The 288358-nt window shown below is 41.3% G+C and overlaps 7 protein-coding genes and 4 pseudogenes across 14 annotated transcripts; 2 read left to right on the top strand and 9 right to left on the bottom strand.

Annotated features, from left to right (window-relative positions):
- Window positions 1-10782: 10782 nt before the first annotated feature.
- On the bottom strand, window positions 10783-21719 carry Zfp950l9 (zinc finger protein 950 like 9; annotated as a pseudogene). The gene is given in 3 exon segments (NR_190588.1): window positions 10783-12256; window positions 13007-13133; window positions 21586-21719. The product of NR_190588.1 is annotated as a zinc finger protein 950 like 9 (transcript).
- A 10269-nt stretch (window positions 21720-31988) lies between these two features.
- Window positions 31989-49908, bottom strand: Zfp120l4 (zinc finger protein 120 like 4). Its single transcript, NM_001429120.1, is given in 4 exon segments — window positions 31989-34550; window positions 35698-35758; window positions 35946-36072; window positions 49785-49908. Coding segments are annotated over 4 exon segments (2337 nt in total). The 5' UTR covers window positions 49788-49908; the 3' UTR covers window positions 31989-32404.
- Window positions 49909-64158: 14250 nt separating this feature from the next.
- On the bottom strand, window positions 64159-76122 carry LOC120094820 (uncharacterized; annotated as a pseudogene). Its single transcript, XR_015629279.1, has 5 exons — window positions 75769-76122; window positions 74166-74343; window positions 66523-66689; window positions 66261-66321; window positions 64159-65120 (listed from the first exon to the last, which is right to left on the bottom strand). The product of XR_015629279.1 is annotated as an uncharacterized LOC120094820, transcript variant X2 (transcript).
- Window positions 76123-95276: 19154 nt separating this feature from the next.
- On the bottom strand, window positions 95277-111360 carry LOC148003922 (zinc finger protein 431-like). The gene is made up of 5 exons (XM_087568222.1): window positions 111273-111360; window positions 101344-101412; window positions 96386-96512; window positions 96134-96194; window positions 95277-95556 (listed from the first exon to the last, which is right to left on the bottom strand). Exons 2-5 carry the CDS (start codon window positions 101365-101367, stop codon window positions 95472-95474), a joined length of 297 nt encoding a protein of 98 aa, XP_087424348.1. The 5' UTR covers window positions 101368-101412; window positions 111273-111360; the 3' UTR covers window positions 95277-95471.
- Window positions 111361-127232: 15872 nt separating this feature from the next.
- Window positions 127233-128921, bottom strand: LOC148003921 (uncharacterized; annotated as a pseudogene).
- Window positions 128922-130219: 1298 nt separating this feature from the next.
- Zfp1007l1 (zinc finger protein 1007 like 1) lies at window positions 130220-144035 on the bottom strand. Its single transcript, XM_087569093.1, has 3 exons — window positions 143915-144035; window positions 130476-130602; window positions 130220-130284 (listed from the first exon to the last, which is right to left on the bottom strand). The coding sequence occupies exons 1-3, from the start codon at window positions 143972-143974 to the stop codon at window positions 130220-130222; spliced, it is 252 nt and encodes an 83-aa protein (XP_087425219.1). The 5' UTR covers window positions 143975-144035.
- Window positions 144036-146719: 2684 nt separating this feature from the next.
- Window positions 146720-190215, bottom strand: Zfp950l17 (zinc finger protein 950 like 17). 5 transcript variants are annotated; one of them, XR_015629922.1, is made up of 6 exons: window positions 190093-190215; window positions 180146-180272; window positions 179894-179954; window positions 162262-162441; window positions 161003-161180; window positions 146720-147936 (listed from the first exon to the last, which is right to left on the bottom strand). XR_015629922.1 is itself a non-coding variant. In XM_087569091.1 (6 exons), exons 1-5 carry the CDS (start codon window positions 190093-190095, stop codon window positions 162308-162310), a joined length of 447 nt encoding a protein of 148 aa, XP_087425217.1. In that variant the 5' UTR covers window positions 190096-190215; the 3' UTR covers window positions 146720-147936; window positions 162262-162307. The 5 variants fall into 5 exon arrangements, 3 of the variants coding, with proteins under 3 accessions (XP_087425217.1, XP_087425218.1, XP_087425215.1); XM_087569091.1 differs by lacking the exon at window positions 161003-161180 and adding an exon at window positions 178513-178634; XR_015629923.1 differs by lacking the exon at window positions 161003-161180.
- Window positions 190216-207169: 16954 nt separating this feature from the next.
- On the top strand, window positions 207170-210420 carry LOC148003920 (uncharacterized). The gene is made up of 3 exons (XM_087569088.1): window positions 207170-208253; window positions 208804-209068; window positions 209414-210420. The coding sequence occupies exons 1-3, from the start codon at window positions 207764-207766 to the stop codon at window positions 209586-209588; spliced, it is 930 nt and encodes a 309-aa protein (XP_087425214.1). The 5' UTR covers window positions 207170-207763; the 3' UTR covers window positions 209589-210420.
- A 1467-nt stretch (window positions 210421-211887) lies between these two features.
- LOC134480434 (zinc finger protein 431-like) lies at window positions 211888-229239 on the bottom strand. The gene is made up of 5 exons (XM_087569087.1): window positions 229158-229239; window positions 216064-216190; window positions 215812-215872; window positions 214579-214700; window positions 211888-212038 (listed from the first exon to the last, which is right to left on the bottom strand). The coding sequence occupies exons 1-5, from the start codon at window positions 229158-229160 to the stop codon at window positions 212010-212012; spliced, it is 342 nt and encodes a 113-aa protein (XP_087425213.1). The 5' UTR covers window positions 229161-229239; the 3' UTR covers window positions 211888-212009.
- A 10826-nt stretch (window positions 229240-240065) lies between these two features.
- On the bottom strand, window positions 240066-258251 carry Zfp120l2 (zinc finger protein 120 like 2). Its single transcript, NM_001395021.1, is given in 4 exon segments — window positions 240066-242217; window positions 243375-243435; window positions 243625-243751; window positions 258107-258251. Coding segments are annotated over 4 exon segments (1980 nt in total). The 5' UTR covers window positions 258110-258251; the 3' UTR covers window positions 240066-240428.
- On the top strand, window positions 244507-245462 carry Rpl5l1 (ribosomal protein L5-like 1; annotated as a pseudogene). Its single transcript, XR_015629278.1, has one exon. The product of XR_015629278.1 is annotated as a ribosomal protein L5-like 1 (transcript).
- Window positions 258252-288358: the final 30107 nt, after the last annotated feature.

The raw sequence follows: 288358 nt of genomic DNA, 5'->3' as shown, positions 1-288358 counted from the left end.
GAACACCTCAGTAAACACTTGGGATTTCTATCTGTAAGTCATTCTGAGTCTGGGAGCACCATAATTTGTTCTGTCTTTCCAAGGAGAAGTCCTGGGAATAGAAAGAAATAGTAAAAATAAAGTAATTAATTAAATTAAAAATTTAAAGATAATTGGAGAGGGAAAGAAAGTTAAGTTTAGCCTATTATATAAAGGAAAAGCCATCAATACTGCAGAAAAGAGAATCTATTTGAATGAAAAGGTTGTCACACATGCACATGGTGTGGCGAGCCTACATATCTAGAGCTTGGGAGGTTAAGGCAGAAGAGTGGAGAGTTTGAGACCAGCCTGAGCTAAATACTTAGACCTTGTTTCAAAATAAAAGAGAAAGAGCAGAAAAAGAGAAGAAGGAGAAAAGAGAGGGGAAAGAAGGGGACTGATTTCAAGTGGGGGTAGGTAGTACTTATAAATTAATGATTGAAATTAATTGTAAACAGTGCCAAAGTCTACAGAAAGGGTAAGAACATGAATGCTAAATGAAGATTGTGGATTTGAACATAAAAAAAGTGATTTGGCTTCTGTTTGACCTCATGTACTTCTTGTAACAGGCTGGCTCTGTTGTATTTTATAAGTACCACTAACTAGTGCTTGTAAAATGCAGAATATGTTTTGGAAAGCAAAATGCTTCTCTTTAATGCTTCCGACTCATAAACATAATTCTAGGGAACACATAATTTGACTGTTCTATTAGTTCCTTATTGGGGAAGGTGTTCTTTGTAATGAAAAGGTATTTGTCTCATGCTAGTATCTTAAATTTATTTTTCTTTTTGAGTTCAGAATATATGGTTGAAGATAGAATGCTCTTTTAATTTAAATAAAAAATAACTGATGGAAAATAGTAGTAAGAAAAATGTAGTTAAAGAAAAATAGCGTCTTCCACTTTATCATAGAAGGAATAGAGCTAGAAATAAGAAATTGGAGACAAAGGGTATTACCCCACTTCTACAAGACCATGTGGGCATTGGTCTTGGCTCTCATAAAGATTCCGTCTACACATCATTGCAGACTGCTGTACAGATGGTGCATGGCACATGCATGTTTCCACCTCAGGAACCCAACAGAGATTGTCTGTCATAATTTAAAAAAAGTCACATAAATTTCTAGCATAGAAACACAGGAAATACTAAGTCAGGGTGCCAGGTTAGGTGTTTGCTGAGGTCCACAGATGTCCATTCCCAGACTACAATCTTCTTGCTGTGTTCCCACGGCAGAAGGAACAGCGGAGCTCTCCGGTCTCTTTTCTGAGGACAGAACCGCACTCATGAGTACTCCATGAGGGAAACATACCTGTGACTTGGTAATCTGCCAAAGGCTCATAATCACATCACCATGTGGTCCCCGTTACCACACACATATTTCAGGAGGACATAAACATTCACTCTACAGCACAGATTATCTAGTATTTCAGTGGCTCAATCATTGAGAAAGAAATCTGAGTGTCTAGGTCTTTGGAGAAGGTTGGCTTAGGGGCTAATGATGACAATGTAGAAGCAGCAGATGGGTCCCTGGTCAAGCCTTAGGCTGGGCAGATTGTTCCATGTTTATTCCTAAAACTATACTTCTAGAAAGCTATGTGAGGGCTGGCAACATGGCTCAGACACACACACACACACAAAAGCACTTAGCACATAAACCTAAAGACCTGAGTCCAAGTCCCTGAGCTCATGCAAAGGTAAAAAGATCCAATTCCACAAAATTGTCCTGATCTCACACATATACCATAATATGTATGTGCCCACACACTCATCATACACTATACACACAATACAAATTAATAATTTTCTCAAAAACTTTAAAAATAAATGTGATATGAATACCATATTTTAGTACATTGGATCTTATACAAATTGCACTACAGATAACAAATATTAGTGTGGCAATCTCTTTGCATGTTATTTAGAGTAATGTACATATTGACCAAAATGATGTGAGTAAAATAATCCCTGTTGTTCGTATGAGAAAAGTGACGCTCTCAGAAGACAATGGAGGAGTGACATGCCAGCATCCGAGGAGCCTACAGAAGAGCCTGAGTTCCACCTGCTTGGGGTCCAGAGAAGAGGGGGTTATCAACATGAGAGATGAGTACAAGAGTTAGTTGGCACCCAATGCACAGGAAGTGAGGGCTGCAGAAGCTCAGAGAGGAGGGACCAAGGTGGAGGTGGAAGGCAACATGAGCAGTGCAGGTGTCCCCTGAAAAGCTTTATGAGTTCTGTGCCATGACTAGCTTAGGAACAGAAAAGCCATCGGCACAGTTTTGTTCTGTCGTTCTTGGTTTCGCACCTACGATGTAAACCATTTCTTTGTCTGTATTCAGTCTGTATATATCGCCCACTCATGTGTTGCTGCATCAACATCTCTGTCTCAAATCTATAGTCACTTCAGCTCTGTGTTCAGATAACCCTTCCATAGAAGCCCATTGCTACCACAGTGCTTGTGTTTTCTCACCACCTTTATCTGACTATAGAGTGACACTGCCATCTCTCATCATCACAGGAAGAACAGTACACATAATATTTTAAGGGTAAAACAGCCGGTTTGTGTTACTTTTACTGTAGCATACAGTTAAACATGGCTGTTAACCTGTTACTGTGTTTAATTTATAGGCTAAAGTTTATCAACAACATTCATGTACAGAAAAACAGCATGCGTAAGGCTCAATCTTATTCCACTGGAGTCTTGCCATGCATTTGCCATGGTTAAGGGACTACTACTACTACTGAAGGACAGAGAACAGTACATAAATACATACTGAATGCACTTGCCAGGATTAATGCAAACACACAGTCCAAAAGGAGACTATGGAAGCCATCATTTAACCAAAGCCTTCTTAGTAAATGTGATTTCCACATATGTACAATTTTCAGCCAACTAAAGTTTAAGTACCTAAATATTTTTGGTTAAAGTTGTTTTTATATGGGAATATTTCTACAATGAGATACTCCCTATAAAGCATGGAACATGAGTCCTGGCACACAGAGTTCAGTAAGTGTTAGTAATTTCTAATGTTAATTAAGTGTATTATGTAAGTGCTTGCCTTAGGATTCAGAATGAACAGAGTATAATTACTCCTCTTGATGGCCCAAGGGCATCCTAATAAATATTAAATACTTAATGAGGCTACGAGCACAAGGACAGCTTGGAAGTTACCAGGAATTCTGGGGTTGTTGGCTCCTGCACAGCTCCAATGTGAGGTCTGGCTAATGATGGGACTGGCAGTCTGCCAGCTACCACTAACTCTATCAAGCTGTCAGTTCTCATGTCTGTCAGAGTGCCCGCCCTGGCTATGTCTCAGTTTTCTACCACTAACATCTTTGAGCTGAGACATTGAGCTGAGACATTAAATATTGGAAACTCATACAAACAAGGACTGGTCTATCTACCCTACCTCAACCCATTTCCTGATTGTTCAGAAACACTGAAGTTTCCAGAGTGGAGTCTGTGAGTCTATTCTGGTTCGATGCTGCATACCTACAATAAAAGCAACCAAGAGGCTGAGGCAGGAGGACTGCAAGCTTGAGGCTAGGCTGAGGTACGTAGTGATACTGTGTCTCAAAAAATAAAATACAGGAAAAGGTAAGAGGCCACCTGCCTGAGAATTTTCCTAAGCCCTCAATTGGGATCCCAGGAAAACCTAACTAAGAAGGTCCCCCAAATCAAATCGGTAGTGTCTTAGTTGGGGTTTCTCATGTTGTGAAGAGACACCATGGCCATAGCAACTCTTATAAAAGAAAACATTTAGTTAGGGCTGGCTTACAGTTCACAGGTTTAGTCCATTATCATCATGGTGGGAAGCACGGTGGCATGCAGGCAGGCATGGTGCCTGAGAGGTACCTGAGACTTCTATATCTGGATTTGCAGAAATCAAGAAGAGAAAGGGATCAACTAGGCCTGGCTTGAGCAACTGAAATCTCAAAGCCCACCCCACAGTGACAAACTTCCTCCAAAAAGGCCACACCTCCTAATAGTGCCTCTCCTTATGAGCCCAAGGGATCCATTTTCATTTGGACTGTCACAGGTAGAAAGAAACTGCACAGCTTTAAAATGTGTATGCGATCATTAACCACTGTCTATGTAGGGCTGGTGGAGGGAGGCACAGTGTGGAGAATGTGCAGAATGAATGTTTCTGGGAAGCATGACTTCCAGACTAGAAATACTTTCTTACGTAAATAGTTTGCTCAAATGTCCACACGTCTATTCCTTTGTCCCTACCTTTTAGAATGCAGAGTTGACATTTAATCAAGACTCTAGAGAAATTAAAGCCCCCAGAATGCTGTGCTGGACTTGTGGTAGATGCTTTTCTAGCCTATTCTTTTTCTCTTATTCTTTCAACCACAACCTTTAATCGCATCTTCTGAGAAAAGACTTATGCACTTGATTCTTCTGATATCACACAGGCACAGGCAGGAAGAAGGAAGGGCCATGGTGGCTGCCAGTGGAGAACAGGCATGTTATTGACGACAGGAGTTGTGGGACTTGGTTATTTCTGTTGCTTCTGAGGATGATATTTTAAAGAAAACTCTTTCTCATGACTGAAGGAGATTTTGACACATAACACATAGACCAGCAGTCGGTGTATCAGTGACATGTCACGGCATCACTCTGCACATAGGTATAGGGGAGTTACAGATTGTGGATGTGGAGAAGGGACTGTTGGTAGGTAGTGGTCATGAGAATCACAGTCTCTTGTTTCCACCAGGATCTCTATTTCTATTTTTCTTCCACAGCACTGAACGACTCATCCGCACTGTCATTTCCTTTGTTGAAGTTTATGTTTTTCCCTGTTGAACTACTCTAATAGGGTGCAGCATTCCTAGAGACTTCAATTTTCTAGCGTCACCTGGTGTCCTGGACACCTTAAGTAGGACACAACTGGAAGACAGTGCTGAGGGTGCCCCCTGGTGGCTTCTACTGAACCAATCTCATATAATGAGTTGATAAAAGTCTGAGAAAGGTGCTTTACTGTGTACAGTGAATTTCCTTTACATAAATGTTCATGTGTGATGCTTACTTTATTAGAAAAATTTATAATAGTTTTCATAAATACTTAGTTGTATATTCTATATAAATACATTAAAAATAAAAGATTTAAAGTAAAAATTAAATTTAAAAAATTTTCATGATTTTTAGTTTAAAAAGAAAAATTGTTTCTGGGTGAGTGAATCTTTGAAGCACACTTCAGTACCCTATTCCTAGTGTGATCAGGACGCTAGCTGGAGGACAGGATGTGCAAAATTGCTCAACTACATGCATTTTACATGACTGTCCTCCTACACAAACGGGAATATTCTTATCTGTAGTTTAGGTCCTAATTAAAGCATCTAGTTAACACACCCTCTTCTTCAAATAGGCCATAGAGCCCTTTGCCATCTCAAATAAATTTCACCTACCTTCTTAAGGAGGGGAGACAAAAATTCTTCTCCCTTTTTTTGGGAAGGGTTTTGTATTTTTATTCTTAATACAATTTCCCAGTATCACTATATCCATAATTTAGTTAATGTACTTAAATTTAATTTTCAGATAATGAACAAATTTATAGTAGATCAAGATGACTAGATGGGAGAATACGCATCATACTTCACAACAGTTTTCAAAAGCAGACTCTGTTAACTGTGAATGTGTGCATCTGTCAGCTGCTCTCCTAATTTGCTGATACAAAATTAATTGCTGAGCATACTCCAGAGAAATGATCTTTTTTTAAAAAAAAGATTTATTTCAGGTATCTAAGTACACAATAGCTATCTTCAGACACACCAAAAGAGGGCATCAGATCTCACTACAGATGGTTGTGAGCCACCATGTGGTTGCTGGGATATGAACTCAGAACCTCTGGAAGAGCAGTCAGTGGTCTTAACCACCAAGCCAACTGTCCAGCCCTGAGAAATGACAGTTTTTAATTTAATGTTTGCTAGTGCAAATTTCATGAAATGACAGTATAATGTGCTTCCTGTTAGTTAGATGGTCAAGAAGCAATACTGAGGAGCCACAACAACACAGTTGACTTAATCTATGCTCAATGCATGTAAAATTGTGTAGAAACAGCATAGAACCCAGACACATCTTCCTTACACTGTAAATCAGCTTAGATGTTTTACAATACTCGATAAAATGTTGATTCTAAGAGAACATATTTGAATTACTAGGGAATGATCTCTGCATGCATATCAAGAACCAGAATTCATTACCTGTTCATCATACAACATTACCAAAGAGAAGCGGCACAAGACTTCAGAGACCAATCACAGTTCAGGCTTCGCATGATGTAAAAGAACACAGGAGGGAAAGCTTTAAGGGAAACCCGTAGGACTTTTCTTTCCTTGCCCATGACTAACATAGCCAAAGGCACTTGTGTATTCTTCCTATGAACCTTTCAACCTCAGAGTATCTTGGAATTAGACATTTTGAAAACTAATAGTCTCATAACAGGGATCTCTCTGGAACTGCTTCAAAGTGTCAGCAGCAGATCCCATGTTCTGATGCTCTGTTGAATGGCAAGGAGGTGGACATGGAGGTTGGTCTGGAAAGACTGCCATGTGAATCATAAAGATACTCATCTCTACCCTGTCCAATATGTGTCTGTGTGTAAATAAATACTAGTGTTTAAATAAAATAAACACTGTGAGAAGCCAGAAGGAAGCACCTTGGAACCCCCTCTTACAGCTTTTCTCTCTGGCCAAGAATCATTGAATCTGTTAGAGCATCTCCTGGTGTCCTTGTCTGACTTGAGAGGGCCTTTATGGTGCTTTAAGCTCTAGTCCCTCTTGGTCATTTTGGTGCTTCTTATTGTCTCAAGTGAAATAGACTGCTTTAGAACCAAATATTATTTATTTTATATCCCTACAGTAATGTGCTTCCAGGAGCTAACAGAAGTGGAGGCACGGCTGTATTCTCCTAGTATATTCCTCAATATTGTCATCACCTTAGCAATTTCCCAAAGATTAGACAGTTAATTTGTAGCTCAGGGTTCCACATCCATGGATTTCTGCTTGAAAAACTTAGGCACAACACACACGTATAACTCAGCCTTCAAGAGGTAGAGGTAAGAGGATTTTCAAGTCAAAACTACCCTGAGCTACATATGAGATTCTATCTTAATACATCACTGTCCTCATGGGGAATAAAGAAATGGAAAGGAAAAGTAGATGTAGAAGGATATCAATGAAGACAAATGAAAGGAGAGAGGAGAAGGAGGAAAAGACTATTTAAAAGATGTGATTTCTGTACCAAACACGCAGAGATCTATCTGCTTGTTACAATTTCCTAATAATTCAAAATATTTTCTTAGAAGCAACATTGTATTGAATATTGTAAAATATCTAAATTGATTTATGGTGTAAGGAGGGGGTATCTGGGTCTTATGCTATTACTACACAATTATACATAGGAGACCTGGCCCTTCCTAGATGTAAAATTGATGAGGTGACCTGGAATAAAAATTCCAAGTATACAGAGAACTGACTGCATGCTGACTGTGACGACACCTTATGGAAATTGTCGAGGTGATAATCAGAATCTAAGGGGAGAGTCATTAATACAGACGAGTCTGGGCCATGTGTGGTTAGACAGGGTCAGTGTGAGGGAGATGTCATGGAGTCAAACAGTGATCACCAAGAGCCTTCCCGTCTTGTCTCTTCAGTAGCCTGCTCTATGACAAGAGTTGTCCAGAGAGAAAAAGGAGGCAGAATCCAGAATAATAACCTTCATTGCTCTCTGCTTTTTAACTTCTCTCTGAAGATATCTGTTGAAGGGCACCTACAGGAAGTACATTAAACACCATCTACCATAAACCTGACTGATCCCCCCTTCTGTGCACACCAAGTGCCCATTACTCACAGGCACAATAGTACATTTCAAAGGAAGACACAGGGGCAAGGTGGGATACACTTCTTCTGTTTGTCATGGGCCAGCCTATTTGTGGTTTGATGAAGCAAGATTTCTTCTTTTCAAAGCAATAAAACATTTTTTGCTGTGTGCTAAGAAGCAGAACTTTTCCTCAGTGTCTTCATTAACTTGAATTTAGATACAACCATGAATAGAATCCCCATGATGGCACAGTGGCTGTATAAGGACAAGTAGAGAAACCTCATTATCACATCTGACCTGTCTCACTAGTGATGCCCTCATCATGTTATGACGCAGCAAGAAGGCCCTAATCAGACACTGTTGCTGTGTTCTTTAAACCCCCAGTCTCCACAGTCAAGAGCCCAACAAACCTATTTTCTTTTAAAAAAAATTGACCAGGCTTTGGTCAGAAAATGAACTAGGATGGTAGTATCTTTTGTTTTGTTTTCTTGTCAACTTGAGTATGGAAACTTTAAGGGATGTAAATAGAGATTTAAAGGGTTTATTTAGGGCCAGTGAGATGTCTCAGTGGGTTGATGATCTGAGTTTTAGCGCAGAATAGATATGGAGGAAGGAGAGAACTAACATCTGACCTTGGTACACATTTTAATGTTACTTTATTTTCAAGAAACAGGTATCTAAATGCACTGAGACAGTTAGGAAACTCACCAAAGTAGATTAACATTGCTGTTACCGAGTTGCAGCTATACAGGGCCCAACCTCCTTAACACTTTATGGCGATGGAGGACTTTTATTATTCTTGTAAAATATACATGATATGAAAGCTAACATTTTTATCTAAGTTGATTAAGTTGATAGTTGATTGGCATGAAGTACATTCACTGTATTGTGGGATTATGATTCCCATGCATCACAATTCTTTTACCATTTCAAACTGAAATTCTATATTCAATAAATACCAGCTCTTCACTTCTCCCTCTCATAGCCCTTGGCAACCACCATGCTGCTTTCCATTGCTTCCATTTGTTGTCTCTAGGCTCCTTGTACAAATAACACCATATAGTATTTGTCTCTTGGCAACTGGGTTATTTCTTTTTGTGTAAATTCCTTGGGGCATCTATGTTCTGGCATGTGCCACAGCTTTTAGTCTTAATTATGTTCCATTTGTATACAGTGTGTTCATATATGTTTGCATGCATTTCTTGAACAATTGTTGACCTCAGGTAATATCTACCTTGTTTTTGAAGCTGGGTCTCTCACTTGAGATCAATAATTTAGGCTAAGCTGTCTTGACAATGAATCCCAGGGCACTAGCTCACCAGAGCTGGGTTTACTGGCAGAACATCACATGCCTGACTGGTGTTTTGCAGTTTTGTCATGTGCGTTTGTGTGACTGTGTGTGTTCCTAAAACCAGTATGGATCTAAAGCTTTCAAAAATGTCTTAACACTTAACACTTATTATACAGAATAATGGAATTATAGGGTTTTAATGCATTAAGTAATGGACTTTGATACTATTTCCCCCTTAATTTCTCTTGGGATTGAATTGAATCTGTAGATTGATTTTGGAAGTATGGCCATCCCATGAGTATGCAAGGTCTTTCCATCTTCTAGTGTCCTCTTTAATTTTACTTAGTATCTACAGAATTTTCATTACAGAGGTCTTTCACTTCCTTGGTCAGGTTTAATTCAAAAAATTTTTTGGGGGGAGGATATTTGACATGATTGATGTTGGCTTTGTCAAAAGCCTTACATGTCTATCGATTGATATGATTTCTATTCTATCAAAAACAAGAGATTTGTGAAATTTATAAAATTTATTGACATATTGAGCCAGTACTACATCTCTGGAATAAACCAGTTTGATCCTAGTAATTTTGTGATTTCTTATTGAAGAGTTTGCAGGCATTTTAAAAGAAATTTTGCATGTATTTATGTTGGAGATTGGTCTGTGTTTATCTGGTTTTAGTACTAGGCCAATACTAACTTCATAAAGAGTTTGGTAATGTAACCTTCCTTTGCTATTTAATAGCATGCTTTGAGAAGTATTTGTGTATTTCATTGAAAGACTGGTAATTTTTTTATTTGGTAAATATTTGATCACTACTTCACTTGTACTGCTTTCTACAAAGCTGCTCCATTTTTTTTTCTTTTCTTTTTTTTTTTTTTTTTAGATCTTCACGATTTACTTTTGGTAGGTTATATACATCCAGAAATCTATATACTTTATTTTAGAGTTTTCCACTTTCTTGAAATAAGTGATTTCTAAAATAAGACCTAATGATTTTTCTGAATTTCATTAATGTATGTAGTAACAACTCTCCTTACCCCCCAATCTATTTACGTTGAAGCTGTTCAACTTGATTATTTTTGTACTTGAGGATTTTATGAATACTATATATCATTTACATCCCTCTCTGTCCCACAATCAACATCGTCCCATTTCCTTCCCCAAATTCACTTTTTCCTAACCCCCTAACCCTAAACACCCCCAACCTAACCCTACCCACCCACTCCCTAACACTAACCCACACCACCCCCAACCCTTTAACCCTAACCCCTAACTTTCTAGCACTAACTGCACACCCAACCGCCCTATTCATAATCCCTACCCTTCTAACTCAGCTCGTTTCCAAAAGACTCCTGGCATTTACTTTGACCATGTTTTTGAATTGTTAGGTATTTATGCAGATTTCAAAACACAAACACTTTACCAAATTGAGCCCATTCATAAGGCTTTTCTCAAGGATGTTATTTTCTGCATTCACAGGGTTTCAGTGAATGCAAGGATGAATACTTTTATTATAGTGAGAACTATAGAAATGTGCAAAGGCTTCACCATATTCAGTACATTCATAGTTTCTCCCTAGTGTGGTAACTTTTATGCTGTTTGTGTTAATTTGGGTTTTAATGCTGTGAAAAGATACCATGACCAAGGCAACTCTTAGGAAGGACATTTAATTGGGGGGAGGGGAGGTATACAGATTCACAGGTTCAGTCTATTATCAAGGTGGAAGGAATGTCAGTGTCCAAGCAGACATGATGCTGGAGAGAGTTCTATATCTTGATCAGAAGGCAGCCAGAAGACTCTTCTGCCCTGGGCAGAGTTTAAGCATGGGGTCTCAAAGCCCATCCCCCCTCCACAGTGACATACTTCCTCAAAGGCCACATCTACTCCAAAAAGGCCATACCTCCTAACACTGCCACTTGCCATGGGCCAAGTATATTTAAACCACCGTACCTTTGAAGATCACAGTAAAGGCTTTACTACATTGGTTACATTCATAGGGTTACTCTTTAGTATGTATGTGTTCTTTTATGTAGTTGGAGGTGGCTTGATTGTGAAAATGCTTTACCATATTGACTACATTTGTAAGGTTTCTTTCCAGTATGAATTCTTTCATGTTGTCAAAGTTGATCATGAGAGGCAAGGAATTTACTAAATTACTTACATTCATAAGCTTTCACTGTAGTATGTGTTGCTTTATGTTTTCGGAGACTAGCATTACATACAAAGGCTTTACCACATTCATTACATTTGTAAGGTTTCTCTCCAGTATGTATTCTTTTATGTACTTGGAGATAACTTTGATATGCAAAGGCTTTACCACATTGATCACATTCATAGAGCTTCTCTCCAGTATGTATTCTTTTATGTACGTGGAGAGAACTACAACTTATAAAGGCTTTACCACATTGATTGCATTTGTAGGGTTTCTCTCCAGTATGAATTCTTTCATGTGTTTTAAGAGTACTGTGAAGTAAAAAGGCTTTACCACATTGATTACATTCATAGGGCTTCTCTCCAGTATGTCCTCTTTTATGTACTTGGAGATGACTACAACGTATAAAGGCTTTACCACATTGTTCACATTTGTAAGGTTTCTCTCCAGTATGTGTTATTCCATGCCTTTGGAGATGACTGGGTGGTGCAAAGGCTTTACCACATTGATTGCATTTGTAGGGTTTCTCTCCAGTATGAATTCTTTCATGTGTTTTAAGAGTACTGTGAAGTACAAAGGCTTTACCACATTGATTACATTCATATGGCTTCTCTCCACTGTATTCTTTTATGTACTTGGAGATAACTATGATATGCAAAGGCTTTACCACGCCGATCACATACATAGGGCTTCTCTCCAGTATGTATTCTTTTATGTACTTGGAGATGACTACAACGTATAAAGCCTTTACCACATTGATTACATTTGTAGGGTTTTTTTTCCTCCAGTATGAATTCTTTCAAGATTTTGAAGCTGAGAATCGTATGTAAAGGCTTTATCACGTGGCTTACATTCACAGAGTTTCTCTCCAGTATGTGTGCTTTTATGTCTTTGGAGATGACTATGTTGTGCAAAGGCTTTACCACACTGAGTATTTTCAGAGGGTTTCTCTCCAGTATGACATCTTTCATGCCTGCAAAGATAGATAGTTGGCACATGTGAAGGCTTTACCACATTCACTAAACTAATGAATCTAATAAATAGAAATTAATTTTATAATTTGGTCTAATTGTAAAGAAGAATCACATCTTAAGGTTGTATCACTTTGTTTACACTCATGGTTTCCCATTCACTATGGGTTGGTAAAAGTGTTATTACATGGCTCACATTTGTACCATCCTTTTTCTCTATGAGATTCCTCATATATTTGAAGAGAAATGGAAGAGCTCAGAGCTTTACCACATTGAGTACATTCATATGCTTTCCTTTATTGTGAAATAAACTACATTTGCATACCACATCAGCAAAGTGAATCAGGGCAAACAGAAAGGGATTTCCACAATCCTAGTATTCATAGGGATTTTCTGCTAGGTGAGTTTATGGATATATTCCCAATGAAGTTGGGAAACCAACTAATTATAAACTTGTATCACACTGAGAAAGTCTGCTCAAATGTGGACTGCTACATATATCTTAATTGTTCTGGGGGTGGTGACAATGTTCTTCAATAGTATGGTCTTCCCAATTGTAACCTAAAATACAGTACCAGAAAATGTATGATATATTATTGGAAATTAGGCAACATTTAAGTTACTATCTTCAGTGAACCTGACCTTTTCACCTCATTCTCCTTTATTCTCAATTGAAGTTACAGAAAAGCAACAGTAACAAAGGAACATTTGTTTCCTTATTTTAAAAACTGAACGAAAATTCACTGTCTTACCTATAGCAGTGAGGTTCCTGTAGGTCTCCTGCATCACATCTTTGTAGAGACTCTTCTGTGAAGGATCCAGCAAAGCCCATTCTTCTCGAGTGAAGTTTACATGTACATCATCATAGGTCAATGCATCCTGAAATATCCCATACATTAACAACAGAAACCATGATACAGATATCACTGTAAATGTATGTTTCTGATATTTCCCTCACTTATTTCTTGACCCAGATGTTCTAATGTAATTACCAAATCATCTTAGAAGAAAACTGAGTAATAAGGTTCACCTCTGTCATTTCTTTGCTCATTGAGTTGGATATAGCCTTGCAAAAGAAATGCTAATTAATGGAGAGAGAGAGAGAGAGAGAGAGGTGCGCAGTACTAAGCACACAGAGAAATTGTATGAACAATTACTAACGGCAAAAAATGTCAAGTGAGCGTACAGGCTCATGTCTTTAATCCAAGCACTGAGGAGGCAGAGGCAGGTATATCTGAGGTCTATCCAGTACAGCCAGAGGTACATATTAAGACCCTGTCTCCCCTATGAAAAATTAATCAAACAAACAAGAAAGATAGAAAGGACTCAGAGGTTTTTACTAGAGATCCTACAAAGAATTACATACACTGCAGTTCTGTATTCTTCTTCCAGAATCTTGAGGTGGCCCAGTTTAAACTGTAACAGTAATGAGATCTTCCTAAAAGGGAATGAATGTTTAAACAGATACAAACAGATAGCTCAAAATATTGGCAATGTAAATGTTGATCCTAAATAAGCAACATAGGACAGGAGCTGGTTCAGCAATGAAGAGCTCTTGCTGGTCTTTAAAATAATTGGCCTCAATTGCCAGTAGTTAGAAGGGAGCTTCACAACTATTGATTACTGCAAGTTCAGGAATTCTGAAGCCATTTTCTGACTACTATGGGGATTAGGCATACATGATGTGCATATTCATTCATACAGGCAAAATATACATATTCATGGCAATATAGCCAGGCAGTATGAATGTCATGAATACATGCCATCCTGAGAAACAGAATATGCTCTCTGTCAAATTTCAAAATTCATAACGTGGATGAAGATCAACACAGCAGCGTATGCTTGACATGTGCCAAAACTCACAGTCCAACCCATCAGCCAATAATATAAAAACGAACAAACAAACAAACAAACAAACAAACAAAGAAAAACCTGGGCATGATGGCCCACATTTAATCCTGGGACTCTGGAGCCAGAGGCAGGTGGACCATTTACGTTTGAGGCCGCATGTTCTAAACAGCTACTTTCAGGACAGCCAGGGCTACATAGAGAAACTTTGTCCTCAAAAACAAAAACAAAATTAAAATTATAAAAATCAGAAAGCAAGTTATATCTTTCCAACATACAAAGGAACAGAATACCCCTTCCCATTCCAGTAGAGAGGAATGTGTACATAGTGAGGGAAGATTGGACCAAAGCAAGAAACCCAGCAGGACAAACACAAAATCCCGCAGCTCTGTCTCAGACACAAGGAGCTTCAGATTCAAAAGGCTTAGATGGCCATATCCCTGCAACTTCTCATACATTTCTCTGTTTAGATCCTTGAACTCCCTATATGCAGCTCTCCATGACAGGTGTCTCATAACTTGGTATCTCTATATCTTGTGGTCTCAAATGCAACTCAGGCTTCATCCTCAGATTCATCCCATGCACTCTCACAGTGTCCTCCCTCACTGGGGATCTCACTCTGCAAAACAGAGATGGCTGGAACAGTGCTGAACTGAAACCACGGGGGAAGAAGCCATAACCTTACATTTTCCATCTTTCTTATTTCCAGAACTTGGGTGCCACGCTTGGACCAGTAGTAGCAGGTTTTATATGAAGTTCCTTCCTGGGTCTAGGAATGACTTTGCCAACTCCCCCTCCCATTAACTGAAGGCTTAGCAGGAGGGACTGTTTCCCTTAATTCACTTTCTTAGGCTTCCAATCCTGAGCAAAGTCCTTCTCTTTAATGGTGATAATCTCTTTGAAAATTCATGCCTGTGTCTCAGCATTTGGCTGCCATGTGTAACTTCCCAGGGCTGCTTTTCTCTAGAAACCACAGACTTTGCATTTATTTCTGCTTAACTTGTTTTTTTCTTGTAGTCCAGAATGAATTACTAGTAATAATCATCTAACAGATTCAATATTTCACCTGAGAAATATAGCTAATTGTTTTTTAATTCTGCCTTGTTCAATTTCTCAGAGCATGGGTGGAATAAGAAAGACTTGGGGTCAAAATACCACATAAATGACCTCCAGCTAAATTTTTCATGGAGTCTATTTTCCACTGAAATCCTATGACCTCAACTTCTGACTGCATTACTTGCATTGACTCCAGTCTTCCAGGTGCTACAACAACAGCTGTTTAAGCTCTGAATACAGCTTCCTATGCTTTTTGCAATCTCAAGCCCTGATATTTACCACTTTCCTCCAAAGGAGAACATTTCTAGTTTCTCTAGTTTCTGTCCAGCAACAAAATAACCTTTTTTTTTGTTCTAACTTGCTACTCTCCTACTTTGATTCAATTCTCTAACCAAAATCATCTCAGCAAATAAACAGGTTCACTTGTTTGGTCCAGTCACATGACAGCCATCAGTTCTGGAGCTTAGGATAGAAACTCAAGCTTCAAGAAAAGGCAAAAACCATGAACAATTATTGTTTCCTGCTTGGTCACTGTCTCATACTTACCCAGCTCTCTTACCCAGCCCTGGCCCACTTGCTCAGCGATCCTGCCACACTCAGTGTAGAGCATTCCCACAACAATCATCACAACACAATCTCTCACTGATACAGCATCCAGACATTTTGATGAGGGCATGCCCTCAAGTGAGAGCCCCTCAGATGATTGTAGGCTCTAAAATGTTCACAACTGAAGCTAACTAGGACAAAAAGGCAAAAATATATCAGAAAGTTTAAAAAACCCAAATCAAATGTGTTAACAATATCATTTAAGTAGCAAAAACCAACAAACCACACACACATACACACACACACACACACACACACACACACACACACACAGTCACACAGATTTGCCAAGAAATGAGGAGAGGCAAGCCTTTAGAAGAGGACACTAAAACTGTTTCCCAAATATCAAAACTTCAAGAAACTCATAACATAGTAAATTTTCAGAAGATAAAGGAGACAGAAAGACAGACAGAAAGTGTTTTAAACATGAACTACAAGAGTGTAATAACAAATTTATGAAATTACAGGCCAATACTCATCCTGTGTATTGTTTCTCATCTTTGCCAATAAATAAATAAATAAATTAATTAATTAATTAATAAATAAATAAATAAATAAATAAATGGGATTAGCTGTGGCAAAATCCCAGTGAATTGGGCATAGTGGCAGCCTAAGGAATGGGAAAATATTTTTTTTAAAGAAATCCATATCTTATAGAGGCCTAATATATAAAATACATAATGACCTCAAGAAATTAAACTTTCAAAGTAAAAAATTCAATTAAAAAATGGGGTAAAGGGGCGGGAGAGATGGCTCAGCGGTTAAGAGGACTGACTGCTCTTCCAGAGGTCCTCAGTTCAATTCCCAACAACCACATGGTGGCTCACAACCATCTGTAATGGAATCTGATGCCCTCTTTTGGCGTGTCTGAAGACAGCTACAGTGTACTCACTCACATTAAATAAATAAATCTTTAAAAAAAGGGGGGGTATAAATCTATACACAGAATTCTCAACGGAGCAGAGGAAAGCTGAGAAATACTTAAAGAAATCATTATCATCTCAGCCATCAAGGAAATGCAAATCAAAACTACTTTGAGAATCTATCTTACACATGTCAGAAGGGCTAAGATCAATACAAGTGACAAGTCATGCTGGTAAGGATATGGAGAATGGGTAACAACTTTCCATGCTTGTAGGGTGCAAACTAATACTGCCACTATGGAAATGAGCATTTCCTCAGAGTCCTGGTGCCTCAGAACCCTGAGAATCCATCTATCTCAAATCACAGCTATAAAGCTCTTGGCATCTATCTAAAAGGTGCTCCACCCTACCACGAGGCCATTTGCTCACCTATGCTATCTTCATAGCATATTTATTCACACTTGCCAGAACCTAGAAACAACGGAAAAGTACCTCAACTGAAGAATGGGTTGAAGGACCCTAGTTCTTACTGAAGCCTAAGAGCTGTCAGGAGGCTTGGCCTGGTGGAAAGTAGGTAGGTTATGGGGACCCTAAGGGCTTTTGCCAACTTTACATCAACTGCCTCTGGTGAAGATTAGGGCACGACCCAGCTTCAGGCCTCAGGCCAAGGCTAGGACAAGTTCCATTCTCCACCCACAGTTCTTGGGAGAAGCAGGGACATTCTTGAAAATCCTGCAAAATGTACTGAGAGTAGCCTGACCCTCTGCTCCCAGATGAAGAGCTCAAAGGCATGCCATATAAGTTTGAACTGTAAACCTGCTAATGTAACCTGTGCCTCTGAAAGTATAAAAACTGCTTGTCACAGCCATTGGGGTCACCTTCCAGTCCCGCACTACGAGGGGCTGATTGAAGGTTGACCCCGACACACCCGAAAATAAACTCTTGCCTTTGCATTAAACTCCATTCTCATGCCTCACTTGGGGGATCTCCTCGTAGTTAAGACTCACTTTGAGCCTTACGGGGTAAACAAAAAAACGTGGTGCATTTATCACTCAGCTGTTTAAAAAGATGCCATCATGAATTTACAGGCAAGTAAATGCAACTAAAGAAATCACACCCAGAATGACAAACATGGCATGCATTTACTTACAAGTGGATATTACCTATTAGGTAAATAATAATCAAACCCAGACAAGCTAGTTAAAGAGGTAGGCTCTAGGGAGGAAGCACAGATCTCTTTCTAGAGGGGAAATAGAATAATTTCTGTGAGTAGACCAGAGTACGATGGGAACAGGAGTAGGGAGGATCAGTTGAGGGGGATGCAGGGGAAAGTACAATGCAGGTAGAAACAGCTGGAATTAGGGGTTATTTGGGAGTTACTATAGAAATCCAGTACAATGACAACTTCCTGGATGACCAGGGTGACCCTAATGAAACTCCTAGTAATGGAGGATATGGAGTCTGAAGGGACCATCCTTTGACACTGAAAGAATAAAATATGGAGCCAAGAAGTCAGAAGTTTAAAAATGCTATCTCAGGGTTGGGGATTTAGCTCAGTGGTTAGAGCGCTTGCCTAGGAAGCGCAAGGCCCTGGGTTCGGTCCCCAGCTCCAAAAAAAAGAACCAAAAAAAAAAAAAAAAATGCTATCTCACTCCTAAGAAGCCCTAAATACCTCAAATTCCAGACCCTGCCCTCAACCTGAAAGTAAGTACTTAAGATAAGGCCCTTAGATATAAGATTCCCAAACTACCTTGAGAAGCAGGAAGCTTCTCCTAGGAACTAAAGGGAACAAAAAGTTCTGCAATCTTGAGAGACAGGAAGCTTCTAGTGATTTTCCAATGATACCACCCCTGCCCCCTTAGGCTGTGGTTTCTCCCTGTAAATACCCTTTCTCCCAGCCTCTTAGGGTTGAACTCCTGTGCCCCTATGTGGGATATGAGTCTCGACCCCCGTGCACCTAGCCTGTCATCAACAAACGAGCATTGATGTTATTTTCATATTTAGGCTAACATGAATACAACTGCAATGAACATGAGAATTCTGGTACTTCTTAAAACTAATTTCAAGTGCATGGAAACTATACTGAGAAGACTGCTGTGATCCATGGCAATTGTGTCATTTTTATGATAACTTAGTGTTGGTATCAGGAACCGGCTTTATGGTTGCAGGTTATCTCCAAACCCAGCAAAGGCAGTGATGTCACCCAGAGGTGACAGGGACCTGTGCATCTGTTGTCATATATTTCCAGTGTCCTCCTAGTCCAGCAGTCCCCCCAAATCTAACTCTTGGCTTTTCATCTTCACTACCCCCAGTGGAGACTGTTCGACTCACGCTGCTGGGTCGAGTACAAGGAACTAGATTCAAGGATCTTTTTCTCCTCCATCCTTGTTTCTCTCCTATCTGGTGTTAGGGGGTGAGACGAGGGTGGGGGGAGGGAGGCTGAGGAGGGGGATTAAGAGTGGGGAAAAAGAAACCACAAAGTAGCAAAGACCAGCAAAGATCCAGTTAGCTGGGTCTAAAATGCTAAAAGAGGATCTAGCCTAGGTAGATTTTACATTCCATGAATGCTGTCACCCTTAAGTTTGTTTTAGGTTTAGTTTCCAGGTTAATTTTTTTTTTCTTTTTCTTTTTTCCAGAGCTGGGGACCGAACCCAGGGCCTTGTGCTTGCTAGGCAAGCGCTCTACCACTGAGCTAAATCCCCAACCCCCAAGCTTTTTTTTTCTTAAGATTTATTTATTTTATTTATATGTTAGTACACCGTGGTTCCCTTCAGACACTTCAGAAGAGAGCATCCCATTAAAGATGGTTGTGAGCCACCAAGTGGTTGCTGAGAATAGGATCTCTGGAAGAGCAGTCAGTGCTCTCAACTGCTGAGCCATCTCCCCAGCCCATTTTTTTTCAGGTTAAGTTTTGAACAATTTAAATATAAACTGGAGGCTACAAGTCTGGCCACTTAGATAGGCCATTTACACAGCAAACATTTCCGGGATGTTTCTTAAGTACACCAGTGCCCTAAAACAGTAGGTTAGTGACAGCGTCCTAAGTGGAAGGTCTCAGAGGAAGAAAAACATAGGAAAAGGAGAAGGTAGAAAGTATAAAAGCTGGGGTGGGGGTGGGGGTGTCTTAAGCTAAGACATTAAGAAGAATGTCACCTTGTATATGGTTTACATGAGGGAAATGGAAAGAAACGGGAGACATCTATGAAGTCAGCAGAAAGATTAAATTACGAAGTTAGCAGAAACATCATATAGTGGGACACACTCAGGAAAAGTCTAATCAAACAGTGCTGCACAAGGAACTCAGTGTATTTCAAAAATATTCCTTACCAAGCCTATAGTGGCCTTGGTACCCATAGCCTCATAAGGTGGGAAGTGTTGTTGTAAAAATGTAAAAATAAAAGAGGGTATTGTTGGTCTTTTATCCCACTAGGTATCTTGGCGGAAACACATCCCAGCCGCAAACTTTCCTACATTCAAACCCACACATAAAGAACACAAAACACAATAATCTTAGATCCAATTGGTAAGGTGTAATTGCCGACTTAAACATACAAAGCCTGGTACCATCCATCCCTTAGGAACATTGATAACAACCTGTAAATACACAGAGCAGACTCTTAACATCACCTGCGATGGCTTCTAACCCTCTCCTCTCTCCTCTCTCTTCCTTTCTGTCCTGGTCTCCTTCTCTTCTTTCAAACTTCTCTCCTGCCCATCCTTCCTTCTCCTCCAATGACAGGCCTCCTTCTATCCTGTACCTGCCCCTCACCTCTACTTTACAAATTCAATGGGGAGGTGGTTCTGGTGAAGTCATCTGAGTTCTGAGTAGGTGACTAGGCAGCTGTCCTTGGGGCAGTGGAATTAGAATCAAAATACGAAAACTTCTGGGCAAACCACAACAGCAAGAGTTGTTTTCTCAGAATCTTAAGCAACCCCTCCCAAATGCCCTGACCCCAAGCATATTCCTGGTTTTAGTGGAGCTGTTTTATCTCTATACCCAGGGCTCCAGGGAAAGTTCCCAAGGACTAGGCCCTGGATGGTTACTGGCTCTGCCAAGCATGTCCCTGAGTCTCAGAAGGAGCTCAAACACTGGGACCTCAGGAAAAGGAGGGAAAGCGTAGCTTGATCAGGGCAGCACTCAATACAACAGTATTTTGTTGTTTTACCTTTTCTAATGGTTGTCACCAGATGTCATCTTGACCAAGTGGCGAACTATGCTTTTCTCAAGAAGAAAACTAAACCTTTATGGCACACCAGGCCTTACTGTTGACTGTGATCCTGTAATGCCCCACTGATCAGCTTGTTAGAGGCCTGCTCTTTGATATGGAGATGGGCCTAGTGGCTGGTTGCTAATCGGGGTCTGGTGCCATATTTCTGGACAATCCTGGTGAACAAACTTGTGTATCCTAGCATCCTAATCTCTAACAGGCCTGGTTAGCTTACTACTTACACGTGGGGTGTTTTGCAGGCAGTCCTCTCTCAGCTAAATTCTACTTGGTGTGCCTTGCTATCTCCTAACCTTTAGCAAATCCCTTACATCATCAATTCCACTCTTACATTACAGCTTGATACTGGATTGCTACCCAGCACATGAGATGCCTTCCACAACCTCAACAAAATAACTCCAAATGGATCTTACACCTTAATGTTAAATGCTAACAACAGAACTTGTAGAAACTAGGCTTCTGAGTTTGGGATCACGCCAAGGATCTTTCCATACACAAGTCAAATGCTCTGCACAATTGCAGCCCCTACAGGGAAGTTATTCAGAAACTGCCTCTGGGTCCAGTGAGTGGCTAAAACCTCACAGGTAGCCGGTGATTCCCACTCAGCCCCCGGAAAGACCCACCACACCAGCTCCCACTGCTCAGTCCCCCCACCCCCTCCTCCGCCGCCACCCGCCCGCCCGCCCGGCCCCCCGGCCTCCTGCCCTTTGTGTGCCGTGACCCTGTGCTCACCATGTCGCAACTTTGGAGCTTGCCTGAGCATGCCTCACAGAATCCAACCGCAGGACTCAGAGCACAGCAGCCAGGACCATTGAAAACTGCTTAGCTACTAAGGGAATCCTGCAACAAGGCACCCGGAAAAGCCCGCCTTCTCTTCTGATTGACAGGTCCACTGAACTCTGATTGGCCAGTAGTCTTGAGTGACTTTAGCACCTCCTTAAGAGTTAGAGTGAGCTGAAGATACAGTCAGCATACACAGTTCTCAGCCCAAGCTTCAATTCCAGAGCCAGATCTTTTCCGGATCTACAGGGATTTGCATTTCAGTAGCCTGTCCTCCAATAGCTACTCATCTGTCTCCCCGCCCAGCCCCAGGAAGGACCCACATGGCCACCTACCACTGCTCAGCCGCTTGCTCCTCCCTTTTGTGGGCGGTGACCCTGTGCTCACCCGGTCCTCACTTCAACCTGCACTCAGCTCACAACACTCAGTAGGCTCTTTCCTTTCTTCCTCCTTGAATAAAGGTATGCAGCTTGCATAACCCCTGGTACTCAACTTGCAGTGGAGTTCTTAATCTGTCCCACGAGTGGAAGGGTGCCCAAGACAGTAACAACTAAAGAGAGATTTGACGAAACAAGAGTTTTCTTTTGTGGCTGTTGGGATTCAGACCCAACAAGTGGCTGACCTTCATATATTTAACACACCAAAGCTGTCTGGGCCTCCAGGCTCTCCCAGCACTCCTCAGTCCCCACCTGTAACAGGGCGTGACTGGCATACCCCACCTTGTACCTTGAACTTTCCAGCGCAGGGGCCGAGTTTTCCCTTCCCCAGAAGCTCTTCCTATATCATCCAGAAATTTTGTACTCTTTGTCTTTCTGTTTCTCTCTCACCCCCTCCCTGCCTACTGCATTTTTCTTTCCCTGCTTCCCTTGCTTGCTCTTTCTCCCCACCCCTGCTCATTATCCTCACTCCCCATATCGACTTTACTGACCTCTCTGGGACTAGTGAACTCTGTATCCTTGGGATCAGTGAGCCCACTAGAGAATAGCCCCCAATAAACAATGTCATTTGGCTTGGGTGGAATCCTTCCTGCTGGGTTTAGGTAAACTTCAGCTAGTTTTCACTGTTAGGTATGGGAACCCTGGGAGACAAACCTCGAGGAACACTAGTGTTAGCCAGCACATCCTCTTCAGTGGGAAGGTGAACACACATTCACACACAGAACTGTTTTAGTAAAGGTTCTCTAGATGAACAGAACTGATAGGATGAATCTCTGCATGTTGAAAGCAGATTTATTAGAATTTTCACATCGTTTAGTCCAATGATGGCTAACGTGGCATGTATAGGGGTGGGGAAACCTATATGTGAACATAGCCAGACTCCTTCAGTAAAATCCCAGGCTTCTTTTCTTGAAGGAAATCATTGCTTTGGAAATGACTCCTATCCTCTCCTTGCCTGCCACAGGGGGAAATCTTTCTCATTTCTTCTGTCTTGTCTTACATGATGGCTATTCCTTGTATTCAAACTGACTACATGTGGAATTAACTAAAACTGAAAGAGTTTAGGTACTGTGGGGGGATTTCTCTTAATTATAGCTTTTGAAACGTGAAAACCCTTCTTTAATCTAGATTTTTTGAGTTGTTAAGATCCACCTTTACTCTAGGCCACAGCTTTTGGTGGCAGCCTACATATATAAAGAACACTGAAGATGGTAGCTCATTCTCTTTGTCTACTTACCTTACCTCTGGCTAGCAAGTTCTTTCTTGCCTTTTCTCCTTTCTTTCTTTCTTTCTTTCCTTTTTCTGGCATTAAAAAGCCTACTGCTTTGAAACTCTGGTATATACTGCTATACCATCATCCGCGGACAACTGATTTCCCTTTGAAAAACAGCTCTGGGCCTGCTATTAGGCCTTAGGAGAAACTGAACATTTGACAATGGGACACCAAGTTACCATGTGACCTGAACTGCCCACCATGAGCTGGGTGTTATCAGACTCTCCAAGTGAGAAAGTAGGACATGGACAGCAACGGTCTATTATCAAATAAAAGTGGTATATATTTGATTGGGCCTGAGCAAATTACATGAAGAAGTTGCCCAAAAGCCTATGGTTTCTACTCTTGTTACAATGCCATCTGCTGCTAAGCATGCACCTATAGCCTTATGGGGGTGTTCTCTATGATTGGCTGACTGAAGAAGACTAGGACCTGGTTTACTGCCGCCTCTGCATGTTATGCAGGCACCATCTGGAAGTGGACAACTGCACCATTACAACCCCTTTCCGGAACAACCCTGAAAGATACAGGTGAAGGAAGATCTTCACAGTGGAGCGAACTTCGGGCAGTACACCTGGTATTACAGTTTGTGCCAAAAAAGAAATGGCCAAATGTACATGATTGTTCACTGACACATGGGCTGTAGCCAATGGTTTGGCTGGATGGTCAGGGACTTGGAAAGATCACATTTGGAAAATTGGTGAGAAAGACATCTGGAGAAGTATGTGGATGGATCTCTCCAAATGGGCAAAGATATTTGTGTGCCATGTAAATGCTCACCAGAGGGTGATTTCAGCTGAGGAGGAATTCAATAATCAACTAGATAAGATGACATGTTCTGTGGACAGTCAGACTCTTTTACCTGCCAATCCTCTCATTGGTCAATGGGGACAGGAACCAAGTGGACATGGTGGCCAAGATGGAGGTTATGCTTGGACTCAACAACACGGACTTCCATTCACCAAGGCTGACCTGGCTACAGCTGCTGCTGAATGCCAGATCTGCCAACAGCAGAGACCAACACTGAGCCCCAGATATAACACCGTTCCTCAAGGTGACCAGCCATCAACCTGGTGGCTGGTTGACTACACTGGACCACTTCCTCCATGGAAAGGACAATGTTTTCTTCCTACTGGAGTAGATACTTATTCTGGCTATGAATTTGTCTTTCCTGCACATAATGCTTCTACCAAAACCAGCATCCATGGACTTCTAGAATGGCTTATTTAGTGGCATGGTATTCCACACGGTATTGCTTTTGACCAAGGAACTCATTTCAAGGCACTGGTGTACTTATAAAATAATTCTCGGAAAGTATTTGCTGTGTAAATGTCTGTCTAAGTGGCTACACTTGTGGTCCCTAGTCCATATTTAAATTGTTCAAAACTTAACCTGGGGCCTGAACCTAAAAGGGACTTAAGTTTGACAGCATAGGAGGAAAATAAAATCTACTCTCAGCCAGCTCTTATTTGAGTATTAGCCAGAGCTGAATGTATGCTGTCATTAAAGAGATTTCTCTTAATCTTTCAATAGTGTGTGCAGTGATTTAAAAGATCTTACCAGGGGTTGGGGATTTAGCTCAGTGGTAGAGCGCTTGCCTAGGAAGCGCAAGGCCCTGGGTTCAGTCCCCAGCTCCGAAAAAAAGAACCAAAAAAAAAAAAAAAGATCTTACCAAATGTTTTATAGTCATAGATTCCCCTCTGTATGAGTTCTTTCAGGAATTCAAAGACTACTGAGATATGCAAAGGCTTTAACAGACTGACCATACACTAAAGGTTTTACTCCTGTGTGAAGATCCTAGGAAACTTTAACACATTGACTGTGTTTATGGAATTACTCTGCAGTTTGACTTTTTCTCATATTTTGTATGACTACTGTTACATGCAAAGGCCTTACTATGTTTTTTACATTGATATATTTTCTCTCTGGTACATGTATTTGTAGATAATTGTGCTGTGAGAAGTGCTGGAGTCCATCTCTGGTAGAGTTCTGGAACCTGAGGATAGATATATGGTCTGGCAAAAGTAAAAACTTTTGAGTAGCTCTTGACTTTCAACCAAGTGGCACTGAATAGCTTGACCCACCTGTCTTTATACAGTCTTTCTACACTGCTCCCATGAGCAGTGATATCATTGGTTGTTCTGCTTAAATGAAATCAAAACATCAGCATCCTAAAAGCCACATCATTGTAAAAGCCCCCAGTAGTTTTTCTTCCCCCTTCCCATCTCCTGATAGGTCAATTACTCCCTAACTTCATTTTGCACTACAAAGCACAATTTCAACAAGCCAAAAATGAATATCCAGCCAGAAATATCCTGTGGACATGAGCACATACCCAGCTGGCAGCTGGTTATTGAGTTATGCAAGGTGAGACAGATTAAACATTTGTGGGTATAAGTCCATTCATCAAATAGCATCCCTTTGTCATAATACTTTCTTAATTGCACATAGAGATGTGCTCATTGTACCAAGCAGTGTTTCCTGATAAGCACCTATCAATTGGATACCATCTTTGTAAGAACCATTTTTAAGTTTCTATTGATCAGCCATAGCTTCTTCATTTTAAGTCTCTGTTTATTGGCCATAGCTTCCTCAGAACACTTATGCAAGCAGGACCCACTGCTCTCTACAACTGCCACAGGCTTACTCAGTGTGACTGTAGCTATTTTTCTAGGGACATGATTATGTGTCGCCTTGTCCTTGTCCTTGTGATTATGTCCTCTTGTCTCTACATGTGCACTGTGGCACTCACATGTGTGCAGGTAGGTACATACACCCACACAAGTCAATAAATATTTTAAAGTTATTTTATTTTGAAATATTTAACTCAAAAATATTAATAAATAAATTTATTGATTTAGCTACATGGTACCAAAAGCACATATAATACTGTATTCATTCAGTAATATTAATTTTTCTACTTCGGTTTCCAGTTTTGTATTAACTTTTCATGTGACTATTGACTATACATATTTTTATAATTCCTACTGTCAATGATGAGCCTCTTATAAGCATTCTAAAGTACATGGCTTTTGGTTCTGACCTATTGAAGGCTGTGACCATACCAAATAGAAAACAAGTTCAAACCACAAGCTTCCATTGATTGGGAAATGAGTCAAATCATAAGCTTCTCCCTTATGATTGACTAAGAAAGATGTTTTTTCATTGATTCTATCATAACCTTCAGAATTTGAACAATTACCACTTTCTTTTTTTTAAAATATTTTATTTATTATATATGAGTACATTGTAGCTGTCTTCAGACACACCAGAAGAGGGCATTGGATCTCATTACAGATGGTTGTGAGCCACCATGTGGTTGTTGGGATTTGAACTCAGGACCTCAGGAAGAACAGTTGGTGCTCTTAACCACTGAGCCATCTCTCCAGCCCCAATTACCACTTTCTTAATTGATGCTTAAAGTCAGTGTACAGTGACTATCAACAGTTCCTACATATGGTCGTTATACTGATTTATTAACCCTTTCTTAAGTGGATTTCCTTGTTTTGGTTTAAAATGATTTCTCAAGTGGCCTCTGTTAGCACCCTAAACTGACATTATTGAAGGTGTTTCCAGAAAGACCTATTCTCAAAGCTATTTGGTGTCTACTAATGGACTTAGTGCAGTTCTTTCTGTTTAGACACACTGTACCCCTGATCTTAAAGAAAACAAAAACAAAAACAAACCTGCATTAAAACCTTGCCCTTGGTAAGCCACTGAGCTGATGTGCAGCAGGGCAGGGCAGAATATGATAGGGGTGAATGGAATTACTCCTCTGCCCTCTGAAGGTTTGCTAGAATAAAATGATTAAAATAAATTAAATGGAAAAAAAGTGTGTTAATGCATTATTGTCCTTAAGCACAGCCCAACATGGTTCAGAAGCTTTTGGCCCTACTTGTTCTAGGGGAAATGAAATACAGAAAATGTCAGGAAACAGCATGCTGGCGGATTTTCTTGTTGTTGTTGAGCTTTTTTGTTTTTTAGAACAAATAGTAAAAATCATTTAGGGAAAGTTGCAGGCTTGAAAAGTATACAATAATTTGGGATAAAATGTATTTTGCTCTGCAAACTTAGTGGGTAATAAATATTGTGTCCAATCTTTGAGAACCTCCCACCTGAGTCTCCATTACTATATCTGATGCAAATCTGACAGAGGCTGAGGTCAGTTAGAGGGACACCGGTTGCACTGTGCCTGTCTTCTAGCTCTTAATTGCTAAATCACAACCTGTATTTTTTTTTTACAGCATCTGTTGTTTGTGATAGTCCTTACCAGGTAATGTGATACAATTTTAAAACATGTGTTCCTTTCTTCAAGAGAAGCATTTTTGGGGCTGGGGAGAAGGCTCAGTGGTTAAGAGCACAGACTACCATTGAAGAGGACCAAGGCCTGGTTCCCAGCATCCACATTGGAAGGTTCACAGCTGCTTCTAAGTCCAGCTCCAGGGGACCAGACGCTTCTAGTCTCTGAGGGTGCCTCTCACTCCCACACATACTAAAAATAAATATTAAAAAAAAGAAAAAGCGGGCTGGAGAGATGGCTCAGCGGCTAAGAGCACCTGACTACTCTTCCAGAGATCCTGAGTTCAATTCCCAGCAACCACATGGTGGCTCACAACCATCTGTAAAGAGTTCTGATGCCCTCTTCTGGTTTATCTGAAGACAGCTACAGTGTACTTATATATAATAAAATGAATAAATCTTTAAAAAAAGAACAGGAAAAGCAGGTGTCAGCTTGCCTTAATAGTCCATTTCATGTAATTTTGTTTTTAAAAACAGATAAAAAGGTGGGTTGGATATTAGCAATGGTCAGAGTTAGCAAGACCAAGTGAAAAGGGTGTCATTGAAACAACCCAAAAAGTTAACTGCTAGAGTTGTCTTAGTCTCAATCTCTCATCATTCCTAATGATGTGTGTGTGTGGGGGGGGGGATCGTGTTTACCAGTGCACACTTACTGTTGTCCCTTATCCTGCATAGGCTCTGTAATAACACTAACACCAGTGACAGAAATAGTAACTAATGTTTACTTGGTGTCCACTAGGTGACAGGGCCTGCACAGTCTTACACATTTCACCCCTAGTTTTACAGTAATCCCAAATGGTATGTGCTATTTAGTCAGTTTTACAGTTGAAGGTTCTAAGATGCTGTCTAGCACTCCATTGGTGTGGGACTCAGAGCTGGAATCTGTGTCGCTCAGTATTGAATGCTTAGTGTTGTGTTGTTTACAGCTTCTTCTGTCTTGAGGAGGCTCGCCATCCTAGGGGTAATAAACTGATATTTGTTACACAAAACTTCAGTCTAAATATCTAAAGAAGCATTGAGCATATATTCTTATGCCAGCATGAATTGAAACATCTCTAGACAGCCAAAGATGACACAAAAATTTAGTGAAGAAAAAAAATCCTTGCATGTTGCAGGCCGCCACTACTGCAGGCATCTCTCTCTCTCTCTCTCTCTCTCTCTCTCTCTCTCTCTCTCTCTGTGTATGTGTGTGTGTGTGTGTGTGTGTTCATGTAATATGTACCCTAGCCTCAGGGACATACCTTAAAAAAAAAGACATTTGAGGACAAAGGAAGCATCTAATGCTGACTTCTTGTGAAAGTACATGTGGTTAATCAACCAGATAGGCTTAAAATTTCATTCTGTAAAGTTTTATAAAGGAAAGTAAACTAAGTACTGCCTGGGAGTTAGTGCTGTGCAGAGCACTCAGGCTTCTCTGATTCTGCCTTCTTCTCAGCACCTCACAGCCAACAGCTGCCTCTATTACACCAAGTCACTCAAAGGAGTTTCCTTTGAGATTTCAAGATACCTCAGAAAAGACCTTGGTAGACATTTTAATGTTACTTTATTTTCACGATACAAATATCTAAATGCACTGAGACCATTAAGAAACTCACCAACGTAGATTAACATTGCTGTTACCGAGTTGCAGCTATACAGGGCCCAAACTCCTTATCACTTTATGGCGATGGAGGACTTTTATTATTCTTGTAAAATATACATAATATGAAAGCTAACATTTTTATCTAAGTTGATTAAGTTGATAGTTGATTGGCATGAAGTACATTCACTGTATTGTAGGATTATGATTCCCATGCATCACAATTCTTTTACCATTTCAAACTGAAATTCTATATTCAATAAATACCAGCTCTTCACTTCTCCCTCTCACAGCCCTCGGCAACCACCATGCTGCTTTCCATTGCTTCCAATTTGTTGTCTCTAGGCTCCTTGTACAAATAACATCATATAGTAATTGTCTCTTGGCAACTGGGTTATTTCTTTTTGTGTAAATTCCTTGGGGCATCTATGTTCTGGCATGTGCCACAGCTTTTAGTCTGAATTATGTTCCATTTGTATATAGTATGTGCATATATGTTTGCATGCATCTCTTGAACAATTGTTGACCTCAGGTAATATCTACCTTGTTTTTGAAGCTGGGTCTCTCACTTGAGATCAATAATTTAGGCTAAGCTGTCTTGACAATGAATGCCAGGCACCACCTCACCAGAGCTGGTTTTACTGGCAGAACATATATATATGCCTCAGTGGTATTTTGCAGTTTTGTCATGTGCATTTGTGTGACTCTGTGCGTTCCTAAATCCAGCTTGGATCTAAAGCTTTCAAAAATGTCTTAATACTTATTATACAGAATAATGGGATTATAGGGTGTTCATGCATTATGTAATGTATTTTGACAATATTCCCCCTTAATTTCTCTTGGGATTGCATTGAATCTGTAGATTGATTATGGAAGTATGGCCATCCCATGAGCATGCAAGGTCTTTCCGTCTTCTAGTGTCCTCTTTAATTTTATTCAGTATTTATAAAATTTTCATTATAGAGGTCTTTCACTTCCTTGGTCAGGTTTAATTCAAGAGAATTGGGGGGGGGGCGCTTGGACTTTTAAGTTGTTTTGAATGGGATTATTCCCCAGATTTCTTTCCATATTTATTTTTACTGGTTGATAAGGCTCCTGCTTGACATATATATTATTATGGTGAGATGTGTTTCTTATATTCTGAGTTTCTAAGGCATATTTGACATGATTGAAATGTTATTTCTGTTCTATCAAAAAACAACAGATTAGTGAAATTTATAGTTTGACATATTGAGCCACACTACATCTCTGGAATAAACCAGTTTGATCATGGTAATTTTGTGATATATTATTGAAGAGTTTGCAGGTATTTTTAAGGAAACTTTGCATATATTTATGTTGGAGATTGGACTGTGTTTACCTGGTTTTAGTACTAGGGTAATACTAACTTCATAAAGAGTTTGGTAATGTAACCTTCTTTGCTATTTAAAAGCATAGTTTGAGAAGCATTTGTGTATTTCATTGAAGGTCTGGTAATTTTTTTATTTGGTAAATATTTGATCACTACTTCACTTGTACTGCTTTCTACAAAGCTGCTCAATTTTTTTTTTTTTTTTAGATCTTCACGATTTAGTTTTCGTAGGTTATATACATCCAGAAATCTACGTACTTTAGAGTTTTCCCACTTTATTGGAATAAATGATTTCTAAGATAAGACCTAATGATTTTTCTGAATTTCATTAATGTATGTAGTAACAACTCTCCTTACCCCCCCCCCATCTATTTACATTGAAGCTTTTCAACTTGTTTTCGTATTTGAGGATTTTACTATATATCATTTTCATCCCTCCCTGTCCCACAACCAACCTCCCATTTCCTTCCCCAAATTCACTTTTTCCTAACCCCCTAAATCTAAACACCAACCTAACCCTACCCGTCCACTCCCTAACCCTAACCCACACCGCCCCCCAACACTTTAACCCTAACCCCTAACTTTCTAGTGAAGAGTTAAAATAAAAACTTCATAAAAACTGCAAAAGAACAGCAGATAAGGGGACAGGACAGAGCAGGCCTGAGATGTGCCCTGACAAGCCTAAAAACAAGGTCAAGGGATTGTTCCAGGAACTAGCAGCCACCATCTCAGCTGAGTCGGGGCCATCCGGGACGGACAACTCCCTGCTCTACAGATAAAGATAAGACACTCTCCTACATTGAGAACACTCCAGCCCGCACGTACTGCTTACAGATGAGACCTTGTACCCATTTCCCTTGCTGATAACCACGCTGAATCCCCTTGCCTTCCCCCATAAAAAGCCTTAAATTTCGAGTCTTGGGGTCGATTCCTCTGTCTCCTGCGTGACACACGTTTTGGCCCGAGATCTCGTTAATAAACGCTACCTCTTGCTGTTACATCAAGACCAGCTACTCGCGTTTCCTGGGGAACTCCATCCCGCGACTAGAGAGGCTCCCCAAATTTTGGGGCGGCTCTTTCACTAGCACTAAAGGCACACCCAACCACCCTAAACATAATCCCTACCCTTCTAACTCAGCTTGTTTCCAATAGACTCCTGGCATTTACTTTGACCCTGTTTTTGAATTGTTAGGTATTTATGCAGATTTCAAGACACAAAGACTTTGCCACAGAGCCCAGGGTTTCAGTGAATGGAAGTATGAATACTTTTGTTATAGTGAGAGTTATACAAATGTGCAAAGGCTTGACCATATTTAGTACATTCACAGTTTTTCTCTAGTGTGGTATATTTTATGCTGTTTGTCTTAATTTGGGTTTTAATGCTGTGAAAAGATACCATGACCAAGGCAACTCTTAGAAAGGACATTTAATTGGGGGGAGGGGAGGTATACAGATTCAGAGGTTCAGTCTATTATCAAGGTGGAAGGAATGTCAGTGTCCGAGCAGACATGGTGCTGGAGGAGAGAGTTCTACATCTTGATCAGAAGGCAGCCAGAAGACTCTTCTGCCCTGGGTAGAGTTTAAGCATGGGGTCTCAAAGCCCATCCCCCCTCCACAGTGACATACTTCCTCAAAGGCCACATCTACTCCAAAAAGGCCATACCTCCTAACACTGCCACTTGCCATGGGCCAAGTATATTTTAACCACCATACCTTTGAAGATCACAGTAAAGGCTTTACTACATTGCTTACATTCATAGGGTTACTCTTTAGTATGTATGTGTTCTTTTATGTAGTTGGAGTTGGCTTGATTGTGAAAAGGCTTTACCACATTAATTACATTTGTAAGGTTTCTCTCCAGTATGTGTTCTTTTATGATTTTTAAGAACATTCTGACCTACAAAGGCCTTACCACATTCATTACATTTGTAAGGTTTCTCTCCAGTATGTGTTCTTTTATGTTTTTTGAGATCATTCTGACCTACAAAGGCCTTACCACATTCATTACATTTGTAAGGTTTCTCTCCAGTATGTATTCTTTTATGTACTTGGAGATAACTATGAGATGTAAAGGCTTTACCACATTGATCACACTTGTATGGTTTCTCTCCAGTATGTGTTATTCCATGCCTTTTGAGATGACTGTGTTGTGCAAAGGCTTTACCACATTGATTACACTTGTAGGGTTTTTCTCCAGCATGCATCATTTTATGCATTCGAAAATTATGGTAACGTGCAAAGGCTTTACCACATTCATTACATTCATAAGGTTTCTCTCCAGTATGAATTCTTTCATGTCTTTTAAGGAGATTCTGACATACAAAGGCTTTACCACATCGATTACATTCACAGGGCTTCTCTCCAGTATGTATTCTTTTATGTACTTGGAGATAACTATGAGATGCAAAGGCTTTACCACATTGATCACATTCATAGAGCTTCTCTCCAGTATGTATTCTTTTATGTACTTGGAGATAACTATGAGATGTAAAGGCTTTACCACATTGATCACATTCATTGAGCTTTTCTCCAGTATGTATTCTTTTATGTACTTGGAGATAACTATGAGATGCAAAGGCTTTACCACATTGATCACATTCATAGAGCTTCTCTCCAGCATGTATTCTTTTATGTACTTGGAGATAACTATGAGATGTAAAGGCTTTACCACATTGATCACACTTGTAAGGTTTCTCTCCAGTATGTGTTATTCCATGGCTTTTGAGATGACTGTGTTGTGCAAAGGCTTTACCACATTGATTACATTTGTAGGGTCTTTCTCCAGCATGCATCATTTTATGCATTCGAAAATTACGGTAACCTGCAAAGGCTTTACCACATTCATTACATTCGTACGGTTTCTCTCCAGTATGAATTCTTTCATGTCTTTTAAGGAGATTCTGATCTACAAAGGCTTTACCACATTGATCACATACATAGGGCTTCTCGCCAGTATGTATTCTTTTATGTACTTGGAGATAACTATGAGATGCAAAGGCTTTACCACATTGATCACATTCATTGAGCTTCTCTCCAGTATGTATTCTTTTATGTACTTGGAGATAACTATGAGATGTAAAGGCTTTACCACATTGATCACATTCATAGAGCTTCTCTCCAGTATGTATTCTTTTATGTACTTGGAGATAACTATGAGATGCAAAGGCTTTACCACATTGATCACATTCATAGAGCTTCTCTCCAGTATGTATTCTTTTATGTACTTGGAGATAACTATGAGATGTAAAGGCTTTACCACATTGATCACATTCATAAGGTTTCTCTCCAGTATGTGTTATTCCATGCGTTTTGAGATGACTGAGTAGTGCAAAGGCTTTACCACATTGATCACATACATAGGGCTTCTCTCCAGTATGTATTCTTTTATGTACTTGGAGATAACTATGAGATGCAAAGGCTTTACCACATTGATCACATACATACGGCTTCTCTCCAGTATGTATTCTTTTATGTACTTGGAGATAACTATGATATGCAAAGGCTTTACCACACCGATCACATACACAGGGCTTCTCTCCAGTATGTATTCTTTTATGAACTTGGAGATAACTATGAGATGCAAAGGCTTTACCACATTGATCACATTCATAGTGCTCCTCTCCAGTATGTATTCTTTTATGTACTTGGAGATAACTATGAAATGCAAAGGCTTTACCACATTGATCACATTCGTAAGGTTTCTCTCCAGTGTGTGTTATTCCATGCGTTTTGAGATGACTGAGTCGTGCAAAGGCTTTACCACATTGATTGCATTTGTAGGGTTTTTCTCCAGCATGAATTCTTTCAAGAGTTTGAAGCTGAGAATCGTTTGTAAAGGCTTTATCACGTGGCTTACATTCATAGAGTTTCTCTCCAGTATGTGTGCTTTTATGTCTTTGGAGATGACTCTGTTGTGCAAAGGCTTTACCACACTGAGTATTTTCAGAGGGTTTCTCTCCAGTATGACATCTTTCATGCCTGCAAAGATAGATAGTTGGCACATGTGAAGGCTTTACCACATTCACTAAACTAATGAATCTTTTTACCTGTGGAAATTAATTTTATAATTTGGTCTAATTGTAAAGAAGAATCACATCTTAAGGGTGTATCAGTTTGTTTACACTCATGGTTTCCCATTCACTATGGGTTGGTAAAAGTGTTATTACATGACTCACATTTGTAACATCCTTTCGCTCTATGAGATTTCTCATATATTTGAAGAGAAATGGAAGAGCTCAGAGCTTTACCACATTGTGTACATTCATATGTTTTCCTTTATTGTCAAATACATTACATTAGCATAACACAATGGCCAAGTGAATCTGGGCAAACAGAAAGGGATTTCCACAATCCTAGTATTCATAGGGATTTTCTGCTATGTGACTTTATGGATATATTCCCAACGAAGTTGGGAAACCAACTAATTATAAACTTGTATCACACTGAGAAAGTCTGCTCAAATGTGGACTGCTACATATATCCTAATTGTTCTGTGGGGGGACATTGCTTCTTTCAATATCCTTGTGCTCACATGGCTTGTATGCATTGTGACACAGGATATACCTGTTAAAATTACAAATGAAATGGTTCCACATTGCATTCACACAGTTTGACTTTTTGTTCATCATAGTCATATGGCATAAGAATAAAGGTTTCTCTACAACAACATTCTTGACTCTCATGAACTGTCCCTCTCACTTAAACTTAACAATGTTAGTATATGAGTAATCAGTTTTACTATGATGATATATTTGCCTATTAGAAACATGAACTTATCACCTACTCTGTGTGTGTATGTGTACGTGTGTGTGTGTGTGTGTGTGTGTTATGAGACTAGACAGATTGGCAGGTTTACAGAGTAGCTGTAATGTGGCTATGATTCAAATGGTAAGGCTAAGACATTGTTTCTTTGTCTTCTTTCTTAGAGGAAGGCCTTGCAAAACACAAATCAGACACCTGACATTGAGGTACATGGATTTGTGAGAATTTAATAATCAATACACTTAAAGAAGTGCTTTTTTTTTTTTTTTTTACCACTGTTGCTTTTCTTTAAAAGTTCTAGGACGTACTAACATTTCTTCAGAGGCATGAGGCATGTTCATACCAACTTGCACATGAAAATTACCTTCCATGTCTTCTGAAATTTTGACAATGTTCTTCAATAGTATGGTCTTCCCAATTGTAACCTAAAATATAATGCCAGAAAATGTATGATTATTGGAAATTAGGCAACACTTAAGTTACTATCTTCAGTGAACCTGATCTTTTCACCTCATTCTTCTTTATTCTCAATTGAAGTTACAGAAAAGCAACAGTAACAAAGGAACTTTTGTTTCCTTATTTTAAAAACTGAAAGAAAATTCACTGTCTTACCTATAGCAGTGAGATTCCTGTAGGTCTCCTGCATCACATCTTTGTAGAGACTCTTCTGTGAAGGATCCAGCAAAGCCCATTCTTCTCGAGTGAAGTTCACATGTACATCATCATAGGTCAATGCATCCTGAAATATCCCATACATTAGTACAACAGAAACCGTGATACAGATATCACTGTAAATGTATGTTTCTGATATTTCCCCCACTTATTTCTTGACCCAGATGTTCTAATGTTAATTACCAAATCATCTTAGAAGAAAACTGAGTAATAAGGTTCACCTCTGTCATTTCTTTGCTCATTGAGTAGGATATAGCCTTGCAAGAGAAATGTTAATTAATGGGGGAGAGAGAGAGAGAGAGAGAGAGAGAGAGAGAGAGAGAGAGAGGGAGGTGTAGTACCGAGCACACAGAGAAACTGTATGAACAATTACTAACTGCAAAAAATATCAAGTGGGCAAATAGGCTCATGTCTTTAAACCAAGCACTCAGGAGGCAGAGGCAGGTATATCTGAGGTCTATCCAGGACAACCAAAGGTACATATTAAGACCCTGTGTCTCCTATGAAAAATCAATCAAACAAACAAAAAAGATAGAAAGGACTCAGGTTTTTTTGTTTTTTGTTTTTGTTTTTTTTTTAAAGATTTATTTATTTAGTATATATAAGTACACTGTAGCTGTCTTCAGATACACCAGAAGAGGGCATCAGATCTCTTTACAGATGGTTGTGAGCCACCATGTGGTTGCTGGGAATTGAACTCATGACCTCTGGAAGAGCAGTCGGGTGCTCTTAACCGCTGAGCCATCTCTCCAGCCCTTTTTTTTTTTTTTTTTTAAAGATTTATTTAATGTATACGAGTACACTGTAGCTGTCTTCAGACACACCAGACCTCATTACAGATGGTTGTGAGCTACCATGTGGTTGCTGGGAATTGAACTCAGGACCTCTGGAAGAGCAGTCGGAACTCTTAACCGCTGAGCCATTTCTCCAGCCCGACTCAGAGGTTTTTACTAGAGTTCCTACAAAGAATTACATTCACTGCAGTTCTGTATTCTTCTTCCAGAATCTTGAGGTGGCCCAGTTTAAACTGTAACAGTAATGAGATCTTACTAAAAGGGAATGAATGTTTAAACAGATACAAATAGATAGTTGAAAATATTGGCAATGTAAATGTTGATCCTAAATAAGCAACATAGGACAGGAGCTGGTTCAGCAATGAAGAGCTCTTGCTGGTCTTTAAAATAATTGGCCTCAATTGCCAGTAGTTAGAAGGGAGCTTCACAACTATTGATTACTGCAAGTTCAGGAATTCTGAAGCCATTTTCTGACTACTATGGGGATTAGGCATACATGATGTGCATATTCATTCATACAGGCAAAATATACATATTCATGGCAATATAGCCAGGCAGTATGAATGTCATGAATACATGCCATCCTGAGAAACAGAATATGCTCTCTGTCAAATTTCAAAATTCATAACGTGGATGAAGATCAACACAGCAGCGTATGCTTGACATGTGCCAAAACTCACAGTCCAACCCATCAGCCAATAATATAAAAACGAACAAACAAACAAACAAACAAACAGAGAGAAAGCTGGGCATGTTGGCTCACACTGAATCCTGGCACTCTGGAGCCACAGGCAGGTGGACCATTTATGGTTGAGGCCCAATGTCTACACACCTACTTTCAGGACAGCGAGGGCTACATAAAGAAACTTTGTCCTCAAAAACAAAAACAAAATTAAAATTATAAAAAAAAAAACAGGCTTGCAAAATACCTTAGCACTGAATAGCAATTGCTTCAACTGCATCTTATGTGATTTAGGGTTAGAGTCTATAATGCTGAAGGGAAGACAACACGTGAAGGAAGCTGACTAATCAGGTACAATCACTACATAATACACACACACACACACACACACACACACACACACACACACACACACACACCACACACAGCAAATGGGTTGAGTCTATAGACACCCAAATGTCATCCCCAATAACTAATCATCTAGAAAGCTTCCTCCTACAACAGCTTCTATTGAGAGAACTGAATTGGCCAGAGCAAGGCTGACTCCTGCATGACAGGTTGTAAACTGACAGGTTGGGAAACTACACCTAAGTTTCTGTTTCCCAGAACTGGAAAAGTCCAAACAAGTCAATTCTAAGAAAACCATCCCTCACAGGCAGCTAATCAGGAGCTTCCAATGACCCTAATAGCCTGCAGCAGCCCATACACTCTTCAAATGCCCCAAATCACTTCTGACACTCTTGATTGCCACATCTTGTAAAATCAGAAAGCAAGTTACATCTTTCCAACATACAAAGGCACAGAATACCCCTTCCAATTCCAATAGAGAGGAATGTGTACATAGTGAGGGAAGATTGGACCAAAGCAAGTAATCCAGCAGGACAAACACCAAATCCTGCAGCTCTATCTCAGACACAAGGAGCCTCAGATTCACAAGGTTTAGATGGCCCTATCCCTGCAACTTCTCATACATTTCTCTGTTTAGATCCTTGAACTCCCTATATGCAGCTCTCCATGACAGGTGTCTCATAACTTAGGCATCTCTATGTCTTGTGGTCTCAAATGCAACTCAGGCTTCATCCTCAGATTCATCCCATGCACTCTCACAGTGTCCTCCCTCACTGGGGATCTCACTCTGCCAAACACAGATGGCTGGAACAGTGCTGAACTGAAACCACGGGGGAAGAAGCAATAACCTTACATTTTCCATCTTTCTTATTTCCAGAACTTGGTGCCACACTTGGACCAGTAGTAGCAGGTTTTATATGAAGTTCTTTCCTGGGTCTAGGAATGACTTTGCCAACTCCCCCTCCCATTAACTGAAGGCTTATCAGGAGGGACTGATTCCCTTAATCCACCTTCTTAGGCTTCCAATCCTGAGCAAAGACCTTCTCTTTAATGGTGATAATCTCTCTGAAAATTCATGCCTCTGTCTCAGCATTTGGCTGCCATATGTAACTTCCCAGGGCTGCTTTTCTCTACAAACCACAGACTTTGTATTTATTTCTGTTCAACTTGTTGTTTTTTTTTCTGTAGTCCAGAATGAGTTACTAGTGATAATCATCTAACAGATTCAATATTTCACCTAAGAAATATAGCTAATTGTTTTTTAATTCTGCCTTACTCAATTTCTCAGAGCATGGGTGGAATAAGAAAGATTTGGGGTCAAAATACCACATATATGACCTCTAGCTAAATTTTTCATGGAGTCTATTTTCCACTGAAATCCTATGACCTCAACTTCTGACTGCATTACTTGCATGACTCCAGTCTTCCAGGTGCTACAACAACAGACGACTAAGCTCTGAATACAGCTTTCTATGCTGTTTGCCATCTCAAGCCCTGATATTTACCAGGTTCCTCCGAAGGAGAACATTTCTAGTTTCTCTAGTTTCTGTCCAGCAACAAAATAACCTTTTCTTTTTTTGTTCTAACTTGCTACTCTCCTGTCCCGCGCGCGACTTTCCGCCGGCAAGAAGCACGCGAGACATAGAAATTCTTGCTATGAGTGATACTTTATTCCTATCTCATGGAGAAGCCCCGCGCGCCAGCCAGGCGCGCCTATTTAACCCTCGGGCACGCATCCACGCCTGATTGGTTGTTTACTCATGATCTCATCAGGCACGCCCCGGAATGGGCAAAGACCTGGCAGGAAGGCACTCTTGCACATGCGCAGTTAACTTCCTGATAGGGGGGCCAGCTGGCGCAGCGAAGGCTGGCGCCATCTTGACTGACTCGGCCTTCCACGTGGGGCACAGTGGAAGCCAGCGCCATCTAGTGGTGGCGCATGTTATTGCGGCCCTCTACACTCTCCTACTTTGATTCAATTCTCTAACCAAAAGCATCTCAGCAAATAAACAGGTTCACTTGTTTGGTCCAGTCACATGACAACCATCAGTCCTGGAGGTTAGGATAGAAACTCAAGCTTCAAGAAAAGGCAAAAACCATGAACAAATCTTAGTTTCCTTCTTGGTCACTGTCTCATACTTACCCAGCTCTCTTACCCAGCCCAGGCCCACTTGCTCAGGGATCCTGCCACACTCAGTGTAGAGCCTTCCCACGTCAATCATCACAACACAATCTCTCACTGATACAGCATCCAGACATTTTGATGAGGGCATGCCCTCAAGAGAGACCCTCAGATGATTGTAGGCTCTAAAATGTTCACAACTGCAGCTGACTAGGACAAAAAGGCAATGATATATCAGAAAGTTTAAAAAACCCAAATCAAATGTGTTAACAATATCAATCATTTAAGTAGCAAAAACAAACAAACAAACAAACCACACACACACACACACACACACACACACACACACACACACACACACACACACAAAACCCAAAAATTGATGATTGCAACAACTAGAAAACACAGATTTGCCAAGAAATGAGGAGAGGCAAGCCTTCAGAAGAGGACACTAAAACAGTTTCCCAGACTATCAAAACATCAAGAAACTCATGACATAGTAAATTTTCAGAAGAGAAAATTGTAGGTGAAGGTCTTTCATTTTCCAGAGAAACAATATAATTAGATTATAATGAATAGAATCACACAACATAAATGGTACCAAAAATAAAAGGAGACAGAAAGACAGACAGAAAGTGTTTTAAACATGAACTACAAGACTGTAATAACAATTTTAAGAAATTACAGGCCAATTCTCATCCTGTGTATTCTGTTTTTCATCTTTGCCAATAAATAAAAAAATAAATATATAAAGGGGATTAGCTGTGGCAAAATCCCAGTCAATTGGACATAGTGGCAGCCTAAGAAATGGGAAAGTATTTTTTTAAACAAATCCATATCTTATAGAGGCCTAATATATAAAATACATAAAGACCTGAAGAAAACAGACTTTCTAAAGCAAAAGATTCAATTAAAAAATGGGGTATAGGAGCTAGAGAGATGGCTCAGCGGTTAAGAGGACTGACTGCTCTTCCAGAGGTCCTGAGTTCAATTCCCAGCAACCACATGTTGGCTCACAACCATCTATAATGGGATCTGATGCCCTCTTTTGGCATGTCTGAAGACAGCTACAGTGTACTCACTCACTTTAAATAAATAACTCTTTAAAAAAAGGGGGTGCATAAATCTATACAGAGAATTCTCAACAGAGGAATCTCAAAAAGCTGAGAAATACTTAAAGAAATCATTATCATCTCAGCCATCAAGGAAATGCAAATCAAAACTACTTTGAGAATCTATCTTACAGGATTGGGGATTTAGCTCAGTGGTAGAATGCTTGCCTAGCAAGCACAAGGCCCTGGGTTCGGTCCCCAGATCTGAAAAGAAGAAAAAAGAAAAAAAAAAAAAAACAAACAAAAAAAGGAGAATCTATCTTACACAGGTCAGAATGGCTAAGATCAATACATTGACAAGTCATGCTGGTAAGGATGTGGAGAATGGGTAACAACTCTCCATGCTTTTAGGGTGCAAACTAATACTGCAACTATGGAAATGAGCATTTCCTCAGAGTCCTGGTGCCTCAGAACCCCGAGAATCCATCTATCTCAAATCACAGCTATAAAGCTCTTGGGCATCTATCTAACAGGTGCTCCACCCTACCACCAGGCCATTTGCTCACCTATGTTCATAGCATATTTATTCACACTTGCCAGAACCTAGAAACAACGGAAAAGTACCTCAACTGAAGAATGGGTTGAAGGACCCTAGTTCTTACTGAAGCCTAAGAGCTGTCAGGAGGCTTGGCCTGGTGGAAAGTAGGTAGGTTATGGGGACCCTAAGGGCTTTTGCCAGCTTTACATCAACTGCCTCTGGTGAAGATTAGGGCACGACCCAGCTTCAGGCCTCAGGTCAAGGCTAGGACAAGTTCCATTCTCCACCCACAGTTCTTGGGAGGAGCAGGGACATTCTTGAAAATCCTGCAGAATGTACTGATAGTAGCCTGACCCTCTGGTCCCAGATAAGAGCTCAAAGGCATGCCATGTAAGTGTGAACTATAAACCTGCTAATGTAACCTGTACCTCTGAAAGTATAAAAACTGCTTGTCACAGCCACTGGGGTCACCTTCCAGTCCTTGCTACGAGGGGCTGATTGAAGGTTGACCCCGACACTCCCGAAAATAAACTCTTGCCTTTGCATTAAACTCCATTCTCATGCCTCACTTGGGGGATCTCCTGGTAGTTAAGACTCACTTTGAGCCTTACAGGGTAAACAAAAAATGTGGTGCATTTATCACTCAGCTGTTTTAAAAGATGACATCATGAATCTACAGGCAAGTAAATGCAACTAAAGAAATCACACCCAGAATGACAAACATGGCATGCATTTACTTACAAGTGGATATTACCTATTAGGTAAATAATAATCAAACCCAGAAGGGTTAGTTAAAGAGGTGGACTCTAGGGAGGAAGCACAGATCTCTTTCTACAGGGGAAAGAGAATAATTTCTGTGAGTAGACCAGAGTTTGATGGGAACAGGAGTAGGGAGGATCAGTTGAGGGGGATGCAGGGGAAAGTACAATGCAGGAAGAAACAGCTGGAATTAGGGGTTATTTGGGAGTTAATATAGATATCCAGTACAATGACAACTTCCTGGATGACCAGAGTGACCCTAATGAAACTCCTAGTAATGGAGGATATGGAGTCTGGACTGAGCATACTTTGAAACCAGACAGGGCTTCGATGTTGCTAATAAGTTACATTTGGTTGAGCTGTTGGCCAAGGAGGTCCCTTGAGATCCTTCAACAGTCCTTGCTGATGCAAGGACAAACTTTGCTCTCAGATAACTGACAGCATGGCCTGATCATTAAGGACAAATTCCACACAGTTCACTGAATGCAGAGGTCAAGCGAGTGCAGGCTTGGAGCCTTCCCCCCTGTGTTCTAGTCTCCTTGAGGAGAGAAGGTACTCTACAGGCTAAAAAGAAGAAAGAGAAACCTGGAAACACCCCCTCTGCGCCCAACACCCACACACACCTACAATTGGTCCTTCCTAAGATGTGCTGGGGCATGATGGTAACAAACGTGTTTGAGTGGCCAACCAATGTTTGGTTTAACTTGAGACCCTTGACATGAGAGGGAACCCATGACTAAAACTGACTGGATTTCTAGGAATCTTACAGAAACTTAAATGGCAAGCATAGAGACAGCATGGGTCTATGCCAGGTCCTCTGCTGATACATTATGGCTGTTAGCTTGTTGTCTTTGCGGGACTCCTAACAGTGGAAGCAGGTGTAACTCTGATTCTTTGGCTTGATCTTGAGATTTTTCCTATCAGATTGCCTTGTCCAATATGAAGGCTTTCACCTTGTCTTTTTCTATCTTGTTTTGTCTGGTAGGTCAGCTCCTTTTTGAAGAGGAAATGGGTGTGGGGGGGTGGATCTTGGGGAAAGGATAGAAGTGGGGGGTAGTTGGGAGTGCAGGTTGGGGAAACAGTGGTCAGGATATATTATATGAGAATCTACCCTCATTTAAAAACTTAATTCAATATTGCTTAAATGAAAATGCAAAGAAGGAACGCTATAGTGAACAAAGAAAAGCAAAATCGTGGGTTGGCGATTTAGCTCAGTGGTAGAGCACTTGCCTAGCAAGCGCCAGGCCCCGGGTTCAGTCCCCAGCTCCGGAAAAAAAAGAATTAAAACCAAAAAAAAAAAAAAAAAAGAAAACAAAAGAAAAGAATAATCTTAAAGATAGGGGCAGCAAGATTGTGATACCTACAGTACTTGCTCTATTTTTGTAGACAGTGACTATCACATAGGAATGTAAAAATACCTGGAAGGGTTACTTCCTGCTTCTGATAATCTAGGCCTAGTCATGGAAGCTTATAGCTTCTGTACAATCTGATCTAGGTCTAGAATGAGGGGGCATAGGCCTGGGGTATTTGACAAAAGACACAGACTGGGGTCATTTGTGCTAAGAAAATACAACAACTTTACTGAGGTTCACCGAATATACACCCCAAGTTCACTGGGTGGAGAATTCCTGGAAGCACAGTGGAAAAATAGGTTATGCCCTCAGGACAAAAACAGGAACAAAAATCAGGAACTGGGTGTTACTGCCCAGGTGCCAAACAGAAAGATCAAGATGTTCCTTTGTTAGGAACTAAAGCTTCCACATGCATCAGCAAGGCTCAGCAGGGGGCAAACACTGAGGCGGCTCAGGAGAGTTGGGCACTTGAGTGTTTTGGGCATCTGAGACTTAACTGTTAAATAAAATCACCCTTTCTTCTTCCTTTTGAACTCTGGCTGGTCAACTCTGCTCTTCTAGCTCAAACTCTTCATGCTAACCAATTCAAATTGAGTCTTTCACTTCTGACTGAATTGCTGTGCTTGGCCTCAAAGGGACTCTAGTAAACTGCTCTCTTCTCATTCTCTTGCTCATTTTCTCTTTTTCTGTCTTTAGCCTGCCTGTCTCTGTAAAATTCTCCAGGTAAAACTGCCCCCTCCTCTTACCCTCTGTGCTGCTTCCTCTTTACTTTTCCTTCTTTCTTTTCTCTGCCCCCCCCCCCCCCCAGGAGCTGGGGACCAAACCCAGGGCCTTTTGATTGCTAGGCAAGTGATCTACCACTGAGCTAAATCCCCAACCCCGCTGCTTCCTCTTATATTGCCTCTTTTCCCTCTTCTCTTGAGAGTTGGGTATATCCTATTCTGTCAGATCTTAACCTGATTCATCATTTTTTCACCCACCCAATTATATATTACTTACGAACATGAGTGCTTCCTTCTAAAACTATGTTTACCTTCATCATCATTTGAGAGCAAAGGTGTGTACTAAGGGCTGAGCCATACCAGTTAGAAACAGCTCCCCACCCCACACCCTTGACCTCGCCAGTAAATTGGACAGTCTCTGGGTTCATAATGCGATCAAATACTCTGCAACACAGGAATTCATGACAAGCTCATCTTGGGCCCATTCTATATGTGAAATCAGAAGTTTTGTTCTCAGCAATGTGAAATATATATCACGCAGGAAACAAAAGCAGTCACTTTCTTGTGTTAGCTTTCACTAGTTAGGAATGTGGAATTACAATGCTTTTCATTTCATTCCAAAGCAATACTCATAATTGTTTTTAAGAAAAACTAAAGTTTGAATATCTATTCAAATAGAAATAAAAGAGATGTTGTACAAAATTGCTGCATTAACTATATTATGCATTAAGCCTAAATAAACCAATGTATAAAAATATTAAATGTTTAAACGCTTTCTCCAAGGCAAAAATGAAAGTATTACCATCTAAGATAAGTTACTTAGAACAGAGAAAACAAAGAGCCGAGTCAGTCATCTAAGACTTTTACATGTTTGTTCAACTGTAATTTATCGTTACTATTTAAACTCAAACAAAACAGTAAATATGTGTCTTTTTTTTTCTTTTCTTGTTTTCAGAGCTGGAGACCGAACCCAGGGCCTTGTGCTCTACCACTGAGCTAAATCTCCAACCCCTTCAATCTGTTTCTTAACCTCGTTTTTACTTCTTCATGCAGTATGACTCATTTGCAGAGGGCTCTCATGCCATTCAAATAAAGCCACTTTCTGCATTTTTACAGCATACTCTAATAGCACATTTGCTTCTCATCTACAACAACTTTTGCTACAGAAAGCTTGATATTTCATTTCTCTTCTCCACATACTGTTCTAAATAAACATAAGGGAAAAAACGCTTTGAAGAAGATTGTTTCAGCTAGATTCTCTGCTTTCTGCCCTTCTATAGGAATTTGGCAGGAATTTGACCTTGGACTTGGACTAGGACTTAGGAAGTAGGTTCAGGTAAGAATATTTACATTTGGGCTAGTAACATTCCTTTTCTCTTGTTAAACTGATGAGCCCTTAGAAACAATGATCACAGGTATTTGTGCCTTGTTTGTTCCTTGACCTAGAATTGACCTTATTATTTGCTTGTACTAAAAATGGTAGAAAAGCAGACTGGGAAAAATAGACCCGCTTCAGCCTCAGCACTGGCTAGAATCATGCTATATCTTGTCTAATTTTCTTTTTCCTTTCAATCCTCACTCCCTCCCTTGAGACCCTGTTGACTGACTGAGCTGGCTTGGTCACCCTTCATTTTCGAGTGCTACCTGCAAATTTGACAAAATGGTTCAAGCTCTCAGATCCATCTGACAATAAGAGTGCATTAAAGGTTAAAATTATGGTTGGAGATTTAGCTCAGTGGTAGAGCGCTTGCCTAGGAAGTGCAAGGCCCAGGGTTCGGTCCCCAGCTCCGAAAAAAGAACCAAAAAAAAAAAAAAAAGGTTAAAATTATATGGGAGAAAGAAATGGGTTAATAATGCTTAAGCTATAATTACATGCTGTTTTATGACCAATAAAGCACTGACTGTGAGAGTCTTTACAAGTGCATAATCCTTTATCCATTCCTTTAGCCCAAGGTCCCCTAGAGGCACCTAGCTTGTCCTCAACAAACGAGCATTGATGTTATTTTCATATTTAGGCAAGTATGAATACAACTGCAATGAACATGAGCATTCTGGTACTTCTTAAAACTAATTTCAAGTGCATGGAAACTATACTGAGAAGACTGCTGGTATCCATAGCAATTCTGTCATTTTTCTGATAACTTAAGTGCTGTTATCAGGAAATGGCTTTATGGTTGCAGGTTGTCTCCAAACACAGAGAAGGCAGTGACGTCACCCAGAGGTGACAGGGTCCTGTGCATCTGTTGTCATATATTCCCAGTGTCCTCCTACTCCATCTCCTACCCTCACCTGCAAGAGGTTATGTGCCTGCCCAAATAAAAAGCCAACCCCTCCTGACCTTCGCCCCTTCTTTCTCTTTTCCTCCTTTGTGCACCCCCCCACCTCCCAGCACCAATGAAACTGTCTCACGTGGAACCGTACTGGCCAGGTGTGGAGCCATGATTCCAATACAACACTCCATAGAATGGGATTGCTTGAGTGTAGGTATTATGTCCACATGTATCAGAATACATATATTAAATATGCACAACTTATATCAACTATAGAAACACAGTCTTAACTAGTTTTAGTAGCTATCTATGGAAAATCCCAACCTACTGCGATCAGAGTTTACTGCTAAGACACAACCCTGTGTCACATCCAGATTCATTGTCCAATTCTGGACCATGCTTTATTTTCACTTTTTTTTGTTTTCTCAATTAAGTCATACTTATAAAGATCTTGTCTACATGACCCTAAGGATGTATTCTGTGTCACTAAAGTGTATCCTAAAGTCCTCTTTCTATGGCTTTGGACATTATTTCATATCAGTTTCAGTTTCGCACACGTACACCTTTTTTCTTCCTTGGCTGTCCCATCCTGCAACAGGATAGTTGGCTCACTCCTGCGGGATGTTGGCCTAGGTCTTGTAGAAAGTTGGGCCCTAGGAGAAAGTCACAATCTGTGAGTCTGGAGGAAAATGGCTCTCAGCAAAATGTCAGAGCTCTGGGTCTGTAGGAGTCTATAGGAAGCTGGTTCTTTTGCAAAGGTCTATTTAGAGCTAGCTCCCAACAAAAGGTCAGGAGCCTCCACTTGGCAAACCTGTTGGACCACCAGATTTGTGTCAGCGCTCCTGGAAAGCCTTGTTACTGAGCAATGCTGACCCCCAGATTGGTATCCGCACTTTAGCTAGAACCTTAGGTTTTCTCCACTGAGCTTGTCCTTTAGGTGAGCTTTCCTATGTTCTTTGTCTGTCCTAATTAGCTCAATGTTGGGGTCTCAGGCAAGTCGGCTCCCCACACTTGGCTACTTTGTTTGTGCCTTACAACTGACCCTATTCTTTGTATGTAACCAGGCAGTCAAAGTGGGTCAGGGGCTGTAGGCAAATTTATCAGCCTTCTGAGGCATGGAATGATTGGAGGGGCTGACAGTTCTATCAACCTTGGTGGAAGGAACAGGGAGGTGCCTCTGGATAAGAACTGATATTCTGTGCATATTTTGGAGAATTGTTTGTTAACTTGTGGCTTTGCTTTCTATGGCACTGTGGGGCATAAAAATTATGAAAAACAAACTCGAGGCAGCTGTATTACCCAGCAGTCCACTCAAACCTAACTCTTGGCTTTGCATCTTCACTCCACCCAGCAAACTGTTCGACTCATGCTGGTGGGTGGAGTACAAGGAACTATATTCAGGATCCTTTTCTCCTCCATCCTTGTTTCTCTCCTATCTGGTGTTAGGGAGTGAAATGGGGGTGGGGGGAGGGGGCTGAGGAGGGGTATTAAAAGTGGGGAAAAAGAAACCACAAAGTAGCAAAGACCAGCAAAGATCCAGTTAGCTGGGTCTAAAATGCTAAAAGAGGATCTAGCCTAGGTAGATTTTACATTCCAAGTATGCTGTCACCCTTAAGTTTGTTTTAGGTTCAGGTTACAGGTTAAGTTTTGAACAATTTAAATATAAACTGGAGGATACATGTCTGACCACTTAGATAGGACATTTACACAGCAAACATTTCCGGGATGTTTCTTAAGTACACCAGTGCCCTAAAACAGTAGGTTAGTGACAGTGTCCTAAGTGGAAGGTCTCAGATGAAGAAAAACATAGGAAAAGGAGAAGGGAGAAAGTATAAAAGCTGGGGGGTGGGGGGCGAGGGTCTTAAACTAAGTAAGCTTAACAAGAATGTCACCTTGTATACAGTTTACATGAGGGAAATGGAAAAAAACAGGAGATATCTATGAAGTCTGCAGAAATGTTAAACTACGAAGTTAGCCGAAACATCATATAATGGGAAACACTCAGGAAAAGTCTAATCAAACAGTGCTGAACAAGGAACTCAGTGTATTTCAAAAATATTCCTTACCAAGCCTATAGTGGCCTTGGGACCCATAACCCATAAGGTGGCAAGACTTGTATTCTCAGAATCTTAAGCAACCCCTCCCAAATGCCCTGGCCCCAAGCATATTCCTGGTTTTAGGGGAGCTGTTTTATCTCTATACCCAGGGCTCCAGGGAAAGCTCCCAAGGACTAGGCCCTAGATGGTTACTGGCTCTGCCAAGCATGTCCCTGAGTCTCAGAAGGCGCTCAAACACTGGGACCTCAGGAAAAGGAGGGAAAACGTAGCTTGATCAGGCCAGCACTCAATAAAACCGTGTTTGTCGTTGTTTTACATTTTCTAATGGTTATCACCGGGTGTCATCTTGCCCATGTGGCAGAACTATGCTTTTCTCAAGAAGAAAACTAAACCTTTATGGCACACCAGGCCTTACTGTTGACTGTGATCCTGTAATGCCCCATTGATCAGCTTGTTAGAGGCCTGCTCTTTGATATGGAGAGGGGCCTAGTGGCTGGTTGCAAATCAGGGTCTGGTGCCATATTTCTGGACAATCCTGGTGAACAAACTTGTGTATCCTAGCATCCTAATCTCTAACAGGCCTGGTTAGGTTACTACTTACACGCGTGGTGTTTTGCAGGCAGTCCTCTCTCAGCTAAATTCTACATGGTGTGCCTTGCTATCTCCTAAACTTTAGCAAATCCTTTACATCATCAATTCTACTCTTTCATTACAGCTTGATATTGGATTGCTACCCAGCACATGAGATGCCTTCCACAACCTCAACAAAATAACTCCAAATGGATCTTACACCTTAATGTTAAAAGCTAAGAACAGAACTGTAAAAACCAGGCTTCTGAGGTTGGGATCACGCCAAGGATCTTTCCATACACAAGCGAAATGCTCTGCACAGTTGCAGCCCCTACAGGGAAGTTATTCAGAAACTGCCGCTGGCTCCAATGAGTGGCTAAGATCTCACGGGTAGCCGCCGATTCCCACTCAGCCCCAGGAAAGACCCACCACACCACCTCCGACTGCTCATCCCCTGCCTTCTGCCCGCCCCCCACCCCCCTGCCCCTTTGTGTGCAGTGACCCTGTGCTCACCATGTCGCAACTTCGGAGCTTGCCTAAACATGCCTCACAGAATCCAAACACAGGACACAGAGCACAGCAGCCAGGACCATTTAAGAAGGCTTAGCTACTGCGCGAATACTACACCAAGGCACCCGGAAAAGCCCGCCTTCTCTTCTGATTGGCAGGTCCAGTTAAGACTATGATTGGCCAGTCCTCTTGAGTGACTTGAGCACTTCCTTGAGGGTTAGAGTGAGGTGAAGGTACAGTGACGATACACAGTTCCAGACCCAAGCATCAAGCCCAGGGCCAGACCTTTTCCAGATCTACAGGAATTTGCATTTCAGTAGCACTTGTGCCTGTCCTCCAATAGCGTGCTCATCTGTCTCCCCGCCCAGCCCCAGGAAGGACCCACCTCGCCAACTACCACTGCCCAGCCGCTTGCTCCTCCCTTTCCTGGGCGGTGACCCTGTGCTCACCTGGTCCTCACTTCAACCTGCACTCAGCTCACAACATTCAGTAGTCTCTTTCCCTTCCGCTTCCTGGAATCAAGGTATACAGCTTGCATAATCCCTGGTACTCAACTTGCAGTGGGGTTATTAATCTGTCCCACAAGTGGAAGGGTGCCCAAGATATTAACACTTAAAGGGAGATTTGAGAAAACAAGAGTATTGCTTTGTGCCTGTTGGGATTCAGACCCGACAATCAGTGGACCGTCATATATTTAACACAGGGAAGCTGTCTGGGCCTCCAGGTTCTTCCAGCACTCCTCAGTCCCCACCTGTAACAGGGCCTGTCTGGCATACCCCACCTTGTACCTTGAACTTTCCAGCGCAGGGGCCGAGTTTTCCCTTCCCCAGAAGCTCTTCCTATATCATCCAGAAATTTTGTACTCTATGTCTTTCTGTTTCTCCGATTCTCTCTCCCTCCCCTTCCCCTTTCCATCCTTCCCTCTCTTCTCTCAACTTTCCCTCTCACCGCCCCCCCATTACTTCATTTTTCTCTCCTTCCTTGCCTTGCTTACTCTTTCTCTCTTTCTCCCCACCCTTCGTTATCCTTACTCCCCATATCGACTTTTCTGACCTCTTTGGGACTAGTGAACTCTTATCCTTGGGATCAGTGAGCCCACTAGAGAATTGCCCCCAATAAATCTGAAAACACTCTAATTTGGCATGGGTTGAATCCTTCGTGCTGGGCTTAGGTAAACTGCAGCTACTTTTCACTGGTAGGTACTGGAACCCTGGGACACAAACCTTGAGGAACACTACTGTTAGCCAGCACATCCTCTTCAGTGGGAAGATAAGCACACATTCACACACAGAACTGTTTTAGTAAAGGTTCTCTAGATGAACAGACCTGATAGGATGAATCTCTGCATGTTGAAAGCAGATTTATTAGAATTTTCACATCATTAGTCCAACGATGGCTAACGTGGCATGTACAGGGATAGGGAAACCTATACGTGAACATAGCCAGACTCCTTCAGTAAAATCCAAGGGCTTATTTTCTTGAAGGAAATCATTCCTTTGGAAATGACTCCTGTTCTCTCCTTGCTTGCAATGGAGGGGGCGGGGGGGATGTCTTTCTCAGTTCTTCTGTCTTGTCTTACATATTGGCTATTCCTTGTATTCAAACTGACTACATGTAGAATTTACTAAAACTGAAAGAGATTGGGTACAGTGTGGGGATTTCTTTTAATTATAGCTTTTGAAATGTGAAAACGCGTTTTTAATCTAGATTTTTTGAGTTGTTAAGATCCACCTTTACTCTAGCCCACAGCTTCTAGTGACAGCCTACATATATAAAAAAAGATGTTAGCTCATTCTCTTTGTCTACTTACCTTACCTCTGGCTAGCAAGTTCTTTCTTGCCTTTTCTTCTTTCTTTCTTTATTCTTTCCTTTCCTTTTTTTTTCTTTTTTCTTTTTTTCGGAGCTGGGGACCGAACCCAGGGCCTTGCGCTTCCTACGCAATCGCTCTACCACTGAGCTAAATCCCCAACCCCTCTTCTTTCCTTTTCTTTTTCTGGCATTAAAAAGCCTACTTCGTTGAAACTCTGGCATATACTGAAGACAGACAGACATCCAGCCACATAGACTGAACCACACTGGATCCTTCAACTTTCCATTGGTAGACAGCCACTGTTAGTGAGACATTCTAGTAAATCTGCTTTCAACATGCATACAGAGATTCATTCTATCAGTTCTGTTCATTGATAGAATCTTTAGTAATATAGCCGTGTGTGCATGCGTGGTTTTTGTTTTGTTTTTCCACCGTTCCACTGAGGAAGATGTCCCAGCTAACAACTATGCTCCACAGTGTTTGTCCTCTGTTTCCTGCTTTTCTCCCAGGCTTGTCTCAGACCTACCAGGTGAGAAGTAGCTGCAGTTTACCTGAACCCAGAATGAAGTCACAAGGCTCAGGGAAATTGCAATGCCAGAGTAGATAGGTTGTGTAAAACCTAATTATCCACAATGGGAAGGCCCAGAAGATATGCCCTTCACGAATCCTATAAGACGCAAACTGGTGAGAGGGGCACCACACATTTGAAAAGTGTTGTTCTTGCCCTTTTCTGTGTGCCAGACCTTAGGGTTGGAGATGTTGCTCAATTAGATGAATTAAATTCAATGCTGCCACGGGCCAGGTGGCAGCATTGAATGGCAAGAGACAAGGCGAACGTAGTTATTATACTAGTCAGAGTAGACAAAACAACGTTTATAATGACATAGTCTGTAATGATCAGCACAGGAGAGGTGAAATTTACAATGGCATGACTCGTTCGGACCTTTGGTAGTGCCTAATCAGACATGGTGTTTCCAGGCAGGAAATAGATAAGAAGCTTACTGCATATCTGTTTTATCTCTCTAAGCAAACAAATTCTCAAACAAATCAAAGAGAGGCTACATTGGATACTGGCAAAAGGAAATCTTGGCCAGTAAATCAATTTCCAGACTTGAGTCAGTTTGCAGACCCAGAACCCCTTGAATGAAGGGGTGGCCAGGTTCCCCAGAGGAAGGATCTTGATAAGACACCTAAAATTTTTGCTATTAGCCTCTTTCCAGTTCTTCCCCAGAGAGACCTACAGCCCTTTACAAGGGTAACTGTACACTGGGGAAAGGAAATAATCAGGCTTTCCAGGGTCTATCAAATACTGGTTCTGATCCCAGGAGATCCCAAGAAATGCTATGGCCCTCCAGTTAAAGCAGGGGCTTATGGAGGACAGAGGTTGAATGGAGTTTTGACTGATGGCTGACTCACAGTAGGTCCAGTAGGTGCCTGAACACATCCTGTGGTCATATCCCCAGTTCCAGAATGTATAATTGGGATAGATATACTTAGAAATTGGCATTCACAGTCACAGACCATATGAAGGTCAAGAAGAAGGAAGACCGAAATGTGGATGCTTCAGTCCTTCTTAAAAAGGGGTACAAAATACTCACAGGAGGAAACACAGATATAAAGAGTGGAGCAGGGACTGACAGAGACTGCCCCATCTGGGGATCCATCCCATATGAAGACATCAAACCCAGTCACTATTGTTGTTGCCAAGAAGTGCTTGCTGACAAGAGCCTGATATGGGTGTCTCTGAGAGGCTCTGCTAAAGCCCACCTGATACATATGAGGATGCCTGCAGCTAACCATTGGACTGAGCATGGGGACCCCAATGGAGGAGTGAGAGAAAAGACTGAAGGAGGTGAAGGGGTTTGTAACCCCATAGGAAGAACAAAAATATTGACAAACCAGACCTCAGAGTTCTCAGGCACTAAACCACCAACAAAGAATGCAAATGGAGGGACCTTTGACTCCAGCCACTTATGTAGCAGAGGATTACATTGTCTGGCATCAATAGGAGGAGAAGCACATTTAGTGGGTCTATTTAGATTCTGGACATAGCACATTCCTCACTTGGGTGTGTTACTCAGGCACATTTACCAAGTGACTAGGAAAGCCACTGGCCTTTTGTGGGGCCTGGAACAGAATGCTTTTCAACAGGTTCAGGCTGCTGTGCAGGCTGCCCTACTACTTGGACCATATGATCCAGCAAACCCTATGGTACTCGAGGTTTTTGTGGTAGATAGAGTTGCCGTTTGGAACCTCTGGCTGGCCTCTGTAGATGGATCACAGACGATACCTTTGGTATTTTGGAGCAAAGCTATACCATCATCTGCGGACAACTGTTTTCCCTTTGAAAAACAGCGGTGGGCCTGCTATTAGGCACTAGTAGGAACTGAACATTTGGAAATGGGACACCAAGTTAACATGTTACCTGAACTGCCCATCATGAGTTGGGTGTTATCAGACTCTCCAAGTGAGAAAGTAGGACATGGACGGCAGCGGTCTGGTATCAAATAGAAGTGGTGTATATGTGATTGGGCCTGAGCAGGTCTTTAAGGCAGAAGCAAATTACATGAAGAAGTTGCCCAAAAGCCTATGGTTTCTACTCTTGTTACAATGCCATCTGCTGCTAAGCATGCACCTATAGCCTTATGGGGGTGTTCTCTATGATTGGCTGACTGAAGAAGACTAGGACCTGGTTTACTGCCGCCTCTGCATGTTATGCAGGCACCATCTGGAAGTGGACAACTGCACCATTACAACCCCTTTCTGGGACAACCCTGAAAGATACAGGTGAAGGAAGATCTTCACAGTGGGCAGAACTTCGGGCAGTACACCTGGTATTACAGTTTGTGCGAAAGAAGAAATGGCCAAATGTACATGATTGTTCACTGACACATGGGCTGTAGCCAATGGTTTGGCTGGATGGTCAGGGACTTGGAAAGATCACATTTGGAAAATTGGTGTGAAAGACATCTGGGGAAGTATGTGGATGGATCTCTCCAATGGGCAAAAATATTTGTGTCCCATGTAAATGCTCACCAAAGGGTGATTTCAGCTGAGGAGGAATTCAATAATCAAGTAGATAAGATGACATGTTCTGTGGACAGTCAGACACTTTTACCCGCCAATCCTATCATTGGTCAGTAGGGACAGGAACCAAGTGGACATGTGAAAGGAAAATTATACAGATTTAAGGTTTAAAAATATGAAGTTAAAAGAGTATGTTTCAACTCAGGACTAAACACTGTGAAAAGCAAGTCCAGGCAGCCCCACCCTGCCGCTAGAACTAACAGACCATAAAAGGAAAGGAATGCAGAACAGACCAGGAGTACTGGATCTGACTCACAGGCCACCTGGGCAGGAAGAGATAAGCCCCCAGCCCCCGACATCCAGGACGCCCCAAACCTGCCAATGTGTGTAGCTATACCTTATTACCTCATCATGTGAAATAGCCAATCATATGTGAACATGTCTATGTGCCTCGTTTGAATCCACCAATCCCCGTAACTATGCATCTGCTTCTGTACGCCCACTTCTGCTTCCCCAATCCCTATAAAAGCCCCATGCTGGAGCTGCTGGGCGCGCAAGTCCTCCGAAGAAACTGTGTGCCCGCAGGTACCTGTGTTTTCCAATAAACTCTCTTGCTGATTGCATCCGAGTGGACCCAGCTCGGTCATTGGGCGCTTGGGACTCCTCCTGAGGGAAAGGTCCTCTCCGGGGGTCTTTCATTATGGGGGCTCGTCCGGGATTTGGAGACCCTCCGCCCAGAGATCACCGACCACCCACCGGGAGGTAAGCCGGCCAGCGTTTGTCTTGTCTGTTGTGTCTTGTCCTGTGAATGATCGATCAATGGGCTCACATTTGGGGACTATCTGGGCGGGCCAGAGAAGGAGCTGATGAGCTCGGACTTCTCCCCCGCAGCCCTGGAAGACGTTCCAAGGGTGGTTGGAGGAGAGGGAGATCCGGATCCGTGGCACCTCCGTCCGTTTTCGGAGGGATCCGCACCCTTGATGACTCCGTCTGAATTTTATTGGAGTAGAGGATCCAAGACCCTCGCTGACTCCGTCTGAATTTTTGGTTTCAGTTTGGTACTGAAGCCGTGCGGCACGTCTGCTTGTTACTTGTTTGACTGTTGGAATTGTTTGTCTTCTTTGTGACCTGACTGTGGTTTTCTGGACATGTTGGTGTCTGTTAGTGTCTTTTTGACTTTTGTTTCGTGTTTGAATTTGGACTGACGACTGTGTTTAAAATCTTGGACCGACGACTGTGTTTGAAATCATGAAACTGTTTGCTTTGTTCGTCGAAGAGTTTTACTTGGTCCCCTTAACGCTTAGTGAGTAAGAAACTTAATTTTGTGGACCCCGCTCTAGTGGCGGTGTGTTGGTTGATAGCCAAAGTTAATTTTTAAAACATAGTGTTTTGGGGGTTGGGGATTTAGCTCAGTGGTAGAGCTCTTGCCTAGCAAGCGCAAGGCCCTGGGTTCGGTCCCCAGCTCTGAAAAAAGGAAAGAAAAACAAAACAAAAACATAGTGTTTTATCTGTGATTGTGCTCGCAGCCAGCTGTGATGAACTGGGAAAGATTTAAATTTTCCTTGGGAGTAAGGAATCTTAAAGGCGGAGTTTCAGCTGGTATGGCACTTAGTGTGTAGCTGCCTAAAAGATCAGAAATGCTGTCAACAGGCTATAAAAAAAGGGACAGGCGGTGTTAGAAATGCTACGGGAAGAACTATCTAAAAAGGCTGAGAGCGAGGTGGGAGAGGACTATAAGGAAAACAAGAAAGGAATTTCTGACATTTGCTCACTGAAGGAGAGCGCTCATTAAGAGAAGTTCTTTAAGGAAGCCTGCCTTATCTGCTGTCCTTATTCCAAGGGAGGAGTCAGTCTCCAACATTAAATTACTTTTCTCGCTGATCATCATTAACATGGAGAGTGCCTTTGGTCCTATCCCCACAGCAGCCAGTTCCTGCCCCTATGGTTAAAATGCCCCAGGTTGGGGGACAAAAAGAGCCCCTAAAATAGTTTCAAAGAATCTACAACTGTGAAGAACTTTGTTTTGCCAGTCAGGATTAATGTTTTCTTTTCCCACTGAGACAGTTTGGTGAAGGGCTGTTACTAAAGTCCTGAAAGCCCCAGGTGAACTGGTTACAATTCTTTTGTCAGCTGCTTAGTATCTAGCACCCAGGTTCTAACCATCTCTCCATCCTTTTGTTATTAGTTGTTACTAGAAGCCTAGTGTCATTTGGAGGCTGGTTCTCTTGAGAGGCAAAGCCACCAAGCTGACACTGAAGGGAGGTAGGTACTCCTTAAGGGAAAATCTAAGCCCAGAGAGACAGCCGGTAACAGCTAGGCTGCCTCTCTGCTCGCCTTTCTGTTTCATAGACAAAGCTTGTGCTTATATTTACAGTGGCCTTTTTGTCCAAAAAAAGGCCTCCTGGTTTAGCTGTGTGACTAAATGCTTTTTGTCCTCTTCAGTGGACCTCTCTCCTCTAGATTCCCTTCTTGTTTTCTCACCATCCCACGTAAGATGCTTGTTAGTAACTGTTACAGATCTTCTTTACCACCGAGGAAAGACAGAATCCTGCTAGAGGCCAGAAAGAATGTTCCAGACATGGATGGAAGGCTCCTGACTGTTGACTTCAATACGCCTGAAGGTAGGGAGTGCTCCAGGTCTGCCCCCAGGCTCCAAGGGTGGGTCTCCTAGGGGCTGGAAAATGCCCCACCAATCTGGCTAAGATAAGGAAAGGGTATGAAGAGAAAGTTACAGAAATTTGAAGGGTTAAGCTAAGTTGCTGAGAGTTAGTATAAGTTACAGAGAAAGTAAGGTTAAACAAAGAGAAAGAGAAAAGAAGGTAAAAAGAGCAGAAAGCTAGGGAAGAAAAGAGACAAAAAGAAGAGGAAGCCAGAGAGCTAAAGAGAGATAAAAGACAAGAGAGGAACATATACTGGCCACAGTAGTTAGGGAACCTAGGAAGACAGTACCTGGCAACAGAAGAGAATTCCTGGCTAAAGATCAGTGTGCCTAATGCAAAGAAAAAAAAGACACTGGGTCAGGGACTGCCCCAGAAAGAACAAGAGGGGACACTGGAGAGCCTCTCGGTCCTGGAGTGCTGGCTATGTGCAGAGATAGGAGGGAAGCCTGCCCAGTTGTTTTATGGATTCAGGGACCCAATGCTCTGTGCTCCTATGCTCCAGTGGGCCAGTATCCAAAGACCTTGGGTACAGGGGCCTACTGGCAACAAACAATACTTATGGACTGCCCGAAGAACAGTGGACCTTGGCGTGGGCCGGGTAACCCACTAGTTCATAGTCATCCCTGACTGCCCCCATCCCTTGCTCATGAGAAAATTGCTCCCCAAAATGGCTTGCGTGGGCTGAAATGGCTGGGTGAGGCCATGTGTATGCATATCTACAGACTGTGTATGCGGAGCTTAAGACCTGTCTCAGTGCACCAGTACCTGATGCTGGGAGATGAATGGCTTAGCACTGTTCTACTTGGAACATATCACTCCTGCCAGTCGGGCACTAACAATTATCACCCAATCCAGGACTTAAACTGTGATAGAGTGGCTGATGTTTGCCTTTGAATAGAGTGTCCCAAAAGATGGGACCACTGGTCAGCTGCCATGGACTAGATTCTCCACCTGTTGGGGACAATCTGGTCACCTTGCTGCCCAATCCTGACCTGGAGCCACCACAGCACGAGTGTCAAGCACTGGCAGAAGCCCATGGGTGGAGGAAAGACCTCTGCGACTGGCTGATTGACCCCTGCTGTAAGCCGAGGCTACCTTGTCCACAGACGGGAACAGTTCTCTTCATGAAGGTCAGAGATGAGTGGGTGCTGCCATGGTGGACAAACAAATGTCATCTAGGATGGCTGAACCTCAACCCCCAGTACATCAGTGCCGCAGATGCCTTTGCCATCTCTTGGATGCCCTGGTGAAGCCAACAACTGTGAGTACTATTCATTGCTCAGGAATCAGGAGGGAAGAGATTCAGTGGCATTGGGCAGTAACAAAGCAGATAAAGTGGCTCGGGAAATGGCTATGCAGGAGCCTATCCTGGTTGCAGGCCTGCAATAGACAGCCACTGAGAACTAGGATCGGACTAAGGGATGGCCTTACTTAGAAAAGGCCCAAATTGCTTAAAAGATAAAGGACAATGGCACACTTGAGGGGAAAGCTATACTCCCCCAGAGAACAAAGAAAAGACTCACTTTGCCAAATACAGAAATGGACTCATTTAGGAGATAAAAAGTTTGTCCAAGTAGTTAAGTGTATGTAATAGACTTTAAGATTTTAGCCAGAAAGTATCCCCGTTTACTGTGTTGAGTTGGCACTGTACAGAAATTAACAGCCATATTGGTCTAGAAATGTTGAACTTAAGTTTTTTCCATTTGTACAGGGGTAACACACTGTATTAAATATGTAAGGTCTTATATACGTGGGTTTGATTACAAAAACTAATAAAGTATTCTCTAAATTAAAAAAAAAAAGATTTTAGCCAGAGAGGCAGTAGAAAGTATAAGGTATGTCAATAAGTGAATGCTTAGCAAGCAAACAGGGCAAAGAGACCTAGAGAGTTTGGTGAAAAGTCGAAGTGAACTTCACTGAGATAAAACCAGAAAAATATAATCACAAGTATCTCCTAGTGCTTGTAGATACTTTTTCAGGAATAGATAGAAGCTTTTTCCTCACCAAACGAGAGACGGCCTCTGCAATCATCAAGAAGATACTGGAAGAAATCTTCCCCCGATTTGGAATGCCCAAGATAATCTGGTCAGACAATGGCCCTACTTTCGTTGCCAAGGTAAGCCAGGGTGTGGCCAAGTATTTAGAGGTCGATTGGAAATTACATTGTATTTACAGACCTCAAAGTTCAGGACAGGTAGAGTAAATAAATAGAACTCTAAAAGAGACCCTGACCAAATTAACCATGGAGACTGGCGCAGACTGGGTGACACTCCTTCCCTCTTGCTCTCTTCAGAGCAAGAAATACCCCTTCCAGATTCAGCTTTACCCCCTTTGAGATCTTAAATGGGGCCTCAGCCCCCCTGACTGTATTAGATGATGTTACTGAACCAACATGTCATAGTGCCATAGTAATAATGATTTGTGTGCCAGGCTAAGAGACCTACAGATGATACAGAAAGAAATCTGCTCAGAGCTAGCAGCAGCCTATGCCCTGGGGACCCCTGAGACATCTCACCAGTTCCAGGTCGGAGACTCGGCTACATACGATGGCACCGAACCCAGATACTCACTGGAAAGGACCGTACCTGGTGCTGCTGACCACCCTGACAGCCATCAACTCTCAGCCCTCACCAGCCATGTACTAGCTGTTGGGGCTGAGAGCTGGGACCTAGAGGGAAACTCAGATCTTCAAAAAGCTCCCTAGACTTAATTTCATGTTTGCCCCGGGTTTTATCAAGATAGGTGTGGGGATAGGCTTGATTTCTATTACAAATGATGTAACATTGCATATGTTAGTACTCCTAACACTTCTTGGGACTGTGCCTCAGGGATCACAATCTGTATAAGTTTAGAAGTTCTAAAAGCTAGTCATGACCTTGGTGTGTAGGTTTAGATAGTGTCCAGATTGGAATCCTGATGCTAAAGACTTAGTAAGACACAAAAAAAAGGAGTTGAGAATTACTTAGGGCTAAGGCTATTTAGGTGCTGCAAGGGCAGCACAAGGACATCTGCTGTTGCAATGCAAGGCTTATAGAGAATTCAGAACTGCCATTCAGGAGTAATTAAAGACTCCATGAATAAACTTAGAGAAAGGTTAGACAAAAGGCAGACAGAGAAGCGCATCAGGGATGGTTTGAGAGCTGGTTTAGTAGATCTCCTTGGATGACTACTCTGGTATTTTCCCTTATGGAACCCTTCTTAGTTTTGCTTCTGCTTCTGATTATAGGTCCACGTGTGTTAGAGAAACTAGTTAATAGGTTTGACTCCTACAAAAAGATAGAGACGCTCATCAAGGTTGGTTTGAGTCTTGGTTCACTCGGTCTCCCTGGATGACTACCCTACTCTTTGCTATATGGCTGGGCCATTACTAATAACTTTCTTGGTTTTAGTTTTTGGACCCTGCATGACAAACAGGTTAATTGCTTTTGTTACAAATGGAGTGAGTGCTGTGCGGTTGATGGTTCTGAGACAACAGTACCAGTCAGTTAGGACAACTGGTGAGACCAAATACGAGACTTGATATCAAAATTCTAAGATTAGAATTACTTAGTAGAAGAAGAGGGAATGAAAGGAAAATTATACAGATTTAAGGTTTAAAAATATGAAGTTAAAAGAGTATGTTTCAGCTCAGGACTAAACACTGTGAAAAGCAAGTCCAGGCAGCCCCGCCCTGCCGCTAGAACTAACAGACCATAAAAGGAAAGGAATGCAGAACAGACCAGGAGTACTGGATCTGACTCACAGGCCACCTGGGCAGGAAGAGATAAGCCCCCAGCCCCCGACATCCAGGACGCCCCAAACCTGCCAATGTGTGTAGCTATACCTTATTACCTCATCATGTGAAATAGCCAATCATATGTGAACATGTCTATGTGCCTCGTTTGAATCCACCAATCCCCGTAACTATGCATCTGCTTCTGTACGCCCACTTCTGCTTCCCCAATCCCTATAAAAGCCCCATGCTGGAGCTGCTGGGCGCGCAAGTCCTCCGAAGAGACTGTGTGCCCGCAGGTACCTGTGTTTTCCAATAAATCCTCTTGCTGATTGCATCCGAGTGGACTCGGCTCGGTCATTGGGCGCTTGGGACTCCTCCTGAGGGAAAGGTCCTCTCCGGGGGTCTTTCACATGGTGGCCAAGATGGAGGTTATGCTTGGACTCAACAACACGGACTTCCACTCACCAAGACTGACCTGGCTGCAGCTGCTGCTGAATGCCATTTCTGCCAACAGCAGAGACCAACACTGAGCCCCAGATATGACACCATTCCTCAAGGTGACCAGCCATGAACCTGGTGGCTGGTTGAATACATTGGACCACTTCCTCCATGGAAAGGACAATGTTTTCTTCCTACTGGAGTAGATACTTATTCTGGTTATGAATTTGCCTTTCCTGCACATAATGCTTCTGCCAAAACCAGCATCCATCTGGTGTACTTATAAAATAATTCTCGGAAAGTATTTGCTGTGTAAATGTCTGTCTAAGTGGCTACACTTGTGGTCCCTAGTCCATATTTAAATTGTTCAAAACTTAACCTGGGGCCTGAACCTAAAAGGGACTTAAGTTTGACAGCATAGGAGGAAAATAAAATCTACTCTCAGCCAGCTCTTATTTGAGTATTAGCCAGAGCTGAATGTATGCTGTCATTAAAGAGATTTCTCTTAATCTTTCAATAGTGTGTGCAGTGATTTAAAAGATCTTACCAGGGGTTGGGGATTTAGCTCAGTGGTAGAGCGCTTGCCTAGGAAGCGCAAGGCCCTGGGTTCAGTCCCCAGCTCCGAAAAAAAGAACCAAAAAAAAAAAAAGATCTTACCAAATGTTTTATAGTCATAGATTCCCCTCTGTATGAGTTCTTTCAGGAATTCAAAGACTACTGAGATATGCAAAGGCTTTAACAGACTGATCGTACACTAAAGGTTTTACTCCTGTGTGAAGATGCTAGGAAACTTTACCACATGTACTGTGTTTATGGAATTACTCTGCAGTTTGACTTTTTCTCATATTTTGTATGACTACTGCTACATGCAAAGGCTTTACTACATTGTTGACATTTATTTATTGTCTCTCTGGATGTATTAGTTTATGTATTTGTAGATAATTGTGCTGTGAGAAGTGCTGGAGTCCATCTCTGGTGGGGTTCTGGAACCTGAGGATAGATGTATGGTCTTGGCAAAAGTGAAGACTCTTGACTGCCTGTTGACTTTCAACCAAGTGGCACTGAATAGCTCGACCCACTTTTCTTTATACACTCACAAGCCTGTTCCCATGAGCAGTGACATCATTGGTTGTTCTGCTTAAATGAAATCATAACATCAGCATCATAAAAACCCCATCATTGTAAAAGCCCCCAGTAGTTTTTCTTCCCCCTTCCCATCTCCTGATAGGTCAATTACTCCCTAACTTCATTTTGCACTACAAAGCACAATTTCAACAAGCCAAAAATGAATATCTAGCCAGAAATATCCTGTGGACATGAGCACATACCCAGCTGGCAGCTGGTTATTGAGCTATGCAAGGTGAGACAGATTAAACAGTTGTGAGTATAAGTCCATTCATCAAATAGCATCCCTTTGTCATAATACTTTCTTAATTGCACATAGAGATGTGCTCATTGTACCAAGCAATGTTTCCTAATAAGCACCTATCAATTGGATACCATCTTTGTAAGAACCATTTTTTTTTTCTTTTCGGAGCTGGGGACCGAACCCAGGGCCTTGCGCTTCCTAGGCAAGCGCACTACCACTGAGCTAAATCCCCAACCCCGTAAGAACCATTTTTAAGTTTCTATTGATCAGCCATAGCTTCCAAATTTTAAGTCTCTGTTTATTGGCCATAGCGTCCTCAGAACACTTATGCAAGCAGGACCCACTGCTCTCTACAACTGCCACAGGCTTACTCAGTGTGACTGTAGCTATTTTTCTAGGGACATGATTATGTGTCCCCAAATACTCAGGATTAATGGTCGCATCTGGAGGATCAACAGAGACAAAGAGAAGAGAGGAGGCCTTTACTCCTTGAAAGAGTATTGAGAAAAACACAGAATCATTCATAGAGCTTTCAGCCTACATGAACCCAGCCTCGCCCATGATTGAAAGGTGAAAACAAACATTTTTGAGTATTAATAGCATAGTAAAAGCAAGGAGAGCTTGTAGCACACATGATCTAGATTATAAGCAAAGAGGCTACTGAATTCACCCCAGGTCTTTGTTAAGTGGGAAGAGATTTCTATGGGTCTTGCCACAGGAGAATCCTATCAGTGAAACACACGCATACTCTGGTCCCTGCATGGCCACTGCCAGAAAAGGCTTTATCACACTGCTTATATTCATAGGGTCTCTCTCCAGGATGTGTTCTTTCATGTATTTGTAGAGAACTATGATATACAAATTTTGGGAACAAGCAAAAGAAATGTGTTTTAAGAACTGCGTTTTTGTTGTTGGACTCTATTTAATCATGGAATGAAACTATGTTAAAGTTCCTAGGTTCTAGGGGAGCTGGAGAATTACTAATAGCTGAACAGCTTCTGTCATTCATCTTTTCTTTCACAAAACATGACTATTCCTAATGGCAAAAGAACAAATGGATATGATTGGTTAGATGGTAAAACCTATATTCTATATCCATTGATATTGTGCAATTACTTAAAGAAAGCCCCTATCCCTAAATGCTGAGTGGTGGAAAAAAGTATCTGTAACTTGTCACATATGTTTGTGGTTTTCGAAATTAAAAGATTCATAACATGGGTTGCAGGTGAGCTCCTGAGTATATTCCACAATCCTGATTGATCAGATTGATTACATAAGTTCTTGTCATCTGCATTAACTAGGTATTGGAGTTGTATTGGTCCTAAGTAGACTCATAACACAGAGGTTCTACCACATTGCTTATATGCATAGAATCTCACCAGTATGGACACTTTTATAATCATGAAGACTATATAAATGTGCAATGACTTCACCATATTAAATACATTCATGAGGTTTCTCTTCAGTATGAATTTTTTCATGCCTTTGAAGATGACTTTGATGTGCAAAGGCTGTAGCACATTGGTGACATTCATAGCGATTCTCTCCAGTGTGTGCCCTTTTATTTACTTGGAAACTAATATGTCGTACGAAGGCTTGTCACATTGGTTACATTCATAGAGTTTCTCTCCAGTATGTGTTCTTTTATGTATTTGGAGATGACTATGACATGCAAAGGCTTTACCACATTGATTGCAACCCTAGGGTTTCTCTCCTGTATGTGTCCTTTTATGCATTTGGAGACTATTGTGATATGAGAAGGCTTTATCACATTGACTACATTTGTAAGGTTTCTCTCCAGTATGTGATCTTTTATGTATTTGGAGATGACTGTAACATACAAAGGCTTTAACACATTGATTATATTCATAATGTTTCTCTCCAGTATGTGTTCTCTTATGTACTTGGAGAGTATTGTAATATGAAAAGGCTTTATCACATTGACCACATTCATAAGGTTTCTCTCCAGTATGCGTTCTTTTATGTATTGGGAGATGATTGTGACTAAAAGGCTTTACCACACTGGCTATATTCAAAGGGTTTCACCTCGGTATGTGTTCTTTTATGTATTTGAAGATGACTGTATCATGCATAGGCTTTACCACGTTGGTTGCATTCATAGGGTTTCTCTCCAGTTTGTGTTCTTTTATGTATTCGGAGATGACTGTAATGTGCAAAGGTTTGACCACATTGATTACATTTATAGGGTTTCTCTCCAGTATGAATTTTTTCATTACTTTGAGGGTGACTCTGATATGCAAAGGCTTTACGACATGGAGTCTATTCAAAGGTTTTCTCTCCAGTATGACTTCTTTTATGCCTGCAAAGATAATTGGCACATGTGAAAGCTTTACCACATTCATTACACTGATGAATCTTTTTATCTGTATGAATTAATTTACAATTTGGTTTAATGGTAAAGAGGAATCAGATCTTAATGTTTTATCACTTTTTTGCATTCATGGTTCCCCCCTTTTGGGTTGTTTTGTGTCTTTGAAGATACCTGTGATGATAAAAGCATTTATTACATAGCTTACATTTAGAGCATCCTTTTTCTATTAAGTTTATCACATATTTGCAAAAGGAATAACTCAAAACTTTGCCACACTAATTGAATTCATAAATTTTCCTTTAGTATGAACCATACTACATTTCGAAAGTGGACCAGTGCAAATAGAATAATTTCCAGATTCCTAGTACCAACAGGGATTTTTCGCAGTGTGAATTTATGGGTGAATTCCCAATTAAGTTGGAAAACTAACCGACTGTAAACTTGTATCATACTCAGAAAGTCTACTAAATGTAGGGGCTACTATATATCTTCTAATTTTTCTAGGAGAGAAAGAGAGGTACTTTGTTTCTTTCAATATCCATATACTCATACGGCTTGAATCCATTGTGACATAAGATATACCTGTTTTAAAAAAGAATAACAAATAAAATACAAATTGGGAAAACACATTGCATTCAGACTATGTTCCTCATACACATGTGGTATAGGGATTAAGTTTTCTCGACATCAAAATTCTTGATACTCATAAACTGCCCCTCTCACTAAGCTTAGCAATGTTACTACAAGTATATGAGGAACCCTAGGTTTACCATGGACTATTGGGATAGTATAAGATTTAGACATATATTTATCACCTACTCAGTGTGACTAACCTTTTGCCATATGAGTGGTATAAAACTAAACAGATTGGCAGTTCTTCAGCAAAGCTCTAAAGGGACTATGATACCCAAGGTGATATCTGTTAAGACACTGTTTCTTTCTTAAAAGAATGCCTTGGAAACGAAAATCAGATACCTGACATTGAGGTACATGGTTTTGTTTGAATTTAATAATCACTGATATACTTAAAGCAGTACTTTTTTACACTGTTGCTTTTCTTTTAAACTTCCAGAACGCATTAAAATTTCTTCAGAGGCATATTCATATCAACTTGCACATGAAAATTACCTTCCATGTTTTCTGGAATTTTGACAATGTTCTTCAATAGTATGGTCTTCCCAATTGTTACCTAAAATATAATGCCAGAGAATGTATGATATATTATTGGAAATTAGGCAAAATTTAAGTTAGTATCTTCAGTGAACCTTAGAACAATGTCTAACTTACTCATGTTATTCTTCATTCTCAATTGATATTACAGAAAAACATCAATAACAAAGAAACAGTAGTGCCCTTATTTTAAAGAGTGAAAGAAAATTCACTCTCATACCTATAGCAGTGAGGTTCCTGTAGGTCTCCAACATCACATCTTTGGAGAGACTCTTCTGAAAAGGATCCAGCAAAGCCCACTCTTCCTGAGTGAAGTTCACACGCACATCCTCATAGGTCATTGCATTCTAAAATATCCCATCCAAGTGTACAAGAGAAAGCATAATACTGCCAACACAATAAATGTATACTTCAATAACAATATAGTCAATTTACTTCTGATGTATCCACCACTTATTTCCTAAGTAGAAGTCTTATGTAATTGCCAGGTCATTTTAGAAGAAAACTAAATGATGTTCATCTCTGTCATTTCCTTGTTCTTTGAGTAGGATATAGCCTTGCAAAAGAAATGCCAGTTAATACACACACGCGCACACACACACACACACACACACACACACACACACACACAGAGAGAGAGAGAGAGAGAGAGAGAGAGAGAGAGAGAGAGAGAGAGAGAGAAGCAAACAAATCAACAGTACTAGGTACACATTAGGGAAATTGTATGAACAAATACTAATTACATAAATAATGGGTAATCTGGGTGTATTGACTCGTGACTCATGACTTTAATTCCAACACTCAGGAGGCAGAAGCAGGTGTATCTCATTGACTTGGATGCCAGCATGGTCTGTGCAATGACTCAGCAGTCATGGATTGGTGCACTGTGACCCATCTCACAATACCACCTGCTTCCTAAGAGGTCTTCTCTAACCTGAGACACACACATAGGACAACCCCCAACCTCCACCTGCTGGAACCCTAGCAAGCCCACTAGTCATGGGCTCTGCCCTGCCCTATGGGAGCTCCATCCTCCTTCTGGTCTGTACCCAGACCTGAAGTGAGGATAGGTGCACTGCACTGCACCCCACTCTATGGCTCTGCCTGCCTCCCAGGAGGCCTGCTCCAACCCAGATAACCAGGCCAGTCAACACCAGTGAAAACCAGATTGCTAAAAGCAAGCACAAGTACATAATTAAGAGAAACCAATGTAATATGGCACCATCAGAACCCAACTCTCTATTACAGCAAACCCTGAGCACCCTAACACACGTGAAAAGCAAGACTATGACTTTAAACCCCATCTCATGAAGATGATAGAGGCCTTTAAAGAAAATAAATAATTCCTTTAAAGTAATGCAGAAAAACATAATCAGACAGGTAGAAGCACTTAAAGAGGAAACAGATAAATACTGTTATATAAAAAAATACAACCAAACAGGCAAAGGATATGAATAAAATGGTCTAGGACCTGAAAGTGAAAATGTAAGCAATAAACAAAATGCAAATAGAGGCAATCCTGGAGATGGGAAACCTAGGAAAGAATACAGGAACTACAGATGCAACCATCATCAAAAGAATACAAGACCTGGAAGAGAGAATCTCATGCATAGAAGATACCATAGAAGAAATTGATGCATCAGTTACAATAAATGCCAAGTGTAAAAAATTCCTAACTCAAAACATCTAGGAAATTTGGGACACTATGAAAAGACCAAGCCTAAGAATAATAGGAACAGAAGAGGGTGAGGATTCCCAGTACAATGGGCCAGAAAACATCTTCAACAAGATCATAGAAGAAAACTTCCCTAACCTAAAGAGATGCCTGACTTAAAGAGAAGCTTACAGAATACCAAATAGATTAGACTAGAAAAGAAAATCCTTCCACCACATAATAATTAAAACACTTAATGTACAGAGCAAAGAATGAATATTAAAAGCTGCAAGGGACAAAGACCAAGTAACACACAAAGGCAGACCGATCATAATTATACATGACTTCTAAACAAAGACTCTAAAAGCCAGGAAATCCTGGAGAGATGTCTCGCAGACCCTAAGATACCACAGATGCAAGCCTACTATAACCATCAAAAATTTCAATCTCAATAGATGGAGAAACAAAGATATTCTCTGACAAAACCGAATTTAAACAATATCTTTCTACTAATCCAGCCCTACAGAGGATACAAGAAGGAGAACACCAACACAAGGAGGGTAACTATATCCAATAAAATACAAGAAAATAATCATCTAACAGCAAAACCAAATGAAGAGATCACACGCAAACTTACATACCACCTCCAATATCAAAATAATAGGAACTAACAAACATTGGTTATTAATATCTCAATATCAATGTACTAAATTCCTCAATAAAAAGACACAGGCTAACAGACTGGATTCATAAACAGGATCCATCATTCTGTTGCATGCAAGAAACACACTTGAGCAACAAGTTAGACACTACTTCAGTGTAAAGAGCTGGAGAAAGGTTCTTCCAATCAAACAGACCCAGGAATCAAGCTGGAATAGCTATTCTAATATCTAATAGACCTTCAACCAAAAGTTTTCAAAAGAAATGGGGAAGGACACTTCATACTCATGAAAGGAAAAATCCACCAAGATGATATCTTAATTCTGAACATCCATGACACAAATGCAAGAACACCCATATTCGTAAAGAACTATTATTAAAGCTCGGACCACATAGTGAACCACACACAATAATAGTGGAGGATGTCAACACCCCATTTTCACCAATGAACAGGTCATCAAAACAGAAACTAAACAGAAAGAATCTTGTTATGAACCACATCGATTTAACAAATATAGACAGAATCCTTCCTCCCAAAACAAAAGAATGTGCCTTCTTCTCAGCATATCACAGAATACTCTCTAATGACCATACAATCAAGCCTCAACAGATCCAAGAACACTGAAATAACCCCATGCATTCTATCAGATCACCATGGTTTAAGGCTGGACTTCAACAACAGAAACAACAGAAAGCCCACATAGTCATAGAAGATGAATAACTCTTTACTCAACGATTAATTAGTCAGGGAAAAAATAAAGAAATTAAAGACTTTCTAGAATACAATGAAAATGAAGGCAGAACATACTAAAACTTATTGGACATGATGAAAGCAACACTAAGAGGGAAACTTCATACCACTAAGTCTCTTTATAAAGAAATTGAAGAGATCTCATACTAGAAACGTAACAGCACACCTGAACGAAAAGAAGCAAACAAACCCAAGAGGAGTACACAGCAGGAAATAATCAAACTCAGGCTGAAAACCATCAACTAGAAACAAAGAAAATACAAAGAATCAGCAAAATGAAGAGGTGATTCTTTGAGAAAAATCAATAAGGTAGACAAACCCTGACCTAAACTAACTAAAAGACACAGAGACAGTATCCAAATTAATGAAATCAGAACTAAAAAAAGGAGACATCACAGCAGAAACTGAAAAAATTAAAAAATTCATTAGGTCATACTTCAAAAGTCTGTATTGTACAAAATTGGAAAATGTAAATAAAGTGGATAATTTTCTAGAGAGATACCATGTACCAAAGTTAAATCAAGATCAGGTAAACTATATAAACGGACCCTTAAGAAAATGGAAGCAGTCATTAAAAGCCTCCCAACCAAAACCAGCCCAGAGCCAGATGATTTTAGTGTAGAATTCTAACAGACTTTGAAAGATGAGATAATACCAATACTCCTCCAGATATTCCATAAATAGAAACAGAAATATTGCAAAATTCATTCTGTGAAGCCACAGTGATTCTAATGCCTAAACTGCACAAAGACTCAACAGAGAAAGAGAATTTCAGATCAATTTTGCTTATAAACACTGACACAATAAAACTCAATAAAATTGTGGCAAGCCAAACCCAGAAACAGTTCGAAAAAAATCATTCTCCATGCTCAAGTAGGCTTCATCCCAGGGATGCAGGGATGGTTCAGTATATGAAAAACCATCAACATAATTCACCACATAAACAAACTGAAAGGAGAAAAAAAATCACATGATCATTTCATTAAATGCTGAAAATTACTTTGATCAAATCTAATAATATCAATTCGTGTTAAAAGTCTTAGAGAGAGCAGGGTTGCAAGGCACATACCTAAACATAATAAAAGGAACAATATACAGAAAGCCAATAGTCAGTATGAAATTAAGTGGAAAGAAACTTGAAGCAATCCGACTAAAATCAAGGACAAAACAAGGCTGCCCATTCTCTCCCTATCCATTCGTTATAATACTTGAAGGTCCAGCCAGAGGAATAAGACAACAAAGGAGATCAAGTGGATACAAATTGGAAAAGAATAAGTCATGGTTAATATGATGGTATACATAAATAACTCCCAAAAGTCTACCAGGGAACCTCTACAGCAGATAAATGCCTTTAGTAAAGTTGCTGGCTACAAAATTAACTCAAAGAAATCAGCAGCCTTTTTTTATACAAATGATAAAGGAGCAGAGAAAGAAATTAGGGAAACAACATCCTTTACTATAGCCACAAATAATATAAAATATCTTGATGTAACTCTAACCAAGCAAGTAAAAGATCTGTATGATAAGAACTTGAAGTCCCTAAAGACAAAAAAATGAAAAAAGATAGCAGAAAATAGAAAGATCACCCATGCTCTTGGATTGGTAGAATTAACAGTGTGAAAAAGGCCATCTCACCAAAAGCAATGTACAGATTCAATGCAATCCCCATCAACATCCCAACAGAATATTTTACAGACTGTAAAAGAGCAATTCTCAACTTCATACGGAAAAATAAAAAACCCAAGATAACCAAGACAATCCTAAACAGAAAAGAGGGAATCAGCATCCTTGACTTCAAGCTGTACTACAGAGCAATAGTGATAAAACTGCATGACATTGGTACAGAAACAAACAGATTAATCAATGGAATCAAATTGAGGACCAAGAAATTAACCCATACACCTATGGACGCTTGATTTTTGACAAAAAACCAAACTATCTTCACTAACTGTACATTTGACAGAGGGTCAAAAATATAAAAAATATATCCAAAAGATAGAACTAAAAACATCAACAAACCAAATAATACAATTTAAAAATTGTGTACAGAGCTAAAAAGAATTCTCAACAAAGGAATCTCAAATGGCCAAGAAGCACTTAAAGAATGGCTGAAACTAGAAAATGTCATCCTGAATGAGTTAACCTAGATCCAACAGATGTACTCACTGATAAGTAGATATTAACCATAAAGTACAGGATACCCAGGATATACCCTCTGACCCAAAGGAGTTAAACAAGAAGGAGGGTCAAAATGAGGATGCTTGAATCTCACTTAGAAGGGAGAATGAAGTCATCATAGGAGGCAGAGGAAGAGAGGGAAGTGGGTGGAAGAAAGGAGGGGGAGGGGAATGGGGGGCAGGATCAGGTGTGTTTATAGACGGAAAGAGGCACAGAGGGCCAGGAGAATGAATAGAAATCTGCAGCTGCACGGAGTGGGAGAGTTGGGGGAATCTTTAGGAAGTCCCAGAGACCTGAGATTGGGGAGAATCCCAGGAGCCAATGCAGATGGCTGAAATGCCTTAATAGTGGGGAAAAGGAATCTAAAAGGCCACCTCCTATAGCCAGGCAGGACACCTGAGGGATAAGGACACCAACCCACCTACAAAACTTTTAACCGCAAAACATGCCCTGTCTACAAGAAATGCAGGGACAAAAGAGGAGTAGAGACTGAAAAAATGACCCACCAATAACCAGCCTAAGTTGAAACCCATCCCATGGGCAAACAACGATCCCTGACCTTATTAATGATATTCTGCTATGCTTGGGGCAGAACCTTAAGATAACTGCTCTACTCAGCAGCTGACTGAAACAGATGCAGATATCCACAGCTAAACATTGGGTGGAGGTAGAGGAGTCTTAGGAAAGAGTTGGGGGCTAGGATTGAAGGGCCTGGATGCAGATGGGAACCCCACAGGAGGACCAACAGAGTCACCTAACTTGGACCTCGGGAAACTCACAGAGACTGAGCCACCAACCACAGAACCCACACAGGCTGGAACAAGGCCCCCGGCACATGTATAGCACAGGTGAAGCTCAGTCTCCATGTGGCACCCCAACAACTGAAGCAGAGGCTCTCAGTTCTACAACAGGCTGCTTTGTGGGAGAGGATGTGCCTATTCTGGTGGAGACTTGATGAGCCAGGGTAGGGAGATACTCAGGTAGGTCCCTACCGTCTCAGAGAAGGGAAGGTAGGGAAAAGGTCTCAGTTATATAAAGAATTATACATTCACTTTAGTTCTGTATCTTCTTGCAGAAACCTGAAGTACCCCAGTTTAAAATATAATATTAATAAGATCTTACTAAAAGGGAATGCATGTCTAAAGAGTTACAAATGGACAGATGAAGATATTAGCAATGTGAATGTTGAGCGTGAATAGGCAACACAGGGCGGGAGAGATGGCTCAGCAGTGAAGAGCACTTGCTGGTCTTGCAGTTACTTACATGGGGCTCACAACTACCCATCATTCCAAGTTCAGGAGTTCTGAGGCTATCTTCTGTCAAGGCCCATGTGAGAGGAATAGCAAACAGCTTTAGAACTCAAGGAGTATGGCCCATTGGTTAGCACAACCTATGGGTGTGCCTTAGAGAGACACATGATGCATAGGATTGCATCTTAAGGATTTCATGCACTTACGAAGTTTTGTTCTGCTTGTTGTCTTTGCGGTTATCACATCCCTCCTAATCTATGAGTTATATGACAACTCTAAGGGGGTTTCCATCCCCTCACTGGGCAGTGTCCTTGGCATTCGCATTAATAGTCATTTATCTTTTTCAAGTATTGCTATGAGAATGAATTAATGATTCAACTAATCAAGCACAGCTGAAGGATGATCCCATCACCTCCTTTCTTCCATTTCCAAAACTATTTATAAAATTTCTCATAAAAAAAAACCCCTGAACATGGAATTTAGGTTCAGAATTTCTAGAAACCAAACTTTTAGTTTTCCAATCTGTCTTCCTACTGTACTCCAAAGCCAATACCTGTGTGTGCACACTGGAGAGTGATAAGCACCACAGCTTTCCACTGCCAAGGAGGAGCTTTTTACAGGCCCTTCCTTTCCCCACCTTGCCCTTCCCAGAACGGTGGAGCTACAGGAGATGTTGCTCTAATCAGAAACAAATATGAAAGCACTTGAGCAAAAGGAATGGAATTCTTAATGACCGGGAAACACTGGAGAGTAAAACAAAAGATTAGAGCAGTGGTACATAAAGAAAATTAAGTTTAAAAAGTAATACCAGGGGTCTGAAGAGATGGCTCAGTGGTTAAGAGCACTGACTGCTCTCCAAGAGGTCCTGAGTTCAAATCCAAGCAACCACTTGGTGACTCACAACCATCTGTAATAAGATCTGATGCCCTCTTCTGGTGTCTGGAGACAGCTACAGTATATATATAAAATCTTTTTAAAAAAGTAATAGCAGCAATTGACTTTTTAGAAAGATAAACAAAATTGAAAAACACATAGGTATACTGACTTTGAAAAAGAGTACACCACTGCCTGGTAGAGGGGATGGTATTAATAAGATAGTGTTCGACCTTGTCCCTGTATGCAATGTTAGCTTCTAATATATGTAATCTGACAAAAACAGCTATAGTCAATGGTGTGTGTCTCACATTTCTGAGCTGACTTAACTATGTCAACGAAGATTGCATATCTCTGCATAGGACAGTCTCCTCATTGGTAAGTCAATAGTCACTGACTTACCTAATCTACCCAAATTATACACCCCTCCCCAGTCTAGTTTGTTTTCCTTCACATACATGAATTAATACATGCTGGGAAATTACAAAATTACTCACCCTGCTTGAATCAGGTCTTTCTTCATAGTGGTGGCTCTGCAGATGACTCCCTTACATTTAGTCTGTGGTCTAGTTATTGCCTATCCTGTTTCACTGTGCAGGCTACACAGTAAACTGTTCCTCCCGTTCTAGTCTGAAGGCAGAAGCCATGCTTCACGTGCAAATCTTTTTTCTGTTACTGAAATGAACAGTTCACACACAAATGAGTAATTTTAAAAGTCTGTTGTGATACAGTCTTTAACTAAAGAATTTAAGATGTTTAATCAGGAAGAAAGCAAGGTCACTGCCCTGGGGAACAACAGACTGGGGTCAAGGTGCCTGAGTAAACAGCTTTTCTCAGAAACATTTTTATAAAAGTCCAAAGATTCAGCTCTCCTAGAATGAATATGCCTTCCCAGGGAGAAATCACTGCACACACAAAAGACTACTTGAGAAAATCTCTTTAATGACAGTATACATTCAACTCTGGCTAATGCTCAAAGAAGAGCTGGCTGAGAATAGATTTTATTTTCCACCTATGCTGTCACCCTTAAGTCCCAGGTTAAGTTTTAAACAATTTAAATATGGACTGCAAGTCTATCCACTTAGACCTTTACACAGCAAAGATATTCCCAGAATTATTTCTTAAGTACACCAGTGCCTTGAAACATCAGTGACAGGTTACTAAGTAGAAGGTCCCAGAGAATGAAAAAGACAGGAAAAGTAAAATGTAGAAAGTATAAAAGTTGTGGTGAGGAGGCCTTGCAGAAGCTGTGTCTTATACTAAGTAAAACTCTTAAAAATATTAGTTACAAGGAGAAAATGGAAAGGAACGGGAGGATTCTATGAAGTCATCGGAAACAGAAACTGATCCTGATCCTGACCCTGATCCTGACCCTGATCCTGACCCTACCCTAACCCTAACCCTTAAGCTTAACCCTAACCCCTAACCCTAACCTTAATCCCTAACCTAACCCTAACCCTAGCACTAACCCTAACCCCTAACCCTAACCTTAATCCCTAACCTAACCCTAACCCCTAATGTCTAACCCCTAACGTCTAACCCCTAACCCTAACCCCATAACGCTAACCACTAACCCCTAACCCCTAACTCTAACCCTAAACCCTAAACCCTAAACCCTAACCCTAAGCAATAACCCTAACCCCTAACCTTAAGCCCTAATCCTAAACCCCAACCCAAACCCCTAACCATAACCCCTAACCCTAAACCCTGAACCCTAAACCCTAACCCTAATCCCTAACCCCTATCCCTAAACCCTGACTCCGACCCTGACCCCGACCCTGACCCTGACCATAACCATAACCTTGACCCTAACCCAAACCCCCCTAACCATAACCATGACCCTGATCCTGACCCCGAGCCTAATCCTGACCCTGACCCTAACCCCCCCAACCCTAACCCTGACCTGACCCTGACCCTAACCCCTCCTAACCCTATACTTCACCCTGAGCCTGATCCTGACCCTCTATCCCTGACCCCCTAACCCTAAAGCCTGACCCCAAACAATGACCCCCAAACCCTAACCTGCACCCTTTGAACCCCAACCCTCACCCTCAACCCAAACCCCGACCCTGACCCTAAGGATTTGACATGATGACTTACAGTCTGTAGTCCAGCTCTAAATGTTGGTCAGCTATGAGTTGGAAATCCAAGAATCTTGTACTTGGTCAGTCCCAGGAGGCTCGTTGTTTCCAGGGTATTCAGTAGAAGGAGCAGATGTTATACTGTTCACGCAGGTGAAAAGGGAATCTTTCTTCTTCCAATGTCCCGTGTCTGTCTCCAGGAGAAGGTATAACCTGATTAAAGGTGTGTTTTCAAGCCGAGGTCTGGATCACAGTTGAGCCCTGCAAGTCTAGATTATCCTTAATTCAGATATAGTCAAGTTGACATCCAAGTACAGCCATTACATACACTAACAGTAATTGCCCACCTACCACCTGTCCAGCCTTCCTCCCCACATCAACCCTTCCTCTTCCATGTCTTTCGGGTGAAATGTAGATTATGCATAGTAAGGAAAAATGCAATATTTGTATTTCTGAGTCTGACGTATTTTATTTAACATGATCTCAATTTGGCCCCATTTTCCTGCATAGATCTTTCACAATTTCGCTCTTTTTATGGCTGAATAAACTTCCATTACATAAGAAGAATAGTTTCTTTATCTGTGCATCTGTTGAGCATCTGGGTTGATTCCACTTCCTGACTATTGTGGAAATAAACACAGATGTGCAAATGTCTCTGTGGTGCCCCGACTTAGCCTTTGGGTCTATAATAGACTCAGGGGTGGTGTAGCCATGATACAGTAATGTGGTCATTTCTTTGGAGTGCATCCCATGCTGATGTCCATGAGGAACAATAATTTACATTCGGTGATTTGCAGTCAACCCTTTGTTAGTAGGAGAGGTCGGGCTGCGACTTCCCCAGCTTTTACTCTGTTTTAGATTTTTGCAGAGTAAGGGCTCTGGGGCCTGATTTCGGTGGAATCCAGGGTTGGACCCAAGGAGGGGGTTCCTGAGCCACGTCTTGCCAGACAGTGATGTACAGCTGCTGGTCTGGATGGGACCCTGGTTCTCTCAGAAAAAATAATGTCTTTAAGGGCACAAATAACATCTAAATTAAAAGTCCCTATTGGCGGCCATCCAACGTCAGCCACTCAGAGGAACAGAAAGTCTGCAATTTCTTCTTACTTCACTTCAACAGTCCAGTGATCGAGAGTTAGGGAAAAGAGGCTCGTGACAGTCTGTCCCATTCTGTCTACAAAGTAGGACAAATAACAAAATAGAAGACTAACAAAATGACAAGAGAGACAAGGATGTCTAAAACTACTTGCCCTGTGCAACTCTTTCACAAGAAACTAAAAGCCAGATCACTAGGCAAAGTCCTCCGTGACTCTACCTCCAGGAGTCTAAACTCCTCACTGTGAACCTGAAACCAGGCAACCAATTCCTTTTGGGCCCCCTCCACCCTCGAGGCATCCCCCAGGTTTGCAGCCTGCAGTGCCGGACACGTCTGTCCCCTGCAGTTGCAGGGTCCTCATGGCCCTCCTGGACGGCTGCCCTAAAAGCAGATCCCCATCCCTCCTGCCAGGACAGGACTGAAAACGAAAGTAAGGAACACACAGACTGACAGATGAGGCGCTGCTCACTCAGAAACACTCAGAAAAACATCCAACTCACCTCCTTGGGGTCTGGAGAGGTCGAGAAGATACCGGATGAACCCCCAAATGAAACATCCTGGAAAGGAGACCCCCACTCAAGTCTCCAGAAGTCGCAGAACCCAGACACACGAGAGACCAATCTTGATGCAATAAGCAGAGGCGAGGTTTAATACGGAGCTCCCAGTCTACATTTATCCCACGCAGGAGACAGAGGCGTTGACCCTGAGTGGCTGGGAGAAGGGCTATTTAAAGGAAGAAGTCACAAGCCCCAGGAGATGAGGGGACGTCAAAAGAAAATACCAAAAATGTCACAAGGGGAAACTCTCAAAGTCACAGGATTGTTCTTAAGGCTCTAGGGTTTAAATCAGGGGAAAGATCAAGCCCTCATTCTCCTGAGAACAGATCTTGATTCCTGTCCTTTAGGGTAAATGTTTGTCAGAGTTGACGAAGCATCTGCATCTGATACACATCTGGCTAGGCTTCGGCCCCGGTTGCCTGGAATACTATCTGCAGGACACAATGGGGGCTTCAACAAATATCACAGGGGCAGAACAGAACCCATTACTCATTTACTCACTTCCAGTGACATCCGGAGGGTCAGTGAGTATGGACCAGCCCTCCTGCACTTTGAACCATCTGTCTTCCTGAGTCAGATCCTGTTGCTGAGTTTTGAGCTAGTTTAAAACTCTATCTCTCAGTAGCACTTATAAATTAATGATTGAAATTAATTGTAAGCAGTGCCGAAGTCTACAGAAACGGAAAGAACATGAATGCTAAATAAAGCCTCTGGATTTGAACATTTAAAAAAAGTGATTTGGCTTCTCTTTGACATCATGAACTTCTTGTAACAAGCTGGCTCGGTTGTATTTTATAAGTACCACTAACTAGTGCTTGTAAAATACAGAATATGCTTTGGAAAACAAAATGCTTCTCTTTAATGCTTCAGACTCATAACATAATACTAGAGAACACATAATTTGAGTGTTCTATTAGTTCCTTATTGGGGAAGGTGTTCTTTGTAATGAAAAGGTATTTGACTCATGCTAGTTTCTTAAATTTACTTTTCTTTTAAGTTCAGAATATATGGTTGAAGATAGAATGCTCTTTAATTTAAATGAAAAATAGCTGACAGAAGATAGCAGTAAGAAAAATATAATTATAGAGAAATAGCATCTTCCACTTTATCAGGAAAGCTACTAGAAGGAATAGAGCTAGAAATAAGAAATTGGAGACAAAGGGTATTGCCCCACTTCTACAAGACCATGTGGGCATTGGTCTTTGCTCTCATAAAGCTGCCGTCTACACATCATTATAGACTGCTGTGCAGATGGTGCATGGCACATGCATGTTTCCACCTCAGGAACCCAACATAGATTGTCATTATAAAAAAAGTCAAATAAATTTCCAGCACAGAAACACTGGTAATACTAAGTCAGGGTGTCAGGTTAGGTGTTTGCTGAGGTCCACAAATGTCCATTCCCAGACTACAATCTTCTTGCTGTGTTCCCATGGCAGAAGGAACAGGGGAGCTCTCCAGTCTCTTTTCTGAGGACAAAACCGCACTCATGAGTACTCCATGAGGGAAACATACCTGTGACTTGGTAATCTGCCAAAGGCTCATAATCACATCACCATGTGGTCCCTGTTACCACACACATATTTCAGGAGGACATAAACATTCACTCTACAGCACAGATTATCTAGTATTTCAGTGGCTCAATCATTGAGAAAGAAATCTGAGTGTCTAGGTCTTTGGAGAAGGTTGGCTTAGGGGCTAATGATGACAATGTAGAAGCAGCAGATGGGTCCCTGGTCAAGCCTTAGGCTGGGCAGATTGTTCCATGTTTATTCCTAAAACTATACTTCTAGAAAGCTATGTGAGGGCTGGCAACATGGCTCAGACACACACACACACACACACACACACACACACACACACACACACACACAAAAGCACTTAGCACATAAACCTAAAGACCTGAGTCCAAGTCCCTGAGCTCATGCAAAGGTAAAAAGATCCAATTCCACAAAACTGTCCTGATCTCACACATGTGCCATAATATGTATGTGCCCACACATTCATCATACACTATACACACAATAGAAATCAATAATTTTGTCAAAAACATTAAAAATAAATTTGATATGAATACCATATTTTAGTACATTGGATCTTATACAAGTTGCACTACAGATAACAAATATTAGTGTGGCAATCTCTTTGCATGTTATTTAGAGTAATGTACATATTGGCCAAAATGATGTGAGTAAAATAATCCCTGTTGTTTGTATGAGAAAAGTGACGCTCTCAGAAGACAATGGAGGAGTGACATGCCAGCCTCAGAGGAGCCTACAGAAGAGCCTGAGTTCCACCGGCTTGTGGTCCAGAGAAGAGGGGGTTATCAACATGAGAGATGAGTAGAAGAGTTAGTTGGCACCCAATGCACAAGAAGTGAGGGCTGCAGAAGCTCAGAGAGGAGGGACCAAGGTGGAGGTTGAAGGCAACATGATCAGTGCAGGTGTCCCCTGAAGTTCTGTGCCATGACTAGCTTAGGAATAGAAAAGCCCTCAGCAGAGTTTTGTTCTGTCGTTCTCAGTTTCACAGCTAAGATGTAAACCATTTCTTTGTCTGTATACAGTCTGTATATATCACCCACTCATGTGTTGCCCATCACCATCTCTGTCTCAAAACTACTGTCACTTCAGCTCTGGGTTCAGATAACCCTTCCATAGAAGCCCATTGCTACCACAGTGCTTGTGTTTTCTCACTACCTTTATCTTACTATAGAGTGGCATTGCCATCTCTCATTATCACAGGAAGAACAGTACACAAAATATTTTAAGGGCAAAACAGCCAGATTGTGTTACTTTTACTGTAGCATGCAGTTAAACATGGCTGTTAACCTGTTTTTGTGTTTAATTTATAGGCTAAAGTTTATCAACAACATTCATGTACAGAAAAACAGCATGGGTAAGGCTCAATCTTATTCCACTGGAGTCTTGCCATGCATTTGCCATGGTTAAGGGACTACTACTACTACTGAAGGACAGAGAACAGTACATAAATACATACTGAATGCACTTGCCAGGATTAATGCAAACACACAGTCCAAAAGGAGACTATGGAAGCCATCATTTAACCAAAGCCTTCTTAGTAAATGTGTTTTCCACATATGTACAATTTTCAGCCAACTAAAGTTTAAGTACCTCAATATTTTTGGTTAAAGTTGTTTTTATATGGGAATATTTCTACAATGAGATACTCCCTATAAAGCATGGAACATGAGTCCTGGCACACAGAGTTCAGTAAGTTTTAGTAATTTTTAATGTTAATTAAGTGTACTATGTAAGTGCTTACCTTAGGATTCAGAATGAGCAGAGTATAATTACTCCTCCTGATGGCCCAAGGGCATCCTAATAAATATTAAATACTTAATGAGGCTACGAGCACAAGGAATTCTTGGAAGTTACCAGGAATTCTGGGGTTGTTGGTTCCTGCACAGCTCCAATGTGAGGTCTGGCAATGGTGGGATTGGCAGTCAGCCAGCTACCACTAACTCTATCAAGCTGTCAGTTCTCATGGCTGTCAGAGTGCCCGAACTGGCTATGTCTCAAAGTTTCCTACCACTAAACATCTTTGAACTGAGACATTGAACTGAGACATTAAATATTGGAAACCCATACAAACAAGGACTGGTCTATCTACCCTACCTTAACCCATTTCCTGATTGTTCAGAAACACTGAAGTTTCCAGAGTGGAGTCTGTGAGTCTATTCTGGTTCGATGCTGCATACCTACAATAACAGCAATCAAGAGGCTGAGGCAGGAGGACTGCAAGCTTGAGGCTAGCCCGAGGTACATAGTGATACTCTGTCTCAAAAAATAAAATAAAGGAAAAGGTAAGAGGCCCACCTGCCCTGAGAAATTTCCTAAGCCCTCAGTTGGGATCCCAGGAAAAACTAACTAAGAAGGTCCCCCAAATCAAATGGGTAGTGTCTTAGTTGGGGTTTCTTCTGTTGTGAAGAGACACCATGGCCATAGCAACTCTTATACAAGAAAACATTTAGTTAGGGCTGGCTTACAGTTCACAGGTTTAGTCCATTATCATCACGGTGGGAAGCACGGTGGCATGCAGGCAGGCATGGTGCTGGAGAGGTACCTGAGACTTCTACATCTGGATTTGCAGAAATCGAGAAAGGGATCAACTAGGCCTGGCTTGAGCATCTGAAATCTCAAAGCGCACCCCACAGTGACAAACTTCCTCCAAGAAGGCCACACCTCCTAATAGTGCCATTCCTTAAGAGCCTATGAGGGCCATTTTCATTCGGACTGTCACAGGTAGAAAGAAACTGCACAGCTTTAAAATGTGTATGTGATCATTAGCTACTGTCTAGGTAGGGGAGGTAGAGGGAGGCACGGTGTAGAGAATGTGCAGCATGAATGTTTCTGGGAAGCATGACTTCCAGACTAGAAATACTTTCTTACGTAAATAGTTTGCTCAAATGTCCACACGTCTATTCCTTTGTCCCTACCTTTTAGAATGCAGAGTTGACATTTACTCAAGATTCTAGAGAAATTAAAGCCCCCATACTGCTGTGCTGGACTTGTGATAGATGCTTCTCTAGCGTATTCTTTTTCTCTTATTCTTTCAACCACAACCTTTAATCGCATCTTCTGAGAAAAGACTTATGCGTTTGATTCTTCTGATATCACACAGGCGCAGGCAGGAAGGTGGAAGGGCCATGGTGGCTGCCAGTGGAGAACAGGCATGTTATTGACAACAGGAGTTGTGGGACTTGGTTATTTCTGTTGCTTCTGAGGATGATATTTTAAAGAAAACTCTTTCTCATGACTGAAGGAGTTTTCACACATAAGACATAGACCAGCAGCCGGTGAATCAGTGACGTGTCATGGCGTCACTCTGCACATAGGTATAGGGGAGTTACAGATTGTGGATGTGGAGAAGGGACTGTTGGTAGGTAGTGGTCATGAGAATCACAGTCTCTTGTTTCCACCAGGATCTCTATTTCTATTTTTCTTCCACACCACTGAACGACTCATCCGCACTGTCATTACCTTTGTTGAAGTTTATGTTTTTCCCTGTTGAACTAGTCTAATAGGGTGCAGCATTCCTAGAGACTTCAATTTTCTAGCGTCACCTGGGGTCCAGGACACCATAAGTAGGACACAACTGGAAGACAGTGCTGAGGGTGCCCCCTGGTGGTTCCTCTGAACCAATCTCACATAATGAGGTGATAAAAGTCTGAGAAAGTTGCTATACTGTGTACAGTGAATTTCCTTTACATAAATGTTCATGTGTGATGCTTATTTTATTAGAAAAATTTATGACAGTTTTCATAAATAATTAGTTATATATTCTAAATAAATACATTAAAAATAAAAGATTTAAAGTAAAAATTAAATTTAAATGTTTTCATGATTTTTAGTTTTAAAAGAAAAATTAATTCTAGGTGAGTGAATCTTTGAATCACACTTCAGTAGCCTATTTCCAATGTGATCAGTACTCTAGCTGGAGGACAGGATGTGCAAAATTGCTTAACTACATGCATTTTACATGACTGTCCTCCTACACAAACGGGAATATTCTGATCTGTAGTTTAGGTGCTAATTAAAGCATCTAGTTAACACACCCTCTTCTTCAAATAGGCCATAGAGCCCTTTCTCATCTCAAATAAATTTCACCTACCTTCTTAAGGAGGGGAGGCAAAAATTCTTCTCCCTTTTTTGGCAAGGGTTTTGTATTTTTATTCTTAATACAATTTCCCAGTATCACTATCTCCATAATTTAGTTAATGTACTTAAATTTAATTTTCCAATAATGAACAAATTTATAGTAGATCAAGATGACTAGATAGAAGAATATGCATCACACTTCACAACAGTTTTCAAAAGCAGACTCTGTTAACTGTGAATGTGTGCATCTGAAAACTGCTCTCCTAATTTGCTTATGTTGTTGTAAAAATATAAAAATAAAAAAGCATAGTTGTCTTTTATCCCGCTAGGTCCACACAGCGGTGCCCACGATGTCTGCTAGATATCTTGGTAGAAACACATCCCCACTCCTTGGTGACCCAGTGTCTCTTACTGCCACACTCTTTCCGATACTCAAACCCTTACATAAAAAAACACACAATACAATAATCTTTGACCCAATTGGTAAGATATAATTTCCCACTTAAACATACACAGCCCGGTACCATCCATCCCTTAGGAACATTGATAACAAGCTGTAAATACACAGAGCAGAATCTTAACATCACCTGCCATGGCTTCTCCCCTCTGTCCTGTCTCTTCCTCTCTGTCCTGGTCTCCTCCTCCTCTTTCAAACATCTCTCCCGCCCATCCTTCCTTCTCCTCCAATGACAGGCCTCCTTCTATCCTGTACCTGCCCCTCACCTGTACTTTACAAATTCAATGGGGAGGTGGTTCTGGTGAAGTCACCTGAGTTCTGAGTAGGTGACTAGGCAGCAGTCCTTGAGGCAGTGGAATTAGCATCAAAATACAGATAACTTCAGGGAAAACCACAACTTTCCTGATACAAAACTAATTGCTGAGCATACACCAGAGATATGACACTTTTTTAAAAAAAAGACTTTATTTCATGTACACAATAAGTACACAATAGCTATCTTCAGACACACCAGAAGAGGGCATCAGATCTCACTACACATGGTTGTGAACCACCATGTCGTTGCTGGGCTTTGAACTCAGAACCTCAGGAAGAGCAGTCAGTGCTCTTAACCACTGAGCCATCTCTCCAGCCCTGAGAAATGACAGTTTTTAATGTAATGTTGGCTAGTGCAAATTTCATGAAATGACAGTATAATGTGCTTCCTGTGAGTTAGATGGTCAAGAAGCAATACTGAACAGTCACAACAACACAGTTGACTTAATCTATGCTCAATGCATATAAAATTGTTTAGAAACAGCATAGAACCCAGACACATCTTTCTTACACTGTAAATCAGCTTAGATGTTTTACAATACTCGATAAAATGTTGATATATGAGAACACATTGAATTACTAGGAAATGATCTCTGTATGCACATCAAGAACCAGAATTTATTACCTGTTCATCATGCAACATTACCAGAGAGAAGCGGCGTGAGACGTCAGAGACCAAGCACAGTTCATGCTTCGCATGATGTAAAAGAACACAGGAGGGAAAGCTTTAAGGGAAACCCGTAGGACTTTTCTTTCCCTGCCCATCACTAACAGAGCCAAAGGCACTTGTGCATTCTTCCTATGAACCTTTCAAATTCTGAATACCTTGGAATTAAACATTTTGAAATCTAATAGTCACATAAAAGGGATCTCTCTGGAACTGCTTCAAAGTGTCAGCAGCAGATCCCATGTTCTGATGCTCTGTTGAATGGCAAGGAGGTGGACATGGAGGTTGGTCTGGAAAGACTGCCATGTGAATCATAAAGATACTCATCTCTACCCTGTCCAATACGTGTCTGTGTGTAAATAAATACTAGTGTTTAAATAAAATAAACACTGTGAGAAGACAGAAGGAAGCACCTTGGAACCCTCTTTTACAGCTTTTCCTCTCTGGCCAAGAATCATTGAATCTGTTAGACTATCTCCTGGTGTCCTTGTCTGGCTTGAGAGGGCCTTTATGGTACTTTAAGCTCTAGTCCCTCTTGGTCATTTTGGTGCTTCTTATTGTCTCAAGTGAAATAGACTGCTTTAGAACTAATTCCTAGGATTATTCTATATCCCTACAGTAATGTGCTTCCAGGAGCTAACAGAAGTGGAGGCACGGCTGTATTCTCTTAGTATATTCCTCAATATTGTCATCTCCTTAGCAATTTCCCAAAGATTAGACAGTTAATTTGTAGCTCAGGGTTCCACATACATGGATTTCTGCTTGAAAAACTTAGGCTCGACATACACACCTATAACTCAGCCTTCAAGAAGTAGATGTAAGAGGATTTTCAATTCAAGACTACCCTGAGCTACATATGAGATTCTATCTTAATACATCACTGTCCTCATGGGGAATAAAGAAATGGAAAGGAAATGTAGATATAGAAGGATATAAATGAGACAAAATGAAAGGAGAGAGGAGAAGGAAGAAGAGACTATTTAAAAGATGTTATTTCTGTACCAAACACGCAGAGTCTATCTGCCTGTCACAATTTTCTAATAATTCAAGATGTTTTCTTAGAAGTAACATTGTATTGAATATTGTAAAATATCTAAATTGATTTATGGTGTAAGCAGGGGGTGTCTGGGTCTTATGCTATTACTACACAATTTTACATAGGAGACCTGGCCCTTCCTAGATGTAATATTGATGAGTTGACCTTGAATACAAATCCCAAGTATACAGAGAACTGACTGTATCCTGACTGTAACGACACCTTATGGAAATTGTTGAGGTCATAATCAGAATCTAAGGGGAGAGTCATTAATACAGACGAGTCTGGCCCATGCATGGTTAGACAGGGTCAGTGTGAGGGAGATGTTATGGAGTCAAACAGTGATCACCAAGAGCCTTCCCGTCTTGTCTCTTCAGTAGACTGCTCTATGACAAGAATTGTCCAGAGAGAAAAAGAAGGCAGAATCCAGAATAATAACGTTCATTGCTCTCTGCTTTTTTTTTTTCAGAGCTGGGAGCCGAACCCAGGGCCTTTCATTTGCTAGGCAAGCGCTCTACCACTGAGCTAAATCCCCAACCCTGCTCTCTGCTTTTTAACTTCTCTCTGAAGATATCTGTTGGGAGGCCACCTACAGGAAGTACATTAAACACCATCTACCATAAACTTGACTGATCTCCCCCCTTCTATGCACAGCAAGTGCCCATTACTCACAGGCACAATAGTACTTTTCAAAGGAAGACACAGGGGGCAAGGTGGGATCCACTTCTCAGTTTGTCATGGGCCAGCCTATTTGTGGTTTGATGAGGAAAGATTTCTTCTTTTCAAAGCAATAAAACATTTTTTGCTGTGTGCTAAGAAGCAGAACTTTTGCTCAGTGTCTTCATTAACTTGAGTTTAGATACGACCACGAATAGAATCCCCATGATGGCACAGTGGCTGTATAAGGACAAGTAGAGAAACCTCATTATCACATCTGCCCTGTCTCACTAGTGATGCCCTCATCATGTTATGATGTAGCAAGAAGGCCCTAATCAGACACTGTTGCTGTGTTCTTTAAACCCCCAGTCTCCACAGTCAAGAGCCCAACAAATCTATTTTTTTTTAAAAAAAAAATTGACCAGGCTTTGGCCAGAAAGTGAACTAAGATAGTAGTATCTTTTGTTTTGTTTTCTTGTCAACTTGAGTATAGAAACTTTAAGGGATGTAAATAGAGATTTAAAGGGTTTATTTAGGGCCAGTGAGATATCTCAGTGGGTTGATGATCTGAGTTTTAGACCCAGAATAGATATGGAGGAAGGAGAGAACTAACTTCTGAACGTTGTCCTCTTGTCTCTACATGTGCACTGTGGCACTCACATGTGTGCAAGTAGGTACATGCTCCCACACGAGTCAATAAATATTTTAAAGTTATTTTATTTTGCAATATTTAACTCAAAAATATTAATAAATATATTTATTGATTTCTACACTGTATCAAAAACACATGTAATACTGTATTCATTCAGTTATGTTTAATTATTCTACTTTGGTTTCCAGTTTTGTGTTAACTTTTCATGTGACTATTGGCTATACATTTTTTATAGTTTCTACTGTCAATGTTGAGCCTCTTACAAGCATTCTAAAGTACATGGCTTTTGGTTCTCACCTATTGAAGGCTGTGACCATACCAACTAGAAAACACGTTCAAACCACAAGCTTCCATTGACTGGGAAATGAGTCAAATCATAAACTTCTCCCTTATGATTGACTAAGAAATACATTTCTTCATTGATCCTATCATAACCTTCAAAATTTGAACAATTGCCACTTTCTTAATTGATGTTTAAAGTCAGTGTGCACTGACTTTCAACAGTTCCAACGTATGTTCCTTATACCTACTTATTAACCCTTTCTTAAGTGGATTTCCTTGTTTTGGTTTAAAATGATTTCTGAAGTGGCCTGCTTCTGTTAGCACCCTAAACTGACATTATTGAAGGTGTTTCCAGAAAGACCTATTCTGAAAGCTATTTGGTGTCTACTAATGGACTTAGTGCAGTTCTTTCTGTTTAGAAACACTCTACCCCTGATCTTAAAGAAAACAAAACAAAACAAAAACAAACCTGCATTAATACTTAGCCATTGGTAAGCCACTGAGCTGATGTGCAGCAGGGCAGGGCAGAATATGATAGGGGTGAATGGAATTTCCCCTCTGCCCTCTGAAGATTTTCTGGAATAAAATGATTAAAATAAATTACATGGGAGAAAAGTGTGTTAATGCATTACTGTCCTTAAGTACAGCCCAACATGGTTCAGAAGCATTGGGCCCCGGTCTTTCTAGGGGAAATGAAATACAGAAAATGTAAGGAAACAGCATGCTGGGGCTTTTCTTGTTGTTGTTGAGCTTTTTTGTTTTTTAGAACAAATAGTAAAAATCATTTAGGGAAAGTTGGAAGTTTGAAGGCTATACAATAGTTTGGGATAACATGTATTTACTCTGCAAACTTGGTGGGAAATATTGTGTCCAATGTTGGAGAACCACTCACCCGAGGCTCCATTACAACATCTGATGCAAATCTGACAGAGGCTGAGGTCAGTTAGAGGGACACTAGTTGCACTGTGCCTGTCTTCTAGCTCTTAATTGCTAAATCACAACCTGTATTTTTTTTTTTAAACAGCATCTATTGTTTGTGATAGTCCTTACCAGGTAATGTGATACAATTTTAAAACATGTGTTCCTTTCTTCAAGAGAAGCAGTTTTGGGGCTAAGGAGAAGGCTCAGTGGTTAAGAGCACAGACTACCATTGAAGAGGACCAAGGCCTGGTTCCCAGCATCCAGATTGGAAGGTTCACAGCTGCTTCTAACTCCAGCTCTAGGGGACCAGATGCTTCAAGTCTCTGAGGGTGCCTCACACTCCCACACATACTAAAAATAAATATTAAAAAAAAGAAAAAGCTGTTGTCAGCTTGCCTTCATAGTCCATTTTATGTATTGTTTTTAAAAACAGATAAAAAGGTGGGTTGGATATTAGCAATGTTCAGAGTTATCAAGACCAAGTGAAAAGGGTGTCATTGAAACAACCCAAAATGTTGACTGCTAGAGTTGTCTTAGTCTCAATCTCTCATCATTCCTAATGATGTGTGTGTGTGGAGGAGGGGGATCGTGTTTACCAGTGCACACTTACTGTTGTCCCTTATCCTGCATAGGCTCTCTAATAACACTAACACCAGACATAGTAACTAATGTTTATTTGGTGTCCATTAGGTGACAGGGCCTGCACAGTCTTACACATTTCACCCCTAGTTTTACAGTAATCCCGAATGGTATGTGCTATTTAGTCAGTTTTACAGTTGAAGGTTCTAAGATGCTGTCTAGCACTCCATTGTGACTCAGAGCTGGAATCTTTGTCGCTCAATATTGAATGATAAGTGTTGTGTTGTTTACTGCTTATTCTGTCTCGAGCAGGCTCGCCATCCTAGGAGTAATAAACTGATATTTGTTACACAAAACTTTAGTCTAAATATCTAAAGAAGCATTATCTTATACAGGCATGAATTTAAACATCTCTCGACAGCCAAAATTGACACAAATATTTAGTGAAGAAAAAAAAAATCATTGCATGTTGCAGGCCGCCACCACTGCAGCCGGGGGTATGGGGTAGCTTGGGGTGTTCATGTAACATGTACCCTAGCCTCAGTGACATACCAAAAAAAAAAAGACATTTGAGGACAAAGGAAGCATATAATGCTGACTTCTTGTGAAAGTACATGTGGTTAATCAAGAAGATAGGCATACAATTTCATTTTGTAAAGTTTTATAAAGGAAAGTAAACTAAGTACTGCCTGGGAGTTAGTGCTGTGCAGAGCACTCAGGCTTCTCTATGATTCTGCCTTCTTCTCAGCACCTCACAGCCAACAGCTGCCTCCATTACACCAAGTCATTAAAAGGAGTTTCCTTTGAGATTTCAAGATACCTCAGAAAAGACCTTGGTAGACATTTTAACGTTACTTTATTTTCAAGATACAGGTATCTAAATGCACTGAGACCATTAAGAAACTCACCAACGTAGATTAACATTGCTGTTACTGAGTTGCAGCTATACAAGGCCACTCCTTATCACTTTATGGCGATGGAGGACTTTTATTATTCTTGTAAAATATACATAATATGAAAGCTATCATTCTTATCTAAGTTGATAGTTGAGTGGCATGAAGTACATTCACTGGACTGTGGCATTATGATTCCCATGCATCACAATTCTTTTACCATTTCAAACTGAAATTCTATATTCAATAAATACCAGATCTTCACTTCTCCCTCTCATAGCCCTTGGCAACCACCATGCTGCTTTCCATTGCTTCCAATTTGTTGTCTCTAGGCTCCTTGTACAAATAACACCATATAGTATTTGTCTCTTGGCAACTGGGTTATTTCTTTCTGTGTAAATTCCTTGGGGCATCTATGTTCTGGCATGTGCCACAGCTTTTCGTCTGAATTATGTTCCATTTGTATACAGTGTGTTCATATATGTTCATGCATCTCGAACAATTGTTGACCTCAGGTAATATCTACCTTGTTTTTGAAGCTGGGTCTCTCACATGAGATCAATAATTTAGGCTAAGCTGTCTTGACAATGAATGCCAGGCACCACCTCACCAGAGTTGGTTTTACTGGCAGAACATATATATATGCCTCAGTGGTATTTTGCAGTTTTGTCATGTGCGTCTGTGTGACTCTGTGTGTTCCTAAATCCAGCTTGGATCTAAAGCTTTCAAAAATGTCTTAATACTTATTATACAGAATAATGGGATTATAGGGTGTCCATGCATTATGTAATGTATTTTGACAATATTTCCCCTTAATTTCTCTTGGGATTGCATTGAATCAGTAGATTGATTTTGGAAGTATGGCCATCCCATGAACATGCAAGGTCTTTCCATCTTCTAGTGTCCTCTTTTAACTTTATTCAGTATCTATAAAGATTTCATTATAGAGGTCTTTCACATCCTTGGTCAGATTTAATTCAAGAGATTTTAGGGGTGGGGAGCTCGGATTTTTACGTTGTTTTGAATGGGATTATTTCCCAGATTTGTTTCTCAATATATTTTTACTGGTTGATAAGGCTACTGCTTGACATATATATTATTATGGTGAGATGTGTTTCTTATATTCTGAGTTTCTATGGGATATTTGACATGATTGAAATGTTATGATTTCTATTCTATCAAAAAACAAGAGATTAGAGAAATTTATAAAGTTTATTGACATATTGAGCCAGCACTACATGTCTGGATTAAACCAGTTTGACCATGGTAATTTTTTGATTTATTTTTGAATAGTTTGCAGGATTTTTCATTCTTTTTTTCGGAGCTGGGGACAGAACCCGGGGCCTTGCGCTTCCTAGGCAAGCGCTCTTACCACTGAGCTAAATCCCCAAACCCTGCAGGTAATTTTTTAAAAAATTTTGCATATTTTATGTTGGAGATTGATCTGTGTTTATCTGGTTTCAGTATTAGGCTAATACTAACTTCATAAAGAGTTTGGTAATGTAACCTTCCTTTGCTATTTAATAGCATAGTTTGAGAAGGATTTGTGTTAGTATTTAATTGAAGGTCTGGTAATTTTATTTGGTAAATATTTGACCACAACTTCACTTGTACTGCTTTCTACAAAGCTGCTCAATTTATTTATTTATTTATTTATTTATTTTTTAGATCTTCACGATTTACTTTTGGTAGGTTATATACATCCAGAAATCTATGTGCTTTATTTTAGAGTTTTCTATTTATTGGAATAAATGATTTCTAAGATAAGACCTAATGATTTTTCTGAATTTCATTAATGTAGTAACAAGTGTCCTTACCCCTCAATCTATTTAAGTTGAAGCTTTTCAACTTGTTTTTGTATTTGAGGATTTTATGAATACTATATATCATTTTCATCCCTCCCTGTACCACAGCCAACCTCCTCCCATTTCCTTCCCCAAATTCACACTCTTTCCTAACCCCCCAAAACTAAACGCCAACCTAACCCTACCTGTCCAGTCCCTAACCTTAACCCACACTGCCCCCCCAACACTTTAACCCTAACCCCTAACTTTCTAGCACTAACTGCACACCCAACCACACTATTCATAATCCCTACCCTTCTAACTCAGCTCGTTTCCAATAGACTCCTGGCATTTACTTTGACCATGTTTTTGAATTGTTAGGTATTTATGCAGATTTCACAAAGACTTTACCGCACTGAGCCCATTTATAAGGCTTTTCTCAAGAATGTTATTTTCTGCATTCACAGGGTTTCAGTGAATGGAAGTATGAATACTTTTATTATAGTGAGAACTATAGAAATGTGCAAAGGCTTCACCATATTCAGTACATTCATACTTCTCACAGTGTGGTATCTTTTATGCTGTTTGTGTTAATTTGGGTTTTAATGCTGTGAAAAGATACCATGACCAAGGCAACTCTTAGAAAGGACATTTAATTGGGGGGAGGGGAGGTATACAGATTCAGAGGTTCAGTCTATTATCAAGGTGGAAGGAATGTCTGTCACCAAGCAGACATGGTGCTGGAGGAGAGAGTTCTACATCTTGATCAGAAGGCAGCCAGAAGACTCTTCTGCCCTGGGCAGAGTTTAAGCATGGGGTCTCAAAGCCCATCCCCCCTCCACAGTGACATACTTCCTCAAAGGCCACATCTACTCCAAAAAGGCCATACCTCCTAACACTGCCACTTGCCATGGGCCAAGTATATTTAAACCACCATACCTTTGAAGATCACAGTAAAGGCTTTACTACATTGGTTACATTCATAGGGTTATTACTCTTTAGTATGTATGTGTTCTTTTATGTAGTTGGAGGTGGCTTGATCGTGCAAAGGCTTTACAACATTGACTACATTTGTAAGGTTTCTCTCCACTATCAATTCTTTCATGTTGTCAAAGTTGATCACGAGAGGCAAAGAACTTACTAAATTACTTACATTCATAAGCTTTCACTGTAGTATGTGTTGCTTTATGTGTTCGGAGACCAGCGTTACATACAAAGGCTTTACCACATTCATTACATTCGTAAGGTTTCTCTCCAGTATGAATTCTTTCATGCCTTTTAAGGACATTCTGACCTACAAAGGCTTTACCACAGTGCTTACATTCATAAGGTTTCACTCCAGTATGTATTGCTTTATGTGTTCGGAGACTAGCGTTACATACAAAGGCTTTACCACATTCATTACATTTGTAAGGTTTCTCTCCAGTATGAATTCTTTCATGCCTTTTAAGGTCATTCTGACCTACAAAGGCTTTACCACATTGCTTACATTCATAAGGTTTCACTCCAGTATGTATTGCTTTATGTGTTCGGAGACTAGCGTTACATACAAAGGCTTTACCACATTCATTACATTTGTAAGGTTTCTCTCCAGTATGTGTTCTTTTATGTTTTTTAAGATCATTCTGACATACAAAGGCTTTACCACATTGATCACATTCATAGGGCTTCTCTCCAGTATGTATTCTTTTATGTACTTGGAGATGACAACGATGTGCAAAGGCTTTACCACATTGATCACATACATAGGGCTTCTCTCCAGTATGTATTCTTTTATGTACTTGGAGATAACTATGATATGCAAAGGCTTTACCACATTGATCACATTCATAAGGTTTCTCTCCAGTATGTGTTATTCCATGCGTTTTGAGATGACTCTGTCGGACAAAGGCTTTACCACACTGATTGCATTTGTAGGTTTTTTTCCTAGTATGTATTATTTCATGCCTTCTAAGAGTACGACGATGTGCAAAGGCTTTGCCACATTGATCACACACATAGGGCTTCTCTCCAGTATGTATTGTTTTATGTACTTGGAGATAACGATGAGATTTAAAGGCTTTACCACACTGATTGCATTCATAGGATTTCTCTCCAGTATGAATCCTTTTATGACTTTGAAGTTCATTACGGCATGTAAAGGCTTTACCACATTGCTTACATTTATAGAGTTCCTCTCTAGTATGTGTGCTTTTATGTGTTTGGAGATGACTGTTTTGTGAAAAGGCTTTACCACATTGATTGCATTTGTAGGGTTTTTCTCCAGCATGCATCATTTTATGCGTTCGAAAATTACGGTGATGTGCAAAGGCTTTATCACATTCATTACATTTGTAGGGTTTCTCTCCAGTATGAATTCTTTCATGCCTTTTAAGATCATTCTGACATACAAAGGCTTTACCACATCGATCACATTCATAGGGCTTCTCTCCAGTATGTATTCTTTTATGTACTTGGAGATGACTACAATGTATAAAGGCTTTACCACACCAATCACATTCATAGGGCTTCTCTCCAGTATGTATTCTTTTATGTACTTGGAGATAACTATGATATGCAAAGGCTTTACCACATTGATCACATTCATAAGGTTTCTCTCCAGTATGTGTTATTCCATGCGTTTTGAGATGACTGAGTTGTGCAAAGGCTTTACCACACTGATTGCATTTGTAGGATTTTCTTCCAGTATGTATTATTTTATGCATTCTAAGATTACGAACATGTGCGAAGGCTTTGCCACATTGATCACACACATAGGGCTTCTCTCCAGTATGTATTGTTTTATGTACTTGGAGATAACGATGAGATTTAAAGGCTTTACCACACTGATTGCATTCATAGGATTTCTCTCCAGTATGAATCCTTTTATGACTTTGAAGTTCATTACGGCATGTAAAGGCTTTACCACATTGCTTACATTTATAGAGTTCCTCTCTAGTATGTGTGCTTTTATGTGTTTGGAGATGACTGTTTTGTGAAAAGGCTTTACCACATTGATTGCATTTGTAGGGTTTTTCTCCAGCATGCATCATTTTATGCGTTCGAAAATTACGGTGATGTGCAAAGGCTTTATCACATTCATTACATTTGTAGGGTTTCTCTCCAGTATGAATTCTTTCATGCCTTTTAAGATCATTCTGACATACAAAGGCTTTACCACATCGATTACATTCATAGGGCTTCTCTCCAGTATGTATTCTCTTATGTACTTGGAGATGACTACAATGTATAAAGGCTTTACCACACCAATCACATTCATAGGGCTTCTCTCCAGTATGTATTCTTTTATGTACTTGGAGATAACTATGATATGCAAAGGCTTTACCACACTGATCGCATTTGTAAGGTTTCTCTCCAGTATGTGTTATTCCATGCGTTTTGAGATGACTGAGTCGTGCAAAGGCTTTACCACACTGATTGCATTTGTAGGATTTTCTTCCAGTATGTATTAGTTTATGCCTTCCAAGATTACAACGACGTTCAAAGGCTTTACCACATTGATTGCATTTGTAGGGTTTTTCTCCAGTATGAATTCTTTCAAGATTTTGAAGCTGAGAATCGTATGTAAAGGCTTTATCACGTGGCTTACATTCACAGAGTTTCTCTCCAGTATGTGTGCTTTTATGTCTTTGGAGATGACTATGTTGTGCAAAGGTTTTACCACACTGAGTATTTTCAGAGGGTTTCTCTCCAGTATGACATCTTTCATGCCTGCAAAGATAGATAGTTGGCACATGGGAAAGCTTTACCACATTCACTAAACTAATGAATCTAATAAATGGAAATTAATTTTATAATTTGGTCTAATTGTAAAGAAGAATCACATCTTAAGGTTGTATCACTTTGTTTACACTCATGGTTTCCCATTCACTATGGGTTGGTAAAAGTGTTATTACATGGCTCACATTTGTACCATCCTCTATCTCTATGAGATTTCTCATATATTTGAAGAGAAATGGAAGAGCTCAGAGCTTTACCACATTGAGTACATTCATATGCTTTCCTTTATTGTGAAATACACTACATTTGCATACCTCATCAGCAAAGTGAACCAGGACAAACAGAAAGGGATTTCCACAATCCTAGTATTCCTAGGGATTTTCTGCTAGGTGAGTTTATGGATATATTCCCAATGAAGTTGGGAAACCAACTAATTATAAACTTATATCACACTGAGAAAGTCTGCTCAAATGTGGACTGCTACATATATCTTAATTGTTCTGGGGGTGGGGGGCATTGCTTCTTTCCATATCCTTGTGCTCACATGGCTTGTATCCATTGTGATACAAGATATAGCTGTTAAAATAACAAAAGAAAGATTTCCACATTGAATTCACACAGTTTGACTTTCTGTTCATCATAGACATCTGGTATAAGAATTAAGGTTGCTCTTCAACAACATTCTTGACTCTCATAAACTATCCATCTCACTTAAACTTAACAGTGTTAGTATATGAGTAATCAGCTTTACTATGAAATAGTTGCCTATTACAAACAAAAACTTATCACCTACTCTGTGTGTGTGTGTGGGTGGGTGTGTGTATATGTGTGTGTGTGTGTGTGTGTGTGTGTGTGTGTGTGTGTGTGTTATGAGACTAAACAGACTGACAGGTATATACAGTAGCTGTAATGTGGCTATGATTCAAATGGTAAGGCTAAGGCATTGTTTCTTTGTCTTCTTTCTTAGAGGAATGCCTTGCAAAAAACAAGTCAGACACCTGACATTGAGGTACATGGATTTGTGAGAATTTAATAATCAATACACTTAAAGAAGTGCTTTTTTTTTTTACACTGTTGCTTTTCTTTAAAAGTTCCAGGACATACTAACATTTCTTCAGAGGCATATTCATACCAACTTGCACATGAAAATTACCTTCCATGTCTTCTGAAGCTTTGAAAATGTTCTTCAATACTATGGTCTCCCCAATTGTAACCTAAAATACAATACCAGAAAATGTATGATATATTATTGGAAATTAGGCAACATTTAAGTTACTATCTTCAGTGAACCTGATTTTTTCACCTCATTCTTCTTTATTCTCAACTGAAGTTACAGAAAAGCAACAGTAACAAAGGAACATTTGTTTCCTTATTTTAAAAACTGAAAGAAAATTCACTGTCGTACCTATAGCAGTGAGGTTCCTGTAGGTCTCCTGCATCACATCTTTGTAGAGACTCTTCTGTGAAGGATCCAGCAAAGCCCATTCTTCTCGGGTGAAGTTCACATGTACATCATCATAGGTCAGTACATCCTGAAATATCCCATACATTTGTAAAACAGTAACCATGATACCGATATCACTGTAAATGTATGCTTCTGGTGCTTTCCCCACTTATTTCTTGACCCAGATGTTCTAATGTTAATTACCAAATCATCTTAGAAGAAAACTGAGTAATAAGGTTCACTTCTGTCATTTCTTTGCTCTTTGAGTAGGATATAGCCTTGCAAGAGAAATGCTAATTAATGGGGGGGGCGGGCGGGCAGTACTGAGCATATAGAGAAATTGTATGAACAATTACTAACTGAAAAAAATATCAAGTGAGCAATAGGCTTATGTATTTAATCCAAGCACTGAGGAGGCAGAGGCAGGTATATCTGAGGTCTATCCAGGACAGCCAGAGGTACATATTAAGACCCTGTCTCCCCTATGAAAAATCAATCAAACAAACAAGAAAGATAGAAAGGACTCAGAGGTTTTTACTAGAGTTCCTACAAAGAATTCACTGAAGTTCTGTATTCTTCTTCCAGAATCTTTAGGTGGCCCAGTTTAAACTGTAACAATAATGAGATCTTACTAAAAGGGAATGAATATTTAAACAGATAAAAATATTGGCAATGTAAATGTTGATCCTAAATAAGCAACATAGGACAGGAGCTGGCTCATCACTGAAGAGTTTTTGCTGGTCTTAAAAATAATTGGCCTCAATTGCCAGTAGTTAGAAGTGAGCTTTACAACTACTGATTACTCCAAGTTCAGGAATTCTGAAGCCATTTCCTGACTACTATGGGGATTAGGCATACATGATGTGCATATTCATTCATACAGGCAAAATATACATATTCATTAAAATAAATCAACACAAACGCAACAGGTAGGAAAAATGTCATATATCTGCAATCCAATGACTCAGAAAGCTCAGGCAATATAGCCAGGCAGTATGAATGTCATGAATACATGCCACCTGAGAAACAGAATATGCTCTCTGTCAAATTTCAAAATTCAAAACGTGGATGAAGATCAACACAGCAGCATATGCTTGACATGTGCCAAAACCCACAGTCCAACCCATCAGCCAATAATATAAAAACGAACAAACAAACAAACAAACAAACAAACAAAGAGAAAGCTGGGCATGTTGGCCTACATTGAATCCTGGCACTCTGGAGCCAGAGGCAGGTGGACCATTTACGTTTGAGGCCACACGTTCTACATACCTACTTTCAGGGCACCCAGGGCTACATAGAGAAACTTTCTCCTCAAAAAAACAAAAAAAAAAAAATTAAAATTATAAAAAACACCAAGCTTGCAAAACACCTTAGCACTGAATAGCAATTGCTTCAACTGCATCTTATGTGATTTAGGGTTAGAGTCTATAATGCTGAAGGGAAGACAACACGTGAAGGAAGCTGACTAATCAGGTACAACCAATACACAATACACACACACACACACACACACACACACACAAACACCACACAGGAAATGGGTTGAGTCTATAGACACTCAAATGCCATCCCCAGTAACTAATCATGTAGAAAGGTTCCTCCTACAAAAGCAGTTCTATTTAGAGAACTGAGTTGGCCAGAGCAAGGCTGACTCCTACATGACAGGTTGTAAACTGACAGGTTGGGAAACTAGGCCTAAGTTTCTGTTTCCCAGAACTGGAAAAGTCCAAACAAGTCAATTCTAGGAAAACCATCCCTCACAGGCAGCTAATCAGGAGCTTCCCATGACCCTAATAGCCTGCAGCAGCCCATACACTCTTCAAATGCCCCAAATCACTTCTGACACTCTTGATTGCCACATCTTGTAAAATCAGAAAGCAAGTTATATCTTTCCAACATACAAAGGCACAGAATACCCCTCCCCATTCCAGTAGAGAGGAATGTGTACATAGTGAGGGAAGATTGGACCAAAGCAAGAAACCCAGTAGGACAAACACCAAACCCTGCAGCTCTGTCTCAGACACAAGGAGCCTTCATTTCAAAAGGCTTAGATTGCCCTATCCCTGCAACTTCTCATACATCTCTCAGTTTAGATCCTTGAACTCCCTATATGCAGCTCTCCATGACAGGTGTCTCATAACTTGGGTATCTCTAGATCTTGTGGTCTCAAATGCAACTCAGGCTTCATCCTCAGATTCTTCCCATGCACTCTCACAGTGTCCTCCCTCACTGGGGCTCTGACTCTGCCAAACATAGATGGCTGGAACAGTGCTGAACTGAAACCACGGGGGAAGAAGCCATAACCTTATTTTTCCATATTTCTTATTTCCAGAACTTGGGTGCCACGCTTGGACCTGTAGTAGCAGGTTTTATATGAAGTTCCTTCCTGGGTCTAGGAATGACTTTGCCAACTCCCCCTTCCATTAACTCAAGGCTTATCAGGAGGGACTTTTTCTGTTAATTCACCTTCTTAGGCTTCTGTAGTGAGCCATATTGGATTTGGGCCTGGCCATTTGTATAGCTCAAAGTGGCTATGTGACTCTTGGCCACACATACTCCTCTAACAGCCTCTCCCATGAATTTACGGCACAGGAAGATAACATTCATGGGATGCTTCAGCCTAAGCAAAAATCAGTTATCTCCTCAGTCAACACCCACCTGACCTCATCACCTGACCTCTTTGCCTCCAGCTATCACTGCCTATACCCTCATCTCCCCCTCCTTCATGTTTCACAAAGGTCACTCCCCCTACCTGAAAGACTTAAAAGCTGTAACATTCATCCCAATAAACAAGACCTTGACAATAGAATCTTGATTGGTCTCCTTCTTCTCCTCACCCTCATTTGGCCCACAGGTAGAAAGCCTCTTCTGGACCCTGAATAACTGGGTCCCTGCTGGTGGGTACAGGCTTCCAATCCTGAGCAAAGTCCTTCTCTTTAATGGTGATAATCTCTTTGAAAATTCATGCCTCTGTCTCAGCATTTGGTTGCCATGTGTAACTTCCCAGGGCTGCTTTTCTCTACAAACCACAGACTTTGCCTTTATTTCTGCTCAACTTGTTGTTTTTTTCCTGTAGTCCAGAATGAGTTACTAGTAATAATCATCTAACAGATTCAATATTTCACCTGAGAAATATAGCTAATTGTTTTTTAATTCGGCCTTACTCAATTTCTCAGAGCATGGGCAGAATAAGAAATATTTGGGGTCAAAATACACCATAAATGACCTCTAGCTAAATTTGTCACGGAGTCTATTTTCCACTGAAATCCTATGACCTCAACTTCTGACTGCATTACTTGCATGACTCCAGTCTTCCAGGTGTACACCAACAGCTGACTAAGCTCTGAATACAGCTTTCTATGCTGATTGCCATCTCAAGCCTTGATATTTACCAGGTTCCTCCAAGGGAGAACATTTCTAGTTTCTCTAATTTCTGTCCAGCAACAAAATAACCTTTTTTTTTCTTCTAACTTGCTACTCTCCTACTTTGATTCAATTCTCTAACCAAAAGCATCTCAGCAAATAAACCGGTTCACTTGTTTGGTCCAATAACATGACAGCCATCAGTTTGGGAGCTTAGGATAGAAACTCAAACTTCATGAAAAGGCAAAAACCATGAACAAATCTTGTTTCCTGCTTGGTCACTGTCTCAGACTTACCCAGCTCTCTTATCCAGCCCAGGCCCACTTGCTTAGGGATCCTGCCTAAGGGATCCTCAGTGTAGAGCCTTCCCACATCAATCATCACAACACAATCTCTCACTGATACAGCATCCAGACATTTTGATGAGGGCATGCCCTCAAGTGAGAGCCCGTCAGATGATTGTAGGCTCTAAAATGTTCACAACTGAAGCTAACTAGGACAAATATAGGCAATAATATATCAGAAAGTTTAAAAAACCCAAATCAAATGTGTTAACAATATCATTTAAGTAACAAAAACCAACAAACAAACCACACACACACACACACACACACACACACACACACTATAAGTGGTGAATAAAGCTACAGGAGTCTCTTCCGCTCTTTCTTCTTCTCTCTCTCTCTCTCTCTCTCTCTCTCTCTCTCTCTCTCTCTCTCTCTTCCTCTCTTCCTCTCCTGGCTTGACACGATAACTTGGATGTGTGTGTGTGTGTGTGTGTGTGTGTGTGTGTGTGTGTGTGTTTCATCCTGCAGGCTTTCGCCCGATTCTCGGTACCGTGTCAGTGCTGGCGCCGACAACAAGTGACAAGTCATGCTGGTAAGGATGTGGAGAATGGGTAAAAGCTCTCCATTGCTAGTAGGGTGCAAACTAATACTGCCACTATGGAAATGAGCATTTCCTCAGAGTCCTGGTGCCTCAGAACCCTGAGAATCCATCTATCTCAAATCACAGCTATAAAGCTCTTGGGCATCTATCTAAAAGGTGCTCCACCCTACCACAAGGCCATTTGCTCAACTATGTTCATAGCACATTTATTCATACTTGCCAGAACCTAGAAACAACCTAAAAGTACCTTAACTGAAGAATGGGTTGAAGGACCCTGGTTCTTACTGAAGCCTAAGCGCTGTCAGGAGGCTTGGCCTGGTGGAAAGTAGGTAGGTTATGGGGACCCTAAGGGCTTTTGCCAGCTTTACATCAACTGCCTCTGGTCAAGGCTAGGACAAGTTCCATTTTCCACCCACAGTTCTTGGGAGAAGCAGGGCCATTCTTGAAAATCCTGCAGAATGTACTGAGAGTAGCCTGACCCTCTGGTCCCAGATGAAGAGCTCAAACTCATGCCATATAAGTTTGAACTGTAAACCTGCTAATGTAACCTGTACCTCTGAAAGTATAAAAACTGCTTGTCACAGCCATTGGGGTCACCTTCCAGTCACTTCCTACGAGGGGCTGATTGAAGCTTGACCCTGACACACCCGAAAAGAAACTCTTGCCTTTGCATCGAACTCCATTCTCATGCCTCACTTGGGGGATCTCCTTGTAGTTAAGACTCACTTTGAGCCCTATGGGGTAAACAAAAAAACGTGGTGCATTTATCACTCAGCTGTTTAAAAAGATGACATCATGAATTTACAGGCAAGTAAATGCAACTAAAGAAATCACACCCAGAATGACAAACATGGCATGCATTTACTTACAAGTGGATATTACCTATTAGGTAAATAGTAATAAACCCAGACAGGCTAGTTAAAGAGGTGGGCTCTAGGGAGGAAGCACAGATCTCTTTCTAGAGGGGAAATAGAATAATTTCTGTGAGTAGACCAGAGTTTGATGGGAACAGGAGTAGGGAGGATCAGTTGAGGGGGATGCAGGGGAAAGTACAATGCAGGAAGAAACAGCTGGAATTAGGGGTTATTTGGGAGTTAGTGTAGAAATCCAGTACAATGACAACTTCCTGGATGACCAGGGTGACCCTAATGAAAACTCCTAGTAATGAAGGATATGGAGTCTGAAGGGACCATCCTTTGACACCAGGCAAGGCTTCAATGTTCGTAATAAGTTACATTTGGTTGAGCTGTTGGCCAAGGAGGTCCCTTGAGCTCCTTCAACAATCCTTGCTGATGCAAGGACAAACTTTGCTCTCAGATAACTGACAGCAGGGACTGATCATTAAAGACGAATTCCACACAGTTAACTGAATGCAGAAGTCAACTGAGTACAAGCTTGGAGCCTTCACCCCTGTGTTGTAGTCTCTTTGAGGAGAGAAGGCTAAAAGGAAGAGACACCTGGAAACTCCCCTCTGCCCCCAACACCCACACACACCTACAATTGGTCCTTCCTAAGATGTGCTGGGGCATGATGGTAACAAACGTGTTTGAGTGGCCAACCAATGTTTGGTTTAACTTGAGGCCCTTGATATGAGAGGGAACCCATGACTAATACTGACTGGATTTCTAGGAATCTTACAGAAACTTAAATGGCAAGCATAGAGACAGCATGGGTCTATGCCAGGTCCTCTGCTGATACGTTATGACTGTTAGCTTGGTGTCTTTGCGGGACTCCTAACAGTGGAAGCAGGTGTAACTCTGATTCTTTGGCTTGATCTTGAGATTTTTCCTATCAGATTGCCTTGTCCAATATGAAGGCTTTCACCTTGTCTTTTTCCATCTTGTTTTGTCTGTTACGTCTGCTCCTTTTTGAAGAGGAAATGGGTGGGGGGGGTGGACATTGGGGAAAGGATAGAAATAAGGGGTAGTTGGGAGTGCAGGTTGGGGAAACAGTGGTCAGGATATATTATATGAGAATCTACCCTCATATAAAAACTTAATTCAATATTGCTTAAATGAAAATGCAAAGAAGGGAAGCTATAGTGAACAAAGAAAAGCAAATTCGTAAAGATAGGGGCAGCAAGATTGTGATACATATAGTACTTGCTCTATTTCTGTAGACAATGACTACTACATAAGAATGTAAAAATACCTGGAAGGCTTACTTCTTCCTTCTGATAATCTAGGCCTAGTCTTGGAAGCTTATAGCTTCTGTACAATCTTATCTAGGTCTAGAATGACTGGGCGTAGACCTGGGGGATTTAACAAAAGACACAGACTAGGGTCATTTGTGCTAAGAAAATGCCAAAGCTTTACTGAGGTTCACAGAATATACACCCCAAGTTCACTGGGTGGAGAATTCCTGGAAGCACAGTGGAAAAATAGGTTATGCCCTCGGGACAAAAACAGGAACAAAAATCAGGAAGTGGGTGTTACAACCAGGTGCAAAACAGAAAGATAAAAATATTCCTTTGTTAGGAACAAAAGCTTCCATGCATCAGCAAGGCTCAGCACTGGGCAAACACTGAGGGGGCTCAGGAGGGTTGGGCACTTGAGTGTTTTGGGCATCTGAGACTTAACTGTTGAATAAAATCACCCTTTCTTCTTCTTTTTGAACTCTGGCTGGTCAACTCTGTTCTTCTAGCTCAAACTCTTCATGCTAACCAATTCAAATTGCTTTCACTTTCTTTCACTTCTATCTGAATTGCTGTGCTTGGCCTGAAACGAACTCTAGAAAACTGCTCTCTTCTCATTCTCTTGCTCATTTTCTCTTTTTCTGTCTTTAGCCTGCCTGTCTCTGTAAAATTCTCCAGGTAAAACTGCCTCCTCCTCTTACCCTCTGTGCTGCTTCCTCTTTACTTTTCCTTCTTTCTTTTTTCTCCCCCCCTCCCCGAGCTGGGGACCAAACCCAGGGCCTTTTGATTGCTAGGCAAGTGATCTACCACTGAGCTAAATCCCCAACCCTGCTGCTCCCTCTTATATTGCCTCTTTTCCCTCTTCTCTTGAGAGTTGAGCATATCCTATTCTGTCAGATCTTTCGCTGATCCATCATTTTTTCACCCACTCAATTATACATTACTTACGAACATGAGTGCTTCCTTCAAAAAGGATGTTTACCTTCATCGTTTGATAGCACAGTTGTGTAGTAATGGCTGAGCCCTACCAGTTAGAAACAGCTCCCCCCCCCCCCCCCCGCCAGTAAATTGGACAGTCTCTGGGTTCACAATGCGATCAAATACTCTGCAACACAGGAGTTCAAACAAGCTCATCTTGGGCCCAGTCTACACCTGTGAAATCAGAAGCTTTGTTCTCAGCAATGTGAAACATATATCACGAAGGAAACAAAAGCAGTTACTTTCTTGTGTTAGCTTTCACTAGTTTGGAATGTGGAATTACAATGCTTTTCATTTCATTCCAATGGAATACTCATAATTGTTCTTAAGAAAAACTAATGTTTCAATAACTATTAATATAGAAATAAATGAGATGTTGCACAAAATCGCTACATTAACTATATTATGCATTAAGCCTAAATAAACCAATGTATAAAAAATTAAATGTTTAAACGCTTTCTCCAAAGCAAAAATGAAAGCATTACCATCTAAGATAAGTTACTTAAGGCAGAGAAAAAAACAAAGAGCCGAGTCAGTTATCTAAGACTTTTACATGTTTGTTCAACTGTACTTATCCTTAGTATTTAAACTCAAACAAAACAGTCAAATGTTTCTTTTTTTTTTTCCTTTTCATTTTTTCGGAGCTGGGGACCGAACCCAGGGCCTTGCGCTTCCTAGGCAAGCACTCTACCACTGAGCTAAATCTCCAATCCCTTCAATCTGTTTCTTAACCTCCTTTTTACTTCTTCATGCAGTATGACTCATTGGCAGAGGGCTCTCATGCCATTCAAGTAAAGCCACTTTCTGCAGTTTTACCACATCCTATAACAGCACATTTGTTTCACATCTATAAGAACTCTTGCTACAGAAAACTTGATTTTTCATTTCTCATCTCCACATAATGTTCTAAATAAACATTAGGAAAAAATCCCTTTGAAGGAGATTGTTTCACCTGGATTCTCTGTTTTCTGCCCTTCTATAAGAATTTGGCAGGAATTTGACCTTGGACTAGGACTAAGGCAGTAGGTTCAGGTAAGAATATTAACATTTGGGCTAGTAACATTCCTTTTCTCTGGTCAAACTGATGAGCCCCTAGAAACAATGATCACAGGACTTTATGCCTTGTTTGTTCCTTGACCTAGAATTAACATTATTATTTGCTTGTACTAAAAATGGTAGAAAAGCAGACTGGGAAAAATGAACCTGCTTCAGCCTCAGCACTGGCTAGAATCATGTTATATATTGTCTAATTGTCTTTTTCTTTTCACTCCTCACTCTCGCCCTTGAGACCTTGTTGACTGAGTTGGCTTGGTCACCCTTCATTTTCGAGTGCTACCTGCAATGTTGACAACATGGTTCAAGCTCTCATATCCATCTGATAATAAGAGTGCATTAAAGGTTAAAATTATATGGGAGAAAGAAATGGGTTGATGATGCTTAAGCTATAATTACATGCTGTTTTATGACCAATAAAACAATGACTGTGAGAGTCTTTACAAGTGCATGATCCTTTATTCATTCCTTTAACCTAAGGTCCCCTAGAGGCACATAGCTTGTCCTCAACAAATGAGCATTGATGTTATTTTCATGTTTAGGCTAACATGAATACAACTGCAATAAACATGAGAATTCTGGTGCTTCTTAAAACTAATTTCAAGTGCATGGAAACTATACTGAGAAGACTGCTGGGATCCATGGCAATTCTGTCATTTTTATGACAACTTAGTCTTGGCATCAGGAACCGGCTTTATGGTTGCAGGTTGTCTCCAAACCCAGTGATAGCAGTGACGTCACCCAGAGGTGAAAGGGACCTGTGCATCTGTTGTCATATATTTCCAGTGTCTTCCTAGTCCATCTCCCACCCTCACCTGCAAGAGGTTATGTCCCTGCCCAAATAAAAAGCCAACCCTTCCTGACCTTCCCCCCTTCTTCTCTTTTCCTCCTTTGTCTCTTACCTTCCTTTGTGCAACCCCCCCACCCCCACACCAATGAAAGTCTCTCAAGTGGAACCCTACTGGCCAGGTGTGGTCTGTCTGGGCACGAGCCTCGATTCCAATACAACACTGCGTAGAATGGGGTTTCTTGGGTGTAGGTATTATGTCCACATGTATCAGAATACATATATTAAATATGCACAATTTTATATCAAATATAGAGACATAGTCTTAACTAGTTTTCGTAGGTATCTATGGAAAATCCCAACCTACTGCTGGCAGAGTTTAGTGCTAAGACACAATCCTATGTCACATCCAGATTCATTGTTCAATTCTGTACCATGCTTTATTTTCACTCTTTTGTTTTCTCAATTAAGTCATACTGATAAACATCTGGTCTACGTGACCCTAAGGATGTATTCTCTGTCACTAAAGTCTACACTAAAGTCCTCTTTCTATGGCTTTGTACATTATTTCACATCAATTTCAGCTTCACACATGGATTATATAGCTTACTAAATGAATTATTATGTAGAATATCTTTTACCAATTTATATAACTGTAAACAACACCATTATAGTGATGTTAAAAAAGGAATGATGGGTATGTTCAATTTGCAACAAAAATTCAATACAATCTAAAGAAAACGTCTAATAATACATAACAGGACATCTGATTTCAAAGCTATTTGCCATGTGAAAAAAACCTCAGAATCATCAACAGGATTATGAAGAAATAGTACACATTTTGGCACAGTGTAGATTCCATCTGTACTTAACAAAGTGCTACAGCGATCAAAAGTTTTAGCACATTTGTGAAAAAAGGAGATGTAGAGAAAAAAAGGCAAGAACATAATCCCCAAATTATAGTCAAGTTTTAATCAAAAGACCTAAGGAAACTCAGTCAGGAAAAATGTGAACTTGACCAATATTACCTATGATTGCATATGTTTTCAAATGGAAAAAACACAGATTTCCGAACTCCCACAAAAATGACTCGAACTGACCCTAAACTGCTATATTTCTGACCCTCTGGCCACTACTGACCCCACGAGCTAGAGCTCTGTGTGGAGGTGGTAAGAAAGGAGGGTTATGGCTCTGCAGCTCCCAATGCCCCCGTGTGATTTCACACAAACCCAGCCCCCCGAACCCACACACAAACGAAGGTTGAAGAATAACTTAATGTCTGCTTCCACATGATGCCATGTGGATTTTAGTAATGATGTAGAGTCTGCCCTACCCACCTACACCCCACCCTGCACACCTGAGAAACCCCTGCTTCTCAGAAACTCCTTTTGGACTCTGAAACTGAATTTCCCTGAATCATTCCATTCACTGTGACTGCTGATAGTGGAAAGGTAAAAGGATTTTAACCAAGTATTGCCAAAGGATGATTCTCATAACCTCATCCCTCCCAGTTTCAAAACTATTTGTTTGGTTCACAGTCCACATCAGTCCAGTCAGATTGGACTCTGATAGCTTAGCCAACCTGTTGTTCCTGGTGGCTGCAAAATCTCCCTCACAGCTCTGTGATGAACTACATCAGAGAATATGGAAAGAACCTTCAAGCTACCTCCCACTGGTGCTCCTCCTGATTGCTAGGCTCCACAGAGAATGGTAGCAGCCCCTCTATTGGAGGATTAGAGATTGCATGACTCAGCACAGGCCTTCCCAGCTCTGCCCTTCCACCCCACCCTAGGGGCACACAGAGGCCTAGTATGGTAAATTTGTATTTTATTAGAATCTTCAACTCTCCCAGGTATGGAGAGCTCTTGGTACCACTTCTAGGAAAATGGCAAGTATATTTGCCACTGGGCTACGACAAGAAAGTATGTTCAAAAAAAAAAAAAAAAAAAAAAAAACACAGCTGAGGAATGAGGGAGCCAAATTGCCTGAGACCCCAATATTGAGCTAATTAGGACAGACAAAGGACACATGAAAATTCATCTAATGGACAAGCTCAAAAAAATGGAAAAAAAAAAACAGTGTTCTAGGAAAGCTTACAGAAAGGCTGATACAAATCTGGTGGTCAGCTTTGCTTAGAAACCGCCTTGCCAAGTGGAGGCTCCTGACCTTTGGGGGGAAGTCAGCTTCCTACAGACCTAGGCCAACATCCCACAGGTGTGAGCCAACTTCTTCATAGCCTAATACATCGAGGTCTCCCAGCCCCCTGAAGATTTCCTCCTCCCCCAGCCTTGCTATACTATATAACCAGAGCTTGCAATAATAAAATTGTCACCTTGATCAGACCCTAGTATTAGCGTCCTTCAAGTCTCTTGTCCCCCATTCTCTTCTCGGTACCCCCTGGACCCTCATTGACTGTCCTGTTGGATGGGACAGAGTAATGTGTTCCTGGTATCTTGGTCATCTTGATAAACCCAATACAGTGACCTCGGGAACTTTGTTTACACCTTTTTTCTTCCTTGGCTGTCCCATCCTGCAACAGGATAGTTGGCTCATTCCTGCGGGATGTTGGCCTAGGTCTGTAGGAAGTTGGGCCCTAGCAGAAGGTCACAATCTGTGGGTCTGGAGGAAATTGGCTCCTAGCAAAATGTCACAGCCCTAGGACTGCAGGAGTCTATAGGAAGCTGGTTCTTTTGCAAAGGTCTGTATGGAGCTAGCTCCCAACAAAAGGTCAGGAGCCTCCACTTGGCAAACCTGTTGGAACACCAGATTTGTGTCAGTGCTCCTGGCAAGCCTTGTTACTGAGCAATGCTGACCCCCAGATTGGTATCTGCACTTTAGCTAGAACCTTAGGTTTTTCCACTGAGCTTGTCCTTTAGGTGAGCTTTCCTATGTTCTTTGTCTGTCCTAATTAGCTCAATGTGGGGGTCTCAGGCAAGTCGGCTCCCCACACTTGGCTACTTTGTTTGTGCCTTACAACTGACCCTATTCTTTGTATGTAACCAGGCAGTCAAAGTGGGTCAGGGGTTGTAGGCAAATTTATCAGCCTGCTGAGGCATGGAATGATTGGAGGGGGAGAAAGTTCTATCAACCTTGGTGGAAGGAACAGGGAGGTGCCTCTGGACAAGAACCGATATTCTGTGCATATTTTGGAGAATTGTTTGTTAACTTGTGGCTTTGCTTTCTATGGCACTGTGGGGCATAAAAATTATGAAAAACAAACTCAAGGCAGCTGTATTAACCAGCAGTGCACTCAAATCTAACTCTTGGCTTTGCATCTTCACTCCCCCGCAGCAGAGACTGTTCGACTCACGCTGCTGGGTCGAGTACAAGGAACTAGATTCAAGGATCTTTTTCTCCTCCATCCTTGTTTCTCTCCTATCTGGTGTTAGGGGGTGAAATGAGGGTGGGGGGAGGGGGGCTGAGGAGGGGGATTAAAAGTGGGGAAAAAGAAACCACAAAGTAGCAAAGACCAGCAAAGATCTAGTTAGCTGGGTCTAAAATGCTAAAAGAGAATCTAGCCTAGGTAGATTTTACATTCCATGTATGCTGTCACCCTTAGGTTTGTCTTAGGTTCAGGTTCCAGGTTAAGTTTTGAACAATTCAAATATAAACTGGAGGCTACAAGTCTGGCCACTTAGATAGGCCATTTACACAGGAAACATTTCCAGGATGTTTCTTAAGTACACCAGTGCCCTAAAACAGTAGGTTAGTGACAGTGTCCTAAATGGAAGGTCTCAGAGGAAGAAAAACATAGGAAAAGGAGAAGGTAGAAAGTATAAAAGCTGGGGGGTGGGGGGCGAGGGTCTTAAACTAAGTAAGCTTAAGAAGAATGTCACCTTGTATACAGTTTACATGAGGGAAATGGAAAAAAACGGGACACATCTATGAAGTCAGCAGAAAGGTTAAACTACGAAGTTAGCAGAAACATCATATAATGGGACACACTCAGGAAAAGTCTAATCAAACAGTGATGCACAAGGAACTCAGTGTATTTCAAAAATATTCCTTACCAAGCCCATAGTGGCCTAGGGACCCATAGCCCATATTGTGGCAAGACTTGTATTCTCAGAATCTTAAGCAACCCCTCCCAAATGCCCTGGCCCCAAGCATATTCCTGGTTTTAGTGGAGGTGTTTGATCTCTATACCCAGGGCTCCAGGGAAAGCTCCCAAGGACTAGGCCCTAGATGGTTACTGGCTCTGCCAAGAATGTCCCTGAGTCTCAGAAGGAGCTCAAACACAGGGACATCAGTAAAAGGAGGGAAAGCGTAGCTTGATCAGGCCAGCACTCAGTACAACAGTGTTTGTTGATGTTTTACCTTTTCTAATGGTTGTCACTGAAAGGAGAATTATACGAATTCTAGGTTTGGAGATACAAAATTAAAAGAATAAACCCCAAAAGGCCACAGACCCAGGGCTAAGCCCTGTAGCCAGGACTAGCAGGCCATAAAGATAAAGGAGCACAGGAAACACTGTCCAGGCAGGACTGGCAAGCCATAAAAATAAGGAAAAGGAATGCAGGAACCAGCCTGATTCCTGGGAGACTGATTCATGGGACGTCTAGCAGGAAGACATCTCCCCCAGCTCACTCCGGGCCATATCTCAACTAGGCGTCCTCCAGCCCCTGATAAGCCCCTGACTTCTAGCACGTACTCTTTCTGCTTTGTTCTCACTGCTATGTTTGAATGAGCCAATTGTATGTAACCACGCCAAAACCCCCTAGCTTTCTCTATATAACCCTCTGACTTTTGAGTTTCGAGTTCAACTCCTCTGTCTCTTGCGTGAGACACGTGTTGGCCTGGAGCTTAGTTATTATTAAACGACCTCTTGCTTTTACATCAAGACCGGTCTCTCGTGTTACCTGGGGTGCGCCATCCTGAAACTAGAGCGAGGGTCTTACAGTCACCAGGGGTCATCTTGCCCATGTGGCGAACAATGCTTTTTTCAAGAAGAAAAAAACTAAACCTTTATGGCACACCAGGCCTTACTGTTGATTGTGATCCTGTAATGCCCCACTGATCAGCTTGTTAGAGGCCTGCTCTTTGATATGGAGATGGGCCTAGTGGCTGGTTGCTAATCAGGGTCTGGTGCCATATTTCTGGACAATCCAGGTGAACAAACTTGTGTATCCTAGCATCCTAATCTCTAACAGGCCTGGTTAGCTTACTACTTATACGTGTGGGGTGTTTTGCAGGCAGTCCTCTCTCAGCTAAATTCTACTTAGTGTGCCTTGCTATCTCCTAACCTTTAGCAAATCCTTTACATCATCAATTCTACTCTTACATTACAGCTTGATATTGGATTGCTACCCAGCACATGAGATGCCTTCCACAACCTCCACAAAATAACTCCAAATGGATCTTACACCTTAATGTTAAATGCTAAGAACAGAACTGTAGAAACTAGGCTTCTGAGTTTGGGATCACGCCAAGGATCTTTCCATAAACAAGCCAAATGCTCTGCAGAGTTGCAGCCCCTACAAGGAAGTTATTCAGAAACTGCCGCTGGGTCTAGTGAGTGGCTAAGACCTCACGGGTAGCCGCGGATTCCAACTCAGCCCCGGGAAAGACCCACCACACCAGCTCCCACTGCTCAGTCCCATGCCAGTCCGCCCCCCCCCCCCCCCCCCCGACCCTGTGCTCACCATGTCGCAACTTTGGAGCTTGCCTGAACATGCCTCAGAGAATCCAACGGCAGGACAGAGAGCACAGCAGCCAGAACCAGTTAAGACTGCTTAACTACTGAGCGAATCCTACACCTAGGCACCCGGAAAAGCCCGCCTTCCCTTCTGATTGGCAGGTCCATTGAAGACTCTGATTAGCCACTAGTCTTCAGTGACGAGAACTTCCGTAAGGGTGGGGGGGCTGAACGTATAGGGAAGGTACACAGTTGCCGGCCCAAGCATCAAGCCTGAAGCCAGACCTTTTCCAGATCTACAGGGATTTGCATTTCAGTAGCACTTGTGCCTGTCCTCCAATAGCGTTCTCATCTGTCTCCCCGCCCAGCCCCAGGAAGGACCCACCACACCACCTACCACTGCCCAGCCCCTTGCTCCTCCCTTTCGTGGGCAGTGACCCTGAGCTCACCCGGTCCTCACTTCAACCTGCACTCAGCTCACAATGTTCAGTAGTCTCTTTCCCTTCAGCCTCCAGGAATCAAGGTATACAGCTTGCATAACCCCTGGTACTCAACTTGCACTGGGGTTATTAATCTGTCCCACAAGTGGAAGGTGCCCAAGATATTAGCAATTAAAGAGAGATTTGATGAACCAAGAGTTTTCCTTTGTGGCTGTTGGGATTCAGACCCGACAATCAGCTGACCTTCATATATTTAACACACCAAAGCTGTCTTGGCCTCCAGGTTCTCCCAGCACTCCTCAGTCCCCACCTGTAACAGGGCATGTCTGGCATACCCCACCTTGTACCTTGAACTTTACAGTGCAGGGGCCGAGTTTTCCCTTCCCCAGAAGCTCTTCTTAAATAATCCAGAAATTTTGTACTCTTTGTCTTTCTGTTTCTCTGCCTCTCCCTCCTCCTCCCCTTTCCATCCTTCCCTCTCTTCCCTCCACTTTCCCTCTCACCCCCCCTCCCTGCCTACTGCATTTTTCTCTCCCTGCTTGCCTTGCTTGCTTTTTCTCTCTTTGTCCCCAACCCTGCTCATTATCCTCACTCCCCCATATCGACTTTTCTGACCTCTTTGTGACTAGTGAACTCTGTATCCTTGGGATCAGTGAGCCCACTAGAGAATTGCCCCCAATAAAAACTCTCATTTGGCTTGGGTGGAATCCTTCGTGCTGGGCTTAGGTAAACTGCAGCTAGTTTTCACTGGTCGGTACTGGAACCCTGGGAGACAAACCTTGTGGAACACTAGTGTTAGCCAGCACATCCTCTTCAGTGGGAAGATAAGCACACATTCACACACAGAACTGTTTTAGTAAAGGTTCTCTAGATGAACAGACCTGATAGGATGAATCTCTGCAGATTGAATTTTCACATCGTTTAGTCCAATGATGGCTAACGTGGCATGTATAGGGGTGGGGAAACCTATATGTGAACATAGCCAGACTCCTTCAGTAAAATCCCAGGCTTCTTTTCTTGAAGGAAATCATTGCTTTGGAAATGACTCCTATCCTCTCCTTGCCTGCCACAGGGGGGAAATCTTTCTCATTTCTTCTGTCTTGTCTTACATGATGGCTATTCCTTGTATTCAAACTGACTACATGTGGAATTAACTAAAACTGAAAGAGTTTAGGTACTGTGGGGGGATTTCTCTTAATTATAGCTTTTGAAACGTGAAAACCCTTCTTTAATCTAGATTTTTTGAGTTGTTAAGATCCACCTTTACTCTAGGCCACAGCTTTTGGTGGCAGCCTACATATATAAAGAACACTGAAGATGGTAGCTCATTCTCTTTGTCTACTTACCTTACCTCTGGCTAGCAAGTTCTTTCTTGCCTTTTCTCCTTTCTTTCTTTTCTTTTCTGACATTAAAAAGCCTACTTCTTTGAAACTCTGGTATATACTGAAGACAGACAGACATCCAGCCACATGGACTGAACCACACTGGATTCTTCAACTTTCCATTGGTAGACAGCCACTGTTAGTGAGACATTCTAATAAATCCGCTTTCAACGTACATACAGAGATTCATTCTATCAGTTTTGTTTATTAATAGAATATTTAGTTGTTGTTGTAAAAATATAATAATAAGAAAGGTATTGGTGTCTCTCACCCTGCTGGGTCCGGCACCTCAGTGCCCCAAGATATCTGCTAGATATCTTGGTGGAAACACATACCAGCCGCACGCTTTCCTACACTCAAACCCTCACATAAAAGAAGACACAACACAATAATCTTTGACCCAATTGGTAAAATATAATTGCCCTCTTAAAAATACAAAGCCCGCTACCATCCATCCCTTAAGAACATTGATAACAACCTGTAAATACACAGAGCAGGATCTTAACATCACCTGCCATGGCTTCTCCCCTCTCGCCTTCTCTCTCCTCCTTTCTCTCCTCCTCTCCTCCTTTTACTTCAAACTTCTCTCCAGCCCATCCTTCTTTGTTCTCCAATGACAGGCCTCCTTCTATCCTGTACCTGCCCTTCACCTGTACTTTACAGACTCAATGGAGAGGTGGTTCTGGTGAAGTCACCTGAGTTCTGAGTCCTTGACTAGGCAGCTGTCCTTGGGGCAGTGGAATTAGCATCAAAATACGTAACTTCAGGGCAAACCATAACACTTAGTAATATAGCCGCGTGTGCATACGAGGTTTTTGTTTTGTTTTTCCACCATTCCACTAAGGAAGATGTGCCAGCTAACAACTGTGCTCCACAGTGTTTGTCCTCTGTTTCCTGCTTTTCCCCAGGCTTATCTCAGACCTACCAGGTGAGAAGTAGCTGCAATTTACCTGAACCCAGATGAAGTCACAAGGCAATTGCAATGCTAGAGTAGATAGGTTGTGTAAAACCTAATACTCCACAATGGGAAGGCCCAGAAGATATGCCCTTCACGACTCCTATAAGACGCAAACTGGTGAGAGGGGCACCACACATTTGAAAAGTGTTGTTCTTCCCCTTTTCTGTGTGCCAGACCTTAGGGTTGGAGATGTTGCTCAATTAGATGAATTAAATTCAATGCTGCTGGGGTTGGGGATTTGGCTTACTGGTAGAGCGCTTGCCTAGCAAGAGCAAGGTCCTGGGTTCGGTCCCCAGCTCCGAAAAAAAAAAAATTCAATGCTGCCACCTGGCCCTAAGGTACCAAGTGAGAGGTGGCAGCATTGAATCAACAGAGACAAGGAGATCGTACTTATTATAATAGACAGAGTAGACAAACAACGTTTATAATGACATAGCCTGTAGTGATCAGCACAGGAGAGGTGAAATTTATAATGGCATGACTTGTTCGGACCTTTGGTACTGGCTGGTGTTGTCAGGCCCAAAATAGATAAAAAGCCTACTACATATCTGTTTTATCTCTATAAGCAGACAAATTCTCAAACAAATGAAAGAGAGGCTACATTGGATCCTGGCAAAAGGCAATCTTGGCCAGTGAATCAATTTCCAGACTTGAGTCAGTTTGCAGACCCAGAACCCCTTGAATGAAGGGGTGGCCAGGTTCCCCAGTGGAAGAATCTTGATAAGACACCTAAAAATTTTGCTATTAGCCTCTTTCCAGTTCTTCCCCATAGAGACCTGTAGCCTTTTACAAGGGTAACTGTACACTGGGGAAAGGAAATAATCAGGCTTTCCGGGGTCTATCAGATACTGGTTCTGATCCCAGGAGATCCCAAGAAATGCTATGGCCCTCCAGTTAAAGTAGGGGCTTATGGAGGACAGGGGTTGAATCGAGTTTTGACTGATGCATGACTCACAGTAGGTCCAGTAGGTGCCTGAACACATCCTGTGGTCATATCCCCAGTTCCAGAATGTATAATTGGGATAGATATACTTAGAAATTGGCATTCACAGTCACAGACCATATGAAGTTCAAGAAGAAGGAAGACCAAAATGTGGATGCTTCAGTCCTTCTTAAAAAGGGGAACAAAATACTCACAGGAGGAAATACAGGGACAAAGAGTGGAGCAGGAACTGAAGGAAAGGTCATCCAGAGACTGCCCCACCTGGGGAACCATTCCATATGAAGACGTCAAACCCAGTCACTATTGTTGTTGCCAAGAAGTGCTTGCTGACAAGAGCCTGAAATGATGTCTCTAAGAGGCTCTGCTAAAGCCCTACTGATACATATGAGGATGCCTGCAGCTAACCATCGGACTGAGCATGGGGACCCCAACGCAGGAGTGAGAGAAAAGACTGAAGGAGCTGAAGGGGTTTGTAACCCCATAGGAAGGACAACAATATTGACAAACCAGACCTCAGAGTTGTCAGGCACTAAACCACCAACCAAAGAGTACACGAAGAGGGACCCATGCCTCCAGCCACATATGCAGCAGAGGACTGCATTGTCTGGCATCAGTAGGAGGAGAAGCACATTTAGTGGGTCTATTTAGATTCTGGACACAGCACATTCCTCACTTGGGTGTGTTACTCAGGCATGTTTACCAAGTGACTAGGAAAGCCACTGGCCTTTTGTGGGGCCTGGAACAGAAGACTCTTCAACAGGTCCAGGCAGCTGTGCAGGCTGCCCTACTACTTGGACCACATGATCCAGCAAACTCTATGGTACTCGAGGTTTTTGTGGTAGATAGAGTTGCCGTTTGGAACCTCTGGCTGGCCTCTGTAGATGGATCACAGAAGATACCTTTGGTATTTTGGAGCAAAGCTATACCATCATCCGCAGACAACTGTTTTCCCTTTGAAAAACAGCTCTGGGCCTGCTATTAGGCCTGAGTAGAAACTGAACATTTGGCAATGGGACACCAAGTTACCATGTGACCTGAACTGCCCATCATGAGCTGGGTGTTATCACAAGGACAGCTTGGAAGTTACCAGGAATTCTGGGGTTGTTGGCTCCTGCACAGCTCCAATGTGAGGTCTGGCTAATGGTGGGACTGGCAGTCAGCCAGCTACAACTAACTCTATCAAGCTGTCAGTTCTCATGGCTGTCAGAGTGTCCGCATTGGCTATGTCTCAGTTTCCTACCACTAACATATTTGAGCTGAGACATTGAGTGGAGACATTAAATATTGGAAACCCATACAAACAAGGACTGGTCTATCTACCATACCTCAACCCATTTCCTGATTGTTCAGAAACACTGAAGTTTCCAGAGTGGAGTCTGTGAGTCTATTCTGGTTCGATGCTGCATACCTACAATAACAGCAATCAAGAGGCTGAGGAAGTAGGACTGCAAGCTTGAGGCTAGGCTGAGGTAAGTAGTGATACTCTGTCTCAAAAAATAAAATACAGGAAAAGGTAAGAGGCCCACCTCCCCTGAGAATTTTCCGAAGCCCTCAGTTGGGATCCCAGGAAAACCTAACTAAGAAGGTCCCCCAAATCAAATGGGTAGTGTCTTAGTTGGGGTTTCTCCTGTTGTGAAGAGACACCATGGCCATAGCAACTCTTATACAAGAAAACATTTAGTTAGGGCTGGCTTACAGTTCACAGGTTTAGTCCATTATCATCACGGTGGGAAGCACGGTGGCATGCAGGCAGGCATGGTGCTGGAGAGGTACCTGAGACTTCTACATCTGGATTTGCAGACATCAAGAAGAGAAAGGGAGCAACTAGGCCTGGCTTGAGCATCTGAAATCTCAAAGCCCACCCAACAGTGACAAACTTCCTCCAAAAAGGCCACACCTCCTAATAGGCCATTCCTTAAGAGCCTATGAGGGCCATTTTCATTCAGACTGTCACAGGTAGAAAGAAACTGCACAGCTTTAAAATGTGTATGTGATCATTAGTCACTGTCTAGGTAGGGGAGGTGGAGGGAGGCACGGTGTGGAGTATATGCAGAATGAATGTTTCTGGGAAGCATGACTTCAAGACTAGAAATACTTTCTTACGTAAATAGTTTGCTCAAATGCCCACAAGTCTATTCCTTTGTCCCTATCCTTTACAATGCAGAGTTGACATTTAATCAAGATTCTAGAGAAAATAAAGCCCCATACTGCTGTGCTGGACTTGTGGTAGATGCTTCTCAAGGCCTATTCTTTTTCTCTTATTCTTTCAACCACAACCTTTAATCGCATCTTCTGAGAAAAGACTTATGCACTTGATTCTTCTGATAGCACACAGGCGCAGGCAGGAAGGAGGAAGGGCCATGGTGGCTGCCAGTGGAGAACAGGCATGTTATTGACGACAGGAGTTGTGGGACTTTGTTATTTCTGTTGCTTCTGAGGATGATATTTTAAAGAAAACTCTTCCTCATGACTGAAGGAGATTTTCACACATAAGACATAGACCAGCAGCCGGTGTATCAGTGACGTGTCATGGCGTCACTCTGCACATAGGTATAGGGGAGTTACAGGTTGTGGATGTGCAGTAGGGACTGTTGGTAGGTAGTGGTCATGAGAATCACAGTATCTTGTTTCCACCAGTATCTCTATTTCTATTTTTCTTCCACAGCACTGAACGACTCATCCGCACTGTCATTTCCTTTGTTGAAGTTTATGTTTTTCCCTGTTGAACTACTCTAATAGGGTGCAGCATTCCTAGAGACTTCAATTTTCTAGCGTCACCTGGGGTCCAGGACACCATAAGTAGGACACAGCTGGAAGACAGTGCTGAGGGTGCCCCCTGGTGGCTTCTACTGAACCAATCTCACATAATGAGTTGATAAAAGTCTGAGAAAGGTGCTTTACTGTGTACAGTGAATTTCCTTTAAATAAATGTTCATGTGTGATGCTTATTTTATTAGAAAAATTTATAATAGTTTTCATAAATAATTAGTTGTATGTTCTAAATAAATACATTAAAAATAAAAGATTTAAAGTAAAAATTAAATTTAAATGTTTTCATGATTTTTAGTTTTAAAAGAAAAATTGTTTCTAGGTGAGTGAATCTTTGAAGCACACTTCAGTAGCCTATTTCCAATGTGATCAGGACTCTAGCTGGAGGACAGGATGTGCAAAATTGCTCAACTACATGCATTTTACATGACTGTCCTCCTACACAAACGGGAATATTCTGATCTGTAGTTTAGGTGCTGATTAAAGCATCTAGTTAATACACCCTCTTCTTCAATTAGGCCATAGAGCCCTTTGCCATCCCAAATAAATTTCACCAACCTTCCTAAGGAGGGGAGACAAAAATTCTTCTCCCCTTTTTGGCAAAGGTTTTGTATTTTTATTCTTAATACAATTTCCCAGTATCACTATATCCATAATTTAGTTAATGTACTTAAATTTATTTTTCCAATAATGAACAAATTTATAGTAGATCAAGATGACTAGATGGAAGAATATGCATCACACTTCACAACAGTTTTCAAAAGTAGACTCTGTTAACTCTGAATGTTTGCATCTGAAAGCTGCTCTCCTAATTTGCTGATGTGGTTGTAAAAATATAAAAATAAAAAAGCATAGTTGTCTTTTATCCTGCTAGGTCCACACAGCGGTGCCCACGATGTCTGCTAGATATCTTGGTAGAAACACATCCCGACTCCTTGGCGACCCAGTGTCTCTTACTGCCACACTCTTTCCGATACTCAAACCCTCACATAAAAAAACACACAATACAATAATCTTTGACCCAATTGGTAAGATATAATTGCCCACTTAAACATACACAGCCCGGTACCATCCATCCCTTAGGAACTTTGATAACAACCTGTAAATACACAGAGCAGAATCTTAACATCACCTGCCATGGCTTCTCCCCTCTGTCCTGTCTCTTCCTTTCTGTCCTGGTCTCCTCCTCCTCCTCTTTTTTTTTTTTTTAAAGATTTATTTATTATATAACAAGTACACTGTAGCTGTCTTCAGACAGAGCTGTCTTCAGAAGAGGGCCTTAGGTCTCATTACAGATGGTTGTGAGCCACCATGTGGTTGCTGGGATTTGAACTCAGAACCTCAGGAAGAGCAGTCAGTGCTCTTAACCACTGAGCCATCTCTCCAGCCCTGAGAAATGACAGTTTTTAATGTAATGTTGGCTAGTGCAAATTTCATGAAATGACAGTATAATGTGCTTCCTGTGAGTTAGATGGTCAAGAAGCAATACTGAACAGTCACAACAACACAGTTGACTTAATCTATGCTCAATGCATATAAAATTGTTTAGAAACAGCATAGAACCCAGACACATCTTTCTTACACTGTAAATCAGCTTAGATGTTTTACAATACTCGATAAAATGTTGATATATGAGAACACATTGAATTACTAGGAAATGATCTCTGTATGCACATCAAGAACCAGAATTTATTACCTGTTCATCATGCAACATTACCAGAGAGAAGCGGCGTGAGACGTCAGAGACCAAGCACAGTTCATGCTTCGCATGATGTAAAAGAACACAGGAGGGAAAGCTTTAAGGGAAACCCGTAGGACTTTTCTTTCCCTGCCCATCACTAACAGAGCCAAAGGCACTTGTGCATTCTTCCTATGAACCTTTCAAATTCTGAATACCTTGGAATTAAACATTTTGAAATCTAATAGTCACATAAAAGGGATCTCTCTGGAACTGCTTCAAAGTGTCAGCAGCAGATCCCATGTTCTGATGCTCTGTTGAATGGCAAGGAGGTGGACATGGAGGTTGGTCTGGAAAGACTGCCATGTGAATCATAAAGATACTCATCTCTACCCTGTCCAATACATGTCTGTGTGTAAATAAATACTAGTGTTTAAATAAAATAAACACTGTGAGAAGACAGAAGGAAGCACCTTGGAACCCTCTTTTACAGCTTTTCCTCTCTGGGCAAGAATCATTGAATCTGTTAGAGCATCTCCTGGTGTCCTTGTCTGGCTTGAGAGGGCCTTTATGGTACTTTAAGCTCTAGTCCCTCTTGGTCATTTTGGTGCTTCTTATTGTCTCAAGTGAAATAGACTGCTTTAGAACTAATTCCTAGGATTATTCTATATCCCTACAGTAATGTGCTTCCAGGAGCTAACAGAAGTGGAGGCACGGCTGTATTCTCTTAGTATATTCCTCAATATTGTCATCTCCTTAGCAATTTCCCAAAGATTAGACAGTTAATTTGTAGCTCAGGGTTCCACATACATGGATTTCTGCTTGAAAAACTTAGGCTCGACATACACACCTATAACTCAGCCTTCAAGAAGTAGATGTAAGAGGATTTTCAATTCAAGACTACCCTGAGCTACATATGAGATTCTATCTTAATACATCACTGTCCTCATGGGGAATAAAGAAATGGAAAGGAAATGTAGATATAGAAGGATATAAATGAGACAAAATGAAAGGAGAGAGGAGAAGGAAGAAGAGACTATTTAAAAGATGTTATTTCTGTACCAAACACGCAGAGTCTATCTGCCTGTCACAATTTTCTAATAATTCAAGATGTTTTCTTAGAAGCAACATTGTATTGAATATTGTAAAATATCTAAATTGATTTATGGTGTAAGCAGGGGGTGTCTGGGTCTTATGCTATTACTACACAATTTTACATAGGAGACCTGGCCCTTCCTAGATGTAATATTGATGAGTTGACCTTGAATACAAATCCCAAGTATACAGAGAACTGACTGTATCCTGACTGTAACGACACCTTATGGAAATTGTTGAGGTCATAATCAGAATCTAAGGGGAGAGTCATCAATACAGACGAGTCTGGCCCATGCATGGTTAGACAGGGTCAGTGTGAGGGAGATGTCATGGAGTCAAACAGTGATCACCAAGAGCCTTCCCGTCTTGTCTCTTCAGTAGACTGCTCTATGACAAGAGTTGTCCAGAGAGAAAAAGAAGGCAGAATCCAGAATAATAACGTTCATTGCTCTCTGCTTTTTTTTTTTTTTTCAGAGCTGGGAGCCGAACCCAGGGCCTTTCATTTGCTAGGCAAGCGCTCTACCACTGAGCTAAATCCCCAACCCTGCTCTCTGCTTTTTAACTTCTCTCTGAAGATATCTGTTGGGAGGCCACCTACAGGAAGTACATTAAACACCATCTACCATAAACTTGACTGATCTCCCCCCTTCTATGCACAGCAAGTGCCCATTACTCACAGGCACAATAGTACTTTTCAAAGGAAGACACAGGGGGCAAGGTGGGATCCACTTCTCAGTTTGTCATGGGCCAGCCTATTTGTGGTTTGATGAGGAAAGATTTCTTCTTTTCAAAGCAATAAAACATTTTTTGCTGTGTGCTAAGAAGCAGAACTTTTGCTCAGTGTCTTCATTAACTTGAGTTTAGATACGACCACGAATAGAATCCCCATGATGGCACAGTGGCTGTATACGGACAAGTAGAGAAACCTCATTATCACATCTGCCCTGTCTCACTAGTGATGCCCTCATCATGTTATGATGTAGCAAGAAGGCCCTAATCAGACACTGTTGCTGTGTTCTTTAAACCCCCAGTCTCCACAGTCAAGAGCCCAACAAATCTATTTTCTTTTAAAAAAAAAATTGACCAGGCTTTGGCCAGAAAGTGAACTAAGATAGTAGTATCTTTTGTTTTGCTTTCTTGTCAACTTGAGTATAGAAACTTTAAGGGATGTAAATAGAGATTTAAAGGGTTTATTTAGGGCCAGTGAGATATCTCAGTGGGTTGATGATCTGAGTTTTAGACCCAGAATAGATATGGAGGAAGGAGAGAACTAACTTCTGAACGTTGTCCTCTTGTCTCTACATGTGCACTGTGGCACTCACATGTGTGCAAGTAGGTACATGCTCCCACACGAGTCAATAAATATTTTAAAGTTATTTTATTTTGCAATATTTAACTCAAAAATATTAATAAATATATTTATTGATTTCTACACTGTATCAAAAACACATGTAATACTGTATTCATTCAGTTATGTTTAATTATTCTACTTTGGTTTCCAGTTTTGTGTTAACTTTTCATGTGACTATTGGCTATACATTTTTTATAGTTTCTACTGTCAATGTTGAGCCTCTTACAAGCATTCTAAAGTACATGGCTTTTGGTTCTCACCTATTGAAGGCTGTGACCATACCAACTAGAAAACACGTTCAAACCACAAGCTTCCATTGACTGGGAAATGAGTCAAATCATAAACTTCTCCCTTATGATTGACTAAGAAATACATTTCTTCATTGATCCTATCATAACCTTCAAAATTTGAACAATCCACTTTCTTAATTGATGTTTAAAGTCAGTGTGCACTGACTTTCAACAGTTCCAACGTATGTTCCTTATACCTACTTATTAACCCTTTCTTAAGTGGATTTCCTTGTTTTGGTTTAAAATGATTTCTGAAGTGGCCTGCTTCTGTTAGCACCCTAAACTGACATTATTGAAGGTGTTTCCAGAAAGACCTATTCTGAAAGCTATTTGGTGTCTACTAATGGACTTAGTGCAGTTCTTTCTGTTTAGAAACACTCTACCCCTGATCTTAAAGAAAACAAAACAAAACAAAAACAAACCTGCATTAATACTTAGCCATTGGTAAGCCACTGAGCTGATGTGCAGCAGGGCAGGGCAGAATATGATAGGGGTGAATGGAATTTCCCCTCTGCCCTCTGAAGATTTTCTGGAATAAAATGATTAAAATAAATTACATGGGAGAAAAGTGTGTTAATGCATTACTGTCCTTAAGTACAGCCCAACATGGTTCAGAAGCATTGGGCCCCGGTCTTTCTAGGGGAAATGAAATACAGAAAATGTAAGGAAACAGCATGCTGGGGCTTTTCTTGTTGTTGTTGAGCTTTTTTGTTTTTTAGAACAAATAGTAAAAATCATTTAGGGAAAGTTGGAAGTTTGAAGGCTATACAATAGTTTGGGATAACATGTATTTACTCTGCAAACTTGGTGGGAAATATTGTGTCCAATGTTGGAGAACCACTCACCCGAGGCTCCATTACAACATCTGATGCAAATCTGACAGAGGCTGAGGTCAGTTAGAGGGACACTAGTTGCACTGTGCCTGTCTTCTAGCTCTTAATTGCTAAATCACAACCTGTATTTTTTTTTTTAAACAGCATCTATTGTTTGTGATAGTCCTTACCAGGTAATGTGATACAATTTTAAAACATGTGTTCCTTTCTTCAAGAGAAGCAGTTTTGGGGCTAAGGAGAAGGCTCAGTGGTTAAGAGCACAGACTACCATTGAAGAGGACCAAGGCCTGGTTCCCAGCATCCAGATTGGAAGGTTCACAGCTGCTTCTAACTCCAGCTCTAGGGGACCAGATGCTTCAAGTCTCTGAGGGTGCCTCACACTCCCACACATACTAAAAATAAATATTAAAAAAAAAGAAAAAGCTGTTGTCAGCTTGCCTTCATAGTCCATTTTATGTATTGTTTTTAAAAACAGATAAAAAGGTGGGTTGGATATTAGCAATGTTCAGAGTTATCAAGACCAAGTGAAAAGGGTGTCATTGAAACAACCCAAAATGTTGACTGCTAGAGTTGTCTTAGTCTCAATCTCTCATCATTCCTAATGATGTGTGTGTGTGGAGGAGGGGGATCGTGTTTACCAGTGCACACTTACTGTTGTCCCTTATCCTGCATAGGCTCTCTAATAACACTAACACCAGACATAGTAACTAATGTTTATTTGGTGTCCATTAGGTGACAGGGCCTGCACAGTCTTACACATTTCACCCCTAGTTTTACAGTAATCCCGAATGGTATGTGCTATTTAGTCAGTTTTACAGTTGAAGGTTCTAAGATGCTGTCTAGCACTCCATTGTGACTCAGAGCTGGAATCTTTGTCGCTCAATATTGAATGATAAGTGTTGTGTTGTTTACTGCTTATTCTGTCTCGAGCAGGCTCGCCATCCTAGGAGTAATAAACTGATATTTGTTACACAAAACTTTAGTCTAAATATCTAAAGAAGCATTATCTTATACAGGCATGAATTTAAACATCTCTCGACAGCCAAAATTGACACAAATATTTAGTGAAGAAAAAAAAAATCATTGCATGTTGCAGGTCGCCACCACTGCAGCCGGGGGTATGGGGTAGCTTGGGGTGTTCATGTAACATGTACCCTAGCCTCAGTGACATACCTAAAAAAAAAAAGACATTTGAGGACAAAGGAAGCATATAATGCTGACTTCTTGTGAAAGTACATGTGGTTAATCAAGAAGATAGGCATACAATTTCATTTTGTAAAGTTTTATAAAGGAAAGTAAACTAAGTACTGCCTGGGAGTTAGTGCTGTGCAGAGCACTCAGGCTTCTCTATGATTCTGCCTTCTTCTCAGCACCTCACAGCCAACAGCTGCCTCCATTACACCAAGTCATTAAAAGGAGTTTCCTTTGAGATTTCAAGATACCTCAGAAAAGACCTTGGTAGACATTTTAACGTTACTTTATTTTCAAGATACAGGTATCTAAATGCACTGAGACCATTAAGAAACTCACCAACGTAGATTAACATTGCTGTTACTGAGTTGCAGCTATACAAGGCCACCTCCTTATCACTTTATGGCGATGGAGGACTTTTATTATTCTTGTAAAATATACATAATATGAAAGCTATCATTTTTATCTAAGTTGATAGTTGAGTGGCATGAAGTACATTCACTGGATTGTGGGATTATGATTCCCATGCATCACAATTCTTTTACCATTTCAAACTGAAATTCTATATTCAATAAATACCAGATCTTCACTTCTCCCTCTCAAAGCCCTTGGCAACCACCATGCTGCTTTCCAGTGCTTCCAATTTGTTGTCTCTAGGCTCCTTGTACAAATAACATCATATAGTATTTGTCTCTTGGCAACTGGGTTATTTCTTTCTGTGTAAATTCCTTGGGGCATCTATGTTCTGGCATGTGCCACAGCTTTTCGTCTGAATTATGTTCCATTTGTATACAGTGTGTTCATATATGTTCATGCATCTCGAACAATTGTTGACCTCAGGTAATATCTACCTTGTTTTTGAAGCTGGGTCTCTCACTTGAGATAAATAATTTAGGCTAAGCTGTCTTGACAATGAATGCCAGGCACCAGCTCACCAGAGTTGGTTTTACTGGCAGAACATATATATATGCCTCAGTGGTATTTTGCAGTTTTGTCATGTGCGTCTGTGTGACTCTGTGTGTTCCTAAATCCAGCTTGGATCTAAAGCTTTCAAAAATGTCTTAATACTTATTATACAGAATAATGGGATTATAGGGTGTCCATGCATTATGTAATGTATTTTGACAATATTTCCCCTTAATTTCTCTTGGGATTGCATTGAATCAGTAGATTGATTTTGGAAGTATGGCCATCCCATGAACATGCAAGGTCTTTCCATCTTCTAGTGTCCTCTTTTAACTTTATTCAGTATCTATAAAGATTTCATTATAGAGGTCTTTCACATCCTTGGTCAGATTTAATTCAAGAGATTTTAGGGGTGGGGAGCTTGGATTTTTACGTTGTTTTGAATGGGATTATTTCCCAGATTTGTTTCTCAATATATTTTTACTGGTTGATAAGGCTACTGCTTGACATATATATTATTATGGTGAGATGTGTTTCTTATATTCTGAGTTTCTATGGGATATTTGACATGATTGAAATGTTATGATTTCTATTCTATCAAAAAACAAGAGATTAGAGAAATTTATAAAGTTTATTGACATATTGAGCCAGCACTACATGTCTGGATTAAACCAGTTTGACCATGGTAATTTTTTGATTTATTTTTGAATAGTTTGCAGGATTTTTTTTTTTTCATTCTTTTTTTCGGAGCTGGGGACAGAACCCGGGGCCTTGCGCTTCCTAGGCAAGCGCTCTTACCACTGAGCTAAATCCCCAAACCCTGCAGGTAATTTTTTAAAAAATTTTGCATATTTTATGTTGGAGATTGGTCTGTGTTTATCTGGTTTCAGTATTAGGCTAATACTAACTTCATAAAGAGTTTGGTAATGTAACCTTCCTTTGCTATTTAATAGCATAGTTTGAGAAGGATTTGTGTTAGTATTTAATTGAAGGTCTGGTAATTTTATTTGGTAAATATTTGACCACAACTTCACTTGTACTGCTTTCTACAAAGCTGCTCAATTTATTTATTTATTTATTTATTTTTTAGATCTTCACGATTTACTTTTGGTAGGTTATATACATCCAGAAATCTATGTGCTTTATTTTAGAGTTTTCTATTTATTGGAATAAATGATTTCTAAGATAAGACCTAATGATTTTTCTGAATTTCATTAATGTAGTAACAAGTGTCCTTACCCCTCAATCTATTTAAGTTGAAGCTTTTCAACTTGTTTTTGTATTTGAGGATTTTATGAATACTATATATCATTTTCATCCCTCCCTGTACCACAGCCAACCTCCTCCCATTTCCTTCCCCAAATTCACACTCTTTCCTAACCCCCTAAAACTAAACGCCAACCTAACCCTACCTGTCCAGTCCCTAACCTTAACCCACACTGCCCCCCCAACACTTTAACCCTAACCCCTAACTTTCTAGCACTAACTGCACACCCAACCACACTATTCATAATCCCTACCCTTCTAACTCAGCTCGTTTCCAATAGACTCCTGGCATTTACTTTGACCATGTTTTTGAATTGTTAGGTATTTATGCAGATTTCACAAAGACTTTACCGCACTGAGCCCATTTATAAGGCTTTTCTCAAGAATGTTATTTTCTGCATTCACAGGGTTTCAGTGAATGGAAGTATGAACACTTTTGTTATAAGGAGATATAGAAATGTGCAAAGGCTTCACCATATTGAGTACATTCACAGTTTCTCTCTAGTGTAGTATCTTTTATGCTGTTTGTGTTAATTTGGGTTTTAATGCTGTGAAAAGATACCATGACCAAGGCAACTCTTAGAAAGGACATTTAATTGGGGGGAGGGGAGGTATACAGATTCAGAGGTTCAGTCTATTATCAAGGTGGAAGGAATGTCAGTGTCCAAGCAGACATGGTGCTGGAGGAGAGAGTTCTACATCTTGATCAGAAGGCAGCCAGAAGACGCTTCTGCCCTGGGTAGAGTTTAAGCATGGGGTCTCAAAGCCCATCCCCCCCCCACAGTGACATACTTCCTCAAAGGCCACATCTACTCCAAAAAGGCCATACCTCCTAACACTGCCACTTGCCATGGGCCAAGTATATTTAAACCACCATACCTTTGAAGATCACAGTAAAGGCTTTACTACATTGGTTACATTCATAGGGTTACTCTTTAGTATGTATGTGTTCTTTTATGTAGTTGGAGGTGGCTTGATCGTGAAAAGGCTTTACCACATTGCTTACATTCGTAAGGTTTCACTCCAGTATGAATTCTTTCATGCCTTTTAAGGTCATTCTGACATACAAAGGCTTTACCACAGTGCTTACATCCATAAGGTTTCACTCCAGTATGTATTACTTTATGTGTTCGGAGACTAGCGTTACATACAAAGGCTTTACCACATTCATTACATTTGTAAGGTTTCTCTCCAGTATGTGTTCTTTTATGTTTTTTAAGATCATTCTGACATACAAAGGCTTTACCACATTGATCACATTCATAGGGCTTCTCTCCAGTATGTATTCTTTTATGTACTTGGAGATGACAACGATGTGCAAAGGCTTTACCACATTGATCACATACATAGGGCTTCTCTCCAGTATGTATTCTTTTATGTACTTGGAGATAACTATGATATGCAAAGGCTTTACCACATTGATCACATTCATAAGGTTTCTCTCCAGTATGTGTTATTCCATGCGTTTTGAGATGACTCTGTCGGGCAAAGGCTTTACCACACTGATTGCATTTGTAGGATTTTCTTCCAGTATGTATTATTTCATGCCTTCTAAGAGTACGATGATGTGCAAAGGCTTTGCCACATTGATCACACACATAGGGCTTCTCTCCAGTATGTATTGTTTTATGTACTTGGAGATAACGATGAGATTTAAAGGCTTTACCACACTGATTGCATTCATAGGATTTCTCTCCAGTATGAATCCTTTTATGACTTTGAAGTTCATTACGGCATGTAAAGGCTTTACCACATTGCTTACATTTATAGAGTTCCTCTCTAGTATGTGTGCTTTTATGTGTTTGGAGATGACTGTTTTGTGAAAAGGCTTTACCACATTGATTGCATTTGTAGGGTTTTTCTCCAGCATGCATCATTTTATGCGTTCGAAAATTACGGTGATGTGCAAAGGCTTTATCACATTCATTACATTTGTAGGGTTTCTCTCCAGTATGAATTCTTTCATGCCTTTTAAGATCATTCTGACATACAAAGGCTTTACCACATCGATTACATTCATAGGGCTTCTCTCCAGTATGTATTCTCTTATGTACTTGGAGATGACTACAATGTATAAAGGCTTTACCACACCAATCACATTCATAGGGCTTCTCTCCAGTATGTATTCTTTTATGTACTTGGAGATAACTATGATATGCAAAGGCTTTACCACACTGATCGCATTTGTAAGGTTTCTCTCCAGTATGTGTTATTCCATGCGTTTTGAGATGACTGAGTCGTGCAAAGGCTTTACCACACTGATTGCATTTGTAGGATTTTCTTCCAGTATGTATTAGTTTATGCCTTCCAAGATTACAACGACGTTCAAAGGCTTTACCACATTGATTGCATTTGTAGGGTTTTTCTCCAGTATGAATTCTTTCAAGATTTTGAAGCTGAGAATCGTATGTAAAGGCTTTATCACGTGGCTTACATTCACAGAGTTTCTCTCCAGTATGTGTGCTTTTATGTCTTTGGAGATGACTATGTTGTGCAAAGGTTTTACCACACTGAGTATTTTCAGAGGGTTTCTCTCCAGTATGACATCTTTCATGCCTGCAAAGATAGATAGTTGGCACATGGGAAAGCTTTACCACATTCACTAAACTAATGAATCTAATAAATGGAAATTAATTTTATAATTTGGTCTAATTGTAAAGAAGAATCACATCTTAAGGTTGTATCACTTTGTTTACACTCATGGTTTCCCATTCACTATGGGTTGGTAAAAGTGTTATTACATGGCTCACATTTGTACCATCCTCTATCTCTATGAGATTTCTCATATATTTGAAGAGAAATGGAAGAGCTCAGAGCTTTACCACATTGAGTACATTCATATGCTTTCCTTTATTGTGAAATACACTACATTTGCATACCACATCGGCCAAGTGAACCAGGACAAACAGAAAGGGATTTCCACAATCCTAGTATTCATAGGGATTTTCTGCTAGGTGAGTTTATGGATATATTCCCAATGAAGTTGGGAAACCAACTAATTATAAACTTATATCACACTGAGAAAGTCTGCTCAAATGTGGACTGCTACATATATCTTAATTGTTCTGGGGGTGGGGGGCATTGCTTCTTTCCATATCCTTGTGCTCACATGACTTGTATCCATTGTGATACAAGATATAGCTGTTAAAATAACAAAAGAAAGATTTCCACATTGAATTCACACAGTTTGACTTTCTGTTCATCATAGACATCTGGTATAAGAATTAAGGTTGCTCTTCAACAACATTCTTGACTCTCATAAACTATCCATTTCACTTAAACTTAACAGTGTTAGTATATGAGTAATCAGCTTTACTATGAAACAGTTGCCTATTACAAACAAAAACTTATCACCTACTCTGTGTGTGTGGGTGTGTGTGTGGGTGTGTGTGTGTGTGTGTGTGTGTGTGTGTGTGTGTGTGTGTGTGTGTTATGAGACTAAACAGACTGGCAGGTATATACAGTAGCTGTAATGTGGCTATGATTCAAATGGTAAGGCTAAGGCATTGTTTCTTTGTCTTCTTTCTTAGAGGAATGCCTTGCAAAAAACAAGTCAGACACCTGACATTGAGGTACATGGATTTGTGAGAATTTAATAATCAATACACTTAAAGAAGTGCTTTTTTTTTTTACACTGTTGCTTTTCTTGTTTTTTTTGTTTTTTTTTTTTTTTTTGTTTTTTTTTTTTTGTTTTTTCCGGAGCTGGGGACCGAACCCAGGGCCTTGCGTTTGCTAGGCAAGCGCTCTACCACTGAGCTAAATCCCCAACCCCCACTGTTGCTTTTCTTTAAAAGTTCCAGGACATACTAACATTTCTTCAGAGGCATATTCATACCAACTTGCACATGAAAATTACCTTCCATGTCTTCTGAAGCTTTGAAAATGTTCTTCAATACTATGGTCTCCCCAATTGTAACCTAAAATACAATACCAGAAAATGTATGATATATTATTGGAAATTAGGCAACATTTAAGTTACTATCTTCAGTGAACCTGATTTTTTCACCTCATTCTTCTTTATTCTCAACTGAAGTTACAGAAAAGCAACAGTAACAAAGGAACATTTGTTTCCTTATTTTAAAAACTGAAAGAAAATTCACTGTCGTACCTATAGCAGTGAGGTTCCTGTAGGTCTCCTGCATCACATCTTTGTAGAGACTCTTCTGTGAAGGATCCAGCAAAGCCCATTCTTCTCGGGTGAAGTTCACATGTACATCATCATAGGTCAGTACATCCTGAAATATCCCATACATTTGTAAAACAGTAACCATGATACCGATATCACTGTAAATGTATGCTTCTGGTGCTTGCCCCACTTATTTCTTGACCCAGATGTTCTAATGTTAATTACCAAATCATCTTAGAAGTAAACTGAGTAATAAGGTTCACTTCTGTCATTTCTTTGCTCTTTGAGTAGGATATAGCCTTGCAAGAGAAATGCTAATTAATGGGGGGGGCGGGCGGGCAGTACTGAGCATACAGAGAAATTGTATGAACAATTACTAACTGAAAAAAATATCAAGTGAGCAATAGGCTTATGTATTTAATCCAAGCACTGAGGAGGCAGAGGCAGGTATATCTGAGGTCTATCCAGGACAGCCAGAGGTACATATTAAGACCCTGTCTCCCCTATGAAAAATCAATCAAACAAACAAGAAAGATAGAAAGGACTCAGAGGTTTTTACTAGAGTTCCTACAAAGAATTACATTCACTGAAGTTCTGTATTCTTCTTCCAGAATCTTTAGGTGGCCCAGTTTAAACTGTAACAATAATGAGATCTTACTAAAAGGGAATGAATATTTAAACAGATAAAAATATTGGCAATATAAATGTTGATCCTAAATAAGCAACATAGGACAGGAGCTGGCTCATCACTGAAGAGTTTTTGCTGGTCTTAAAAATAATTGGCCTCAATTGCCAGTAGTTAGAAGTGAGCTTTACAACTACTGATTACTCCAAGTTCAGGAATTCTGAAGCCATTTCCTGACTACTATGGGGATTAGGCATACATGATGTGCATATTCATTCATACAGGCAAAATATACATATTCATTAAAATAAATCAACACAAACGCAACAGGTAGGAAAAATGTCATATATCTGCAATCCAATGACTCAGAAAGCTCAGGCAATATAGCCAGGCAGTATGAATGTCATGAATACATGCCACCTGAGAAACAGAATATGCTCTCTGTCAAATTTCAAAATTCAAAACGTGGATGAAGATCAACACAGCAGCATATGCTTGACATGTGCCAAAACCCACAGTCCAACCCATCAGCCAATAATATAAAAACGAACAAACAAACAAACAAACAAACAAACAAAGAGAAAGCTGGGCATGTTGGCCCACATTGAATCCTGGCACTCTGGAGCCAGAGGCAGGTGGACCATTTACGTTTGAGGCCACACGTTCTACATACCTACTTTCAGGGCACCCAGGGCTACATAGAGAAACTTTCTCCTCAAAAAAACAAAAAAAAAAAAAATTAAAATTATAAAAAACACCAAGCTTGCAAAATACCTTAGCACTGAATAGCAATTGCTTCAACTGCATCTTATGTGATTTAGGGTTAGAGTCTATAATGCTGAAGGGAAGACAACACGTGAAGGAAGCTGACTAATCAGGTACAACCAATACACAATACACACACACACACACACACACACACACACACAAACACCACACAGGAATTGGGTTGAGTCTATAGACACTCAAATGCCATCCCCAGTAACTAATCATGTAGAAAGGTTCCTCCTACAAAAGCAGTTGTATTTAGAGAACTGAGTTGGCCAGAGCAAGGCTGACTCCTACATGACAGGTTGTAAACTGACAGGTTGGGAAACTAGGCCTAAGTTTCTGTTTCCCAGAACTGGAAAAGTCCAAACAAGTCAATTCTAGGAAAACCATCCCTCACAGGCAGCTAATCAGGAGCTTCCCATGACCCTAATAGCCTGCAGCAGCCCATACACTCTTCAAATGCCCCAAATCACTTCTGACACTCTTGATTGCCACATCTTGTAAAATCAGAAAGCAAGTTATATCTTTCCAACATACAAAGGCACAGAATACCCCTCCCCATTCCAGTAGAGAGGAATGTGTACATAGTGAGGGAAGATTGGACCAAAGCAAGAAACCCAGTAGGACAAACACCAAACCCTGCAGCTCTGTCTCAGACACAAGGAGCCTTCATTTCAAAAGGCTTAGATTGCCCTATCCCTGCAACTTCTCATACATCTCTCAGTTTAGATCTTTGAACTCCCTATATGCAGCTCTCCATGACAGGTGTCTCATAACTTGGGTATCTCTAGATCTTGTGGTCTCAAATGCAACTCAGGCTTCATCCTCAGATTCTTCCCATGCACTCTCACAGTGTCCTCCCTCACTGGGGCTCTGACTCTGCCAAACATAGATGGCTGGAACAGTGCTGAACTGAAACCACGGGGGAAGAAGCCATAACCTTATTTTTCCATATTTCTTATTTCCAGAACTTGGGTGCCACGCTTGGACCTGTAGTAGCAGGTTTTATATGAAGTTCCTTCCTGGGTCTAGGAATGACTTTGCCAACTCCCCCTTCCATTAACTCAAGGCTTATCAGGAGGGACTTTTTCTGTTAATTCACCTTCTTAGGCTTCTGTAGTGAGCCATATTGGATTTGGGCCTGGCCATTTGTATAGCTCAAAGTGGCTATGTGACTCTTGGCCACACATACTCCTCTAACAGCCTCTCCCATGAATTTACGGCACAGGAAGATAACATTCATGGGATGCTTCAGCCTAAGCAAAAATCAGTTATCTCCTCAGTCAACATCCACCTGACCTCATCACCTGACCTCTTTGCCTCCAGCTATCACTGCCTATACCCTCATCTCCCCCTCCTTCATGTTTCACAAAGGTCACTCCCCCTACCTGAAAGCCTTAAAAGCTGTAACATTCATCCCAATAAACAAGACCTTGACAATAGAATCTTGATTGGTCTCCTTCTTCTCCTCACCCTCATTTGGCCCACAGGTAGAAAGCCTCTTCTGGACCCTGAATAACTGGGTCCCCGCTGGGGGGGGACAGGCTTCCAATCCTGAGCAAAGTCCTTCTCTTTAATGGTGATAATCTCTTTGAAAATTCATGCCTCTGTCTCAGCATTTGGCTGCCATGTGTAACTTCCCAGGGCTGCTTTTCTCTACAAACCACAGACTTTGCCTTTATTTCTGCTCAACTTGTTGTTTTTTTCCTGTAGTCCAGAATGAGTTACTAGTAATAATCATCTAACAGATTCAATATTTCACCTGAGAAATATAGCTAATTGTTTTTTAATTCGGCCTTACTCAATTTCTCAGAGCATGTGCAGAATATTGGAAATTGTTGAGGTCATAATCAGAATCTAAGGGGAGAGTCATCAATACAGACGAGTCTGGCCCATGCATGGTTAGACAGGGTCAGTGTGAGTGAGATGGCACGGAGTCAAACAGTGATCACCAAGAGCCTTCCCATCTTGTCTCTTCAGTAGCCTGCTGTATGACAAGAGTTGTCCAGAGAGAAAAGGGAGGCAGAATCCAGAATAATAACGTTCATTGCTCTCTGCTTTTTTTTTTTTTTTTCAGAGCTGGAAACCGAACCCAGGGCCATTCGTTTGCTAGGCAAGCGCTCTACAACTGAGCTAAATCCCCAACCCCGCTCTTTGCTTTTTAATTTCTCTCTGAAGATATCTGTTGGGAGGCCACCTACAGGAAGTACATTAAACACCATCTACCACAAACCTGACTGATCTCCCCCCTTCTATGCACAGCAAGTGCCCATTACTCACAGGCACAATAGTACTTTTCAAAGGAAGACATAGGGGGCAAGGTGGGATCCACTTCTCAGTTTGTCATGGGCCAGCCTATTTGTGGTTTGATGAAGCAAGATTTCTTCTTTTCAAAACAATAAAACATTTTTTGCTGTGTGCTAAGAAGCAGAACTTTTCCTCAGTACCTTCATTAACTTGAGTTTAGATACGACCACGAATAGAATCCCCATGATGGCACAGTGGCTGTATACGGACAAGTAGAGAAACCTCATTATCACATCTGCCCTGTCTCACTAGTGATGCCCTCATCATGTTATGATGTAGCAAGAAGGCCCTAATCAGACACTGTTGCTGTGTTCTTCAAACCCCCAGTCTCCACAGTCAAGAGCCCAACAAATCTATTTTCTTTTAAAAAAAAAATTGACCAGGCTTTGGCCAGAAAGTGAACTAAGATAGTAGTATCTTTTGTTTTGTTTTCTTGTCAACTTGAGTATAGAAACTTTAAGGGATGTAAATAGAGATTTAAAGGGTTTATTTAGGGCCAGTGAGATATCTCAGTGGGTTGATGATCTGAGTTTTAGACCCAGAATAGATATGGAGGAAGGAGAGAACTAACTTCTGAACGTTGTCCTCTTGTCTCTACATGTGCACTGTGGCACTCACATGTGTGCAAGTAGGTACATGCTCCCACACGAGTCAATAAATATTTTAAAGTTATTTTATTTTGCAATATTTAACTCAAAAATATTAATAAATATATTTATTGATTTCTACACTGTATCAAAAACACATGTAATACTGTATTCATTCAGTAATATTTAATTATTCTACTTCGGTTTCCAGTTTTGTATTAACTTTTCATGTGACTATTGGCTATACATATTTTTATAATTTCTACTGTCAATGTTGAGCCTCTTACAAGCATTCTAAAGTACATGGCTTTTGGTTCTGACCTATTGAAGGCTGTGACCATACCAACTAGAAAACAAGTTCAAACCACAGGCTTCCATTGACTGGGAAATGAGTCAAATCATAAACTTCTCCCTTATGATTGACTAAGAAATACATTTCTTCATTGATCCTATCATAACCTTCAAAATTTGAACAATTGCCACTTTCTTAATTGATGTTTAAAGTCAGTGTGCACTGACTTTCAACAGTTCCAACGTATGTTCCTTATACCTACTTATTAACCCTTTCTTAAGTGGATTTCCTTGTTTTGGTTTAAAATGATTTCTGAAGTGGCCTGCTTCTGTTAGCACCCTAAACTGACATTATTGAAGGTGTTTCCAGAAAGACCTATTCTGAAAGCTATTTGGTGTCTACTAATGGACTTAGTGCAGTTCTTTCTGTTTAGAAACACTCTACCCCTGATCTTAAAGAAAAACAAAACAAAACAAAAACAAACCTGCATTAATACTTAGCCATTGGTAAGCCACTAAGCTGATGTGCAGCAGGGCAGGGCAGAATATGATAGGGGTGAATGGAATTTCCCCTCTGCCCTCTGAAGATTTTCTGGAATAAAATGATTAAAATAAATTACATGGGAGAAAAGTGTGTTAATGCATTACTGTCCTTAAGTACAGCCCAACATGGTTCAGAAGCTTTGGGCCCCGGTCTTTCTAGGGGAAATGAAATACAGAAAATGTAAGGAAACAGCATGCTGGGGCTTTTCTTGTTGTTGTTGAGCTTTTTTGTTTTTTAGAACAAATAGAAAAAATTATTTATGGAAAGTTGGAAGTTTGAAGGCTATACAATAGTTTGGGATAACATGTATTTACTCTGCAAACATGGTAGGAAATATTGTGTCCAATGTTGGAGAACCACTCACCCGAGACTCCATTACTACATCTGATGCAAATCTGACAGAGGCTGAGGTCAGTTAGAGGGACACTAGTTGCACTGTGCCTGTCTTCTTGCTCTTAATGGGTATATCACAACCTGTATTTTTTTTTAACAGCATCTGTTGTTTGTGACAGTCCTTACCAGGTAATGTGATACAATTTTAAAACATGTGTTCCTTTCTTCAAGATAAGCAGTTTTGGGGCTGGGGAGAAGGCTCAGTGGTTAAGAGCACAGACTACCATTGAAGAGGACCAAGGCCTGGTTCCCAGCATCCAGATTGGAAGGTTCACAGCTGCTTCTAACTCCAGCTCCAGGGGACCAGATGCTTCAAGTTTCTCAGGGTGCCTCACACTCCCACACATACTAAAAATAAATATTAAAAAAAAGAAAAAGCGGGCTGGAGAGATAGCTCAGCGGTTAAGAGCACCGGACTACTCTTCCAGAGATCCTGAGTTCAATTCCCAGCAACCACAATGTGGCTCACAGCCATCTTTAAAGAGATCTGATGCCCTCTTCTGGTGTATCTGAAGACAGCTACAGTGTACTTATATATAATAAAATGAATAAATCTTTAAAAAAAAATTTAAAAAAAAAAGAAAAAGCAGTTGTCAGCTTGCCTTAATAGTCCATTTTATGTATTTTTGTTTTTAAAAACAGATAAAAACAGTGTGTGTGTGTGGGGGGGGTAGGGATCGTGTTTACCAGTGCACACTTACTGTTGTCCCCTATCCTGCATAGGCTCTCTAATAACACAAACACCAGTGACAGAAATAGTAACTAATGTTTATTTGGTGTCCATTAGGTGACAGGGCCTGCACAGTCTTACACATTTCACCCCTAGTTTTACAGTAATCCTGAATGATATGTGCTATTTAGTCAGGTTTACAGTTGAAGGTTCTAAGATGCTGTCTAGCACTCCATTGGTGTGGGACTCAGAGCTGGAATCTGTGTCGCTCAGTATTAAATGCTAAGCGTTGTGTTGTTTACTGCTTATTCTGTGTCGAGGAGGCTCGCCATCCTAGGAGTAATAAACTGATATTTGTTACACAAAACTTTAGTCTAAATACCTAAAGAGGCATTGAGCTTATGCCAGCATGAATTTAAACATCTCTCGACAGCCAAAATTGACACAAATATTTAGTGAAGAAAAAAAAAAATCCTTGCATGTTGCAGTCCACCACCACTGCAGCCGGGGGTATGGGGTGGGTTGGGGTGTTCATGTAACATGTACCCTAGCCTCAGTGACATACCTTAAAAAAAAAGACATTTGAGGACAAAGGAAGCATCTAATGCTGACTTCTTGTGAAAGTACATGTGGTTAATCAACCAGATAGGCATACAATTTCATTCTGTAAAGTTTTATAAAGGAAAGTAAACTAAGTACTGCCTGGGAGTTAGTGCTGTGCAGAGCACTCAGGATTCTCTGATTCTGCCTTCTTCTCAGCACCTCACAGCCAACAGCTGCCTCCATTACACCAAGTCATTCAAAGGAGTTTCCTTTGAGATTACAAGATACCTCAGAAAAGACCTTGGTAGACATTTTAACATCACTTTATTTTCAAGATACAGGTATCTAAATGCACTGAGACCATTAAGAAACTCACCAACGTAGATTAACATTGCTGTTACTGAGTTGCAGCTACACAAGACCCAACCTCCTTAGACTTTATGGCGATGGAGGACTTTTATTATTCTTGTAAAATATACATAATATGAAAGCTATCATTTTTATCTAAGTTGATAGTTGAGTGGCATGAAGTACATTCACTGTATTGTGGGATTATGATTCCCATGCATCACAATTGAATAGTTTCAATAACTATTCAAACAAATAAATGAGATGTTGCACAAAATCGCTACATGAACTATATTATGCATTAAGCCTAAATAAACCAATGTATAAAAATATTAAATGTTTAAATGCTTTCTCCAAAGCAAAAATGAAAGTGTTACCATCTAAGTTACATAAGGCAGAGAAAACAAAGAGCCGAGTCAGTTATCTAAGACTTTTACATGTTTGTTCAACTCTAATTTATTTATTTATTTATTTATTTTTGGTTCTTGTTTTTCGGAGCTGGGGACCGAACCCAGGGCCTTGCGCTTCCTAGGTAAGCGCTCTACCACTGAGCTAAATCCCCAGCCCCTTCAACTCTAATTTATCGTTAGTATTTAAACTCAAACAAAACAGTCAGTGTGGTTCTTTTTTTCTTTTCATTTTTTCGGAGCTAGGGACCGAACCCAGGGCCTTGCGCTTGCTAGGCAAGCACTCTACCACTGAGCTAAATCTCCAACACCTTCAATCTGTTTCTTAACCTCGTTTTTACTTCTTCATGCAGTATGAATCATTGGCAGAGGGCTCTCATGCCATCCAAATAAAGCCACTTTCTGCATTTTTATAGCATACTACAATAGCACATTTGCTTCTCATCTATAACAACTCTTGCTACAGAAAGCTTGATATTTCATTTCTCTTCTCCACATAATGTTCTAAATAAATATTAGGAAAAAAAAAACCTTTGAAGGAGATTGTTTCAGCTGGATTCTCTGCTTTCTGCCCTTCTATACGAATTTGGCGGGAATTTGACCATGGACTAGTACTTAGGAAATAGGTTCAGGTAAGAATATTTTCATTTGGGCTAGTAACCTTCCTTTTCTCTTATCAAACTGATGAGCCCCTAGAAACAATGATCACAGGACTTTGTGCCTTGTTTGTTCCTTGACCTAGAATTGACCTTATTATTTGCTTGTACTAAAAATGGTAGAAAAGCAGACTGGGAAAAATAAACCCGCTTCAGCCTCAGCACTGGCTAGAATCATGCTATATATTGTCTAATTTTCTTTTTCCTTTCAATCCTCACTCCCTCCCTTGAGACCCTGTTGACTGACTGAGTTGACTTGGTCACCCTTCATTTTCAAGTGCTACCTACAATGTTGACAACATGGTTCACGCTCCCATATCCATCTGATAATAAGAGTGCATTAAAGGTTAAAGTTATATGGGAGAAAGAAATGGGTTGATAATGCTTAAGCTATAATTACATGCTGTTTTATGACCAATAAAGCACTGACTGTGAGAGTCTTTACAAGTGCATAATCCTTTATGCACTCCTTTAACCCAAGGCATCCTAGGTCGCCTAGAGGTACCTAGCTTGTCCTCAACAAATGAGCATTGATGTTATTTTCTTTTTTCTTTTTTTTTTTAAAGATTTATTTATTATGTATATACATGAGTACACTGTGGCTGTCTTCAGACACAGCAGAAGAGGGGATCAGATGGTTGTGAGCCACCATGTGGTTGCTGGGATTTGAACTCAGGTCCTCTGGAAGAACAGTCAGTGCTCTTAACCACTGAGCCATCTCTCCAGCCCGATGTTATTTTCATATTTAGGCAAGTATGAATACAACTGCAAGAAACATGAGCATTCTGGTACTTTTTAAAACTAATTTCAAGTGCATGGAAACTATACTGAGAAGACTGCTGGGATCCATGGCAATTCTGTCATTCTCATGAGAAGTAAGTGTTGGTATGAGGAACCGGCTTTATGGTTGCAGGTTGTCTCCAAACCCAGCGATAGCAGTGACTTCACCCAGAGGTGAAAAGGGACCTGTGCATCTGTTGTCATATATTTCCAGTGTCCTCCTAGTCCATCTCCCACTCTTGTCTGCAAGAAGTTATGTCCCTACCCAAATAAAAAGCCAACCCTTCCTGACCTTCACCCCTTCTTTCTCTTTTCCTCCTTTGTCTCCTCCCCTCCTTTGTGCATCCCCCATCCCCAGCACCAATGAAAGTCTCTCACGTGGAACCGTACTGGCCAGGTGTGGTCTGTCTGGGCACGAGCCTCGATTCCAATACAACACTCCATAGGATGAGGATTGCTTGGGTGTAGGTATTACGTACACATGTATCAGAATACACATGTTAAACATGCACAATTTTATATCAACTATAGAAACACAGTCTTAACTAGTTTTAGTAGGTATCTATGGAAAATCCCAACCTACTGCTATCAGACTTTAGTGCTAAGACACAATCCTGTGTCACATCCAGATTTATTGTCCAATTCTGGACCATGCTTTATTTTCACTCTTTTTGCTTTCTCAATTAAGTCATACTTATAAAGACCTTGTCTACGTGACCCTAAGAATGAATTCTGTGTCACTAAAGTCTACACTAAAGTCCTCTTTCTATGGCTTTGGACATTATTTCATATCAGTTTCAGTTTCGCACACATACTATATAGCTTGCTAAATGAATTATTATGTAGAATATCTTTTATCAAGTTATATAACTGTAAACAACACCATTATAGTGATGTTAATAAAGGAATGTTGGGTATGTTCAATTTGCAGCAAAATTCAAAATTTAAAGAAAACGTCTAATAATATATAACAGGACAGCTGATTTCAAAGCTATTTGCCATGTGAAAAAAACCTCAGAATCATCAACAGGATTATGAAGAAATAGTACACATTTTGGCACAGTGTAGATTCCATCTGTACTTATCAAAGAGCTACAATGATCAAAAGTTTTAGCACATTTGTGAAAAAAGGAGATGTAGAGAAAAAAAAGGCAAGAACATAAGCCCCAAATTATAGTCAAGTTTTAATCAAAAGACCTAAGGAAACTCAGTCAGGAAAAATGTGAACTTGACCAATATTACCTATGATTGCATGTGTATTCAAATGGAAAAAACACAGACGTCCCAACTCCCACAAGAATAACTCAAACTGACCACTAAACTGCTATATTTCTGACCCTCCGGCCACTACTGGCCCCACGCTCTAGAGCTCTCTGTGTGGAGGTGGTAAGAAAGGAGGGTTATGGCTCTGCAGCTACCAATGCCCCCGTGTGATCTCACACAAACCCAGCCCCCCCCCCCCAACCCACACACAAACGAAGGTTGAAGAATAACTTAATGTCTGCTTCCACATGATGCCATGTGGATTTTAGTAATGATGTAGAATCTGCCCTGCCCACCTACACCCCACCCTGCACACCTGAGAAACCTCTGCATCTCAGAAACTCCTTTTGGACTCTGGAACTGAATTTCCCTGAATCACTCCATTCACTGTGACTGCTGATAGTGGAAAGGTAAAAGGATTTTAACCAAGTATTGCCAAAGGATGATTCTCATAACCTCATCCCTATATTCTGTGTATATTTTGGAGAATTGTTTGTTAACTTGTGGCTTTGCTTTCTATGGCACTGTGGGGCATAAAAATTATGAAAAACAAACTCGAGGCAGCTGTATTAACCAGCAGTCCCCCTAAATCTAACTCTTGGCTTTGCATCTTCACTACCCCCAGCAGAGACTGTTCGACTCACACTGCTGGGGTACAAGGAACTAGATTCAAGGATCTTTTTCTCCTCCATCCTTGTTTCTCTCCTATCTGGTGTTAGGGGGTGAAACAAGGTTGGGGGGAGGGGGGCTGAGGAGGGGATTAAGAGTGGGGAAAAAGAAACCACAACGTAGCAAAGACCAGCAAAGATCCACTTAGTTGGGTCTAAAATGCTGAAAGAGGATCTAGCCTAGGTAGATTTTACAGTCCATGTATGCTGTCACCCTTAAGTTTGTTTTATGTTCAGGTTCCAGGTTTTTTTTTTTTCTTTTCTTTTTTTTTTCTTTCGGAGCTGGGGACCGAATCCAGAGCCTTGTGCTTGCTAGGCAAACGCTCTACCACTGAGCTAAATCCCCAACCCCCAAGTTTTTTTTTTCTTAAGATTTATTTTATTTATATGTTAGTACACCGTGGTTCCCTTCAGACACTTCAGAAGAGAGCATCCCATTACAGATGGTTGTGAGCCACCATGTTGTTGCTGAGAATAGGATCTCTGGAAGAGCAGTCAGTGCTCTCAACTGATGAGCCATCTCCCCAGCCCATTTTTTTTCCAGGTTAAGTTTTGAACAATTTAAATATAAACTGGAGGCTACAAGTCTGGCCACTTAGATAGGCCATTTACACAGCAAACATTTCCGGGATGTTTCTTAAGTACACCAGTGCCCTAAAACAGTAGGTTAGTGACAGTGTCCTAAGTGGAAGGTCTCAGATGAAGAAAAACATAGAAAAAGGAGAAGCTAGAAAGTATAAAAGCTGGGGTGGGGGTGGGGGTGTTTTAAGCTAAGACATTAAGAAGAATGTCACCTTGTATATGGTTTACATGAGGGAAATGGAAAGAAACCGGAGACATCTATGAAGTCAGCAGAAAGATTAAATTACAAAGTTAGCAGAAACATCATATAATGGGACACACTCAGGAAAAGTCTAATCAAACAGTGCTGCACAAGGAACTCAGTGTATTTCAAAAATATTCCTTACCAAGCCTGTAGTGGCCTTGGCACCCATAGCCCCACATGGTGGGGAGTGTTGTTGTAAAAATGTAAAAATAAAAGAGGGTATTGTTGGTCTTTTATCCCGCTAGGTATCTTGGCAGAAACATCCCAGCCGCACACGTTCCTACACTCAAACCCCCATATACAGAACACACAACACAATAATCATAGATCCAATTGGTAAGATATAAATGCCGACTTAAACATACACAGCCCGGTACCATCCATCCCTTTGGAACATTGATAACAACCTGTAAATACACAGAGCAGACTCTTAACATCACCTGCCATGGCTTCTCCCCCTCTCCTCTCTCCTCTCTCTTCCTTTCTGTCCTGGTCTCCTCCTCTTCCTTCAAACTTCTCTCCTGCCCATCCTTCCTTCTCCTCCAATGACAGGCCTCCTTCTATCCTGTACTTGCCCCTCACCTGTACTTTACAGATTCAATGGGGAGGTGGTTCAGGTGAAGTCACCTGAGTTCTGAGTGTGTGCCTAGGCAGCTGTCCTTGGGGCAGTGGAATTAGCATCAAAATACACAAAACTTCAGGGCAAACCACAACAGGCAAGAGTTGTTTCCTCAGAATCTTAAGCAACCCCTCCCAAATGCCCTGGCCCCAAGCATATTCCTGGTTTTAGGGGAGCTGTAGGATCTCTATAACCAGGGCCCCAGGGAAAGCTCCCAAGGACTAGGCCCTAGATGGTTACTGGCTCTGCCAAGCATGTCCCTGAGTTTCAGAAGGAGCTCAAACATGGGGACCTCAGGAAAAGGAGGGAAAGCATCCCTTGATCAGGCCAGCACTCAATAAACAGTGTTTGTTGTTGTTTTAACTTTTCTAGTGGTTGTCACTGGGTGTCATCTTGACCATGTGGCAGAACTATACTTTTCTCAAGAAGAAAACTAAACCTTTATGGCACACCAGGCCTTACTGTTGATTGTGATCCTGTAATGCCCCATTGATCAGCTTGTTAGAGGCCTGCTCTTTGATATGGAGATGGGCCTAGTGGCTGGTTGCAAATCAGGGTCTGGTGCCATATTTCTGGACAATCCTGGTGAACAAACTTGTGTATCCTAGCATCCTAATCTCTAACAGGCCTGGTTAGCTTACTACTTACACGTGGGGTGTTTTGCAGGCAGTCCTCTCTCAGCTAAATTCTACTTGGTGTGCCTTGCTATCTCCTAACCTTTAGCAAATCCTTTACAACATCAATTCTACTCTTTCATTACAGCTTGATATTGGATTGCTACCCAGCACATGAGATGCCTTCCACAACCTCCATAAAATAACTCCAAATGGATCTTACACCTTAATGTTAAATGCTAAGAACAGAACTTGTAGAAACTAGGCTTCTGAGTTTGGGATCACGCCAAGGATCTTTCCATACACAAGCCACATGCTCTGCACAGTTGCACCCCTACAGGGAAGTTATTCAGAAACTGCCTCTGGGTCCAGTGAGTGGCTAAGACCTCACAGGTACTGGCCAATTCCCACTCAGCCGGGGGTAAGACCCACCAGGCCAGCTTCCACAGCTCAGTCCCCGCCCCCCGCCCGCCGCGCCGCCCGCTGGCCGGGCCCGCCGGGTCTCTTACCCCTTTGTGGGCCATGACAATGTGCTCACCATGTCGCAACTGTGGAGCTTGCCTGAGCATGCCGCACAGAATCCAACCGCAGGACACAAAGCACAGCAGCCAGGACCATTTAAGAAGGCTTAGCAACAAAGCGAATCCTGCAACAAGGCACCCGGAAAAGCCCGCCTTCTCTTCTGATTGGCAGGTCCATTGAAGGATCTGATTGGCCAGTCGTCTTGAGTGACTTGAGAACCTCCATAAGAGTTAGAGTGAGGTGAAGATACACAGTTCTTGGCCTCAGCTTCAAGCCCAGGGCCACACCATTTCCAGATCTACAGATTTGCATTTCAGTAGCACTTGTGCCTGTCCTCCAATAGCTACTCATCTGTCTCCCCGCCCAGCCCCAGGAAGTACCCACCAGGCCACCTACCACGGCTCAGCCTATTACTCCTCCCTTTTGCGGGCAGTGACCCTGTGCTCACCAGGTCCTCACTTCAACCTGAACTCAGCTCACAACATTCAATAGTCTCTTTCCTTTCCTCCTCCTGGCATCAAGGTATACAGCGTGCATAACCCCTGGTACTCAACTTGCAGTGGGGTTATTAATCTGTCCCACAAGTGGAAGGGTGCCCAAGATATTAACAATTAAAGAGAGATTTGAGGAAACAAGAGTTTTGTTTTGTGGCTGTTGGGATTCAGTCCCTACAATCAGCTGATCTTCATATATTTAACACACCAAAGCTGTCTGGGCCTCCAGGTTCTCCCAGCACTCCTCAGTCCCCACCTGTAACAGGGCATGTCTGGCATACCCCACCTTGTACCTTGAACTTTCCAGTGCAGGGACCGAGTTTTCCCTTCCCCAGAACCTCTTCTTATACAATCCAGAAATTTTGTACTCTTTCTCTTTCTGTTTCTCTGCCTCTCTCTCCCTCCCCCTCACCTTTCCATCCTTCCCTCTCTTCCCTCCACCTTCCCTCTCATTCCCCCGCCATACATCATTTTTCTCTCCCTGCTTTCCTTGCTCACTCTTTCTCTCTTTCTCCCCAACCTTCGTTATCCTTACTCCCCATATCGACTTTTCTGACCACTTTGGGACTAGTGAACTCCTATCCTTGGGATCAGTGAGCCCACTAGAGAATTCCCCCCAATAAACACTCTAATTTGGCATGTGTTGAATCCTTCTCGCTGGGCTTAGGTAAACTGCAGCTAGTTTTCACTGGTAGGTATGGGAACCCTGGGAGACAAACCTTGAGGAACACTAGTGTTAGCCAGCACATCCTCTTCAGTGGTAAGATAAGCACACATTCACACACAGAACTGTTTTAGTAAAGGTTCTCTAGATGAACAGACCTGATAGGACGAATCTCTGCAGGTTGAAAGCAGATTTATTAGAATTTTCACATCGTTAGTCCAACGATGGCTAACGTGGCATGTATAGGGGTAGGGAAACCTATACGTGAACATAGCCAGACTCCTTCAGTAAAATCCCAGGGTTTATTTTCTTGAAGGATATCATTCCTTTGGAAATGACTCCTGTTCTCTCCTTGACTGCAATGGAGGGGGCGGGGGGATGTCTTTCTCAGTTCTTCTGTCTTGTCTTACACATTGGCTATACCTTGTATTCAGACTGACTACATGTGGAATTAACTAAAACTGAAAGAGATTGGGTACAGTGTGGGGATTTCTCTTAATTATAGCTTTTGAAATGTGAAAACCCTTCTTCAATCTAGATTTTTTGAGTTGTTAAGATCCACCTTTACTCTAGTCCACAGCTTTTGGTGACAGCCTACATATATAAAGAACACTGAAGATGGTAGCTCATTCTCTTTGTCTACTTACCATACCTCTGGCTAGCAAGTTCTCTCTTGCCTTTTCTTCTTTCTTTCTTTCTCTCTTTTCTTTTCTTTTCTGGCATTAAAAAGCCTACTTCTTTGAAACTCTGGTATATACTGAAGACAGACAGACATCCAGCCACATAGACTGAACCACACTGGATTCTTCAACTTTCCGTTGGTAGACAGCCACTGTTAGTGAGACATTCTAGTAAATCCGCTTTCAACATGCATACAGAGATTCATTCTATCAGTTCTGTTCATTAATAGAATCTTTAGTAATATAGCCGTGTGTACATGCGTGGTTTTTGTTTTGTTTTTCCACCTTTCCACTGAGGAAGATGAGCCAAATAACAACTGTGCTCCAGAGTGTTTGTCCTCTGTTTCCTTCTCCCAGGCTTGTCTCAGACCTACCAAGTGAGAAGTAGCTGCAGTTTACCTGAACCCAGAATGAAGTCACAAGGCTCAGGGAAATTGCAATGCCAGAGTAGATAGGTTGTGTAAAACCTAATCCTCCACAATGGGAAGGCCCAGAAGATATGCCCTTCACGAATCCTATAAGACGCAATCTGGTGAGAGGGGCACCACTGTAGGATGATGTCACTGGTGAGGGGCAGGTAAACAATATAAGGAGGCCTGTCATTGGAGGAGAAGGAAGGATGGGCAGGAGAGAAGCTTGAAGGAGGAGGAGGAGACTATGAGAGAGAGGAGACTGAGAGAGGGGAGAAGCCATGGCAGGTGATGTTAAGATTCTGCTCTGTGTATTTACAGGTTGTTATCAATGTTCCTAAGGGATGGATGGTACCAGGCTTTGTATGTTTAACTGGGCAATTATATCTTACCATTTGAGTCAAAAGATTATTGTGTTGTGTGTTCTTTTATGTGAGGGTTTGAGTGTAGGAAAGCATGTGGCTGATTTGTGTCTCTGCCAAGATATCTAGCAGATGTCTTGGGGCACCGAGGTGCGGACGTAGTGGGTAAAAAGACAACTATACTCCATTATGTTTATAATTTTACAACAACACACCACACATTTGAAAAGCAAAGAGGCTACTGAATTCACCCCAGGTCTTTGTTAAGTGGGAAGAGATTACCATGGGCTTTGACACAGGAGAATCCTATCACTGAAACACGCATACTCTGGTCCCTGCATGGCCCCTGCCAGAAAAGGCTTTATCACACTGCTTATATTCATAGGGTTTCTCTCCAGGATGTGTTCTTTCATGTATTTGTAGAGAACTATGATATACAAATTTTAGGAACAAGCGAAAGAAATGTGTTTTAAGTGCTGCCTTTTTGTTGCTGGACTCTATTTAATCATGGAATGAAACTATGTTAAAGTTCCTAGGTTCTAGGGGAGCTGGAGAATTACCAATAGCTGAACAGCTTCTGTTATTCATCTTTTCTTTCATAAAACATGACTATTCTCAATGGCAAAAGAACAAATGGATATGATTGGTTAGATGGTAACACCTATATTCTATATCCATTGACACTGTACAGTCACATAAAGAAAGCCCCTATCCCTAAATGCAGAGTGGTGGAAAAATGTATCTGTCACTTGTCACAGATGTTTGTGGTTTTCAAAATTAAGAGCTTCATGACATGGGTTGCAGTTGAGCTCCTGAGTATATTCCACAGTCCTGATTGATCAGATTGATTACAATAAATTCTTGTCATCTGCATTGACTTGGTATTGGAGTTGTATTGGTTCTAAGTGGACTCATAACACAGAGGCTGTACCACATTGCTTACATGCGTAGAATCTCTCCAGTATGAATATTTTTATGATGATGAAGACTATATAAATGTGCAAAGTCTTCACCATATTAAATACATTCATGAGGTTTCTCTGCAGTATGAATTCTTTTATGCCTTTGAAGATGACTTTGACGTACAAAGGCTTTACCACATTGGTTACATTCATAGGTTTCTCTCCAGTGTGTGTTCTTTTATGTATTTGGAGATGACTATGACGTGCAAAGGCTTTATCACACTGGTTACATTCAAAGGGTTTCTCTCCGGTATGTGTTCTTTCATGTATTCAGAGATGACTGTAATGTGAAAAGGCTTCGTCACATTGATTACATTGAGAGGGTTTCTCTCCAGTATGAACTTTTTGATTCCTTTGAGGGTGACTCTGATATGCAAAGGCTTTATGACATGGAGTATATTCAGAGGTTTTTCTCTCCAGTATGACTTCTTTTATGCCTGCAAAGATAATTGGAACATGTAAAAGCTTTACCACATCATTACACTGATGAATCGTTTTATCTGTATGAATTAATTTTACAATTTGGTGAAGAGGAATCATATCTTAATGTTTATCACTTTATTTACATTCATGGTTCCCACATTTCGGGTGGTTTTGTGTCTTTGAAGATCCCTGTGAAGGTAAAAGCATTTATTACATAGCTTACATTGATAGCATCCTTTTTCTATAAAGTTCATCACATATTTGCAAACAGGAATAACTCAGAGTTTTGCCACACTAATTACATTCATAAATTTTCCTTTAGTATGAACCATACTGCATTCGGAAAGTGGACCAGGACAAATAGAAGAATTTCCAAATTCCTAGTACCCAAAGGGATTTTCTGCACTGTGAATTTATGGGTGAATTCCCAATTAAGTTGGAAAACTAACCAATTGTAAACTTGTATCATACTCAGAAAATCTACTAAAAGTGGGGGCTACTATATATCTTCTAATTGTTCTGGGAGAGAAAGAGAAGTACTTTGTTTCTTTCAATATCCCTATACTCATATGGCTTGAATCCATTGTGACATAAGATATATCTGTCTAATAAAAAGAGTAACAAATAAAATAACAAATGGGAAAACATATTGCGTTCAGACTATGTTCCTCATAGACATGTGGTATAGGGATTAAGGTTTCTCAACATCAACATTCTTGATTCTCATAAACTGCCCCTCTCACTAAACTTAGCAATGTTACTACAAGTATATGAGGAACCCTAGCTTTACCATAGACTTTACCATACTATTCAGATACTATAAGATTTGGACATATATTTATCATCTACTCAGTGTGACTAACCTTTTGCGATCTGAGTGGTAAGAGACTAAACAAATTGGCAGTTCTTCAGCATAGCTCTAATGGGACTATGATACAAAAGGTGATATCTGTTAAGACACTGTTTCTTTCTTAAAAGAATGCCTTGCAAAAGAAAGTCAGATACCTAACATTGAGGTACATGGTTTTGTGAGAACTTAATAATCACTGATATACTTAAAACAGTACTTTTTTACACTGTTGCTTTTCTTTTAATCTTCCAGAACACATTAAAATTTCTTCAGAGGCATATTCATATCAACTTGCACATGAAAATTACCTTCCACGTCTTCTGGAACATTGACAATGTTCTTCAATAGTATAGTCTTCCCAAATGTAACGATACATTATTACGATATGTACGATATATTATTGGAAATTAGGCAAAATTTAAGTTACTATCTTCAGTGAACCTTAGAACAATGTCTAACTTACTCACATTATTCTTCATTCTCAATTGATATTACAGAAAAAAATCAATAACAAAGAAACAGTAGTGCCCTCATTTTAAAGAGTGAAAGAAAATTCACTGTCTTACCTATAGCAGTGAGGTTCCTAACATTACATCTTTGTAGAGACTCTTCTGAAAAGGATCCAGCAAAGCCTACTCTTCCTAAGTGAAAGTTCATATGCACATCCTCATAGGTCATTGCATTCTAAAATATCCCATCCAAGTGTACAATAGAAAGCATGATACTGACAACACAATAAATGTATACTTCAATAACAATATAGTCAATTTACTTCTGATGTATCCCCCACTTATTTCCTAAGCAGAAGTCTTATGAAATTGCCAGGTCATTTTAGAAGAAAACTAAATGAGGTTCATCTCTGTCATTTCCTTGCTCTTTGAGTAAGATATAGCCTTGCAAAAGAAATGCCAATGAATACATGCACACACACACACACACACACACACACACACACACACACGCACACGCACACAGAGAGAGAGAGAGAGAGAGAGAGAGAGAGAGAGAGAGAGAGAGAGAGAGAAAGGCAAACAGATCAACAGTACTACGTACACATTAGGGAAATTGTATGAACAAATACTAATTGCAAAAAATGATGGGTAATCTGGGTGTATTGGCTCATGACTTTAATTCCAACATTCAGGAGGCAGAAGCAGGTGTACCTCATTGATTTGGATGCCAGCATGGTCTGTGCAATGACTCAGCAGTTGTGGATTGGTGCACTGTGACCCATCACACAATACCACCTGTCTCCTAAGAGGTCTTCTCTAACCTGAGACACACACATAGGACATCCCCCAACCTCCACCTGCTGGAACCCTAGCAAGCCCACTAGTCATGGGCTCTGCCCTGCCCTATGGGAGCTCCATCCTCCTTCTAAATCCTAAACAAAAAAGAGGGAATCATCATCCTTGACTTCAAGCTGTACTATAGAGCAACAGTCATAAAAACTGCATGATATTGGTACAGAAACAAACAGATTGATCAGTGGAGTCAAATTGAAGACCAAGAAATAAACCCCTACACCTATGGACACTTTGACAAGAAAGCCAAACCATATAATGGTAAAGGGAGAACATCTTCAACAAATGGTGCTGGTCTAACTGGATATCTGCAGGTAGAAGAATGCAAATAGATCCATAATTATCACCCTGCATAAAACTCAAGTCCAAGTGGATCAAGGATCTCAACATAAAAGTAGATACACCAAATCCCAGAAAAAGAAAAATGGGAAATACAATTGAATGCCTTGGTACAGGAGACAAATTCTTAAAGAGAACACCAGAGGCTCAGGCTCTAAGATCAGAGGACTTAATGAAACTGAAAGTTTCTGCAAAGCAGAAGACACTATCAGTAAGACAAAATGGCCTACAGATTTGGAAAAGATCTTCACTAACTGTACATTTGACAGAGGGTCAAAAATATAAAAAATATATCCAAAATATAGAAAGAACTAAAAACATCAACAAACCAAATAACACAATTAAAAAATTGGGTACAGAGTTAAACAGAATTCTCAACAAAGGAATCTCAAATGGCCAAGAAGCACTTAAAGAAATGCTCAACATCCACAGTCATCAGGGAAAGGCAAATCAAAACAACCCTTACATTCCACCTCACACCCCTCAGAATGGCTAAGATCAAAAACTCAAGCGACAGCACATGCTGCAAGGATATAGAGCAAGGGGAACAACCCTCCATTGCTGGTGGGAAATCAATCTGGCAGGTTGGAAAAATTGGAAATGGTTCTACCTGAAGACCCAGCTATACCACTCCCAAAAGATGCTGTACCATACCACAAGGACACTTGCTCAACTATGTTCATAGCAGTTTTATTTGTAATTGCCCAAACCTGAAAGCAACCTAGATGCCCCTTGGCCAAAGAATGGATACAGAAAATGTGGTTCATTTACACAATAGAATACTACTCATCTTTTAAAAAAAAGAGGACATCATGAAATTTGCAGGCAAATGGATGAAACTAGAAAATATCATCCTGAATGAGGTAACCTAGATCCAAAAATGTACTGACTGATAGGTAGATACTAGCTATAAAGTACAGGATACACAAGATATACCCTCTGACACAAAGAAGTTAAACAAGAAGGAGGGTCAAAGTGAGGATGCTTGATTCTCACTTAGAAGGGAGAATGAAATCGTCATAGGAGGCAGAGGAAGAGAGGGAAGTGGGTGGAAGAAAGGAGGAGGAGGGGAATGGGGGCAGGATCAGGTGTGTTTATAGGTGGAAAGGGGCACAGAGGGCCAGGAGAATGAATAGAAATCTGCAGCTGCAGGGAGTGGGAGAGTTGGGGGAATCTTTAGGAAGTCCCAGAGACCTAAAAATGGGGAGAATCCCAGGAGCCAATGCAGGTGGCTGAAATGCCTTAATAGTGGGGACAAGGAATATGAAGAGGCCACCTCCTATAGCCAGGAAGGATGCCTGAAGGATAAGGACACCAACCCACCTACAAAACGTTTAACCCCAAAATGTGTCCTTTCTAAAAGAAATGTAGGGACAAAAAAGGAGCAGAGACTGAAGGAATAACCCACCAATAACCAGGCTAAGTTGAAACCTATCCCATGGGCAAACACCGATCCCTGACCTTATTAATGATATTCTGCTATGCTTGGGGCAGAACCTTAAGATAATTGCTAAACTCAGCAGCTGACTGAAACAGATGCGGATATCCACAGCTAAACATTGGGTGGAGGTAGGGGAGTCTTAAGAAAGAGTTGGGGGTTAGGATTGAAGGGCCTGGATGCAGATCGGAACCCCACAGGAGGACCAACAGAGTCACCTAACTTGGACCTCTGGGAACTCACAGAGACTGAGCCACCAACCAAAGACCCACATGGGCTGGAATAAGGCCCCCGGCACATATATAGCACAGGTGAATCTCAGTCTCCATGTGGCACCCCAACAACTGAAACAGGGGCTCTCGGTTCTGCAACAGGCTGCTTTGTGGGAGAGGATGTGCCTATTCTGGTGGAGCCTTGATGAGCCAGGGTAGGGAGATACTCAGGTAGGTCCCTACCCTCTCAGAGAAGGGAAGGTAGGGAAAAGATCTCAGTTATACAAAGAATTATACATTCACTTTAGTTCTGTGTCATCTTGCAGAAACCTGAAGTACCCCAGTTTAAACTATAATAGTAATAAGATCTTACTAAAAGGGAATGCATGTCTAAACAGTTACAAATGGACAGATGAAGATATTAGCAATGTGAATGTTGAGCGTGAATAGGGAACACAGGGCAGGAAAGATGACTCAGCAGTGAAGAGCACTTGCTGGTCTTGCAGTTACTTACATGGGGCTCATGACTACCCATCATTCCAAGTTCAGGAGTTCTGAGGCTATCTCCTGTCAAGGCCCATGTGAGAGGAATAGCAAACAGGTTTAGAACTCACGGAGTATGGCCCATTGGTTAGCACAACCATGATGGGTGTGCCTTAGACACATGATGCATAGGATTGCGTCTGAAGGATTTCATGTTGTTATGAAGTTTTGTTCTGCTTGTTGTCTTGGTGGTCATCACGTCCCTCCTAATCTATGAGTTATATGACAACTCTAAGGGGTTTCCAACCCCTCAGTGGGCAATGTCCTTGACATTCGCATTAATAGTCATTGATCTTTTTCAAGTATTGCTATGAGAATAAATTAATGATTCAACTACCACCCTCAGAAAGAACTTAGGGGTTTAGATTGTTACTAATAATCACTATATTTATGGAGTGTTTGCAAATGCAGATTGTAAGTAAAGTTAGGTTAAGATGTTTTTGCTTGCCACTTTGATGTAGAAAATATTGAGGAACAATTTATCAGAAAAGTACACTCTTGATAGTTGAGCCAGGGATTTTTTGAAGTCAGGGAGCAAGAACAAGGACACCCTGGCTAGTACTAGCAGATACAACTTTCTTGTAAAGTATACAAATTTAATACACAGATTTCACAACCCCTGCAGAAACAACTCAAAGGAACCCCTAAACTGTTATATTTCTGACCCCCCCTACCAGCTCGTACTGATCTCTCTTCCAAACCGAGAGACCCCATGCTTTAGAGAATGATTAGAAAGGTAGGTTATGGCTCTGCAGTTCCCACAGCTCCCGTGTGGTTTCAGGCAAACCCATCCCCACTGAAGCATACATACAAAACAGTGTTGGAGAATAATTTAATGTCTGCTTCCAGCCACATGGATTAAGGCACAAGAAGGGGACGCTGTTCTATGCATCCCATCCCTACCTAGGAAAAGTCTGCATCTCACAAACTCCTTTTGTGCTCTGAAACTGAATTTCCCTGAATCATGCCAGGGTGGATGGTGGTAGTAGAAAGGTAAAAAGATTCTAATCAAGCACAGCTGAAGGATGATCCCATCACCTCCTTTCTTCCACTTCCAAAACTATTTATAAAATTTGTCATAAAAAAACCCTGAATATGGAATGTAAGGTTCAGAATTTCTAGAACCAAAGTTTTAGTTTTCCAATCTGTCTTCCTACTGTACTCCAAAGCCAATACCTGTGTGTGCACACTGGAGAGTGATAAGCAACACAGCTTTCCACTGCCAAGGAGGAGCTTTGTACAGGCTCTTCGTTCCCCCATCTTTCCCTTCCCAGAAAAGCTAAGCTATAGGAGATGTTGCTCTAATCAGAAACAAATATGAAAGCACTTGAGCAAAAAGAATGGAATTCTTAATGACTGGGAAACACTGGAGAGTAGAAAAAAGAGATTAGAGCAGTGATAAATAAAGAAATTTGAAGTTAAAAAAGTAATACCAGCTGGATTCCAAACTTTGCTGAGCCCTGCCTGCAGCTCACTGCTCCAGAACCACGGGGGAGAGAGAGCTCACTGCCCTGACAGGTAGGCACTCCTGAGACTGCAGAGCGGGAGAGACCACCAATACTGCCCACCCCTGCCCACATTCCTGGCCCAAGAGGAAACTGTATACACCCTCTGGGAAACGGTAGAGAGGTGCACTGGAGCTGCAGACCCCTTGTACCCGGGACACTGCTGGAACCTAAAAGGACTAGATTAACAGCTCTCTGCACCCAAATCCCGTAGTAGGGAGAGCTAAACCTTCAGAGAGGCAGACAAGCCTGAGAAGCCAGAAGAGATTATACTCGGCCCACATTCCTGACTCACAGGAACACACAGGAACTCTTCAGGCCCACAGGAACAGCTGAAGACCTGTAGACAGGAAAAACTACACACCCGAAAGCAGAACACTCTGTTCCCATAACTGGCTGAAAGAAAACAGGAAAACAGGTCTACAACACTCCTGTCACACAGGCTTATAGGACAGTCTACCCACTATCAGAAATAGCAGAACAAAGTAACACCACAGATAATCTGATGGCGAGGGGCAAGTGCAGGAACCCAAGCAACAGAATCCAAGACTACACGGCATCATCGGAGTCCAATTCTCCCACCAAAGCAAACACTGAATATCCAAACACACCAGAAAAGCAAGATCTAGATTTAAAATCATATTTGATCATGATGCTGGAGGACTTCAAGAAAGACATGAAGAACTCCCTTAGAGAAACGCAGGAAAACATAAATAAACAAGTAGAAGCCTATAGAGAAGAATCAAAAAAATCCCTGAAAGAATTCCAGGAAAACATAAAGAAACAAGTAGAAGCCTATAGAGAGGAATCACAAAAATCCCTGAAAGAATTCCAGGAAAACACAATCAAACAATTGAAGGAATTAAAAATGGAAATAGAAGCAATCAAGAAAGAACACAGAGAAACAACCCTGGATATAGAAAACCAAAGGAAGAGACAAGGAGCCTTAGATACAAGCATCACCAACAGAATACAAGAGATAGAAGAATCTCAGGAGCAGAAGGTTCCATAGAAATCATCAACACAACTGTCAAAGATAATTTAAAACAGAAAAGGCTACTGGTTCAAAACATATAGGAAATCCAGGACTCAATGAGAAGATCAAACCTAAGGATAATAGGTATAGAAGAGAGTGAAGACCCCCAGCTCAAAGGATCAGTAAATATCTTCAACAAAATCATAGAAGAAAACTTCCCTAACCTAAAGGAAGAGATGCCCATAAGCATACAAGAAGCCTACAGAACTCCGAATAGATTGGACCAGAAAAGAAACTCCTCCAATCACATAATAGTCAAAACACCAAATGCAAAAAATAAAGAACGAATATTAAAAGCAGTAAGGGAAAAAGGTCAAGTAACATATAAAGGCAGACCTATCAGAACCACACCAGGCTTCTCTCCAGAGACTATGAAAGCCAGAAGATCCTGGACAGATGTCATACAGACCCTAAGAGAACACAAATGCCAGCCCAGGTTATTGTATCCTGCAAAACTCTCAATTACCATAGATGGAGAAACCAAGATATTCCTTGACAAAACCAAATTTACACAATATATTTCTACAAATCCAGCGCTACAAAGGTAATAAATGGTAAAGCCCAACATAAGGAGGCAAGCTACACCCTAGAAAAAGCAAGAAACTAATTGTCTTGGCAACAAAACAAGGAGAAGAAAAGCACACAAACAGCCTCACATCCAAATATGAATGTAAGAGGAAGCAATAAACACTATTCCTTAATATCTCTCAACATCAATGGTCTCAACTCCCCAATAAAAAGACATAGATTAACAAACTGAATACTCAATGAGGACCCTGCATTCTGCTGTGTACAGGAAACACACCTCAGAGACAAAGACAGACACTACCTCAGAGTGAAAGGCTGGAATACAACTTTCCAAGCAAATGGTCGGAAGAAGCAAGCTGGAGTAGCCATTCTAATATCAAATAAAATCAATTTTCAACTAAAAGTCATCAAAAAAGATAAGGAAGGACACTTCATATTCATCAAAGGAAAAATCTACTAAGATGAACTCTCACTCCTAAATATCTATGCTCCAAATACAAGGGCACCTACATACGTAAAAGAAACCTTACTAAAGCTCAAAACACACACTGCTCCTCACACAATAATAGTAGGAGATTTCAACACCCCACTCTCATCAATGGACAGGTCATGGAAACAGAAATTAAACAGAGACGTAGACAGACTAAGAGAAGTCATGAACCAAATGGACTTAACAGATACTTATAGAACATTCTATCCTAAAGCAAAACGATACACATTCTTCTCACCACCTCATGGTACTTTCTCCAAAATTGACTATATAATTGGTCAAAAAAAGGCCTCAACAGATATAGAAAGATAGAAATAATCCAATGCGTCCTATCAGACCACCACGGCCTAAAACTGGTCTTCAATAACAATAAGGGAAGAACGCCCACATATACGTGGAAGCTGAACAATGCTCTACTCAACGATAACCTGGTCAAGGAAGAAATAAAGAAAGAAATTAAAGACTTCTTAGAATTTAATGAAAATGAAGGTACAACATACCCAAACATATGGCACACAATGAAAGCTGTGCTAAGAGGAAAACTCATAGCTCTGAGTGCCTGCAGAAAGAAACAGGAGAGAGCATATGTCAACAGCTTGACAGCACACCTAAAAGCTCTAGAACAAAAAGAAGCAAATACACCCAGGAGGAGTAGAAGGCAAGAAATAATCAAACTCAGAGCTGAAATCAACCAAGTAGAAACAAAAACGACCATAGAATGAATCAACAGAACCGAAAGTTGGTTCTTTGAGAAAATCAACAAGATAGATAAACCCTTAGCCAGACTAACGAGAGGACACAGAGAGTGTGTCCAAATTAACAAAATCAGAAATGAAAAGGGATACATAACTACAGATTCAGAGGAAATTCAAAAAATCATCAGATCCTACTACAAAAACCTATATTCAACAAAACTGGAAAATCTGCAGGAAATGGACAATTTCCTGGACAGATACCAGGTACTGAAGCTAAATCAGGAACAGATAAACCATTTAAACAACCCCATAACTCCTAACGAAATAGAAGCAGTCATTAAAGGTCTCCCAACCAAAAAGAACCCAGGTCCAGACGGGTTTAGTGCAGAATTCTATCAGACCTTCATAGAAGACCTCATACCAATACTATCCAAACTATTCCACAAAATTGAAACAGATGGAGCACTACCGAATTCCTTCTATGAAGCCACAATTACTCTTATACCTAAACCACACAAAGACACAACAAAGAAAGAGAACTTCAGACCAATTTCCCTTATGAATATTGACGCAAAAATACTAAATAAAATTCTGGCAAACCGAATCCAAGAACACATCAAAACAATCATCCACCATGATCAAGTAGGCTTCATCCCAGGCATGCAGGGATGGTTTAATATAAGAAAAACCATCAACGTGATCCATTATATAAACAAACTGAAAGAACAAAACCACGTGATCATTTCATTAGATGCTGAGAAAGCATTTGACAAAATTCAACACCCCTTCATGATAAAAGTCCTGGAAAGAATAGGAATTCACGGCCCATACCTAAACATAGCAAAAGCCATATATAGCAAACCAGTCGCTAACATTAAACTAAATGGAGAAAAACTTGAAGCAATCCCACTAAAATCAGGGACTAGACAAGGCTGCCCACTCTCCCCCTACTTATTCAAATTAGTTCTTGAAGTTCTAGCCAGAGCAATCAGACAACAAAAGGAGGTCAAGGGGATACAGATTAGAAAAGAAGAAGTCAAAATATCACTATTTGCAGATGATATGATAGTATATTTAAGTGATCCCAAAAGTTCCACCAGAGAACTACTAAAGCTGATAAACAACTTCAGCAAAGTGGCTGGGTATAAAATTAACTCATATAAATCAGTAGCCTTCCTCTACACAAAAGAGAAACAAGCCGAAAAAGAAATTAGGGAAACGACACCCTTCATAATAGTCCCAAATAATATAAAGTACCTCAGAGTGACTTTAACCAAGCAAGTAAAAGATCTCTACAATAAGAACTTCAAGCCTCTGAAGAAAGAAATTGAAGAAGACCTCAGAAGACGGAAAGATCTCCCATGCTCATGGATTGGCAGGATTAATACAGTAAAAATGTCCAGTTTACCAAAAGCGATCTACAGATTCAATGCAATCCCCATCAAAATACCAATCCAATTCTTCAAAGAGTTAGACAGAACAATTTACAAATTCATCTGAAATAACAAAAAACCCAGGATAGCTAAAACTATCCTCAACAATAAAAAGACTTCAGGGGGAATAACTATCCCTGAACTCAATCGGTATTACACAGCAATAGTGATAAAAACTGCATGGTATTGGTACAGAGACAGACAGATAGACCAATGGAAAAGAACTGAACACCCAGAAATGAACCCACACACCTATGGTCACTTGTTTTTTGACAAAGGAGCCAAAACCATCCAATGGAAAAAAGATAACATTTTCAGCAAATTGTGCTGGTTCAACTGGAGGTCAACATGTAGAAGAATGCAGATCGATCCATACTTATCACCCTGTACAAAGCTTAAGTCCAAGTGGATCAGGGACCTCCACATCAAACTAGATACAATCAAACTAATAGAAGAAAAAGTGGGGAAGCACCTCGAACACATGGGCACTGGAGAAAATTTCCTGAACAAAACACAATTGGTTTATGCTCTAAGATCAAGAATCGACAAATGGGATCTCATAAAACTGCAAAGCTTCTGTAAGGCAAAGGACACTGTGGTTAGGACAAAACGGCAACCAACAGATTGGGAAAAGATCTTTATCAATCCTACAACAGATAGAGGCCTCATATCCAAAATATTCAAAGAACTCAAGAAGTTAGACCACAGGGAATCAAATAACCCTATTAAAAATGGGGTTCAGAGCTAAACAAAGAATTCACAGCTGAGGAATGTCGAATGGCTGAGAAACACCTAAAGAAATGTTCAACATCTTTAGTCATAAGGGAAATGCAAATCAGAACAACCCTGAGATTTCACTTCACACCAGTGAGAATGGCTAACATCAAAACCTCAGGTGACAGCAAATGCTGGCGAGGATGTGGAGAAAGAGGAACACTCCTCCATTGTTGGTGGGGTTGCAGACTGGTACAACCATTCTGGAAATCAGTCTGGAGGTTCCTCAGAAAATTGGACATTGAACTACCTGAGGACCCAGCTATACCTCTCTTTGGCATATACCCAAAAGATGCCCCAACATATAAAAAAGACACGTGCTCCACTATGTTCATAGGAGCCTTATTTATAATAGCCAGAAGCTGGAAAGAACCCAGATGCCCTTCAACAGAGGAATGGATACAGAAAATGTGGTACATCTACACAGTGGAATATTACTCAGCTATCAAAAACAATGACTTTATGAAATTCATAGGCGAATGGATGGATCTGGAAAATATCATCCTGAGTGACGTAACCCAATCACAGAAGAACACACATGGTATGCACTCATTGCTAAGTGGCTATTAGCCCAAATGATTGAATTGCACTAGATGCACAGAACACATGAAACTCAAGACGGATGATCAAAATGCGAATGCTTCACTCCTTCTTTAGAAGGGGAACAAGAATACCCTTGGCAGAGAATAGGGAGGCAAAGATTAAAACAGAGGCAGAAGGAACACCCATTCAGGACCTGTCCCACATGTGGCCCATACATATACAGACACCCAATTAGACAAGATGGATGAAGCAAAGAAGTGCAGGTCAACAGGAACTGGATGTAGATCTCTCCTGAGAGACACAGCAAGAATACAGCAAATACAGAGGTGAATGCCAGCAGCAAACCACTGAACTGAGAACAGGACCACCGTTGAAGGAATCAGAGAAAGGACTGAAAGAGCGTGAAGGGGTTCAAGACCCCATATGAACAACAATGCCAAGCAACCAGAGCTTCCAGGGACTAAGCCACTACCCAAAGACTATACATGGACTGACCCTGGGCTCCAACCTCATAGGTAGCAATGAATGACCTACTAAGATCACCAGTGGAAGGGGAAGCCCTTGGTCCTGCCAAGACTGAACCCCGAGTGAACGTAATTTTGGGGGAGGGCGGTAATGGGGGGAGGATGGGGAGGGGAACACCCATATAGAAGTGGAGGGGGAGGGGTTAGGGGGATGTTGGCCCGGAATCCGGGAAAGGGAAAAACATTTGAAATGTAAATAAGAAATACTCAAGTTAATAAAAAAAAACATAAATAAATAAAGTAATACCAGGGGCCTGGAGAGATGGCTCAGTGGTTAAGAGCATTGACTGCTCTCCAAGAGGTCCTGAGTTCAAATCAGCAACCACTTTGTGGCATGCAACCATCTGTAATAAGATCTGATGCCCTCTTTTCGTGTGTCTGAAGACAGCTACAGTGTGTGTGTGTGTGTGTGTGTGTGTGTGTGTGTATAAATATATATATATAATAAATAAATAAATACATCTTTTTAAAAAAAAGTAATACAATCAACTGACTTTTTAGAAAGATAAACAAAATTGAAAAACATATAGGTATACTGACTTTGAAAAAGAGTACACCACTCCCTGGTAGAGGGGATGGTATTAATAAGATAGTGTTCGACCTTGTTCCTGTATGCAATGCTAGCTTCAAAGATCTGTAATCTGACAAACACAGCTATAGTCAATGGTTTGTGTCTCACATTTCTGAGCTGACTTAACTATGTCAACAAAGATTGCATATCTCTTCATAGGACAGTCTCCTCATTGGTAAGTCAATAGTCACTGACTTACCTAATCTACCCAAATTATACACCCATCCCTGAGTCTAGTCTGTTTTCCTTCACATACATGAATTAATACATGCTGGGAAATTACAAAATTACTTACCCTGCTTGAATCAGGTCTTTCTTCATAGTGGTGGTTCTGCAGCTGACTCCCTTACATTTAGTCTGTGGTCTAGTTATTGCCTATCCTGTTTCACTGTGCAGGCTACACAGTAAACTGTTCCTCCCGTTCTAGTCTGAAGGCAGAAACCATGCTTCACGTGCAAATCTTTTTTCTGTTACTGCAATGAACAGTTCACACAAATGAGTAATTTTAAAACTCTGTTGTGATACAGTCTTTAACTAAAGAATTTAAGATGTTTAATCAGGAAGAAAGCAAGGTCACTGCCCTGGGGAACAACAGACTGGGGTCAAGGTGCCTGAGTAAACAGCTTTTCTCAGAAATATTTTTATAAAAGGCCAAAGATGCAGCTCTCCTAGAATGAATATGCCTTCCCAGGGAGAAAGCACTGCACACACAAAAGACTACTTGAGAAAATCTCTTTAATGACAGCATACATTCAACTCTGGCTAATGCTCAAAGAAGAGCTGGCTGAGAATAGATTTTATTTTCCACCTATGCTGTCACCCTTAAGTCCCAGGTTAAGTTTTAAACAATTTAAATATGGACTACAAGTATAGTGCAAGTCTATCCACTTAGACATTTATACAGCAAAGATATTCCCAGAATTATTTCTTAAGTACACCAGTGCCTTGAAACATCAGTGACAGGTTACTAAGTAGAAGGTCCCAGAGAATGAAAAAGACAGGAAAAGTAAAAGGTAGAAAGTATAAATGTTGGAGTGAGGAGGCCTTGCAGAAGCTGTGTCTTATGCTAAGTAAACCTCTTAAGAATATTAGTTACAAGGAGAAAATGGAAAGAAACGGGAGGCTTCTATGAAGTCATCAGAAACAGAAACTGACACTGACTCTGAACCTGACCCTTATCCTGACCCTACCCTAACCCTAACCTTTAAGCTTAACCCTAACCCCTAACCCTAACCCTTAACCCTAACCCTAATCCATAACCACTATCCCTAAACCCTGACTCCGTCCCTGACCCCGACCCCGACCCTGACCATAACCATAACCTTGACCCTATCCCTAAATCCCCCTAACCCTAACCATGACCCTGACACTGACCCTGACCCCTTCTAACCGTATACTTCACCCTGAGCCTGAACCTGACCCTAACCCTCTACCCCTGACCCCCTAAACCTAAACCCTGACCCCCAAACCCTAACCCGCACCCTTTGACCCCCAACCGTCACCCCCAACACACCCCCCCACACTGACCCTAAGGAATTTGAAATGATGACTTACATTCTGTAGTCCAGCTCTAAATGTTGGTCAGCTATGAGTTGGAAATCTAAGAATCTTGTACTTGGTCGGTACCAGGAGGCTTGTTGTTTCGGGGGTATTCAGTAGAAGGAGCGGATGTGCTGTTATACTGTTCAAGCAGGTGAAAGGGGAATCTTTCTTCTTCCAATGTCCCGTGTCTGTCTACAGGTGAAGGTATAACCTGATTAAAGGTGTGTTTTCAAGCCACAAGGTCTGGATCACAGGTGAGCCCTGTAAGTCTAGATTGTCGTTAATTCAGATATAGTCAAGTTGACATCCAGGAATAGCCATTACATACACTAACAGTAATTGCCACCTACTACCTGTCCAGCCTTCCTCCCCACATCGGCCCTTCCTCTTCCATGTCTTTTGGTTGAAATGTAGATTATGCATAGAAAAGAAAAATGCAATATTTGTATTTCTGAGTCTGACTTATTTCATTTAACATGATCTCAATTTGGCACCATTTTCCTGCATAGATCTTTCACAATTTCGCTCTTTTTATGGCCGAATAAACTTCCATTACATTTGAAGCATAGTTTCTTTATCTGTGCATCTGTCGAGCATCTGGGCTGATTCCACTTCCTGACTATTGTGGAAATAAACACAGATGTGCAAACGTCTCTGTGGTGCCCCGACTTAGCCTTTGGGTCTATAATAGACTCAGGGGTGGTGTAGCCACGGTACAGTTACATGGTCGTTTGTGTGCGTCCCATGCTGATGTCCATGAAGAACAATAATTTACATTCGGTGATTTGTAGTCAACCCTTTGTTAGTAGGAGAGGTCGGGCTGTCAGGGTTTTAGGTTTTTGACAAACTGCATGCAGTGCCCTGGAAGGCAGTGTATGAAAGTCTGTGAAATGTCCTTAGAAACAGAGAAAAGCAGGACCGGATCCGCCAGAGACAGTGCCTTCCTCCATCTGCAATCCTCCTACTTAACCTCAATGAGGAAAGTTCCAGCCCTGATGGGGAAGAGGAGGTGTAGTGGAGCCTGGGCGGCTGCACTGGAAACTGAGGGGCCGCACTGGAGACTGAGCAGCTGTACTGGAGTCTGAAGGGCTGCACTGGAGCGAACACAGAGAGCTTCACTGCACCCGGACCACAGTGCGGGGAAGGAACAGGTAGGGTTTTTCAGTCTTTTCCACACTTTTTATTCCATCCTCTAACACTTGTAACGTGCGTTTACCAACCTTAAAACACCTTAGGGCCAAAAACACTTCCTGAGAGCTTTCGTATCCTCAGACCTTGCATGAAATTTAAACTGTACCCTTTCCTACTATATGGCTGTTCCCCCTGAGACGCGGATGGTGGATAACCGGGGTCCGTTATGGGAAAGTGAGTGTCTTTAGGTAAAGGAATAGAAGAAAGTTGTTTCTTTCACTCGTCTGTCGTTAAACCCTTCAGACCTGAGAAGAGTGGATTTTACCTGACTGAGCAAGAGGATAATTCACAGGCCTACGTATCAATTAATGGAAGAGATTGACCGGTTACCCTGATGCCTGCCCGACTGGGATGCTGTGTTGTCGATGGCTTCACTGGGGACCAAGGTCCCACCACAAGGTCAGCGTTGACTGCCAGGCCTGGCAACCCTGCTCTTCCTGGAGAAACTCGGGAGAACGTCCTGACTCTATCATAAGCAACAGAAGGCCTGTCCTCTGCCCCATTTGTCCACGGTTTGGACAGGGTCCTGGCAGTGTATGAGGCATTGGGGCAGTAATGCCCAGTCATCAGTGCACCCCAGTCCAGGTGGAGTCCTTGGTCACGATGCCCACATCCTCTTGGAGGCCTTGAAGGGGTCACTGCTAGGATTAGGGAGCCTCTGTCATGGTGAGTTAAAGCATTTCAAATGCCATTCTCAGCAGGTTCTCCGACAGCTTTGAGGTCTGCTACCTACCACGCATGTCTGAGCTGAACAACCTTTGTCTGTTTTTAGTTACCTGCTCTAAATTGTCCCTGTATGTTAAAAATAAATACCTTTTAAAGAGTACAGACAGAGCATAACCATAATTTTTGGAAGACAAAAACTAAGTTTTAACAAGAGAAAACTATGTAACTCCTTCACAATGCCAAGTGGGTAACTATTACAGGACAACGTTTGGCTGTCAGGGCCACCAAGCGTTCCTTTCTTTTTTTCCGACCCAGAACAGAGATGGCTGCCAGCCATGTGGCTGCCTTAAGTCAGTGGTGAAGCTATGACTCCTCCTTCTTTACCCCATAGTCAAGATGGCAACCAGCCATGTGCTGTTTAAACCATTCCTCCTACCAGCCTGTGCGTAGCTGTCCATGCAAAGTCTGAGACAAACTCAATTGGATAAATGTAACCTGGCAATCGAGGTTTAGACCCAAAAGTGTCCATTTTCTAGTCTTAGCTGGAACCCGAAGGCTCAGCTGCATATAAGCCTAGGGCTGTACAGTTGGGAATGAGGGTAGCCTGGGGTCAAACATCTAACCATCTTGCCTCTGACTCATGAATTCTGGGATTACAGACATGAAAAACCACCATACCCAGCTCAAAACTGGATTCCTGAATTTACATTTGTGCCTTTTCATGTTTTCTTCTGTTTTTTTGTTTTAAGCTTGTTTGTTTGTTTGTTTGTTGTTTGTTGAGACATGGTTTCTCTGTGTAGTCCTTGCTGTCCTGGAACTCTCTCTGTAGACCAGGCTTGCCTAGAATTCACAGAGATCCTCTTCCCGCTGCCTCCCAAGTGCTAGGATTAAAGGCATAAGCCACTACCACCTCGACTCTTTTCGAGGCTTTACTCCACCTCCTTAGAAACTCTCACATTCCATGCACATACTTTTTGCATTGCTATATATTCTTAGTAATTAGCCTTTTCCTCCCAAGCAACACCATTTTTCATAATTTTATCTTCTGAGTTCGACTTGGTCCAACATTAGTATAGCGACTTCAGAATTCTATTAGTTAAGGTATCCACCATAAACATTCTTGTAGACAGTACAGAGTTTAATATTGCTTTTTAACCAGTTGAATACTCACTGTCTTTTAATTGGTGTGTTTAAACAATTCATGATTAATGTATATTTATGTGTTGAATGTTAAAATCTGTGGCATTTCTAGTTATAAATTGCACATTTTTATTATTCACTTCATCGTTATGGTTGAATTATTACTCATTCCTCATTATTCTCTTTGAAAAGCATTTTGGTAACATTTAATGAATTTCCGTGCATTAGACTTCAAGCATCCAAGAACCATTGTCTTAGGGTTTCATTGCTGTGAAGCGATCCATGACCAAGGAAATTCTTACAAAGGTGAACATTTAACGGGGGCTGCCTTCAGTCTCAGTTAATGTTCAGTCCATCATCATATTAGCAGAAAACATGGCAGCGGCAGGCAGACACGGTGCTGGAGAAAGAGCTGAGAGTCCTTGATTCGAAGGCAGCCAGGAAGGGACGTCTTCCACCCTGGGTGGAGCTTAAGCATAAGACGTCACAGCTCAGCTATACAGTGATTCATGTCCTCCAACAAGTCCAAACCTTCATCCCAAGGCAGCTCTACTCTGACTTCCCAGGAGGCTCCAGTGCTGTCCCTGCAGTAAAGGACCTCATGGTTCTAAAATCTCAGGTCTTCCTTGATCTGGAGGGCATGTTGTATTCACATAAAAGAGCATCACAATTATGTGTAATATTGTAGTTATCCCAGTGTTTACAGGGTACGCTTTTAATGAATCAGAGCCTAGATTCAAATTATCTGCACTATGAAGAACTTATCATACTAAACTCTCAATTTTCCTTCCTAACTTTGTGGTGCTGTTATCAGCATTACCACATATTTTACCTCTGTGTGTTCTGTAAACAAATAGACTACTGATACTATTTTTACCACTGCCAATATTCTTTTAGAGAATGTTAAAATAGAAGTTATTTATTTGATTCTTAGTATGTTTTCTGTACAGTATAGGTCCCGGTTTCTCTCTGGTGTCATAGTCTTTCCTGCCTGAAAAACATTTTATCATGAAATTGATCCAATGATTGAATTGAGTACACAGATGATGTGTACTCAACATTTGTTTGCCTGCACAAGTCTTTATTCTGTTTAGTTTACTGTTTATGTCCAATTATGGATTAGTAGTTTCTTTCTTCCCATAGGCCATGTTAAAGATACCTTCAAGCTACTACAAGTTCTGGTATGACAATGACTATAATTTTTATCTTCACTTGATGCATTAATGTTGCTATTGTTTCTCTGGTTGCCTTCAAAATCTTTTCTTCTCAGAAATTCAAGTGTGACACAATAATGTGTATAGGTTTTTGACAGATTTATTGTTTTGGGTATAGATGTAGCTGGTTGGAGGTATGATGTATAAGGCTTTATATTTTTAATTTCCAGACCTATTTATCTTTTTAATATTTTATGAATTTTTCAGTTATGTTGCTGGTATCAATCAATTTCTAAAATTTATTAGCAATTGCTTCTTCAAATACTTCTTTTTTTATATCAAAGACAGGTTATGGGAAGATGCTTTCTCGTGGGCAAGTTTACTGGCCCCAAGGACCAAGGCCAGGGAAATTGCCATGGGAAAAGGGGGTCAGTAGGAGAGAGGAAGGGGCACTGAGAGAGCAGAGGAGAAAAAGAGCTCTTTTTTCCCCAAATCTTTATTCTGTGCCTTCATGGTCTTTCAGCACCTATGTGGTGGTAACAAACCACCACAGGTTATTTCCTAAAGTCTTTTTAAGAGTGGCTTTTTCTGTCATTCATGTATGTTGAAAGATCCCCGAAGGGAGACCCTCACTCAAGTCTCGGGAAGTCTCGGACCCCAACACAGGAGAGACCAATATTGATCCAATTAGCAGAGGCGAAGTTTATTCTGTACGGAGCTCCCGGTCGACACGTATCCCATGCAAGAGACAGAGGAGTTGAACCTGAGTGGCTGGGAGAAGGGCTCTTTAAAGGAAGAAATCACAAGCCCCAGGAGATGAGAGGACATCAAAATGAAATACCAAAAATGTCACAAGGGGAAACTTTCAAAGTCATAGGATTGTTCTTCAGACTCTAGGGTTTAAATCAGGGGAAAGGTCAAGCCCTCATTCTCCTGAAAAGAGATCTTGATTCCTGTCTTTTAGGGTAAATGTTTGTCAGAGTTGACGAAGCATCTGCATCTGATACACATCTGGTTAGGCTTCGGCCCTGGTTTCCTGGAATACTATCTGCAGGACACTATGGCTGGAACATTATCTGTAAGGCAAATGGGGGCTTGAATAAACATCACAGGGGCAGAACAGAACCCGTTACTCATTTACTCATGTCTGGTGACATCCAGAGGGTAAGTGAGTCTGCACCAGTCCTCCTGCATTTTCAACCATCTGTCTTCCTGAGTCAGATCCTGTTCTGAGTTTTGAGCTAGTTTAAAACTCTCTCATTCCCCTCTTCTTCTACTAAGTAATTCTAATCTTAGAATTTTGGTATCAAGTCTCATATTCGGCTTCACCAGTTGTCCTAACTGTTTGGTACTGTTGTCTCAGAACCATCAACTGAACATAATTCACCAGAAGGTTAACAAAACAATTAGCCTATTTGCCATGCATGGGCCAAAAACTAAAACCAAGCAAATTATCAGTAACAGCCCGGATGTATCAGAGAGTAATGAGTGGCAGCTGTCCTAGAACTAATTACTGTTTGGTTACACAAATGATTATGGGAGGCTGGTGGTGTTTCCAAACAGAGTCTGGATAGATGTCCTTGTACCTGTCAATCAGGACACTATCTGGACCTACACACCAAGGTCATGACTGTCTTTTAGAGCTTTTAAAATTATACAGATTGTGATCCCTGAGGCACAGTCCCAAGAAGTGTTAGGAGTACTAACATATGTCCTACACCCACACCTACAATTGGGGGACCTATTTTGATGGAACCCAGGGCAAACATGAATTTCTTGTTTCTAAAACACACTTAGAGCAACCTCTCAGTCACATCTCTGATGTATCTACTTATCTGATGTGCAAGTCTAGGGAGCTTTTTGAAGATCTGAGTGTCCCTCTAGGTCCCAGCTCTCACCCCAACAGCTAGTATGCTGCTGGTGAGGGCTGAGAATTGGCGGCTGTCAGGGTGGTCAGCAGCACCAAGTATGGTCCTTTCCAGCGATGCTCAAGTGTCTGGGCTCAGTGTCATCATATGTACCTGAGTTTCCGACCTGGAACTGATGAGATGTCTCAGGGGTCTCTGGGGAATAGGCTGCTGCCAGCTGTGACCAGATTTTTTTTCTGTATCACCTGTAGGTTTTTTAGCCTGGCATACAAATCATTATTACTATGATATGTTGGTTCAGTAACATCATCTAACACAGTCAGAGGAGCCAAGGCCCCATATAAGATCTCAAAAGGGGGTAAGGCTGAATCTGGAAGGGATATTTCTTGCTCTGAAGAGTGCAAGAGGGAAGGAGTGCCACCCAGTCTGCGCCAGTCTCCATGGTCAACTTGGTCAGGATCTCTTTAGAGTTTTATTTGTTTTCTCTACCTGTCTTGAACTTTGAGGTCTGTAGATAAAATGTAATTTCCAATCGACCTCTAAATACTTGGCCACACCCTGGCTTACCTTGGCAATGAAAGTAGGGTCATTGTCTGACCAGATTACCTTGGGCACTCCAAATCAGGGGAAGATTTCTTCCAGTATCTCCTTGATGACTACCGAGGCCGTCTCTTGCTTGGTGAGGAAAGCTTCTATTTATTCCTAGAAAGGTATCTGAAAGCACTAGGAGATACTTGTAACCATATTTTTCTGGTTTTATCTCAGTGACGTTCACTTTGACTTTTCACTAAACTCTCTAGGTCTCTTTGCCCTGTTTGCTTGTTAAGCATTTACTTACTGGCATACCTTATACTTTTTTACTGCCTCTCTGGCTCAAATCTTAAAGTCTATTACATATGCCTTAACTACTTGGACGAGCTTCTTATCTCCTAAATGAGTCCATTTGTGTATTTGGCAAAGTGAGTCTTTTGTTTGTTCTCTGGGGAGTATAGCTTTTCCCGCAAGTGTGCCATTGTGCTTTTTCTTTTAAGCAATTTGGGACTTTTCTTCTGTTGTACATTCTAAGTGAGGCCATCCTTTAGTCCGATCCCAGTTTCCAGCGACTGTCTCTTGCAGGCCTGTAACCAGGATAGGCTCTTGCATAGCCATTTTTCGAGCCTCTCAATCTACTTTGTTATTGCCCCATGCCACTGAATCTCTTCACTCCTGATGTCCTGGGCAATGAATAATACTCAGAGTTGCTGGCTTCATCAGGGCATCCAAGAGATGGCAAAGGCATCTGTGGCGCTGATGTGCTGGGGGGGGGGGGAAGAGGTTTGTCCATCCCAGATGACATTTGTTTGTCCACCATGGCAGCACCCACTCATCTCTGACCTTCATGAAGAGAACTGCTCCTGTCTGTAGAGAAGGTAGCCTCGGCTTTCAGCAGGGGTCCATCAGTCTGTCGCAGAGGTCTTGCCTGCACTCATGGTCTTCTGCCAGCGCTTGACACTCGTGCTGTGGTGGCTCCAGGTCAGGATTGGGCAGCAAGGTGACCCCACAGTGACAAACTTCCTCCAAGGAGGCCACACCTCCTAATAGTGCCATTCCTTAAGAGCCTATGAGGGCCATTTTCAATCGGACTGTCACAGGTAGAAAGAAACTGCACACCTTTAAAATGTGTATGTGATCATTAGCTACTGTCTAGGTAGGGGAGGTTGAGGGAGGCACGGTGTGGAGAATGTGCAGAATGAATGTTTCTGGGAAGTATGACTTCAAGACTAGAAATACTTTCTTAAGTAAATAGTTTGCTCAAATGTCCACACGTCTATTCCTTTGTCCCTACCTTTTAGAATGCAGAGTTGACATTTCCTCAAGATTCTAGAGAAATTAAAGCCCCCATACTGCTGTGCTGAACTTGTGATAGATGCTTCTCTAGCCTATTCTTTTTCTCTTATTCTTTCAACCACAACCTTTAATCGCATCTTCTGAGAAAAGACTTATGCATTTCATTCTTCTGATATCACAAAGGCCCAGGCAGGAAGAAGGAACGGCCATGGTGGCTGCTTAGTGGAGAACAGGCATGTTATTGACAGGAGTTGTGGGACTTGGTTATTTCTGTTGCTTCTGAGGACCATATTTCAAAGAAAACTCTTCCTCATGACTGAAGGAGATTTTCACACATAAGACATAGGCCAGCAGCCGGTGTATCAGTGACGTGTCATGGCGTCACTCTGCACATAGGCATAGGGGAGTTACAGGTTGTGGATGTGGAGAAGGGACTGTTGGTAGGTAGTGGTCATGAGAATCACAGTCTCTTGTTTCCATCAGGATCTCTATTTCTATTTTTCTTCCACAGCACTGAACGACTCATCCGCACTGTCATTTCCTTTGTTGAAGTTCATGTTTTTTTCTGGTTGAACTAGTCTAATAAGGTGCAGCATTCCTAGAGACTTCAATTTTCTAACATCACCTGGTGTCCAGGACACCATATGTAGGACACAACTGGAAGACAGTGCTGAGGGTGCCCCCTGGTGACTTCTACTGAACCAATCTCATATAATGAGTTGATAAAAGTCTGAGAAAGGTGCTTTACTGTGTACAGTGAATTTCCTTTAAATAAATGTTCATGTGTGATGCTTATTTTATTAGAAAAATTTATAATAGTTTTCATAAATAATTAGTTGTATATTCTATATAAATACATTTAAAAAATAAAAGATTTAAAGTAAAAATTAAATTTAAAAAGTTTTCATGATTTTTAGTTTTGAAAGAAAAATTCTTTCTAGGTGAGTGAATCTTTGAAGCACACTTCAGTACCCTATTCCCAATGTGATCAGAACTCTACTGGAGGACAGGATGTGAAAAATTGCTCAACTACATGCATTTTACATGAGTGTCCTCCTACACAATAGGGAATATTCTGATCTGTAGTTTAGGTGCTAATTAAAGCATCTAGTTAACACACCCTCTTCTTCAAATAGGCCATGGAGCCCTTTGCCATCTCAAATAAATTTCACCTACCTCCTTAAGGAGAGGAGACAAAAATTCTTCTCCCTTTTTTGGCAAGGGTTTTGTATTTTTATTCTTAATACAATTTCCCAGTATCACTATATCCATAATTTAGTTAATGTACTTAAATTTAATTTTCAGATAATTAACAAATTTATAGATCAAGATGACAAGATGGAAGAATATGCATCATACTTCACAGCAGTTTTCAAAAGCAGACTCTGTTAACTGTGAATGTGTGCATCTGAAAGCTGCTCTCCTAATTTGCTGATACAAAATTAATTGCTGAGCATACTCCAGAGAAATGATCTTTTTTAAAAAAAGATTTATTTCATGTATCTAAGTACACAATAGCTATCTTCAGACACACCAAAAGAGGGCATCAGATCTCACTACACATGGTGGTGAGCCACCATGTGGTTGCTGGGATTTCAACTCAGAACCTCTGGAAGAGCAATCAGTGCTCTTAACCACCAAGCCAACTGTCCAGCCCTGAGAAACGACAGTTTTTAATGTAATGTTTGCTAGTGCAAATTTCATGAAATGACAGTATAATGTGCTTCCTGTGAGTTAGATGGTCAAGAAGCAATACTGAGCAGTCACAACAACACACTCGACTTAATCTAGGCTCAATGCATGTAAAATTGTGTAGAAACAGCATAGAACCCAGACACATCTTCCTTACACTGTAAATCAGCTTAGATGTTTTACAATACTCGATAAAATGTTGATTCTAAGAGAACATATTTGAATTACTAGGGAATGATCTCCGCATGCACATCAAGAACCAGAATTCATTACCTGTTCATCATACAACATTACCAAAGAGAAGCGGCACGAGATTTCAGAGACCAATCACAGTTCATGCTTCACATGATGTAAAAGAACACAGGAGGGAAAGCTTTAAGGGAAACCTGTAGGACTTTTCTTTCCCTGCCAATGACTAACATAGCCAAAGGCACTTGTGTATTCTTCCTATGAACCTTTCAAATTCTGAATACCTTGGAATTAAACATTTTGAAATCTAATAGTCACATAAAAGGGATCTCTCTGGAACTGCTTCAAAGTGTCAGCAGCAGATCCCATGTTCTGATGCTCTGTTGAATGGCAAGGAGGTGGACATGGAGGTTGGTCTGGAAAGACTGCCATGTGAATCATAAAGATACTCATCTCTACCCTGTCCAATACGTGTCTGTGTGTAAATAAATACTAGTGTTTAAATAAAATAAACACTGTGAGAAGACAGAAGGAAGCACCTTGGAACCCTCTTTTACAGCTTTTCCTCTCTGGCCAAGAATCATTGAATCTGTTAGACTATCTCCTGGTGTCCTTGTCTGGCTTGAGAGGGCCTTTATGGTGCTTTAAGCTCTAGTCCCTCTTGGTCATTTTGGTGCTTCTTATTGTCTCAAGTGAAATAGACTGCTTTAGAACTAATGCCTAGGATTATTCTATATCCCTACAGTAATGTGCTTCCAGGAGCTAACAGAAGTGGAGGCACGGCTGTATTCTCTTAGTATATTCCTCAATATTGTCATCACCTTACCAGATTTCCCAAAGATTAGACAGTTAATTTGTAGCTCAGGGTTCCACATCCATGGATTTCTGCTTGAAAAACTTAGGCACAACACACACACGTATAACTTAGCCTTCAAGAGGTAGATGTAAGAGGATTTTCAATTCAAGACTACCCTGAGCTACATATGAGATTCTATCTTAATACATCACTGTCCTCATGGGGAATAAAGACATGGAAAGGAAAGGATGTAGAAGGATATAAATGAGGACAAATGAAAGGAGAGAGGAGAAGGACGAAAAGACTATTTAAAAGATGTGATTTCTGTACCAAACACACAGAGATCTATCTGCTTGTCACAATTACGTAATAATTCAAAATATTTTTATAGAAGCTACATTGTATTGAATATTGTAAAATATCTAAATTGATTTATGGTGTAAGCAGGGGGTGTCTGGGTCTTATGCTATTACTACACAATTTTACATAGGAGACCTGGCCCTTCCTAGATGTAATATTGATGAGGTGACCTGGAATACAAATCCCAAGTATATAGAGAACTGACTGCATGCTGACTGTAAGGACACCTTATGGAAATTGTCGCAGCGATAATCAGAATCTAAGGGGAGAGTCATTAATACAGACGAGTCTGGCCCATGCATGGTTAGACAGGGTCAGTGTGAGGGAGATGGCACGGAGTCAAACAGTGATCACCAAGAGCCTTCCCGTCTTGTCTCTTCAGTAGCCTGCTCTATGACAAGAGTTGTCCAGAGAGAAAAAGGAGGCAGAAAACAGAATAATAACCTTCATTGCTCTCTGCTTTTTAACTTCTCTCTGAAGATATCTGTTGGGAGGCCACCTACAGGAAGTACATTAAACACCATCTACCATAAACCTGACTGATCTCCCCCCTTCTGTGCACACCAAGTGCCCATTACTCACAGGCGCAATAGTACTTTTCAAAGGAAGACACAGGGGGCAAGGTGGGATCCACTTCTCAGTTTGTCATGGGCCAGCCTATTTGTGGTTTGACGAAGCAAGATTTCTTCTTTTCAAAGCAATAAAACATTTTTTGCTGTGTGCTAAGAAGCAGAACTCTTGCTCAGTGTCTTCATTAACTTGAGTTTAGATACAACCATGAATACAATCCCAATGATGGCACAGTGGCTGTATAAGGACAAGTAGAGAAACCTCATTATCACATCTGCCCTGTCTCACTAGCAATGCCCTCATCATGTTATGATGTAGCAAGAAGGCCCTAATCAGACACTGTTGCTGTGTTCTTTAAACCCTCAGTCTCCACAGTCAAGAGCCCAACAAATCTATTTTCTTTAAAAAAAAATTGACCAGGCTGTGGCCAGAAAATGAACTAAGATAGTAGTATCTTTTGTTTTGTTTTCTTGTCAACTTGAGTATAGAAACTTTAAGGGATGTAAACAGAGATTTAAAGAATTTATTTAGGGCCAGTGAGATGTCTCAGTGGGTTGATGATCTGAGTTTTATCCCCAGAATAGATATGGAGGAAGGGGAGAACTAACATCTGACCTTGGTACACATTTTAATGTTACTTTATTTTCAAGATACAGGTATCTAAAGGCACTGAGACAGTTAGGAATTTCACCAAAGTAGATTAACATTGCTGTTATCGAGGTGCAGCTATACAGGGCCCAACCTCCTTATCACTTTATGGTGATGGAGGACTTATTATTCTTGTAAAATATACATAATATGAATGCTATCATTTTTATCGAAGTTGATAGTTGAGTGGCATGAAGTACATCCACTGTATTGTGGGATTATGATTCCCATGCATCACAATTCTTTTACCATTTCAAACTGAAATTCTATATTCAATAAATACCAGCTCTTCACTTCTCCCTCTCATAGCCCTTGGCAACCACCATGCTGCTTTCCATTGCTTCCATTTGTTGTCTCTAGGCTCCTTCTACAAATAACACCATATAGTATTTGTCTCTTGGGAACTGCATTATTTCTTTTTGTGTAAATTCCTTGGAGCATCTATGTTCTGGCATGTGCCACAGCTTTTAGTCTTAATTATGTTCCATTTGTATACAGTGTGTTCATATATGTTTGTATGCATCTCGAACAATTGTTGACCTCAGGTAATATCTCCCTTGTTTTTGAAGCTGGGTCTCTCACTTGAGATCAATAATTTAGGCTAAGCTGTCTTGACAATGAATCCCAGGGCACTAGCTCACCAGAGCTGGGTTTACTGGCAGAACATCACATGCCTGACTGGTGTTTTGCAGTTTTGTCATGTGCGTTTGTGTGACTGTGTGTGTTCCTAAAACCAGTATGGATCTAAAGCTTTCAAAAATGTCTTAACACTTATTATACAGAATAATGGGATTATAGGGTTTTAATGCATTAAGTAATGGACTTTGATACTATTCCCCCCTAATTTCTCTTGGGATTGAATTGAATCTGTAGATTGATTGTGGAAGTATGGCCATCCCATGAGTATGCAAGGTCTTTCCATCTTCTAGTGTCCTCCTTAATTTTACTTAGTATCTACAGAATTTTCATTACAGAGGTCTTTCACTTCCTTGGTCAGGTTTAATTCAAGAAATTTTTTGGGGGGAGGATATTTGACATGATTGATGTTGGCTTTGTCAAAAGCCTTACATGTCTATCGATTGATATTTCTATTCTATCAAAAACAAGAGATTTGTGAAATTTATAAAATTTATTGACATATTGAGCCAGTACTACATCTCTGGAATAAACCAGTTTGATCATAGTAATTTTGTGATTATTGAAGAGTTTGCAGGCATTTTAAAAGAAATTTTGCATGTATTTATGTTGGAGATTGGTCTGTGTTTATCTGGTTTTAGTACTAGGCCAATACTAACTTCATAAAGAGTTTGGTAATGTAACCTTCCTTTGCTATTTAATAGCATACTTTGAGAAGCATTTGTGTATTTCATTGAAGGACTGGTAATTTTTTTATTTGGAAAATATTTGATCACTACTTCACTTGTACTGCTTTCTACAAAGCTGCTCCATTTTTTTTTAGATCTTCACGATTTACTTTTGGTAGGTTATATACATCCAGAAATCTATATACTTTATTTTAGAGTTTTCCACTTTATTGAAATAAGTGATTTCTAAAATAAGACCTAATGATTTTTCTGAATTTCATTAATGTATGTAGTAACAACTCTCCTTACCCCCCAATCTATTTACGTTGAAGCTGTTCAACTTGATTATTTTTGTATTTGAGGATTTTATGAATACTATATATCATTTTCATCCCTCTCTGTCCCACAATCAACATCGTCCCATTTCCTTCCCCAAATTCACTTTTTCCTAACCCCCTAACCCTAAACACCCCCAACCTAACCCTACCCACCCACTCCCTAACTCTAACCCACACCACCCCCAACCCTTTAACCCTAAACCCTAACTTTCTAGCACTAACTGCACACCCAACCACCCTATTCATAATCCCTACCCTTCTAACTCAGCTTGTTTCCAATAGAATCCTGGCATTTACTTTGACCATGTTTTTGAATTGTTAGGTATTTATGCAGATTTCAAAACACAAACACTTTACCACATTGAGCCCATTCATAAGGCTTTTCTCAAGAATGTTATTTTCTGCATTCACAGGGTTTCAGTGAATGGAAGTATGAACACTTTTGTTATAAGGAGATATAGAAATGTGCAAAGGCTTCACCATATTCAGGACATTCATACTTTCTCCCTAGTGTGGTATCTTTTATGCTGTTTGTGTTAATTTGGGTTTTAATGCTGTGAAAAGATACCATGACCAAGGCAACTCTTAGGAAGGACATTTAATTGGGGGGAGGGTAGGTATACAGATTCAGAGGTTCAGTCTATTATCAAGGTGGAAGGAATGTCAGTGTCCAAGCAGACATGGTGCTGGAGGACAGTTCTACATCTTGATCAGAAGGCAGCCAGAAGACTCTTCTGCCCTGGGCAGAGTTTAAGCATGGGGTCTCAAAGCCCATCCCCCCACCAGTGACATACTTCCTCAAAGGCCACATCTACTCCAAAAAGGCCATACCTCCTAACACTGCCACTTGCCATGGGCCAAGTATATTTAAACCACCATACCTTTGAAGATCACAGTAAAGGCTTTACTACATTGGTTACATTCATAGGGTTACTCTTTAGTATGTATGTGTTCTTTTATGTAGTTGGAGGTGGCTTGATTGTGAAAATGCTTTACCATACTGACTACATTCGTAAGGTTTCTTTCCGGTATGAATTCTTTCATGTTGTCAAAGTTGATCATGAGAGGCAAAGAATTTACTAAATTACTTACATTCATAAGGTTTCACTGTAGTATGTGTTGCTTTATGTTTTCGGAGACTAGCATTACATACAAAGGCTTTACCACATTCATTACATTTGTAAGGTTTCTCTCCAGTATGAATTCTTTTATGTACTTGGAGATAACTATGAGATGTAAAGGCTTTACCACATTGATCACATTCATAGAGCTTCTCTCCAGTATGTATTCTTTTATGTACTTGGAGATAACTTTGATATGCAAAGGCTTTACCACATTGATCACATTCATAGGGCTTCTCTCCAGTATGTATTCTTTTATGTACTTGGAGATAACTTTGATATGCAAAGGCTTTACCACATTGATCACATTCATAGAGCTTCTCTCCAGTATGTATTCTTTTATGTACTTGGAGATAACTATGAGATGTAAAGGCTTTACCACATTGATCACATTCGTAAGTTTTCTCTCCAGTGTGTGTTATTCCATGCCTTTTGAGATGAGTGGTTCGTGCAAAGGCTTTACCACACTGATTGCATTTGTAGGGTTTCTCTCCGGTATGAATTCTTTCATGTCTTTTAAGAGCATTGTGAAGTACAAAGGCTTTACCACATTGATTACATTCATAGGGCTTCTCTCCAGTATGTCCTCTTTTATGTACTTGGAGATGACTACAACGTATAAAGGCTTTACCACATTGATCACATTCATAGGGTTTCTCTCCAGTATGTATTCTTTTATGTACTTGGAGAGAACTACAACTTATAAAGGCTTTACCACATAGTTCACATTCGTAAGATTTCTCTCCAGTATGTGTTATTCCATGCCTTTGGAGATGACTGGGTCGTGCAAAGGCTTTACCACATTGATTGCATTTGTAGGGTTTCTCTCCAGTATGAATTCTTTCATGTGTTTTAAGAGTACTGTGAAGTACAAAGGCTTTACCACATTGATTACATTCATAGGGCTTCTCTCCAGTATGTCCTCTTTTATGTACTTGGAGATGACTACAACGTATAAAGGCTTTACCACATTGTTCACATTCGTAAGGTTTCTCTCCAGTATGTGTTATTCCATGCCTTTGGAGATGACTGGGTCGTGCAAAGGCTTTACCACATTGATTGCATTTGTAGGGTTTCTCTCCAGTATGAATTCTTTCATGTGTTTTAAGAGTACTGTGAAGTACAAAGGCTTTACCACATTGATTACATTCATAGGGCTTCTCTCCAGTATGTATTCTTTTATGTACTTGGAGATAACTATGATATGCAAAGGCTTTACCACACCGATCACATACATAAGGCTTCTCTCCAGTATGTATTCTTTTATGTACTTGGAGATGACTACAACGTATAAAGCCTTTACCACATTGATTACATTTGTAGGGTTTTTCTCCAGTATGAATTCTTTCAAGATTTTGAAGCTGAGAATCGTATGTAAAGGCTTTATCACGTGGCTTACATTCATAGAGTTTCTCTCCAGTATGTGTACTTTTATGTCTTTGGAGATGACTATGTTGTGCAAAGGCTTTACCACACTGAGTATTTTCAGAGGGTTTCTCTCCAGTATGACATCTTTCATGCCTGCAAAGATAGATAGTTGGCACAGGTGAAAGCTTTACCACTAAACTAATGAATCTAATAAATGGAAATTAATTTTATAATTTGGTCTAATTGTAAAGAAGAATCACATCTTAAGGTTGAATCACTTTGTTTACACTCATGGTTTCCCATTCACTATGGGTTGGTAAAAGTGTTATTACATGGCTCACATTTGTACTATCCTTTTTCTCTATGAGATTCCTCATATTTGAAGAGAAATGGAAGAGCTCAGAGCTTTACCACATTGAGTACATTCATATGCTTTCCTTTATTGTGAAATACACTACATTTGCATACCACATCAGCAAAGTGAACTAGGACAAACAGAAAGGAATTTCCACAATCCTAGTATTCATAGGGATTTTCTGCTAGGTGAGTTTATGGATATATTCCCAATGAAGTTGGGAAACCAACTAATTATAAACTTGTATCACACTGAGAAAGTCTGCTCAAATGTGGACTACTACATATATCTTAATTGTTCTGGCGGTGGGGGGCATTGCTTCTTTCAATATCCGTGTGCTCACATGGCTTGTATCCATTGTGACACAGGATATAGCTGTTAAAATAACAAATGAGGGGTTGGGGATTTAGCTCAGTGGTAGAGCGCTTGCCTAGGAAGCGCAAGGCCCTGGGCTCGGTCCCCAGCTCCAAAAAAATGAACCAAAAAAAAAAAAAAAAACAAATGAAATATTTCCCATTGCATCATTCATACAGTTTGATTTTTTGTTCATCATAGTCATATGGTATAAGAATTAAGTTTTCTCTTCAACAACATTCTTGACTCTCATAAACTGTCCCTCTCACTTAAACTTAACAATGTTACTATATTAGTAATCAGCTTTACTATGATATATTTGCCTATTAGAAACATAAACTTATCACCTACTCTCTCTCTCTTTCTCTCTCTCTCTCTCTCTCTCTCTCTCTCTCTCTGTGTGTGTGTGTGTGTGTGTGTGTGTGTGTGTGTGTGTGTGTTATGAGACTAAAAAGATTGGTAGGTATACAGAGTAGCTGTAATGTGGCTATGATTCAACTGGTAAGGCTAAGGCATTGTTTCTTTGTCTTCTTTCAAGTCAGACACCTGACATTGAGGTACATGGATTTTTGAGAATTTAATAATCAATACACTTAGAGAAGTGCTTTTTTTTTTTTTACACTGTTGCGTTTCTTTAAAAGTTCCAGGACATACTAACATTTCTTCAGAGGCATATTCATACCAACTTGCACATGAAAATTACCTTCCATGTCTTCTGAAACTTTGACAATGTTCTTCAATAGTATGGTCTTCCCAATTGTAACCTAAAATACAGTACCAGAAAATGTATGATATATTATTGGAAATTAGGCAACATTTAAGTTACTATATTCAGTGAACCTGATCTTTTCACCTCATTCTTCTTTATTCTCAATTGAAGATACAGAAAAGCAAGAATAACAAAGGAACATTTGTTTCCTTATTTTAAAAACTGAACGAAAATTCACTGTCTTACCTATAGCAGTGAGATTCCTGTAGGTCTCCTGCATCACATCTTTGTAGAGACTCTTCTGTGAAGGATCCAGCAAAGCCCATTCTTCTCGAGTGAAGTTTACATGTACATCATCATAGGTCAATGCATCCTGAAATATCCCATACATTAACAACAGAAACCATGATACAGATATCACTGTAAATGTATGTTTCTGATATTTCCCTCACTTATTTCTTGACCCAGATGCTCTAATGTAATTACCAAATCATCTTAGAAGAAAACTGAGTAATAAGGTTTACCTCTGTCATTTCTTTGCTCATTGAGTAGGATATAGCCTTGCAAAAGAAATGCTAATTAATGGAGAGAGAGAGAGAGAGAGAGAGAGAGAGAGAGAGAGAGAGAGAGAGAGGTGCACAGTACTAAGCACACAGAGAAATTGTATGAACAATTACTAACGGCAAAAAATATCAAGTGAGCTTACAAGCTCATGTCTTTAATCCAAGCACTCAGGAGGCAGAGGCAGGTATATCTGAGGTCTATCCAGGACAGCCAGAGGTACATATTAAGACGCTGTCTCCCCTATGAAAAATTAATCAAACAAACAAGAAAGATAGAAAGGACTCAGAGGTTTTTACTAGAGATCCTACAAAGAATTACATTCACTGCAGTTCTGTATTCTTCTTCCATAATCTTGAGGTGGCCCAGTTTAAACTGTAACAATAATGAGATCTTACTAAAAGGGAATGAATGTTTAAACAGATACAAACAGATAGCTCAAAATATTGGCAATGTAAATGTTGATCCTAAATAAGCAACATAGGACAGGAGCTGGCTCATCAGTGAAGAGCTCTTGCTGGTCTTAAAAATAATTGGCCTCAATTGCCAGTAGTTAGAATGAAGCTTCACAACTATTGATTACTCCAAGTTCAGGAATTCTGAAGCCATTTTCTGACTACTATGGGGATTAGGCATACATGATGTGCATATTCATTCATACAGGCAAAATATACATATTCATTAAAATAAATCAACACAAACACAACAGGTAGGAAAAATGTCATATACCTGCAATCGAATGACTCAGAAAGCTCAGGCAATATAGCCAGGCAGTATGAATGTCATGAATACATGCTATCCTAAGAAACAGAATATGCTCTCTATCAAATTTCAAAATTCATAACGTGGATGAAGATCAACACAGCAGCATTTGCTTGACATGTGCCAAAACGCACAGTCCAACCCATCAGCCAATAATATAAAAACGAACAAACAAAGAATAAGCAGGGCATGTTGGCCCACATTGAATCCTGGGACTCTGGAGCCAGACGCAGGTGGACCATTTACATCTGAGGCTGCATGTTCTAAACAGCTACTTTCAGGACAGCCAGGACTACATAGAGAAACTTTGTCCTCAAAAACAAAAACAAAATTAAAATTATAAAAAACACCAGGCTTGCAAAATACCTTAGCACTGAATAGCAATTGTTTCAACTGCATCTTATGTGATTTAGGGTTAGAGTCTATAATGCTGAAGGCAAGACAACATAAGAAGGAAGCTGACTAATCAGGTACAATCAATACACAATACACACACACACACACACACACACACACACACACACACACACACACACACACCCCACACACCCCACACAGGAAATGGGTTGAGTCTATAGACACCCAAATGTCATCCCCAATAACTAATCATCTAGAAAGCTTCCTCCTACAACAGCTTCTATTGAGAGAACTGAGTTGGCCAGAGCAAGGCTGACTCCTCCAAGACAGGTTGTAAACTGACAGGTTGGGAAGCTAGGCCTAAGTTTCTGTTTCCCAGAACTGGAAAAGTCCAAACAAGTCAATTCTAGGAAAACCATCCCTCAAAGGCAGCTAATCAGGAGCTTCCAATGACCCTAATAGCCTGCAGCAGCCTATACACTCTTCAAATGCCCCAAATCACTTCTGACATTCTTGATTGTCACATCTTGTAAAATCAGAAAGCAAGTTATATCTTTCCAACATACAAAGGCACAGAATACCCCTTCCCATTCCAGAAGAGAGGAATGTGTACATAGTGAGGGAAGATTGGACCAAAGCAAGAAACCCAGCAGGACAAACACCAAATCCTGCAGCTCTGTCTCAGACACAAGGAGCTTCAGATTCAAAAGGCTTAGATGGCCATATCCCTGCAACTTCTCATACATCTCTCGGCTTTGTTACCTCCACTTGCTATAAGCAGCTCTTCATGACAGGTGTCTCATAACTTGGGTATCTCTATATCTTGTAGTCTCAAATGCAACTCAGGCTTCATCCTCAGACTCATCCCATGCACTCTCACAGTGTCCTCCCTCACTGGGGATCTCACTCTGCCAAACACAGATGGCTGGAACAGTACTGAACTGAAACCACGGGGGAAGAAGCCATAACCTTATTTTTCCATATTTCTTATTTCCAGAACTTGGGTGCCACGCTTGGACCAGTAGTAGCAGGTTTTATATGAAGTTCCTTCCTGGGTCTAGGAATGACTTTGCCAACTACCCCTTCCATTAACTGAAGGCTTATCAGGAGGGACTTTTTCCCTTAATTCACTTTCTTAGGCTTCCAATCCTGAGCAAAGTCCTTCTCTTTAATGGTGATAATCTCTTTGAAAATTCATGCCTCTGTCTCAGCATTTGGCTGCCATGTGTAACTTCCCAGGGCTGCTTTTCTCTACAAACCACAGACTTTGCATTTATTTCTGCTCAACTTGTTGGTTTTTTTCTTGTAGTCCAGAATGAGTTACTAGTAATAATCACCTAACAGATTCAATATTTCACCTGAGAAATATAGGTAATTGTTTTTTAATTTTGCCTTGCTCAATTTCTCAGAGCATGGGTGGAATAAGAAAGACTTGGGGTCAAAATACCAAATAAATGACCTCTAGCTAAATTTTTCATGGAGTCTATTTTCCACTGAAATCCTATGACCTCAACTTCTGACTGCATTACTTGCATGACTCCAGTCTTCAGGTGCTACAACAACAGCCGATTAAGCTCTGAATACAGCTTTCTATGCTGTATTGCCATCTCAAGCCCTGATGTTTACCAGGTTCCTCCAAAGGAGAACATTTCTAGTTTCTCTAGTTTCTGTCCAGCAACAAAATAACCTTTTTTTTGTTCTAACTTGCTAGTCTCCTACTTTGATTCAATTCTCTAACCAAAAGCATCTCAGCAAATAAACAGGTTCACTTGTTTGGTCCAGTCACATGACAGCCATCAGTTCTGGAGCTTAGGATAGAAACTCAAGCTTCAAGAAAAGGCAAAAACCATGAACAATTATTGTTTCCTGCTTGGTCACTGTCTCATACTTAGCCAGCTCTCTTACCCAGCCCAGGCCCACTTGCTCAGCGATCCTGCCACACTCAGTGTAGAGCCATCCACATCAATCATCACAACACAATCTCTCACTGATACAGCATCCAGACATTTTGATGAGGGCATGCCCTCAAGTGAGAGCCCCTCAGATGATTGTAGGCTCTAAAATGTTCACAACTGAAGCTAACTAGGACAAAAAGGCAAAAATATATCAGAAAGTTTAAAAAAACCCAAATCAAATGTGTTAACAATATCATTTAAGTAGCAAAAACCAACAAACCACAGACACACACACACACACACACACACACACACACACACAAAATCAAAATTAATGATTACGAAAACTGGAAAACACAGATTTGCCAAGAAATGAGGAGAGGCAAGCCTTTAGAAGAGGACACTAAAACTTTCCCAAATATCAAAACTTCAAGAAACTCATAACATAGTAAATTTTCAGAAGATAAAGGAGACAGAAAGACAGAGAGAAAGTGTTTTAAACATGAACTACAAGAGTGTAATAACAAATTTATGAAATTACAGGCCAATACTCATCCTGTGTATTCTGTATCTCATCTTTGCCAATAAATAAATAAATAAATGAATAAATAAATAAATAAATAAATAAATAAATAAATGGGATTAGCTATGGCAAAATCCCAGTCAATTGGGCATAGTGGCAGCCTAAGGAATGGGAAAGTATTTTTTTTAAAGAAATCCATATCTTATAGAGGCCTAATATATAAAATACATAATGACTTCAAGAAATTAAACTTTCAAAGTAAAAAATTCAATTAAAAAATGGGGTAAAGCGGCTGGAGAGATGGCTCAGCGGTTAAGAGGACTGACTGCTCTTCCAGAGGTCCTGAGTTCAATTCCCAGCAACCACATGGTGGTTCATAACCATCTGTAATGGGATCGGATGCCCTCTTTTGGCGTGTCTGAAGACAGCTACAGTGTACTCACTCACATTAAATAAATAAAGCTTTAAAAAAGGGGGGGGTATAAATCTATACAGAGAATTCTCAACAGAGGAATCTCATAAAGCTGAGAAATACTTAAAGAAATCATTATCATCTCAGCCATCAAGGAAATGCAAATCAAAACTACTTTGAGAATCTATCTTGCACATGTCAGAAGGGCTAAGATCAATACAAGTGACAAGTCATGCTGGTAAGGATGTGGAGAATGGGTAACAACTCTCCATGCTTGTAGAGTGCAAACTAATACTGCCACTATGGAAATGAGCATTTCCTCAGAGTCCTGCTGCCTCAGAACCCCTAGAATCCATCTATCTCAAACCACAGCTATAAAACTCTTGGCATCTATCTAAAAGGTGCTCCACCCTACCACAAGACCATTTGCTCACCTATGTTCATAGCATATTTATTCACACTTGCCAGAACGTAGAAACAACCTAAGAGTACCTCAACTGAAGAATGGGTTGAAGGACCCTGGTTCTTACTGAAGCCTAAGAGCTGTCAGGAGGCTTGGCCTGGTGGAAAGTAGGTAGATTATGGGTACCCTAAGGGCTTTTGCCAGCTTTACATCAACTGCCTCTGGTCAAGGCTAGGACAAGTTCCATTTTCCACCCACAGTTCTTGGGAGGAGCAGGGACATTCTTGAAAATCCTGCAAAATGTACTGATAGTAGACTGACCCTCTGCTCCCAGATGAAGAGCTCAAAGGCATGCCATATAAGTTTGAACTGTAAACCTGCTAATGTAACCTGTGCCTCTGAAAGTATAAAAACTGCTTGTCACAGCCACTGGGGTCACTTCCATTCACTTATTATGAGGGGCTGATTGAAGGTTGACCCCAACACACCCAAAAATAAACTCTTGCCTTTGCATTAAACTCCATTCTCATGCCTCACTTGGGGGATCTCCTGGTAGTTAAGACTCACTTTGAGCCTTAGGGGGTAAACAAAAAAACGTGGTGCATTTATCACTCAGCTGATTAAAAATATGACATCATGAATTTACAGGCAAGTAAATGCAACTAAAGAAATCACACCCAGAATGACAAACATGGCATGCATTTACTTACAAGTGGATATTACCTATTAGGTAAATAGTAATCAAACCCAGAGGGGTTAAAGAGGTGGACTCTAGGGACGAAGCACAGATCTCTTTCTAGAGGAGAAATAGAATAATTTCTGTGAGTAGACCAGAGTTTGATGGGAACAGGAATAGGGAGGATCAGTTGAGAGGGATGCAGGGGAAAGTACAATGCAGCAAGAAACAGCTGGAATTAGGGGTTATTTGGGAGTTAGTGTAGAAATTCAGTACAATGACAACTTCCTGGATGACCAGGGTGACCATAATGAAAACTCCTGGTAATGGAGGATATGGAGTCTGAAGGGACCATCCTTTGACACTGAAAGAATAAAATATGCAGCCAAGAAGTCAGAAGTTTAAAAATGCTATCTCAGGGTTGGGGATTTAGCTCAGTGGTTAGAGCGCTTGCCTAGGAAGCGCAAGGCCCTGGGTTCGGTTCCCAGCTCCGAAAAAAAGAACCAAAAAAAAAAAAAAATGCTATCTCACCCCTAAGAAGCCCTAAATACCTCAAATTCCAGACCCTGCCCTCAACCTGAAAGTAAGTACTTAAGATAAGGCCCTTAGATATACGATTCCCAAACTACCTTGAGAAGCAGGAAGCTTCTCCTAGGAACTAAAGGGAACAAAAAGTTCTGCAATCTTGAGAGACAGGAAGCTTCTAGTGATTTTCTAATGATACCACCCCTGGCCCCTTAGGCTGTGGTTTCTCCCTGTAAATACCCTTTCTCCCACCTCTTGGGGTCGAACTCCTGTGCCCCTGCATGGGATATGAGTCTCGACCCCAGTGCACCTAGCTTGTCATCAACAAACGAGCATTGATGTTATTTTCATATTTAGGCTAACATGAATACAACTGCAAGAAACATGAGCATTCTGGTACTTTTTAAAACTAATTTCAAGTGCATGGAAACTATACTGAGAAGACTGCTGGGATCCATGGCAATTCTGTCATTTTTATGATAACTTAGTGCTGGTATGAGGAACCGGCTTTATGGTTGCAGGTTGTCTCCAAACCCATCAAAGGCAGTGACGTCACCCAGAGGTGACAGGGACCTGTGCATCTGTTGTCATATATTCCCAGTGTCCTCCTAGTCCATCCCCACCCTCACCTGCAAGAGGTTATGTCCCTGCCCAAATAAAAAGCCAACCCTTCCTGACCTCCGCCCCTTCTTTCTCTTTTCCTCCTTTGTGCCCCACCCCACCTCCTAGCACCAATGAAAGTCTCTCAAGTGGAACCCTACTGGCCAGGTGTGGTCTGTCTGGGCAAGAGCCATGATTCCAATACAACACTCTGCAGGATGGGGGTTGCTTGGGTGTAGGTATTATGTCCACATGTATCAGAATACATATGTTAAACATGCACAATTTTACATCAACTATAGAAACACAGTATTAACTAGTTTTAGTAGGTATCTATGGAAAATCGCAACCTACTGCTATCAGAGTTTAGTGCTAAGACACAATCCTGTGTCACATCCAGATTCATTGTCCAATTCTGGACCATGCTTTATTTTCACTCTTTTTGTTTTCTCAATTAAGTCATACTTCTAAAGATCTTGTCTACGTGACACTAAGGATGTATTCTGTGTCACTAAAGTCTACACTAAAGTCCTCTTTCTATGGCTTTGAACATTATTTCATATCAGTTTCAGTTTCGCACACATACTATATAGCTTGCTAAATGAATAATTATGTAGAATATCTTTTACCAAGTTATATAACTGTAAACAACACCATTATAGTGATGTTAAAAAAGGAATGTTGGGTATGTTCAATTTGCAGCAAAATTCAAAATTTAAAGAAAACGTCTAATAATATATAACAGGACAGCTGATTTCAAAGCTATTTGCCATGTGAAAAAAACCTCAGAATCATCAACAGGATTATGAAGAAACAGTGCACATTTTGGCACAGTGTAGATTCCATCTGTACTTATCAAAGAGCTACAATGATCAAAAGTTTTAGCACATTTGTGAAAAAATGAGATGTAGAGAAAAAAAGGCAAGAACATAAGCCCCAAATTATAGTCAAGTTTTAATCAAAAGACCTAAGGAAACTCAGACAGGAAAAAGATGAACTTGACCAATATTACCTATGATTGCATGTGTATTCAAATGGAAAAAACACAGACGTCCCAACTCCCACAAGAATAACTCGAACTGACCCCTAAACTGCTATATTTCTGACCCTCCAGCCACTACTGACCCCACGCTCTAGAGCTCTCTGTGTGGAGGTGGTAAGAAAGGAGGGTTATGGATCTGCGGCTCCCAATGCCCCCGTGTGATCTCACACAAACCCAGCCCCCCACCAACCCACACACAAACGAAGGTTGAAGAATAACTTAATGTCTGCTTCCACATGATGCCATGTGTATTTTAGTAATGATGTAGAATCTGCCCTACCCACCTACACCCCACCCTGCACACCTGAGAAACCTCTGCATCTCAGAAACTCCTTTTGGACTCTGGAACTGAATTTCCCTGAATCATTCCATTCACTGTGACTGCTGATAGTGGAAAGGTAAAAGGATTTTAACAAGTATTGCCAAAGGATGATTCTCATAACCTCATCCTTATATTCTGTGCATATTTTGGAGAATTGTTTGTTAAATTGTAGCTTTGCTTTCTATGGCACTGTGGGGCATAAAAATTATGAAAAACAAACTCGAGGTAGCTGTATTAACCAGCAGTCCCCCCAAATCTAACTCTTGGCTTTGCATCTTCACTACCCCCAGCAGAGAGACTGTTTGACTCACGCTGCTGGGTCGAGTACAAGGAACTATATTCAGGATCCTTTTCTCCTCCATCCTTGTTTCTCTCCTATCTGGTGTTAGGGAGTGAAATGGGGGTGGGGGGAGGGGGCTGAGGAGGAGGGGGTTTAAGGGTGGGGAAAAAGAAACCACAAAGTAGCAAAGACCAGCAAAGATCCAGTTAGCTGGGTCTAAAATGCTAAAAGAGGATCTAGCCTAGGTAGATTTTACATTCCATGTATGCTGTCACCCTTAAGTTTGTTTTAGGTTCAGGTTACAGGTTAAGTTTTGAACAATTTAAATATAAACTGGAGGATATATGTCTGACCACTTAGATAGGACATTTACACAGCAAACATTTCCGGGATGTTTCTTAAGTACACCAGTGCCCTAAAACAGTAGGTTAGTGACAGTGTCCTAAGTGGAAGGTCTCAGATGAAGAAAAACATAGGAAAAGGAGAAGGGAGAAAGTATAAAAGCTGGGGGGTGGGGGGCGAGGGTCTTAAACTAAGTAAGCTTAAGAAGAATGTCACCTTGTATACAGTTTACATGAGGGAAATGGAAAAAAACAGGAGATATCTATGAAGTCAGCAGAAATGTTAAACTACGAAGTTAGCCGAAACATCATATAATGGGAAACACTCAGGAAAAGTCTAATCAAACAGTGCTGAACAAGGAACTCAGTGTATTTCAAAAATATTCCTTACCAAGCCTATAGTGGCCTTGGGACCCATAACCCATAAGGTGGCAAGACTTGTATTCTCAGAATCTTAAGCAACCCCTCCCAAATGCCCTGGCCCCAAGCATATTCCTGGTTTTAGGGGAGCTGTTTTATCTCTATACCCAGGGCCCCTTAGGAAAGTTCCCAAGGACTAGGCCCTAGATGGTTACTGGCTCTGCCAAGCATGTCCCTGAGTCTCAGAAGGAGCTCAAACACCAGGACCTCAGGAAAAGGAGGGAAAGCGTAGCTTGATCAGGGCAGCACTCAATACAACAGTGTTTTTTGTTGTTTTACCATTTCTAATGGTTGTCACCAGATGTCATCTTGACCATGTGGCAAACTATGCTTTTCTCAAGAAGAAAACTAAACCTTTATGGCACACCAGGCCTTACTGTTGATTGTGATCCTGTAATGCCCCACTGATCAGCTTGTTAGAGGCCTGCTCTTTGATATGGTGAGGGGCTTAGTGGCTGGTTGCAAATCAGGGTCTGGTGCCATATTTCTGGACAATCCTGGTGAACAAACTTGTGTATCCTAGCATCCTAATCTCTAACAGGCCTGGTTAGCTTACTACTTACAGGTGGGGTGTTTTGCAGGCAGTCCTCTCTCAGCTAAATTCTACTTGGTGTGCCTTGCTATCTCCTAACCTTTAGCAAATCCCTTACATCATCAATTCTACTCTTACATTACAGCTTGATACTGGATTGCTACCCAGCACATGAGATGCCTTCCACAACCTCCACAAAATAACTCCAAATGGACCTTACATCTTAATGTTAAATGCTAAGAACAGAACTTGTAGAAACCAGGCTTCTGAGTTTGGGATAACGCCAAGGATCTTTCCATACACAAGCCAAATGCTCTGCACAGTTGCAGCCCCTACAGGGAAGTTATTCAGAAACTGTAGCTGGGTCCAGTGAGTGGCTAAGACCTCACAGGTAGCCGCTGATTCCCACTCAGCCCCGGGAAAGACCCACCACACCAGCTCCCACTGCTCAGTTCCTCCCCCTTCCCCCCCACCCACGCCGCCGCCCACCGGCCGGGCCCCCCGGCCCCCTGCCCCTTTGTGGGCAGTGACCCTGTGCTCACCATGTCGCAACTTTGGAGCTTGCCTGAGCATGCCTCACAGAATCCAAAGGCAGGACAAAGAGCACAACAGCCAGGACCATTTAAAACTGCTTAGCTACTAAGGGAATCCTGCAACAAGGCACCCGGAAAAGCCCGCCTTCTCTTCTGATTGGCAGGTCCAGTGAACTCTGATTGGCCAGTAGTCTTGAGTGACTTTAGCACCTCCGTAAGAGTTAGAGTGAGCTGAAGATACAGTCAGCATACACAGTTCTCAGCCCAAGCTTCAATTCCAGAGCCAGATCTTTTCCGGATCTACAGGGATTTGCATTTCAGTAGCCTGTCCTCCAATAGCTACTCATCTGTCTCCCCGCCCAGCCCCAGGAAGGACCCACATGGCCACCTACCACTGCTCAGCCGCTTGCTCCTCCCTTTTGTGGGCGGTGACCCTGTGCTCACCCGGTCCTCACTTCAACCTGCACTCAGCTCACAACACTCAGTAGGCTCTTTCCCTTCCTCCTCCTGGAATAAAGGTATACAGCGTGCATAACCCCTGGTACTCAACTTGCACTAGGGTTATTAATCTTTCCCACAAGTGGAAGGGTGCCCAAGATATTAACAATTAAAGAGAGATTTGAGGAAACAAGAGTTTTGCTTTGTGGCTGTTGGGATTCAGACCCGACAATCAGCTGACCTTCATATATTTAACACAGGGAAGCGGTCTGGGCCTCCAGGTTCTCCCAGCACTCCTCAGTCCCCACCTGTATCAGGGCCTGTCTGACATACCCCACCTTGTACCTTGAACTTTCCAGCGCAGGGGCCGAGTTTCCCTTCCCCAGAAGCTCTTCCTATATCATCCAGAAATTTTGTACTCTTTGTCTTTCTGTTTCTCTGCCTCTCTCTCCCTCCCCCTCTCCTTTCCTTCTCTCTCTTCCCTCCATCTTCCCTCTGACCCCCGCTCCCTGCCTACTGCATTTTTCTCTCCCTGCTTGCCTTGCTTGCTCTTTCTCTCTTTCTCCCCACCCCTGCTCTTTATCCTCACTCACCATATCGACTTTTCTGACCTCTCTGGGACTAGTGAACTCTATCCTTGGGATCAGTGAGCCCACTAGAGAATTGCCCCCAATAAACACTGTCATTTGGCTTGGGTGGAATCCTTCGTGCTGGGCTTACGTAAATTGCAGCTACTTTTCACTGGTAGGTACTGGAACCCTGGGAGACAAACCTTGTGGAACACTAGTGTTAGCCAGCACATCCTCTTCAGTGGGAAGGTGAACACACATTCACACACAGAACTGTTTTAGTAAAGGTTCTCTAGATGAACAGACCTGATAGGATGAATCTCTGCATGTTGAAAGCAGATTTATTAGAATTTTCACATCGTTAGTCCAACAATGGCTAACGTGGCATGTATAGGGGTAGGGAAACCTATATGTGAACATAGGCAGACTCCTTCAGTAAAATCCCAGGGCTTATTTTTCTTGAAGGAAATCATTCCTTTGGAAATGACTCCTATCCTCTCCTTGCCTGCCACAGGGGGGTAATCTTTCTCATTTCTTCTGTCTTGTCTTACATGATGGCTATTCCTTGTATTCAAACTGACTACATGTGGAATTAACTAAAACTGAAAGAGTTTGGGTACTGTGGGGGATTACTCTTAATTATACCTTTTGAAATGTGAAAACCCTTCTTTAATCTAGATTTTTTGAGTTGTTAAGATCCACCTTTACTCTAGGTCACAGCTTCTGGTGGCAGCCTACATATATAAAGAACACTGAAGATGGTAGCTCATTCTCTGTGTCTACTTACCTTACCTCTGGCTAACAAGTTCTTTCTTGCCTTTTCTTCTCTCTTTCTCTCTTTTCTTTTTCTGGCATTAAAAAGCCTACTTCTTTGAAACTCTGGTATATACTGAAGACAAACAGACATCCAGCCACATGGACTGAACCACACTGGATTCTTCAACTTTCCATTGGTAGACAGCCACTGTTAGTGAGACATTCTAATAAATCCGCTTTCAACATGCATACAGAGATTCATTCTATCAGTTCTGTTCATTAATAGAATGTTTAGTTGTTGTTGTAAAAATACAAAAATAAAAAAGGTATTGGTGTCTCTTACCCTGCTGGGTTCGGCAACTCAGTGCCCCAAGATATGCGCTAGATATCTTGGTGGAAACACATACCAGCCGCATGCTTTCCTACACTCAAACCCTCACAATAAAAGAAGATACAACACAATAATCTTTGACCCAATTGGTAAGATATAATTGCCCTCTTAAACATACAAAGCCCGGTACCATCCATCCCTTAAGAACATTGATAACAACCTGTAAATACACAGAGCAGAATCTTAACATCACTTGCCATGGCTTCTCCCCTCTCGCCTTCTCTCTCCTCCTTTCTCTCCTCCTCTCCTCCTTTTACTTCAAACTTCTCTCCAACCCATCCTTCCTTCTCCTCCGGGCCTCCTTCTATCCTGTACCTGACCCTCACCTGTACTTTACAGATTCAATGGAGAGGTGTTTCTGGTGAAGTCACCTGAGTTCTGAGTCCTTGACTAGGCAGCTGTCCTTGGGGCAGTGGAATTAGCATCAAAATACAGTAACTTCAGGGCAAACCATAACATTTAGTAATATAGCCGTGTGTGCATGCGTGGTTTTTGTTTTGTTTTTCCACCGTTCCACTGAGGAAGATGTCCCAGCTAACAACTGTTATCCACGGTGTTTGTCCTCTGTTTCCTGCTTTTCTCCCAGGCTTGCCTCAGACCTACCAGGTGAGAAGTAGCTGCAGTGTACCTGAACGCAGATGAAGTCACAAGGCTAAGTGAAATTGCAATGCTAGAGTAGATAGGTTGGGTAAAACTAATCCTCCACAATGGGAAGGCCCAGAATATATGGCCTTCACGAATCCTATAAGACGCAAACTGGTGAGAGGGGCACCACACATTTGAAAAGTGTTGTTCTTGCCCTTTTCTGTGTGCCAGACCTTAGGGTTGGAGATGTTGCTCAATTAGATGAATTAAATTCAATGCTGCCACGGGCCAGGTGGCAGCATTGAATGGCAAGAGACAAGGGGAACGTAGTTATTATACTAGTCAGAGTAGACAAAAAAACGTTTATAATGACAAAGCCGGTAATGATCAGCACAGGACAGGTGAAATTTATAATGGCATGACTCGTTCAGACATTTGGTAGTGCCTAATCAGTCATGGTGTCCAGGCAGGAAATACATAAGAAGCCTACTGCATATCTGTTTGATCTCTATAAGCAGACAAATTCTCAAACAAATGAAAGAGAGGCTACATTGGGTCCTGGCAAAAGGCAATCTTGGCCAGTAAATCAATTTCCAGAGTAGGCTTGCAGACCCAGAACCCCTTGAATGAAAGGGTGGCCAGGTTCCCCAGAGGAAGGATCTTGATAAGGCACCTAAAAATTTTGCTATTAGCCTCTTTCCAGTTCTTCCCCAGAGAGACCTGTAGCCTTTAACAAGTATAACTGTACACTGGGGAAAGGAAATAATCAGGCTTTCCAGGGTCTATCGGATACTGGTTCTGATCCCAGCAATCCCAAGAAATGCTGTGGCCCTCCAGTTACAGTAGGGGCTTATGGAAGACAGGGGTTTAATGGAGTTTTGACTGATGCCTGACTCACAGTAGGTCCAGTAGGTGCCTGAACACATCCTGTGGTCATATCCCAAGTTCCAGAATGTATAATTGGGATAGATACACTTAGAAATTGGCATTCACAGTCACAGACCATATGAAGGTCAAGAAGGAAGACCAAAATGTGGATGCTTCAGTCCTTCTTAAAAAGGGGAACAAAATACTCACAGGAGGAAACACAGATATAAAGAGTGGAGCAGGGACTGACAGAGACTGCCCCACCTGGGGATCCATTCCATATGAAGACGTCAAACCCAGTCACTATTGTTGTTGCCAAGAAGTGCTTACTGACAAGAGCCTGATATGGATGTCTCTGAGAGGCTCTGCTAAAGCCCTACTGATACATATGAGGATGCCTGCAGCTAACCATTGGACTGAGCATGGTGACCCCAATGGAGGAGTGAGAGAAAAGACTGAAGGTGCTGAAGGGGTTTGTAACCCCATAGGAAGGACAACAATATCGACAAACCAGACCTCAGAGTTCTCAGGCACTAAACAACCAACCAGAGTACACAAAGACGGACCCTTGGTTCTAGCCACACATATGTAGCAGAGGACTGCATTGTCTGGCATCAATAGGAGGAGAAGCACATTTAGTGGGTCTATTTAGATTCTGGACACAGCACATTCCTCACTTGGGTGTGTTACTCAGGCACATTTACCAAGTGACTAGGAAAGCCACTGGCCTTTTGTGGGGCCTGGAACAGAAGACTCTTCAACAGGTCCAGGCTGCTGTGCAGGCTGCCCTACTACTTGGACCATATGATCCAGCAAACTCTATGGTACTCCAGGTTTTTGTGGTAGATAGAGTTGCCGTTTGGAACCTCTGGCTGGCCTCTGTAGATGGATCACAGAAGATACCTTTGGTATTTTGGAGCAAAGCTATACCATCATCCGCAGACAACTGTTTTCCCTTTGAAAAACAGCTCTGGGCCTGCTATTAGGCCTGAGTAGAAACTGAACATTTGGCAATGGGACACCAAGTTACCATGTGACCTGAACTGCCCATCATGAGCTGGGTGTTATCACAAGGACAGCTTGGAAGTTACCAGGAATTCTGGGGTTGTTGGCTCCTGCACAGCTCCAATGTGAGGTCTGGCTAATGGTGGGACTGGCAGTCAGCCAGCTACCACTAACTCTATCAAGCTGTCAGTTCTCATGGCTGTCAGAGTGTCCGCATTGGCTATGTCTCAGTTTCCTACCACTAACATATTTGAGCTGAGACATTGAGCTGAGACATTAAATATTGGAAACACATATAAACAAGGACTGGTCTATCTACCGTACCTCAACCCATTTCCTGATTGTTCAGAAACACTGAAGTTTCCAGAGTGGAGTCTGTGAGTCTATTCTGGTTCGATGCTACACACCTACAATAACAGCAATCAAGAGGCTGAGGCAGGAGGACTGCAAGCTTGAGGCTAGGCTGAGGTACATAGTGATACTCTGTCTCAAAAATTAAAATACAGGAAAAGGTAAGAGGCCCACCTGCCCTGAGAAATTTCCTAAGCCCTCAGTTGGGATCCCAGGAAAAACTAACTAAGAAGGTCCCCCAAATCAAATGGGTAGTGTCTTAGTTGGAGTTTCTCCTGTTGTGAAGAGACACCATGGCCATAGCAACTCTTATAAAAGAATACATTTAGTTAGGGCTGGCTTACAGTTCACAGGTTTAGTCCATTATCATCATGGTGGGAAGCACGGTGGCATGCAGGCAGGCATGGTGCCTGAGAGGTACCTGAGATTTCTACATCTGGATTTGCAGACATCAAGAAGAGAAAGGGAGCAACTAGGCCTGGCTTGAGCAACTGAAATCTCAAAGCCCACACAACAGTGACAAACTTCCTCCAAAAAGGCCACACCTCCTAATAGTGCCATTCCTTAAGAGCCTATGAGGGCCATTTTCATTCGGACTGTCACAGGTAGAAAGAAACTGCACAGCTTTAAAATGTGTATGTGATCACTAGCCACTGTCTAGGTAGGGAAGGTGGAGGGAGGCACGGTGTGGAGAATGTGCAGAATGAATGTTTCTGGGAAGCATGACTTCAAGACTAGAAATACTTTCTTAAGTAAATAGTTTGCTCAAATGCCCACACGTCTCTTACTTTTTCCCTACCCTTCAGAATGCAGAGTTGACATTTAATCAAGATTCTAGAGAAATTAAAGCCCCCATACTGCTGTGCTGGACTTGTGATAGATGCTTCTCTAGCCTATTCTTTTTCTCTTATTCTTTCAACCACAACCTTTAATCGCATCTTCTGAGAAAAGACTTATGTGTTTGATTCTTCTGATATCACAAAGGCACAGGCAGGAAGAAGGAACGGCCATGGTGGCTGCCAGTGGAGAACAGGCATGTTATTGACTACGGGAGTTGTGGGACTTGGTTATTTCTGTTGCTTCTGAGGATGATATTTTAAAGGAAACTCTTCCTCATGACTGAAGGAGATTTTCACACATAAGACATACACCAGCAGCCGGTGTATCAGTGACATGTCATGGCGTCACTCTGCACATAGGTATGGGGGAGTTACAGATTGTGGATGTGGAGAAGGGACTGTTGGTAGGTAGTGGTCATGAGAATCACAGTCTCTTCTTTCCACCAGGATCTCTATTTCTATTTTTCTTCCACAGCACTGAACGACTCATCCGCACTGTCATTTCCTTTGTTGAAGTTTATGTTTTTCCCTGTTGAACTAGTCTAATAGGGTGCAGCATTTCTCGAGACTTCAATTTTCTAGTGTCACCTAGTGTCCAGGACACCATAAGTAGGACACAACTGGAAGACAGTGCTGAGGGTGCACCCTGGTGGCTCCTACTGAACCAATCTCATATAATGAGTTGATAAAAGTCTGAGAAAGGTGCTATACTGTGTACAGTGAATTTCCTTTAAATAAATGTTCATGTGTGATGCTTATTTTATTAGAAAAATTTATGACAGTTTTCATAAATAATTAGTTATATATTCTATATAAATACATTAAAAATAAAAGATTTAAAGTAAAAATTAAATTTAAAAATGTTTTCATGATTTTTAGTTTCAAAAGAAAAATTGTTTCTGGGTGAGTGAATCTTTGAAGCACACTTCAGTAGCCTATTTCCAATGTGACCAGAACTCTAGCTGGAGGACACGATGTGCAAAATTGCTCAACTACATGCATTTTACATGACTGTCCTCCTACACAAACGGGAATATTCTGATCTGTAGTTTAGGTGCTAATTAAAGCATCTAGTTAACACACCCCCTTCTTCAAATAGACCATGGAGCCCTTTCTCATCTCAAATAAATTTCACCAACCTTCTTAAGGAGGGGAGACAACAATTCTTCTCCCTTTTTTGGCAAGGGTTTTGTATTTTTATTCTTAATACAATTTCCCAGTATCACTATATCCATAATTTAGTTAATGTCTTCAAATTTAATTTTCCAATAATGAACAAATTTATAGTAGATCAAGATGACTAGATGGGAGAATATGCATCACACTTCATAACAGTTTTCAAAAGCAGACTCTGTTAACTGTGAATGTGTGCATCTGAAAGCTGCTCTCCTAATTTGCTGATACAAAATTAATTGCTGAGCATACTCCAGAGAAATGACACTTTAAAAAAAAAAGATTCATGTCATGTATCTAAGTACACAATAGCTATCTTCAGACACACCAGAAGAGGGCATCAGATCTCACGACACATGGTTGTGAGCCACCATGTGGTTACTGGGATTTGAACTCAGAACCTCTGGAAGACCAGTAAGTGCTCTTAGCCACCGAACCATCTCTCCAGCCCTGAGAAATGACATATTTAATGTAATGTTTGTTAGTGCAAATTTCATGAAATGACAGTATAATGTGCTTCCTGTGAGTTCGATGGTCAAGAAGCAATACTGAGCAGCCACAACAACATAGTTGACTTAATCTATGCTCAATGCATGTAACATTGTGTAGAAATATATAGAACCCAGACACATCTTCTTACACTGTAAATCAGCTTAGATGTTTTACAATACTCGATAAAATGTTGATTCTGAGAAAACACATTGAATTACTAGGAAATGATCTCTGCATGCACATCAAGAAGCAGAATTCATTACCTGTTCATCAGACAACATTACCAAAGAGAAGCGGTGCAAGACTTCAGAGACCAAGCACAGTGCATGCTTCGCATGATGTAAAAGAACACAGGAGGGAAAGCTTTAAGGGAAACCTGTAGGACTTTTCTTTCCCTACCCATCACTAACACAGCCAAAGGCACTTGTGTATTCTTTCTATGAACCTTGCAAATTCTGAATAGCTTGGAATTAAACATTTTGAAATCTAACAGTCACATAAAAGGGATCTCTCTGGAACTGCTTCAAAGTGTCAGCAGCAGATCCCATGTTCTGATGCTCTGTTGAATGGCAAGGAGGTGGACATGGAGGTTGGTCTGGAAAGACTGCCATGTGAATCATAAAGATACTCATCTCTACCCTGTCAAATATGTGTCTGCGTTTAAATAAATACTAGTGTTTAAATAAAATAAACACTGTGAGAAGCCAGAAGGAAGCACCTTGGAACCCTCTCTTACAGCTTTTCCTCTCTGGCCAAGAATCATTGAATCTGTTAGAGCATCTCCTGGAGTCCTTGTCTGACTTGAGAGGGCGTTTATGGTGCTTTAAGCTCTAGTCCCTCTTGGTCATTTTGGTGCTTCTTATTGTCTCAAGTGAAATAGACTGCTTTAGAACTAATGCCTAGGATTATTCTATATCCCTACAGTAATGTGCTTCTAGGAGCTAACAGAAGTGGAGGCACGGCTGTATTCTCTGAGTATATTCCTCAATATTGTCATCACCTTAGCAATTTCCCAAAGATTAGACAGTTAATTTGTAGCTCAGGGTTCCACATACATGGATTTCTGCTTGAAAAACTTAGGCACGACATACACACGTATAACTCAGCCTTCAAGAGGTAGAGGTAAGAGGATTTTCAATTCAAGACTACCCTGAGCTACATATGAGATTCTATCTTAATACATCACTGTCCTCATGGGGAATAAAGAAATGGAAAGGAAAAGTAGATATAGAAGGATATAAATGAGGAAATATGAAAGGAGAGAGGAGAAGGAAAAAGAGACTATTTAAAAGATGTGATTTCTCTACCAAACACGCAGAGATCTATCTGCTTGTCACAATTTCCTAATAATTCAAGATATTTTCTTAGAAGCAACATTGTATTGAATATTGTAAAATATCTAAATTGATTTATGGTGTAAGCAGGGGGTGTCTGGGTCTTATGCTATTACTACACAATTTTACATAGGAGACCTGGCGATTCCTAGATGTAATATTGATGAGGTGACCTGGAATAAAAGTCCCAAGTATACAGAGAACTGAGTGCATGCTGACTGTGACGACACCTTATGGAAATTGTCGAGGTGATAATCAGAATCTAAGGGGAGAGTCATTAATACAGACCAGTCTGGCCCATGTGTGGTTAGACAAGGTCAGTGTGAGGGAGATGGCATGGAGTCAAACAGTGATCACCAAGAGCCTTCCCGTCTTGTCTCTTCAGTAGCCTGCTCTATGACAAGAGTTGTCCAGAGAGAAAAATGAGGCAGAATCCAGAATAATAACCTTCATTGCTCTCTGCTTTTTAACTTCTCTCTGAAGATATCTGTTGGGAGGCCACCTACAGGAAGTACATTAAACACCATCTACCATAAACCTGACTGATCCCCCCCTTCTGTGCACACCAAGTGCCCATTACTCACAGGCACAATAGTACTTTTCAAAGGAAGACACAGGGGGCAAGGTGGGATCCACTTCTCAGTTTGTCATGGGCCAGCCTATTTGTGGTTTGATGAGGAAAGATTTCTTCTTTTCAAAGCAATAAAACATTTTTTGCTGTGTGCTAAGAAGCAGAACTTTTGCTCAGTGTCTTCATTAACTTGAGTTTAGATACGACCACGAATAGAATCCCCATGATGGCACAGTGGCTGTATAAGGACAAGTAGAGAAACCTCATTATCACATCTGCCCTGTCTCACTAGTGATGCCCTCATCATGTTATGACGTAGCAAGAAGGCCCTAATCAGACACTGTTGCTGTGTTCTTTAAACCCCCAGTCTCCACAGTCAAGAGCCCAACAAATCTATTTTCTTTTAAAAAAAATTGACCAGGCTGTGGCCAGAAAATGAACTAAGATAGTAGTATCTTTTATTTTGTTTTCTTGTCAACTTGAGTATAGAAACTTTAAGGGATGTAAATAGAGATTTAAAGAATTTATTTAGGGCCAGTGAGATGTCTCAGTGGATTGATGATCTGAGTTTTATCCCCAGAATAGATATGGAGGAAGGAGAGAACTAACTTCTGAACGTTGTCCTCTTGTCTCTGCATGTGCACTGTGGCACTCACATGTGTGCAAGTAGGTACATTCACCCACACGAGTCAATAAATATTTTAAAGTTATTTTATTTTGCAATATTTAACTCAAAAATATTAATAAATATATTTATTGATTTCTACACTGTATCAAAAGCACATGTAATACTGTATTCATTCAGTTATGTTTAATTATTCTACTCGGTTTCCAGTTTTATATTAGCTTTTCATGTGACTATTGACTTTACATATTTTTATAATTCCTACTGTCAATGTTGAGCCTCTTACAATCATTCTAAAGTACATGGCTTTCGGTTCTGACCTATTGAAGGCTGTGACCATACCAACTAGAAAACAAGTTCAAACCACATGCTTCCATTGACTGGGAAATGAGTCAAATCATAAGCTTCTCCCTTATGATTGACAAAGACAGATGTTTTTCCATTGCTCCTATTATAACCTACAGAATTTGAACAATTACCACTTTCTTAATTGATGTTTAAAGTCGGTGTACAGTGACTATCAACAGTTCCAAGGTATGGTCCTTATACCTACTTATTAACCCTTTCTTTTTTTTTTAAATATTTATTTATTATAGATAAGTATACTGTAGCTGTCTTCAGACACACCAGAAGAGGGCATCAGATCTCCTTACAGATGGTTGTGAGCCACCATGTGGTTGCTGGGATTTGAACTCAGGACCTCGGGAAGAGCAGCCAGTGCTCTTGACCACTGAGCCATCCCTCCAGCCCTTATTAACCCTTTCTTAAGTGGATTTCCTTGTTTTGGTTTAAAATGATTTCTCAAGTGGCCTCTGTTAGCACCCTAAACTGACATTATTGAAGGTGTTTCCAGAAAGACCTAATCTCAAAGCTATTTGGTGTCTACTAATGGACTTAGAACAGTTCTTTCTGTTTAGAAACACTGTACCCCTGATCTTAAAGAAAAAAACAAAAACAAAAACAAAAACAAACCTGTATTAAAACTTAGCCATTGGTAAGCCACTGAGCTGATGTGCAGCAGGGCAGGGCAGAATATGATAGGGGTGAATGGAATTTCCCCTCTGCCCTCTGAAGGTTTGCTGCAATAAAATGATTAAAATAAATTAAATGGGAGAAAAGTGTGTTAATGCATTATTGTCCTTAAGTACAGCCCAACGTGATTCAGAAGCTTTGGGCCCTGCTCTTTCTAGGGGAAATGAAATACAGAAAATGTCAGGTAACAGCACGCTGGGGTTTTCTCTTGTTGAGCTTTTTTGTTTTTTAGAACAAATAGTAAAAATCATTTAGGGAAAGTTGCAGGCTTGAAAACTATACAATAGTTTGGGATAACATGTATTTGCTCTCCAAACTTGGTGGGTAATAAATATCGTGTCCAATCTTTGAGAACCTCCCACCTGAGGCTCCATTACTACATCTGATACAAATCTGACAGAGGCTGAGGTCAGTTAGAGGGACACTGTGCCTGTCTTCTACGTTTTAATGGCTAAATCACAACCTGTATTTTTTTTTTAAACACCATCTGTTGTTTGTGATAGTCCTTACCAGGTAATGTGATACAATTTTAAAACATGTGTTCCCTTCTTCAAGAGAAGCAGTTTTGGGGCTGGGGAGAAGGCTCAGTGGTTAAGAGCACAGACTACCATTGAAGAGGACCAAGGCCTGGTTCCCAGCATCCACATTGGAAGGTTCACAGCTGCTTCTAACTCCAGCTCCAGGGGACCAGATACTTCTAGTCTCTGAGGGTGCCCTCACACTCCCACACATACTAAAAATAAATATTAAAAAAAAGAAAAAGCTGTTGTCAGCTTGCCTTAATAGTCCATTTTATGTATTTTTAAAAACAGATAAAAAGGTGGGTTGGATATTAGCAATGTTCAGAGTTAGCAAGATCAAGTGAAAAGGGTGTCATTGAAACAACCCAAAATGTTAACTGCTAGAGTTGTCTTAGTCTCAATCTCTCATCATTCCTAATGATGTGTGTGTGTGTGTGTGGGGGGGGGGAATCGTGTTTACCAGTGCACACTTACTGTTGTCCCCTATCCTGCATAGGCTCTCTAATAACACTAACAGCAGTGACACAAATAGTAACTAAAGTTTATTTGGTGTCCATTAGGTGACAGGGCCTGCACAGTCTTATACATTTCACCCCTAGTTTTACAGTAATCCCGAATGGTATGTGCTATTTAGTCGGTTTTACAGTTGAAGGTTCTAAGATGCTGTCTAGCACTCCATTGGTGTGGGACTCAGAACTGGAATCTGTGTCGCTCAGTATTGAATGCTAAGTGTTGTGTTGTTTACTACTTATTCTGTCTCGAGTTGGCTCGCCATCCTAGGGGTAATAAACTGATATTTGTTAGACAAAACTTTAGTCCAAATATCTAAAGAAGCATTATCTTATACAGGCATGAATTTAAACATCTCTCGACAGCCAAAATTGATACAAAGATTTAGTGAAGAAAAAAAAATCCTTGCATGTTGCAGGCCGCCACCACTGCAGCCGGGGGTATGGGGTGGGGTGGGGTGTTCATGTAACATGTACCCTAGCCTCAGTGACATACCTTAAAAAAAAAGACATTTGAGGACAAAGGAAGCATCTAATGCTGACTTCTTGTGAAAGTACATGTGGTTAATCAATCAGATAGGCATACAATTTCATTCTGTAAAGTTTTATAAAGGAAAGTAAACTAAGTACTGCCTGGGAGTTAGTGCTGTGCAGAGCACTCAGGCTTCTCTATGATTCTGCCTTCTTCTCAGCACCTCACAGCCAACAGCTGCCTCCATTACACCAAGTCACTCAAAGGAGTTTCCTTTGAGATTTCAAGATACCTCAGAAAAGACCTTAGTAGACATTTTAATGTTACTTTATTTTCAAGATACAGCTATCTAAATGCAGTGAGACCGTTAGGAAACTCACCAAAGTAGATTAACATTGCTGTTACCAAGTTGCAGATATACAGGACCCAACCTCCTTATCACTTTATGGTGATGGAGGACTTTTATTATTCTTGTAAAATATATATAATATGAAAGCTATCATTTTTATCTAAGTTGATTAAATTGATAGTTGATTGGCATGAAGTACATTCACTGTATTGTGAGATTATGATTCCCATGCATCACAATTCTTTTACCATTTCAAACTGAAATTCTATATTCAATAAATACCAGATCTTCACTTCTCCCTCTCACAGCCCTCGGCAACCACCATGCTGCTTTCCATTGCTTCCAATTTGTTGTCTCTAGGCTCCTTGTACAAATAACATCATATAGTATTTGTCTCTTGGCAACTGGGTTATTTCTTTTTGTGTAAATTCCTTGGAGCATCTATGTTCTGGCATGTGCCACAGCTTTTAGTCTGAATTATGTTCCATTTGTATATAGTATGTGCATATATGTTTGCATGCATTTCTTGAACAATTGTTCACCTCAGCTAATATCTACCTTGTTTTTGAAGCTGGGTCTCTCACTTGAGATAAATAATTTAGGCTAAGCTGTCTTGACAATGATTCCCAGGCACCACCTCACCAGAGTTGGTTTTACTGGCAGAACATATATATATGCCTCAGTGGTATTTTGCAGTTTTGTAATGTGCGTTTGTGTGACTCTGTGCGTTCCTAAATCCAGCTTGGATCTAAAGCTTTCAAAAATGTCTTAATACTTATTATACAGAATAATGGGATTATAGGGTGTCCATGCATTATGTAATGTATTTTGACAATATTCCCCCTTAATTTCTCTCGGGATTGCATTGAATCTGTAGATTGATTTTAGAATTATGGCCATCCCATGAGCATGCAAGGTCTTTCCGTCTTCTAGTGTCCTCTTTAATTTTATTCAGTATTTATAAAATTTTCATTATAGAGGTCTTTCACTTCCTTGGTCAGGTTTAACTCAAGAGAATTGGGGGGGGGGCTTGGACTTTTAAGTTGTTTTGAATGGGATTATTCCCCAGATTTCTTTCTATATTTATTTTTACTGGTTGATAAGGCTACTGCTTGACATATATATTATTATGGTGAGATGTGTTTCTTATATTCTGAGTTTCTAAGGCATATTTGACATGATTGAAATGTTATTTCTGTTCTATCAAAAAACAACAGATTAGTGAAATTTATAGTTTATTGACATATTGAGCCACACTACATCTCTGGAATAAACCAGTTTGTTCATGGTAATTTTGTGATATATTATTGAAGAGTTTGCAGGTATTTTTAAGGAAACTTTGCATATATTTATGTTGGAGATTGGACTGTGTTTACCTGGTTTTAGTACTAGGGTAATACTAATGAAAGACCCCAGCTTAGCAGCAGTAACGCCATTTTACAAGGCTGTACTTAAGATGACTGGTTCAGGGAAAGGTTAGAACACTGAGTACACAGCGGCTGCCAAACAAGATGTGTTTGGTTGAAGGCCTGGCAACAGGAGGACTGCCGTTGAGCACCTGACAATGAGAAAAGCCCCGGGAGAGGTCCCACACCCTGGTGGGGGGGCCGAGTCAGCCGTTATGTTCCAAGAAGGTAGCTAAGAAACTTGCCCCCGGGCTGAACCCTTGGGGGGCCGAGTCAGTCCTTATGTTTCAGGAAGGTAGCTAGGAAACTTGCCCCCGGGCTAAACCCTTGCCATATTAGAATCCACCAATTATATCCCTGTAACCATGCATCTGCTTCTGTATGCTTGCTTCTGCTCCCCAAAATCCTATAAAAGCCCATCCTTGGTTCCGTGGGGCGCGCCAGTCCCCCGAGTGACTGAAGCGCCCGCAGGTGCCTGTGCCTGTGTATCCCAACAATAAACCAAATCCTCTTGCTGATTGCATCCTGTGGTGTCTCGGTCTGGTCTTTGGAGTTGGAGGGTCTCCATCCCGAGGGAAAGTTCTCCCTGAGAGCTTTTCATTTGGTGCGTTGGCCGGGAAAGGAGATCCTCCACCCAGGGACCACCGACCACCCACTGGGAGGTAAGCCGGCCGGCGTCTGTCTGTCTGTCTGATTTTGTCTCGTTCTGCCTTATTCTGTCTGTTCTGTGAGCGCTCAGCCAGGTCTGTTCTGTGAGCGCTCAGCCAGGTCTGTTCTGTGAGCGCTCAGCCAGGTCTGTTCTGTGAGCGCTCAGCCAGGTCTGTTCTGTGAGCGCTCAGCCAGGTTGTTTGGAATTTGGGCGGGACGAAGAAGGAGCTGACGAGCTCGGACTTCTCGCCCCGCAGCCCTGGAAGACGTTCCAAGGGTGTTGGGGCCCGACTTTTCGGGGCCCAATCTGGGAGAGGAGAAAGATCCGGACTAACGGCACCTCTGTCTGTATTTTTGGCTTTCAGAGGGCCCCGGACCTTTGCCACCTCCATCTGACTTTTTGCTTTCAGTTTGGTACCAAAGCCGTGCAGCACGCCTGTCTGTTGTTTGTTTGACTGTTGGTGTTATTTGTTTTCTCTGTGTCCTAATCTTCCTTAGAACTAACATGGGACAGTCCCTAACAACGCCCCTAAGTCTCACTCTTGCCACGACCGGGCACACAACCAGTCCGTCGAGGTTAAAAAAAAAAAGGAAAAGGGCAGACTCTCTACACATCCGAGTGGCCCACTTTCGGAGCAGGATGGCCAGTGAATGGCACATTTAATAAGATCATTATTTTACAGGTTAAAGATTGGGTCGTCCACGGACATCCTGACCAGGTTTCTTATATTATCACTTGAGAGAGTCTCGCCTTAACCCCCCCCCTCCCGGGCGGAACCCTTCATGGACCCGAATTGGCCTCCCCTCAACCCCCAGCCTGTCCCCTCGGCCCCGCCCGGTCCGCCGGCCACGTCTTCCTCTCTCTACCTTTGTGAAATCAGAGCCTTCTAAGAAACCTGTCCTCCCGGCAGACCCAAACTCCCCTCTCATAGATCTTCTCTCTGACAGGCCCGGCTAAAACGGAGGAGGCAGAGCCGCCGGCCAGATCAGTTGCCGGGCCACAGTCTGATAAGGGTTTCTCCCCTGTCGCAGGGAGATTGCACAATAAGCGAGAGGTGATGCCAGATTCAACCTCCCAGGTTTTCCCACTTAGACAGGGAACCGGTGGCCAGACCCAATACTGGCCGTTTTAAACAACACAACCCTTCTTTCTCCAAAGATCCGGTGGCACTCACCGACCTAATAGAATCTGTTTTACTTACCCACCAGCCTACTTGGGATGACTGCCAACAGCTCTTACAGGCTCTCTTAACCTCAGAAAAAAAACAAAGAGTGTTCCTAGAGGCCAGAAAGCATGTTCTGGGAGATGATGGGCGTCCCACCCAGCTGCCTGAGAAAATTGATGCTGCATTCCCACTTAAGAGACCAAACTGGGATTTTAATACAGCTGAAGGTAAGGGACACCTACGCCTTTATCGCCAGTTGCTTCTAGCGGGTCTCCAAGGGGCTATACGATGCCCTACTAATTTGGCTCAGGTAAAACAGGTATTACAGGAAGCAGGGGAAACTCCCTCCGCCTTTCTAGAGAGACTTAAGGAGGCCTACCGTATGTACACTCCCTATGACCCAGATGACCCAGGACAAATGACGAGTGTCTCTATGTCCTTCATCTGGCAGGCTGCTCCAGATATCAGGACTAAGTTACAGAGGTTAGAAAATTTGCAGGGCTATACATTACAGGATTTACTTAAAGAAGCTGAAAAGATTTTTAATAAGAGAGAGAATTGAGTCGAATCTTGGCCAACGTAGTTCAGGGCCAAGAAAGGAAGGGAGATAGGGGGGAGCTCGAAAGGGGCTGAAGCTGGATAAAGATCAATGTGCCTATTACAAAGAGAAAGGGCACTGGGCCAAAGAGTGCCCCAAGAAGCCTGGCGGACCCCGAAAGCCTCGACCACGAACCTCCCTCTTGGCTCTAGATAAAGATTAGGGAGGTCATGGCCAGGACCCCCCCCCTGAGCCCAGGGTAACGCTTAAAGTTGGGGGGCAGCCGGTTACTTTCCTGGTAGACACAGGAGCCCAGCATTCAGTCCTCACCCAAGCTTCAGGACAACTCAGCGACCGGACGGCCTGGGTACAAGGAGCTACTGGTGAGAAACAATATGGATGGACTATGGACCGCCGGGTTCAGCTGGCTACCGGTAAGGTGACCCATTCCTTCTTACATGTTCTGGACTGCCCGTACCCTCTGCTGGGCCGTGACCTGCTCACCAAACTAAAAGCACAAATTCATTTTGAGGAAGGAGGGGCCCAAATAACTGGCCCCCACGGAACTCCCCTTCAAGTTCTAACCCTATAAACCGGGACAAGACACTGGCTTGGACAGAGACTGGTGGGATGGGGTTGGCGCTCCAACAGCCCCCCTTAATTACAACTCCAGTCTCCATAAAACAATACCCCCTGTCACATGAAGCTTATCAAGGTATAAGGCCTCACATTACGAGGCTTCTAGATCAAGACATCCTAATCCCCTGCCGGTCGCCTTGAAATACGCCTCTTCTGCCTGTTAAGAAACCCGGCACTGGAGATTATAGGCCAGTACAAGACTTGAGAAAGGTCAACAAGAGGATAGAAGATATTCATCCGACTGTTCCAAACCCTTACAATTTGCTCAGTAACTGTTGATCGATGAGAAACAGGGGTATGCTAAAGGGGTCCTAACACAAAGGTTGGGACCCTGGAAACGCCCTGTGGCCTACCTGTCTAAGAAATTGGACCCTGTGGCCTCCGGCTGGCCACCGTGCTTAAGGATGGTGGCTGCTATTGCTGTCCTGATCAAGGACACTGGAAAATTGACTTTGGGACAGCCACTCACCATCCTAACACCCCACGCAGTGGAGGCCTTGGTAAAGCAGCCCCCAGACCGCTGGCTCTCTAATTCCCACATGACCCACTACCAAGCCTTGTTACTGGATGCAGAACAGGTTCAGTTTGGACCCGTAGTCGCCCTCAATCCTGCCACCTTGCTTCCCCTACCAGAGGAGGCAGAACAGCATGACTGCCTACAAATCCTCACAGAAGTACATAGAACCAGGCCGGACCTATCGGACCAGCCTCTTCAGAATGCTGACCACACATGGTACACGGATGACAACAGCTTCTTGGCAGAGGGAGAGCGAAAGGCTAGAGCTGCGGTCACTACGGAGGACAAAGTGATTTGGGCGAAAGCCCTGCCTGCTGGTACCTCCGCACAACGGGCTGAACTCATCGCCTTGACTCAGGCGCTCAAGATGACAAAAGGTAAGAGGCTAAATATATATACAGACAGCCGTTATGCCTTTGCCACGGCACACATCCATGGGGAGATCTACCGGAGGCGGGGGCTGCTCACATCTGAGGGTAAAGATAAGGCTAAAATTCTGGCCCTCTTAGAAGCCCTATTCTTGCCCAAAAGACTGAGTATTATACATTGTCCAGGACACCAAAAAGGGCACAACCCAGAGGCACGAAGAAACCGGCTGGCCGATGCCACGGCGCGAGAAGCGGCCATGAGCAAACAAATCTTGCCCTTAAATAGCCCAGACCAACCCACGCCCCCACCAGTGGGACAAACCAGTTGGGTTTATGCCCATGAGGACATAGAGCTCCTAGAAAAAAAAAATGGGGGCCATCTACCACCCTCAACTAAAACAGTGGGTCTACAAAGGAAAGACAGTTATGCCAATAAAAATGACTTTTAAATTGATCTCCTTTTTACATAAATTAACCCATTTGGGGTTTAAGAAGATGAAAACCTTACTAGATCGGGAAGAGATAAATCTGTGTTTTTTTTTTTTTAATTGGGACAAAGCGATACAAAAGGTGACTGAGAGTTACAAAGCGTGCGCTCAGGTTAACCTGGGAAGGACCATGATTGGACAAGGAGTTCGTCCTAGGGGACACCGTCCCGACATCCATTGGGAAATTGATTTTACTGAAATTAAACCAGGTATATATGGATACAAGTATCTCCTAGTGTTTATAGACACCTTCTCAGGATGGGTCGAAGCCTTCCCCACAAAGCACGAGACTACAAAAATGGTCACCAAGAAGCTCCTCGAGGAAATCTTTCCCAGGTATGACATACCTCAAGCGTTGGGGTCGGACAACGGGCCCGCTTTCGTCTCCCAAGTAAGTCAGTTGGTGGCCAAATTGCTGGGGATTGATTGGAAATTACATTGTGCCTATAGACTCCAGAGTTCAGGTCAGGTAGAACACATGAATAGAACAATTAAGGAGACTTTATCCAAACTTACGCTTACAACTGGCTCAAAGGATTGGGTGGCCCTCCTTCCCCTAGTTCTATATCGGGCCCGGAATACCCCGGGCCCCCATGGTCTAACTCCTTTTAAAATAATGTATGGAGCACCACTCCCATTTGTCCATTTCTTTGATTCAAACATTGCTGATTTTGCTGACAGCCCTTCTCTGAGGGCCCATTTACAGGCCTTACAGATTGTACAGAGAGACGTCTGGAGACCTTTGGCCGCTGCTTACCAGGACAAGCTTGAGCATCCGGTGGTGCCACACCCGTTCCAGATTGGAGACACCGTGTGGGTGCGCAGACACCAGACCAAGAATCTCGAGCCACGGTAGAAAGGACCCTACACCGTCCTCCTGACTACCCCGACCGCCCTAAAGGTAGACGGAGTCGCGGCTTAGATCCACGCACCACACGTCAAGGCAGTCCGGTCTGAGGAATTGACTAATCACAACACTACACCCCAGACATGGAGAGTTCAGTGCACTCCAAACCCCTTAAAGTTAAAACTCCTACGTGGCTCCTCCTAGCCCTTTTGTGGCCTAGAGTCAGTGGGGAAATAAGCCCCCACCAGACAGAAATTTCTTGACCAAGTCGAGTGAAAGATTTCACTCAAAGTTAGCAAAAAAAAAATGGGGGAATGAAAGACCCCAGCTTAGCAGCAGTAACGCCATTTTACAAGGCTGTACTTAAGATGACTGGTTCAGGGAAAGGTTAGAACACTGAGTACACAGCGGCTGCCAAACAAGATGTGTTTGGTTGAAGGCCTGGCAACAGGAGGACTGCCGTTGAGCACCTGACAATGAGAAAAGCCCCGGGAGAGGTCCCACACCCTGGTGGGGGGGCCGAGTCAGCCGTTATGTTCCAAGAAGGTAGCTAAGAAACTTGCCCCCGGGCTGAACCCTTGGGGGGCCGAGTCAGTCCTTATGTTTCAGGAAGGTAGCTAGGAAACTTGCCCCCGGGCTAAACCCTTGCCATATTAGAATCCACCAATTATATCCCTGTAACCATGCATCTGCTTCTGTATGCTTGCTTCTGCTCCCCAAAATCCTATAAAAGCCCATCCTTGGTTCCGTGGGGCGCGCCAGTCCCCCGAGTGACTGAAGCGCCCGCAGGTGCCTGTGCCTGTGTATCCCAACAATAAACCAAATCCTCTTGCTGATTGCATCCTGTGGTGTCTCGGTCTGGTCTTTGGAGTTGGAGGGTCTCCATCCCGAGGGAAAGTTCTCCCTGAGAGCTTTTCACTAACTTCATAAAGAGTTTGGTAATGTAACCTTCTTTGCTATTTAAAAGCATAGTTTGAGAAGCATTTGTGTATTTCATTGAAGGTCTGGTAATTTTTTTATTTGGTAAATATTTGATCACTACTTCACTTGTACTGCTTTCTACAAAGCTGCTCATTTTTTTTTTTTTTTTTTTTTTTTAAGATCTTCACGATTTAGTTTTGGTAGGTTATATACATCCAGAAATCTACGTACTTTAGAGTTTTCCACTTTATTGGAATAAATGATTTCTAAGATAAGACCTAATGATTTTTCTGAATTTCATTAATGTATGTAGTAACAACTCTCCTTACCCTCCCATCTATTTACATTGAAGCTTTTCAACTTGATTGTTTTCGTATTTGAGGATTTTACTATATATCATTTTCATCCCTCCCTGTTCCACAACCAACCTCCCATTTCCTTCCCCAAATTCACTTTTTCCTAACCCCCTAAAACTAAACACCAACCTAACCCTACCTGTCCACTCCCTAACCCTAACCCAAACCCACACCGCCCCCCAACACTTTAACCCTAACCCTTACTTTCTAATGAAGAGTTAAAATAAAAACTTCATAAAAACTGCAAAAGAACAGCAGATAAGGGGACAGGACAGAGCAGGCCTGAGATGTGCCCTGACAAGCCTAAAAACAAGGTCAAGGGATTGTTCCAGGAACTAGCACCCACCATCTCAGCTGAGTCGGGGCCATCCGGGACGGACAACTCCCTGCTCTACAGATAAAGATAAGACGCTCTCCTACATTGAGAACACTCCAGCCCGCATGTACTGCTTACAGATGAGACCTTGTACCCATTTCCCTTGCAGATAACCACGCTGAATCCCCTTGCCTTTCCCCATAAAAAGCCTTAAATTTAGAGTCTTGGGGTCGATTCCTCTGTCTCCTGCGTGACACACGTTTCGGCCCGAGATCTCGTTAATAAACGCTACCTCTTGCTGTTACATCAAGACCGGCTACTCACGTTTCCTGGGGAACTCCATCCCGCGACTAGAGAGGCTCCCCAAATTTTGGGGCGGCTCTTTCACTAGCACTAAAGGCACACCCAACCACCCTAAACATAATCCCTACCCTTCTAACTCAGCTTGTTTCCAATAGACTCCTGGCATTTACTTTGACCATGTTTTTGAATTGTTAGGTATTTATGCAGATTTCAAGACACAGACTTTGCCACAGAGCCCAGGGTTTCAGTGAATGGAAGTATGAATACTTTTGTTATAGTGAGAGTTATACAAATGTGCAAAGGCTTGACCATATTTAGTACATTCACAGTTTTTCTCTAGTGTGGTATATTTTATGCTGTTTGTCTTAATTTGGGTTTTAATGCTGTGAAAAAATACCATGACCAAGGCAACTCTTAGGAAGGACATTTAATTGGGGGGAGGGTATACAGATTCAGAGGTTCAGTCTATTATCAAGGTGGAAGGAATCTCAGTGTCCAAGCAGACATGGTGCTGGAGAGAGTTCTACATCTTGATCAGAAGGCAGCCAGAAGACTCTTCTGCCCTGGGTAGAGTTTAAGCAAGGGGTCTCAACCCCCCCCCCCCCCCCCCCAGTGACATACATCCTCAAAGGCCACAACTACTCCAAAAAGGCCATACCTCCTAACACTGCCACTTGCCATGGGCCAAGTATATTTTAACCACCATACCTTTGAAGATCACAGTAAAGGCTTTACTACATTGGTTACATTCATAGGGTTACTCTTTAGTATGTATGTGTTCTTTTATGTAGTTGGAGTTGGCATGATTGTGAAAAGGCTTTAGCACATTCATTACATTCCTAAGGTTTCTCTCCAGTATGAATTCTTTCATGCCTTTTAAGGTCATTCTGACCTACAAAGGCTTTACCACATTCATTACATTTGTAAGGTTTCTCTCCAGTATGTATTACTTTATGTGTTTGGAGACTACCATTCCATACAAAGGCTTTACCACATTCATTACATTTGTAAGGTTTCTCTCCAGTATGTGTTCTTTTATGATTTTTAAGAACATTCTGACCTACAAAGGCCTTACCACATTCATTACATTTGTAAGGTTTCTCTCCAGTATGTGTTCTTTTATGTTTTTTGAGATCATTCTGACCTACAAAGGCCTTACCACATTCATTACATTTGTAAGGTTTCTCTCCAGTATGTATTTTTTTATGTACTTGGAGATAACTATGAGATGTAAAGGCTTTACCACATTGATCACACTTGTAAGGTTTCTCTCCAGTATGTGTTATTCCATGCCTTTTGAGATGACTGTGTTGTGCAAAGGCTTTACCACATTGATTACATTTGTAGGGTTTTTCTCCAGCATGCATCATTTTATGCATTCGAAAATTACGGTAACGTGTAAAGGCTTTACCACATTCATTACATTCGTAAGGTTTCTCTCCAGTATGAATTCTTTCATGTCTTTTAAGGAGATTCTGATCTACAAAGGCTTTACCACATCGATTACATTCACAGGGCTTCTCTCCAGTATGTATTCTTTTATGTACTTGGAGATAACTATGAGATGTAAAGGCTTTACCACATTGATCACATTCATAGAGCTTCTCTCCAGTATGTATTCTTTTATGTACTTGGAGATAACTATGAGATGCAAAGGCTTTACCACATTGATCACATTCATAGAGCTTCTCTCCTGTATGTATTCTTTTATGTACTTGGAGATAACTATGAGATGCAAAGGCTTTACCACATTGATCACACTTGTAAGGTTTCTCTCCAGTATGTGTTATTCCATGCCTTTTGAGATGACTGTGTTGTGCAAAGGCTTTACCACACTGATTACATTTGTAGGGTTTTTCTCCAGCATGCATCATTTTATGCATTCGAAAATTACGGTAACGTGCAAAGGCTTTACCACATTCATTACATTTGTAGGGTTTCTCTCCAGTATGAATTCTTTCATGTCTTTTAAGGAGATTCTGACCTACAAAGGCTTTACCACATCGATTACACTCACAGGGCTTCTCTCCAGTATGTATTCTTTTATGTACTTGCAGATAACTATGAGATGCAAAGGCTTTACCACATTGATCACATTCATTGAGCTTCTCTCCTGTATGTATTCTTTTATGTACTTGGAGATAACTATGAGATGTAAAGGCTTTATCACATTGATCACATTCATAGAGCTTCTCTCCAGTATGTATTTTTTTATGTACTTGGAGATAACTATGAGATGCAAAGGCTTTACCACATTGATCACATTCATAGAGCTTCTCTCCAGTATGTATTCTTTTATGTACTTGGAGATAACTATGAGATGTAAAGGCTTTACCACATTGATCACATTCATAGAGCTTCTCTCCAGTATGTATTCTTTTATGTACTTGGAGATAACTATGAGATGCAAAGGCTTTACCACATTGATCACATTCATAAGGTTTCTCTCCAGTATGTGTTATTCCATGCGTTTTGAGATGACTGAGTCGTGCAAAGGCTTTACCACATTGATCACATACATAGGGCTTCTCTCCAGTATGTATTCTTTTATGTACTTGGAGATAACGATGAGATGCAAAGGCTTTACCACATTGATCACATTTGTAAGGTTTCTCTCCAGTATGTGTTCTTTTATGTCTTTTGAGATCTCTCTGAACTACAAAGTCTTTACCACATTGATCACATACATAGGGCTTCTCTCCAGTATGTATTCTTTTATGTACTTGGAGATAACTATGATATGCAAAGGCTTTACCACACCGATCACATACACAGGGCTTCTCTCCAGTATGTATTCTTTTATGAACTTGGAGATAACTATGAGATGAAAAGGCTTTACCACATTGATCACATTCATAGAGCTCCTCTCCAGTATGTATTCTTTTATGTACTTGGAGATAACTATGAGATGCAAAGGCTTTACCACATTGATCACATTCGTAAGGTTTCTCTCCAGTGTGTGTTATTCCATGCGTTTTGAGATGACTGAGTCGTGCAAAGGCTTTACCACACTGATTGCATTTGTAGGGTTTTTCTCCAGCATGAATTCTTTCAAGAGTTTGAAGCTGAGAATCGTATGTAAAGGCTTTATCACGTGGCTTACATTCATAGAGTTTCTCTCCAGTATGTGTGCTTTTATGTCTTTGGAGATGACTCTGTTGTGCAAAGGCTTTACCACACTGAGTATTTTCAGAGGATTTCTCTCCAGTATGACATCTTTCATGTCTGCAAAGATAGATAGTTGGCACAAGTGAAGGCTTTACCACATTCACTAAACTAATGAATCTTTTTACCTGTGGAAATTAATTTTATAATTTGGTCTAATTGTAAAGAAGAATCACATCTTAAGGTTGTATCACTTTGTTTACACTCATGGTTTCCCATTCACTATGGGTTGGTAAAAGTGTTATTACATGACTCACATTTGTACCATCCTTTCGCTCTATGAGATTTCTCATATATTTGAAGAGAAATGGAAGAGCTCAGAGCTTTACCACATTGTGTACATTCATATGTTTTCCTTTATTGTCAAACACATTACATTAGCATAACAGAATGGCCAAGTGAATCAGGGCAAACAGAAAGGGATTTCCACAATCCTAGTATTCCTAGGGATTTTCTGCTATGTGACTTTATTGATATATTCCCAACGAAGTTGGGAAACCAACTAATTATAAACTTGTATCACACTGAGAAAGTCTGCTCAAATGTGGACTGCTACATATATCCTAATTGTTCTGTGGGGGGACATTGCTTCTTTCAATATCCTTGTGCTCACATGGCTTGTATCCATTGTGACACAGGATATACCTGTTAAAATTACAAATGAAATGTTTCCACATTGCATTCACACAGTTTGACTTTTTGTTCATCATAGTCATATGGCATAAGAATAAAGGTTTCTCTTCAACAACATTTTTGACTCTCATGAACTGTCCCTCTCACTTAAACTTAACAATGTTAGTATATGAGTAATCAGTTTTACTATGATGATATATTTGCCTATTAGAAACATGAACTTATCACCTACTCTGTGTGTGTGTGTGTGTGTGTGTGTGTGTGTGTTTGTGTGTGTTATGAGACTAGACAGATTGGCAGGTTTACAGAGTAGCTGTAATGTGGCTATGATTCAAATGGTAAGGCTAAGACATTGTTTCTTTGTCTTCTTTCTTAGAGGAAGGCCTTGCAAAACACAAATCAGACACTTAAAGAAGTGCTTTTTTTTTTTTTTTTTTTTTTTTTTTTTTTTAACCACTGTTGCTTTTCTTTAAAAGTTCTAGGACGTACTAACATTTCTTCAGAGGCATGTTCATACCAACTTGCACATGAAAATTACCTGCCATGTCTTCTGAAACTTTGACAATGTTCTTCAACAGTATGGTCTTCCCAATTGTAACCTAAAATATAATGCCAGAAAATGTATGACATATTATTGGAAATTAGGCAACATTTAAGTTACTATCTTCAGTGAACCTGATCTTTTCACCTCATTCTTCCTTATTCTCAATTGAAGTTACAGAAAAGCAACAGTAACAAAGGAACATTTGTTTCCTTATTTTAAAAACTGAAAGAAAATTCACTGTCTTACCTATAGCAGTGAGGTTCCTGTAGGTCTCTTGCATCACATCTTTGTAGAGACTCTTCTGTGAAGGATCCAGCAAAGCCCATTCTTCTCGGGTGAAGTTCACATGTACATCATCATAGGTCAATGCATCCTGAAATATCCCATACATTAGTACAACAGAAACCGTGATACAGATATCACTGTAAATGTATGTTTCTGATATTTCCCCCACTTATTTCTTGACCCAGATGTTCTAATGTAATTATCAAATCATCTTAGAAGAAAACTGAGTAATAAGGTTCACCTCTGTCATTTCTTTGCTCATTGAGTAGGATATAGCCTTGCAAGAGAAATGTTAATTAATGGAGAGAGAGAGTGAGAGAGAGAGAGAGAGAGAGAGAGAGAGAGAGAGAGAGAGAGAGAGGTGTAGTACTGAGCACACAGAGAAACTGTATGAACAATTACTAACTGCAAAAAATATCAAGTGAGCGTATAGGCTCATGTCTTTAATCCAAGCACTCAGGAGGCAGAGGCAGGTATATCTGAGGTCTATCCAGGACAACCAAAGGTACATATTAAGACCCTGTGTCTCCTATGAAAAATCAATCAAACAAACAAAAAAGATAGAAAGGACTCAGAGGTTTTTACTAGAGTTCCTACAAAGAATTACATTCACTGCAGTTCTGTATTCTTCTTCCAGAATCTTGAGTTGGCCCAGTTTAAACTGTAAAAATAATGAGATCTTACTAAAAGGGAATGAATGTTTAAACAGATACAAACAGATAGTTGAAAATATTGGCAATGTAAATGTTGATCCTAAATAAGCAACATAGGACAGGAGCTGGTTCAGCAATGAAGAGCTCTTGCAGGTCTTAAAAATAATTGGCCTCAATTGCCAGTAGTTAGAAGGGAGCTTCACAACTATTGATTACTGCAAGTTCAGGAATTCTGAAGCCATTTTCTGACTACTATGGGGATTAGGCATACATGATGTGCATATTCATTCATACAGGCAAAATATACATATTCATGGCAATATAGCCAGGCAGTATGAATATCACGAATACATGCCATCCTGAGAAACAGAATATGCTCTCTGTCAAATTTCAAAATTCATAACATGGATGAAGATCAACACAGCAGCGTATGCTTGATATTTGCCAAAACCCACAGTCCAACCCATCAGCCAATAATATAAAAACGAACAAACAAACAAACAAAGAAACAAAGAGAAAGCTGGGCATGTTGGCCCACATTGAATCCTGGGACTCTGAAGTCAGAGGCAGGTGGACCATTTACGGTTGAGGCCCAATGTCTACACACCTACTTTCAGGACAGCCAGGGCTACATAAAGAAACTTTGTCCTCAAAACAAAAACAAAATTAAAATTATAAAAAAAAACAGGCTTCCAAAATACCTTAGCACTGAATAGCAATTGCTTTAACTGCATCTTATGTGATTTAGGGTTAGAGTCTGTAATGGTGAAGGGAAGACAACACGTGAAGGAAGCTGACTAATCAGGTACAACCAATACACAATACACACACACACACACACACACACACACACACACACACACACACACACACACACACACATACACACACACCCCACACAGCAAATGGGTTGAGTCTATAGACACCCAAATGTCATCCCCAATAACTAATCATCTAGAAAGGTTCCTCCTACAACAGCTTCTATTGAGAGAACTGAGTTGGCCAGAGCAAGGCTGACTCCTCCAGGACAGGTTGTAAACTGACAGGTTGGGGAACTAGACCTAAGTTTCTGTTTCCCAGAACTGGAAAAGTCCAAACAAGTCAATTCTAAGAAAACCATCCCTCACAGGCAGCTAATCAGGAGCTTCCAATGACTCTAAGAGCCTGCAGCAGCCCATACACTCTTCAAATGCCCCAAATCACTTCTGACACTCTTGATTGCCACATCTTGTAAAATCAGAAAGCAAGTTATATCTTTCCAACATACAAAGGCACAGAATGCCCCTTCCCATCCCAGTAGAGAGGAATGTGTACATAGTGAGGGAAGATTGGACCAAAGCAAGTAATCCAGCAGGACAAACACCAAATCCTGCAGCTCTGTCTCAGACACAAGGAGCCTCAGATTCAAAAGGCTTAGATGGCCCTATCCCTGCAACTTCTCATACATTTCTCTGTTTAGATCCTTGAACTCCCTATATGCAGCTCTCCATGACAGGTGTCTCATAACTTAGGCATCTCTATGTCTTGTGGTCTCAAATGCAACTCAGGCTTCATCCTCAGATTCATCCCATGCACTCTCACAGTGTCCTCCCTCACTGGGGATCTCACTCTGCCAAACACAGATGGCTGGAACAGTGCTGAACTGAAACCACGGGGGAAGAAGCAATAACCTAACATTTTCCATATTTCTTATTTCCAGAACTTGGTGCCACACTTGGACCAGTAGTAGCAGGTTTTATATGAAGTTCTTTCCTGGGTCTAGGAATGACTTTGCCAACTACCCCTTCCATTAACTGAAGGCTTGGCAGGAGGGACTGATTCCCTTAATCCACCTTCTTAGGCTTCCAATCCTGAGCAAAGACCTTCTCTTTAATGGTGATAATCTCTCTGAAAATTCATGCCTCTGTCTCAGCATTTGGCTGCCATATGTAACTTCCCAGGGCTGCTTTTCTCTACAAACCACAGACTTTGTATTTATTTCTGTTCAACTTGTTGTTTTTTTTTCTGTAGTCCAGAATGCGTTACTAGTAATAATCATCTAACAGATTCAATATTTCACCTAAGAAATATAGCTAATTGTTTTTTAATTCTGCCTTACTCAATTTCTCAGAGCATGGGCGGAATAAGAAAGATTTGGTGTCAAAATACCACATAAATGACCTCTAGCTAAATTTTTCATGGAGTCTATTTTCCACTGAAATCCTATGACCTCAACTTCTAACTGCATTACTTGCATGACTCCAGTCTTCCAGGTGCTACAACAACAGCCGATTAAGCTCTGAATACAGCTTTCTATGCTGTTTGCCATCTCAAGCCCTGATATTTACCAGGTTCCTCCGAAGGAGAACATTTCTAGTTTCTCTAGTTTCTGTCCAGCAACAAAATAACCTTTTCTTTTTTTGTTCTAACTTGCTACTCTCCTACTTTGATTCAATTCTCTAACCAAAAGCATCTCAGGAAATAAACAGGTTCGCTTGTTTGGTCCAATCACATGACAGCCATCAGTTTGGAAGCTTAGGATAGAAACTCAAGCTTCAAGAAAAGGTAAAAACCATGAACAATTATTGTTTCCTGCTTGGTCACTGTCTCATACTTAGCCAGCTCTCTTACCCAGCCCTGGCCCACTTGCTCAGGGATCCTGCCACCCTCAGTGTAGAGCCTTCCCACATCAATCATCACAACACAATCTCTCACTGATACAGCATGCAGACATTTTGATGAGGGCATGCCCTCAAGAGAGACCCTCAGATGATTGTAGGCTCTAAAATGTTCACAACTGCAGCTGACTAGGAGAAAAAGGCAATAATATATCAGAAAGTTTAAAAAACCCAAATCAAATGTGTTAACAATATCAATCATTTAAGTATCAAAAACAAACAAACAAACAAACCACACACACACACACACACACACACACACACACACACACACACACACACACACACAAACAAAACCCAAAAATTGATGATTGCAACAACTGGAAAACACAGATTTGCCAAGAAATGAGGAGAGGCAAGCCTTCAGAAGAGGACACTAAAACAGTTTCCCAAACTATCAAAACATCAAGAAACTCATGACATAGTAAATTTTCAGAAGAGAAAATTATAGGTGAATGTCTTTCATTTTCCAGAGAAACAATATAATTAGATTATAATGAATAGAATCACACAATGTAAATGGTACCAAAAATAAAAGGAGACAGAAAGTGTTTTAAACATGAACTACAAGATTGTAATAACAATTTTAAGAAATTACAGGCCAATTCTCATCCTGTGTATTCTGTTTTTCATCTTTGCCAATAAATAAAAAAATAAATATATAAAGGGGATTAGCTATGGCAAAATCCCAGTCAATTGGACATAGTGGCAGCCTAAGAAATGGGAAAATATTTTTTTAAACAAATCCATATCTTATAGAGGCCTAATATATAAAATACATAAAGACCTGAAGAAAACAGACTTTCTAAAGCAAAAAATTCAATTAAAAAATGGGGTATAGGAGCTGGAGAGATGGCTCAGCGGTTAAGAGGACTGACTGCTCTTCCAGAGATCTGAGTTCAATTCCCAGCAACCACATGTTGGCTCACAACCATCTATAATGGGATCTGATGCCCTCTTTTGGCATGTCTGAAGACAACTACAGTGTACTCACTCACATTAAATAAATACATCTTTAAAAAAGGGGGGGGGGGTATAAATCTAAACAGAGAATTCTCAACAGAGGAATCTCAAAAAGCTGAGAAATACTTAAAGAAATCATTATCATCTCAGCCATCAAGGAAAAGCAAATCAAAACTACTTTGAGAATCTATCTTACAGGATTGGGGATTTAGCTCAGTGGTAGAACGCTTGCCTAGCAAGCACAAGGCCCTGGGTTCGGTCCCCAGATCTGAAAAAAAGAAAAAAGAAAAAAAACAAACAAACAAAAAAAGGAGAATCTATCTTACACATGTCAGAATGGCTAAGATCAATACATTGACAAGTCATGCTGGTAAGGATGTGGAGAATGGGTAACAACTCTCCATGCTTGTAGGGTGCAAACTAATACTGCCAGTATGGAAATGAGCATTTCCTCAGAGTCCTGGTGCCTCAGAGCCCCGAGAATCCATCTATCTCAAATCACAGCTATAAAGCTCTTGGGCATCTATCTAAAAGGTGCTCCACCCTACCACAAGGCCATTTGCTCACCTATGTTCATAGCACATTTATTCACACTTGCCAGAACATAGAAACAACCTAAGAGTACCTCAACTGAAGAATGGGTTGAAGGACCCTAGTTCTTACTGAAGCCTAAGAGCTATCAGGAGGCTTGGCCTGGTGGAAAGTAGGTAGGTTATGGGGACCCTAAGGGCTTTTGCCAGCTTTACATCAACTGCCTCTGGTCAAGGCTAGGACAAGTTCCATTCTCCACCCAGAGTTCTTGGGAGAAGCACGGACATTCTTGAAAATCCTGCAGAATGTACTGATAGTAGCCTGACCCTCTGGTCCCAGATGAAGAGCTCAAACGCATGCCATATAAGTGTGAACTGTAAACCTGCTAATGTAACCTGTGCCTCTGAAAGTATAAAAACTGCTTGTTACAGCCATTGGGGTCACCTTCCAGTCCCTCGCTACGGGGGGCTGATTGAAGGTTGACCCCGACACACCGGAAAATAAACTCTTGCCTTTGCATTAAACTCCATTCTCATGCCTCACTTGGGGGATCTCCTGGTAGTTAAGACTCACTTTGAGCCGTACGGGGTAAACAAAAAAATGTGGTACATTTATCACTCAGCTGATTAAAAAGATGACATCATGAATCTACAGGCAAGTAAACGCAACTAAAGAAATCACACCCAGAATGACAAACATGGCATGCATTTACTTACAAGTGGATATTACCTATTAGGTAAATAGTAATCAAACCCAGAGAGGCTAGTTAAAGAGGTGGACTCTAGGGAGGAAGCACAGATCTCATTCTAGAGGGGAAATAGAATAATTTCTGTGAGTAGACCAGAGTTTGACGGGAACAGGAGTAGGGAGGATCAGTTGAGGGGGATGCAGGGGAAAGTACAATGCAGGTAGAAACAGCTGGAATTAGGGGTTATTTGGGAGATAGTGTAGAAATCCAGTACAATGACAACTTCCTGGATGACCAGGGTGACCCTAATGAAACTCCTAGTAATGGAGGATATGGAGTCTGGACTGACCATACTTTGAAACCAGACAGGGCTTGGATGTTGGTAATAAGTTACATTTGGTTGAGCTGTTGGCCAAGGAGGTCCCTTGAGATCCAAACAATCCATGCTGATGCTAGGACAAACTTTTCTCTCAGATAACTGACAGCAGGACCTGATCATTAAGGACAAATTCCACACAGTTCACTGAATGCAGAGGTCAGCGAGTACAAGCTTGGAGCCTCCCCCCCCCCCCCCCCCCCCGGTGTTCTAGTCTCTTTGAGGAGAGAAGGTACTCTACAGGCTAAAAAGAAGGAGAAACCTGGAAACACCCCCTCTGCGCCCAACACCCACACACACCTACAATTGGTCCTTCCTAAGATGTGCTGGGGCATGATGGTAACAAACGTGTTTGAGTGGCCAACCAATGTTTGGTTTAACTTGAGGCCCTTGACATGAGAGGGAACCCATGACTAACACTGACTGGATTTCTAGGAATCTTACAGAAACTTAAATGGCAAGCATAGAGACAGCATGTGTCTATGCCAGGTCCTCTGCTGATATGTTATGGCTGTTAGCTTGGTGTCTTTGCGGGACTCCTAACAGTGGAAGCAGGTGTAACTCTGATTCTTTGGCTTGATCTTGAGATTTTTCCTATCAGGTTGCTTTGTCCAATATGAAGGCTTTCACCTTGTCTTTTTCTATCTTGTTTTGTCTGTTAGGTCTGCTCCTTTTTGAAGAGGAAATGGGTGTGGGGGGGGTGGATCTTGGGGAAAGGATAGAAGTGCGGGGTAGTTCGGAGTGCAGGTTGGGGAAACAGTGGTCAGGATATATTATATGAGAATCTACCCTCATTTAAAAACTTAATTCAATATTGCTTAAATGAAAATGCAAAGAAGGAAAGCTATAGTGAACAAAGAAAAGCACAATCGTGGGTTGGCGATTTAGGTCAGTGGTAGAGCACTTGCCTAGCAAGCGCCAGGCCCTGGGTTCAGTCCCCAGCTCCGGAAAAAAAAAGAATTAAAACCAAAAAAAAAAAAAAAAAAAAAAAAAGAAAAGAAAAGAAAAATCTTAAAGTTAGGGGCAGCAAGATTGTGATACCTACAGTACTCGTTCTATTTTTGTAGACAGTGACTATCACATAGGAATGTAAAAATACCTGGAAGGTTTACTTCCTGCTTCTGATAATCTAGGCCTAGTCATGGAAGCTTATAGCTTCTGTACAATCTGATCTAGGTCTAGAATGAGGGGGCATAGGCCTGGGGTATTTAACAAAAGACACAGACTGGGGTCATTTGTGCTAAGAAAATACAAAAACTTTACTGAGGTTCACAGAATATACACCCCAAGTTCACTGGGTGGAGAATTCCTGGAAGCACAGTGGAAAAATAGGTTATGCCCTCAGGACAAAAACAGGAACAAAAATCAGGAACTGGGTGTTACTGCCCAGGTGCCAAACAGAAAGATCAAGATGTTCCTTTGTTAGGAACTAAAGCTTCCACATGCATCAGCAAGGCTCAGCACTGGGCAAACACTGAGGGGGCTCAGGAGAGTTGGGCACTTGAGTGTTTTGGGCCTCAGAGACTTAACTGTTAAATAAAATCACCCTTTCTTCTTCCTTTTGAACTCTGGCTGGTCAACTCTGCTCTTCTAGCTCAAACTCTTCATGCTAACCAATTCAAATTGAGTCTTTCACTTCTGACTGAATTGCTGTGCTTGGCCTCAAAGGGACTCTAGTAAACTGCTCTCTTCTCATTCTCTTGCTCATTTTCTCCTTTTCTGTCTTTAGCCTGCCTGTCTCTGTAAAATTCTCCAGGTAAAACTGCCCCCTCCTCTTACCCTTTGTGCTGCTTCCTCTTTACTTTTCCTTCTTTCTTTTCTCTGCCCCCCACCCCCCCAGGAGCTGGGGACCAAACCCAGGGCCTTTTGATTGCTAGGCAAGCGCTCTACCACTGAGCTAAATCCCCAACCCCGCTGCTTCCTCTTATATTGCCTCTTTTCCCTCTTCTCTTGAGAGTTGGGCATATCCTATTCTGTCAGATCTTAACCTGATTCATCATTTTTTCACCCACCCAATTATACATTACTTGCGAACATGAGTGCTTCCTTCTAAAACTATGTTTACCTTCATCATTTGAGAGCAAAGGTGTGTACTAAGGGCTGAGCCATACCAGTTAGAAACAGCTCCCCACCCCACACCCTTGACCCCGCCAGTAAATTGGACAGTCTCTGGGTTCATAATGCGATCAAATACTCTGCAACACAGGAATTCATGACAAGCTCATCTTGGGCCCATTCTATATGTGAAATCAGAAGTTTTGTTCTCAGCAATGTGAAATATATATCACGCAGGAAACAAAAGCAGTCACTTTCTTGTGTTAGCTTTCACTACTTAGGAATGTGGAATTACAATGCTTTTCATTTCATTCCAAAGCAATACTCATAATTGTTTTTAAGAAAAACTAAAGTTTGAATATCTATTCAAATAGAAATAAAAGAGATGTTGTACAAAATTGCTGCATTAACTATATTATGCATTAAGCCTAAATAAACCAATGTATAAAAATATTAAATGTTTAAACGCTTTCTCCAAGGCAAAAATGAAAGTATTACCATCTAAGATAAGTTACTTAGAACAGAGAAAACAAAAAGCCGAGTCAGTCGTCTAAGACTTTTACATGTTCGTTCAACTGTAATTTATCGTTACTATTTAAACTCAAACAAAACAGTAAATATGCGTCTTTTTTTTTCTTTTCTTGTTTTCAGAGCTGGGGCCCGAACCCAGGGCCTTGTGCTCTACCACTGAGCTAAATCTCCAACCCCTTCAATCTGTTTCTTAACCTCGTTTTTACTTCTTCATGCAGTATGACTCATTGGCAGAGGGCTCTCATGCCATTCAAATAAAGCCACTTTCTGCATTTTTACAGCATACTCTAATAGCACATTTGCTTCTCATCTACAACAACTTTTGCTACAGAAAGCTTGATATTTCATTTCTCTTCTCCACATAATGTTCTAAATAAACATTAGGAAAAAAACGCTTTGAAGAAGATTGTTTCAGCTAGATTCTCTGCTTTCTGCCCTTCTATAGGAATTTGGCAGGAATTTGACCATGGACTAGGACTTAGGAAGTAGGTTCAGGTAAGAATATTTACATTTGGGCTAGTACCAGTCCTTTTCTCTTGTTAAACTGATGAGCCCTTAGAAACAATGATCACAGGTCTTTGTGCCTTGTTTGTTCCTTGACCTAGAATTGACCTTATTATTTGCTTCTACTAAAAATGGTAGAAAAGCAGACTGGGAAAAATAGACCCGCTTCAGCCTCAGCATTGGCTAGAATCATGTTATATCTTGTCTAATTTTCTTTTTCCTTTCAATCCTCACTCCCTCCCTTGAGATCCTGTTGACTGACTGAGCTGGCTTGGTCACACTTCATTTTCGAGTGCTACCTGCAAAGTTGACAAAATGGTTCAAGCTCTCAGATCCATCTGACAATAAGAGTGCATTAAAGGTTAAAATTATGGTTGGGGATTTAGCTCAGTGGTAGAGCGCTTGCCTAGGAAGCGCAAGGCCCAGGGTTCGGTCCCCAGCTCCGCAAAAAAGAACCAAAAAAAAAAAAAAAAGGTTAAAATTATATGGGAGAAAGAAATGGGTTAATAATGCTTAAGCTATAATTACATGCTGTTTTATGACCAATAAAGCACTGACTGTGAGAGTCTTTACAAGTGCATAATCCTTTATCCATTCCTTTAACCCAAGGCATCCTAGGTCGCCTAGAGGCACCTAGCTTGTCCTCAACAAACGAGCATTGATGTTATTTTCATATTTAGGCAAGTATGAATACAACTGCAATGAACATGAGAATTCTGGTACTTCTTAAAACTAATTTCAAGTGCATGGAAACTATACTGAGAAGACTGCTGGTATCCATAGCAATTCTGTCATTTTTCTGATAACTTAAGTGCTGTTATCAGGAAATGGCTTTATGGTTGCAGGTTGTCTCCAAACACAGAGAAGGCAGTGACATCACCCAGAGGTGACAGGGACCTGTGCATCTGTTGTCATATATTCCCAGTGTCCTCCTACTCCATCTCCCACCCTCACCTGCAAGAGGTTATGTGCTGCCCAAATAAAAAGCCAACCCTTCCTGACCTTCGCCCCTTCTTTCTCTTTTCCTCCTTTGTGCACCCCCCCACCTCCCAGCACCAATGAAACTGTCTCACGTGGAACTGTACTGGCCAGGTGTGGAGCCATGATTCCAATACAACACTCCATAGAATGGGATTGCTTGAGTGTAGGTATTATGTCCACATGTATCAGAATACATATAATAAATATGCACAACTTATATCAACTATAAAAACACAGTCTTAACTAGTTTTAGTAGATATCTATGGAAAATCCCAACCTACTGCTATCAGAGTTTACTGCTAAGACACAACCCTGTGTCACATCCAGATTCATTGTCCAATTCTGGACCATGCTTTATTTTCACTTTTTTTGGTTTTCTCAATTAAGTCATACTTATAAAGATCTTGTCTACATGACCCTAAGGATATATTCTGTGTCACTAAAGTGTATCCTAAAGTCCTCTTTCTATGGCTTTGGACATTATTTCATATCCGTTTCAGTTTCGCACACGTACACCTTTTTTCTTCCTTGGCTTTCCCATCCTGCAACAGGATAGTTGGCTCACTCCTGCGGGATGTTGGCCTAGGTCTTGTAGAAAGTTGGGCCCTAGCAGAAAGTTGGGCCCTAGCAGAAAGTCAGAATCTGTGAGTCTGGAGGAAAATGGCTCTCAGCAAAATGTCAGAGCTCTGGGTCTGTAGGAGTCTATAGGAAGCTGGTTCTTTTGCAAAGGTCTGTATGGAGCTAGCTCCCAACAAAAGGTCAGGAGCCTCCACTTGGCAAACCTGTTGGACCACCAGATTTGTGTCAGCGCTCCTGGAAAGCCTTGTTACTGAGCAATGCTGACCCCCTGATTGGTATCCGCACCTTAGCTAGAACCTTAGGTTTTCTCCACTGAGCTTGTCCTTTAGGTGAGCTTTCCTATGTTCTTTGTCTGTCCTAATTAGCTCAATGTTGGGGTCTCATGCAAGTCGGCTCCCCACACTTGGCTACTTTGTTTGTGCCTTACAACTGACCCTATTCTTTGTATGTACCCAGGCAGTCAAAGTGGGTCAGGGGTTGTAGGCAAATTTATCAGCCTGCTGAGGCATGGAATGATTGGAGGGGCTGACAGTTCTATCAACCTTGGTGGAAGGAACAGGGAGGTGCCTCTGGATAAGAACTGATATTCTGTGCATATTTTGGAGAATTGTTTGTTAACTTGTGGCTTTGCTTTCTATGGCACTGTGGGGCATAAAAATTATGAAAAACAAACTCGAGGCAGCTGTATTACCCAGCAGTCCACTCAAACCTAACTCTTGGCTTTGCATCTTCACTCCACCCAGCAAACTGTTCGACTCATGCTGGTGGGTGGAGTACAAGGAACTATATTCAGGATCCTTTTCTCCTCCATCCTTGTTTCTCTCCTATCTGGTGTTAGGGAGTGAAATGGGGGTGGGGGGAGGGGGCTGAGGAGGAGGGGGTTTAAGGGTGGGGAAAAAGAAACCACAAAGTAGCAAAGACCAGCAAAGATCCAGTTAGCTGGGTCTAAAATGCTAAAAGAGGATCTAGCCTAGGTAGATTTTACATTCCATGTATGCTGTCACCCTTAAGTTTGTTTTAGGTTCAGGTTCCAGGTGAAGTTTTGAACAATTTAAATATAAACTGGAGTATACAAGTCTGACCACTTAGATAGGACATTTACACAGCAAACATTTCCAGGATGTTTCTTAAGTACACCAGTGCCCTAAAACAGTAGGTTAGTGACAGTGTCCTAAGTGGAAGGTCTCAGATGAAGAAAAACATAGGAAAAGGAGAAGGGAGAAAGTATAAAAGCTGGGGGGTGGGGGGCGAGGGTCTTAAACTAAGTAAGCTTAAGAAGAATGTCACCTTATATACAGTTTACATGAGGGAAATGGAAAAAGACGGGAGACATCTATGAAGTCAGCAGAAAGATTAAACTACGAAGTTAGCAGAAACATCATATAATGGGAAACACTCAGGAAAAGTCTAATCAAACAGTGCTGCACAAGGAACTCAGTGTATTTCAAAAATATTCCTTACCAAGCCTATAGTGGCCTTGGGACCCATAACCCATAAGGTGGCAAGACTTGTATTCTCAGAATCTTAAGCAACCCCTCCCAAATGCCCTGGCCCCAAGCATATTCCTGGTTTTAGGGGAGCTGTTTTATCTCTATACCCAGGGCCCCTTAGGAAAGTTCCCAAGGACTAGGCCCTAGATGGTTACTGGCTCTGCCAAGCATGTCCCTGAGTCTCAGAAGGAGCTCAAACACTGGGACCTCAGGAAAAGGAGGGAAAGCTTAGCTTGATCAGGCCAGCACTCAATAAAACCGTGTTTGTCCTCGTTTTACATTTTCTAATGGTTATCACCGGGTGTCATCTTGCCCATGTGGCAGAACTATGCTTTTCTCAAGAAGAAAACTAAACCTTTATGGCACACCAGGCCTTACTGTTGACTGTGATCCTGTAATGCCCCATTGATCAGCTTGTTAGAGGCCTGCACTTTGATATGGAGAGGGGCCTAGTGGCTAGTTGCAAATCAGTGTCTGGTGCCATATTTCTGGACAATCCTGGTGAACAAACTTGTGTATCCTAGCATCCTAATGTCTAACAGGCCTGGTTAGCTTACTACTTACACGTGGGGTGTTTTGCAGGCAGTCCTCTCTCAGCTAAATTCTACATGGTGTGCCTTGCTATCTCCTAAACTTTAGCAAATCCTTTACATCATCAATTCTACTCTTTCATTACAGCTTGATATTGGATTGCTACCCAGCACATGAGATGCCTTCCACAACCTCCACAAAATAACTCAAAATGGATCTTACACCTTAACGTTAAAAGCTAAGAACAGAACTGTACAAACCAGGCTTCTGAGTTTGGGATCACGCCAAGGATCTTTCCATATACAAGCGAAATGCTCTGCACAGTTGCAGCCCGTACAGGGAAGTTATTCAGAAACTGCCGCTGGCTCCAATGAGTGGCTAAGATCTCACGGGTGATTCCCACTCAGCCCCAGGAAAGACCCACCACACCAGCTCCCACTGCTCATCCCCTGCCTTCTGCCCGCCCGCCCGCCCCCCACCCCCCTGCCCCTTTGTGTGCAGTGACCCTGTGCTCACCATGTCGCAACTTCGGAGCTTGCCTGAACATGCCTCACAGAATCCAAACACAGGACACAGAGCACAGCAGCCAGGACCATTTAAGAAGGCTTAGCTACTACGCGATTACTACACCAAGGCACCCGGTAAAGCCCGCCTTCTCTTCTGATTGGCAGGTCCAGTTAAGACTCTGATTGGCCAGTAGTCTTGAGTGACTTGAGCACTTCCTCGAGGGTTAGAGTGAGCTGAAGGTACAGTGAGGATACACAGTTCCAGACCCAAGCATCAAGCCCAGGGCCAGACCTTTTCCAGATCTACAGGAATTTGCATTTCAGTAGCACTTGTGCCTGTCCTCCAATAGCGTTCTCATCTGTCTCCCCGCCCAGCCCTAGGAGGGACCCACCTCGCCAACTACCACTGCCCAGCTGCTTGCTCCTCCCTTTCCTGGGCGGTGACCCTGTGCTCACCCGGTCCTAACTTCAACCTGCACTCACCTCACAATATTCAGTAGTCTCTTTCCCTTCCGCTACCTGGAATCAAGTTATACAGCTTGCATAATCCCTGGTACTCAACTTGCAGTGGGGTTATTAATCTGTCCCACAAGTGGAAGGGTGCCCAAGATATTAACACTTAAAGGGAGATTTGAGAAAACAAGAGTATTGCTTTGTGGCTGTTGGGATTCAGACCCGACAATCAGTGGACCGTCTTATATTTAACACAGGGAAGCTGTCTGGGCCTCCAGATTCTCCCAGCACTCCTCAGTCCCCACCTGTAACAGGGCCTGTCTGGCATACCCCACCTTGTACCTTGAACTTTCCAGCGCAGGGGCCGAGTTTTCCCTTCCCCAGAAGCTCTTCCTATATAATCCAGAAATTTTGTACTCTTTGTCTTTCTGTTTCTCCGCTTCTCTCTCCCTCCCCCTCCCCTTTCCATCCTTCCCTCTCTTCCCTCCACTTTCCCTCTCACCGCCCCCCCCATTACTTCATTTTTCTCTCCTTCCTTGCCTTGCTCACTCTTTCTCTCTTTCTCCCCACCCTTCGTTATCCTTACTCCCCATATCGACTTTTCTGACCTCTTTGGGACTAGTGAACTCTTATCCTTGGGATCAGTGAGCCCACTAGAGAATTGCCCCCAATAAATCTGAAAACACTCTAATTTGGCATTGGTTGAATCCTTCGTGCTGGGCTTAGGTAAAGTGCAGCTAGTTTTCACTGGTAGGTACTGGAACCCTGGGAGACAAACCTTGAGGAACACTACTGTTAGCCAGCACATCCTCTTCAGTGGGAAGATAAGCACACATTCACACACAGAACTGTTTTAGTAAAGGTTCTCTAGATGAACAGACCTGATAGGATGAATCTCTGCAGGTTGAAAGCAGATTTATTAGAATTTTCACATCGTTAGTCCAATGATGGCTAATGTGGCATGTACAGTGATAGGGAAACCTATACGAGAACATAGCCAGACTCCTTCAGTAAAATCCCAGGGCTTATTTTCTTGAAGGAAATCATTCCTTTGGAAATGACTCCTGTTCTCTCCTTGCTTGCAATGGAGGGGGCCGGGGGATGTCTTTCTCAGTTCTTCTGTCTTGTCTTACATATTGGCTATTCCTTGTATTCAAACTGACTACATGTAGAATTTACTAAAACTGAAAGAGATTGGGTAGACTGTGGGGATTTCTCTTAATTATAGCTTTTGAAATGTGAAAACCCGTTTTTAATCTAGATTTTTTGAGTTGTTAAGATCCACCTTTACTCTAGCCCACAGCTTCTAGTGACAGCCTACATATATAAAAAAAGATGTTAGCTCATTCTCTTTGTCTACTTACCTTACCTCTGGCTAGCAAGTTCTTTCTTGCCTTTTCTTCTTTCTTTCTTTCTTCTTTCCTTTCTTTTTTTTTTTTTTCTTTTTTCTTTTTTTTGGAGCTATAGACCGAACCCAGGGCCTTGTGCTTCCTAGGCAAGCGCTCTACCACTGAGCTAAATCCCCAACCCCTCTTCTTTCCTTTTCTTTTTCTGGCATTAAAAAGCCTACTTCGTTGAAACTCTGGCATATACTGAAGACAGACAGACATCCAGCCACATAGACTGAACCACACTGGATTCTTCAACTTTCCATTGGTAAACAGCCACTGTTAGAGAGACATTCTAGTAAATCCGCTTTCAACATGCATACAGAGATTCATTCTGTTCATTGATAGAATCTTTAGTAATATAGCCGTGTATGTGTGCATGCATGGTTTTTGTTTTGTTTTTCCACCGTTCTACTGAGGAAGATGTCCCACCTAACAACTGTGCTCCACAGTGTTTGTCCTCTGTTTCCTGCTTTTCTCCCAGGCTTTTCTCAGACCTACCAGGTGAGAATTAGCTGCAGTTTACCTGAACCCAGAATGAAGTCACAAGGCTCAGGGAAATTGCAATGCCAGAGTAGATAGGTTGTGTAAAACCTAATTATCCACAATGGGAAGGCCCAGAAGATATGCCCTTCACGAATCCTATAAGACGCAAACTGGTGAGAGGGGCACCACACATTTGAAAAGTGTTGTTCTTGCCCTTTTCTGTGTGCCAGACCTTAGGGTTGGAGATGTTGCTCAATTAGATGAATTAAATTCAATGCTGCCACGGGCCAGGTGGCAGCATTGAATGGCAAGAGACAAGGCGAACGTAGTTATTATACTAGTCAGAGTAGACAAAACAACGATTATAATGACATAGCCTGTAATGATCAGCACAGGAGAGGTGAAATTTACAATGGCATGACTCGTTCGGACCTTTGGTAGTGCCTAATCAGACATGGTGTTTCCAGGCAGGAAATAGATAAGAAGCTTACTGCATATCTGTTTTATCTCTATAAGCAGACAAATTCTCAAACAAATCAAAGAGAGGATACATTGGATCCTGGCAAAAGGCAATCTTGGCCAATGAATCAATTTCCAGACTTGAGTAGGTTTGCAGACCCAGAATCCCTTGAATGAAGGGGTGGCCAGGTTCCCCAGAGGAAGGATCTTGATAAGACAACTAAAAATTTTGCTATTAGCCTCTTTCCAGTACTTCCCCAGAGAGACCTACAGCCCTTTACAAGGATAACTGTACACTGGGGAAAGGAAATAATCAGGCTTTCCAGGGTCTATCAAATACTGGTTCTGATCCCAGGAGATCCCAAGAAATGCTATGGCCCTCCAGGTAAAGTAGGGGCTTATGGAGGACAGAGGTTGAATGGAGTTTTGACTGATGCCTGACTCACAGTAGGTCCAGTAGGTGCCTGAACACATCCTGTGGTCATATCCCCAGTTCCAGAATGTATAATTGCGATAGATATAATTAGAAATTGGCATTCACAGTCACAGACCATATGAAGGTCAAGAAGGAAGACCGAAATGTGGATGCTTCAGTCCTTCTTAAAAAGGGGAACAAAATACTCACAGGAGGAAACACAGATATAAAGAATGGAGCAGGGACTGACAGAGACTGCCCCACCTGGGGATCCATCCCATATGAAGACATCAAACCCAGTCACTATTGTTGTTGCCAAGAAGTGCTTGCTGACAAGAGCCTGATATGGGTGTCTCTGAGAAGATCTGCTAAAGCCCAACTGATACATATGAGGATGCCTGCAGCTAACCATTGGACTGAGCATGGGGACCCCAATGGAGGAGTGAGAGAAAAGACTGAAGGAGGTGAAGGGGTTTGTAACCCCATAGGAAGAACAACAATAATGACAAACCAGACCTCAGAGTTCTCAGGCACTAAACCACCAATCAAAGAATGCAAATGGAGGGACCTTTGACTCCAGCCACATATGTAGCAGAGGATTACATTGTCTGGCATCAATAGGAGGAGAAGCACATTTAGTGGGTCTATTTAGATTCTGGACATAGCACATTCCTCACTTGGGTGTGTTACTCAGGCACATTTACCAAGTGACTAGGAAATCCACTGGCCTTTTGTGGGGCCTGGAACAGAATGCTTTTCAACAGGTCCAGGCTGCTGTGCAGGCTGCCCTACTACTTGGACCATATGATCCAGCAAACCCTATGGTACTCGAGGTTTTTGTGGTAGATAGAGTTGCCGTTTGGAATCTCTGGCTGGCCTCTGTAGATGGATCACAGACGATACCTTTGGTATTTTGGAGCAAAGCTATACCATCATCTGCAGACAACTGTTTTCCCTTTGAAAAACAGCTGTGGGCCTGCTATTAGGCACTAGTAGGAACTGAACATTTGGAAATGGGACACCAAGTTACCATGTTACCTGAACTGCCCATCATGAGCTGGGTGTTATCAGACTCTCCAAGTGAGAAAATAGGACATGGACGGCAGCGGTCTGTTATCAAATAGAAGTGGTGTATATGTGATTGGGCCTGAGCAGGTCTTTAAGGAACAAGCAAATTACATGAAGAAGTTGCCCAAAAGCCTATGGTTTCTACTCTTCTTACAATACCATCTGCTGCTAAGCATGCACCTATAGCCTTATGGGGGTGTTCTCTATGATTGGCTGACTGAAGAAGACTAGGACCTGGTTTACTGCCGCCTCTGCATGTTATGCAGGCACCATCTGGAAGTGGACAACTGCACCATTACAACCCCTTTCCGGGACAACCCTGAAAGATACAGGTGAAGGAAGATCTTCACAGTGGGCAGAACTTCGGGCAGTACACCTGGTATTAAAGTTTGTGCGAAAGAAGAAATGGCCAAATGTGCATGATTGTTCACTGACACATGGGCTGTAGCCAATGGTTTGGCTGGATGGTCAGGGACTTGGAAAGATCACATTTGGAAAATTGGTGAGAAAGACATCTGGAGAAGTATGTGGATGGATCTCTCCAAATGGGCAAAGATATTTGTGTACCATGTAAATGCTCCCCAGAGGGTGATTTCAGCTGAGGAGGAATTCAATAATCAAGTAGATAAGATGACATGTTCTGTGGACAGTCAGACTCTTTCACCCGCCAATCCTATCATTGGTAAATGGGGACAGGAACCAAGTGGACATGGTGGCCAAGATGGAGGTTATGCTTGGACTCAACAACACGGACTTCCACTCACCAAGACTGACCTGGCTGCAGCTGCTGCTGAATGCCATTTCTGCCAACAGCAGAGACCAACACTGAGCCCCAGATATGACACCATTCCTCGAGGTGACCAGCCATGAACCTGGTGGCTGGTTGAATATATTGGACCACTTCCTCCATGGAAAGGACAATGTTTTCTTCCTACTGGAGTAGATACTTATTCTGGTTATGAATTTGCCTTTCCTGCACATAATGCTTCTGCCAAAACCACCATCCATGGACTTCTAGAATGGCTTATTTAGTGGCATGGTATTCCACACGGTTTTGCTTTTGACCAAGGAAATCTTTTCAAGGCACTGGTGTACTTATAAAATAATTCTCGGAAAGTATTTGCTGTGTAAATGTCTGTCTAAGTGGCTACACTTGTGGTCCCTAGTCCATATTTAAATTGTTCAAAACTTAACCTGGGGCCTGAACCTAAAAGAGACTTAAATTTGACAGCATAGGAGGAAAATAAAATCTACTCTCAGCCAGCTCTTATTTGAGTATTAGCCAGAGCTGAATGTATGTTGTCATTAAAGAGATTTCTCTTAATCTTTCAATAGTGTGTGCAGTGATTTAAAAGATCTTAGCAAATGTTTTATAGTCATAGATTCCCCTCTGTATGACTTCTTTCAGGAATTCAAAGACTACTAAGATATGCAAAGGCTTTAACAGACTGACCATACACTAAAGGTTTTACTCCTGTGTGAAGATCCTAGGAAACTTTAACACATTGACTGTGTTTATGGAATTACTCTGCAGTTTGACTTTTTCTCATATTTTGTATGACTACTGTTACATGCAAAGGTCTTACTATGTTTTTTACATTTATATATTTTCTCTCTGGTATGTATTAGTTCATGTATTTGTATTTGTAGATAATTGTGCTGTGAGTAGTGCTGGAGTCCATCTCTGGTGGAGTTCTGGAACCTGAAGATAGATGTATGGTCTTGGCAAAAGTGAAGACTCTTGACTGCCTGTTGACTTTCAACCAAGTGGCACTGAATAGCTCGACCCACTTTTCTTTATACACTCACAAGCCTGTTCCCATGAGCAGTGATATCATTGGTTGTTCTGCTTAAATGAAATCATAACATCAGCATCCTAAAAGCCCCATCATTGTAAAAGCCCCCAGTAGTTTTTCTTCCCCCTTCCCATCTCCTGATAGGTCAATTACTCCCTAACTTCATTTTGCACTACAAAGCACAATTTCAACAAGCCAAAAATGAATATCTAGCCAGAAATATCCTGTGGACATGAGCACATACCCAGCTGGCAGCTGGTTATTGAGCTATGCAAGGTGAGACAGATTAAACAGTTGTGAGTATAAGTCCATTCATCAAATAGCATCCCTTTGTCATAATACTTTCTTAATTGAACATAGAGATGTGCTCATTGTATCAAGCAGTGTTTCCTGATAAGCACCTATCAATTGGATACCATCTTTGTAAGAACCATTTTTAAGTTTCTATTGATCAGCCATAGCTTCCCCATTTTAAGTCTCTGTTTATTGGCCATAGCTTCCTCAGAACACTTATGCAAACAGGACCCACTGCTCTCTACAACTGCCACAGGCTTACTCAGTGTGACTGTAGCTATTTTTCTAGGGACATGATTATGTGTCGCCTTGTCCTTGTCCTTGTGATTATGTCCTCTTGTCTGTACATGTGCACTGTGGCACTCACATGTGTGCAAGTAGGTACATACACCCACACAAGTCAATAAATATTTCAAAGTTATTTTGAAATATTTAACTCAAAAATATTAATAAATATATTTATTGATTTAGCTACACGGTACCAAAAGCACATGTAATACTGTATTCATTCAGTAATATTAATTTTTCTACTTTGGTTTCCAGTTTTGTATTAACTTTTCATGTGACTATTCACTATATTTATATTTATATTATATTTTTATAATTCCTACTGTCAATAATGAGCCTCTTACAAGCATTCTAAAGTCATGGCTTTTGGTTCTGACCTATTGAAGGCTGTGACCATACCAACTAGAAAACAAGTTCAAACTGCAAGCTTCCATTGACTGGGAAATGAGTCAAATCATAAGCTTCTCCCTTATGATTCACTAAGAAAGATGTTTTTTCATTGATCCTATCATAACCTTCAGAATTTGAACAACTACCACTTTCTTAATTGATTTTTAAAGTCGGTGTACAGTGACTATCAACAGTTCCAACATATGGTCCTTATACTGATTTATTAACCCTTTCTTATTTTTCTTTCAGAGCTGGGGACCGAACCCAGGGCCTTGCACTTCCTAGGGCCTTGCGCTTCCTAGGCAAGCGCTCTACCACTGAGCTAAATCCCCAACCCCTTATTAACCCTTTCTTAAGTGGATTTCCTTGTTTTGGTTTAAAATGATTTCTCAAGTGGCCTCTGTTAGCACCCTAAACTGACATTATTGAAGGTGTTTCCAGAAAGACCTATTCTCAAAGCTATTTGGTGTCTACTAATGGACTTAGTGCAGTTCTTTCTGTTTAGAAACACTGTACCCCTGATCTTAAAGAAAAAAAAAAACCAAAAACCAAACCTGCATTAAAACTTTGCCCTTGGTAAGCCACTGAGCTGATGTGCAGCAGGGCAGGGCAGAATATGATAGGGGTGAATGGAATTTCCCCTCTGCCCTCTGAAGGTTTGCTGGAATAAAATGATTAAAATAAATTAAATGTGAGAAAAGTGTGTTAATGCATTATTGTCCTTAAGCACAGCCCAACATGGTTCAGAAGCTTTTGGCCCTACTCGTTCTAGGGGAAATGAAATACAGAAAATGTCAGGAAACAGCATGCTGGCGGATTCTCTTGTTGTTGTTGAGCTTTTTTGTTTTTTAGAACAAATAGTAAAAATCATTTAGGGAAAGTTGCAGGCTTGAAAAGTATACAATAGTTTGGGATAACATGTATTTTGCTCTGCAAACTTGGTGGGTAATAAATAGTGTGTCCAATCTTTGAGAACCTCCCACCCGAGGCTCCATTACTACATCTGATACAAATCTGACAGAGGCTGAGGTCACCTAGAGGGACACTGTGCCTGTCTTCTACCTTTTAATTGCTAAATCACAACCTGTATTTTTTTTTTTTTTACAGCATCTGTTGTTTGTGATAGTCCTTACCAGGTAATGTGATACAATTTTAAAACATGTGTTCCTTTCTTCAAGAGAAGCAGTTTTGGGGCTGGAGAGATGGCTCAGTGGTTAAGAGCACAGACTACCATTGAAGAGGACCAAGGCCTGGTTCCCAGCATCCAGATTGGAAGGTTCACAGCTGCTTCTAACTCCAGCTCCAGGGGACCAGACGCTTCTAGTCTCTGAGGGTGCCTCACACTCCCACACATACTAAAAATAAATATTAAAAAAAAAGAAAAAGCGGGATGGAGAGATGGCTCAGTGGCTAAGAGCACCTGACTACTCTTCCAGAGATCCTGAGTTCAATTCCCAGCAAGCACATGGTGGCTCACAACCATCTGTAAAGAGATCCGATGCCCTCTTCTGGTTTATCTGAAGACAGCTACAGTGTACTTATATATAATAAAATGAACAAATCTTTTAAAAAAGAACAGGAAAAGCAGGTGTCAGCTTGCCTTAATAGTCCTTTTTATGTAATTTTGTTTTTAAAAACAGATAAAAAGGTGGGTTGGATATTAGCAATGTTCAGAGTTAGCAAGACCAAGTGAAAAGCGTGTCATTGAAACAACCCAAAATGTTAACTGCTAGAGTTGTCTTAGTCTCAATCTCTCATCATTCCTAATGATGTGTGTGTGGGGGGGGGGGGGGGGGGAAATCGTGTTTACCAGTGCACACTTACTGTTGTCCCCTATCCTGCATAGGTTCTGTTATAACACAAACACCAGTGACAGAAATAGTAACTAATGTTTATTTGGTGTCCATAGGTGACAGGGCCTGCACAATCTTACACATTTCACCCCTAGTTTTACAGTAATCCCCAATGGTATGTGCTATTTAGTCAGTTTTACAGTTGAAGGTTCTAAGATGCTGTCTAGCACTCCATTGGTGTGGGACTCAGAGCTGGAATCTGTGTCGCTCAATCTTGAATGCTAAGTGTTGTGTTGTTTACTGCTTATTCTGTCTCGAGTTGGCTCGCCATCCTAGGGGTAATAAACTGATATTTGTTACACAAAACTTCAGTCTAAATATCTAAGGAGGCATTGAGCATATATTCTTATGCCAGCATGAATTTAAACATGTCTAGACAGCCAAAGATGACACAAACATTTAGTGAAGAAAAAAAATCCTTGCATGTTGCAGGCCGCCACTACTGCAGGCGTGTGTGTGTGTGTTCATGTAACATGTACCCTAGCCTCAGTTACATACCTTAAAAAAAAAGACATTTGAGGACATTTTATTCAGTATCAATAAAATTTTCATTACAGAGGACGTTCACTTCCTTGGTCAGGTTTAATTCAAGAGATTTTTTTTGGGGGGGGGCTTGGATTTTAAGTTGTTTTGAATGGGATTATTTCCCAGGTTTCTTTCTCAATATATTTTTACTGGTTGATAAGGCTACTGCTTGAAACATATATTATTATGGTGAGATGTGTTTCTTATATTCTGAGTTTCTATGGGATATTTGACATGATTGAAATGTTATTTCTATTCTATCAAAAAACAAGAGATTATAGAAATTTATAAAATTTATTGACATATTGAGCCAGCACTACCTCTCTGGAATAAACCAGTTTGATCATGGTAATTTTGTGATTTATTATTGAAGAGTTTGCAGGTATTTTTAAAGAAATTTTGCATATATTTATGTTGGAGACTGGACTGTGTTTATCTGGTTTTAGTACTAGGGTAGGTAATACTAACTTCATAAAGAGTTTGGTAATTTAACCTTCCTTTGCTATTTAATAGCATACTTTGAGAAGCATTTGTGTACTTCATTGAAGGTCTGGTAAATATTTGATCACTACTTCACTTGTACTGCTTTCTACAACCCTGCTCAATTTTTTTTTTTTTTTAGATCTTCAGGATTTACTTTTGTAGGTTATATATGTCCAGACATCTATGTACTTTATTTTACAGTTTTCCACTTTATTGGAATAAATGATTTCTAAGATAAGGCCTAATGATTTTTCTGAATTTCATTAATGTATGTAGTAACAATTTTCCTTACCCCCCAATCTATTTACGTTGAAGCTTTTCAACTTGTTTTTGTATTTGAGGACTTTTATGAATACTATATATCCTTTTCATCCCTCCCTGTCCCACAATCAACCTCCTCCCATTTCCTTCCCCAAATTCACACTTTTCCTAATCCCCTAATCCTAAACACCTGAACCTAACCCTACCTGTCCACCCCCTAACCCTAACCCACACCACCCCCCAACCCTTTAACCCTAACCCCTAACTTCCTAGCACTACCTGCACACCAAACCACCCTATTCATAATCCCTATCTTTCTTTTTTTTTGGTTCTTTTTTTTTTTTCTGGAGCTGGGGACCGAACCCAGGGCCTTGCGCTTCCTAGGCAAGCGCTCTACCACTAAGCTAAATCCCCAACCCCAATCCCTATCTTTCTAACTCAGCTTTTTTCCAATAGACTCCTGGCATTTACTTTGACCATGTTTTTGACTTGTTAAGTATGTATGCAGATTTCAAAACACAAAGACTTTACCACACTGAGCCCATTTATACGGCTTTTCTCAAGAATGCTATTTTCTGCATTCACAGGGTTTCAGTGAATGCAAGTATGAATACTTTTGATATAGTGAGAGCTATAGAAATATGCAAAGGCTTCACTATATTTAGTACATTCATAGTTTCTCTCTAGTGTGGTATCTTTTATGCTGTTTGTGTTAATTTGGGTTTTAATGCTGTGAAAAGATACCATGACCAAGGCAACTCTTAGAAAGGACATTTAATTGGGGGGAGGGGAGGTATACAGATTCAGAGGTTCAGTCTATTATCAAGGTGGAAGGAATGTCAGTGTCCAAGCAGACATGGTGCTGGAGAGAGTTCTACATCTTGATCAGAAGGCAGCCAGAAGACTCTTCTGCCCTGGGTAGAGTTTAAGCATGGGGTCTGAAAGCCCCGCCCACACACACACACACACAGTGACATACTTCCTCAAAGGCCACATCTACTCCAAAAAGGCCATACCTCATAACAATGCCACTTGCCATGGGCCACATATATTTTAACCACCATACCTTTGAATATCACAATAAAGGCTTTACTACATTGGTTACATTCATAGGGTTACTCTTTAGTATGTATGTGTTTTTTTATGTAGTTGGAGTTGGCTTGATTGTGAAAAGGCTTTACCACATTCATTACATTCGTAAGGTTTCTCTCCAGTATGAATTCTTTCATGCCTTTTAAGGTCATTCTGACCTACAAAGGCTTTACCACATTGCTTACATTCATAAGGTTTCACTCCAGTATGTATTGCTCTATGTTTTCGGAGACTAGCATCAAATACAAAGGCTTTACCACATTCATTACATTGGTAAGGTTTCTCTCCAGTATGAATTCTTTCATGCCTTTTAAGGTCATTCTGACCTACAAAGGCTTTACCACATTGCTTACATTCATAAGGTTTCACTCCAGTATGTATTGCTTTATGTGTTCGGAGACTAGTGCTACATGCAAAGGCTTTACCACATTCATTACATTTGTAAGGTTTCTCTCCAGTATGTAGTACTTTATGTGTTCGGAGATTACCAATCCATACAAAGGCTTTACCACATTCATTACATTTGTAAGGTTTCTCTCCAGTATGTATTCTTTTATGTTTTTTAAGATCATTCTGACCTACAAAGGCCTTACCACATTCATTACATTTGTAAGGTTTCTCTCCAGTATGTGTTCTTTTATGTCTTTTAAGCTCACTCGGAACTACAAAGTCTTTACCACATTGATCACATACATAGGGCTTCTCTCCAGTATGTATTCTCTTATGTACTTGGAGATAACTATGAGATGTAAAGGCTTTACCACATTGATCACATTCATAGAGCTTCTCTCCAGTATGTATTCTTTTATGTACTTGCAGATAACTATGAGATGCAAAGGCTTTACCACATTGATCACATTCATGGAGATTTTCTCCAGTATGTATTCTTTTATGTACTTGCAGATAACTATGAGATGCAAAGGCTTTACCACACCAATCACATACATAGGGCTTCTCTCCAGTATGTATTCTTTTATGTACTTGGAGATAACTATGAGATGCAAAGGCTTTACCACATTGATCACATTCATAAGGTTTCTCTCCAGTATGTGTTATTCCATGAACTTGGAGATGACCGAGTTGTGCAAAGGCTTTACCACATTGATCACATTCATAGAGCTTCTCTCGAGTATGTATTCTTTTATGTACTTGGAGATAACGATGAGATGCAAAGGCTTTACCACATTGATCACATTTGTAAGGTTTCTCTCCAGTATGTGTTCTTTTATGTCTTTTAAGATCTCTCTGAACTACAAAGTCTTTACCACATTGATCACATACATAGGGCTTCTCTCCAGTATGTATTCTTTTATGTACTTGGAGATAACGATGAGATTTAAAGGCTTTACCACACTGATTGCATTCATAGGATTTCTCTCCAGTATGAATCCTTTTATGACTTTGAAGTTCATTACGGCATGTAAAGGATTTACCACATTGCTTACATTTATAGAGTTCCTCTCTAGAATGTGTACTATTATGTGTTTGGAGATGACTGTTTTGTGAAAAGGCTTTACCACACTGATTGCATTTGTAGGATTTTCTTCCAGTATGTATTAGTTTATGCCTTCCAAGATTACAATGACGTTCAAAGGCTTTACCACATTGATTACATTTGTAGGGTTTTTCTCCAGTATGAATTCTTTCAAGATTTTGAAGCTGAGAATCGTATGTAAAGGCTTTATCACGTGGCTTACTTTCATAGAGTTTCTCTCCAGTACGTGTCCTATTATGTCTTTGGAGATGACTACGTTGTGCAAAGGCTTTACCACACTGAGTATTTTCAGAGGGTTTCTCTCCAGTATGACATCTTTCATGCCTGCAAAGATAGATAGTGGGCACATGGGAAAGCTTTACCACTAAACTAATGAATCTTTTTAACCTGTGGAAATTAATTCTATAATTTGGTCTAATTGTAAAGAAGAATCACATCTTACGGTTGTATCCCTTTGTTTACACTCATGGTTTCCCATTCACTATGGGTTGGTAAAAGTGTGATTACATGGCTCACATTTGTACCATCCTTTTGCTCTATGAGATTTCTCATATATTTGAAGAGAAATGGAAGAGCTCAGAGCTTTACCACATTGAGTACATTCATATGTTTTCATTTATTGTGAAATACACTACATTTGCATACCACATCGGCCAAGTGAATCAGGACAAACGGAAAGGGATTTCCACAATCCTAGTATTCCTAGGGATTTTCTGCTATGTGACTTTATGGATATATTCCCAATGAAGTTGGGAAACCAACTAATTATAAACTTGTATCACACTGAGAAAGTCTGCTCAAATGTGGACTGCTACATATATCTTAATTGTTCTGGGGGTGGGGGGCATTGCTTCTTTCCATATCCTTGTGCTCACATGGCTTGTATCCATTGTGACACAGGATATAGCTGTTAAAATAACAAATGAAATGGTTCCACATTGCATTCACACAGTTTGACTTTTTGTTTATCATAGTCATATGGTATAAGAATTAAGGTTTCTCTTCCACAACATTCTTGACTCTCATGAACTGTCCCTCTCACTTAAACTTAACAATGTTAGTATATGAGTAATCAGTTTTACTATGATATATTTGCCTATTAGAAACATAAACTTATCACCTACTCTCTCTCTCTCTCTCTGTGTGTGTGTGTGTGTGTGTGTGTGTGTGTGTGTGTGTGTGTGTGTGTTATGAGACTAGACAGATTGGCAGGTTTACAGAGTGGCTGTAATGTGGCTATGATTCAAATGGTAAGGCTAAGGCACTGTTTCTTTGTCTTCTTTCTTAGAGGAATGCCTTGCAAAACACAAATCAGACACCTGACATTGAGGTACATGGATTTGTGAGAATTTACTAATCAATACACTTAAAGAAGTGCTTTTTTTTTTTTTTTTTACCACTGTTGCTTTTCTTTAAAAGTTCTAGGACGTACTAACATTTCTTCAGAGGCATGTTCATACCAACTTGCACATGAAAATTACCTTCCATGCCTTCTGAAACTTTGACAATGTTCTTCAATAGTATGGTCTTCCCAATTGTAACCTAAAATATAATGCCAGAAAATGTATGATATATTATTGGAAATTAGGCAACATTTAAGTTACTATCTTCAGTGAACTTGATCTTTTCACCTCATTCTTCTTTATTCTCAACTGAAGTTACAGAAAAGCAACAGTAACAAAGGAACATTTGTTTCCTCATTTTAAAAACTGAAAGAAAATTCAGTCTTACCTATAGCACTGAGGTTCCTGTAGGTCTCCTGCATCACATCTTTGTAGAGACTCTTCTGTGAAGGATCCAGCAAAGCCCATTCTTCTCGGGTGAAGTTCACATGTACATCATCATAGGTCAATGCATCCTGAAATATCCCATACATTAGTACAACAGAAACCATGATACAGATATCACTGTAAATGTATGTTTCTGATATTTCCCCCACTTATTTCTTGACCCAGATGTTCTAATGTAATTACCAAATCATCTTAGAAGAAAACTGAGTAATAAGGTTCACCTCTGTCATTTCTTTGCTCATTGAGTAGGATATAGCCTTGCAAGAGAAATGTTAATTAATGGAGAGAGAGAGAGAGAGAGAGAGAGAGAGAGAGAGAGAGAGAGAGAGAGGCGCAGTACTGAGTACACAGAGAAATTGTATGAACAATTACTAACTGCAAAAAATATCAAGTGAGCTTATAGGCTCATGTCTTTAATCCAAGCACTCAGGAGGCAGAGGCAGGTATATCTGAGGTCTATCCAGGACAGCCAGAGGTACATATTAAGACCCTGTGTCTCCTATGAAAAATTAATCAAACAAACAAGAAAGATAGAAAGGACTCAGAGGTTTTTACTAGAGTTCCTACAAAGAATTACATTCACTGCAGTTCTGTATTCTTCTTCCAGAATCTTGAGTTGGCCCAGTTTAAACTGTAACAGTAATGAGATCTTACTAAAAGGGGATGAATGTTTGAACAGATACAAACAGATAGCTGAAAATATTGGCAATGTAAATGTTGATCCTAAATAAGCAACATAGGACAGGAGCTGGTTCAGCAGTGAAGAGCTCTTGCAGGTCTTAAAAATAATTGGCCTCCGCAGTTGCGGGTCTCTGTTTCGCAGGATGGGGTTCGTGAAAGTTGTCAAGAATAAGGCCTACTTTAAAAGATACCAAGTGAGATTTAGAAGGTGGCGAGGGGGTAAAACTGACTACTGTGCACGGAAACGATTGGTGGTCCAGGACAAAAATAAGTACAACACACCAAAATACAGGATGATAGTTCGTGTAACGAACAGAGACATCATCTGCCAGATTGCATATGCCCGTATAGAAGGGGATATGATCGTCTGTGCACCATATGCACATGAACTTCCAAAATACGGTGTGAAAGTTGGCTTGACAAACTATGCTGCAGCCTATTGCACTGGCCTGCTGCTGGCCCGCAGGCTTCTGAATAGGTTTGGCATGGACAAGATCTATGAAGGCCAAGTGGAGGTGAATGGAGACGAGTACAATGTGGAAAGCATTGACGGTCAGCCTGGTGCCTTCACTTGCTATTTGGATGCGGGTCTTGCCCGAACTACAACTGGCAATAAAGTTTTTGGCGCCCTGAAGGGAGCTGTGGATGGAGGCTTGTCTATCCCCCATAGTACCAAACGATTCCCTGGCCATGACTCTGAAAGCAAGGAGTTCAATGCAGAGGTGCACCGGAAGCACATCATGGGTCAGAATGTGGCAGACTACATGCGCTACCTGATGGAGGAGGATGAGGATGCGTATAAGAAACAGTTCTCTCAGTACATCAAGAACAACGTGACTCCAGACATGATGGAGGAGATGTATAAGAAAGCTCATGCTGCTATTCGAGAGAATCCAGTCTATGACAAGAAGCCCAAGAGAGAAGTGAAGAAGAAGAGGTAGAATCGTCCCAAAATGTCTCTTGCCCAGAAGAAAGACCGGGTTGCTCAAAAGAAGGCAAGCTTCCTCAGAGCTCAGGAATGGGCTGCTGAAAGCTAAAGCCATTTTCTATGAAGATTTTTTCATAAAGAAAATAAACATTGATCAAAGCAAAAAAAAATAATAATTGGCCTCAATTGCCAGTAGTTAGAAGGGAGCTTCACAACTATTGATTACTCCAAGTTCAGGAATTCTGAAGACATTTTCTGACTACTATGGGGATTAGGCATACATGATGTGATATTCATTCATACAGGCAAAATATACATATTCATTAAAATAAATCAACACAAACGCAACAGGTAGGAAAAATGTCATATGCAGTCCAATGACTCAGAAAGCTCAGGCAATATAGCTAGGCAGTATGAATGTCATGAATACATGCCATCCTGAGAAACAGAATATGCTCTCTATCAAATTTCAAAATTCATAATGTGGATGAAGATCAACACAGCAGCATATGCTTGACATGTGCCAAAACTCACAGTCCAACCCATCAGCCAATAATATAAAAACGAACAAACAAAGAAAAAGCAGGGCATATTGGCCCACATTGAATCCTGGGACTCTGGAGTCAGAGGCAGGTGGACCATTTACGGTTGAGGCACAATGTTCTACACACCTACTTTCAGGACAGCCAGGGCTATATAGAGAAGCTTTGTCCTCAAGAACAAAAACAAAATTAAAATTATTAAAAAAAAAACCAGGCTTGCAAAATACCTTAGCATTGAATAGCAATTGCTTCAAATGCATCTTATGTGATTTAGGGTTAGAGTCTATAATGCTGAAGGCAAGACAACATAAGAAGGAAGCTGACTAATCAGGTACAACCAATACACAATACACACACACACACACACACACACACACACACCACACACACACCCCACACAGGAAATGGGTTGAGTCTATAGACACCCAAATGTCATCCCCAATAACTAATCATCTAGAAAGGTTCCTCCTACAAAAGCAGTTCTATTTAGAGAACTGAGTTGGCCAGAGCAAGGCTGACTCCTCCAGGACAGGTTGTAAACTGACAGGTTGGGAAACTAGACCTAAGTTTCTGTTTCCCAGAACTGGAAAAGTCCAAACAAGTCAATTCTAGGAAAACCATCCCTCACAGGCAGCTAATCAGGAGCTTCCCATGACCCTAATAGCCTGCAGCAGCCCATACACTCTTCAAATGCCCCAAATCACTTCTGACACTCTTGATTGTCACATCTTGTAAAATCAGAAAGCAAGTTACATCTTTCCAACATACAAAGGCACAGAATACCCCTTCCCATTCCAGTAGAGAGGAATGAGTACATAGTGAGGGAAGATTGGACCAAAGCATGAAACCTAGCAGGACAAACACCAAATCGTGCAGCTCTATCTCAGACACAAGGAGCTTCAGATTCAAAAGGCTTAGATGGCCATATCCCTGCAACTTCTCATACATCTCTCGGCTTTGTTACCTCCACTTGCTATATGCAGCTCTCCATGACAGGTGTCTATAACTTGGTATCTCTATATCTTGTGGTCTCAAATGCAACTCAGGCTTCATCCTCAGATTCATCCCATGCACTCTCACAGTGTCCTCCCTCACTGGGGATCTCACTCTGCCAAACATAGATGGCTGGAACAGTGCTGAACTGAAACCACGGGGGAAGAATCCATAACCTTACATTTTCCATCTTTCTTATTTCCAGAACTTGGGTGCCACGCTTGGACCAGTAGTAGCAGGTTTTATATGAAGTTCCTTCCTGGGTCTAGGAACGACTTTGCCAACTCCCCCTTCCATTAACTGAAGGCTTAGCAGGAGGGCCTGTTTCCCTTAATTCACCTTCTTAGGCTTCCAATCCTGAGCAAAGTCCTTCTCTTTAATGGTGATAATCTCTCTGAAAATTCATGCCTCTGTCTCAGCATTTGGCTGACATGTGTAACTTCCGAGGGCTGCTTTTCTCTACAAACCACAGACTTTGCCTTTATTTCTGCTCAACTTGTTGTTTTTTTCTTGTAGTCCAGAATGAGTTACTAGTAATAATCATCTAACAGATTCAATATTTCACCTGAGAAATATACCTAATTGTTTTTTAAATCTGCCTTGCTCAATTTCTCAGAGCATGGGTGGAATAAGAAAGACCTGGGGTCAAAATACCACATAAATGACCTCTAGCTAAATTTTTCATGGAGTCTATTTTCCACTGAAATCCTATGACCTCAACTTCTAACTGCATTACTTGCATGACTCCAGTCTTCCAGGTGCTACAACAACAGCTGTTTAAGCTCTGAATACAGCTTTCTATGGTTTTTGTCATCTCAAGCCCTGATATTTACCACTTTCCTCCAAAGGAGAACATTTCTAGTTTCTCTAGTTTCTGTCCAGCAACAAAATAACCTTTTTTTTTGTTTTTGTTCTAACTTGCTACTCTCCTACTTTGATTCAATTCTCTAACCAAAAGCATCTCAGCAAATAAACAGGTTCACTTGTTTGGTCCAGTCACATGACAACCATCAGTCCTGGAGGTTAGGATAGAAACTCAAGCTTCAAGAAAAGGCAAAAACCATGAACAAATCTTAGTTTCCTTCTTGGTCACTGTCTCATACTTAGCCAGGTCTCTTACCCAGCCCAGGCCCACTTGCTCAGGGATCCTGCCACACTCAGTGTAGAGCCTTCCACATCAATCATCACAACACAATCTCTCACTGATACAGCATCCAGATATTTTGATGAGGGCATGCCCTCAAGTGAGAGCCCCTCAGATGATTGTAGGCTCTAAAATGTTCACAACTGAAGCTAACTAGGACAAAAAGGCAATAATATTTCAGAAAGTTTAAAAAACCCAAATCAAAAGTGTTAACAATATCATTTAAGTAGGAAAGACCAACAAACAAACCACACACACACACACACACACACACACACACACACACACACACACACAATCAAAATTAATGATTACGAAAACTGGAAAACACAGATTTGCCAAAAAATGAGGAGAAGCAAGCCTTTAGAAGAGGACACTAAAACTGTTTCCCAAACTATCAAAACTTCAAGAAACTCATAACATAGTAAATTTTCAGAAGATAAACGAGACAGAAAGACAGACAGAAAGTGTTTTAAACATGAACTACAAGAGTATAATAACAAATTTATGAAATTACAGGCCAATACTCATCCTGTGTATTCTGTTTCTCATCTTTGCCAATAAATAAATAAATAAATAAATAAATAAATAAATAAATAAATAAATAAATAAATGGGATTAGCTGTGGCAAAATCCCAGTGAATTGGGCATAGTGGCAGCCTAAGGAATGGGAAAATACTTTTTTTTTAAAGAAATCCATATCTTATAGAGGCCTAATATATAAAATACATAATGACCTCAAGAAATTAAACTTTCAAAGTAAAAAATTCAATTAAAAATGGGGTAAAGGGACTGGAGAGATGGGTCAGCGGTTAAGAAGACTGACAGCTCTTCCAGAGGTCCTCAGTTCAATTCCCAGCAACCACATGGTGGCTCACAACCATCTGTAATGGGATCTGATGCCCTCTTTTGGCGTGTCTGAAGACAGCTACAGTGTACTCACTCACATTAAATAAATACATCTTTAAAAAAAGGGGGGGTATAAATCTACACAGACAATTCTCAAAAGAGGAATCTCAAAAAGCTGAGAAATACTTAAAGAAATCATTATCATCTCAGCCATCAAGGAAATGCAAATCAAAACTACTTTGAGAATCTATCTTGCACATGTCAGAAGGGATAAGATCAATACAAGTGACAAGTCATGCTGGTAAGGATGTGGAGAATGGGTAACAACTCTCCATGCTTGTTGGGTGCAAACTAATACTGCCACTATGGAAATGAGCATTTCCTCAGAGTCATGATGCCTCAGAACCCTGAGAATCCATCTATCTCAAATCACAGCTATAAAGCTCTTGGCATCTATCTAAAAGGTGCTCCACCCTACCACAAGGCCATTTGCTCAACTATGTTCATAGCATATTTATTCACACTTGCCAGAACCTAGAAACAACCTAAGAGTACCTCAACTGAAGAATGGGTTGAAGGACCCTAGTTCTTACTGAAGCCTAAGAGCTATCAGGAGGCTTGGCCTGGTGGAAAGTAGGTAGGTTATGGGGACCCTAAGGGCTTTTGCCAGCTTTACATCAACTGCCTCTGGTGAAGATTAGGGCACGACCCAGCTTCACGCCTAGGGCCAAGGCTCGGACAAGTTCCATTCTCCACCCACAGTTCTTGGGAGAAGCAGGGACATTCTTGAAAATTCTGCAGAATGTACTGAGAGTAGCCTGACCCTCTGGTCCCAGATAAGAGCTCAAAGGCATGCCATATAAGTTTGAACTGTAAACCTGCTAATGTAACCTGTACCTCTGAAAGTATAAAAACTGCTTGTCACAGCCATTGGGGTCACCTTCCAGTCCCTCGCTACGAGGGGCTGATTGAAGGTTGACCCCGACTCACCCGAAAATAAACTCTTGCCTTTGCATTAAACTCCATTCTCATGCCTCACTTGGGGGATCTCCTTATAGTTAAGACTCACTTTGAGCCCTATAGGGTAAACCAAAAATGTGGTACATTTATCACTCAGCTGATTAAAAAGATGACATCATGAATTTACAGGCAAGTAAATGCAACTAAAGCAATCATACCCAGAATGACAAACATGGCATGCATTTACTTACAAGTGGATATTACCCATTAGGTAAATAGTAATAAACACTGAGAGGCTAGTTAAAGAGGTGGACTCTAGGGAGGAAGCACAGATCTCATTCTAGAGGGGAAATAGAATAATTTCTGTGAGTAGACCAGAGTTTGATGGGAACAGGAGTAGGGAGGATCAGTTGAGGGGGATGCAGGGGAAAGTACAGTGCAGGAAGAAACAGCTGGAATTAGGGGTTATTTGGGAGTTAGTATAGAAATCCAGTACAATGACAACTTCCTGGATGACCAGGGTAACCCTAATGAAAACTCCTAGTAATGGAGGATATGGAGTCTGAACTGACCATCTTTTGACACCAGGCAGGGCTTGAATGTTGGTAATAAGGTACATTTGGTTGAGCTGTTGGCCAAGGAGGTCCCTTGAGATCCTTCAACAATCCATGCTGATGCAAGGACAAACTTTGCTCTCAGATAACTGACAGCAGGGCCTGATAATTAAGGACAAATTCCACACGGTTCACTGAATGGAGAGGTCAACTGAGTACAAGCTTGGAGCCTTCACCCCTGTGTAAGAGTCTCTTTGAGGAGAGAAGGTACTCTACAGGCCTAAACTTGTAGAGAAACCTGGATCCACTCTCCGCCCCCAACACCCACACACACCTACAATTGGTCCTTCCTAAGAAGTGCTGGGGCATGATGGTAACAAACGTGTTTGAGTGGCCAACCAATGTTTGGTTTAACTTGAGGCCCTTGACATGAGAGGGAACCCATGACTAACACTGACTGGATTTCTAGGAATCTTACAGAAACTTAAATGGCAAGCATAGAGACAGCATGTGTCTATGCCAGGTCCTCTGCTGATATGTTATGGCTGTTAGCTTGGTGTCTTTGAGGGACTCCGAACTGTGGAAGCAGGTGTAACTCTGATTCTTTGGCTTGATCTTGAGATTTTTCCTATCAGGTTGCCTTGTCCAACATGAAGGCTTTCACCTTGTCTTTTTCTCTCTTGTTTTGTCTGTTAGGTCTGCTCCTTTTTGAAGAGGAAATGGGTGGGGGGGGGTGGACCTTGGGGAAAGGATAGAAATGAGGGGTAGTTGGGAGTGCAGGTTGGGGAAACAGTGGTCAGGATATATTATATGAGAATCTACCCTCATATAAAAACTTAATTCAATATTGCTTAAATGAAAGGCAAAGAAGGGAAGCTATAGTGAACAAAGAAAAGCAAATTCGTAAAGATAGGGACAACAAGATTGTGATACATATAGTACTTGCTCTATTTTTGTAGACAGTGACTATCACATAGGAATGTAAAAATACCTGGAAGGCTTACTTCCTCCTTCGGATAATCTAGGCCTAGTCATGGAAGCTTATAGCTTCTGTACAATCTGATCTAGGTCTAGAATCACGGGGCGTAGGCCTGGGGGATTTAACAAAAGACACAGACTGGGGTCATTTGTGCTAAGAAAATGCCAAAGCTTTACTGAGGTTCACAGAATATACACCCCAAGTTCACTGGGTGGAGAATTCCTGGAAGCACAGTGGAAAAATAGGTTATGCCCTCAGGACAAAAACAGGAACAAAAATCAGGAACTGGCTGTTACTGCCCAGGTGCCAAACAGAAAGATCAAGATGTTCCTTTGTTAGGAACTAAAGCTTCCACATGCATCAGCAAGGCTCAGCACTGGGCAAACACTGAGGGGGCTCAGTAGAGTTGGGCACTTGAGTGTTTTGGGCATCAGAGACTTAACTGTTAAATAATCACCCTTTCTTCTTCTTATTGAACTCTGGCTGGTCAACTCTGCTCTTCTAGCTCTTACTCTTCACTCTAACCAATTCAAATTGCTTCTTTCACTTCTGACTGAATTGCTGTGCTTGGCCTCAAACGAACTCTAGTAAACTGCTCTCTTCTCATTCTCTCACTCATTTTCTCTTTTTCTGTCTTTAGCCTGCCTGTCACTGTAAAATTCTCCAGGTAAAACTGCCTCCTCCTCTTACCCTCTGTGCTGCTTCCTCTTATATTGCCTCTTTTCCCTCTTCTCTTTAGAGTTGGGCATATCCTATTCTGTCAGATCTTTCCCTGATTCATCATTTTTTCACCCACTCAATTATACATTACTTATGAACATGAGCGCTTCCTTCAAAACCGATGTTTACCTTCATCGTTTGAGAGCAAAGGTGTGTACTAAGGGCTGAGCCATACCAGTTAGAAACAGCTCCCCCCCCAACCCTGCCTCCAGCAAATTGGACAGTTTCTGGGTTCACAATGCGATCACATACTCTGCAACACAGGAGTTCATGACAAGCTCATCTTGGGGCCAGTCTATATCTGTGAAATCAGAAGTTTTGTTCTCAGCAATGTGAAATATATATCACGCAGGAAACAAAAGCAATCACTTTCTTGTGTTAGCTTTCACTAGTTTGGAGTGTGGAGTGTGGAATTACAATGCTTTTCATTTCATTCCAATGGAATACTCATAATTGTTCTTAAGAAAAAATAATGTTTCAATAACTATTCAAACAGAAATAAATGAGATGTTGCACAAAATCGCTACATTAACTTTATTATGCATTAAGCCTAAATAAACCAATGTATAAAAATATTAAATGTTTAAACGCTTTCTCCAAAGCAAAAATGAAAGTGATACCATCTAAGTTACATAAGGCAGAGAAAACAAAGAGCCGAGTCAGTTATCTAAGACTTTCACATGTTTGTTCAACTCTAATTTATCGTTAGTATTTAAACTCAAACAAAACAGTCAATGTGGTTCTTTTGTTCTTTTCATTTTTTCGGAGCTGGGGACCAAACCCAGGGCCTTGCGCTTGCTAGGCAAGCACTCTACCACTGAGCTAAATCCCCAACACCTTCAATCTGTTTCTTAACCTCGTTTTTACTTCTTCATGCAGTATGACTCATTGGCAGAGGGCTCTCATGCCATCCAAATAAAGCCACTTTCTGCATTTTTATAGCATACTACAATAGCACATTTGCTTCTCATCTACAACAACTCTTGCTACAGAAAGCTTGATATTTCATTTCTCTTCTCCACATAATGTTCTAAATAAACATTAGGAAAAAAAAAAACCTTTGAAGGAGATTGTTTCAGCTGGATTCTCTGCTTTCTGCCCTTCTATAGGAATTTGGCAGGAATTTGACCATGGACTAGGACTTAGGAAATAGGTTCAGATAAGAATATTTTCATTTGGGCTAGTAACCTTCCTTTTCTCTTACTAAACTGATGAGCCCCTAGAAAAAAATGATCACAGGTCTTTGTGCCTTGTTTGTTCCTTGACCTAGAATTGATATTATTTGCTTGTACTAAAAATTGTAGAAAAGCAGACTAGGAAAAATAAACCCGCTTCAGCCTCAGCACTGGCTAGAATCATGCTATATATTGTCTAATTTTCTTTTTCCTTTCAGTCCTCACTCCCTCCCTAGAGACCCTGTTGACTGACTGAGTTGACTTGGTCACCCTTCATTTTCAAGTGCTACCTACAATGTTGACAACATGGTTAAAGCTCCCATATCCATCTGATAATAAGAGTGCATTAAAGGTTAAAATTATATGGGACAAAGAAATGGGTTGATAATGCTTAAGCTATAATTACATGCTGTTTTATGACCAATAAAGCACTGACTGTGAGAGTCTTTACAAGTCCATAATCCTTTATCCACTCCTTTAACCCAAGGCACCCTAGGTCGCCTAGAGGCACCTAGCTTGTCCTCAACAAATGAGCATTGATGTTATTTTCATATTTAGGCAATTATGAATACAACTGCAAGAAACATGAGCATTCTGGTACTTTTTAAAACTAATTTCAAGGGGCTGGGGATTTAGCTCAGTGGTAGAGCGCTTACGTAGGAAGCGCAAGGCCCTGGGTTCGGTCCCCAGCTCCGAAAAAAAGAACCAAAAAAAAAAAAAAACTAATTTCAAGTGCATGGAAACTATACTGAGAAGACTGCTGGGATCCATGGCAATTCTGTCATTTTTATGAGAAGTTAGTGTTGGTATGAGGAACCGGCTTTATGGTTGCAGGTTGTCTCCAAACCCAGCGATAGCAGTGACGTCACCCAGAGGTGAAAAGGGACCTGTGCATCTGTTGTCATATATTTCCAGTGTCCTCCTAGCCCATCTCCCACCCTTGTCTGCAAGAAGTTATGTCCCTACCCAAATAAAAAGCCAACCCTTCCTGACCTCGCCCTCTTCTTTCTCTTTTCCTCCTTTGTCTCCTCCCCTCCTTTGTGCATCCCCCATCCCCAGCACCAATGAAAGTCTCTCACGTGGAACCGTACTGGCCAGGTGTGGTCTGTCTGGGCACGAGCCTCGATTCCAATACAACACTCCGTAGGATGGGGATTGCTTGGGTGTAGGTATTATGTACACATGTATCAGAATACACATGTTAAACATGCACAATTTTATATCAACTATAGAAACACAGTATTAACTAGTTTTAGTAGGTATCTATGGAAAATCCCAACCTAGTGCTATCAGACTTTAGTGCTAAGACACAATCCTGTGTCACATCCAGATTCATTGTCCAATTCTGGACCATGTTTTATTTTCGCTCTTTTGTTTTCTCAATTAAGTCATACTTATAAAGATCTTGTCTACGTGAGCCTAAGGATGAATTCTCTGTCACTAAAGTCTACACTAAGGTCCTCTTTCTATGGCTTTGGACATTATTTCATATCAGTTTCAGTTTCGCACACATACTATATAGCTTGCTAAATGAATTATTATGTAGAATATCTTTTACCAAGTTATATAACTGTAAACAACACCAGTATAGTGATGTTAAAAAAGGAATGTTGGGTATGTTCAATTTGCAGCAAAATTCAAACTTTAAAGAAAACGTCTAATAATATATAACAGGACAGCTGATTTCAAAGCTATTTGCCATGTGAAAAAACCTCAGAATCATCAACAGGATTATGAAGAAATAGTACACATTTTGGCACAGTATAGATTCCATCTGTACTTATCAAAGAGCTACAAAGATCAAAAGTTTTAGCACATTTGTGAAAAAAGGAGATGTAGAGAAAAAAAGGCAAGAACATAAGCCCCAAATTATAGTCAAGTTTTAATCAAAACACCTAAGGAAACTCAGTCAGGAAAAATGTGAACTTGACCGATATTACCTATGATTGCATGTGTATTCAAATGGAAAAAACACAGACGTCCCAACTCCCACAAGAATAACTCAAACTGACCCCTAAACTGCTATATTTCTGACTCTCCGGTCACTACTGACCCCACGCTCTAGAGCTCTCTGTGTGGAGGTGGTAAGAAAGGAGGGTTATGGCTCTGCGGCTCCCAATGCCCCCGTGTGATCTCACACAAACCCAGCCCCCCCCCCCCCAACCCACACACAAACGAAGGTTGAAGAATAATTTACTGTCTGCTTCCACATGATGCCATGTGGATTTTAGTAATGATGTAGAATCTGCCCTGCCCACCTACACCCCACCCTGCACACCTGAGAAACCTCTGCATCTCAGAAACTCCTTTTGGACTCTGGAACTGAATTTCCCTGAATCACTCCATTCACTGTGACTGCTGATAGTGGAAAGGTAAAAGGATTTTAACCAAGTATTGCCAAAGCATGATTCTCATAACCTCATCCCTATATTCTGTGCATATTTTGGAGAATTGTTTGTTAACTTGTAGCTTTGCTTTCTATGGCACTGTGGGGCATAAAAATTATGAAAAACAAACTCGAGGCAGCTGTATTAACCAGCAGTCCCCCCAAATCTTACTCTTGGCTGTGCATCTTCACTACCCCCAGCAGAGACTGTTCGACTCATGCTGCTGGGTCGAGTACAAGGAACTAGATTCAAGGATCTTTTTCTCCTCCATCCTTGTTTCTCTCCTATCTGGTGTTAGGGGGTGAAAGGAGGTTGGGGGGGGGGGGCTGAGGAGGGGATTAAGAGTGGGGAAAAAGAAACCACAAAGTAGCAAAGACCAGCAAAGATCCAGTTAGTTGGGTCTAAAATGCTAAAAGAGGATCTAGCCTAGGTAGATTTTACAGTCCATGTATGCTGTCACCCTTAGGTTTGTCTTAGGTTCAGGTTCCAGGTTGTTTTTTTTTTTTCTTTTCTTTTTTTTTTTCTTTCGGAGCTGGGGACCGAACCCAGAGCTTTGTGCTTGCTAGGCAAGTGCTCTACCACTGAGCTAAATCCCCAACCCCCAAGTTTTTTTTTCTTAAGATTTATTTATTTTATTTATATGTTAGTACACCGCCATGGTTCCCTTCAGACACTTCAGAAGAGAGCATCCCATTACAGATGGTTGTGAGCCACCATGTTGTTGCTGAGAATAGGATCTCTGGAAGGGCAGTCAGTGCTCTCAACTGCTGAGCCATCTCCCCAGCCCATTTTTTTTCCAGGTTAAGTTTTGAACACTTTAAATATAAACTGGAGGCTACAAGTCTGGCAACTTGGATAGGCCATTACACAGCAAACATTTCCGGGATGTTTCTTAAGTACACCAGTGCCCTAAAACAGTAGGTTAGTGACGGTGTCCTAAATGGAAGGTCTCAGAAAACATAGGAAAAGGAGAAGCTAGAAAGTATAAAAACTGGGGTGGGGGTGGGGGTGTCTTTAGCTAAGACATTAAGAAGAATGTCAACTTGTATACGGTGTACATGAGGGAAATGGAAAGATCCAATTGGTAAGATATAATTGCCGTCTTAAACATACACAGCCTGGTACCATCCATCCCTTAGGAACATTGATAACAACCTGTAAATACACAGAGCAGAATCTTAACATCACCTGCCATGGCTTCTCCCCTCTCTCTCTCCTCTCTCTTCCTTTCTGTCCTGGTCTCCTCCTTTTCCTTCAAACTTCTCTCCTGCCCATCCTTCTCCTCCAATGACAGGCCTCCTTCTATCCTGTACCTGCCCCTCACCTGTACTTTACAAATTCAATGGGGAGGTGGTTGTGGTGAAGTCACCTGAGTTCTGAGTAGGTGACTAGGCAGCTGTCCTTGGGGTAGTGGAATTAGCATCAAAATACAGAAAACTTCAGGGCAAACCACAACAGGCAAGAGTTGTTTTCTCAGAATCTTAAGCAACCCCTCCCAAATGCCCTGGCCCCAAGCATATTCCTGGTTTTAGGGGAGCTGTTTTATCTCTATACCCAGGGCCCCAGGGAAAGCTCCCAAGGACTAGGCCCTAGATGGTTACTGGCTCTGCCAAGCATGTCCCTGAGTCTCAGAAGGAGCTGAAACATGGGGATCTCAGGAAAAGGAGGGAAAGCATAGCTTGATCAGGCCAGCACTCAATAAACAGTGTTTGTTGTTGTTTTAACTTTTCGAATGGTTGTCACCGGGTGTCATCTTGCCCATGTGGCAGAACTATGCTTTTCTCAAGAAGAAAACTAAACCTTTATGGCACACCAGGCCTTACTGTTGACTGTGATCCTGTAATGCCCCACTGATCAGCTTGTTAGAGGCCTGCTCTTTGATATGTAGAGGGGCCTAGTGGCTGGTTGCAAATTAGGGTCTGGTGCCATATTTCTGGACAATCCTGGTGAACAAACTTGTGTATCCTAGCATCCTAATGTCTAACAGGCCTGGTTAGCTTACTACTTACACGTGGGGTGTTTTGCAGGCAGTCCTCTCTCAGCTAAATTATACATGGTGTGCCTTGCTATCTCCTAACTTTTGGCAAATCCTTTACATCATCAATTCTACTCTTACATTACAGCTTGATATTGGATTGCTACCCAGCACATGAGATGCCTTCCACAACCTCCACAAAATAACTCCAAATGGATCTTACACCTTAATGTTAAATGCTAAGAACAGAACTTGTAGAAACTAGGCTTCTGAGTTTGGGATCACGCCAAGGATCTTTCCATACACAAGCGAAATGCCCTGCACAGTTGCAGCCCCTACAGGGAAGTTATTCAGAAACTGCCTCTGGGTCCAGTGGGTGGCTAAGATCTCACGGGTAGCCGCCAATTCCCACTCAGCCCCAGGAAAGACCCACCACACCAGCTCCCACTGCCCATCCCCTGCCTTCTGCCCGCCCGCCCGCCCGCCCGCCCCCCCCTCCCCCTCTGCCCCTTTGTGGGCAGTGACCCTGTGCTCACCATGTCGCAACTTCGGAGCTTGCCTGAATATGCCTCACAGAATCCAAACACAGGACACAGAACACAGCAGCCAGGACCATTTAAGACTGCTTAACTACTAAGCGAATACTACACCAAGGCACCCGGAAAAGCCCGCCTTCTCTTCTGATTGGCAGGTCCAGTGAAGACTCTGATTGGCCAGTCGTCTTGAGTGACTTGAGAACCTCTGTCAGCCTTAGAGTGAGCTGAAGGTACAATGAGGATACACAGTTCCAGACCCAAGCATCAAACCCAGGGCCAGACCTTTTCCAGATCTAAAGGGATTTGCATATCAGTAGCACTTGTGCCTGTCCTCCAATAGCCTACTCATCTGTCTCCCAGCCCCAGGAAGGACCCACCACACCACCTACCACTGCCCAGCCCCTTGCTCCTCCCTTTCCTGGGCGGTGACCCTGTGCTCACCCGGTCCTCACTTCAACCTGCACTCAGCTCACAACACTCAGTAGTCTCTTTCCCTTCCAGTTCCTGGAATCAAGTGTACAGCTTGCATAACCCCTGGTACTCAACTTGCAGTGGGGTTATTAATCTGTCCCACAAGTGGAAGGGTGCCCAAGATATTAACAATTAAAGGGAGATTTGATAAAACAAGAGTTTTGCTTTGTGGCTGTTGGGATTCAGACCCGACAATCAGCTGACCTTCATATATTTAACACACCAAAGCTGTCTCGGCCTCCAGGTTCTCCCAGCACTCCTCAGTCCCCACCTGTAACAGGGCGTGTCTGGCATACCCCACATTGTACCTTGAACTTTCCAGCGCAGGGGCCGAGTTTTCCTTTCCCCTTTATTCTTCCTATATAATCCAGAAATTTTGTACTCTTTGTCTTTCTGTTTCTCCGCCTCTCTCTCTCCCTCCCCCTCCCCTTTCCATCCTTCCCTCTCTTCCCTCCACTTTCCCTCTCACCGCCCTCCCCATTACTTCATTTTTCTCTCCTTCCTTGACTTGCTCACTCTTTCTCTCTTTCTCCCCACCCTTCGTTATTTTTTTTTTTTTTTGGTTCTTTTTTTTTGGAGCTGGGGACCGAAACCAGGGCCTTGCGCTTCCTAGGCAAGCGCTCTACCACTGAGCTAAATCCCCAACCCCTTCACACCCTTCGTTATACTTACTCCCCATATCGACTTTTCTGACCTCTTTGGGACTAGTGAACTCTTATCCTTGGGATCAGTGAGCCCACTAGAGAATTGCCCCCAATAAATCTGAAAACACTCTACTTTGGCATGGGTTGAATCCTTCGTGCTGGGCTTAGGTAAACTGCAGCTAGTTTTCACTGGTATGTATGGGAACCCTGGGAGACAAACCTTGAGGAACACTACTGTTAGCCAGCACATCCTCTTCAGTGGGAAGATAAGCACACATTCACACACAGAACTGTTTTAGTAAAGGTTCTCTAGATGAACAGACCTGATAGGATGAATCTCTGCATGTTGAAAGCAGATTTATTAGAATTTTCACATCGTTAGTCCAACGATGGCTAATGTGGCATGTACAGGGATAGGGAAACCTATACGTGAACATAGCCAGACTCCTTCAGTAAAATCACAAGGGCTTATTTTCTTTTTTCTTTTTTTCTTTTTTTCAGAGCTGGGGACCGAACCCAGGGTCTTGCACTTGCTAGGCAAGCGCTCTACCACTGAGCTAAATCCCCAACCCCAAGGGCTTATTTTCTTGAAGGAAATCATTCCTTTGGAAATGACTCCTGTTCTCTCCTTGCCTGCAATGGAGGGGGGCTGGGGATGTCTTTCTCAGTTCTTCTGTCTTGTCTTACATATTGGCTATTCCTTGTATTCAAACTGACTACATGTAGAATTTACTAAAACTGAAAGAGATTAGGTACAGTGTGGGGATTTCTCTTAATTATAGCTTTTGAAATGTGAAAACCCTTCTTTAATCTAGATTTTTTGAGTTGTTAAGATCCACCTTTACTCTAGGCCACAGCTTCTAGTGACAGCCTACATATATAAAGAACATTGAAAGATGTTAGCTCATTCTCTTTGTCTCCTTACCTTACCTCTGGCTAGCAAGTTCTTTCTTGCCTTTTCTTCTTTCTTTCTTTCTTTCTTTCTTTCTTTCTTTCTTTCTTTCTTCTTTCCTTTTCTTTTTCTGGCATTAAAAAGCCTATTTCTTTGAAACTCTGGTATATACTGAAGACAGACAGACATCCAGCCACATAGACTGAACCACACTGGATTCTTCAACTTTCCGTTGGTAGACAGCCACTGTTAGTGAGACATTCTAGTAAATCCGCTTTCAACATGCATACAGAGATTCATTCTATCAGTTCTGTTCATGAATACAATCTTTAGTAATATAGCCGTGTGTGCATGCGTGGTTTTTGTTTTGTTTTTCCACCGTTCCACTGAGGAAGATGTGCCAGCTAACAACTGTGCTCCACAGTGTTTGTCCTCTGTTTCCTGCTTTTCTCCCAGGCTTGTCTCAGACCTACCAGGTGAGAAGTAGCTGCAGTTTACCTGAACCCAGAATGAAGTCACAAGGCTAAGGGAAATTGCAATGGCAGAGTAGATAGGTTGTGTAAAACCTAATACTCCACAATGGGAAGGCCCAGAAGATATGGCCTTCAGGAATCCTATAAGACACAAACTGGTGAGAGGGGCACCACACATTTGAAAAGGGTTGTTCTTGCCCTTTTCTGTGTGCCAGACCTTAGGGTTGGAGATGTTGCTCAATTAGATGAATTAAATTCAATGTTGCCACGGGCCAGGTGGCAGGATTGAATGGCAAGAGACAAGGCGAACGTAGTTATTATACTAGTCAGAGTAGACAAAACAACGTTTATAATGACATAGCCTGTAATGATCAGCACAGGAGAGGTGAAATTTATAATGGCATGACTTGTTTGGACCTTTGGTAGTGCCTAATCAGACATGGTGTTTCCAGGCACGAAATAGATAAGAAGCCTACTGCATATCTGTTTGATCTGTATAAGCAGACAAATTCTAAAACAAATGAAAGAGAGGCTACATTAGATCCTGGCAAAAGGCAATCTTGGCCAATGAATCAATTTCCAGACTTGAGTAGGTTTGCAGACCCAGAACCCCTTGAATAAAGGGGTGGCGAGGTTCCCCAGAGGAAGGATCTTGATAAGACAACTAAAAATTTTGCTATTAGCCTCTCTCCAGTTCTTCCCCAGAGAGACCTGTAGCCTTTTACAAGGATAACTGTACACTGGGGAAAGGAAATAATCAGGCTTTCCGGGGTCTATCGGATACTGGTTCTGATCCCAGCAGATCCCAAGAAATGCTATGGCCCTCCAGTTAAAGTAGGGGCTTATGGAGGAGAGGGGTTGAATGGAGTTTTGACTGATGCCTGACTCACAGTAGGTCCAGTAGGTGCCTGAACACATCCTGTGGTCATATCCCAAGTTCCAGAATGTATAATTGGGATAGATATACTTAGAAATTGGCATTCACAGTCACAGACCATATGAAGGTCAAGAAGGAAGACCGAAATGTGGATGCTTCAGTCCTTCTTAGAAGGGGGAACAAAATACTCACAGGAGGAAACACAGATATAAAGAGTGGAGCAGGGACTGACAGAGACTGCCCCACCTGGGAATCCATCCCATAAGAAGACGTCAAACCCAGTCACTATTGTTGTTGCCAAGAAGTGCTTGCTGACAAGAGCCTGATATGGGTGTCTCTGAGAGGCTCTGCTAAAGCCCTACTGATACATATGAGGATGCCTGCAGCTAACCATTGGACTGAGCATGGGGACCCCAATGGAGGAGTGAGAGAAAAGACTGAAGGAGCTGAAGGGGTTTGTAACCCCATAGGAAGGACAACAATATTGACAAACCAGACCTCAGAGTTCTCAGGCACTAAACCACCAATCAAAGAATGCAAATGGAGGGACCTATGACTCCAGCCACACATATGTAGCAGAGGATTGCATTGTCTGGCATCAATAGGAGGAGAAGCACATTTAGTGGGTCTATTTAGATTCTGGACACAGCACATCTCTCACTTGGGTGTGTTACTCAGGCACATTTACCAAGTGACTAGGAAAGCCACTGGCCTTTTGTGGGGCCTGGAACAGAATGCTTTTCAACAGGTCCAGGCTGCTGTGCAGGCTGCCCTACTACTTGGACCATATGATCCAGCAAACTCTATGGTACTCGAGGTTTTTGTGGTAGATAGAGCTGCCATTTGGAACCTCTGGCTGGCCCCTGTAGATGGATCACAGACGATACCTTTGGTATTTTGGAGCAAAGCTATACCATCATCCACAGACAACTGTTTTCCCTTTGAAAAACAGCTGTGGGCCTGCTATTAGGCATTAGTAGGAACTGAACATTTGGAACTGGGACACCAAGTTACCATGTGACCTGAACTGCCCATCATGAGCTGGGTGTTATCAGACTCTCCAAGTGAGAAAGTAGGACATGGACAGCAGCGGTCTGTTATCAAATAGAAGTGGTGTATATGTGATTGGGCCTGAGCAGGTTTTTAAGGCACAAGCAAATTACATGAAGAAGTTGCCCAAAAGCCTATGGTTTCTTCTCTTGTTACAATGCCATCTGCTGCTAAGCATGCACCTATAGCCTTATGGGGGTGTTCCCTGTGATCGGCTGACTGAAGAAGACTAGGACCTGGTTTACTGCCGCCTCTGCATGTTATGCAGGCACCACCCGGAAGTAGACAACTGCAGCATTACAACCCCTTTCCGGGACAACCCTGAAAGATACAGGTGAAGGAAGATCTTCACAGTGGGCAGAACTTCGGGCAGTACACCTGGTATTACGTTTGTGTGAAAGAAGAAATGGCCAGATGTACATGATTGTTCACTGACACATGGGCTGTAGCCAATGGTTTGGCTGGATGGTCAGGGACTTGGAAAGATCACAACTGGAAAATTCCTGTGAAAGACATCTGGGGAAGTATGTGGATGGATCTCTCCAAATGGGCAAAGATATTTGTGTCCCATGTAAATGCTCCCCAGAGGGTGATTTCAGCTGAGGAGGAATTCAATAATCAAGTAGATAAGATAACATGTTCTGTGGACAGTCAGACTCTTTTACCCGCCATCCCTATCATTGGTCAATGGGGACATGAACCAAGTGGACATGGTGGCCAAGATGGAGTTTATGCTTGGACTCAACAACACGGACTTCCACTCACCAAGGCTGACCTGGCTGCAGCTGCTGCTGAATGCCAGATCTGCCAACAGCAGAGACCAACACTGAGCCCCAGATATGACACCATTCCTTGAGGTGACCAACCATCAACCTGGTGGCAGGTTGAGTACATTAGACTACTTCCTCCATGGAAAGGACAATGTTTTCTTCTTACTGGAGTAGATACTTATTCTGGCTATGAATTTGCCTTTCCTGCACATAATGCTTCTGCCAAAACCAGCATCCATGGACTTCTAGAATGGCTTATTTAGTGGCATGGTATTCCACACGTATTGCTTTTGACCAAGGAACTCATTTCAAGGCACTGGTGTACTTATAAAATAATTCTCGGAAAGTATTTGCTGTGTAAATGTCTGTCTAGGTGGATACACTTGTGGTCCCTAGTCCATATTTAAATTGTTCAAAACTTAACCTGGGGCCTGAACCTAAAAGAGACTTAAGTGTATTTTCTCTCCGGTATGTATTAGTTTATGTATTTGTAGATAATTGTGCTGTGAGAAGTGCTGGAGTCCATCTCCAGTGGGGTTCTGGAACCTGAGGATAGATGTATGGTCTTGGTAAAAGTGAAGACTCTTGACTGCCTGTTGACTTTCAACCAAGTGGCACTGAATAGCTCGACCCACCTTTCTTTATACAGTCACAAGCCTGCTCCCATGAGCAGTGATATCATTGGTTGTTCTGCTTAAATGAAATCATAACATCACCATCATAAAAACCCCATCACTGGGGGCTGGGGATTTAGCTCAGTGGTAGAGCGCTTACCTAGGAAGCGCAAGGCCCTGGGTTCGGTCCCCAGCTCCGAAAAAAAAAAAAAAAAAAGAACCAAAAAAAAAAAAAAAAAAACCATCACTGTAAACGCCCCCAGTAGTTTTTCTTCCCTCTTCTCATCTCCTGCTAGGTCAATTACTCCCTAACCTCATGTTGCACTACAAAGCACAATTTCAACAAGCCAAATATAAATATCCAGCCAGAAATATCCTGTGGATATGAGCACATAACCAGCTGGCAGCTAGTTATTGAGTTATGCAAGGTGAGACAGATTAAACATTTGTGGGTTTAAGTCCATTCATCAAATAGCATCCCTTTGTCATAATACTTTCTTAATTGCACAGACATGTGCTCATTGTACCAAGAAATGTTTCCTGATAAGCACCTATCAATTTGACACCATCTCTCCAATAACCATTTTTCAGTTTCTATGGATCAGCCATAGCTTCCCCATTTTAAGTCTCTGTTTATTGGCCATAGCTTCCTCAAACGTTATGCAAGCATCACCCACTGCCCTCTACAACTGCCACAGGCTTACTCAGTGTGACTGTAGCTATTTTTCTAGGGACATGATTATGTGTCCCCAAATACTCAGGATTAATGGTCACATCTGATGAACCAACAGAGGCAAAGAGAAGAGAGGAGGCTTTTACTCCTTGAAAGAGTATTGAGAAAAACACAGAATCATTCATAGAGCTTTCAGCCTACATGAACCCAGCCTCGCCCATGATTGAAAGGTGAAAGCAAACATTGTTGAGTATTAATAGCATAGTAAAAGCAAGGAGAGCTTGTAGCACACATGATCTAGATTATAAGCACAGAGGCTACTGAATTCACCCCAGGTCTTTGTTAAGTGGGAAGAGATTTCTATGGGCCTTGCCATAGGAGAATCCTATCACTGAAACACTCATACTCTGTTCCCTGAATGGCCACTTCCAGAAAAGGCTTTATCACACTGCTTATATTCATAGGGTTTCTCTCCAGGATGTGTTCTTTTAAGTATTTTGAGATGACTGTAACATACAAAGGCTTTAAACACATTGATTATATTCATAATGTGTAGGGTGCCCTCCAGTGGTGAACAACGGTACTGCGTATGCGCAAGTTTTGCACCTGGTGTCAGTTGGCTGGTAATACGCTAATGAGGGGGCGGTACCATGCTAGTGTGGTGATTCATTCCCTGCCAATCCCTGGAGAACAAGTAGCAGGGGTGATAGTGGGGTGATTTGTGTTCCGCCAATCCCTGAAAGACAATTAGCATAGCCCCAGCCTATTGTGTATATAAGGTGTGTGCTTTTGCCGCTCGAGGTCCCTGTGTCAGCAATGAGGTGGTCCTGCAATAAAGGCTGTTGAGAAGAATCCAACCGTGTTCTGTCTTCCTTGCTGGATGAGGTTGGCGTGACAACTGGTGGCTCGTACAGGGACCCAAGGACATTCTCATGGATTCAGAACTTTTCAATTTCAGGACGAGGATGTCGGTAAAGTTCCCAGATAAGGGACGATAAAGTTCTCTGGAGGTAAGCAGAGACGATGAATAATGTTCTCTGGAAGTAAGCAGAGACGATAAATAAAGTTCCCTGGAGGTAAGCAGAGACGATGAAAGCCTTGGTATAGAGGCCGAAAGATTTATAAGCAGAGAAGATGAAAGCCTTGGTATAGAGGCCGAAAGGTTTGTAAACTAGGGCAATGTTGTTTCCAATGGATCCTTTGTGGGTAAGGCTTGTAATTTTGTTTATTTTTTTCTTTGTGTGGGAAGCCATTAGAGCCGTTAGGACAGGTCAGAGGGTCCTTGCAGAGCAACAAGAAAGTATGTTGGAGGGAGAAAAGGTCTCAGAAGAAAAAAAGAAAGGAAAAGGAGACAAAAGGAATACAGTATTTTGGGAGAAAGATTTTGTCTTTGTGCTTTTAAAAAGTGTGATTAGGCTCTGGAAACCTCACAGAGTCATACTGATCAGATTTGATAGAGGTAGACCACCTGAAATTTATTCAGGAGAACATGGAGAGTGCCTTTGATCCTAAATGCCCCCACCAATCTGGCTAAGGTTATATTTTGCTTTCCGCTAAAGATTGTGGCACCTTAAAAGCGGCATATGCGAAAGTGGTTAAGGTGCTTGAAAACAATCAATTGTTCATAGCACCTGAAAAGGTTCAAATGGGCCAAATAGGGGAATATTTAGGAACTAAAATCACTCCTCATAGTATTTCCCCTCAGAAAATAGAATTATGAAAGGATCATTTAAAAACATTAAATGACTTTCAAAAATTACTAGGAAGCATAAATTGGATTCGACCCTATATTAAAATGCCCAATGTAGATTTACAGCCACTCTATGAGATCCTGAAAGGGGATTCTCAGCTTACTTCACCCCGTGCTTTAACCAAGGAAGCACGATTATCCTTGAGGAAAGTAGAAGAAAGACTGGAAAAGGCAATGCTAAGAAGGTACAAGGAAAAGGAGGATCTCCTTTTGTGTATACTAAGAACCTTTCGTCAGCCTACAGGAGTGCTATGGCAACAGGGACCGCTTCTTTGAATTTATCCCCATATTTCTCCTAATAAGACCCTTGAATATTCCCCTTCTGCCATTGCATAGCTTGCTATGTTAGGCGTTAAATCTTGTATTCAGCATTTTGGTATTTTACCCAAGAAAATTATTATACCATATACTACAGTTCAGATAGAAACATTGTGTGCCTTGATAGATGATTGGGCCATATTACACTGTAGTTTTGATGGAGAGTTTGACAATCATTATCCTAAGGATCCTTTGCTACAATTTTTCATTGAACATCCAGTGATTTTTCCAAAGATCACTGCCTCAGAGCCTTTGTCTGGAGCGTTAGATATTTACACAGATGGCTCCAAAACAGGTGTAGGTGCCTATATGGTTGATTCTCAAGAACCAGTTTTTAATTCAATACAGTCCAGGCACCCCCCAAATTATGGATGTCACACACATATCTCAATTTGGAAATTTAAAATATGCTCATGTTTCTGTTGATACCTGTTCCGGTATTATACACGCTACTCTGATAACTAGTGAAAAGGCTCGTAATGCCATTAGTTATTGCTTAGAGGCATGGGCAGCCTGGGGAAAGCCTGATAGTCTCAAGACAGACAACAAGCCTGCCTACACAGCAAAGTCCTTTCAGGCATTTTGCCAGACAATGCAGGTCGGTCATACTACAGGATTACCATAAAATCCCCAGGGTCAAGGAATTGTGGAAAGAGCGCATCGTACCTTAACAGAGCTTATACAAAAACAAAAAGAGGGAATTGCCAGCAGCCAAACACCAAAAGAACAACTTTCTTTAGCTCTTTTTACTCTAAATTTTTAAATTTTGGATGCGCATGGCCGCTCTGCCTCTGATCGCCATGCTGCTACTACACCTATGACTAATGCAGAAGTAAAGTGGAAGGATGTATTAACTGGTGAATGGCATGGCCCAGATCCCGTGATTTCGAGATCTAGGGGAGCTGTTTGTGTTTTTCCGCAGAATCAAGAAAATCCAATTTAGGTACCTGAGCGCTTGACTCGAAAATTGCCTTCTGCTCTTCCTGAACATGAGACTACGAACCCTACTATTATTGGGAATGGTAATCCAGGTTGATTCACTCATCTTGTGGGCTGTTGCCAGATCCTGGCCAGTACCCATGCCAGTTCATAGCAATTCTACTGTTTGCCAACCTTTTTCTCTACCTCCTGTTTGCGTGATGTTCCCTGTATAGTGCCAAATGGAGAAATGCCCCAACGGTATGCCGCCACTAACTTTTCTCTGTCGCATACCTTATGTTTTACTGTTAAGAACTCTTCCCTGCCCTGCATTTGGTTGCGTAGAGCCACATTTCAATATTCAATATAATATAAGCTCTAATGTGAGCAATGTACCCATTTGGCATCTGGCTTTCTATTAGCTAATCAAAGGATAGATTTAGTTCAAGAACAAATTGAAGCACTGTATCATATGACGCAGCTGTCCTGCGTTTCCTCCTTTAGAGGTTTATGCATTATTCCTTTGCAAGCTAACTTTTCTCAGCATTCTCAACAGAGCAAAGAAATCTTGAATTACCTGAAAGGGAACTGGTCCACGAAAGCAGAGCAACTATCAAGACAATTGCTGATGCAGATTGCTGTCCTTAACAACACTAGACTGGCCCCATCACGTTTGGAGATTTTACCTCATGGATTACCAATGCTCTTTCTCCCTTTTTAAGGAGTGGGCGGGCATGTTTGCCTGGGGAGCTATTGTCCTCCTGGGATGCGGAGTAGGTCTCTGGCTTATCGGCCGTTTAAAAAGAGAACATGCCAGACACAAAGTGGTTGTTTACCAGGCTATGACCGCCATTGAAAATGGTGCTTCTCCCAACATATGGCTGGCCTCTTTGAAAGATTAAGAATTCGCCCTAGATCATTTTTGTCACTGTCCTGTGGAGTCATTGTATCCAGAGACGGGCAACTTTCCTCGAGCTCGGACCAACCTAAGACATGGGGCCCGGTGGCGATAGGGTAACCCTATGACAGGTAAGGCCGAGTTTGGATGAGAACGACCTAAGACAGGAGCAATGACAAGATTGACATGACACCCAGATCTAGACCAGTCATTTTATTAAACAAAAAAGGGGGAGATGTAGGGCGCCCTCCAGTGGTGAACAACAGTACTGTGCATGCACCTGTGTTTTGCACCTGGCGTCAGTTGGCTGGTAATATGCTAATGAGGGGGCGGTACCATGCTAGTGAGGTGATTCATTCTCCGCCCATCCCTGGAGGACAAGTAGCACGGGTGATAGTGGGGTGATAGTGGGGTGATTGGTGCTCTGCCAATCCCTGAAAGACAATTAGCATAGCCGCAGCCTGTTGTGTATATAAGGTGAGCGCTTTTGCCGCTCAAGGTCCCTGTATCAGCAAAGAGGTGTTCCTGCAATAAAGGCCGTTGAGAAGAATCCGACGGTGTTGCGTCTTCCTTGCCGGCCGAGGCAGGCGCGACAATAATGTTTTTTCCAGTATGTGTTCTCTTATGTACTTGGAGACTATTGTAATATGAAAAGGCTTTATCACATTGGTCACATTCATAGGGTTTCTCTCCAGTATGTGTTCTTTTACCTATTTGGAGATGACTGTAACGTACAAAGTCTTCACCACATTACTTACATTTGTAGGGTTTCTCTCCAGTATGAATTTTTCATTCCTTTGAGGGTGACTCTGATATGCAAAGGCTTTACGACATGTAGTATTTCTCTCCAGTATGACTTCTTTTATGCCTGCAAAGATAATTGGCACATGTGAAAGCTTTACCACATTCATTACACTGATGAATCTTTTATCTGTATGAATTAATTTTACAATTTGGGTTAATGGTAAAGAGGAATCATATCTTAATATTTTATCACTTTGTTTACATTCATGGTTCCCCCCTTTTGGGTTGGTTTGTGTCTTTGAAGACACCTGTGATGGTAAAAACATTTATTACATAGCTTACCTTTATAGCATCCTTTTTCTATGAAGTAGAAAACAGGAAAAACTCAGAGCTTTACCACACTAATTGCATTCATAAATTTTCCTTTAGTATGAACCATACTACATTTGGAAAGTAGACCAGGACAAATAGAAGAATTTCCAGATTCCTAGTAAACACAAAGATTTTCTGCAGTGGGAATTTATGGGTGAATACCCAATGAAGTTGGAAAACTAACCGACTGTAAACGTGTATCATACTCAGAAAGTCTACTAAAAGTAGGGGCTACTATATATCTTCTAATTGTTCTGGGAGAGAAAGAGAGGTACTTTGTTTCTTTCAATATCCCTATACTCATATGGCTTGAATCCATTGTGACATAAGATATATCTGTTTTTAAAAAAAAGTAGCAAATAAAATGACACATGGGAAAACACATTGCTTTCAGACTATGTTCCTCATACACATGTGGTATAGGGATTAAGGTTTCTTGATATCAACATTCTTTTTTTTTTGACATCAACATTCTTGATTCTCATAAACTGCCCCCTCATTTAACCCATGCTTATCACCCTGTACAAAGCTTAAGTCCAAGTGGATCAAGGACCTCCACATCAAACCAGACACACTCAAACTAATAGAAGAAAAACTAGGGAAGCATCTGGAACACATGGGCACTGGAAAAAATTTCCTGAACAAAACACCAATGGCTTATGCTCTAAGATCAAGAATCGACAAATGGGATCTCATAAAACTGCAAAGCTTCTGTAAGGCAAAGGACACTGTGGTTAGGACCAAATGGCAACCAACAGATTGGGAAAAGATCTTTACCAATCCTACTACAGATAGAGGCCTTATATCCAAAATATACAAAGAACTTAAGAAGTTAGACCGCAGGGAGACAAATAACCCTATTAAAAAATGGGGTTCAGAGCGAAACAAAGAATTCACAGCTGAGGAATGCCGAATGGCTGAGAAACACCTAAAGAAATGTTCAACATCTTTAGTCATAAGGGAAATGCAAATCAAAACAACCCTGAGGTTTCACCTCACACCAGTGAGAATGGCTAAGATCAAAAACTCAGGTGACAGCAGATGCTGGCGAGGATGTGGAGAAAGAGGAACACTCCTCCATTGTTGGTGGGATTGCAGACTGGTAAAACCATTCTGGAAACCAGTCTGGAGGTTCCTCAGAAAATTGGACATTCAACTACCTGAGGATCCAGCTATACCTCTCTTGGGCATATACCCAAAAGATGCCCCAACATATAAAAAAGACACGTGCTCCACTATGTGCATAGCAGCCTTATTTATAATAGCCAGAAGCTGGAAAGAACCCAGATGCCCTTCAACAGAGGAATGGATACAGAAAATGTGGTACATCTACACAATGGAATACTACTCAGCTATCAAAAACAATGCCTTTATGAAATTCATAGGCAAATGGAGGGAACTGGAAAATATCAGCCTGAGTGAGGTAACCCAATCACAGAAAGACACACATGGTATGCACTCATTGATAAGTGGCTATCAGCCCAAATGCTTGAATTACCCTAGATGCATAGAACATATTGAAACTCAAGACAGATGATCAAAATGTGAATGCTTCACTCCTTCTTTAAAAGGGGAACAAGAATACCCTTGGCAGGTAATATGGAGGCAAAGATTAAAACAGAGACAGAAGGAACACCCATTCAGAGCCTGCCCCACATGTGGCCCATACATAAACAGCCACCCAATTAGACAAGATGGATGAAGCAAAGAAGTGCAGGCCGACAGGAGCTGGATGTAGATCTCTCCTGAGAGACACAGCCAGAATACAGCGAATATAGAGGCGAATGCCAGCAGCAAACCACTGAACTGAGAACAAGACCCCCGTTGAAGGAATCAGAGAAAGAACTGGAAGAGCTTGAAGGGGCTCGAGACCCCATATGTACAACAATGCCAAGCAACCAGAGCTTCCAGGGACTAAGCCACTACCTAAAGACTATACATGGACTGACCCTGGACTCTGACCTCATCGGTAGCAATGAATAGCCTAGTTAGATCACCAGTGGAAGGGGATGCCCTTGATCCTGCTAAGACTGAACCCCCAGTGAATGTGATTGTTGGGGGGAGGTCGGCAATGGGGGGAGGATGGGAAGGGGAACACCCATAAAAAAGGGGAGGGGGACGGGTTAGGGGGATGTTGGCCCGGAAACCGGGAAAGGGAATAACACTTGAAATGTAAATAAGAAATACTCAAGTTAATTAAAAAAAATAAAAAAATAAAAAAATCTGAACATCCATGACACAAATGCAAGAACACCCATATTTGTAAAAGAGTTATTATTAAAGTTCAGAACACATAGTGAACCACACAAAATAATAGTGGAGGATGTCAACACCCCATTTTCACCAATGAACAGGTCATCAAAACAGAAACTAATCTGAAAGAATCTTATTATGAACCACATCGATTTAACAAATATAGACAGAATCCTTCATCCCAAAACAAAAGAATATGCCTTATTCTCAGAATATCACAGAACCCTCTCCAATGACCATACAATCAAGCCTCAACAGATCCAAGAACATTGAAATAACCCCATGCATTCTATCAGATCACCATGGTTTAAGGCTGGACTTCAACAACAGAAACAACAGAAAGCCCACATAGCCATAGAAAATGAATAACTCTTTAGTCAATGATTAATTAGTCAGGGAAGAAATAAAGAAATTAAAGACTTTCTAGAATTCAATGAAAATAAAGGCACAACATACTAAAACTTATTGGACATGATGAAAGCAACACTAAGAGGAAAACTTCATACCATTAAGTCTCTTTATAAAGAAATTGAAGAGATCTCATACTAGAAATGTAACAGCACACCTGAACAAAAAGAAGCAAACAAACCCAAGAGGAGTACACAGCAGGAAATAATCAAACTCAGGCTGAAAACAATCAACTAGAATCAAAGAAAACAATACAAAGAATCAGCAACATGAAGAGCTGGTTCTTTGAGAAAAATCAATAAGATAGACAAACCCTTAGCTAAACTAACTACAGGACACACAGACAGTATCCAAATTAATGAAATCAGAAATAAAAAGGAGGCATCACAGCAGAAACTGAAGAAATTAAAGAAATTCATTAGGTCATACTTCAAAAGTTTGTACTGTACAAAACTGGAAAATGTAAATAAAATGGAGGATTTTCTAGAGAGATACCATGTACCAACGTTAAATCAGAATAAGGTAAACTATATAAACAGACCCATAACCCTTAAGGAAATCGAAGCAGTCATTAAAACGGTCCCAACCAAGCCCAGCCTAGAACCAGATGATTTTAGTGTAGAATTCTAACAGACTTTCAAAGATGAGATAATACTAATACTCCTCAAGCTATTCCATGAAACAGAAACAGAAATATTACAAAATTCATTCTGTGAGGCCACAGTGATTTTAATGCCTAAACTGTACAAACTCAACAGAGAAAGAGAATTTCAGATCAATTTTGCTTATAAACATTGACACAATAATACTCAATAAAATTGTGTCAAGCCAAACACAGGAACGGGTCAAAAAAATCATTCTCAATGCTCAAGTAGGCTTGATCCCAGGGATGCAGGTATGGTTCAGTATATGAAAAACCATCAACATAATTTACCACATAAACAAACTGAAAGGAAAAAAATCACATGATCATTTCATTAGATGCTGAAAAAGATTTTGACAAAATCTAATAATACCCCTTCATGTTAAAAGTCTTAGAGGGATCAAGGTTGCAAGGCACATACCTAATCATAATAAAAGCAATAATATACCGGAAGCCAATAGTCAATATGAAATTAAGTGGAAAGAAAGTTGAAGCAAGGAGAAAACAAGTCTGCCCATTCTCTCCCTATCCATTCACTATAATACTTGAAGTTCGAGCCAGAAAATTCAGACAACAAATGGAGCAAGTGGATACAAGTTGGAAAGGAATAAGTCATGGTTAATATGATGGTATACATAAGTAACTCCCAAAATTCTACCAGTGAACCTCTACAGCAGATAAATACCTTTAGTAAAGTTGCTGGCTACAAAATTAACTCAAAGAAATCAGCAGCCTTTTTTAATACAAATGATAAAGGAGCAGAGAATGAAATTAGGGAAACAACATCCTTCACTATAGCCACAAATAATATAAAATATCTTGATGTAACTCTAACCAAGCAAGTAAAAGATCTGTATGATAAGAACTTGAAGTCCCTGAAGACAAAACACTGGAAAAAGATAGCAGAAAATGGAAAGATCACCCATGCTGTTGGATTGGTAGAATTAACATTGTGAAAATGGCCATCTCACCAAAAGCAATGTACAGAAATAATGCAATCCCCATCAACATCCCAACAGAATATTTTACAGACCTTGAAAGCCCAATTCTCAACTTCATATGAAAAAATAAAAAACCCAAGATAACCAAGACAATCCTAAACAAAAAAAAAAGGGAATCTCCATTGTTGACTTCAAGCTGTACTACAGAGCAATAGTGATAAAAAACTGAGTGATATTGGTACAGAAAGAAACAGATTGATCAATGGAATCAAATTGAAGATCAAGAAATAAACCCATACACCTATGGACACTTGATTTTGCCAAAAATCAAATAATATAATGGTAAAGGGAGAACATCTTCAACAAATGGTGCTGGTCTAACTGGATATCTGCAGGTAGAAGAATGCAAATAGATCCATAATTATCACCCTGCATAAAACTCAAGTCCAGGTAGACCAAGGATCTCAACATAAAACTAGATACACTAAATCTCAGAGAAAGGAAAATGGGAAATAGCATTGAATGCCTCACTACAGGAGACAAATTCTTAAAGAGAACACCAGAGGCTCAGGCTCTAAGATCAGAGGACTTAATGAAACTGAAAGTTTCTGTAAGGCAAAAGACACTATCTATAAGACAAAATGGCTTACAGATTTGGAAAAGATCTTCACTACCTGTACATTTGACAGAGGGTCAAAAATATAAAAAATATATCCAAAAGATAGAAAGAACTAAAAACATCAACAAACCAAATAACACAATTAAAAAATTGGGTACAGAGTTAAACAGAATTCTCAACAAAGGAATCTCAAATGGCCAAGGAGCACTTAAAGAAATGCTCAAGATCCACAGTTATCAGGGAAAGGAAAATCAAAACAACCCTTAGATTCCACCTCACATCCTTCAAAATGGCTAAGATCACAAACTCAAGCGACAGAACATGCTGGCAAGGATACAGAGCAAGGGGAAAAATCCTCCCTTGCTTATGGGATTGCAAATGTACAATCACTCTGGAAATCAATCTGGCAGGTTGGAAAAATTGGAAATGGTTCTACCTGAAGACCCAGCTATACCACTCCCAAAAGATGCTGTACCATACCACAAGGACACTTGCTCAACTATGTTCATAGCAGTTTTAATCGTAATTGCCCAAACCTGGAAACAACCTAGATGCCCCTTGACCAAAGAATGGATACAGAAAATGTGGTTTATTTACACAATAGAATACTACTCACCTTTTAAAAAAAGAGGACATCATGAAATTTGCAGGCAAATGGATGAAACTAGTAAATATCATCCTGAATGAGTTAACCTAGATCCAAAAGATGTACTCACTGATAAGTAGATACTAGGCATAAAGTACAGGATACCCAGGATATACCCTCTGACCCCAAGAAGTTAAACAAGAAGGAGGGTCACAGTGAGGATGCTTGAATCTCACATAGAAGGGAGAATGAAGTCGTCATAGGAGGCAGAGGAAGAGAGGGAAGTGGGTGGAAGAAAGGAGGGGGAGGGGAATGGGGGGCAGGATCAGGTGTGTTTATACACAGAAAGAGGCACAGAGGGCCAGAAGAATGAATAGAAATCTGCAGCTGCAGGGAGTGGGAAAGTTGGGAGAATCTTTAGGAAGTCCCAGAGACCTGAGATTGGGGAGAATCCCAGGAGCCAATGCAGGTGGCTGAAATGCCTTAATAGTGGGGACAAGGAATCTGAAAAGGCCACCTCCTATAACCAGGCAGGACACCTGAGGTATAAGGACACCAACCCACCTACAAAACGTTTAACCCCAAAATGTGCCCTGTCTAAAAGAAGTGCAGGAACAAAAAGGAGCAGAGACTGAAGGAATGACTGACCAATAACTAGCCTAAGTTGAAACCCATCCCTGACCCAACACAGATCCCTGTCCTTATTAATGATATTCTGCTATGCTTATGGCAGGAGCCTAAGAAAACTGCTCTACTCAGCAGCTGACTGAAACAGATGCGGATAGCCACAGCTAAACATTGGGTGGAGATGGGGGAGTCTTAGGAAAGAGTTGGGGGTTAGGATTGAAGGCCCTGGATGCAGATGGGAACCTCACAGGAGGACCAACAGAGTCACCTAACATGGACCTCTGGGAACTCACAGAGACTGAGCCACCAACCACAGAACCCACACAGGCTGGAACAAGGCCCCCGGCACATGTATAGCACAGGTGAAGCTCAGTCTCCATGTGGCACCCCCAACAACTGAAGCAGAGGCTCTCAGTTCTGTAACTGGCTGTTTTGTGGAAGAGGATGTGCCTATTCTGGGCGACTTGATGAGCCAGGGTAGGGTGATACTCCGGTAGGTTCCTACTGTCTCAGAGAAGGGAAGGTAGGGAAAAGGTCTCATGTATATAAAGAATTATACATTCACTTTAGTTCTGTATCTTCTTGCAGAAACCTGAAGTACCCCAGGTTAAACTATAATATTAATAAGATCTTACTAAAAGGGAATGCAAGTCTAAACAGTTACAAATGGACAGAAGAAGATATTAGCAATGTGAATGTTGAGCGTGAATAGGCAACACAGGGCAGGAGAGATGGCTCAGCAGTGAAGAGCACTTGCTGGTCTTGCATGGGGCTCACAACTACCCATCATTCCAAGTTCAGGAGTTCTGAGGCTATCTTCTGTCAAGGCCCATGTGAGAGGAATAGCAAACAGCTTTAGAACTCACAGAGTATGGCCCATTAGTTAGCACAACCATGATGGGTGTGCCTTAGAGAGACATATTATGTATAGGATTGCGTCTTAAGGATTTCATGCTGTTATGAAGTTTCCTTCTACTTGTTATCTTTGCGCTCATCACGTCCCTCCTAATCTATGAGTTATATGACAACTCTAAGGGGGTTTCTAACCCCTCACTGGGCAGTGTCCTTGGCATTCGCATTAATAGTCATTGACCTTTTTCAAGTATTGCTATGAGAATGAATTAATGATTCAACTACCACCCTCAGAAAGGAAATAGAGGTGTAGATTGTTACTAATAATCAAGATCTTTTTTTTTTTCTTTTTTTCGGAGCTGGGGACCGAACCCAGGGCTTTTCGGTTGCTAGGCAAGCGCTCTACCACTGAGCTAAATCCCCAACCCCAATAATCACCATCTTTATAGAGAGTTTGCAAATGCAGACTGTAAGTAAAGTTAGGTTAAGATGTTTTTCAAGCCACTTTGATGTAGAAAATATTGAGGAACAATTTATCAAAAAAGTACACTCTTGATAGTTGAGCCAGGGATTTTTTGAAGTCAGGGAGCAATAACAATGACACCCTGGCTAGTACTAGCAGATACAACTTTCTTGTAAAGTATAAGAATTTAATAAACACAGATTTCACAACCCCTCCAGAAACAACTCAAAGGGACCCCTAAACTGTTATGTTTTGGAAACCTCCGCAGCTACTACTGATCTCTCTTCCAAACAGAGAGACCCCATGCTTTAGAGAATGATTAGAAAGGCTCTGCAGCTCCCACTACCCCCTTGTGGTTTCAGGCAAACCCATCCCCACTGAAGCATACATACAAAACAGTGTTGAAGAATAATTTAATGTCTGCTTCAAGCCACATGGATTATGGAACAAGATGGGGACGCTGCCTTATGCATCCCATTCCTACCAAGGAAAAGTCTGCATCTCAGAAACTCCTTTTGTGCTCTGAAACTGAATTTCCCTGAATCATGCCAGGGCCGATGGTGGTAGTAGAAAGGTAAAAAGATTCTAATCAAGCACAGCTGAAGGATGATCCCCATCACCTCCTTTCTTCCACTTCCAAAACTATTTACAAAATTTGTCATAAAAAAAACCCTTAATATGGAATGTAAGGTTCAGAATTTCTAGAACCAAAGTTTTAGTTTTCCAATCTGTCTTCCTACTGTACTCCTGTGTGTGAACAATGGAGAGTGATAAGCACCACAGCTTTCCACTGCCAAGGAGGAGCTTTTTACAGGCTCTTCCTTCCCCCATCTTGCTCTTCCCAGAAAGGCTGAGCTACAGGAGATGTTGCTCTCATCAGAAACAAATATGAAAGCACTTGAGCAAAAGGAATGGAATTCTTAATGACTGGGAAACACTGGAGAGTAGAAACAAGAGATTAGAGCAGTGGTACATAAAGAAAATGAAGTTTAAAAAGTAATACCAGCGGTCTGGAGAGATGGCTCAGTGGTTAAGAGCACTGAATGCTCTCCAAGAGGTCCTGAGTTCAAATCCCAGCAACCACTTGGGGGCTCGAAACCATCTGTAATAAGATCTGATGCCCTCTTCTGGTGTGTCTGAAGACAGCTACAGTGTATATATATATATATAATAAATCTTTGTTAAAAAAGAAATAGCAGCAATTGACTTTTTAGAAAGATAAACAAAATTGAAAAACACATAGGTATACTGACTTTGAAAAAGAGTACACCACTCCCTGGTAGAGGGGATGGTATTAATAAGATAGTGTTCGACCTTGTCCCTGTATGCAATGTTAGCTTCTAAGATCTGTAATCTAACAAACACAGCTACAGTCAATGGTTTGTATCTCACATTATTGAGCTGACATAACTATGTCAACAAAGATTGCATATCTCTTCATAGGACAGTCTCCTCATTGGTAAGTCAATAGTCACTGACTTACCTAATCTACCCAAATTATACACCCCTCCCCAGTCTAGTCTGTTTTCCTTCACATACATGAATTAATACATGCTGGGAAATTACAAAATTACTTACCCTGCTTGAATCAGGTCTTTCTTCATAGTGGTGGCTCTGCAGCTGACTCCCTTACATTTAGTCTGTGGTCTAGTTATTGCCTATCCTGTTTCACTGTGCAGGCTACACAGTAAACTGTTCCTCCCATTCTAGTCTGAAGGCAGAAGCCATGCTTCACGTGCAAATCTTTTTTCTGTTACTGAAATGAACAGTTCACACACAAATGAGTAATTTTAAAACTCTGTTGTGATACAGTCTTTAACTAAAGAATTTAAGATGTTTAATCAGGAAGAAAGCATGGTCACTGCCCTGGGGAACAACAGACTGGGGTGAAGGTGCCTGAGTAAACAGCTTTTCTCAGAAATATTTTTATAAAAGGCCAAAGATGCAGCTCTCCAAGAATGAATATGCCTTCCCAGGGAGAAATCACTGCACACACAAAAGACTACTTGAGAAAATCTCTTTAATGACAGCATACATTCAACTCTGGCTAATGCTCAAAGAAGAGCTGGCTGAGAATAGATTTTATTTTCCACCTATGCTGTCACCCTTAAGTCCCAGGTTAAGTTTTAAACAATTTAAATATGGACTGCAAGTATAGTGCAAGTCTAGCCACTTAGACCTTTACACAGCAAAGATATTCCCAGAATTATTTCTTAAGTACACCAGTGCCTTGAAACAGGTTACTAAGTAGAAGGTCCCAGAGAATGAAAAAGACAGGAAAAGTAAAAGGTAGAAAGTATAAAAGTTGTGGTGAGGAGGCCTTGAAGAAGCTGTGTCTTATACTAAGTAAAACTCTTAAGAATATTAGTTACAAGGAGAAAATGGAGGGGGTTGGGGATTTAGCTCAGTGGTAGAGCGCTTGCCTAGGAAGCGCAAGGCCCTGGGTTCGGTCCCCAGCTCTGAAAAAAAAAAAAGAAAGAAAGAAAGAAAGAAAATGGAAAGGAACCGGAGGCTTCTATGAAGTCATCAGAAACAGAAACTGACCATGACGCTGACCCTGAACCTGACCCTGATCCTGACCCTACCCTAACCCTAACCCCCCCTTTTTTTTTTTAGGTTCTTTTTTTCGGAGCTGGGGACTGAACCCAGGGCCTTGTGCTTCCTAGGCAAGCGCTCTACCACTGAGCTAAATCCCCAACCCCCCTAACACTAACCTTTAAGCTTAACCCTAACGCCTAACCCTAACCTGTAACCCTAACCCTAATCCCTAACCTAACCCTAACACCTAACACTAACACTAAACCCTAAATCCTAACCCTAAGCAATAACCCTTAGCCTTAACCTTAAGCCCTAATCCTAAGCCCTAGCCCTAACCCCTAGCCCTAACCCCTAACCCCTAACCCTAAACCCTAACCCTAAACCCTAAACCCTAAACCCTAACCCTTAACCCTAACCCTAATCCCTAACCCTAACCCCTATCCCTACAATCTGACTCCGACCCTGACCCCGACCCCGACCCTGACCATAACCATAACCTTGACCCTATCCCTAAATCCACCTAACCCTAACCATGACCCTGACCCCGACCCCGAGCCTAACCCTGACCCTGAACCTAACCCCGCCTAACCCTAACCCTGACCCTGACCCTGACCCCTTCTAACTGTATACTTCACCCTGAGCCTGACCCTGACTCTGACCCTAACCCTCTAACCCTGACCCCCTAACGCTAAACCCTGACCCCCAAACCATGAACCCCAAACCCTAACCCGCACCCTTTGACCCCCAACCGTCACCCCCAACACCCACCCCGACCCTGACCCTAAGGAATTTGACATGATGACTTATAGTCTGTAGCCCAGCTCTAAATGTTGGTCAGCTGTGAGTTGGAAATCCAAGAATCTTGTACTTGGTCAGTCCCAGGAGGCTCGTTGTTTCCGGGGTATTCAGTAGAAGGAGCGGATGTGCTGTTATAATGTTCAAGCAGGTGAAAAGGGAATCTTTCTTCTCCCAATGTCCCGTGTCTGTCTCCAGGAGAAGGTATAACCTGATTAAAGGTGTGTTTTCAAGCTGCAAGGTCTGGATCACATGTGAGCCCTGCAAGTCTAGATTGTAGTTAATTCAGATATAGTCAAGTTGACATCCAGGAATAGCCATTACATACACTAACAGTAATTGCCCACCTACCACCTGTCCAGTCTTCCTCCCCAAAACGGCCCTTCCTCTTCCATGTCTTTCGGTTGAAATGTAGATTATGCATAGAAAAGAAAAATGCAATATTTGTATTTCTGAGTCTGACTTACTTTATTTAACATGATCTCAATTTGGCACCATTTTCCTGCATGGATCTTTCACAATTTCGCTCTTTTTATGGCTGAAAAAACTTCCATTACATATGAAGAATAGTTTCTTTATCTGTGCACCTGTCGAGCATCTGGGCTGATTCCACTTTCTGCCTATTGTGGAAATAAACACAGATGTGCAAACGTCTCTGTGGTGCCCCGACTTAGCCTTTGGGTCTATAATAGTCTCAGGGGTGGTGTAGCCACGGTACAGTTACGTGGTCGTTTCTTTGTGTTCATCCCATGCTGATGTCCATGAGGAACAATAATTTACATTCGGTGATCTGCAGTCAACCCTTTGTTAGTAGGAGAGGTCGGGCTGTCAGGGTTTTAGGTTTTTGACAAACTGCATGCAGTGCCCTCGAGGGCAGTGTATGAAAGTCTGTGAAATGTCCTTAGAAACAGAGCAAAGCAGGACCGGATCCGCCAGGGAGAGTGCCTTCCTCCATCTGCAATCCTCCTACTTAACCTCAACAAGGAAAGTTCCGGCCCTGATGGGGAAGAAGAGCTGTAGTGGAGCCTGAGCCGCTGCACTGGAGCCTAAGGGGCTGCACTGGAGCCTGAGGGACTGCACTGGATCTGAGGGGCTGCACTGGAATCTAAGGAGCTGCACTGGATCTGAGGGGCCGCACTGGATCTGAGGGGCTGCACTGGATCTGAGGGGCCGCACTGGATCTGAGGGTCCGCACTGGATCTGAGGGGCTGCACTGGAGCCTGAGCAACTGCACTGGAGTCTGAGGGGCTGCACTGGAGCCTGAGGAGCTGCACTGGAGCCTGAGGGGCCACACTGGAGCCTGAGGGGCCGTACTGAAGTCTGAGGGGCTGCACTGGAGCAAACACAGAGAGCCTCCCTGCACCACGACCACAGTGCAGGGAAGGAACGGGTAGGGGTTTTTCAGTCTTTTCCACACTTTTTATTCCATCCTCTAACACTCGTAACCTGCATTTACCAACCTTAAAACACCTTAGAGCCAAAAACACTTCCTCAGAGCTTTCGTATCCTCAGACCGTGCATGAAATTTAAACTCTACCCTTTCCTCCTATCCCGCTGTTCACCGTGAGAAGCGGATGGTCGATAACCGGGATCCGTTACGGAAAAGTGAGTTTCTTTAGGTAAAGGAATAGGAGAAAGTTGCTTCTTTCACTCGTCTGTCATCAAAACCTTCAGACCTGAGAAGAGTGGATTTTACCTGACTGAGCAAGAGGATAATTCACAGGCCTACGTATCAATTAATGGAAGAGATTGACCGGTTACCCGGACGCCCGCCCGACTGGGATGCTGTGGTGTCGATGGCTTCACTGGGGACCAAGGTCCCACCACAAGGTCAGCCTTGACTGCCAGGCCTGGCAACTCTGCTCTTCCTGGGAGAAGCTCGGGAGACCGACCTGACTCTATCTTAAGCAACAGAAGGCCTGTCCTGTGCCCCATTTGTCCATGGTTTGGACAGGGTCCTGGCAGTGGATGAGGCATTGGGGCAGTAATGCCCAGTCATCAGTGCACCCCAGTCCAGGTGGAGTCCTTGGTCACGATGCCCACATCCTCTTGGAGGTCTTGAAAGGGGTCACTGCTAGGATTGGAAGACTCTGTCATGGTGAGTTAAAGCATCTCAAATGACATTCTCATCAGGTTCTTCGACAGCTTTGAGGGCTGCTACCTACCAAGCATGTCTGAGCTAAACAACCTTTGTCTGTTTTTAGTTACCTGCTCTAAACTTTCCTGTATGTTAAAATAAATATCTTTTAAAGAGTACAGACAGAGCATAACCATAATTTTTGGAAGACAAAAACTAAGTTCTAACAAGAGAAAACATTGTAACTCCTTCACAATACCAAGTGGGTTACTATTACAGGACAAGGTTTGGCTGTCAGGGCCACCAAGCGTTCCTTTCTTTTTTTCCGACCCATAACAGAGATGGCTGCCAGCCATGTGGCTGCCTTAAGTCAGTGGTGAAGCTATGACTCCTCCTTCTTTACCCCATAGTCAAGATGGCAACCAGCCATGTGTTGTTTAAACCATTCCTCCTACCAGCCTGTGCATAGCTGTCCATGCAAAGTCTGAGACAAACCCAATTGGATAAATGTAACCTGGCAATCGAGGTTTAGACCCAAAAGTGTCCATTTTCTAGTCTTAGCTGAAACCCGAAGGCTCAGCTGCATATAAGCCAGTTGGGAATGAGGGTAGCCTGGGGACAAACATCTAACCATCTTGCCTCTGACTCATGAATGCTGGGATTACAGCCATGAAAACCACCATGCACAGCTCAAAACTGGATTCCTGAATTTACATTTGTGGGTTTCCATGTTTGTCGGGGCCAGCACCAACCTGGTATCAAGAATCGGGTGAAAGCCTACGGGATGAAAGAAGCACACACACACAGGTTATTCGTGTCAAGCCAGGAGAGGAAGAGAGAGAGAGAGAGAAAGAGAGAGAGAGAGAGAGAGAGAGAGAGAGAGAAGAAGGAAGAGTGAGAGTGAGGAAGAAGAGTGAGAGTGAGGAGGAATAGTGAGAGACTCCTGTAGCTTTATTCACCACTTATATACCCAAGTCTCCAGGTAGAAAATAACTGGGAAGCACAGTGGGAAACCCTGGCTCGTGACTACCTGGCTCCTGACTTCGGTAACAAAAGACCAACTAGGAGACCTGAATTAATTAGGGAGAAATCCCAGAAGACCAGCCTAAATCTCAAGGATAAAGGCTGAGGAAGTAAAAGGCAGAAGTAAATTGACCACCACCCAGGTGTGGTCCGGGTGTGTCAGTTCCACATGCATCAGCCGGGCTCAGCAGAGGTCATGCAGTGGAGACACCGGGTGTTTACTACTTGGTCTTTTCTTCCTGTGCTGTAAATACACGGGAGAGGCCTCTGTCCAACAATCCCATGACTTCTTAACTGTGGCCATGCAGTTACAAAGTGGCCAGGCCCAAATCTCACTACATCTCCCCCGTTATTCTTTTATAAAAGACCATTAGGTGGAAGTAGTGGTCTGAGAGAGATCAGACATACCTCACAGAGTGCCCAGCTCGGCCATGGCGAGCCACTCTTGCAGTTAGGACTGCACCCCAATGGCTAGGAATGAACTTATGCTGTAACACACCGTTCTGGGCTATACGTGTGTGTTTATTGGGGGAGAAACTGGGCAGAGGAGCATTTGACCGGCCCGTACGTTTAAACGGGGTGTAGCTACCTCTGTCTTAGGATCGACCTCTCGAACCCCAGCCTTATCTGTCATAGGATCACCTTGTCGCCCTCAAGGCTCCATGTCTAGATTGGTCAAGGGTCAGAGGAAGTTGCCGGTCGCTGAGGAAAGCTACATTGGATCATCTTCTCATTCCTCTTACTTGAGCCCAGGGGCGAAAAGGCAGGGGCCAGATGGCATTAATTTAAGAGATTGTGGAAGTTGAGCCTCTCCCGATAAGTAGTGGGCACCTCGTCTGGTTCTCCTCAGCTGCTACCACCAAGGGCCGTAGTCAAGCTGCTCCTATAATAAAATTTAGAATTCCCAATTGTTAGCAACTACTCCAGAAAGTTCACCCACTGTGCTTGCCTAACAATAGGTTGGGGGAGGGTAACTCCAGACACTGCAGACACAATGGCTGCAGCAGTAATAGCTGCTACAATAGCAGCAAAAATGCCAAGGTCTTTCCCAGGACAGTTCAGGATCAGTCATTCTTCTCTGGAACAACCAGCAGGCAATGGAACCATTTCTGAGATCTGCAGAACCAGGGCAGAGTTCCCCAGTCCACAGCAGCTTCCAGCAAGCAGCATTGCACAGAGGGTCGGAGCCCAGGCCGCGATGGGACAGGACACAATGACTGCAGCAACGCCAGAATTTCTGTGATGACAAAAGATGAGGGGGAATCCTCCGTCTTCCTCTCAGGGCAGAGGAATGACTCCAGGGACCCGAACCACGAGAGCTGAATCTTCATGCTCCCAGGATCAGCATGTCTCACCAGACACTCAGGCAGCTGGCACACTCCTGTAGCATCCTGTAGAAAAAACACAAACATTCCCTCTTCCCCATATAAAATACCTGGACAGGATCATATCAATATGTGGGTCTTTCTACTTCACCTAGGCAGAAGTATGCCTAGTTGTAGGGTGCCATAAATTTTGGCATCCAAATTTTAAAATTGAAATAAAAGGAGCATTATTTAGTGTACAGGGATAACTCCCCCTTTTTATTTATAAAGATATAGTAAAGATATTATTTATTAAGGTAAGTCCTCGAGGATTAAATTGAGGACATTGAGCACTTGTATTTATAAATTGACATGTATACCAAATTATTGTCTCCAGCATTATTGTTTTGGATATATAAAGAATGAATTTTTTTGACTAATTGTTCCTATGTAAGGCCTACAATCTGTCTGGTATCATTGTCCTCCCTTGCAAAGGGGTCCAGGCAATCCAGTTTGAGTTCCCAAATGGCCTACAAAGGAACAGTACTTAGTGCTCTTAACCACTAAGCCATCTCTCCAGCACCTCACAAGTTTTAAGCATTAATTAGAAATGCCGAATCCTGTAAACATTGTCCAGATTCAGTCGTACTAGAAATCCCTGAGCTGGCAGGGTGAGGCTGGGAGTTGAAAGTAAGCAAATGGAGTCTTTCTCTTTTCATGAGAGTGTGTTATCAACTCCATTACCATTTTCAAAGAGCTGGGTCTACGGTTTTGTTTAGTTGTCTGAGCCAGAGCACTGAAAGGACAGTGAGTTGTCAGACAATTCACACTGAAATCACTCACTGATTTCAAGTAGAAAACTTGTCTCCAATAAAGCATTAAGTAATTGTAATCAATTGTAAACCACAAGCCACACATTGGCTATCAGTATATGAATTGAAAGCTTGATTTTTAACATTTAAAAACAGTGCTACAGCACGTAATTTAATAGTCTGTGTTGAAGTGAAAGACCCCCGGAGTGGGGAGACCCTCACTCAAGTCTCGGGATGACGCAACCCCCCAAGAACTCACACAAGACCGTCCTTGTTGTAATTACATGAGGTTTATTGATAGCAACCAGTGCACTGGGGTCTAGACTCGTATCCCACGCAGGGGCAGTGGAGTTCGACCCCGAGAGGCTGGGAGAAGAGGTATTTAAAGGGAGAAACCACAACCCGAGGGGGCAGGGATGATGTCATAGAATAACAGTGAAAAATCACAAGGAAGAACTCTCTGTCTTTCAAGATTGTTTCCTAGGAGAAGCTGTCTCTTACTTCTCAGATTGTTTAACTTCATGGTCCGCTAGTTCTTAGGAGACGTTGTTTCCTGCTTCTCAAAATTGTTCTCTAAGATTTATGGTCAGCTAGTTTCTGGGAGAAAGCTGTTGAGCTGGCCAATGTAATTATCCATTCTATAGCCCTAGGAGAGGCTTCTTGGAACATACAATTCTGGGGCCTAACCTGTTTTCTTTTCTTTCTTTTTTTTCTGCTCTAAACTTTGTGTCTAGGGGGGCAACTTTAAAACTTTTATCTTTCAGAAGCAGGGGAAACTCAAGAGAATAAACAAGCGATTCAATCATACATGTAGCCTTTTCAGTAGATGAACCACCTATAAATACAGTAAGCACATTTTCTATGGGTTGCATGCACAAATGTACAGGAAATACAAAAGCATGCAAAGAGTAAAATTATCAATTTTGCCTGAAATTTGTATATGTAATAGGCCAAATATCAGTATTTTGTAATAACCAATTTGATTGTTGTTTGGAATAAGGTATGTTTCACCAGGTTTCTTTCTAAAATACTTCCATGACTCCAGTCCACAACTCTGTATTAACACAGCTGAAGTTTTATCTCCAATGTGCATAACAAAGACCTAAGTCCTCTGGTAAGGTGAGGTACTTAGCCAATTAACATATCCTTAGAAGCTTAAAATTAGCTTCAAATATTCTTTTCTGGAGTAGTGCAACAGCTACTCCCTAAATATTAAAGCTCATTTTGAGAGCAAAGATTTGTAGTAAAAATTTCCATATACACTGGAAGATTTAAAGTTCTAACTTCTTACATTGAAGAAGCAACAAAATTACATAATATAAGGCTGTTAGCAATCCTCTAAATCTATCCTGAAATGGTGGTTGAAGTAAGCAAACAAGCTGTAATGCTCTCACAAGTTCTAAAACCTCATCAATCTTCCATAAATCTTGTAACAATCTCTACCTGTTTGATTTTTTCTTAATTAAAAATAAGTTTGAGTTAGTCAATGTAACATTGGCAATCCTAAACCACAATCCTTAAATTCTCCTTGTAACAACAGAGCACAACCACAACTTTGGGAAGTCACCTAAGTTCTGATTACCTGACTAGGCAGCTGTCATTGGGGCAGTGGGATTAGCATTAAAATACAGATAACTTCAGGGCAAACCACAACTTTGGAAAGCAAAACCTCCAACAAACTAGTCTCCAAAATCCAGTCTCCAAAACACCGAGTCTATCCTTCATGCTACTAAGTTTGACTGCCAATTCCTACATATGAACGCACGATGGTGCGGTCTCCAATACCTCAACAAAGAGACATTGCCCTAAATTCTTTTAGAAGCCTGGTTTCTAGAATAAGAGTTCCATAAAAATATTATCTCAATTTAGATCTATTTCCCTAGGTTGGCTCATGCTGCATGTTGTCTAGAATGACAACATCCAAATTACCAGCTTTATGTCAACTTTCTGTTACCAATATTATACCTTTTTAACCATATCCAATAACTTGAAAGCCAGTAGTCCATAACCAAGGCATGTAGAGCATATTTATACATTTAAAACCAATCAGAAACAAAATTGAAGTGCCTATACCTAGCTTTAATATTTAGACCAAGCACCATTTTTACTTTTCTAGCTATGATTTTAAGAGAAGCACCTTGTCACCTGCTAAGTCTAATAATAAGTCAGGGATTTTTCTAAGAGAAACAGCCATCAGCTCCTGTACCAAAGAAGCTGAGGAGCTGCTGGCACCTTTAGGATCGGCTAGTATAAACATTTAGCCAGCTCCCTGGGGAGCTTGCCCAGCAGACTTAGGCTTCTAGCTACAGATGCAGGCTCCAAAAGCCAACTGAAACTTTTTATTTATTTGTACCTTTTTTGAAAGGAGTTAAAACTACATCAATGTGTGAATCAACCAGCATTTAAAATTTTAACCTTTTCTTTTAAACATGAAACACAAAACATTTAAACAACGAGAAACAAAAACCACAGACATAAACTGACAGACATGGACAGCTTGGTGCACCAAGGACAGACAATAGACATAGAAGGAAAAAACTAGATGGTGTCCCACCGAAGGGACCCACATATCCTACCTATGGAACCCAGAACCAGAAATAAGCATTTCTCCAATAGGAGCCAGCAGAGAGGCAGGACGTCTCCTGCTTTCCCTCTGTTCCTAGGAGAGCTCTGAAAAGGTTTTTCTCTTTCTCCAAAGCATCTGCAGAGAGTCTGGGAGGACTGTTTTTCCCAAACCCGTTCTCTCTCATGTCTAGGGTGTAAACTATCTCTAGTCAGGGTCCAAAGACTCTAACAGAACGCATATGCAAAAACACTTTACCGTTACCTTGTCCCTTTTTTATGACA

This window comes from Rattus norvegicus, chromosome 9, assembly GCF_021556685.1.
Source record: "Rattus norvegicus strain SHRSP/BbbUtx chromosome 9, alternate assembly SHRSP_T2T, whole genome shotgun sequence".
Classification (NCBI taxonomy): domain Eukaryota; kingdom Metazoa; phylum Chordata; class Mammalia; order Rodentia; family Muridae; genus Rattus; species Rattus norvegicus.
Note: the sequence above shows the minus strand (reverse complement) of the source record. Positions and strands in the feature narration are given on the sequence as shown.

Coding starts and splice junctions, on each gene's coding strand:
- Zfp950l17 (XM_087569089.1), bottom strand. Junction 179,955..180,145: donor CAGGAATCTCACTGCTATAG/GTAAGACAGTGA, acceptor ACTGTATTTTAG/GTTACAATTGGGAAGACCAT. Junction 178,635..179,893: donor AGTTTCAGAAGACATGGAAG/GTAATTTTCATG, acceptor CTATCTTTGCAG/GCATGAAAGATGTCATACTG.
- Zfp1007l1 (XM_087569093.1), bottom strand. CDS start 143,974: ATGCTCAGGCAAGCTCCACAGTTGCGACATGGTGAGCACATTGTCATG. Junction 130,603..143,914: donor TTGTCATGGCCCACAAAGGG/GTAAGAGACCCG, acceptor GGGATATTTCAG/GATGTACTGACCTATGATGA. Junction 130,285..130,475: donor CAGGAACCTCACTGCTATAG/GTACGACAGTGA, acceptor ATTGTATTTTAG/GTTACAATTGGGGAGACCAT.
- LOC148003920 (XM_087569088.1), top strand. CDS start 207,764: ATGGTGGCTGCTATTGCTGTCCTGATCAAGGACACTGGAAAATTGACT. Junction 208,254..208,803: donor GGCGCTCAAGATGACAAAAG/GTAAGAGGCTAA, acceptor ATTGGGACAAAG/CGATACAAAAGGTGACTGAG. Junction 209,069..209,413: donor CTCGAGGAAATCTTTCCCAG/GTATGACATACC, acceptor TTTTGCTGACAG/CCCTTCTCTGAGGGCCCATT.
- LOC148003922 (XM_087568222.1), bottom strand. CDS start 101,367: ATGAGAATGGAGTTCGATGCAAAG. Junction 96,513..101,343: donor GAATGGAGTTCGATGCAAAG/GCAAGAGTTTCT, acceptor GGGATATTTCAG/GATGTACTGACCTATGATGA. Junction 96,195..96,385: donor CAGGAACCTCACTGCTATAG/GTACGACAGTGA, acceptor ATTGTATTTTAG/GTTACAATTGGGGAGACCAT.
- LOC134480434 (XM_087569087.1), bottom strand. Junction 215,873..216,063: donor CAGGAACCTCACTGCTATAG/GTAAGACAGTGA, acceptor ATTATATTTTAG/GTTACAATTGGGAAGACCAT. Junction 212,039..214,578: donor TGGAGAGAAACTCTATGAAT/GTAAGCCACGTG, acceptor AACTCTACCCAG/GGCAGAAGAGTCTTCTGGCT.